Source organism: Urocitellus parryii, chromosome X, assembly GCF_045843805.1.
Source record: "Urocitellus parryii isolate mUroPar1 chromosome X, mUroPar1.hap1, whole genome shotgun sequence".
Classification (NCBI taxonomy): domain Eukaryota; kingdom Metazoa; phylum Chordata; class Mammalia; order Rodentia; family Sciuridae; genus Urocitellus; species Urocitellus parryii.
The window spans coordinates 66,208,690-66,497,047 of NC_135547.1; the positions used below are offsets into that span (position 1 = coordinate 66,208,690).

The 288,358-nt window shown below is 33.9% G+C and overlaps 1 protein-coding gene, 1 non-coding gene and 2 pseudogenes across 2 annotated transcripts; 2 read left to right on the forward strand and 2 right to left on the reverse strand.

Moving 5' to 3' along the window:
* Positions 1 to 21,145: 21,145 nt before the first annotated feature.
* On the reverse strand, positions 21,146 to 21,270 carry LOC113200927 (small nucleolar RNA SNORA54). The gene has a single exon (XR_003303095.1). It is a non-coding gene; the product is annotated as a small nucleolar RNA SNORA54 (small nucleolar RNA).
* Positions 21,271 to 30,486: 9,216 nt separating this feature from the next.
* Positions 30,487 to 31,388, forward strand: LOC113200926 (mitochondrial nicotinamide adenine dinucleotide transporter SLC25A51-like; annotated as a pseudogene).
* A 58,537-nt stretch (positions 31,389 to 89,925) lies between these two features.
* Positions 89,926 to 208,348, forward strand: Brwd3 (bromodomain and WD repeat domain containing 3). The gene is made up of 41 exons (XM_026414526.2): positions 89,926 to 90,003; positions 90,132 to 90,190; positions 90,397 to 90,426; positions 90,835 to 90,894; positions 102,892 to 103,042; positions 105,353 to 105,451; positions 136,305 to 136,465; positions 137,905 to 138,126; positions 142,404 to 142,504; positions 143,351 to 143,421; positions 144,323 to 144,423; positions 146,997 to 147,037; positions 150,527 to 150,631; positions 152,104 to 152,257; positions 159,770 to 159,904; positions 162,152 to 162,280; positions 163,147 to 163,372; positions 165,063 to 165,230; positions 167,257 to 167,440; positions 171,322 to 171,415; positions 173,741 to 173,890; positions 174,765 to 174,841; positions 176,482 to 176,650; positions 177,640 to 177,753; positions 178,459 to 178,566; positions 180,107 to 180,231; positions 181,652 to 181,734; positions 184,546 to 184,657; positions 186,051 to 186,112; positions 186,216 to 186,371; positions 187,073 to 187,193; positions 188,852 to 188,977; positions 189,281 to 189,359; positions 191,360 to 191,416; positions 192,453 to 192,593; positions 193,416 to 193,490; positions 198,375 to 198,518; positions 199,969 to 200,132; positions 200,498 to 200,595; positions 201,086 to 201,244; positions 206,073 to 208,348. The coding sequence occupies exons 1-41, from the start codon at positions 89,973 to 89,975 to the stop codon at positions 206,825 to 206,827; spliced, it is 5,397 nt and encodes a 1,798-aa protein (XP_026270311.1). The 5' UTR covers positions 89,926 to 89,972; the 3' UTR covers positions 206,828 to 208,348.
* Positions 208,349 to 277,812: 69,464 nt separating this feature from the next.
* LOC113178432 (nucleoporin Nup43 pseudogene) lies at positions 277,813 to 278,984 on the reverse strand (annotated as a pseudogene).
* Between the last annotated feature and the right edge of the window lie 9,374 nt (positions 278,985 to 288,358).

Sequence of the window (288,358 nt, forward strand, 5' to 3'; positions counted from 1 at the left end):
AACTTCTATCCCCCTCGCCCCCCCCCCCATTGTGGGTTAGCATCCACATATCAGAGTGAACACTTGACATTTGTTTTTTGGGGGGACTGGCTTATTTCATGTAGCGTGATAGTCTCTAGATCCAGCCATTTACCAACGAATGTTGAAGTCATTTTTCTTCATATCTGAGCAATACCCCAATTTTTATATATACCACAATTTCTTTATTCATTCATTTCTTGATGGGCATTTAGGTTGATTCCATAACTTAGATGTTGCAAATTGTGCTGCTATAAATATTGATGTGGCTGTGTTGCTGCAGTATGCTGATTTTAACTCCTTTGGATATATACTGAGGAGTAGGATAATTAGGTCAAATGGTGGTTCTATTCCTAGCTTTTTGAGGAATCTCCATACTGCTTTCCAGAGTGGTTATACTTATTTAGATTCCCACCAACAATCTATGAGTTTTCTCTTTTCCCCACATTCCAACATATCAGCTTAGGAACTGACTTCCTCAACAAGATTCCTAAAGCACAAGAAATAAAATTTTAAAAATCAATAAATAAAATGGTATCAAAATAAAAAGCTTCTTCACAGCAAAGGAAACAATCGAGAGCACGAAGAGAGAACCTTCAGAATGGGAGAAAATCTTTGCCACCTTCAACTCAGAAAAGGTGTTAATTTCTAGGATATACAAAGAACTCCAAAAGCTTATCAACAAATAACACACTTCTTGATACAAAATAAAATAATCACAGTTACTAATATCACCACTGGTCATATCAGAAAATTGTTTAATTATAGAAATTTTTCAACATAGAGTGATGTATACAAATTTTCCAATTCTGAATTTTACTTGATCTTGAAGTTTATCATTAGTAATGGATACTGTCAATTGCTTTTTTTAAGTGGCAAGTGTTATGGTTTGGATGTGAGGTGTCCCACAAAAGCTCACATGTGATACAGCCAAGAAGGATTAGAGGAGAAATGATTGGGTTGTAAGAGTCTTAACCCAATTCAGTGATTTAATCCCCTGAAAGATATTAACTGAAGGCTGTGGCTGGAGGAGGTGGAAATTGGGGTATGGCTTTGGGCATATATTTGTATCTGGAGCGTAGACTCTCTCTCTCTGCTTTCTGATCACCATGATTTGAGCTGCTTCCCTCTGCCACCTTCTCCTGCCATGATGTTCAGCCTCACCTCCAGCCATGGAATGGAGCAGACATTCTCTGGACTAAGACCTCTGAAACTGTGAGCCCTCCAATAAACTTTTCCTCCTCTACAATTGTTCTGGTCAGACATTTTAGTCACAGCATCTAAAAAGCTGACTAAAACAGCAGGCTACCTCTGTTAGTGTTTTGAGAAAATGTCTCCCAAATACCCACATTTGAAAAAGTGAATAGTTCAGTTCACAACTCAAATAACCACAAAAGTGCTTTTCCTTGGGATAACCATAGTAATTTGGTATGCAACAGAAGCACTTTATGCCTCTATTTTCCATTAAATGGGATTGAGATATTTTTTTTTAAACCTGATCGACTTTACTGCTTCATCAATGAAGTAAATCTGAATTTTCACCCTACAAAGTGCATGGCACAGATAAATACAATGACTACTAATACATTTTGTGTTGCTGCTTTTCTTTGTGCTAAGGTGTCAATGATTTCACCAACCATTGTATTATCAGTTTAAAAAAAACTAATAACATCTAAGTATTATTAAGATAATAATTTTACCTTGAGGACTCCCTAGAAGACTCTGCATCTTGTGGATTATTTGGTGAATTGTTGAGCTAGATAATAATCAATGATTCTTCTAATTCTGCAATTTCAAGACACTAGTAAAATTAGTATCTCAAATTGGAAAAACACTGAATTGAGATAATGTAAGTTTTCTGAGTTTGCATTTTGCTTATCATAACTTCAAGATCTATGAAAGAGAATAAATATGTGGCTCAAGTTAGGGTGTTATTTTGGGCTGAGGCCTGTCTAGTCGAACAAATTAATCAAAAGAAATAATGTTAACAATGAACACATGTCCTAATTATTTATGCCAATAAAATAACATTTAAAAAACACATTTTAAAATGATAGCCTTGAGAGTAATCAACAATGGGGCTGGGGATGTGGCTCAAGCGGTAGCGCGCTCGCCTGGCATGCGTGTGGCCCGGGTTCGATCCTCCAGCACCACATACAAACAAAGATGTTGTGTCTGCCAATAACTAATAAATAAATAAATATTTTAAAAAAAAAAAAAAAAAAAAAAAAAAAAAAAAAAAAAAAAAAAAAAAAGAGAGTAATCAACAAAAAATGACACTAATATAGGAATATGCACATATACCAACAGAACAGAAGAGAAAGCCCAGAAAGTTATTCAATGCATGCAGAGTCACCTTACCTTCAACAAAGGCACCAAAAATACACAAAAATTACAGCAGAGTCTCTTCAATAAATATTGTTCAAAACACTGGATATTTTTGGGGTGCTGTGGCAGTCATGTATAATCCCAGCAACTCAGAAGGCTGAGAAAGGAAGATCACAAGTTTGAGGCCACGCTCAGCAACATAAAGAGATCCTAAGCAAGTTAGGAAGTCCCTGTCTGAAAATACAACATAAAAGGCTGGGAATGTAGTTCAGTACTAAAACATAGTTGTGCTCAACCCATAATATCTAAAAGAAAGAAGGAAAAATACTAAAACACATTCTGTATGATCTTATGTATATGTGCAATCTAAAGAAGTCAAACTTATTGAAATAGAATAGAAGGGCAGCTACCAGGGAAAGGTGGGGGAACTTAAGATGAATAAATTCTGAAGACCCAAATGGTGACCATAGTTATTAATACTGAATTGTCTACTTGAAATTTTTAAGAGAGTGGATCTTATGTATTCTCAGCACACATACACACAGCAAAAAAAAAAAAAAATACGCAAGGTGAGGGAAATATTAATTAGCTTTACTGTGGTAGTCTTTTCACAGGGAAAACATCAAAACAGTATGTTGTATATCTTAAATATACTAAATTTTTATTTGTCAACTATAACCTCAAATAAAACTTGAAAAAATATATAAAATGTTGAACTTGAGCTAGAAAGACCTTGCTTGCTTTTGTCTTGCTCTATCTATTTTTGCCTTCCCACCATGAATCTGGCTCCATCCTAATCCCCAGAGCAACACAATGGCAAGAAATTACTTTGTAAACTTTATTTCATCATCCAGTAGAACTTAGATTATGCTAACTAACTCAGAACAAAAATTTTATAACCTTGCTTCAACTTCTTTTTTCTTAGGCACTCATTTTCTACTGGATTTACCCTTCTGAACTCTGGTATCAAAGTTTTTAATGTCCACATACCCCTCTGAGTATACAGGAATTTCATAAAAGTAGGAAGAAATTTATTAATGGGTTAGGAGAGAGCAATGGGGTAGGACTATTATTAAAGACGGCACTGTCTAGAGTGGCAAATCAAATAACATTACTAAGAAATGTTTTCAAACCCCAAAGTCAAGCCAAAGATGCAAATTAAAATCAATGAATAAAAAGAACAAGATAAGGCAAAGTTTGAGCATAAGCTGAAGCACTCTTTGCCCCTTTTTATTTAAGCATGCCTATGGGCTGGAATCTATGTGATCTCTCCCACTAGTTTTTTGTCTGATTACTCTGCTTAGTGCATCTTGTCTTTCTGTAAGAAAGGCACATTGAAAACTTTGGTATACTGTATACCTCCAATCTGAATATTGTTTCCAACATATTATTTCCCTCACAAACCCTTACACCTCCCATCAGGAAGTCCTGCTTTGTATAGATTGATTTTGGTTGTCTACTGTACTGTCAAAAGGAAACTGAATTCTAAATAAGATTAGTTGTAGGAATTCTCATTACTCTGCATAGAATACTATAGTTTCTGGTAATAAGAATTTCTTAAGTAATAGACTCAAAATTTTCTAATTCCTTTTTAGTTCCATAAAATAACTGATCAAGTGGCCTTTTCAGGGCTAGTTCAGCAAGTTGGATAGTTCTTTCATCCCATAAAGTCTTATCTCACATTGTATAGCTGAGCAAACTCTCAAATGAGCCCATGATGGTCTCAACACTGAAGTTACCTCTATAATTTTACAGTGCAATGGTAATCTACAATATAGCAAGATTTTAGATCTCCTCTGCTATAGTATGAGCACTATGATAGCAGAACATAAAAAGATAATGAATACAAAATCTTCAACTACAAATAAGTCAGAAAAGCCTAAATTATCTAACAGAATTAAAATAAGCTACAATTTATGTTACTTAACTTCATGCCTCCCCTAAGAATGCTAATGCCAATATCTAAGAGTTGTTCCTCTGATTTTACAGAAAATCAGACTTATTGCTAGCAAAAATTCATAAGTATATTAGGTTTATTGTTTTTAAGGTAGAAGAAGCAACATGAGATGTAGATTTACATAATAAATGTTACTCATCAAATAACCAACAACATCCAATGAACCCAGTTAAAAGTTTGAAATGAATACATTTTGTTTTGTCTAGCATCAAAATCACATATTGATAAATATGATTTGGGGAATATGTTTGATTTCCCTGGAATGGGTACAAAATATAAGTAATGTGAGGAAAAGGATAAATGATCAATACCCAGTTTTTATCGGACATTGTTTGTGGCCTCCCTAAGAGCTATCCTGCCTTTTTCTTGCTAACAAAACCCCAATTTTGTTCAAGTGGCAGTGTATACAGCCTCATAAGATGAAGAAGCTTTTGTCTCAGTGGGACAAATGAGCATCCAGAAATTGTTTTAGAAAGCAATAAGAGTGATGTCCTTGTTGTCATGATGACTGGAGTATTGCTAGCATTGAGTAGGTGAGTCTCATAAATACTAGGTGTCATATAATGTACTCTGTAGTCCTACAAAATTAAAAGCTATGTCAAATTTCTTTGAATCTCAAATGTCTACTCAGATATTCATTGAAATTATAAAAAAGCCTATTTAAAATTTTCAAACCTACATCTGTTTTCACATATATATTACTCAGTTTTGCATTACTAAAACAATAAAATACCTGAAGCAATTAACTTTGTAAAGATACAATGTTCATATAGCAGTTTTGGAGGTTCAGAGGTATGGCACCTTCATTAGCTCAGTTTTCGTTAGGACTTTACAGCGAATGGCAGAATGGCAATGGCAGGAGTGGGTGTCAGAGGGAGCACTCACATCTCAATCAGGAACAGAGGAAAAGACTATGGGTTACTACAGGCTTTCTCCTTTTTAAATTTATTTTTATTTGTTCTAATTAGTTATACATGACATCAAAATGCATTTCATTTCAGGCTTCCTCCTTTTATAACATTCCTCCCAAAAGAACTCACTCAGTTGAACTACCTCACATTGCCAGTGACATAAGAATCTCTCAATTGGGGCTCACCTCCTGTCAGTGTTACCCTGTGAACCAAACTTTTAATCACAATGGACCATTGGAGGTCATAATTTAATCAAAATACTAAAACATTTCACTCCTAATTATTTTATTTTTGGTGCTTGCATTAATGAAATTATTTTCTTGATTTGCATGGCCCCTTTTGACTCCTTCTTTTGTGCTTGGAATACTATCATGTAGACTAATATTATCTGTGAACATGAAAAGATAAAACACCAGCATATTAAAGCATATTAAAAATAGCATCAAGGAAGAATCTAGCTCCCCAATGATAAGGAGATGTGTTTGTTTGTTTGGTATTGTTTTTATTTGTTTTTTTAATTTATGGACTGGGGATTGAATCTAGGATCATTTTACCATTGAGCCACATCCTCAGCCCTTTTTATTTTATATGTTTGTATAATGTGACTTTCTCTCTCTCTTTTTCATTCTCTCAGTCTCTTTCTCTCTCTCTCTCTCTCTCTCTCTCTCTCTCTCTCTCTCTCTCTCTCTCTCTCTCTATCTCTATCTCTCATTTTTAGTTTCTATTTTTTCCTTTCCCCATTCAGAGTTTACAGAATACTCTTTTTTCCCCCACAGTTCTTAAATAACATAATGCTTGGTATGAGTCTATGTTTATCTATCATTGTAGTAGGCATATAGTAAGCCCTTTTAAATGCATAAATAATGCTTTTGACATTGAAGAATTATTTTGGATCATTTTATTGGTCCTGCCATCTTTTCTTCTTGATATATTCTTTCTGGAACTCCTAGTAATGAAATGGTGAATTTCTTGGGCTAGTGCTTTAGGTCTTACTTGTTTTCCATTATCTTTGTCTTTTGCAGTAGGTTCTCAGAGATTTCCTCATATTACCTTCAGATTTTTCAACTGAGTCTTTCACAGATCATATCATATTTTCCTAAGACTATTTATTTCAGGCTTTACAACAGATCAACGGTTTTCTCACTCTAGCATTTTTTCTTTGCTTTGCTATTTTACCTCCAGATAAAGGCATCCAGAACAGCAAGTAAAGACATCCCCTAGGTAAATTCATGTGGAAAAGAAAGGATATTTTATGTATACAACATTTTTTTTTTGGTATCAGAGATTGAACTCAGGGTTGATTAACCACTGGGTCATATTCCCAGTCCTTTTTTTTTTTTTTTTGTATTTTTTTAGAGACAGGATCTTGCTAAGTGGCTTAGGGCCTCTCTAAATTGCTGAGGCTGGCTTTGAACTCCGATCCTCCTGTCTCAGCCTCCAGAATCACTGGGATTACAGGTGTGTGCCACTCCACCAGGCACAAATTTTAATTATACAAAATCCTTCTCTATTTTATCATCATTATGACTTATATAAGTAATTAATTATTAGAGAAGGAGGAAGGAAGGGAAAAGGAAGTTACTGGGAAAACAGATTGAGCAAATTAAGTACAGGCATGAATGTGGTATAATAAATCCCACTAATATTATAATTATGATGCACCCACCTAATAAAAATAAATTTTAAAAATAGAAGAAGAAAATGAAAGTATTGGAATAGTTTGAACTTCAAATTTATGTTGCTTAAAGCAAAACAAACAAAAACGAAAATACTTTTACCACCAGGTGCAGTGATGCATGCCTGCAATCCCAGAAACTCTGGAGGCTGAGACAGGAGAATCAGAAGTTCTAGGCCAGCCTCGGCAATCTAGTGAAACTTGGCAACTTAGTGAGACTCTGTATCAAATTCTTTAAAAAAAAAAAGAAATAAGGATGTAGCTCAGTGGTAAAGCACTCCTGGGTTAAATCCCTCACACCAAAAAAACAAAGACTTCACTAAGCAATAGACTACTTAAACTCTTATGAATTATGCTCATATTTTCCCTCAAGCTAACATAGTATGTTTAAACTACTTAATTGGAATTTGGTAAATATATATATATATATATATATATATATATACATATATATACAAATACATATATATATATACATATATAGCATAGAATATGAGGTTTCGATTCACATTGTGGAATGGTTAAATCAAAGTATTTAATTATGTAGTACCTAACATATCATCTTTTTGTAGTGAGAACATTTAAAATCTATACTCTTAACATTTTCATGTATGTATTATGTTGCTGTTAATTATAGTCACCATGATATATATTAGACCTCTGAAACTTGTTGCTTGCTCCTTACTAAAATTTTAAATATAAATTGAAGATACACTCTGATATAGGTAAAGGTGTATGTTATAGAATTTAAATTAACCACTAAAATAAAAAAATGCAGCAAGAAGATAAAATGTAATAAAGTTATTCAATATAAAAGGAGGCATAAAAGAGGAAAAAAGAGACAAAAATTGGACAAATAGAAAAATAGCAAATAGGGGCTGGGGTTGTGGCTCAGCGGTAGAGTGCCTACCTAGCACAGGTGAGGCCCTGGGTTCAATCCTTAGCACCACGTAAAAATACATAAATAAAATAAATGTATTGTGTCCAACCACAACTAAAAACTGTGAATATTTGAAAAAAAGAAAAATAGCAAATAGATTTAATCCTAGCTATGTCCATGATCACCTTAAAGGTCTCTGGTTCAAATATTCAAATCAAAAGTTAGACATTGTCAGATTGGATAAAAAGCAAGATGTAGTGATACTATGCATTAAAGAAATGCAACTTAAGTATAAAAAACACACATAAGTTAAAAATGTGACATGATATGTCATGCAAATCATACTTAAAAAAACTCAAATCACTTGGGTGGATATTTCAATATCAAACAATGTAGATTTCACAGCAAAGAATATCACCAGGGATAAATCAGGTCAATTCTCAGTTATAAAGTTAACAATAAATTAAGAAGACATAATAATACTAAATAGGTACACAACTAATCATAGAGCTTTGAAATACATAAATAAAAACTGACAGAACTGCAAGAATTAGGTAAATCCAAAATTACAGACATAGTGACCAGGAAACAAACAGAGAAAACAAAATTTGTCAATATCAAGAAAAAGAAAACCAACAAAATTTAATGATAATACAGATGTTAAAAAATACTAGTGTATTAATGGGGTTGGGGTTGTGGCTCAAGTGGTAGAGCGCTCACCTGGCATGCATGAGGCACTGGGTTTGATCCTCAGAACCACATAAAAATAAAATATATTGTGTCCACCTAAAAAACTAAAAAGTTAACATTTAAAAATAGTGTATTACTATTAACTTTATGACAATAAATTTGTCAACAAAACATAAAAATTTCTTGAAGATCATAAATGACCAAATCTCACTCAGATGACATATCCTGAGTAGCCATGTATCTACTAGGGAAATTGATTTGTGGCTTACAAAGAAAACTTAGTCTTTAAAGATGAATTATATCAGAGATTTAAAAGAGAAATAATACCTGTCCTGCCCAAACGCTTTTAGGTAGTTAAAAAACCATGGACTATGACCATTGAGTAGGTCAATAAATCAATTTAAGTGAAATAAAATATTAAATATACCCATGAATTCAGTCATATAGTTTATTTCAGTTTTAATTTATATATGTATATTTATACTGCATTAAAATATATATTTTATTTCTTACAGTGGATTGGAATAAATAAAATTAAAACCCCCAAAGAGGGGTGCACCATATAATTAATCACATGGCAAGAATAAAAAAGGAAAAAGATAATTAAAATAAAAGTATAAAAATTAATTGACCAAATCCAACATCCGGTCCCCCAAAACTCTCGGAAAACCAAAACTCATAAGATTTATTATGAGTTAACCTGACAAGGAGTTTAACCTGCCCCAAACACTAAACTTAGTGGTGAGAGACTAAAAAATTACCCTGTAAGATTTATGAGAAGCCAAAGATACCTTTTCCTTTCTGATCACTGCTCTTTAATATTATACTGGAAGCTCTGATTAGTGTAAACAGGCAAGAGCAAGAAGGAACGGAGCAAAGAAAGGAAGGAGAAAGAGAAGAAGAGAAAGAAAAGAAATAAAAGTCATCAATTTCTCCAAGTCTGCCATGAAATTAGATGGTACTGATTTTCACCACCCCCCTAAGGAAAACATTATAATAATATGGCTACACACTAGGCAAAATTATTATTATTTAAGAGACAAGCATTTTGGTGAAGCCCATGGGAATCTTTTAGTTGAGAGGCATTTGGCAGCTTACTTCAGCTATTTAATAAAAATCAATATGAATTCTAATACATTCTTCTGTCATATATAACAAATAAAAAAAATAACAAAAGAAAAGTCAGAGGCAATGGTCTTTTTAGAGACATAGATACAATTTTTCTACTCAGTTCCTTATCCTCATCTATTTTCAAGGTTGTTTCCTTGTGTAATACTGTAATATTATATGTGTTGATGAGTAAGTTTAATAAGGAAAAGTTAAAATGCTCTTATAATAAGGAAATAAAATCATTTTACAATGAATTCAACTGTCAAATCATATCAAACATGACCAGAACACACACCACACAGTCATCAGGATGCATTCCCTGTCATTAAAGGAATTCATAAAGTCCCAAAGTTGTAAATCTCCATGTGTAGGTAGTCTTTATAAACAATGGAGAGTAGCATAACATTTGGGTTTCCAGAGTATGTCATAATTCCTTATTTTTTTTCTATTAAAGGATATGAAAGTCTACATAGTTGTGTGCATTTTCAAACAATTAGGGAAAACAGAAACATTAAATTTTGCAAAGATGTGAAGTTGAATACCACGTGTTTTTAGAATGCCAGTGTGTTTTTCTTTATATTTTGTGTGAAAATAATAAAGAGGTATGAAATTACTGTTCAAAACCAATAGAAAAGTAAAAAAACGAAAAGTAAAACAAATAAAAATAAATGATAAATGAAAAAAAAAAGTCGTCAAGATTGAAATGAGGGCTGGGGATGTGGCTCAAGCGGTAGCGTGCTCGCCTGGCATGCGTGCGGCCCGGGTTCGATCCTTAGCACCACATACAAACAAAGATATTGTGTCCGCCGATTACTAAAAAAAAAATAAATATTAAAAAAATATATAAAAAATATTAAAAGAATATTTTTCAAATTATTTGTTCTAAGCAAAACAATGAAAACACACAGGGAAAATCAAAATATTTAAAATAGTCACAAACATGTTTGAAAATAAAGAAAAATGTTGGAGGACTAAAACTGTATAATCTCAAGATGCGTTATTTACCTGTGTGACTGGCAAAAAATAGACAAATAGATAAATGCAGGATAATACAGAGCTTATAAATAAACTTGAAACTATATGGACAACTGATTTTTATTTGTGTATTATAATTATACATAATAGTAGGTTTCATTATGCCATATTTGTACATGCACATAAAATAATTTCCTCAAACTCTTTCCCCAGTACCTTCTGTTTTCCTCCTCTATCTCTCCCCCCCACACCTTTTTTAATCTACCAATTTCCTTTGTATCATCATTATTATTTTAATTAGTTTATTATCATTGTATAAGTGGGATTCATTGTGGTATATTTTGTACATAGACAGAATAATTTGATGGATGTCATTTCCCTGTACTTCCAAATGTCTTCCTTTCCTACCTCCCTCTCAAGCCCCTTCCTTCATTATATTGAATGATTTATTCTTGGCAAAGGTGCAAAAGCAATGCAACGGGAAAAGAATAATCTTTTCAACAAGGACCAGAAAGGGACATTCACTTGCAAACATAAAGAAATAGCAAACAAAGTTAAACACTTGCCTCAAACCATATTCATTTTTTAATCATATTTACAATAAAAGTAAAAATAAATCATACACCTAAGCAAATTAGAGGAAGTTTGTATTTCCAGCTTCTCTGTGACTCTGCATTCAAATAGCAAAAGTACTGCTTTTCAGTGAGGACTATAAAAAAGGGAATTCACTGAAATTCAATCTCAGTCAGTCAGAGTTTCTTAGAGACTGAAACATTCGAATGCATTAAACAAAAAGCAAGCAAGAATACATTGGAGCTGATCTGGCAGCAGTGGCAGTAATGCTTGTTCACTACAGAGGAATAATACAGAGGGATTAACACAACAGATAAATTTGGCACAGAAAAACATGTACATCAGAAAATCACCCTGAACTTAGCTGATTCAGAGGCTGGACAGCAAACTGGCATCTAAAAAGTGCTCTGGGTTTCTCAACTGGCAAACAGGGATCTGAGGCAGGAGTGATCTTGAAGAGTTCATGTGCATCTTTCTACTGTGAAACCCTGGTAGATCATACCAAACATTGACCTAGTGCCCCAGCAAGTGTCTGCCATGTGGCCTAGATGTTCATCACGTGTACCAAGATGAACACAAGTGAAACAGGCACAGAGACAATTATATTCAAGGGGAATAAAGTCAGAAATACAGAAAGGGGTACATCTAACTTTTCCTTTAAATCTGGAGGCTCAAAAATTTAGCCAGAAGGTTGGAAAACTCAAAAGGCAAGTTTGAATATACTAAGGGACTAAGCCAGGGAATTCAATATGCATGGGCAGCAGAATATGTGAGACACGTAGAGAGCTAACTACCCTGAATAGAATTCTTGGAATACTCATGACATTCAGACTCCTAATAGAAATCAGCATCTTCCTGGCCCTGTAGATGTGTTTATCTAAACTTTCCAGAGCAAACATCACCCAGAAAAGTCCCTAAACCCTGATTAGATCTAAGTCCCAACCAAAAGAAATCCCCTTAGAACTTTACTGCAACCGCTCCCTGGGAGGAGTGCACTGATCTGAATTCTCCAGACAAAACTCCAGTGCATAGTACTTCACATTCCATCCTATATTATACTCAGGATAAAGGAATCTTAGAGCTATTTAAACCAAATAGAATTTAGGCCGTGAGAAACACAAAAATGGAAGAAGTTAACAGCTACCATTTGTGTTCTCTCTCTCAATATCTGTCTGTCACTCATATATTCATTCATTCTCTCTGTCTCTCTCTCTCTCCGTCCCAGTGCTTAGCTCCAGAAGAAACAAAAAAGAAGAACAATAGGACATAGGCAATGGCAATCCATCCTTATGAACTGTTTTGACCATCTCAGTGGAGATAATTCTTTCCTTTTTCATCAAGAGTCTTTTCTCTCTCTCTCTCTTCTCTCTCTTTCTTTCTCTCTCTCTCTCTCTCTCTCTCTCTCTCTCTCTCTCTCTCTCTCTCTCTCTCTCTCCCCCTCACCCCCCCTCTCATTTTGTTGTTGCTATTGTTGCTCTGCCAATTGGTTCATGGATGTATATACATATATATATATATGTTTGTTTCTTTTTCTCTCATTTTTGGCATTGCTTTACAATTGCTATTTTTCTGTCTTGTCTTTTGATGGTCAGGGGTTTTTGATGTTTTTTGTTTTGTTTTATTTGTTTCTATTTCTCTTCTTTCTTCTTGCCCTAGCAGAAAAATTCTCTTATACACTCTCTCTGCCTTTGTATTTTTTCTATTTTTTAATAGACACCACTTTCTACATCTCTTTTGAATACTCTCTGTTCACATTTTGAAAATTACAAACTTTCTTTTACTTCCTATCACATTATCTTTTATCTCAATGAAATTTATTTCCGCATATTTTAGAAGTATTGGATTTATATAATTTCTACTCCCATGATTCATGTTGTTGCAGTCATTATATTATGAACATCATAGTTGACACCTGCTCTTTCATGCTAGATTTTGATTATAGCTGTCATAGGTTTTCTTATTGGCAATTGATGACCCTATCATTCTATTTTGTTTCAGTTGTTGCTGTTCTTTTGTTTCCCATTTTCTGTGATGTTCTGGGAATCTGCAGAGACACCACAAGTTCATGGGGTAGGTTCTGAACTAACCTGAGCCAAGAGACAGCACACCTTGCTCTACACACAAATAAACCACACTCAGACTTCAAAGATGAATCAATACAAATAATATAAGAAAAAAAAACACACTAAAGGCCAGACTTGAAATAACACTGGGAGATGCTGCTGCAGGTCCCACTCATAGATATCCACTCCAATAGCAAAAACAGAAGAGTTAACACAAAAACTGTGGATACTACAAATATGATGGGTATGGGTTTCAATCTAGAGCACTCTAGGATACTGTAAAAGTCTGTGCCCTAAAAAGGCCCACAAAGAAGGGTGGAATAGAGACCCTTCACAACAAATGCATAAAAGCCAACACAGAAATACAAGAAATAATTAAAAAATCAAGATAACACAACTCCTACTAAAGTTCATAATTCATCAAAAACTGAATCCAAAGATACTGAACTGTATAAAAATGGGATAAAGAATTCAAAAGAATGACTATAGAAATGACTAATGAATTACAAGAGAACATAGAAAAACAATGGAATAAATTAGTCAGTATAGGGTAGGAGCAAGAAATTCAATAAGGAGATAGAGATATTTAAAAAGACCCAAAACATGAATCTTGGAAATGAAAGATAAAATACATCAAATCAAATGTTCAACTTAAAGTCTCTCTAATACAGTAAACCATGCTAAAACAGTCTCTGAGAGCTGGAAGGCAAAAGGCTATTCTTGAGCATTCAGATAATATTAAGGAAAAAATGAGTTAGTAGGCTCAGAAAAGCTTTGGGACAACATTAAGAGACCAAATTTAAGAATCATCAGAAGTGAAGAGGGTTGAGAAATGCAGGCTGATTTCAGGGATAACCTCTTTAGGAAAATAATAATAGAACATTTTACAAAATTAGAGAGTGAAACAGGCATCCATGTACAAGAGGCATTCAAAGCTCCAAATAGACAAGATCAACAAAGAACTTCTAAATAACACAACATTATACATAAAATGCCTAACATACAGAACAAGTACAGAATTTTAGAAGCCTCGAGAAAAAACAAAAAGTTAGGTCACTTCTAGAGGGAAATAAATCTGAATTACTTCCAATTTCTTGGTAAAATCTCTAAAATCCATGAGGGTTTGAAATAGTATGTTCTAAAGCATGAAAGAAAAATAACTTCTAATGAAGATTGCTATATCCAGCAAATCTGTCCTGTAGAACCAAAGAAGAAATAAAAGCCTTACAAGAAAACCTGAAACAAGAATAAGTTATGACTACTAAGCCAGCACTACATACAGTACTGAAAGAAATACTACACATAGAAGAAATCAAAAACACCAGAACTCACAAATGGACAAATCTCATTTGAAGACTAGCTAAGAAAATAAGAAGCTGGACCAAATTAAACAGAAATGCAGAAATTAACAAATATCTATATAACATTGGCTATAAATGATCTCAACTCTCCAATTAAATGGCATATGCTCACAGAATGGATTAAAAACAATTTACAGGGCTGGGGATGTGGCTCAAGTGGTAGCGCGCTCGCCTGGCATGCGTGCGGCCCGGGTTCAATCCTCAGCACCACATACAAACAAAGATGTTGTGTCCGCCGAAAACTAAAATAAATAAATATAAAAAAAAACAATTTACAACTGTATATTGTTTTCAAGAGACTCACCACAATGGCAAAAGCAGTCACAGTCTAAAGCTAAAAAGATAGAAATTTATATACTATGCAAACAAAGCCTGAAAACAAACAGGAGTAGCTACTTTAATATCTAAGAAAAAACTTCATACCTAAATTAATCAGAAGAGGAAAAAAAAGATTGCTTCATACTTGTGAAAAACATTTCAACAAGAAGATATGATGATAGTAAATATTTATGTCCCAAATATTGGTACACCTAATAACATAAAACACCATCTAAATTAAGAACTCGGACACCAGTGAAATAACACTGGGTGATTTCAACACATCTTTCTCAATGATAGGTAGGTCATCCAAAAATAAACTCAGTAGAGATTTATAAGACCTAAAAATATTATAAATCAACTGGACTTACAGAAATCTTTATAATATTCATCCAACAACATCTATATACTTTTCTCTCAGCTGCTCATTCATCATTCTTCAAAATAAGACTTTATTTAAGACTACAAAACCAACCTTAGCAAATACAAAAAGTCAAATCCCTTGCATCCTCTCTTATGATAATGGAATAAAATTACAAATCAACACCAAGAGAATTCTACAGAAATGATATATAAATATATGGAGATTGAAAACTGAACTTTTGAATGATGAATGGATGGTAGAAGAAATCAGGGGAGAAATTTAAAAATTCTTAGAATCAAACTAGAATAGCAAAGCAAAATATCAAAATCTCTGAGACACTATAAAGGTGGTTCTGAGAGGGATATTTATAGCTCTGTGTGCCTGCAAAAAATGTCCCAAATAAACAATGTAATGGTGCATCTGAAGACCCTTGACAAACAAAAGCAAAGCAATTCCAAAACCAATACAAGGAAAAAAATTAAGATCAGAGCCAAAATAAATAAGATTAATAATTTTTAAAAGAGCAATAAAAACTTCCATGGAATTAAGAATTGGTTCTGAGAAAAGACAAAAAAAAAGAATGATGAGCCAAAAACAAACTAAGCAAAAGAAAAAGAGAGTTGGGCACTCTAGTGCATGCCTGTAATCCCAGCAGCTTGGGAGACTGAGACAGGAGAATCGTGAGTTCAGAGTAGCCTCAGCAACTCAGCAAGGTCCTAAGCAACTCAGCAAGACCCTGTCTCTAAATAAAATACAATAAAGGGCTGAGGATGTGGCTAAGTGGTTAAGCATCCCTGGGTTCAATACCCTATACAAAAGAGAGAGAGAGGGTGGGAGGGAGATAGATATATTTTATATAATAAAATTATATAAAATTTTATATAATAAAATTAGAGATGGAAAAGGAAAATTCACCACAGACATCACAAAAATCCAGAGACTCATTAGAGAAAATATTGAAAACTTTTACTCTAATAAATTTGAAAACTTTTAAGAAATTGATCCACTTCAGACATACATGACTTGCCAAAGTTGAATCAGGAGGACACAGAAAGCATAACAGACCAAAAACTTCCAAAGTGTTAAAAGCAATAATAAAAAGCTTTCCAAAAAAGAAAAGACCAGGACAAAAGGGAATGTCAGCTGAATTCTACCACATCTTTAAAGGAGAACTAATACTAATGCTCTTCAAATGACTCCATGAAATAGAAAGACATGCAACACTTCCAAATCCATTCTATGATGCCAGTATCATCCTCATGCCAAAACTAGATGAGGACATATAAAAGAAAAAACACTAAGGACCAGAAACTTAGATATAAAAATTCTTGATAAAATGTTATGAAATCACAGTACATGATATATTTAGAAGATTGTATATCATGACCAAGTTGGTTTTATATCAAGGATGCAAGAAAGGTTTATCATATATAAAACAATAAACATATTTCATGACATAAAGAGAATCAAGGAAAAAATTCACATATCCATTTCAATAGATGTAGATAAAGCCTTCAAAAACTGCAGTACTCAAACATAATAAAAACTGTCAAGAAACTAGGGATAGAAGGAACCTAACTAAACATTTGAAAACCTACATATGACAAACCTAAAATCAATATCATAGCGAATAGGGAAAAACTAAAAGCATTTCTTTTAAAATCTGGAACAACACAAGAATGCCACTCTCACCATTCCTATTCAACATAGTAATAGAAATTCTAGCCAGAACACTTAGGCAAGAGAAGGAAATAAAAGGGATAAAAATGGAAAAGGAATCAGCCAAATGGTCACTGTTTGAAGATGATGTAATTCTACAATTAGAAGATCCCAAAAGTTCAACCTGGAGACTTCTAGGGGAAATAAACCATTTCAGCAAAGTAGCAATTTCAAAATCAATAAGTAAAAAAAATCAATTGCTTTCCTGTATACCAATAATATAGCCCCTGAAAAAGAAATTAAAAGTCCCATTCTAAGCAGCCTCAAAAAATACCTGAGAATAAATGTAACCAAGGAGGTGAAAGACCTCTACAATGAAAACTATAGAACACTGAAGAAATAAATTGAAAAAGATATAAGGAGATGGAAGGACCTCCTACGTCCATGAATATGCAGAATCAGTATTGTTAAAATAATCATACTGCCAAAAGCAATATATAGAGTCAATGTAATGCCCATCAAAATATCAATGGCATTCTTCACAGAAATAGAAAAGAAGCTCTAAAATTCATTTGGAAGAATAAAGACCCAGAATAGCCAAATAAATTCTAAGCCAAAAAAGCAATGTTGGAGGCATCACAATTCCTGATTTCAAACTATGCCTCAGAGCTATAGCAATAGAATCTGCATGATACTGGCATAGAAACAAACACATGGACCACTGGCACAGAATGAAAAACACAGAGACAAACCCATGCATCTACAGCCATCTGATCCTTAACAAAGGTACCGAAAACATGCATTTCAGAAAACACAATCATTTTAACAAATGGTGCTGGAAAAATTGCTTATCTGTATGTAAAAAAAAAAAAAAAACAAAAAAAAAAAACTAAATCCTTACTTCTCACCCTGCACAAAGTCAAATCAAAATGGATCAAAGACCTAGGAATTATACCAAAAATTATAAAGAAAACCTAGGAGCAACATATGCATGGGCATCAATTTTCTCCAAAAGCTCAGAAAATAATGTTAAGAGTTAATAAATGGGATGGCATCAGATTAGATAGCCTTTGTACAGCAAAGGAAATCATTAAATATGTAAAAACAGAACCAACAGAATAGAAGAAAATCTTTGCTAGCTACTCTTCTGACAGGGAATTAATATCTAGAATGTTCAAAGAAATTTTAAAAGCACCTAAAAATTAATTTATAAATTAATAATTAATAAAATTAATAATAATCATTAATGGTAAATGAAAATAATTAATAAAATACCAATTAATAAATGAGCAAATGAACTAAAAAGACACTTCTCAAAAGAAGAAATGCAAATGGATAGATATACATAAATATGTATGTATATATATATATATATATATATATATATATTTGACATAATTTGTAATTAGGCAAATGCAAATTCAAACTACAGTGTGATTTCATCTGACAACCACCCAGAATAACAATCATCGGGATCACAAATGATAGTAAATGCTGAGACAATATGGAGTAAAATGAACACTTTTACACTGTTGCTAGGACTGTAAATTAGTACAACCACTATGGAAATCAGTATAAAGTTTCCTCAAAAGAGTAGACATGGAACCACCCTGTGATCCAGCTATACCCCTCCTCGGTATTTATCTTGAAGAATTAAAGCCACCATACTACAGTGATACATACATACCCATGTTTCTAGCAGCACAATTCACAATAACCAAACTATGGAACCAGCCTAGGTTTTCATGAAGAAATAAATGGATAAAGAAAATGTGGTATATATACACAATGGAGTTTTATTCAGCCATAAATAAAAATAAAATTATGTCATTTGCAGGAAAATGGATGGAACTAGAGACCATCATGTTACGAAAAATAAGTAAAACTTGGATGCTTAAGGGCTATATGTTTTCTCTCATATGTGGAAGATAGAGAGGACAAAGGAAAAGAAAGGTGGAGAGGAACTCATAAAAATCAAAGGGAGATTGGTAGAGGAAAGGGACCAAGTGGTGGGGGTTGTAGAGGGAGCAAGGAAGTGCTGGGGAGTGATACTGGCCAAATTATATTGTTATATTGTATGCACATACAAATATGTAACAAGAAATCCCATCAATATGTATAACTATAATGCACCAATAAAAATGTAGGAAAAAATTTATACTGAAATTTCATCTTACAATATTTAGAATAACAGCCATCAAGAATACAAACAAGGGCTGGGGATGTGGCTCAAGCGGTAGCACGCTCGCCTGGCATGCGTGCGGCCCAGGTTCGATCCTCAGCACCACATACCAACAAAGATGTTGTGTCCGCCGAAAACTAAAAAATAAATATTAAAAATTCTTTCTCTCTCTCTCTCTCTCTCTCTCTCTCTCTCTCTCCTCTCTCACTCTCTCTTTAAAAAAAAAGAATACAAACAATAATAAATGGTGGGTAGGTTGCGGAGAAAAGGGATCACTTTGACACTGTTAATGGGATGGCAAATTGTTCTAACTGCTATGGAAATCAGCATGGAGTTTCCACAAAAAACTAAGAATATGGGCTGGGGCTGTTGCTCAGTGGTAGAGCATTTGCCTGGTACTTGTGAGGCACCCGGTTTGATACTCAGCACCACATAAAAATGAATAAATAAAAATAAAGGCTTTGTGTTCATTTACAACTAAAATTAAAAAAAAAACTAATAATATAATCACCACAATACGTAGCTATTCTACTCCTTAGTATTTATACTAAAGAATTAGCACAGTATAGTGACATATAGATTCCCATGTTTATAACCACACAATTCATAATAGCCAAATTATGGAAGCAGCCTAGGTGTCCATCAATAGTTAAATCGATGAAGAACATGCTATATATACACAACAGAGTTTTTTTTGGTTTTTCTTTTTTGGAGGGAGGGGCTATACCAGGGATTGAACTCAGGGGCCCTTGACCACTGAGCCACATTCCCAGCCCTATTTTGTAATTTTTTTTTTTAGTTTAGAGACAAGGTCTCACTGAGTTGCCATTGCAGAGGCTGGCTTTGAACTTGCAATTCTCCTGTTTCAGTCTCCAGAGCTGCTAGGCACAATGGAGTTTTATTGAGCCACAAAGAATGAAATTATGTCATTTACATGGAACTAGATGAAACTTGAGAATATTATGTTAAGAAAAATAAGTCAAATTTTGAAAGTCCAGGGTAATATACTTTCCTTTACTCATGGAAGCTAGAGAGGAAAAAAGAAAAGAAAGGTGCAGAATGATCTCAAGAATTTCAAGAGATCAGTAGAATATAAATAATACAAAGGAGGAGAGTAAAAGGGGAAATACTGGGGAATGATATTGTCCAAATTATATAGCTATATCATGTATGTATGAATATGCAACACCAAAATGCCACCACTATCTACAATTATATGCACCAATAAGAACATGGAAAAAATGAATAAGAAAATTATAGAGCTATATGTAAGATGAAAACAAAAATTTAGAAGAAAACACAATAGAAAATATTTGTTGCTTTCTTAAACAAACACTTCTTAGATATAACAACAATGGTGATACACATAAGTGATAAAATACTAAATGGAGATTCATCAAATTTTTTTAAAAGCTTCTAATCTTAAATAGATGCTGTCAAGATAATGAAATAACTATCCGAATATTGTGATAAAATTATTGCAAAACATAACTGATGAATGACTTGTAACCAGAATATTAAAAGACACCTTGAAATTCTATGAAAATTAAATAACAACCGAAAAAATATTGGCATAAAATTTTAACAAAAGCTTTGTCAGTAATAATAAATGATGGAAAACAAATGCATGAAAAGTTATTCAACATTGTTCTTCACTAGGTGAATCTAAATTAAAATCTCCATGAGATACCATTATATATCTATTAGAGTGTCTAAAATTAAAAAGACTATCCATAGAAATATTAGCATATATGTGAAGGAATTGGAACTCTCATTCAATGCCAGTGAAAATGTTAAAAGAGTAAAACCAGCCATTCGTCTCCTAGGAATTTATGCAAACAGATGACAGCACATTCCCACAAAAGGGCATGCAAATGACTATTTATGTCAGCTTTAATAGTAAGACCCAAACATTGAAAATAACACAAATGTCCATCAATGGTGAAATGGATAAATAAACTGAGTCAGAGGAGCAAAGATAACAAAGAATGAAAAAAAAAATCAAAGGGAGCCTAAGTTGGCTTTTTGTTCTGTATTTGTGTGTGTGTGTGTGTGTGTGTGTGTGTGTGTGTGTGTGTTTACACTGTCTCCAAGACCTGAAACTGAAAGCCATTAGTTAGTCAGTCATGTGTTGTTGGAAATTCTGTGGCACTGGGGAACAAAACCCACCAGCTACAGCCAAGCTGACAGGTTATGAACTGTGCAAGAACATAAGGTGTTTATGGGACAAAATCCAGCAGAATAATACATATTATGGTAATATCAGAAGAAGAAAGAGAAAGATTATTTGAAGAAATTTGTCCCAACACTCCTAAATCTGAAAAAAGAAAAGTACATACTGATTTAAGAAGCTCCAAAATCTTTGACTAGAATGAATCCAAAGAAAAAAATTAAGACAAATTATAGATTTACCTCAACTTACAATGATTCAACTTGGTTTTTTGTATCTTTATAATATCGGAAAGGCAATATATATGAGATCAAAATTATACATTGAATTTTGAATTTTTATCTTTTCCTAGTGATATGTTATATGATACTCTGATGGAAAGCAGCACCATGGCGTGGCACCCAGTCTGTAATATGATCATGAGGATACATAACAATTCTCTCTGGTGTATTGTCTTGCTAACCTATGATGTTCAGTGAAAATAAATTTACATTTACTAAATGCATTTTGATTTATTATATTTTTCAAATTATTTGTGTTGGCTAAGATATAATCTTATTGTAAACAAAGGATCACTTTTGTAACAATACTTTAAAGTCAAAGACAGGGGGATCATGAAAGTAACACAAAAAAAGCTATTCATCAAGTACAAGGAAGCATCCGTAAGATTGCAGTCATATTTTTCAGCAAAAAGTATTTATGTCAGAATGGAGTGGGATAACATATTCAAGATGCTAGCCAGGCATGTGGCACATGGTGGCACTATGATCCCATGTAATTACAGTGATTAAGAGGATGAGGCAGGAAGATCGCAAGTTTGAGGCCAACTTAATCAATGTATTGAGAACCTGTCTTAATTTTTCAAAATAATAACATGAAAAGGGCTGGGGATGTTTTCAGTGGTAAAGCACTCCTGGATTAAATATCCATTGCCACAAAAAAAGAGGAAAAAAAATAAAATAAAAGCAAGCAAGTATGAAAGGAAACAAGAAAAAAAGTTAAAAAAAAAGAAGGAAATAAAGTGCTGTATATCTTACCAAGCAGAGTGGTGCATGCTTATAATCCCAATTACCTGGGAGATTGAGGCAGTAGGTTTACAATACAATGTTAGCCTATACAAATTAGCTAGACCTTATTTCAAAATAAAAATAAAATTGGCTTTGGATGTATATGAGTGGTAGAGAGCCCCTGGGATCAATCCCCATTACCACACAAAAGTAACTGAAGAACCCTTTTTTTCTGGAAAAACTACCCTTCAATAAGGAAGGAGATAATGAGATAAACAAAATCTGAAGGATTTGGTTATTAATGAAGTCACACTATAAAAAATACTAAAGAAAGCCCTTCAAATTGAAATGAATGTACAATAGACAGAAACATGAAAGTATATAAAAATAAAGGTTTCCAATCTATGGTAAATGTATAAAATATATAGTAACAAACACTATTCAAATTTATATGCATAGAATTCCAATACAAAAAAAAGTTTATAAAAACTATAAATCTATGTTTATGGGTATATACTATACAAAAATGTGATTTGTAACACTAATAAAAAGTAGGAGAATAGAGTCATAAAGAACTACAGATTTTAGGATTTTTTTAGTTGTAGATAGACACAATACCTTTATTCATTTTTATGTTGTGCTGAGGTGCAAGGCAAGCGCTCTACCACTGAGCCACGACGCCATCCCCAAGAACAACGTTTTATGTGTGATTGAAGTTAACAGTTTAAAATAGATTGCTAGAATTTTAAGATAATTTATATAATTACAATAGCAGTAACAAAGAAAATATCTGTAACAAACTGAGAATGGAATCAAAGCATATCATGAAAAAAATCAATGAAAAGAAAGAATGCAGTAATAAAGTAAAGGAAGGAGAGGAAAAGCTAAAAGACATATAGAAAAAATAAAATTGCTATAGAAAGTTTTCTCTACCACTAAAAATTATTTAAATATAAATGGATTAAAATTCTCATTCAAAAAGCCATAGATTGGAAGATCAAGATGTCAGGGTTTAAAACTGGCAACACATCTCAGCCCCTCTGCAGTTTAGAATCAATATAGTGAGACAATGACTCCTCTAAGTTTAATATTGATTTTGCTAATTTCCAACTTTGAGGTCTATTCTAGAAAAATATTCTACCTTTGTATTAGCATAGTATACAGAGAATTTTCAATAAGTTCTTATGATTTATTAGTATATGTTTTCCTTCAAATGGTCTCAATTTCAGGTGATTATTTTCTACACTCAAAATGGTGCTAAGGGTTGATTATAGCTCTTTGAACTTGTTGAGTATGTTCTTTGATGCTGAGATATACCGCCAGTCTGGGTATATATCAAGGAGAATGTAGCCCACTAAAGTGAACCCATGCCAGTAGTGGTGGCACACACCTGTAATCCCAGCAATTCAGGAGGCAGGAGGATTGAAAATTCAATCACAGCCTCTGCAAATTAGCATGGTCCTTAGCAACTTAGTGCGACCCTGTTTCAAAATAAAAAGTAAAACAGACTGGGGATTTTGCTGAGTAGTAAAGCACCTCTGGGTTCAATCTCCAGGAAAGAAAGAAAGAAAGAAAAAGAAAAGAAGGAAGGAATTCATATAATAATAGAAGAGATTTACGTCCCAACAGATGTGAAAATCTCAATAAAGAAACACAATCATCACTAGAAAGCAAGGAAATAAGATATTTCTAAAAATTTATAACTGTCTAAAAACTAATAGATATCAAAGTGGAGGAAATTCTGGACAAAGAATCCAAAAAGTTCCTGTTAAAATGTTCGATAAATTAAAAGAATAACCACAAAATTAACTAAGGGATAAAATCAGGATAGGGAAGAATTTTTAATAAAGAGGAATTATAAAAAAAATAAGAGCCAAATAGAAATCTTGGAGGAGAAATAAATTAAACAACAAACTTAGTGGAGATTCTCACCAACAGACTACATGAAGCAGAAGAAACAGTATCAGCACTGGATGATAAGATGCAGGAAGTAGAACTCTCAGACAGTAATAAAGAAAAAATTATAATGAACGAACTATACAAAAGATCCAGAATAACATTAGAAAATAAAAATTGAGCCTACAAAGTGCTGGGCATGGTGGTAAATCCCATAACCACATCCACTCAGGAGGCTGAGCAAGAAAGATTTCAAGTTCAAGGTCAGCCTTAGTGATTCAGCAAGACCCTGTCTCAAAACAAAAGACTGGGGATTTATCTCAGCGGTTAAGTGCCCCTGAGTTCAATCCCAATGGCCACAAAAAAGTACTAATAGATACTAAAGAAAGAGAGGTTATACATAATAATGGTATAGAAAATGTATGCAATCAAACCAGAGCAGAAAATTTCTCTACTCCTGGGAAGATGATAGACATATAGATACTGGAAGTATTTAGAACTCCAAATAGAAAGGATCAGAAAGGAATTTTTTGATGGCCTAAAATTAAAATGCAAAAATATATGCCACATTTTCTTTATCCATTCATCCACTGAAGGGCATCTAGTTTGGTTCCACAGTTTAGCTATTGTGAATTGTGCTGCTATAAACATTGATGTGGCTGTGTCACTGTAGTATGCTGTTTTTAAGTCCTTTGGGTATAGTCTGAAGAGACAGATAGCTGGGTCAAATAGTGGTTCCATTCCCAGTTTTCCAAGGAATTTTCAAACTGCTTTCCATATTGGCTGTACCAATTTGCAGTCCCACTAGCAATCTATGAGTGTACCTTTTTCCCCACATCCTCAAGACAGGAATTGGGTGTCAACCTACTTTATACACAGAGATATGAATAATTGTGGTATATATGTGTAATGAGAATTGTAATTTAAAAAAACCCAAAGTACATGTATAAAGATATGAATTGGTGTGAACATACTTTATATACAAAGATATGAAAAATTGTGCTCTATATGTGTAATAAGAATTGTAATGCATTCCTCTTTTGTGTATTTAAAAAAATAAAATCAATTAAATAAAAAAAAATTAGCAGTTGAGGAGCTGGGGTTGTGGCTCAGCGGTAGAATGCTTGCTTAGCATGTGTGAGGTCCTGGGTTCCATGCTCAAAACCACATAAAAATAAATAAATAAAATAAAGTTATTGTGTCCAACTACAACTAAAAAATAAATATTAAATTTTTTTAAAAAATAATATGCAAAAAAATCCATAACAAAGAATTTTAGAAGCCTCAAGAGAGAAACACAAAGTCACTTAAAAAGGCAAATTAATTAGAATAACAATAGATTTCTCAACAGAAATTCTAAATGTTAAGAGGGCACTGAATGTCATATTCTAACTACTGTAAAATGATATCTTCCACCTATTTGTTGTATGCCTGTAACCCCACTGACTCAGGAGGCTGAGGCAGGAGGATAGTGAGTTCACTATCCTCACTAAATTGCTAAGGCTGACAGTATCTCCCAAGACCCTGTCTCTGAATAAAATCTAAAATTAGCTCGAGATGTGGCCTAAAGATTAAGTGCCCCAGGGTTCAATCTCTGGTACCTAATAATAATAATAATAATAATAATGTCTTCCAACCCAGATGACTATATCCAGCAATCCAGCAGTGCTGTGGTTTAGATATTAGTTATACCCTCAAAAGCTTGTGTGTGAGACAATGAAAGAGTTTAGAGGTGAAACTGTTGGGTTATGAGATTCTTGAGTGAATCAATGCATTAATCCTCATATAGGGATTAATTGTGTAGTAACTCTAGGCAGCGAGGATGCAACTGGAGCAGGTGGGTCATTTGGGGAATCCCTTTGGCGTATATATTTTGTCTGTGGTGAGGGGAATCTCTCTCCACTTTCTGATGTCTTGTTCTAAACTGCTTTCCTCTGTCATTCCCTTCCACTATGCTGTTTATTTTTTTTTATTGGTTGTTCAAAACATTACAAAGCTCTTGACATATCATATTTCATACATTAGATTCAAGTTGATTATGAACTCCCATTTTTACCCTAAATACAGATTGCAGAATCACATCTGTTACACATCCACATTTTTACATAATGCCCTATTAGTAACTGTTGTATTCTGCTACCTTTCCTATCTTCTACTATCCTCCCTCCCCTCCCCTCCCATCTTCTCTCTCTACCCCATCTACTGTATTTCATTTCTCTCCTTGTTTATTTGCCCGTTCCCCTCACAACCTCTTATGCTGTTTAAACTCAACATTAGGCCAGAGTAATGGAACTGAACATCTACAGACTGGGACCTCTGAAAGTGTGAACCCCCAAATAAAATTTTCCTCCTATAAAATTGTTCTTGTCAAGGTCTTTTGGTCACAGTGGCAAAAAAACCTGATAAAAAGAAGCAATAACATCCTTCAGAATTGAAGAAAATATAAAAAAATCCTCCACAATATGCATAAACTATGAGTTCATCACCATTAAGCAAGTAATGCAGGAGATACAGGAATTCTACAGACAGAAAAAGGAAGACAAAAATAACCAAGAGAGCATGAAAATGAATAAATCTCATTAGAATAAATAACCAAATGAATATTAGAAATTCTTCCTATATTAAAGCAGAGAAAGCCAGAGATGGTGGTGCATGCCTGTAATTCCAGTGGCTCAGGAGGCTGAGGCAGAAGGATCACAAGTTCAAAGACAACCTTAGCAAAAGCCAGGTGCTAAAAAACTCAGTGAGATCTTATCTCTAAATAAAATACAAAATATGCTGGGGATGTGGCTCAGTGGTCAAGTGCCCCTGAATTCAATCCCTGGTATCCTCCCCTGCCAAAAAAGGCAAAATGACAAGAAGTAGCACATATGTCTCTGTAATGTTTCTGAATGTAAATGGTTTAACTCTCTAAATAAAAGACATTTACTATAAGATTGGATTAACAAAAGCAAGACCCAATGCTATGGTACATCCAAAAAACATACCTCATAACCAAAGACCTTCATAGACTGAAAGAGGAAGGAAGTATAATATCATTCCATACCAATGAAATTTTAAATCAAGCAGGCAGTTTCTCTTCTACCTGAAAACATACACTTTATGCCAAAATTAGTCAGAAGAGACAAAGAAGATCATTATATATCAGTAAAGGGAATAATCTAACACAAAGGTATAACAAATGCAAATATTTATGCTTTAATGCCATGCACCTAATTTCAAAAAGCAAACATTATTCAACATAAAGAGACATACAGGCCCCAATACAATAGTAAGTGACAATTTAATATTCCATTACCACCAACAGATAGGTTATCAAGACAGAAAATTAATGCAGACAAAGCAAACTTAAACTATACTATACATCAAATGGACTTAACAGATGCCTACAGAAAATTTCATCCTACAGGAGCTCAAAATACTTTGTTTTCAGTTTCTCTTAGAACTTTCTATAAATCTGATCATGTATTAGGCCATAAAAACAAGCCTTAACAAATGAAAAATTGAAAAAATCTCTTGTATCTTTTCAGATTATACTGTAATAAAATTAGAAATAAATAGCAAGAAAAACTGAAGAATATGTACAGATACCTGGAGATTGAACAATACACTTTTGAATAATGAGTGGGTTATTGAAGAAATCAAGAGGGGAAACTTTAAAAATTCTTAAAATCTAAAGAAGATAGAAACACAACATACCAGAGGAGAGAGTGATGGCAATTCGAAGAGTGAAGTTTACAGCTATAAGTGCCTACATTTAAAAAAAAGCAGAAAGATTACAAATAAACAACCTGAAGGTGCATCCAAATATCTTAGGAAAAAAAATAAGAAAACAATGCCAAAGATAATAGAAAGAAAAATAATAAAGATTAGAGGTGAAATTAAAGATAGAGAATAAAATATACACAGTATCAATGAGGCAGAGTTTATTATTTGAAAAAGTAATCAAAAATAATTTAAAAATAAGAAAAATAAGAAGGAAGACTGAAATTAATAAAATTACAGATGAAAATGAAAATACTAAAAGAGACACCACTGAAATCCATAAGATTATTAAGATCGATTTTGAAAATTTATTTTCCAATGAATTGGAAAATATAGAAGAAATGTATAAATTTATAGATACACAACCTACCAAAACTTAACTGAGAGCAAACAAAACACCTAAACAGATAGATAACACACAATGAAATTGCAGCAGAAATGAAAAGCCTCCCAACACAGACACCATCAGGCTAAGATAAATTCAAAGCACGATTTTCCCAGAAATTTAAAGAAAAACTAACATGACTACCCCTCATATTATTCCATTAAATATGAAGGCAAGAATACTTCAAAACTCATTGTATAAAACCAGTATGATCCTGATACCAAAATCTAATAAGCGCACATCAGGGGAATAAAATTGAAGACCAATAACCTTGATGAATGCAAACATCATTAATAAAACACTTGCAATTTGAACTCAGCAAAATATCTAAAAATGTCAAACACCATGATGAAGTTGACTTGATTCTGGGGATATTAGAATAATTTAACATACACAAATGAAAAAATATAATTTACCACATAAATAGAACCAAGGACAAAAATCCCATGATCATCGCCATAGGTATAGAAAAAGGCTTTGTCAAAATTCAATACATCTTCATGGTTTAAAAAATTCAAAGACAGTAGGAAAAAAACTTACCTCAATATCATAAGAGTATATATAACAAACCAAAGTCCACAATAATAATGCAGGGGAAAATTGATAGCATTTGCTATAACATCAGAAACAAGTCAAGGATGTCTACTCTGACTACTCCTATTCATAATACTTAAAACATTACCTGAACAATTAGGCAAGGGAAGGAAATATAAAGTATACAAATAGGAAAGGAGGAAGCCAAATTTTCCCTCTTTGCAGATTACATGAACCAATACTTAGAAGTCCCTAAAGGTTCCATAAGAAGACATCTAGATCTAATAAAAATTTCAGCAAAATAGCAGGATACAAAAACCATGCAAAAATCAATAGTTTTTTATACATCCAATATTAAGCCCACCAAGAAAAAAAACAAGGAAAACAATTCCATTCATAGTAGCTTAAAACATATGTAGGGCCAGGCTTGATGGTTCACACCTTTAATATTCATAACTCAGGAGATTGAGGAAAGAGGATTGCAAGTTTAAGATCAGCCTCAGCAATTTAGTGATACCCTGTCTTAAAACAAATAAGAAAAAAGGACAGGGGATGTAACTGAGTGGCAAAATGCCTGTGGGTTCAATCCCCAGTAGAAAAAACAAAAACAATTATGTAGATATAAATCTGATCAATGAAGTAAAAGATTTCTACAAGTAAAGTTACAGAACGGTAGAAAGAGTTGAAGATGTTAGAGGATGCATAAGCTTCCCAAATTCATGGATAATCAAAATTAATATTGTTAAAATGGCTGTATTGGGGCTGGGGTTGTGGCTCGGCAGGAGAATGCTTGCTTAGCATGTGAGAGGCACTGGGTTTGAGCCTCAGAACCACATATAAATAAATAAATAAATAAAGTTTTTTTAAATAGCTGTATTGCTGAAAATTATCTACAGAGTTTATTCAATCGCCATTAAAATAACAGTGATATTTTTCATAAAACTGGAAAAGCAATCCTAAAATTCACATAGAAGAATGAAAAACCAGGAATAGCCAAGGAAATCCTAAAGAAAGTGTCATACTGAAGGCACACCAATAATCAATTAAAATTATACTGTGTATATTATGAATGGGATAGTTTTCCTAATTTCTTTTTCAGTAAATTCATCATTCAGGTATAGGAACACAATTGATTTATAGGTGTTGATTTTATATCCTGCTTCGTTGCTGAATTCATTTATGAGTTCTAGAAGTATTCTGATGGAGTTTTTGGATCTTCTAAATATAGGAATATGTCATTGGCAAATAGATAATTTGAGTTCTTCCTTTCCAGTTTGTATTCCTTTAATAGGTTTATTTTTCCTTCTGCTGTCATTTATTTTTTCAAAAAAATCAATTAAAATATATATTTATCATTCCTAATTGGTCTGGTCAAAGTTTCAAGGACTATGTAAAATAGTCCTTGAAATAGTGGGCATCCCTGACAGGGGAGCTGGCTTGTGTGCTCATGGCTATGATCCTGCAGGCGACAACTCAGGCCATGGGGCCTGTAGCCATGGATATTTAGTTATCAAAATTGCCTCCAGAAGAAAGAACCTGACAAACCAGTAACAAAGAAAATAATCGGAAAAGTTACTAGAATGCTAATATCCCTCATACCATATATTCAGCTGGTATCACAGGTTTTAAAAAAAATCTTCACAAAGAAGAAAAATCTTAAGCAACATGATGGATTCAAAAGCTCATGAAAAGAAGCCATGGATCCTTACATCTTCAAAACAAGACAGCTCACCTCATATTACAAATGTTGGTGAGATGAAGCATTACATGTACAGCTGCTGAGCAACTTTCACCAACATAGCCATCATACTTCCCATTGAGAAGATCCTTCTTTGGCAGCAGCACTATGCAATCTAAACCCACAATGTTGTGCTTCAGTTGAGGAGGGATGGATTTAGAAACTTGTATCACAGGATCCTTCTGCCATTAATGCAGAAAACAACCACCATGTCACTTATATTCATGCTATATAAGTTTTTGTCTTGCCTTCTCCAAAAGCATGTCAGTGCCACAGCGTTTGCAACACATGGTGTGGCAGCAGTACCTTACAGAAACAATAGAAGCCATTTTAATTCCATTGGAAAAAATTCAGACATTCCTTCAAGACCACAAGCATCATAACAAGTTCACAAACACTTATCAGGCTTTCAGAGCACTGAAATGCTATGGAATTGGAGAATGTTATTGAGGATTGATGCCCATTATTTTCTTTAATGGGTTCAGTATTGTCCTTTTTGGGCCTTTGAGGTCCCATTAAGGAATATCTGCCTACTACACTGACTCACAGTGCTCATTTGGTCAGTGACTTTATCTGGGGAGGTCTATTGGGTGACTTGTTGGTATTCTTGTTTTTTTTTTTTTTTCCAATTGGTGTTGTTAAAACTTGCACACAGCCTCAGAATGTTGGGGAGTTTCAGTCTTTCCCCAAGTTTTTCAAAACAATCTGGCTTGAACATGAGGGGAAACTGACAAATCTTTTCATAGGTGCAGATCTGAAATACCATCACTCTCTTATCTCTTGGGACATAATCAGTGCTACTTATGAGTTCCTGTTAAAGATTATATGAGAAAAGTCATTGGTGAAGTACCATTTGTCAACTAAATAGACCTAAGAATATAGTTTGGGGGCTGGTGTTGTAGCTCAGTGGTAGAGTGCTTGACAAGCATGTGTGAGGCACTGGGATTGATTCTCAGCACCACATATAAATAGATAGATAGATACATAGATAGATAGACAGATAAATTGGTCCATATAAAAAAGAAAATAGGGGATGGGGTTGTGGCTCCGCTGTAGAGCGCTCACCTGGCACGTGCAAAGCCCCGGGTTCGATCCTCAGCACCACATAAAAATAAACAAACAAAATAAATGTATTGTGTACAAATAAAAAAATATTTAAAAAGAATATAGTTTGGTCTTATTCCTAATTGCCTCAAATATAAGTTGGTGACATTAAGTACAGACCACATGAATTATGGGCAAAGTTAATTTCCTTAATCTTCAACAACAACAAAAAAATAAAAACAATAAAACATTTCAGTAGAAAAAAAGTGGGCATCCCTGTCTTATTCCTGTTTTTAAAGGAAATACTTTCAATTTTTCTCAATTCAGAATAATGCTGGCCCCAGTTTTTTTTTTATATATGGCCTTTACAATATTGAAGGATGTTTCTTTTATCCTTAGTTTCTAGTGTTTTAAAATTCATGAATGCCATACTTTGTCAAATACTTTTTTCTCCATTCACAACAGCCTCAAAAAATAAAATAAAATATTGGGAATCAATCTAACAAAAGAGATGAAGACCCTCCATAATGAAAACTATAGAACACTAAAGAAAAAAATTGGAGAAGACTTTAGAAGTTGGAAAGATCTCCCATATTCTTGGATAGGCAGAATTAATATTTTCAAAACAACCAAACTACCAGAATAACTATACATTTCTATGCAATTCCATCAAAATACCAATGGCATTCTTCATAGGAATAGAAAAAGCAGTTATGAAATCCATTTGGAAGAATAAGAGTCCCAGAATAGCCAAACAATCCTTAGTGAAAAGAAACAAAGCAGGAGGCATCACAATACCAGACCTCAAATAATACTACAGAGCTTTAGTAACAAAAACAGCATGGTATTGGCACCAAAACAGGCAAGAATACCAGTGTAATAGAAAGGAAAATACAAAGAAAAATCCACATAAATACAGTTATCTCATACTTGACAAAGGTGCCAAAAACATACCTTGGAGAAAAGATAGCCTCTTCAACAAATGGTACTTGGAAAACTGGAAATCCATTTGTAGCAGAATGAAATTTAATCCCTATCTCTCACTCTGAACAAAACTGAACTCAAAATGGATCAAAGACCTAAGAATTAGACTAGAAATCTGCACTTGTGATAATATAGGCCCAACACTCGAACATGTTGGCTTAGGAGCTTAGTATCTTAACAGGACTACTAAACCATAAGAAATAAAATAAAATTCAATATTGTGATGGCATCAAATTAAAAATCTTCTTCACAGCAAAGGAAACCATCAAGAGCATGAAGAAAGGGCCTACAAAATGGGAAAAAAAATATTTGCCACCTGCACCTCAAATAAAGCCTTTACTCCCAGGATACTCAAAGGACTCAAAAAACTTATCACCAAAAATTCAAACAACTCAATAAATAAATGATCAAAGAAACTAAACAGACTCTTCTCAAAAGAAGAAATATGAACAGTCAACAAATATATGACAAAAAAATGTTCAACATCTCTGGCTATTATATAAATGCAAATTAAAACTACACAGAGATTTCATCTCACTCCAGTCAGACTGAAAATTATCGAGAATATAAGTAAAATAAATGGTGAGTCACTGGGTTCAATTCTCAGCACCAATATAAATAAATGCATAAACTAAAGGTCTGTCAACACTAAAAAATATTTTAAAAAAGATTCACTCTATAAGTAAAAATAAATGCTGGCAAGGATATGGGGAAAGGGTACACTCTTATATTGTTAGTAGGAGTGCAAATTGGTGCAACCACTCTGGAAAGCAGTATGAAGACTCCTCAGAAAACTTGGAATTAAAACCTCATTTGACCCAGTTATCCCATGCCTCAGTACATACCCAAGGATACTACAGACTACAGTAACACAGCCACATCAATATTTATAGCAGCACAATTCAAAATAGCTATGCTATGCAGTTAATCTAAGCGCCCTTCATCAGATGAATGGATAAATATAATGTGGTTTAAACATACAATGGAGTATTACTCAGCAATGAAGAAGAATGACTTTATGACATTCACAGATAAATGGATGTATCTGGAGACTATCATACAAAGTGAAATAAGTCAATACCCTGCAAAAAAACCCAAAGGTAAAATTTATTCTCTGACATTTGAGAGTAAATTCACAGTAAAACAGCATTAAAAAATAAAATTTCAGTGAAGTGCACAAAGGGGAATGGAGGAGGAATGGGAAAAGGAAAGACAGTGGAATGAATCTGACATCACTTTCCCATACATAAATAAATTTGCCTCAGTGAATCTCAGCATTGAGTACATCTGGAAGAAATTAATTTTAAAAACATCTAAGGATAAATGGCAGAAATATCAGTAAAGCAGAGGAAAGGAAAGAGGGAGGGAGATAGAGTAGGGGATGTGAAGAGTATGCACTAGGAACTGAGTAAGAACAAGATATATTTCATGCTTTTATAATTATGAAAAATGGATTCTACTGTAATGCATAACTAAAAGACTAATAAAATTAATAATAAAGATATTACAAAAAATAGGAGTGAAATATCCTCCATCCAACATAAATTTGTTTGATTTTACCATTACCTCAGCATATGTAAAATAGGATGTTTCCTCAAATAAAATATTTTTTTCACACACAAAAAATTTATACTGTGGAGCAAAAAAAAAAAACAGCATGGTATGGGCATAAAAATAGAAACATAAACCAATGGAATAGAATATAAGACACAGAGACAGAGCCACTCACCTTATTTTGACAAAGGTACCAAAAACAGTCGCTGGTGTGTAACCACAGCCTCTCCAATAATTTGTGTTAGGAAAATTGGGTATCCATATGAAGAAACACAAAATTTGTTCTCCATCTCTCACCCTACACAAAATTAACTAAAAAAAATAAAGGCCTAGGTTTAAGATTAGAATCTTTGCAATTTCTAAAATTAAACATAAGGAAAATTCTTTAACACATAGGCACAGGTGACAACTTCATGAATAGGACTACTATAACTCAGGAAATAACAAGGCCAATAAATGAAATAAAATTGAAAATGTTCTATACAGCAAAGTAAACAATTTACAGATTGAAGAGACAACCTAAAGAATTGAGTAATATCTTTCCCTCTTACTTTCCATCAGACGATTAATATCCAGAGAATATAAAATAACTAACACTCAGCACCAAAAATTCCTAATAACCCGCTCAGTAAATGGGCAAATGAAATGTACAGACACTTTTCAAAAGAAAGTACAAATGGCCAACAAGTATATGAAAAAATATTCAACAATTTTAGCCTTCAGAGAAATCAGAATCAAAACTTGTTGAGAGCCACAGCCAAAGGGGCCCCAGCAAACTTCCAGCTGCCAGCAAACTTCCAGCTGCCAGCAAACTTCTAGCTGCCAGCTGATGATTGGTCACAGCGGCCCCAGCAAACTCCTAGCTGCCAACTGATTGGCTCCTCTGTGGTGATGCTCATTGGGCTGTTTCCCCACCCTTTCAGACCAGGGAGCTGCTCATTGGGGGACATTTTTTGGCTCTGCCCACACGACCCAGCCAATCGGCCTCAAGAGCAGGAGGAGTGGGGGAGGTTGAGAGGCTTGTGGGAAGCCGGTGGTGGCAGTTGGGCTCTGAGAGAAATCCTGAAGAGCTGTGTGGTGCTGTGTGTGTGTGTGTTCTAAAAATAAAGTTCGTTTCTTTTGACAAGTGGCTCCTGAATTGTGCCCAGCCAGACTGCGGCAAAAACTATCCTGAAATTCTAACTTACTCTATTCTAAATGGCAATTATTGAGGAAAAAAACTACTGTAAATGTTGGTGAAGATGCAGAGAAAAGGAACTTTTATACATTGTTGATGGGAATTTAAATTAGTACAACCACTATAGAATTCAGAATGGAAGATCCTCAAAAAGATGAATACAGGGGCTGGTGTTATAACTCAGTGGTAGAGCACTTGCTTAGCACATGTGAGACACTAGACTCTATCCTCAGCACCACATGAAAATAAATAAATAAAATATAGGTATTGTGTTCATCTACAACTAAATATATCTTTAAAAGATAAAACTATCATATGACTCAGCTATACCCCTTCTTGGTATTTATCTAAAATAACTGAAGTCAATATATTTTAGTGATACATTGCATACCCATGTTTACTGCAGCACAATTCAAAAGAGCCAAGTTATGGTATTATTCTCAGTTTCTGTCAATAAATAGATACAGATAATGTGATACATATGTGTTCAATGGATCCTCATTCAGCCAAAAGAAAAATAGAATTGTCATTTGTAGGAAAATGGATGGAATTTGTCAGCATTATATTGAGTGAAATAAATCCCACTTTGAAAAGCAAGTATTGCTTGTTTTCTCTCTTATGTGGAAACTAAAGGAAAGGAAAAAGTACATTATTAATGTAAAAGGGATACAATTAGTGCAGGGGAAAGCATGATCAGGGAAATGAAGATTAGAGGGAAAAGAGAGGAAAAGGGGAATGATTTTGACCTTATTATTTTATAAGCATGTATGAATATATCACAATAAAAGCCACAATTCTGTATAATGAATATGAACAAATAAAAACATAGATTGAATGAATTTAAAAACCAGGATAAAACTACATGTTTCCTAAAATATTACTCACCTTTAGATCTAAGACACATATAAACTGAATATGAAAGTATAGGAAAAGATAACCCATGTAAATGTTAACGACAAATAGCAGGAGTTACAGTATATGAAAAAATGGTCAACATCTCTAGAAATTAGAGAAATGAAAGTCAAAACTATTTTAAGATTTCATCTCACTCCAGTCATAATAGCAATTATCAAGAATACAAGCAACAATAAGTGCTGGAAAGGATGTGGGGGGGAAAGGTACACTCATATGCCGCAGTCTGGCTGGGCACAATTCAGGAGCCACTTGTCAAAAGAAACTAACTTTATTTTTAGAACTACAAACGCCAAACAAAACAGCTCCTCAGGAAAAAAACCCTCAGAGCCCAACTGCCACCACCGGCTTCCCACAAGCCTCTCCCTCAACCACAAGCCTCACCACCTCCCACCATCCTCCTGCTCTTGAGGCTGATTGGCTGGGTCATATGGGCGGAGCCAAAAAAGTCCCCCAATGAGCAGCTCCGTGGTCTGAAAGGGCAGGGAACCAGCCCAATGAGCATCACCGCAGAGGAGCCAATCAGCTAGATGTTGCTGGGGCCGCTGTGAGCCAATCATCAGCCGGCAGCTGGAAGTTTGCTGGCAGCTGGAAGTTTGCTGGGGCCCCTTTGGCTGTGGCTCTCAACACTCATACATTGCTGGTGGGACTGCAAATTGTTGCAACCAATCTAGAAAGTAGTATGGAGATTCCTTAGAAAACTTGGAATGGAACCACCATTTGATCCAGCTATCCCTCTTCTTGATTTATACCCAAAGGACTTAAAATCAGCATACTACAGTAACTCAGCCACATCAGTGTTTATAGCAACCCAATTCACAATAGCTAAACTATGGAACCAATTTAGATGCCCTTCAACAGATGAGTGGATAAAGAAAATATGGTACATATACACAATGGAATATTACTCAGCCTTAAAGAAGAATGAAATTTTGGCATTTGCCAGTAAATGGATGGAGTTGGAGCATATCATGTTGAGCAAAATAAAACAATCCCAAAACCCAAAGTCCAAATGCTTTCTCTGATATGCAGATGCTGATCCATAATGGGTGACAGCTAGGGAAGAAGGAACTTTGGATTGGGCAGAAGGGAGTGAGGAAGGGGAGGGGTGTGGGAGTAGGAAAGACGGTAGAATAAGATGGACATTATTACCCTCTGTACATGTATGTTGCACAAATGGTGTGACTCTGCATCATGTACAGCAGTGAAATGAGAAGTTGTGGTCCATTTGTGTACAATGAGTTGAAATGCGTTCTAATTGGTTTATGTATACCAATTAGAACAAATAAAAAAGTAAAATAAAAAATATCAGAAAAAAATACATTGAATAAAAAACTGATGGAAATTATGAAACAAGGAATGAAATAATTATAAAATGTCAATTCACAAAGAAAATTATAAATATTTTTCTTTATTTTCCTGGTTTTATTGGTGCATTATAATTATACATGATAGTGGGATTTATCATTACATATTCATTCATAGACACAATATAATAATATAATTTGGTTAATATTGTTTCCCTGTATCTCCCCTTTCCTCTCCTCCTCCCTCCTCCTTGTTCCTTTCCTGTACTCTATTTGTCTTCCTTCTATTTTTATAAGACCTCTCCCCCACCTTTTTTTCCCCATTTTTCTCTTTATCTTCCACATATGAACAAAAATGTATGACCCTTGACTTTCTGAGTTTGTATTATTTCACTTAATGCTCTCAAGTTCCATCAATTCCCTACAAATGACATGATTTCATTCTTATTTATTGCTCAATAAAATTCCATTATCTTTATATACCACATTTTCTTTATCAATTTATCCCTTGATGGACACTAAGTCTGATTCCATAATGGCTTTTGTGAATTGTGCTGCTATAAACATAGTATGCACCTACTGCTATGATATGATGACCTTAATTCTTTTGTATAAATACATATATTTGTATATTTGAGTCATGTGTTGGTTCCATTCCTAGTCTTTAGATGAACTTCAACACTGATTTCTAGAGTGAATATACTAATATATAGTCGAGCAACAGTTTAAAAGTGTTCCTCTTTCTGCATGTCTTCTCTAGTATTTATCATTGTTTCTAATATTTTAATATTTCTTTCTTTCTTTTTTGTACTAGAGACTGAAATTATGTGCACTTTACTACTAGGCTACATCCCAAGCCTTTTTATTTATTTTTTGTTTGTTTGTTTTAATTTTTAGACAAGGTCTTGATAAATTGCTTAGATTGTTGAGACTGGCCTTGGACTTGCAACCTTCCTTCCTCAGTCTCTGAAGTCACTGGGGTTATAAGAATGGGCTGCTGAGCCTGGCTATTGTTGGCATCCTTGATAATTGCCATTCTAACTGGAATTAGATGAAATATCAGTTGATTTTTGATATACATAAAAAAGACGAATATATATTCTTCTCTAGTGCACATGGGATACTCTTCAGGATTTACTATATGTTAGGCTGCAAAACAAGTCTTAGAAATTTCAGGAACACTGAAATCATACAAAATATATTTTCTGATCACAATGAAATTATTAGAAATGAATAGCAAAAGGCAAACTAGAATATTTGAAGTAAATCTGTGGACATTGAACAACACGCTAGTACAGTTCAAACAAGTCACACAGAAAATTTTTAAAAATTTGAGTCAAATGAAAATAAAAACACAATATACCAAAATGTATGGGATGTAGTAAAATCAATGTGAAGAAATAAATTTATATCTGTAATTTCATACATTAAAAAGAATAAATATCTCAAAACAACAATTTAAATTTACCTTTCAAAAAACTAGAAAAACAAAAAAAAACTAAATTCACAGCAGAAAAAATAAAATAATGAGTATAGCAGATATGAGAGACATAGAGAATAGAGAAACAATAGAAAATATGAACAAAACTAAAGATGGTTTTCTGAAAAGATCAACAGCACTCACAAATGCTTAACTGGATTAAGTAAGAAAAAAAGAAGGAGGAGTTACCTGGCTGAGGCAGGAGGATCACAAGTTTGAAGCTAGTCTGGGTAACTTAATGAGACTGTCTCAAATAAAAAAAAAATTAAAAAGAAATGGAGATGTACCTTAATTGTAGCATACCCCAGGGTTCAATCCCCAGGACCACATAGGAAAAGGAAGAAAAACAAAGTTAAAGAATCCAACTAAAATAATAAATACGGTTGCATTACAACTGATGTCACAGAAATCAAAAGGATAAATGCAGGCCAAAACGTTGCATAACATAGAAGACATGGATAAATTCCTAGAAGCACATAATATACCAACACTAAAACATGAAGAAATAGAAAATCTGAATAAAATTACTAAAAAGATTGAATCAGTAATCAAAAACTTCCCAACAGCCAGATATAGTGGTGTACACATGTAATCCTGGTGACTGGAGAGGCTGAGGCAGGAAGATTGTACGTTTGAGGTCAGCCTCAGGAACTTAATGAGACTCTCTCAAAATTAAACATAAAAATAACTGGGAATGTGGATCAGTGGGTAACTCCTGGGTTCAATTACTAGTAACAACAACAACAACAAAAAAGAAAGAAACAAAAATATGCTAGAAAAAAAAAAAAAAAAAAAAGCTTTCCAACAAAGCAAAGACCAGGACCAAATAAATTCACTAGAATATTCTACCAAATATTTAAGAAAAAATTAAAATAAATTCTCTTGAAATTCTTCTTAAAAACTAAAGGGAAGCTATATGTGTCCATCCTCATTCTATGAAGCCAAGATTGCCTTGATATCAAAGCCATAAATAACAATACAAGCAAACCACAAACCAATATCCTTCATGAATATCAACATAAATGTCCTCAATAAAATATAAACTAAATTCAATTGTACCTTAAAAGGATTATACACAAAAGTCAAGTGTATTAATTCTTGGAATGCAAGTAGATTTCAACTTATTAAAAAATCTCACAATCAAACAATGTAATACATAACACTAACAGGGTATAGGACACAAACACATGATAATCTCAATAGATGCAGAAAAAAATATGAAAAGATTCAACATCCTGAGTAAATTCTAGGTTTCTGGAGATAATGAGTTTTATAGGTTTTTTTTTAAGAAAATAAATCATTCTGAAATTTTGAACGATCACTTATACACATACAGAAAATGAAAACGAATATTTAGTTATGGAAAAACATTTTCCAATGAAGATGTCTACATTCTATGCAAACCAAAGTTACTAGGTAAAAACACTTGATCATGCACAAACAAAAAACATTTATTCTCTTAAATTGACAATAAATCTATATTTTAGGGGCTGAAGTGGTGGCTCAGTCGTAGAGTGCACGCCTAGCATGCATGAGGCACTGGGTTCGATCCTTGGCACCACATAAAAACAAACTAATGTCTCCACCTAAAACTAAAAAGATACATAAATAAATAATTTTTTTAAAAAAACTATATTTTAGAAGGGCTGCGGTTGCAGCTCAGAGGTAGATTCTTGCCTAGCATGCGTGAGGCACTAGGTTCAATCCTCAGCACCACATAAAAATAAAATAAAGGTATTGGGTACAACTAAATAAACAAAATATTTTTAAAAAGAAACTATGTAGCCAAAAATATGAATCTGTAAAAGTTCTGCCAATAGTTTGGAGCAGATATATTGAACCTAAGTGATTTGAATTCACAAAAACATAAGATAGCATGAACAAAATTGGTATTATAGCATATTTGAAAATCTAAAGAGATTCATGTTTTTACAACATTGTGTTCAATTTGCATTCATTTTTTACTTTTATTAAAATTTCAAAACCAAAGACAAAAAATTCACCTTACTTTCATCATCATCATCATCATCATCATCATCCATCTCAACAAACTAGAAATGCAAAAAAATTACCTCAAAAAACAAGGACCGGGCTGGGGATGTGGCTCAAGCGGTAGCGCGCTCGCCTGGCGTTCGTGCGACCCGGGTTCAATCCTCAGCACCACATACCAACAAAGATGTTGTGTCTGCCGAGAACTAAAAAAAAAAAATAAATAAATATTAAAAATTCTCTCTCTCTCTCTCTTTCTCTCCTCTCTCACTCTCTCTTTAAAAAAAAAAAAAACAAGGACCATTGATGAAAAGTCCACAGCTACTATCATACTCAATATAAAATCATTTCCTCTAGAATCACAAACAAGGTAAGGATGCATGCTCTTACCACTTCTATTGAACATAGTAATGGAATTCCTAGCCAGCAATTAGTCAAGAAAAAGAAATAAAAGGCATATCACATTAGAAAGAAAAGAAAAAATTTTGTCTGTTCATATGATATGATATTACATGTAGGATACCATAAACACTCCATCAGAATGTATAAGAACTAATAAGTGAATTCATCAGAACAACAGTATACAAAGTCAAAACACAAAATCATCCAGGCACAATAGTTCACACCTATAATCACAGCTGCTTGGGAGACTGAGACAAAAGTTTGAGGCCACCCTGGCAACTTAAAAGAGCCTGTCTCAAAATAAACAATAAAGAAGGAAGAGCTTGGGATGTAGTACAATGGTAAAGCACCACTGGGTTCAATCCTCAGTGCCACAAAAGAGAAAGAAAGGAAAAAAGAAGGAAGGGTTCCCAAACAACTTATGTCAGAATTAACATTATGCAAAAACATGAAAAAAAACCTGTAGTTTCCTGGGCATCCCTCTCCAAGTGCCTGCTGCAACTGCCTTGATTCATCAACTGTCCTCTGGCCAATTTCAATAATCTCCTCCATTTTTTCTTCCTTCTAATCTGTCATCTTTGCTGCTGTAAATACCCCATCCAAAATGGAAACGTGAACATTCCAGACTCCATCTTAACATTTTTAATGGAATTCTATTATCCTCAGAATAATCCTACTCATTTCACCAAAATCATCTCCCCATCACTCCCTGCTTTGCACACTATATTCTACCTATTTGTAACTGCTTTATTATTCTAATGTTCCAAACTATGTCCATCCTCTGTACCTCTGTGCGTGCTGCTGCCCAATAATGATTTTTTCCTCCTCTAGTCTGATTAGGATCTAATCTTACAATTCTTTGTACATTTTCTCACTCACATCCCCTCCTTTTTCCCCACTCCAAGCACACCAGAACTAAACATCCTTACTCTTACCATAACCACAGCCAAATTCAATTATTCTCTGAGGTGTAAATGAACAGAGTGGCTTACAAAAGTCATTCACAATGACCAATACTAGCTTAAAGTCTCTGCAGATGCTTATGATTTTGAAAAGATCCATAGTTTTAACAAAAAGAATCAAGCTTAAGCCAAATACTATATCCAAAGAATGTATGATGATTCTCAAGTCAATTTATATTGTCTTGGACAGAGAACCTTTCCCCAACCTCAAATTATAGCCTAAATGTGTAGGCACACCTACTTCTAAGTCCCATTTAACAGTTTTTCACTAAGGATGTTAAGAAAATTCTTGAAATAATGTCTTTATTTACTGATTGACAACAAAGAATGTACCCTGGGATTCCTTTCTCAAGAACTTAATTTCTATCAAATAAGTTTCAGTTTAATTTGTCATTTTGTTCTTCTTTGGACTGGGACTACCATATTTGCATATCATATAATTCTTTAGCTTTCTCAAGTCACATTGTTTAAACTTAGTGACAAGTGAGAGTTCTTTTTTTAACCTTTTTTTTGTTTCCTAGAGCAATATTTCTAAATACTCTGAGAAACATTAATTTTCCCTTTAGTGGGATAACCCAATTAAAAAAAGTAACTACATAGCAAAAACTTTGTGAAGTGGTTATGGGTTATGATTTTTATTCTTTTTTAAAACTTAGAAAGATGAATCAACCTTTTCTCTTAAAATTTTAGTTTTAAGCAGGCACGGTGGCATGCATCTATAATCCCAGTGGCTCAGGAGGCTGAGACAGGAGTTACTGCAAGTTCAAAGCCAGCCTCAGCAAAGTAGTGGGACTCTCAGCAACTTAGACCCTATATATAAAAAAAAAAAAAACTTGAGAAATTAGCTCAGTGATAAAACATCCCTAGATTATATTCTCAGCACATAAAAAAATTTATTCTTGGCACAATAGCCCTAACAGGCATAATTTAAGTAAAACATATTAATGCATGGTTTAGGACCTATCTGAACAAAAGATTTTGTATGTAGTGTAGTAACCATATGTCAAAAATTTTTATTCATCCTAATTTCAAGTAACCTGTCCTTTACATGTCAACATTCTTTCTTAGTAGGAGAGAACTCAAAAATTTATGCCTGGTTTTCCTGGTTTCATATTTACTTCAAATTATGCTTTCAATATTGACATAGGCCTGAGTATAAAGATCAAACATTATGTCAGGAAAATACTTATAAAATTCCACATATGAGATTATTTAGAGAAAGCTTCAGCTCCTAACCAGGATACATACAAAATTTGTTTCCAAGAAGAAAACTCAAATGTCAAATAAAACAAAACAAATCAAAACAAAAACAGACAGGTGTTGTAAACATATAGCTGTAACTATCAAAATCTAATTGTAAGATCAATATTATTATATTAACTACAAAAATGATTACTTCAGAATCTCAGAAAGTGATTGTAATATAAGAATTCTAAATTTAAGTTTCTGTCACTTCATTTCAGATTCAGGTATTAAGAATATTTTGTGACACTAGAGTTATACAACAAAATGCTCCCACTATTTTGGTACAATTTTTTCAAGGAAGTTTAACCAGAAATAAATGATACTAATCCATGATTATCTCTCTCAATAATTCATTAAAAGAAAAGGATATGGCCTTTCCTGGCTTTCATCCGACACTCATTTGCATTTTCCTAAGTTTTCATTTCCTCCCTTCTGTGCATGTAGCTGCAATTTCAATTTCAACATATCAAGAACAATTCTTAATGAGAGTTTTAGCCACCTCTGAAATCTTTATTTCTATCATGATGTTAGGTGATAGAAAGATGAGGGCAGTGGGAACACAAGGTCAAGAGAATAATACTACAAAATAGGCCAAATGTGCTGAATCCCACATACTTCTTTTGCCAAAAAGCAATTTACCTGCAGTCCTGTCTGTCCTGTCTATCCTGTCACATTCCTCATCAAACTACTTGTTATCTGCAAGGAAATAACATTGATAAGAGGAACACAGTTACTTTGAAGGGAGTTACTTTTGTGCCCCTTTACACAGACTAGATCCCAGAATATAAGGATAATTCCTCCTAATCATAAGACTTATAAAAATTATTAAGAATCCAGTTATAATGGGCCAAGGTGGCATACAGTTGTCATGGCATTGGGACTTCTAAGTCTGATGTCATCTTGCTGTCAGTCAAAAATCAAGAGATAAACCTGGGTTGGAGTCTTTGCAAACTTCCTTGGGATCCCCAATAAAACTTAAATGCAGGAGAGCCACATTGTATCTCTCCTCTCTGAGAGAACCAACTCTCTTCTTTATAGTGCCCCCTTTCCTTTTTCCTATCCCTTCAATAAAGTCATGCCTGTTCTTATGAGCAATGTATCTGAAATCTTTCTGACTTGATCACAAGAATCAGGATTTGAAGCGAGTTCTTCACACTGTCTCAGCTTCCCAGAAAGCTCCAGCTCTGTAACAATAATAGGTGTGAAATTTACCACCACAGGCAACACTTCAAGTATAAAAATCTCAGATTTATCTTGATTTCCTCAGTCCTTAGTCTTAGTCCTTAGTTTTCCTTTCTATTTCCATAACCAAACGTTTTAATAATCTAGGTTTTAATAATCTCCTGACTAGAGTAATGCAATATTATATTCACTGGTTTCTTTAAATCTTGTACTTTTGAATAATTCCAAATGTTGTGACCAAGATTTTAATGCTCAGAGGCCATTTTTACAACACTACTCACTTATGTTAAGCCTTTTGTAATCCCCCATCACATTCCACAACAGTCTAAGTTCTTCAGGTTTGTTTTCAGAACTTGAATCAATTTTTCATGTTCTACTCTTATTCCCTCACACACTTGATTCTTTAGCTCCATCAATCCTAGTCAGGTATAACTATGCAATCCATCTGCCTCCAGTTCCTCTACTAGTTACTTTTTCTACCTCCACTTCTCTTCTACTTCCAGTATAACTGTAGTCTCATGAACAGTGAGGAAGTGATTTTTTTCCTCTTGTTTTGTAGTCAGCTATCCCAATGTAGGTAGAATGATTCTCTAGTTTTAATTATTCTGAGTCTGCTAAGCTTTTGCTCACTTCTAACCTTAGAGAGATATTTGCTTACTCATTTCTCATTTGAAATCTGTCCTAAATTTCTCAACTTTTCAATTTCCTTTGAACATCCAATTCACATTCTAAACTACATCAGGATGTTCTCTTAGTTTCTCACTCATTCCTTCTCCCCACAAATCCTGGAATGACCATATATTTTACTAACCCAGATTATCTCTTGCATATAACAACTATATATTTAACAGGTTTTATTTGTAATAATCCCTGTCTCCCAACTCAAAGGAATTTTTTAAGTACATATACAGCATGGAAAGGGTTAATTTTCACACTGATATACATCATTGCTCCAATAAGCTCTGATATTCACCCAGGATCTCATTCATCATTCTGTATAAAATTACATTCCTTAAACTGCCAAAGGTTCACTTCAAATTCCCATCTTTCAAGAAATGTTTCCTGAAATGAAATACTAAATGACACCCCAAAATAGTCTCAACTGGTGTCCTTTGCTCCTCTATTTAAAAGCAAACACCAAACCCTGTATCTATGAATCTTTAATTTTCTCTCTGACTATTTACCATAGAAGACAATTTCTTTCTGTCCTTCAAGAATAGTGCTATCATACTTTCACAAGAAGAATGTTATATTATTTTACATACCTTATGACAAAATAGTCATAAAGCAAAGCATCCTGTATGTTCTCAGACTTTAACATTTTACAACAATCTTGGGGTCTCATAAACTTAGTTATTCTTTGAAATGCCATTTAAGACATTGAGTAAAATCTAGTTATATACAGAATAGTCATTCAGTCCCCCTCACTCTCGCCTTTCTCCTTCCCCCACCTCCTTACTTGGATCTCATTGTCTCATTGTAAAACATATTTGAGACTGGTAGACTTGTTGATACAGTTCAGTGGGATAAGAACACAGGAGTAATGAAGCAAAATTTCAAGGTTTGCTTTTGAATAGATTCAACTCTTTTGTATATTCATTGTGAAAATTTCTAATGTAAACTTATTTTACAAGTCTGTATTATATTTTTCATGTAAAAAACAACATGTTATTAAAGCTATCAAAGGTAGCTATTAGAGCTGTCAAAGATTTTAGAAAGTGAGATCTGAACATGGGCTATTTAAATAGCACAAGATCTTTGTGCTTCCCATACCTAAGTATTGGCATCTATTCTCAGATTAGGGGTTTTTTTCAGCTATAATTTAAATACATTAACTTTCTGACCTTTTTTTCTCCTTCTTCTTCTTATGTAAATTCTATTATACAAATATGTGGTATCTTAATGATTGTCCATAATTGCCAGTATATTTCTTCATTTTTTCATTCTTTTATGTTTTTTTAATTACCTCTGACTGTGTAATTTAAGATTCATATATATTCTTGCCCATTGATATTTTTCTTCTGCTTGGTAGAGTTTGCTGCTGAAACTCTACAGAATTTTTCAGTTCAGTCACTGTATTCTTCATCTCTGGGATTTCTATCTGGCTGTCTTATTGTTTCTGTTTACTTCTTAGACTTTGTTGTTTTCTGATCACTGTTTCTAAATTTCATTTATATATGTATACATATGTATTTAATACACTGAAATTCTTTACATGTAAGTGCTCTCATAAAAGAAGCCTGCAGTAGCTTGTTTACCCTTTCTATCTACCATTTGAGGAAACATTGAGAAGAAGCCATATCTATGAAAGAGAGTTCACACCAATCATTAAATATTCAGGCATCTTGATTTTAGATTTCCCATACTCCAGAACTATAAGAAAAATATTTCTGTTGTTCATAAATTTAAAAACAATACATAAACACATAAACATAATGAACTGGAAAGTGCAGAAGTTATAAGAATAAATAGCATGTAAGTTTTATTACATAATATCTGGAAAATATTGACAAATAATAAAAAGAGTTCTTGCTGTGTACAGTAGTGCATGCTTATAATTCCAGCTATGCAGGAGTCTGAGGCAGGAGAATTGGAAGTTCAAGATCAGCCTGGGTAACATAGTGAGACCCTCCCCATCTCAAAATAAAAAATAAAAGGGCTAGAGATATAGCTTTGTGGCACAGCACCCTGAGTTTAATTCCCAATACTGAAAAAGTAAAAGAAAGTAAAGTAAAATCATGATAGAGGATGATAAGTACTGTAATAGAGATATACACAATGTGTTAGAAGAGCATTGAAGACTGACTACACCCAAATGAATTATGATATCTGCTAATAAGAACTATTATTTTGAAGGGAATAATGTTTTAGACAATGTGTGTGTTGGTCATTTTATTCACTTTTTGAAACAACTCATTAAACTACTTTTGATTATCCCATTTTATAACTTGAAAAAACTAAAACTCGACTAAGCACTTAACTTAATAACAGAAGTTGTTTAACTTATAGAGTAATTTGTTCAAGCTTAACAATTAACAAGTGCATTTCAGCACTAGAGTTAGGGAAATTTTGACAGCATAAGTGAAATTTGAGCTTCTTTTTTTTTTCTTTTTTTGATGCTGAGAATTGAATCCAGAGGCACTTAACCACTGAGCCACATCCCCAAACCTTTTTAAAAATTACTTTTAGTTGTTGATGGACCTTTATTTTATTTATTTATATGAGATACTAAGAAATCAAACCCAGTGTCACACACACGCTAGGCAAGTGCTCTTCCACTGAGCTACACTCCCAGCCCCCATGCCTTTTGGATATTTTATTTAGAGACAGGTTCTCACTGATTTGCTTAGGGTCTCACTAAATTGCTGAGGCTGACTCATGAACTTGTGATCCTCCTACCTCAGCCTTCCAAGCCATTGGGATTACAAGTTTGTGCCACTGTGCTGGGCTGTGCTGTCTTTTGAAGGATGTGTTTCTCAGACTGAGAAGGAAAATAATATAAGCAAAGATATACAGCTAGTAAAGTTCTCTAAGTGTTTGGGAAATGTAGTATGGAGAATAAGTGAATAGTGTTGATGGAGGAAGTAGTGTAAGGGGATAATGCTAGACAGGTGAGATGGAGCCAGACTTGTAAAGAGTTTTGTAGGCTATATGACTACATTGAACAGCTCATGTAAGAGCATGCCTCAAAATTTACTAGAATATTTAGGAAAAGAAAAGAGATAATTAAAAAGTTTGTTAATAGAAGAGAAAGAGGATTGAAATGACTTAAAGTTTTTCATTAGCACTTCCATCTTTAGATACTAATACATTCCAAATTTCTGAGCCTTAGAAGTTTTTTGTTGTTGTTGTTGTTGTTGTTTTAAAGAGAGAGTGAGAGAGGAGAGAGAGAGAGAGAGAGAGAGAGAGAGAGAGAGAGAGAGAGAGAGAATTTTTAATATTTATTTTTTAGTTCTCGGCGGACACAACATCTTTGTTGGTATGTGGTGCTGAGGATCGAACTGGGCCGCACGCATGCCAGGCGAGCGCGCTACCGCTTGAGCCACATCCCCAGCCCAGAAGTTTGTTTTTTAAATTCTTTAATACCTGGATGACTTTGTTCTTTGTTGTTGTTTTTTTCCTGTAATGCACATGCTAATTTTTAAAAGATAGAAGCTATTTTTAAAATCCTGAAAATAATAAAATAAATCCTTTAATATTTCTCAAAGAAACTTTCTACTATTTTCTAACAGTATAAATTATTTAACCAAGGTTCAGCAGTGCACATCTGTAATCCCATGAACTCAGAAGGCTGAGGCAAGAAGATCACAATTTTGAGACCAGCTGTGAAAACTTAGTGAGATCCTATCTCAAAATTGAAAAGGGCTGGTGATGTGACAAAGTGGTAGAGCACCCCTGTTTTCAATCCACAGTTCCATAAAAATTCATTTTTTTCTAGCTACATGATTTTTAAAACAAAATTGTATTCCTTGCATTATTTTATATGTTTGGGGAACTCTTGAATTCAGTTTTTCAGGCTTTCTGGTAGATTTTTAAGACTGATTTCAATGAACGAGTCAGGACTACCAGATAACTTGTGTTTATCCTAATAGTAAAAGCATGGGGCAGTTTTTCTGATTTTGACATACATTGCTCACTTTAAAAGTTGTTTTGTTACTATGGTAACATAATCCACTCTGAAATGTTCTATAAATGGTCAGTAATCCAAGTCATTTTCTCTATACTCTAAGTGCCTTAAATAGGTGAAAATATCTTGAAATTAAAGGTCTATCTCAAGCATCTTTTGCTAAGCTAAACTTAAAAACAGATTCAAATGTCTTTTGTTAAAAACATATTTGAAAGATTTAATAAAAAACTTTGCTAAAAATAACATTTCTATTATTTTTTGGCTATGAAATTAAAATCAATGAGCATTTCCACTCAAAAACATTTTTTTGGCATTAGCCGTTAGGTGATTTTAGCAATACTGTTGGAGGTGTGACTATAATGATTAATGTAATTCTGACTTTTTAAGCATTCTAAGATGTGTATATCTTTTTAAAAATCAAATTATATAATTGTTAATATTTTTTGTTTTACATGTATTAACTATATATATATATATATATTAATGTAGTTCAGTGTGATATTTTAACACATGAATGTAGCATGCATTGTTGTCTTAAGAGTGTTACCTTTTAGACAACAACATACTATTTGTTTATTAATTTATGATCTGTAAGCATTTTTTTGGTATTGTGTATTGAACCTAGGGGCACTCAACCACTGAGAGAATCCTTTTTTATATTTTATTTAGAGACAGGGTCTCATTAAGTTGCATAAAGCCTCATTATATTGCTGAGGCTAGCTATAAATTCACATTCCTCAAACTGCTGGGATGACAGGCATTTGCCACCACACCCAGATTTCCATAAGCAATCTTTTAAAATCTTTTTTTTTAGTTGTAGATGGACACAATATCTTAATTTTATTTATTTATTTATTTTTATGTGGTGCTGAGGATCAAACCCAGGGCCTCACACATGCTAGTCAAGTGCTTTACCACTGAGCTACCACCCCAACCCCTCCATAAGAAATCTTAAAGAAACATTTGAACTATAGAAAAGAATATCATGAATTAGAATACTCATCTCCACTTCAGGCCTCTGAAACCTATATTAGATAAAAATGGAAACAATAATACATTAAGAAATGCATTCCTGTTCTAGGTTTGTAGCTCATTGGTAGAGTGCTTGCCAATCATGTGTGTGACACTGATTTTGATACTTAGCACCACATAAAAATAAGTAAAATAAAGGCATTATTTCTATCTACAACTAAAAATATTAAAAGAAATGCATTCCTTCAATGTTCCATTAATAGACTATATTTTAATAATTAGGAAAATCCAAAAAAAGTAAAAGAAAATGATAAAAAAGAAGTAAAAAAATAGTAAAATCTTAGTAAAATAAAGATAATATCTGAGAGATTCAACAGACAATCATAGGATACTGCAAATATTTACATAATTAGTTATTAGTACAATTTACAGTGATAAGATACAGTTATTCACAAGAAACAAAAGATGGAAGCAACCCAGATGTCTATGTACAGATGAGTGCATAAACAAAATGTAGTATATGAATACAATAGAATATTTTTCATCCTTAATATGGAAAGAAATACTGACACATGATACAACATACATGAAACATAATGACATTATAGTATATCAAATAAATCAACTATGAAAATACAAATACTGCAAGATTCTATTCATATGAGTCACCTATATAAGTCCAACTCATATATATAGAAAGGTAGAAAAGTAATTACTAGGAGTTGGAGGCAGAAAGAAATGGGGAATTACAGTTTAATGTGTACAGAGTTTAAATTTTTTAAAATGAACAGTGTTTGGAAGATGGATGGTGGTAATTGTTACACATCTATGGGAAAGTATTTAATACCACCAAACTGTTCAGTTAAAAATAAAAATAGCAAATTTCTTAAAAAAAAACATTTAATTTTTGGTTTTAGGTGGACACAATATCTTTATTTTACATTTATGTGGTACTGAGGATTGAACCCAGGGCCTTGCACGTTCTAAGTGAGCACTCTACCACTGAGCCACAACCCCAGCCTAGCAAATTTCTTTATGTGTATATTACTAAAATTAATTTTAAATTGGTAAGTTAGAGCTTTCTCTAGAAATGTGAGTAGTATGTCCATTGTTCTAATTACTTCAATCAGATATATTTACATGTGGTTATTATTATCGTATATTAATTTGGTGGTGGGATGGAGAGAATGGAGCTAAAAAGATACCAAGGAAGTTATCAAAGATTTATTAAACATCTGTTATGTGCCAGGTTGTATGAGATGAGGTCAGAGATTTTTGTCTTTATAATTATACCACTAGTGCATATCAAAGTACCTGGTGCCTGTATATGCTCCTTAAAAATGAAGAAACAATAAATGAAAGAATGAATGATCAGAGTTGAAGTAGACAGTCCCTGTCTTTTCCTTTTCCTTTTTCTTTTTTTTTTTTTTCTAGTACTGGAGATTGAACCCAACGGCACTCTACCACTGAACTACATCCCCAGCTCTTTCTTATTTTTCATTTTGAGGCTGGCCTGGAACTTGTGGTCCTCCTACCTCACCCTCCCAAGTAGTTAAGATTATAGGTATGCACCACCATGCTCTGTGGCAATTTCCATCTTCAAGGATATCATAATTTAGTGGGGGAAAGAGACAAATTATTACAATGCAATGCGAAGTCTTATAGTACTTTAATAAAACTCAGTGACAAAATGCAGAAGAGAGTCACTAAATTGGAGCAGGAGATTATGGGAAAGTCACAGAGAACTGAGGAAATTCGCGTAGGCCCTGGTAGGCCCTGAAGCATGAATGGAGGTTTGCCAGGCAGAAAACAAAAGGAGAGAAGATAGCCCTGAGGAGAAATATAGAAATTTAAAAAGCATGTACTTAGCCTGGCTTACCCCCTAGATGGATTCTGAGACAGACACTTCATTTGGCAAGTTCATTGGAATCATGTGGAACTTCTGAGGAGCCTTATTAAATGCATCTTTTAGAACTTTTCATTCAGGAGACAAAAGGAAAGAAATATTTATTTATTGGTTTCTTTCACTCATTGATGAAGGGTGGACCTATTAAAGAACTGGGGCCCTCCAAGAAACTGAGGCAGCATGAAAACTCCCCCTTAAAACCCTGATTCTTGTGATCAAGTCAGAAAGATTTCTGACATGTCACATAGAGTAAAAGGAATGAGTTTATTGAAGGGATAAGAAAAGGGAAAGGAAAAACTCTCAAGGAAGAACGAAGGGTTTTCAGAGAGGAGAGAGAAAATGTGCCTCTTCTGAACTCCAGTTTTTTTTTTTGTTGTTGTTGTTGTTTTTTGTTGTTGTTGTTTTGTTTTGTTTTGTTTTTCAGTGCTGGAGATTGAACCTAGGGCCCTGTGCATGGTAATCAGTGCTCTACCACTAAGCTACATCCCCAGACCTACACTCCAGTTTTATTGGAGGTTCCAGGGAAGTTTCCAGAGTCCTGCCCAGGTCCCTCTCTTGACTTTTGTCTGACAACAAAATGGCATCAAGTCCCCACTGTCATGGCAACTCTATGTCACCTTAGCCCATGCTGAGCAGTTCTAATTGCATTCTTAATAATTGTTATAGGTTTTATGGTTAGGAGGAATTATCCTTATCTTCCAGGATCTAGTCTGTGAAAAGGATCACAAAAGTCTTTCCCTTCAAAGCAACTTGTGTTACTCTTATCAATGTTATTTCCTGCCTTCATTTCCTTGCAGATAACAGGTAGTTTTCTGAGGAATGTGATATATCCTGTCCACTTAAGCCTGGAAGGACTGCAGGTAAATTAGTTTTTGGCAAAGAAAGCATTTTGGGGTCAGCACAGTGGGCTCATTTCATAGAATTATTCCCTTAACCTTGTGTTCCCACCATTTTCATCTGTCTGCCCCCTAAAAGACCAATGGGCATTAACTTCCCCACACTCAGGGCTATACATTTTTTGACTAAGAAGCAGGTTCTCAACATTTTCTCACACATGTCAATGAAGCACTGGAATAGAAAATGAGGAGGATGTGGAACAGACCAAAGTTCATACTATCAGGATGCGATTGCACAAAACTGGTGGAAAAGTGATTGGAACTTGTCATTACAGCAGAAACTGAAAGAGGAGATTGAAGAGGATTTACAAAGTAGCACACAAGAGGTATCTGAAACAATATATAAGAACAGTATTATAAGTTGGATTTAGAGATTAGTGAATATTTTCACTTTGGTGGAAAGGAGGATTCCAGGTAATGACAAATACCAGAGATATGAAAAATTTTGCTATATACATGTAATAAGAATTGTAATGCATTCTGCTGTCATTTATTTTTAAAAAATCAGTAAAATATAAGGATTAAAAATAGGCTACAAACAAATTATGAAAGGCTTTGTATCATAAGCTAAAGTATTTGAAACTTATTCTATAGTAAGTTCTCCAAGAGTCAGATCCTGCCTACAGGTTAAGGAACTTGGTTTAATCTTTTGACACAGTTCATTAAAGTTAGGGTATGTGATGGATGCTAATCAATTTATGAGAGGCTGCTTGGTAAACCAGAATGTATGTTTGTTAATTTATACTAAGAAAATACATCTAAAGAAGATCAAGAAATTTTAATATGTTTTTTAGAAAGACTTTATAAGAAACTACATTTCTCTCAAAAGTTTGCTTGGTGACTACAGAGTCAGAGTTAAGGAGGCAAATGATCCTAACAGTTACATAATGGCCTGATAACACCTATATCTATTTTTGATATAATGTTAGGTGCTCAGGGTATACTCTTTCCTACAAAGATAAATATTCACTTTGTATATTACAGACTGCCCTTTCCCAAGAACCTATGCAGATGACCATCCTTCTCTAAAAACAAGCTTTTATGTCAGACATGATGGTGCAAGTCTATAATCCCAGTGACATGGTGATTGAGGCACAATGATCACAAGTTCCAAGCCAGCCTCAGCAACTAAGTGAGGCCCTCAACAACATAGTGAGAACCCATCTCAAAATTTAAAAAAAAAAAAGCAAAAAGGGCTGTGGATATTATTCAGTGGCAAAACACCCCTGAGTTCTACTCCTAACACTGACTTAAAAACATCCTTTGTAAAAAAGTTTTGGTTAAAAATATTTCTAAAGATACACCACAGTTGTAAGAAAGATCTCTTAAGTGTTTCCCAGTCACCACAGAGACACCCACATATACCAACTTTTAGTATGGGGTACTTCATCAGATGGCTATGTGAATTTTTATTCTGCTTTTTTTAAATTTTATTTTTAAGTTTTATATCAGAATGCAGCTGTATGTTCCCTTAACCTAAAATTCTTCTCCCCCTTTGCTGGAAACAATTTTATACTGAATACAATATACATTAATTATTAATGTATGTGTGTATGTATGTGTCTTGTGTATTCAGTAAATGGTATATATTTATTAAAAGAAAGTACTACTCTGGCTGCTCTAGTTATGAGGAATTGATTGAAGCTGATGGTATAAATGACTTGTGATATTTGCTTAATGATTAAATGGACTTCATATTAAGCAGCTAATTAAATTTTTACTGTGAAGGATTTGAATCTTTTATAAATTTAGACTTCTGAATTTATATAATGTACTTATATATCAATAGTCTTACATTTAAGTATAATATATTATATAAATATAATTATATATTATATATAATGATGCTATATATAATATATGTTGAAATATAAACATTCTTATATTATATTTAATATATATTAATAAATATACTTACATTTAATATATACTATCATGGATTGAACCCAGCGGGGCTCAACCACTGAGCCACAAGCCCAGCCTGCCCTTTTTATATTTTATTGTGAGACAGGGTCTGGCTAAGTTGTTTAGGGTCTCAATATTGCTGAGACTGGCTTTGAACATGTGATTCTCCTGCCTCAGCCTCCCAAGCTGCTGGGATTACAGGCATAAGGGACCATGCTTGGCAAGAGTGTATTAATTTGACTACATTATTCTACTGCATATAATCTTCCTTAGCCTTGTGTTCTTCATCAGGTAAGCATGTAATATATAGTAGTGTTTAAATTTTTAATAACATTTTATTTAACCCAATATATTTCAATTATTGCAATGTTAACAGGTAATCAGTACAATGAATTATTATTTTGTTTTACTTTTTAAATTTAAATTAAACTCACATATTAACTTATAGGTAAAAACAAAGAATTATACATATTAATAGGGTAACAGGATGTTGAGATACATGGATACATTGTAAAAGGTTTAAATTCAGCTAAATGTATATCTTCTCAAACATTTACTATTTCTTGATGGGGAAAATATTCAAAATTCTTTCTAGCATTTATAAATTCACAGTACATTGTTATTATCTATACTCACCCTATTGTGCACACCAGAACTTCTTTTTCTTCTCTAACTATAACTTAATACCCAATTATCAAACTTTTCCCATTCCTCTCTCCCCTCTGCTCTTCCAGCATCTGACAACCACTATTCTACTCTCAGTTTCTATGGGATTAGCTTTTATTCCTCTAGTTTTTTATTGGTGCATTATACTTGTACATAATGGTGGGGTTTATTGTTACATATTAGTACATACATACAATATAATACTATGATTTGGCCTATACCACTCCTCAGAACTTCTCCTTCCGTCCCCTTTTCCTACTCCTGGATAAACAGTAGTTTTAAAGTGATATGAGTTTCTGTTTCTAAAAGCTTAACACAATAGAAAGCTGGTATGACTAATTTTTACATGTACATTACTTCATATATTTACTCACAAAAATGTACTGATCTGTAAATGAGGCATAGATCCATGGATAAATATATTTTTGACAAATTGGAGACATAATTTTTATTCCAAATAAAAAATTTTGCAACATCTTTAATAAAATATATCTACTAATATAGTGAGTTTTTCTACATTAAAAAAAAGCATTTGGCAAATAAGATACTCTTTCCACTTATACTTAAAAGAACATTTATTTGAAAGAAAAGTTTAATTTTAATTAAACGTATTCTAACTGATACATAAAACATTGAATTTATACATATTTATAAATTGCCATGTGATGTTTTGATATAGCACATTGGGTTAATGTTTAAATCAGAGTAAACGTAGCAGTCTCCTCAAACATGTATCATGTCTTTATGGTAAAAACATTCAAAATCATTCCCTTTATTTATTTTTCAATACAACACATGTTTATTTCTTATGAAAATGTGAACAGAGATACTCTGCACTCCAGACAAAGTGAAGATGGAAGTTGAGACACTAATTCAAAAAAGGGGAGAAACTAGGTGAAATTTAGCATAATTTTGAAAATTCCATATCTAAGAAAAATATTTAGATAATTTATTCTAGAAGAACTCAGTGGCCCCAGAGACAACTGACATTCAGGGTTTCCCAAGTAAAAAGGCTGCTCAGCACTCATTTGACAAACCAATAAACCCTTATTTTGATAAGGTTTTTGCTTTCACCAACAGTTTCCAATCATCTTTTAGAACATCATGTTAGGTGTGGACTGACAGACAAAGGTTGTTGAACATTCCAGTGTCTGAAATTCTTTTTACATTTTTTTTTGTTTTGATAAGAATTTAAGTAGGTTTTTATGAAACTTTTTTCTGTTGTTCCTTTTGTTGTCCCTTTCTTTAGTTGTCTTTCACAAGACAAGTTATTATTCTTATTTCATTGAGATAATAAATCAGATCTAACTGGGGCTTCACAATGCCGTGAAGTATTCGGCCTCCTTCTTTTAGAGTAGGACAGTTCCAGAGGTCTCAGTCCATAGACAGCTGGCTCTCAGAGCCCAAAAGCAGAATATCTTGGTGGAAGGGTGTGGCAGAGGAAAGTAGCTGGGAACATGGCACCAGGAAGTACATTATCATTATCTTTAGTTACCATACTGTGCAGTGGAACACCAAACTTATATCTCCTATCTAACTGTAACAGTACATATTACTCAATCTTTCCCAATTCTTTCTCCCTATCCTCTGGTAACCACCATTCTACTCTCAATTTCTTTTCTTTTTTTTAATATTTATTTTTCAGTTGTAGTTGAACACAATATCTTTATCTTATTTTTATATGGTGCTGAGAATCAAACCCCAGGCCTTGCTGGTGCTTGATGAGCGCTCTACCATTGAGCCACAATCCTAGCCCCTACTACTCTCAATTTCTATGTGATCAACTTTTGTAGATACTACATGAGAGTGCAGTCATATGGTACTTGTCTTTTTGCACCTGAAAAATTTACCTTAACATAATGATCTCCAATTCTATCCACGTTACTGCAAATGACAGTATTTCATTATTTTATGGATGAATAATGTTTTATTGTGTATATGTACAGAAAAATGTTTTGGAAGATAGCATATCACTGTCTTGAATAACAAAGTTTTAAAAGAATTTTAAACCTCAGACTATGGTAGCTTTGTTTTTAATGTCAGTAATTAAATGTTTATAAATGTTTATTACAAAGGACACAGAATAACAAAGAAATTACAGTGACTGAAAAAGCTCTGTTTTTTTCCATACCAGGGATTGAACACAGGGGCACTTAACCACTGAGCCACATCCCCAGCCCTATTTTATTTAGAGACACGGTTTCACTGAGTTGTTCAGTGCCTCACCATTGCTGAGGTTGGCTTTGAACTCGTGATTTTCCTGTCTCAGCCTCCAGAACCACTGGGATTCAGTTGTGCACACTGTGTCCAGCTCCTCAGCCCTTTTTTAATATTTTATTTAGAGACAGGGTCTCCTGAGTTGCTTAGGGCCTTGATAAATTGCCGAGACTGGCTTCTTTGAACTTGCAATCCTCCTTCCTCAGCTTCAGAAGCCTCTGCGATTACAGGCGTGCATCACCGGGTCTGGCTCCAAATAAACTTTATTTTCTTCAAATCAAATAACTGGCAAACTAAGCAAAAAGTGTCCTCACTCAATTCCGTGTACTAGTTGCAGAAGCGGGGAGGGGGGGAGAATTAGTAACAATATCATACCAGATTAATATTTTAAAAATTATTTTCCAAGAAATGTCACTTCGGCCAATAGCGTGACATGTTGCAAGTTTTTGTAACTCTATAATGAGGTCTGATTTATTAATTTATTAATTATTATTAATCCTAAAGCACTAGAAGAACCCATTAACTCATTGCCAATCATGTTTAAAGTCCGAAGTTCCATAGACAATCTGTCTTCTCTCATTTTCATGTTGTTTATTACATGCAGGGTTTATTAGTTGTAAGGTAGAGGTCTTGTAAGGAGGGGTCCACTCCATCTTGACCAGAATTGGGAACTCTCAATATTTAATTTTAATAATATACAAGAACTATAAGAGAATTCAGAATGCAAACTTTCAGCTAATTAGTTAAAATATGCTTACTTTTCACCATACTGGATATATTAACATGTACTATAATGAATTAATGATAGTAAAACATTTTCAAATTGCTTTTCCTCCTTCAAAATAATGAAATTTTTAAAGCTTCTATGGTAAGCAGCCTGTGAAAAGGTCCACAATAATCCCCAACTCTAGTATACACATCCTCATGAGTAATTTCCTTCCCTTGAGTATGAGCTGGACTTGATGACTTGCTTCTAATAAATAGGATACAGTAACAATAATGGAATGTAACTTCCAAAATTAGGATACAAAGAAACTGTGCCTCCTGTGTTGTGCAACTTCTTCCTTCTTACTTGCTCTGAGAAGCCAATCATCATATTGTGAGCAACCACTACATTGTGAAATACCCACATGGCAATAAACTGATAAATCTCTAGCCAACAGTGAACAAGAATCTGGAGCCCACCAAGAACCACGTGAGTGAGAGTAGAAGCAAATCCTCCCCAGTTGAACCTTGAAATCTCAGCAACCAACCCCAGGCAACATTCTGGATGCAGTCTCCTAAAACTCCCTGAGTAGAGTGACCCAAATAAAATTCTGTATTTAGATTCCAGACACAAAGAAACCTCAAGACAAATGCTTGTCTTTTAAGTCTGTAAGTTTTAAGCAAGGATTTGGACTGGGGGTTCTAATACATTGTTGGTGGGGCTAAAAATTAGTACAACCACTCTGGAAAGCAGTATGTAGATTCCTCAAAAGACCAGGAATGGAGCTCCATATGGTGGTGCATGTCCGTAATCCCAACAACCTAGGAGGCTGGGACAGGAGAATTACAAGTTTAAGGCCACCTTTAGCAAATTAGTGAGGATCTCAGCAATTTAATGAGTCCCTGTCTCAAAATTAAAAAAAAAAAATAGATAAACAGGGCTTGGGACATAGTTCAGTTGTAAAGCATCTCTGGGTTAAATCTGCAGTACCAAAAAAAAAAAAGACTAAGAATGGAACTACTGCATGACACATCTATCCCACTTTTTGGTACTTATTCAAAAGAACTAAAATCAGCATCCTGTAGTGATTGAAACATCCTCATCAACATTTATAGCAATTCAGTTCACAATAGCCAAGTTATAGAACCAGACCTATCCATAGATGAATATTTTAAAAATATTTTTTTAAATGTGTGTGTGTATAATGAAGTTTTACTCAACCATAAAGAAAAATGAAGTTATGATATTTACCAGTGAATGGATGCAACTGGAGAAAATTATACTCAGTGAAATAAGCCAGACTCAGGAAATTGAGGGTTGAATGTTATGTCTCATACGGGGAAGCTAGAGCAAAGTAAGGGGAAAACATTGGCGGGGGGGGGGGGGTGTCAGATAGTATAAAGATAGCAGTAAGATCAATGACTTAGAATAAAGAAATTGATAAAATTGAGAGGAGGGAGGAGAGATAAGAAAAGGGAAGGAATGGAGAATGAATTTTATAAATTACAATATGGATGTGTATAAACATACCACAGTGAATTAATGTTTATATGTATCTATAAAGCACAAATAAATAAATAAATGAAAAATCAGTAGACTAGAGGCAGGAAAATAGTAGGGAGGAGGAGAGGAAAAGGAGGAGCACCATGGGGCAAACTAAATTCAATGCATGTATAATTATGTCAGAATGAACCCGACCACTATGTGTAACTATAATGAATAAAAGCATAAAAGATCTCTAAGTTTTAGAATAATTTATTACATAGTACAATAGATAAACTAATAAAGCTACTAAAATAAGTTAATATATTGATTACAGTGATTCCCTGCAGTCCAGATTTTACCCACTTGATGTTTGTTTTAGCTGTAATTAAAGCATTTTAGCTAGCACTGTGGCATATGCCTATAGTCCAAGCTATATTAGAGCCTGAGACAGGGGGATCCCTTGATTTCAAGAGTTCAAAGCCAACCTAAGATAGTGAGATGCCACCTCATTGGGAAAAAACATATTTAAATGTATTTATATGTTAGATTCTGACATTATTTTTGATATTGATATACATCTTCAAAAGTCCATACATACCACCTTTTTTATTGATTACTTAGTCTTATATACTTTTTAAACATTAGTTAATGGAAAAATCTACTTATGTCTTTAGGTGTTCTGGGGTAAAATGAAGAAAAAGCATGCATGATTATACAAGATGATCTTTTTTCAAAAAATATGTTTTTAGTTGTCAATGTACTTTTATGTTATTCATATGTGGTGCTGAGAATCAAACCCAGTGGATCACACATGCAAAGAAAGCACTCTATCACTGAGCTACAAACCCAGCCCAACAAGATGATCTTTAAGGTCTCTGCCATTGTTGAAATTCTATGAATCTATGAAAAACCAAATTTTTGTCATGTTTTTCTCTTCCTCCTCTTTCATTCCTTCTGCTCTCTGCTCATGAACAATAAGATACTATATGTATAATATTTTTAAAAATTTAACTATTCTGCTTCTTTGGGGGGATAGAAAGCTAGAAGCATCTCTACTCAAGTAGTCTCCCAAGTGTGCAGCTGTCACCTTCCAATGCCTAATATGGCAAGGGCCAGAGCAACCTGAAAATGCACTAACTCTCGCTGCAAGTTTGTCTAGTTGGGGAAAAGCCCAATTGGAACAGTAAAACTCACGAAGTATGTTATAGGAAAAAAAAGAAATATTATATCCTTGTAAGTTTTGATAAGCTTATTGTTCCATACTTTGCATTTATTAGGGGATAACAGGAATATATTCCATTGTGTAATAATGATACTAATACATTGTATTTGTTTAGTGTTTTATATTTTGCAGTTGTTCCAACAAGAAAAGTGATGCCAGAATTATCAAGATTACAATAAATGTTGGTGAGGTTGTGGGAAAAATGGTATATTCATACATTGCCAGTAATACTTCAGATCGGTGCAACCACTCTGGAAAACAATATACAGAGTCCTCAGAAAACATGGAATGGAACAACCATTTGGTCCAGTTATCCCACTCCTTGGTAAATACCCAAAGGACTTAAAATCAGCATATTACAGTGTCGTTGCCACATCAATGTTGATAGCAGTTCAATTCACACTAGCTAAGTTATGGAACCAACCTAGATTCCATAGATTCATCATCAACAGATGAACCGATAAAGAAAATATGGCATACATACACAATATAATATTTCTCAGCCATAAAGAATGAGATTATGGCATTATCTGGAAAACGGAAGGAACTGGAGATTATCATGCTAACTCAAATAAGCCAGTCCCAAAAATCCAAAGGCTAAATGTTCTCTCTCATATGTGGATGCTAACACATGATAAGGGGGGGAGGAGAATAGAAGTTCAGTGGATTAAACAAAGGGGAACAAAAGGAAGGGAGGGATAGGAATAGAAAAGACAGTAGAATGAATCAGACAAAACTTTCCAATGTTCATATATGAATACATGACCAGTATAACTCCACATCATTTACAACCACAAGAAAGGGATTCTAATTAGAATAAGTTCTACTCCATGTATTTATAATCTGTCAAAAAAACATTCTACTGTCATGAATATCTAAAAATAACAAATAAAATTTAAAAAGAAAAAAAGTGAAGCCAGGCAGAGTGGTACACATCTGTAGTCCCAGTAGTTTGAGAGGCTGAAGCAGGAGGATTTTACATTAAAGCCAGCCTCAGCAATTCAGCAAGGCACTAAACAACTGAGTGAGACCCCGTCTCAAAATTAAAAAAAAAAACAAACTAATAAATAAAAGGGCTGGGGATGAAACTTAGTGGTTTAGTATCCATGGATTCAATCCCTGGTAAAAATAGATAGATAGATAGATAGATAGATAGATAGATAGATAGATAGATAGATAGATAATGATATAAAGAGATTAGATCGAAAGCCTACAGATACACAGTTGTGGCCTAATTTGTAGACATGAGCCAAGACCAGAACTTGTCTCTAGATCCCCTGTCCATTGACTTTTAATTACTTTGAGGGTATTTCTGTTTTAAAAATAGTTCCAAGAATGGATGAGAAATATATCAATCAAAATGCTAATATGAAAACATTGTGGAGACCTGCACATGTCTGTAATCCCAGTGTCATGGAAAGATGAGGCAGGAGAACTGGAAGTTCCAGGCCAGGTTCAACAACTTAGAAAGATAAGACCCTGACTCAAAGAAGTTGGGCATGTCAGTGCATGACTGTAATCCAAGCATCTCAGGAGGCTGAGGCATGAGCATTGCAAGTTAGAAGCCAGCTTCAGTACTTTAGCAAGGCCCTGAGGCATTCAGTGAGATCTTGTCTCTAAATAAAATGTAAAAAAGGGTTGGGGATGTGACTTACTGTTTAAGCACCTCTGGATTCAAACCACAGCACTAAATGAAAAAGAAAAAAAATAAGATCCAAACCATAACTAAAAACTTAAATGCAATACTACATTCTAAAACTTGAAATGTATCCTTTTTTCAATACAAGGAAAACAAAATATTTTGTCTGGAATATCTCCTATGCATGAATTGAAGTTTTAATGTGTTGGCAAAATAAAACACATTATAATATAAATATATAAGTAAAATATAATATATTAGTAAATTATTTTGTCTTTAAAATATTCAAAATACATCTGTGAAATACATATAAAGAAAATTTAACTCTAGGTGTACTGATTTTTAAACTGACATACATACTGTCTGCAAGATCAACACAATACTGAACATCTAAATTCAGTTGATGGCTGGCTGCCATAACACAGATATAAGAAATGGAATTGGTACATGCAGTAACAGATGGTATTATTCCATACAGATGGCACTTTGTGCTATATTAAATACATTTGTAAAACAGTAAAATATATTTATATTTCATAGTGCCAATATCTTATAAATTATGATACAGATAAGATATAATACAGAATTTGGAAACAAAAGGAAGTGTCTTCTTGACTAAGGACATTTTTGATAGCTATTAGACTAAAATAAAATGTGATTTTTTGTTGTGGAGCACCATCTAGAGGAAATTTGGGAAAAAAATTCCTTAAGCAAGAATGGAGCGAAATGCAAATCAAATTTAAAGCAAATTAAAAGCCAGGCCTGGCGGCCCACACCTGTAATCCCCTAGAGGCTTGGGAGGCTGAGACAGGAGGATTGTGAGTTCAAAGCCAACCTCAGCAACTTGGTGAGGTCCTAAGCAACTCAGTGAGACCTGTCTCTAGATAAAATACAAAAAAAGGCTTGGGATGTGGCTCATGATTAAGTTTCCCTGAGTTCAATCCCAGGTACCAAAGCAAAGGAAAAAAAAATTAAAAATCCTAATGAACCATCAACTTTAGGATTCTAAATAATTTTGAAATTCTATCATCACTCAAACACCAATTTTTTAAATTAAAAAATGAAAACTTGAGCGGGGGTGTAGCTCAGTAGCAGAGCACTTGCATAGCCTGTATGAAGCCCTGGATTCAGTACACAGTAACACACACACACACACACAAAAAAAAAATGTTAAAATCTTAATAGTCATATATGATGTTTTATTTCCTAATTTGACTTCTTTCTGAAGAATTTTCTATAACACTAATATTTCTAGAATTTCAGAACTGAAAAGGACCATAGAAATCAAATGGACCTCTCCCTTCCTTTTATAGGGAAATAACATGAGGCCCAGAGTAGAGAAATAACCTTTTTAAAAAACATTTATTTTTTAGAAGTAGTTGGACACAATGCCTTTATTTAATTTATTTATTTTTTAATGTGGTGCTGAGGATCAAAACCAGGGCCTCGCACATGCCAGACAAGCACCCTACCACTGAGCCACAACCCCAGCCCAAGAGAAATAACTTGCTCGTTCTTAATTATGTTAATGATAGAACCAAAACTAAAATTTCCTGGTTTTCCTCATTCCCAGAATAGAACTTTCTCATTCTAGATTACTATATTTTAAACTGTATCTTGCTATGACCTTTATGACAAATGATACTTTTGACCAGACAAAAGATTACTGAAATCTCTGTAATTCTATTGAAACATATCACAGAGTGACTCTGTACTCATAACATTACTGATTTATTTATAGGTAATGGAAATTAATCACTTTATTTTCTAGTTTGGAAACATATTTATTTAGTAACTAATGAGTTAGTTTTTAGTAGGTTATATCATTAAACAAGACAAAAAGTGAGATGGTGTACCAAATAATGGCTGAAGTTAATTATTTAACCAAAGTAAAATGAAATTATAGAATTACACTGAATAAATATGTGGGAAATTATTATTCACCACATTCTGATGGTAATAAAAACCCATCACTTTTAGAATTATGATTTTTTTTGGGGGGGGGCAATATGACTTTATTTTTTATTAATTTTTTATTGAATTTTTAAAAATAAATGACAGCAGAATGCATTACAATTCTTATTACACATATAGAGCACAATTTTTCATAATTCTGGTTGTATATAAAGTATGTTCACACCAATAGGTGTCTTATAACTGTGCTTTGGATAATGATGTCCATCACAGAGCTTGCCTTGCATGTACAAGGTCATGGGTTCAATCCCCAGCATCACAAAAAAAGGTGATAGAATCATGATTTTGAATTTCATAAGACTATATATAATATAAGATTCTATATAATTTTGAATTTAAAACTTATTATTAATAAAAAATTACTGAGATGTAAGAAAGTTCAGTCAATGTGTTTAATAGAAAGTATAGTAGTTTTGTTGCCAGAGAACTGGATTTGAAACCCATTTACACCACAATCTGCATAAATTTAGACAAATTATTTAAATGTCTTGACCTCAGTTTCTTCATATACTGATGTACCAATTCCTCAGTGTTGTCACAGGAATTAAAGTGAGATAATGCATGCAAAACAATAGCACAACACATGGCTAATAAATGATAGTTTGTAATTGAATCAGACATAATATAAAACAATGAGTAGATTACTTATTCATTTCTAAAAATGAATGAATGACTTGTGTGAGAGATTCTCAGACTTTTGTAGAATAGCAAATGTATGGGGATCTTATTTTGAATATTGGTGTAGAAGTTATTGGTGTTATCTTTAATATACAACTCAATCTCAGAGTAGGAGCACAGAAGACCATAAATAGGATGATTCTTCTCCTTAGATTTTTCAATGTCTTAAGATATTTTTGGTGTCAGCTTGGATACAGGTGGGCTTCAGATATCTAGTAGAAACAGGAACAGGATAGTACAAAATATCCTACTATGCATAGGACAACCTCCAAAGTACACACACACACACACACACACAAAACAAAGAATTATGTGGCCCCAAATGTCAATAGTGATGGGTTTGAGACCCTCTGAACTAGTGTATGGAAGTTATAGTTATCAAAAATTAATGAAAAATATATGTTTAAAGTATATAATAAACAGTTGCAAAATAGAAATGCTTATCTTTAAAATACTAAAAATCAGAATAGACTCTTTCTACTAACTGTTCCATTTACTAGAAAATGTGTCTACAGCACTTAAGGATATTTGTAAGAATCCTTTTTGTATCTAAGCTTTTCTACTGTTCATCTTGAAAAATTTTTAAAAATTTCTCATTACTCTGAATTGAATAAGATTTACTATAAAAGTGTAAATCACTGTCTTTGGCCTCAAGAAGCTCTTAATTCCACTGGAAAAATAAGTCATACATTCAAAAATTGCTACTGATATAAGCTCCACGAGGGCAAGAGTTCTACCTATCTTATTCACCCTTGTTACCTGTTTTGCTCAGAACACCACCTGGAAACAGAATACACTCAATAAATATTTTAGTATATGAATAAACAATTAGTGAACTAGGTACAAGTGTCTTTCATTAAATAAAACAATTGTTTATGACATAGTCTTTTTGGTCAATGCCAAAGCAAAAGAACAGCAATGCTCATTATAAGAGAAAATGGGCATAAAAGGATAAAATTTGTAGATTTGAACAGAAAAGCACAAGGATTGAAATTGAGAAGAACTTTTTAAGAAGGATGGCAAAATGTGTTTTTTGTTCACTTGTACATAGTGAATTAGAAGTTGGAAAAACATTGAAAAGCAATGTTGAAGGAGTAGACAATTTGAAGATGGCTACTTGATGTGAAACTCTATGGTCTTAATTCATTCTTGTTCCTCCCAGTACACTGTGTTCTCTATGACATGCAGTTGTTTGCACATGCTGTTCCTTCTTCCTAGAACTGTCCTTTTAACCTTGCCCTCCCATTCTACCCCACCTCACCTGGTTAAATCCTACACATCCTTCAAGTCTCTACTTGCATTCTTTGGGAAGTCCTCCCTGACATCCCCCAAGATTAGATTAAGTGTTCCTTTTTTTTTATGTTCTCATAATACTTTCTAATTCAAATGTAGCACTTACCATGAATATAGTAATATATTTTTTTACTTGTCAGTTTTCACCACAGGTCAACAAGTTTGCCATATGTATGGAATGTTTCTTGTTTACCTTTGTATTTTCATTATCTATCATTGTTTTAGACAGATTTTTTTACTGCTGTAACTAAAAAACCCAACAAGAACAACATTAGGGGAAGAAAAGTTTACTTTGGGACTGAGAGGTTCAGAGGTCTCACTCCATACACAGCCAGCTCCATTCTTCAGGGCCTGAGGTGAGACAGAATATGATGGTAGAAAAGTGTAGTGGAGGCAAACAGCTCATGTTATGATCAGGAGCAGAAAGAGAGAGACTCCACTCTCCAGATGCAAAACATATGCCCCAAAGGGAAACCCATAGGCACCTACCTCCTCTGCCATGCCCTACATGCCTTTGTTAAAACTCAATTAATCCCATGGGGGGATAAATTCACTGATTAGGTTAAGACGCTCATGACTCAATCATTTATCCTCTAAACCTTCTTGCACTGTCTCACACATGAGCTTTTGGCAGTCACCACACATCCAAACCATAACAATCATGGTGTCTGCCACATAGAAATCACTCAATATTTTTTGGATAAAAAATTTGGATAACCAATTAGACAGATGAAGGAACTTACAAGGATATGAATAGAAAAAGAAGAACTCAAACAATTATTATTTGCCAACGACATGATTCTAAGAGGATTCAAAAACTTCAACCATAAAACCTCTAGAATTAATAATGAATTCAGCAAAGTAGCAAGATACAAAATAAATATGTGTAATTCAAATGCATTTATATACATCTGTGATGAATCCTCTAAAAGAGAAATTAGGGAAATTACCCCATTCACAATAGCCCCAACAAAATAAAATAGTTGGGAATCAACAAAAAAGGTGAAAGACCTCTATAATGAAAAATACAGAACACTAAAGAAAGAAATTAAAGAAAACCTTAGAAGATGGAAATATCTCCCATGTTCTTGGATAGGCAGAATTAATATCGTCAAAATGACCGTACTATGCAAAAGGCTATACAGATTCAATGTGATTCAAAATAAATCCTAATGTCATTCCTCATAGAATTACAAAACATACTCATGAAATTCATTTGGAAAAATAAGAGACCAAAAGAATAGCCAAAGCAATCCTTAGCAAGAAGAGTGAAGCAAGAGGCATCATGATGATGTCTGACCTTAACCTATACTACAAAGCCATGGTAACAAAAACAGCATGGTATTGGCACCAAAATAGTCATGTAGACAGTGGTACAGAATAAAAGACACAGAGACAAACCCACATAAATACAGTTACCTCAAACTAGACAAAGGCACCAAAAACATACATTGGAGAAAAGATAGCCTCTTCAACAAATGGTGCTGGGAAAACTGGAACTCCATATGAAGCACAATGAAACTAAACCCCTATCTCTCACCATGCACAAAAACCAACTCAAAGTGGATCAAAGACTCAGGAAATAGGCCAGAGACCCTATGCCTAATAGAAGAAAAAGTAGGCCCAAATCTTCATCATGTCAGATTAGGCTCTGACTTCCTTAACACAACTCCTAAAGCATCAGAAATAAAATCAAGAATCAATAAATGGGATGGATTCAAACTAAAAACCTTCTTCTCAGCAACAGAAATAATCAATGAGGTGAACAGAGAGCCTACATTTGGGGAGCAAATTTTTGCCACATGCACATCAGATGGAGCACTAATTTCCAGGATATATAAAGAATTCAAGAAACTTAACACCAAATAAAGAAACAACCCATCAATAAATGGGCTAAGGAGCTGAACAGGCACTTCTCAGAAGAAGATATACAATCTATCAACAAATATATGAAAAAATGTCAACATCCCTAGTAACTAGAGAAATGCAAATCAAAACTACTCTTGAGATTTCATCTCACTCCAGTCAGGATGACAGTTATCAAGAATACAAAGAACAATAAGTGTTGGCAAGGATATGGGAGAAAAGGCACACTCATACATTGCTGGTGGGACTACAACTCAGTGCAACCAGTCAGGAAGGCAATATGGAGATCCTTGAAATACTTGGAATGGAACCACCATTTGACCCAGCTATCCCACACCTTGTTCTATACCCAAAGGACTTAAAACCAGCATACTACAGTGACACAGTCACATCAGTGTTTATAGCAGCACAATTCACAATAGCCAACTGTGGAACCAACCTAGATGCCCTTCAATGGATGAATGGATAAAGAAACTGTGGTATACATACAAAATAGAATATTACTCAGCATTAAAAGAGAATAAAATTATGGCATTTGCGGGTAAGTGGATGGAGTTGAGAATATCACGCTAAGTGAAGTAAGCCAATCCCTAAAAAACAGGGACTGAATGTTTTCTGTGATAAGTGGATGCTAATCCATAAAATGGGTGGGGCATGGGATGAGGGAAAGAACTTTGGATGGGGCAAAGGGGAGGGGGAGAAGGGATGGGGTTAGGAAAGATGGTGGAATGAGATGGACATCATTACCCTAGGTACCTATATGATTGCATAGATATTTTGACCCTACTTTGAGTACTACCAGAGAAGTCAAAATTCTGCTTCATTTGTGTACAACGAATCGAAGAGCATTCTGCTGTAATGTATAACTGATTAGAACAAACAAATTTAAAAGAGGATAGCAGAAAATCAGACATTATTACCCTATGTACATATATAACAATATGACTGTTGTAATTCTACATCATGTATGAAAGAATCCTCCATGCAATGACACTTTGCCGGGAGAATTCCAATTTTATTGCAAAAGGCTGTGTGCTTATATAGATCTAAGGAGAGATGGCAGGGCTTAGTTAAATGGCAGGCCACCTGTTTATTGTCAAGTTCTTCCAGATATCAGCTTTGGAGCCCAGGAATTAGTTCTTATTGGGGCTAAGGTTCCCCGCCAGCGAGATTTGAAATTGGCGCTGGCGGGAGAGTTCACACCGGCGGGAAATTTTCCCGCCAGTGAAAAAAAGGGGAAAGTAGGAAGAGAAGGTCCTTAGGCGCCATGTTGGGGTTTTTCTCTGGGGTGCAGCTGCCGTTTATACTTTTCCCAACAATGTACAACCTGAACAATGAGAAATTATACTCCATTATATATGATGTATCATAGTGCATTCTGCTTCAGGTATAACTAATTAAATAAAAAAATGGCATCCCTTCCAAAATGTTTGTTATATGTCTTAATTACTATATAATTTGTTATAAATATATATATTATAATTAACTTAATAGTTTATATTTGGTTTCTTTCCTCTTTGTTAATATCACTAAAGCACAATTTAACATATCTATGCTTTTATCTTTGAATATATTTTGGATTAGTGTCTCAGGATAGATTCATAATTTTGGAATTACTAATTGAAAGGATGAATTTTTAATTTTTTTTTGTTGTCAATGGACCTTTATTTTTTAAAATTTATTTATATGCAATGCTGAGAATCAAACCCAGTGCCTCACGCATGTTTGGCAAGCACTCTATGAGTGAGCTACAACCCCATCCCTACATTGCATCCTTGAGTACAATTTTTGTGCTATGTATATTCATGTTTCTTCATTACTGATTTACGCATACATAATCCTTACTAAAATATTCTTTACAAAGATTCTTATATCCCTTGTTAAAATTGTTATTTGCTCCATAGTCTTAATTCTCCAGAACCCCCATAGATAGTGCCTATTACATGCTAAGGACTGAGCTAGATCTTTACATGTGTTGTTTGTAGTCCTCACAAAGCCCCTATGTAGTAGGTATTTTCTATCTCCACCACAGAGATAAGGAAATGAAGTCTCCAAGACATTAAATGGGTGCTTGCAGCCAAAAACTAGTAAATATTAAATATCCCTTAATTTAGTACAGTATTTCATTTTCTTGTTTTAAAAGAGTTCTTCCCCTACCACCACTTAATGTTGTTTTAATTGGTTATTGCTGGACACTAGAAAAGCTATTTAACATATATTTTAAATTCAGCAAGTTATTTGTACTATGTTTTGCAGGGGAAAAAAAGAATTTTTACTGGTCTCATTTGGTTGATGGACTGGCAGAGAGATCTGGGTAGTTTAAAAAGTCTTCTTATGCTGATTAGAATTAGGATGGGGGAACATCATAAAGCACTGAACTTTGAAGTATCCAACTTTTTGCCAAAAGGTTCTCAATCAGCCAAGCCTCTACCCTGCCACTCTGTAAAGGTTGATTAGGTGATCAACCCTTTTCTTGTTGAGTTTCACCTCCTACTAGGAAGTGTTTTTTTTTTTTTAATATACTTTTAGTTGTAGATGGGCATGATACTTTTATTTATCAAAGCCAGTGTGTCATACATTTGAGGCAAGTGCTCCACCCCTAAGCTATATCCCCAGCCTTAGGAAGTGTCTTATCACACTGTTTTTACTTTGTCTGTGTACCTAATGAATTCAGGGCATGCAGATCCAGAAGGCCTGGTTCAGGTTATTTTCAGCATCATTGTGGTCTCCTCAGCAACCCCACTCAACTTAGAATGGTAGTTTCCATATGTCTGGAAAGAAGATTTGGCTACATTGTTGGTTTTCCATATTCAAGAGACCCTCAGAACCCCTGTGCTTTTCTACCAATTTATGGAAGAAGAGGCTTATACCCTTCCATGCCACATATTTGTGGTTCAAACAGAAGCCTAGAGAGACAGATCTATGTAGGAAGCCTGATACAAAGCCTGATCAAAGCCTGATACAATGCAGATGATGTCAATTTTGACATTGGCAGATTAATTTTAGAGGATCTGGGAACTCATGGTTGGCCACTGACATAGAGCTTACCACACACACACACAAAAGGTGTTAGCTGCTACTGGAAGCTGGAGTTGGTCTAGAACATGGACAGTAGGAAGGGTGGAGAGTGTTAGGAGACTAGAATAGGGGAATTCTTAGATGTTTTGCTGATACTGTTGAAGCTAGAGACATCTGAATGAACTGTTGTGCAGTGCCTAAATATTATTTTAATTCTAACCCATTTATTGATTCTGAGGCCATATACTATAGAAGTTTAGGAGCCCTTAATATATAGATTCAAAATGCCTTGAATAAAGCAGTCTGAATCTAGGCTCAGACACTTAAGTGATCTTGAAGCAAGTTGCTTAATTTCTAATCCTCAATTCCTTCATGTGTGCATAGGAGATAGTAGTATTTACTTTATAGGATTATTGTGGGGACTAAATGAGATTAGGTGTATCTGTTTCACAAGAAACAATAATTATTTACTAACAGTTTTCTTGTAATTTTATAATTGATAGGTTTCTGTAGGTAGAAAATTAAGTAGTTTATTAACAGTAATTGGTTTTGGGTACCACAGATTGAACCCAGTGGTGCTTAACTACTAAGCTACATCCTCAACCCTTTCTAAAAGTATATATTTTATTTTGAGACAGGTTCTTGTTAAGTTGCTACAGGCCTCCTTTAGTTGGTGAGGCTGGCTTTGAACTTTTGTTGAGTTTCACCTCCTACTAGGAAGTGTTTTTTTTAAATATGTTTACTCACTATCCTCCTGCCTTAGCCTTCCCAATCTGCTGGGATTATAGGCATGCACCACTGTACCCGGTTTAAAAGTGATTTCATTTCCTTTCTGAATTTTAAATTGATCAATTTGTTTCATCCTGGGAGTTGAAACAAAGGGCACTTTACCATTGGGCTACCACATACTTAGCATTTTTAAATTTTTTAAAATTTCTGACAGAGTCAGTCTCCCATATTGATTAGGGTCTCACTAATTTATGGAAACTGTTCTGGAATATGTGATTGTCCTGCCTCAGCTTCCTGAGTTGCTGGGAATACAGGTATGTAACACCACACCTGGCTCTTTATATTTATTTTAATTCATGTCTTATCACACTTATCAAAATTTTCAAAACAATTCTTAGTAAGAATGGGCATAGCTGGGCTCTGTGGAGTATGATTATTAAAAAATGTTGTAAAGTTGGAATGTTGACTCAATGTGACAAATCTGAGTTTTTTAGAAGATGTAAATCCAAAATTTTGTGATAAATTCCTCAAGCTGCCATTTAATTCTAGTTGGAGTTATAGCTCCATGACAGAGCACAAATTAGCCTTTCATGTGCTAGATCCTTTTCTGGGTTTAGTCCACAGTAATGCCAAAAATAAAATAAAAAATAAAAACCCTGTATGGGCAAAGCAAATTAAAATAAAACAAAAGGTCCCAACATATCTGAAAGCTAGATCTGGCCTGTGAATGCCAGGTTTTTCTAAATCTCTGGAGTAGATATTTTCTTTCATGAATTTTGGCAGTTTTTTCATTGCCTGGGGACAGTGCACATAGTATCATTCAAAAGTTTAATAGTCACAATTGAATGATTTCTTCCTTAAAGTTTAAAATTACCCCCTTAATTGTTCTCTACAATTAATTGTTGTTTACAAATTCAACCAGAGCCAATCCTGGTAAAATCCCAGTTGCATCCAATTAAGCAACAATCTCAGTTGTAATTAATTAATTATGTACCATTTAGTTTTAGCCAAAACATTTCAAGGAAATTTTTGTTTCAAATTTTAGGGATACTTTAGGAGCACTATATATAAATAGTCTAGTGTCTGTCCATATTGCAATTCTATAGAATAATATCCAAAAGAAAACCATGGTGTTATTTAATCCTAAGAGCCTAAAATAGAATTGTTGGTCTTCAAAGAAAAATGATTTTAGTATTTTTATTTACTAATATATGAAAATATATTCCTGTAGTTTTAAGAAAATATGATTAATCATGTAATATATGCCATAATTCCTCATTCCCCAAGCTCTCTGAGTAAAATAAAGATCTTAAACTAATTAATTTACAATGATTTGAAGTCATTGATCATTCAATGTAGTGTTTCATATTTTGAATACTATAGTTGAAGTTAAATCACCTACTCACAAAATAGCTTCTCTATCTTCAAAGTGCCTCAAACTAAAGTCTCCCTACATGAGTGTCTGATGTCAATTTTTTAGTCTGAATAAACTTGTTTTCCACCTGAGCTAACAACATCAAAATGAATTTTATGAGTGGACATTGAAATATTGATGTGCTTACTAGTAGTCTTATTTCTCTCAAAATAGCTCTTTCCAGCATAACACAGTAGAAATAGTAACAGTGTGAGGGGTGGAAAATTTTTATTCCAATCATGTTTTCTTCATTATCTGTGTAACCCCAGGGGAAAAATCTATATAATGAATGTACTCTTTCTGGCTCTAGAATTCTGTTATTGTGGTGTTTACTTCCATCCCATCATTTCCTCAATTTCAATTTTTTTATGGTACTGAGGATTGAATCCAGGTGAACTTTACCACTGAGCTATACCCTCAGCTCCTTATTTTTATATTTTTATTTTGAGTCAGGGTCTTGCTAAATTGCCTGTTATCCTCCTGCCTCAGCCTCCCAAATCACCGGGATTACAAAGTCTTTCACTGCACCCATTCTCCCCTTTCAATTTTCAATATCTAATCAATGAAGACTCGAATCTCTTATTTCTATAACCTCCTTCAAGATGGAAATACTTATCTGGTATATCTCTACTCTATTTTGCTCTTAATTTTTCTAAGTTTTTCTTTTTTCCTTCCTATGGTGTACTTTGTGGAGCCTCTGATCCTTTGTTAAGAAAATTATGCTTTATCTTAAAACATGATTCTAATTCTGAAAACGTATAGCTTTCACATGAAGACAGGAGTTTCTCTGTAGACTTTCCTCATGGAGATTCGCATGCATATTTCTGAGGTGATATATGGCTTCTTCACTGCCAAACTTATGCAGCATGGACAGCTTCTCCAATGCCCCCATAGTTCATGTGATTTCCCAAGTGCCTAGATCCAGAAGTACAGGGGGCTTCTTCAGTGCTCATCTCCTGTGTCTTTCTTTGGTATCACTTTCTCCTCAAGCATTATTCTAGTGGAATATTTCCAAATGAGACACATTCCACCTTCACTTGATCAGCTTTCCTAAGGTGCCTTAGGGGGTGATTTTCTGATAAGCTTGGTAGGACAAGTTTCCATCAAGTTCCACCAGCATTTAACCAGGGTGACTTCCCTTCCATGATAACCTCCAGTAAAACAAAGTCTGGATCTTAGCCCTGAGTTGGGAGGTTAAGAGATGATGGTGTAAGTTTCTTCCTTGAGTGTTCTATTTCAGCCATTGTTTCAGTGGTTGCTTTCTATTTCTTTTTCTAAAAAAAGATCTCCTCAATTCTTTATACCGAATTTGTGGTTATTCTCATCTGTTGTTATAGATAACATTGTTTATCTTAAATTTATACCATTCAAGTTATTGTTTTATTTCTTTCTCCCAATGAGGCCCAGATAAATACATATATTCAGATTAATTCACTCCTTAATTCCTTCAACAGTCTTCTATTCCTACTGCTACTGAAAATGATTGTGAAATTCAACCACATTTCTAGATCCAAATTGGCTGCTTAAAAAACGAACTTCTTGAAACTCTTAAGATATTCCTTTTTTATTCCTGAATAGTCAATTGTTCCTTCCATGTTTAATGATATCTAACTTCTCCTCACATTACTTAATTCTCATTCTAAAGTCTGAATATTTAGATCTCAGTTATTTTTTGTTTATTTCTCTTATCTATGTAACTTATATTCTCTTGACTTTAGTTACCATATTTTATCTAATAACTTCCAAATTGCGTTTGTAGTCATATTACCTCTACTAAACTTAATTCTATATGATCCATTTTTTTTAAAGAGAGAGTGAGAGAGGAGAGAGAGGAGAGAGAGAGAGAGAGAATTTTTTAATATTTATTTCTTAGTTGGCGGACACAACATCTTTGTTGGTATGTGGTGCTGAGGATCGAACCCAGGCCGCACGCATGCCAGGCAAGCGCGCTACCGCTTGAGCCACATCCCCAGCCCCCTATGATCCATTTTTTAAAGGGTAGAATTCTTTTCACTTTTACATACTACCATGTTAAAAGAAATATCAAGAATCAACTGACAATGGTGCAGTAAATATTACAACTAATTATTTTAAAAATTAAACCCATAATGCATCTGAATTTTAGTTTTTCTTCATTTTACCCAGGATTTCCACATTTCTTTGCCACATGTAGTCTATGTGGGAGTAAATCCTCTTTATGTTCTCAAACGCAGATATAAGGTCCATGCTGATTTAAAGTATTTTAGAGTTTTTCTTATTTGTAGCAATAATAGAGTGTTTTAGAATTTCTCTCTTTTTAAAATTTGTTCTAATTGGTTATATGTGACAGTAGAAAGCTCTTCAATTCATTGTACACAAATGAAGCAGAATTTTGACTTCTCTGGTAGTACTCAAAGTAGGGTCACAATATCTATGCAATCATATAGGTACCTAGGGTAATGATGTCCATCTCATTCCACCATCTTTCCTAACCCCATCCCTTCTCCCCCTCCCCTTTGCCCCATCCAAAGTTCTTTCCCTCATCCCATGCCCCACCCATTTTATGGATTAGCATCCACTTATCACAGAAAACATTCAGTCCCTGTTTTTTAGGGATTGGCTTACTTCACTTAGCGTGATATTCTCAACTCCATCCACTTACCCGCAAATGCCATAATTTTATTCTCTTTTAATGCTGAGTAATATTCTATTTTGTATGTATACCACAGTTTCTTTATCCATTCATCCATTGAAGGGCATCTAGGTTGGTTCCACAGTTGGCTATTGTGAATTGTGCTGCTATAAACACTGATGTGACTGTGTCACTGTAGTATGCTGGTTTTAAGTCCTTTGGGTATAGAACAAGGTGTGGGATAGCTGGGTCAAATGGTGGTTCCATTCCAAGTATTTCAAGGATCTCCATATTGCCTTCCTGACTGGTTGCACTGAGTTGTAGTCCCACCAGCAATGTATGAGTGTGCCTTTTCTCCCATATCCTTGCCAACACTTATTGTTCTTTGTATTCTTGATAACTGTCATCCTGACTGGAGTGAGATGAAATCTCAAGAGTAGTTTTGATTTGCATTTCTCTAGTTACTAGGGATGTTGACATTTTTTCATATATTTGTTGATAGATTGTATATCTTCTTCTGAGAAGTGCCTGTTCAGCTCCTTAGCCCATTTATTGATGGGTTGTTTCTTTATTTGGTGTTAAGTTTCTTGAATTCTTTATATATCCTGGAGATTAGTGCTCTATCTGATGTGCATGTGGCAAAAATTTGCTCCCCAAATGTAGGCTCTCTGTTCACCACATTGATTATTTCTGTTGCTGAGAAGAAGGTTTTTAGTTTGAATCCATCCCATTTATTGATTCTTGATTTTATTTCTGATGCTTTAGGAGTTGTGTTAAGGAAGTCAGAGCCTAATCTGACATGATGAAGATTTGGGCCTACTTTTTCTTCTATTAGGCATAGGGTCTCTGGCCTATTTCCTGAGTCTTTGATCCACTTTGAGTTGGTTTTTGTGCATGGTGAGAGATAGGGGTTTAGTTTCATTGTGCTTCATATGGAGTTCCAGTTTTCCCAGCACCATTTGTTGAAGAGGCTATCTTTTCTCCAATGTATGTTTTTGGTGCCTTTGTCTAGTTTGAGGTAACTGTATTTATGTGGGTTTGTCTCTGTGTCTTTTATTCTGTACCACTGTCTACATGACTATTTTGGTGCCAATACCATGCTGTTTTTGTTACCATGGCTTTGTAGTATAGGTTAAGGTCAGACATCATCATGATGCCTCCTGCTTCACTCTTCTTGCTAAGGATTGTGTTGGCTATTCTTTTGGCTATTCTTTTAGTTTCTTATTTTTTCCAAATGAATTTCATGAGTACTTTTTCTATATCTTACCCCAGGATGTCATTTTTTGATTCTGAGGATTGAACCTAGGGCTTTGTGAGTGTCAAACAAGCACTCTACTGAATAGCTATACTACGAGTACTTGCTATTTTTACTGGAAGATAAAAAAAATCTGATCAGTTTCTCCTTATTTGAAGTATATGTATACATATTTTTGAGCTCATTTCAGAATCTTTCTTTTATTCTCTGAATATCTAAGTTTGAGAAATGCTTATCTCTGATCATCCGTAATACACCAAATACAGATATATATATCTGTATTTGGTGTATATATATCTCCCCTAAGGAAACACAGTACTTTTTTGTACATTCCCGGCCCTCCACCTTAGCCCAAAGGAGCCCTAACCTACCATTTTCTCTATAAATTTTCCTATTCTGCACATTAGATATACATGGAATCATATACTATGTGTCCTTTGTGACTGGCTTCTTTCACTTAGTATAATATTTTCAAGGTCCATCTATCTTGTAGCATGTATCCGTACTTCATTCCTTTTCTTGTTTAAATAATATTCACTTGTATGAGTTTACCATATCCTGTTTACCTAATCACCAGTTGATAGACATTGGGATTGTTTCTACTTTGGTCTATTATGGGTCATATGGCTGTAAACTTTTGTGTACAACTTTTTGCTGAACTTAGTTTTCAATTCTCTTGAGTGTTGGCAAGTATTTAACTTTTTGAGGAACTGAGAAATAGTTTTCCAAAGTGGCTGTATCTTTTGTCTACCCCTCAGCAATATGTGAGGTTTCCAATGTCTCTGAATAGTCACCAATATTTATCAGTGTCTTTTTTATTATATCCATTCTACTGGGTGGAAAGTGATATTTCATTGTGATTTTAATATTTATTTACCTAATGGCTAAGGACACTGAGCAACTTTTCATGTGACTATTGATGTTTTAGTTACGTTCTTTGGAAAATATTTATTCAAATACTTTATCCACATTAAAATTGTTTTGTTTATCTTTTTGTTGTTGCGATGTAAGCAAGTGTTCTTTACATATGAAGAAATAGCTGAATATATATAATAATGTATTTTCTGTGGTGTATGTTGGAAAGTGGCTAGTCAGGGAAACAGGATATGAAAAAGGCTATGAAAGCAAACACTTTTGTCTAGCTTTAATGCATTAAATAATGACCAACTTTGGAAACTAATGATACTCTCTTTTAAGTAATGACAAAATCAAGTTTAATAATCAAGATACATTAATATCAGTGTTACTCCATGTTCTTTAGAGCCTTTTTTCTAGTAGTTCTTTTCCTGTGTGCTTCAACTGTATAAAAATTTATACCCAGATATTCATAATGTCAGACTGTATTATGTGAAAACTATATTATACTTACAACTCTCCTCTACCCAAAGGACAGAAGTTTTGTTTCAGTTCATCTTTGTTAGTTGGCTTTCCTGAATAAATATTGTACTTCAGTACTTTATTGTTGTAATGATTTATAAGGGAGCATGACAAATTGAAAGTTTTTAACAAAAGTATTGTAACTACTTTCTGCAGTATATTCCTTCTTTCTCTACATTCCCTGCATTTTGTTACTGCTTAATATTTTACTACCTACAGATCTGTTTACAAAACCTAAATTTAAATGAAACAGAACCCCTTAAATCAATCAATCGTAGACATTAGCTTTACTAACACACTTACTGATTGAATAATTGAGGATACTTAAATCTCAGATGGGCACTGAGTACCACCTGTGTAGGGAGATCATCCATAATTAGGCTATGTTCCTTGAAAGATCATTCTCTTACCCAAAGCCTCCACATATTTCTGGAGGCAGAGGATGGCAGGCAATAACGCTTTAATCATGCTGAATGTCTTCAGGAAATATCTATACTTTGTGGTTTACTCACAAACTTATTCTCTTTCCTTAGGCCATTCCAAGATTTTATGCTTTTGAGGTTAGGGGAATAATTTCAATCATGTATGCCACCATAACCACAATCAATTTTAGAACATTTCATCATTCCCCCAAACGCCCCCACACCCTATCTCCTCTCATGCAATCACTCCCCATTTTCCTGCAACCCTCCAAGCTCCAGGCAACCAAAAAGTTACTTCCTGTCTCAATCAATAAATGACCTATTCTGGACAGGTCATATACATGGAACCATACAATATGTGGTGTTTTGTGAATGAATTCTTTAATTTAGCCAATTTTCAAAGTTTATTCCATGTTTATAGCATGTATCAATACTTCTTCCCTCTTAATTGAAGAATATGATTTCATTCTGTAAGTATACTACATTATGTTGATCTATTTATCAGTTGATGTAAATTTCAGTTGTTTCTACTTTTGGTTATTATAAATAATGCTTCTAAGAACATTGGTGAACATTTATGGACAGATAAACATATGGACATATGTTTTCAATTCCCTTGGGTATGTATTCAGCAGTGAAATTGTTGGGTAGTTCTATGTTTATATTTTTGAGCAACTGCCAGTTTTGTAAAACTGCTGCATGATTTTACATTCCCAACAGCAGTGTTTGAGGAGTTCACTTTCCCCATATCCTCACCTGCAGTCATTATTAACTATTTAATTCATAACCATATCCACATGGCTATGAAGTAGTTTTGATTTGCATTTTCATTTTGGTTAAATATGTTGAAGATCTTTTCATTTATTTATTTGAATTATTTGTCTATTTTCAAATTTTTGTATTTACCTTTTTATTTTGGAGTGTTCTTGATATATGATTTGCAAATATTTTTCTTGCTATGTAGATTTTATTTACAATTTCTTGGTAGTGTCCTTTGATGCACAAAAATTTTTGATTGTGATGAAATGCAACTTACACATATTTTTTTTTGTCTTTTTGTCTGAGTTTTTGTTGCCTTATCTCTGAAATTATTGCCCAATTTTAAATCATGAAATTAATTTTTTCTCCTAATAGTTTAATTATTTTTTAGAGAGGGAGAGAGAATTTTAATATTTATTTTTTAGTTCTCGGCGGACACAACATGTTTGTTTTCTATGTGTTGCTGAGGATCGAACCCGGGCCGCACGCATGCCAGGCGAGCGCGCTACCGCTTGAGCCACATCCCCAGCCCTCAATAGTTTAATTATTTTAGCTCTTACATTTATGTCTGTAATCTATTTTGAGTTCATTTTTGTATGTGGTATAAGATAATGTTTTAGATTCATACTTGTCAATATGAATATCCAGTTATCATAGCACTAATTGTTGAAGAGACTATTGTTTTCCCTATTGAATTATCTTGACACTCTTGTCAAAAATCAAGCTACAGAAAATATGAGGGTTTACTTCAAACCATTGAACTGTGTGTTCTTATATCAGTGCCATACTGTCTTGACTATTTGTAACTTTGTAATAAGTTTTGTAAGCAAGAAGTGAATCATCCAATTTTGATCTTTTTCAAGTATTTTTTGGTGATTTTGGTCCTTTTCACTTCTAGATGAATTTTAGTCTCAATTGGCCAATTTCTGAAATAAAAACAAACAAAACCAAACCTGGGATTTTGATAGGGATTATATTAAATCTGCAGATAAATTTAAAAAAATATTGCCATCCTAATAGTGAGTCTTCTGATACATAAACACTGACATGTCTTTCCATTTATGAAGGTCATATTTAACTACTTTGAACAATATTTGGTAGTTTTAGTGTCCAAGTCCTCAATTTTTTTTGGTTAAATTTATTCCCAAGTATTTTATTCTTTTTAATGCTATTGTAAATGCACTTGTTTCTTCAATTATGTTTTCAGATTTTTTACTGAAAATATACAAAAATACAATTGACTTTTTGTACATTGATCTTTTATCCTGCAAGTTCGCAGAACTCATTATTTCTAATTGTTTTTTTAGTGTATCCTTTCATATTTCCTATATACAAGATCATGCCCACCTATAAATAGTTTTACTTCATCCATTCCAAAGTGTATGGCTTTTCTTTCATTTTGTTTTTCAATTGTCCTTGCTAGAATCTGCAGTAAAATGTTTAACAGATGCGATGAAGAGACATCCTTGTTTGTCCCAGATCTCTAAGGGCAGATAAAACTAAGACCTTCTTTTCCCCATTAAGTATTATATAGCTGTAGGGTATTTAATAAATGTCCTGTATCAGGCTGAATAAATTTTTTTATTGTTAGTTTGTTGAGTGACTTCTTTTATCATGAAGTAGTGTTGCATTTTGTCAGATGATTTTTCTGCAAGTATTCAAATAATCATGTGGTTTTTATCCTATATTTTAGTGTTATGATGTATGTCATTAATTGTTTTTCACATTTTAAATTTACCTTGCATTCCTGTGATAAATCGTGATTACTCATGATTTGTAATCCATTTTATGTGTTTGAATTTAGATTACTAGTATTTTGTTGAGCATTTTTGGCCTTTTTGGTTTTGGTACTGGGGATTGAGTCCATTGGCCCTTTACCACTGAGATACATCTTCAGTCCCTTTTATTTTATATTTTGAGACAGGGTCTCAGCATCAGCCTCCCAAGTTGTTAGGATTACAGGCATGTGGCACCTGTGCCCAGCTTTGTAGTGGTTTTTTTGCATCTTTATTCATAAGAAATAGTCTATAGTATTATTTTCTCATGATTTTTGTCTGCTTTTTTCCATTGGTTCATTGTAGTATTCGCACATAAAATGAGATAATTTGATCTAGCTCATTCCCCAGTGTCTTCCCTTTTCTTCCACACCTAAATCCATTGATCTCCTTGCTCTACTCTACTGAGCTCCCTACTATTTTTATTATTTTTTAGTACACTATAATTGATATAAAGTTAATATGACCTCATAAAATGAGTTAGGGATCATTCACATCATCATTTGTTTTGTAAGAGTTTGTTAATGTTTGCTAAGAATTCTTTAAATGTTTGCTAGAATTCACCAGTGAAGCTAAATGGGCTTAGGTGTTACTGGGATTTTTTTTTTTTGATAGCTAAATCAATCTCTTTAATTGTATAAATTTATTCAGTATTTTTTCTTTTTTTCAAAATTTAAATGGTATTTCTTTATTGTCAGATAATAGTGTATTCGATTTAAGAAAATGTTTTTTTCTGATTAAAAAATAGCTTAAACTAATTTAGAAAAACTGGAAAAATATAAAGTGGAACGTAAAAATCCACTACACCAAGCTATTCACATTGACATTTTTGTGCATTCCTGTGTAATCTTTCTTTTCTTTCTTTCTTTTTTTTTTTTTTTTGTACCAGAGATTGAACCCAGGGGTACTTAAACACTGAGCCACATCCCCAGCTCCTTTTATATTTATTTACAGACAGGGTCTCACTGAATTGCTCAGGGCTTAGCTAAATTGCCAAGGCTTGCTCATGAATTCTTGATCCTCCTGCCTCTGCCTCCCCAGCCTCTGGGATTGCAGGCATGTACCCAGGACCACTGGAGGTCTTGAAATGTATCTCTTATGGATAATCAGGCAGCACTGAACCTTCTGAATTCAGTTGTTTCCAGCTCAAAGAGTAATTTCCTCTAGTATTTCCTATGATTCTGGTAGCAAAAAAAATCATTTTCAGTTTTTATTTATCTAGGAATGTCTTTTTTCATCTCCATTTTGGGGGTTACTGTGGATTTAATACAGGGGTGCTTTATCATTGAACGACATCCCTAGCCCTTATTTATTTATTTATTTATTTATTTATTTATTTATTTATTTATTTTGAGTCAGGGTTTCACTTAGGATCTCACTAAGTTCCTTAGGGCCTTGCTAAATTGCTGAGACTGGTTAAGAACTTGTGATCCTCCTGCCTCAGTCTTCCAAGCTGCTGGGATTACCAGTTTGTGCCACTACACTGGACATCCTCACTTCCATTTTTGAAGTTATCTTTGCTGAAAATAACATTTTTGTTTGATGTGTTCATTCTTTGGTCACATTAAATATGTCACCCTACTGCCTTCTGTTCTCCATAGTTTTTGATGGGAATTCAGCTGTAATGTTTCCCTAAAAGTTAGGAGTCACTTTTTTCTTGCTGCTTTCAAATTTTCTTTGACTTTCAGCATTTTAATATAGTATTATGTTTTATGGGTCTCTGCATTTATCCTACTTGCAGTTCACTGAGCTTCCTGTATTATATAGGTTTATGGTTTTTCAACAAATTTAGAAAGGTTTCAGACATTACTTCTTTGAATAATTCTTTTTCTGCTTCCTTCTTGCTCTTCCTTCTAAGACTTCTAAATAACATATATATTAGTATATTTAATGTTGACCCACATTTCTCTAAAGCTCACTTCATTTTTTCTTTTTCGTATTTCACCACTTTTTTCTGTTTTTCAGAGTTCATAATCTATATCAATTTAATGACCAATTTGTAAACACTTTTTATTATTTCTTTTTCTTTTTTTGGTATTGAGGATTGTGTTGGGAAAAGGTATAATGGCAGCTACACCCCCCCCCCCCAAAAAAAAAAAACCAACATGGCGCCTGAGGAGCTTCTCTTCCTGACTCTCCTTTTCCTGCCGGCGCCAAAAACTCCCGCTGGCACCAATTTCAAATCTCGCTGGCAGGAAACCTTAGCCCCAATAAGAACTAATTTCGTGGGCTCCGGAACTGACATCTGGAGGAACTTACCAATAAATGAGTGACCCGTCATTTACCTAAGCCCTGCCATCTCTCCCACAGCCTTTAGTAATAAAGTGGAACTCTCCTGGCGAAGTGTCTTGCGTGGAGGAATTCTTTCAGATGAACTCAGAGGCACTCTACCACTGAGACACACCCCCGTGAATTTTTATTTTGAGATAGGGTCCCACTAAATTGCTTAAGATGACCTCTAACTCATGATCCTCCTGCCTCAGCCTCCAGAGTTGCTGGGATTGATTAGAGGTGTGTGCCATGGCCCCTGCCTTTCCATTTTTTTATTTATATTTTGTTATTTTTTTGGTACTGGGGATTGAACTCAGGGGAACTTGGCCACTGAGCCACATCCCCAGCCCTATTTTGTATTTTATTTAAAAACGGAGTATCACTGAGTTGCTTAGCACTTCGTTTTTGCTGAGGCTGGCTTTGAACTCATGATTGTCTCAGCCTCCCCAGCTGATGGGATTCTACGCCCACCTTCCTTTACCTTTTTTTATATTCATTTTTTAGTGGAAGTTGTCATCACCTTTATTTTATTTAATCAGTCTTCTTTATTTCTTGGAACACATTTATAATGGCTACTTTGAAGACTTAATTAATTAAATCTGATGTGCTCATTTTCACAGGCAGTTTCTGCTCCTTGCTTGTTTCTAGCATATGGTTTATACTTCCCTGTTTCTTGTCATGTCTCATAATTTTTTATTGGAAACTGGGTACTTTAGAAAATATATTGTAGCAGCCTTAAGTACTAGTTCCAGCTACTCCTGGTCTTTTTATTGTTATGTGCTTGTTAATTCATTGTGTAAAGCCACTGATGTTGCTCCTCAGTGGGTGCAGTCTTGAGTATGCACATAATCATCCTTGAACCATACTGGTTTGTGTCAGGGCTCTCTTTGTTTTGGGGGATTTTTTCCTCTGACCATTTTCAGCTTTTAAACCCCACTACCACTAGTTGTCTGCTGATTGATTGCCCTATTGTCTCCAACAGTGCCCTGGGGGATAAATTGCTTCAGACAGAGCCAGTCAAATTTGGGTTCCTTTGAAAGGATATTTCTCTAGGTCAATGTTTTGAGATTTGGTCTGGCTCCTGGAGGGCTCTTCCCAGGTGTCCTTTTCCTCTGTTTCTAGCAAATTAGCTGGCCTACAGTTTAGCCTAAGACTCCAATGAATCAATCAATTTCCTCCCAGCTGCCTTTTATCACAACCATCTTTGTTTTCTAAAGCATTCATAGGCTTGAATTTCTCCACACTGGGTTGCAAATAAAGTCATTTCCTTTGAGCACAAATTTGGAGCTTGCTCTTCTAAGGTCTGCATTTTCCCTAGAGCAAAATCTCTGAGGCACAAATCTGGTAATATGGGCTGGGACACAGCTGATTTCTCTTTGATATTCCTACTTTAAAAAATGCCTGTTTGCAAGAGGAAGTGGGAAGTAGCCCTAGGTCATTTGGCTTGCTTCTCTTTATCATGACTATTGCTCTTCAATTAAAGTCCCTGGCATTTGAGGCTCGGTGGCGCCACATCCAACATGTAGTTTTGTGCAATGTATACAGCTGAGTAGAAGGTAACCACCACCTAGTGTCTACACTGGAGAAGCATTTAGCCTCAATAACAAGGAATCAGGGGAAACATTAGAAATGCTATTGTCCTGCCCCTTCCAGGAAGGGAGTTACCCTCCACCAGGGAATTAGGTGTCCTCCATTCTTGCCTATTTTGGTTGGGAGCCAAATTTCCCTTTACACTGGGCTTGGGAGAGCAGGCTTGGGACAGATTGAGTCTTGGTTCAAGTACCACAGACTTTATCAGTTCTTAAGAATTTTACATTTTCTTGAATAATATTTTTTTCATTTGCTTTATGTCATTAGGACAATTTCCAGAGACTTTAGATGGTTGTTTGTATTTTCATTTTCATCAATTTCATTTGCGAGCTTGTCCACAAAACTCATGCTGTCAGGTGGACGTGGTATGTTTCCACTCACATGTAATGTTACTATTAATATAGATGAGTTTACATTTCCCATTTCAATTCTGTTTTCTGTATATCTCATGTATTTTTGTTCTATTTCTCCTTTCTTGCTTTCTTTTGCATTAAGTATTTTGCAGTGCAACTTATAATGATAGTTTCACTATATTTTCTGGGCTTTTTTTAGTAGTTGCTTTTGTGCATACTATATAACTCTTAGCTTTTCAGAATATACTTTAATCTCACATTAACTTAGTTCTTATGAGTTATACAAATGTTACTTTTAAACAGTCCTACTCCCTTGTCCCCCTTTTCCTATTATTGTTAAGCATTTTAAACCTAAGAAGTATGTTTAAAATATTAACATTACAATGTATGCGTTTTTAAATTATTCTATACAATTTAGTTTTCTTAAAGAAGCTGAGATTAGGAAACAATAAAAACTGCCAACTGCTAGGAGTCACCAGAAGCTGGAAGAGTCAAAGATGGATTATCATTGAGAGCTTTCAGAGGTAGCATGGCTCTTATTTTGGATTTTGGGCCTCCACAACTGTGGGAGAACAAATTTCTGTTGTTAGAAGCCATCCAGTTCATAATGATTTATGGCAGCCCTAGGAAACTAATACACCTACCTAGTAAACATTCTAGAATATTTTCTTTGTAAATCCATGTTTTGGCTATAGTTTTATGAAGTTTTCACTCTCTTCCCAATTAAAACTTTGGTCCCACAGTTAAAACTATTGATTCAAAATGTTATAAAACCTTTAAAGTATTAGCTCCAATTAATTAGCATTAATTCTGAACAATAGACAAATGCATTTTCAGTGAACATACACATTCCAATAACTTCTTTATGTTTTTCATTACAGCCAAGAGAACAGCATATAATTTGTGCCATTTTCATCAACTAGTTGCTTATCATCTCCAAATTCACCCTCACTTCTCTGTGATAAAGCATCTGGATCATTTAAATATTTTTTTCTTTTGTTATCTGGCATCAACACTTTATCAGTAAAAGATGCTGGAAAGATAGTGCAGGAGATTTTGCTTTCTGCTTCTGTGCTCAATGGATAGTCTGCTCCTTAAAGATGTACAACCTCTTTTTTTTTTTTTTTGGTCTGGCTTCTGTGATGCAGTTTCAGCAGGAACAAGCAACTTCCCCTGGTATCCTCTCTCTGGTTGGTTTTGTAGTAAAGTGCCTCTGGTGAGACTTCCCTGTGAATGTCTTTCTCAGGAGCCCTAGAAGATTGATTCTAGAGGATGAGTTTCTAGCAAGTTCCAGTGGGACAAATTTCAGTAATTTTCAGAGTTTGGAGTGTTAGCAATTTCTGCCTGCAAGGCATCACAGCATTTTTCCTGCCATTGGGTGAGCAAGCCTGTCAGCTGCAACTTCAACAAAATCTGAAGCTTAGCTCTGGTTGTAGAGCTGGGGTGGAGGGTGTTCTATATAAGTTCTAGGTGGTACTGGCTATATCCATTTTATCTCCTATGTCTACTATATATCTTGTAGTCTATATTCTCTGGAGTTCTTTTTAGTCCTTACTAGATAATACCTCCTTACTCAAATTTTCTGTTATTATTCTTCACCTTAAATTTCTGTTCTAATTATTGTATGCTTTTTCTCTCTTTTCTCTACTTATACAGAAGTAATTGTTGAAACAACAGTGCCACATAAATTTTGAAATTGAACATAAACATATTCTCACATGACTTTTACAAAAATTCTTATGAAGCATGGAAAATACTATTCATTACTCACACTTCACAGGTGAGGAATAAGGTTCACAGAATGTTAGGGGTCCAAAGTCATAAAGTCATTTTTATTATCTGTATAATAGAGTAATTTTCTAACCTACTCCTAGGGTCACTGTAAAGATTAAATGAGGTAAAAGAATGTAAAGTACTTAGTACATTGTAGCGGTTTGATAAAATATTATACTTGAATGATAAAATTATTCACTCAGGTATTTTGCTAAATCACTTGTAACGATTTGTCTAGATCTTATATCTTTTCATTATCTAATTTTTTGTTAATGGTGTTTGTTTTGTCAAGTACCATAGCAAAGCAAAGATAAATCCATCAATTTAAAATTACCATATATTTATTGCTGAGGAAAAAAATGGCGGGGTGGATGGGGGGAGAGGGAGGGAGCTGGGGAGAGGGAGGGGGAGAGGGAGGGGAGAGAGAGAAGGCACTTACAGGAGCAAGCTAGTCAATTTGGATAAAGTTCTCGTCAATTTAATGGAATTCTAGACCCACTGTGGTCAATGCCTGAATTATAAGTGAGGAAATCAAATTCCTAATAACACCCTAAACTTAGGTGAAATTTCAAATTTGGATATTTCAACGTAATATACACAACTCAACAACATTTCTAGCCTCATCGGGTTCAGCTTTTATTAATTATGTTAAAGGTGGGGTGGGAACAGGATATAAGTAGGAACAGAGAGACCTAGTTTACTGTCTGTGTCAATTATTACACAAACACTTTGATCAAAAGACAGTGTGTACTAAGAGTGGGGGTTTCATATTAAATAACAAACGCAGTCCCAAATCTGTGGAAAACTACCTTGAATATACAGATTTCCATAACCAGGCCATACTTAAAAAAAAAAAAAATCCTTAAGTAGTCGGATAATGTTTGAAAACACGATAAAAACTATCCAATAGGAATGGGACAGATATAGCTTATGTTAAACTTTCAGAAGGGGTAAAATGCTTCATGGCTGACAGAAAATTTCTCAAGCAATCTTTTTCAGAATCGGGGGACATTTTAAGTAGTCTTGTAACAATTTTAGCACCACACTGGGACCGGTAAGTACAACATTTTCAATTGGTACAAAAATCATGTTTTCTTCTCTCAATCATAATGCCCCTTATGGGCTAGCCTCCTGTTGGTGGGGGAGGGAGAAAAACAAAACCGCTTAGGTGCCCCATGAAGGCAACTGAGTCTAGGCAGCCCCCCACAAGTTCTTCACCACCCAAGCAGGAAGAATTCTCTGCCGGAAAGGGCCCAACTGCCCTCACAGGAATGGCAAGCGAGTCCAGAGCTCGCGGACGCCAACGCCACCACAGAGTTCTACGGCGGTTGCCAGAGCGTCGGTTGTCAGTTAGCACCTCCTTCTCCTTTCTAGAGCCCGTAGCTAGGCAACCCTCAGTCCTCTGGAAGAGCTAAAGTCAGGCGTTTGCGTTAGTGCCTCTGGCGGCGACCAGCGAGTGCTGCAGGCTTGTTTCAACGTTTTTACCCTCCCCTCTCTCCACCCCCTTTGCCCCCGCCCACCCCTCCGCGACTTCGGCTCCTCCCTCCTCTTCTCTCTCCCTCTCCTTCCTCCTCCGCCTCCTCAGCTCTTGGGCTAGAATATCTATGGGTCGAAACGTGATGCGATGAATTCGAGAGAGACCGAAACTGGGACGAGGAGTGCGGCGGAAGCGGCGGGACTCCCGGGCATGGGGGCTTCACCACAATAGAGGCAGCGCCCCCACCCGCCCCCGCCAACCCCTCCGAAGCGAGCCCCCCAAACCCCCTCGGGAAAAGGATGGCGGCGGCACCTACTCAGATCGAAGCCGGTGGGTAGCTGTGTCCAGAGGCTAAGGGGATGGGGGCTTAGCGCGTTGGCTGTCAGTTTCTTTTGAAAAAGCTTCTATTTCTCTTCTTTACCTTCCTCTCAACCTCTTTTCCCCCCCCTCTTCCTCAGAGCTGTATTACCTGATCGCTAGGTTCTTGCAGTCCGGACCCTGCAACAAATCCGCTCAGGTGAGAGGGAGAAGATGATCCGGGAGTCGTGGGGAATGGTTCTTGTGGGGGAAATTGAGGCAGCGGGGTGAGAGCAGTTGCGTTGAGGGTGAGGGAAAGGCCGGCCTTGACTAGTCCTACCGTCAGTGGCTGGGTTCTAAGTGGAAAAGGAGGAATGGGTTGGTGATTTGAGCTGCTCCTCATATCCGTGTTTCCCTTTTGCTCAGGTGCTAGTGCAGGAGCTCGAGGAGCATCAGGTAAGGAGCCCCTTCGGGAAGGGGTGGGGAGGGTTGGGGTGAGACTGTAGGAAGGGGAGGGCAAGTCCTAGGCGGAGGGCAGGCGCCAGCAGGGAGGCTTCTATATGGGCACCCATAGCTGTTATCACAAGGGTGAACCGGTTTCTTCTCTCAAAGGGGGTGGCCGATGTTGGGGTCTTAACTCGCCCCCTCTTTATGTCTTTGGGAGTCGGTTTTACAGGATATACCACCCCTCGGCCTTCCCCCCACCCCTCCACACACACACCCGTCCACCTTTGAGGTAGTAGCTACTGGGACAAGAGAAATAAAGACACCAAGGGTCGAGGAGCTGGGTCCAATTGATGGGGAGTGGAGGCTTCGCCTTCATCGTTTGCCCCCCCTCCCCCTTTCTTTTCCTCCGGCCCCCAGCTGATTCCGCGCCGCTTAGACTGGGAGGGGAAAGAGCACCGAAGAAGCTTCGAGGATCTGGTGAGTAAAGTTTTCATTTCAACTTAATCCAACTCTTTCTCCACTCCCTCCCCACCTTGTACCCCCAACCCTCCCCTGACCCCTCATCCTTAGGCGCTCCAGAGCTTGTTGCCTAGCCTAAGGACGACTGCCCCTTCCCCCTCCCCCGCGAGTCGGAGAAAAGGGTACCTAGCCTTCCCTTCAGCCTCGCTTGTTTCTACCCCAAAACTTTGAAGAATGTGAGTTGATTATTAGAGATGCCCTGTTGTGGATTATGAATGTTACAAACATCAGGGAAGGCCCATTGTAGGGGGAAAAGGGAGAGAAACCAGGGGGTTATCTTGGGGCACGTACCAAGGACTGACGCTAGCCAATGACAGCGTTGGTAACAGCCCGGAGTTCCGGATTAGTGGAAGAAAACTGGTTTCTGGTTGGTCCTGGCTTGAAATACGGGAACTGAGGCCAGGCTTGGTCTTTTTTTTTTTTTTGAGGGGGGAGAAGGGGCTCAGAAGGGGAGTTGACGGACCCCGGACTAGGAGAAACGACACAATTAAAAATAATAAGGAACATCGAGTGATTCCAAAATTTGCCGGTTTTAGATAATAGGCTACCGAATAAAAAGCATATCGTTGTATATCTCAGATCATAGAAAATAGCTCATTAAATCTTCAGTAAATCACATTTATACAGATGCATTTTCACGAAATAAAAACTGTGGTTATGACCTTTTTGAGAATTGGTGAAATATGATTTTGGGATTGCAAGGAGATAACAATGGGCATATTTAAAAATATACTCTATTAAAGGACCAAAGGCATTGAATCGACTGTTGTATCTCCTACAAATACAGTACCTACTGTAAATGTACCTTCTGCTCAGCATTGACACAAAAACATGGTCCTTTTTATTTTAAAGAGGATTTTTGTATTAATCATAGGCATAGTGAATTGTAAGGTAATGAATCAAGAAAGGGGTGCTGTTACTGAAATCTAAATTCAGCTATCTTTCCATCAAATAAGATCCAAATGAGGAAAATCAGGCAAAGTTAAAGAAAGTTGGAGCATTAAATATAAACAAGATGGTTTAAAATATGCTTTTAATAGAACAATATTAAATTACTTTTTATTTTGATATTTCTTTGTATTGTTTTGCAAGTGAGTTCATGTTATTAATTATTATACAATCTACTCATTAAACATTTTTTTTTTATTTTGCAAATTACCAAAGGTGATATAAGAATCATTACAAGGGTAAACTAGACATCTGTACTATTAATGGTAATAATTTCTCAGCAGTATAAAATTATTTTTGAAAAACTATGTATTACCAGGTTATTTATAGTCAGGCTCTTTGTTGGACTTAAGTTATGCCTGTCCATCAAAAGGCAAAAACAACAGTGCCTACTAATATATGTTTTAACATATAATTACCAATACTGCTTTAAAAACAGTTTTAAAGTTGAAGTATATTGAAAATGTTTTTCTTTACCTTTGTGCCTCTTACAGTCTGTATGTGTATACAGGTTAGTCTTTTTTAAGCAAGTGGAAAAGGAGACTTAAAAAGACTTTTTTTAAAAATTAACTTGATGGGATATTTAAGTAAAAAAGTCAGCTTACTAGATATTTCCTTTTGTTTATATTGTAAAGGCAAAGTTTTACAAAACTGTAACCAATGTTCATTTCATGCTTTATATTTCTCTGTATATTTTATGCTTTATATTTTTTGCACATACTTAACCTGTGTAATTAAATAGTCATCATTTTTTAATGGTAAGAGAAAATTCAGTTGTATTTAAGATATTATATTTTGATCCCATCTTCCAGTTGAGCATTTGTTGCTTCTACTTTTTCACTTATGTTTTTTCCTGGCTAGGTGTATTTTTTCTGCACCCTGCTTCCCTTGAGTTATTTTCTTAGACTTTAAAGTAGATTTATCAGGTCAAGGGGCTTATCAGTTTAAAATGCTTTTGTCATATGTTATAAGATTAATCTACAGAAGACTGTAACTGTACTAATTTTTAATGTCCACTTCTAGCAACTTAATGTGAGTTTTCATTATGATTTTTTAGTCTTTTGGTGGCTTTAATAGGTGATAATGGACCCTAGTTGATTTAAATGACCTTATTTTTATTATGAGTGAGGCTTAACCTTTAACCAATTATTTTGAATTCTTGTTAACCCATTTATAAAGGATATACTTTAACCTTGATTTTTTTTAAATTTTGTATTTTTTATTTACTGATTCTTTTTTATTTTAATATTTCCTTATGCTTTTTTTTCTGTGTTAGGGATTGATTGCTAGGACCTTGCACAAGCTAAGCAAGTGTTCTACCATTTGAGCTACTCTACCAGCCCTTCTTTATACATTGGTTTTTTCGGTACTAGGCATTGAACCTGGGGCCTCATACATGCTAGGAAAGCACTGAGATACATCTCTAGCCCTTTTTTCATTTGAGACAGTTTGTCTAGGCTGACCTGGAACTTGTAGTACTCCTACCTCAACTTCCCTAGTAGCTACAATTATATGTGTCCTTTACCACACCTACTCTCCTTATACATTGTTAAAAATTTATATACACAGATAATTTTGCTATTATTATTTGAACATTATGTATACTTTTTGTGTTTCATGTAATTTGTATATCATGCTTTTAGATATTTTGTCATACTTAGATGCATATTTTCACGGGATATTACTTTTTGATATTCTGTCTTAAATCTGTTCTCTACCTGTGAATTTCTTTGTAAAGAAATAAGGGGCAGGGTTGAGTGAGAATTTGAACAGAAGGAACAGAAGTACAGTGGCTAAGAACTGTGTGTGTGTGCATTATTAATTGCTAGATTCATCAGTTGTAGATTAAAATTAGTACATATCTGACCTCTAAATTTGAGTGGCTTAATTGTGCAAAAGATGGATTATTTTTTCTTGGTAAATATTTTTAAAAGTGCTGTTATTAGAGCAATGAATTTATAGAGTGTGGTCTTTGATTTAGCTACATGTTTTGTATTGAAATTTAGGGCTCAGTATTAATAAATAGCATAATTTTGATATATATGGCTCATTAAATTATATAGCAATACTTCAAACTTAAGGAATACTTGGGTATGAAAATGAAAGAATAAAAATTCATAATGAAGTGGTGAAAGATTGTAAACAGGGATATCAACATTTGATCAGAATTGTATAACTTTATGTACTTCATATATAAAACAAAAACCCTGCCTGTTTGTTCATATTATATACTTTGAATTCATTGCAGTCTTAGCTTGATTAATCCAGAAAACTATTAAGGAAAGGATAAATTTTGCATCTTTAACACTAAATTACTACTTTTACTATTATCTCTCCCAGGGGGACCCCCCCCCACTTTTTAAAAAATTCATTTGATGCATTTTTTACTCCTAATTTGGAATAAAAGGGAAGGTAATTTTTTGTTAAAGTTACCAGTAGGTATGTATTGACATATCTAGATCAGAAGTACCTTTAAAAAAATGAGTCTGTACATGAAATGTTTGCAAGTTCATATTGAACTAAGTTTTGTGAATATGGCATTCAAAAGAAAGCAATCTAAATTAGTTTTCCAGAATTTTAAGTAATGGTGGAGAGTTTTGAAATTGTGATTGTGTCTGAAGTTTGATTTGGGCATTTTTCCTTATTTTCTGTTTTCTAGTTGGCTGTTATTGATAATAGATTTGCTGCTTGCAATTTATCTTAAAGTTATAATTTAAATAATTGCAAATGTCCTTTCATTTTTGGTGATCCTGGTGAATTGTTGGCATCAAGGATGTGTCTGTCTCTGTGTGTGTTGTGTATCTTTAAATAGTTTTTGTTAATATTAAATTTTATATATTGAAATTATGGTTTAGAAACTTTTAATAAGACATGGCTTAATATTTTTGAGCCATTTTAAGAGTCTTCCCATCATAAGACTTAGCCAAAGATATAATTATCTTCAGGTATGTTACATATTTTTACATTTGTTCAAGATTTTTATCTATAAAATTGAAAGCACTAATTAGTGCTTACATTTGGAGTGACATAGATTGTACTACCTTCATTTTATATGCAAAAGACTTGAAGTAATTTAATGGTATTTAAAAAAATCTTTCAAGATTATAAGTTCATTAATATCTTTAAAAGAATACATGCATCTATGATGATAAATGTTACTAGAATTTGCATCTGCATATAAAACATTCGAGTTTAAAAGTGTTTTCACATTGTATCAATTGATTCTCACCAACTAATTTAAAACATTATTTGAATTCCTGACGTACCTGTATTCTTTCCTTACCTAACCTAGCTGTTTTTCTCCAATCACTAGTTAATAGTTTGAATTGTCTATTATAACTGAATGACACTTCAGTTCTACTAGCATAGTCACGCATATCTTAGTATTGAAGAAATTTACGTATGTGTGATTTATTAACTGCCATTTGGACACACAGCCATAGTTTGGAAGAACAGAATTTTTCATGAGAAACCAAAATCCATGTGCTGCTTAAGCCCAGTGCAGCATAGCGTGCATATGATGCTTATAGGTTTTATGGCAGAGAACAATTAATATGTGGAAACCAGGATTCCTAACTCCTGACTTACTGAGTCAGGTATAGACTCTTTTGCTCTCCAGACTTTTTATCTGTAACTATTTTTATGGGTTGATTCTTGGCTTTTCACATTTGGGTTCTAGAAAACACTTTGTGTTTGTGTGTGTGTATTACTGGTATTGAACCTAGAGGCATTCTACTACCAAACTACTCTACTTCCCAGACCTTTGTATATATGTATGTATGTATGTGTGTGTTTATTTACATTTTGAGAAAGGGTCTTGCTAACTTTCTGAGCTTGGCCTTGAATTTGTCATCTTCCTGACTCAGCCTCCTGAATAGCTGGTATCATAGGCTTGTGCCACTGTGCTTGGCTAGGAAACACACTTTCAGTGATTAAAATTCTGGAGATTAGGAAATTTGTTATCTCAGTACAAATGAGATGATATTATAAAAGTAAAGAGAACTGTTGTTAGGTAAGAATTTGGATTCTGTAAATTTGCCTTACAAAATTTTTTTCCTGTGATCATTGTTCTCAAAATTGAAATGCTTCAGTGTGTTTGTGTGTGTTTTCATTTTTTGTGGTACCAAGGATTGAACCCAGTGATGTTCTTGCTCTACCACTTAGGTACATTCCTAGTCTCCCCCAACCCCATTTTGAGACAAGATATCCCTAAGTTGCATGGGCTGGCCTTGAACATGTGATCTTCCTGTTTCAGCCTCCTAATTACAAGTGTGCACTATTATGTTGCCACTTCTTAAAATTTGGTCAGAGTGGCTGGATGGCAATGCATGGAAATCTGGGCAACTGTAACCCCAGAATTTGTATTTTTCTAATTTTCCAAATATTATATAAAGGATATATAAAACAATACTATATAAAAGAGTATTTAAAATATGAGCTTCAGAATTGAATGCCAAATTAGTGTTTTGAAGTGTGTGTCAGCAGAAAAAAATGAGTTAGATCAGCGTGGTGGTGCACACTTGTGCTCTCAGTGACTTAGGAGACTGAAACAGGAGGATTGCAGGTTCCAGGTAAACCTCGGGTGCTTGGTAAGACACTGTCTCAAAATAAAAAAAAAACTCAAAATGACTGGGGATGTAGCTTGGTGATAAAGCACCTCAAGGTTCAATCCCCTGTACCAAAAAAAAAGAACATATGTCAAATGATATTTAGTATTATTCACATTGTATGCCATAAAAACAATTCATTGAATATAGTATTCACTCTTAGGAAGTAGAGTGAGTCTTTCAGATATCTTATTTCAGAGATTCTCATCCCTTCTCATTGAACTTATTTTCTATATATTATTTATAATTATTGTATTTTAAGTTATCTTGCTTAAGGTGTTTTCTTATGCTGCTGAGTATCTACCATGGTGGTAGTTAGCTGGCCCTCAATTATTATTTAATTTTCTTAACTTTTTAGAAGCATTTTTTATGTGTGCATATGTTTATATGTGTGTGTGTATATGTGTGTGTGTGTATGTGTGTGTGTTTATACTTATGTGTATATAACTATGGGTGTATATATATATATCTGTATATAGATGTAATATCTATATATTATATGGACATGCCTATTTAAAGATATAATATCAGATTAATGTAGATATATATAAACACATAGTCATATATATTTTATATATATATTTTTTATATATACACATACACACACATACACGTACACATTCATATATGGTTTTGAACCTGGGGCCTTGCACATATTAAGCAAACGTGGAGGTTTATTCCCAGCCATTTAGTTTATTTTAATACAGAGTTTTGTTAAGTTGTCCAGACTGGTCTGGAACTTGCCATCCTCCTGAGTATCTGGAATTACAATTGTATGCCACCATACCTTATTTCATGATACATATATTTTATATTTATTTAATCTGTTAACTGGTGCTGAGGAGTTCTTTCATTGGACCTTTCTCTGCTGAGCAACTTCTAGAATTTAGGTAGTTCCTCTGTCCTAATCTTGATTTCATTTGCCCTCAGGGTTATACTTTTAGCACTCTGTTGAGAAGTACCTTACCCTAGAGAATACTTAAACCTAGGAGGGTGGCCCTGGCTTCCTGAGTGTACCTTTGTTTTTTGGTATTGAACCCAGGGGCACTTTACCATTGAGCTACTTCCCCAGCCCTTTTTATTATTATTTTTTAAATTTGAGACAGGTTCTCCCTAAGTTGCTGAGGCTGGCTTCAAAGCAATCCTTCTGTCTCAACATCCTGAGCTGCTGGAATTTCAGGCTCCCATACCTGGCCCTGAGTAAATCTTAAAATTAATAAAAATAAAAAGTAATTTTATGGATAATAATTAACATTTTCAAAAGAAGGTCATGGGAAATATTAATACTTTGTAATCCACCTTGGTAACCAGTGGTTTGACTAGAGAAAGACCTGCTTGCCTTCCCCATTTCTGCCTAGGTTTACTCTCTCCTTTCAAATTTGGTAAATATTAAAACACAACACTTTAAATTACAATGTAGGCATTTACACACACACACACACACACACACGTGTGTGTGTGTGTGTGTGTGTGTATTTTTTTTTTTTGAGAAGTGGGTCTCCCTTTATTTCCCAGGCAGTTCTCAAAATCATGGGCCCAAGTGGTTTTCCCACCTTATCTTCCTGAGTAGCAGGAATAGGTGTACACCACTATGCCTGGCTATTTAGATATTTTAATTTTTTGGAAGATTATGTAGAAGAAACAAAACTATGGTTAATTTTTTTGTTTAATTTTTTTGTACAAGCATTTGTATTCTTTTCCTTCAAAATCAGATGGTACTCTGAAGGACATAATTTGTAATTTTTTATAACATTAGCAGAAAATACTTAAACATCGAGAAGATATTATATGTTAGTCACTGTGCAAAGGGTTTTACTGGGTGGGGTTGTATTTCTCTTTGCCTGGAATGCTTGGTCCATACTCTTTGTCTGTCTTTTGAATTTTCACTTATCCTTCAAGTGTAAAATTGGACATGAACCCTTACCTTCAGGCAATATTAGGTACTGTACTTCGTTTCCTTAGCACTCTGTATTAACCTCTGGGCCCTTGCAGTTTTCATTTGTTTCTATTTACTAGTTTGTTTCCTTCACTTGGACTATGGGTTCCCTTAGGGCAGCAGTTGAATCTTCTTTTCCTTGCATCCCTTACATTTCAATTGTGAATGAATGAATGCAAGTGAATGATTTTGTTTTTGTCTGAACCAAATCATATGAGGTAGTTGTCACTGCTTCCTTTTTTATAAATGAGGAAGCTCAGATTCAGAGAGGCTAAGTAACTTTGCCCAGGGTCACATAAGTAGAAACTGGGGATGCTGGAATTATTCATAACTAAGTCTTCTATATCACATTGTGAAAAACAGTAAAAGCTAGTAAATTTTAGAGCCTGAATAATCCAGCCTGACAGATTTCAAAGTAGCTTGCTTCTATCTATACTTCTATTAATATAGTTAAACCTATTTTTCAAAATCTATTTTGTTTTTTATCCCTATTGATTTTAAGATTATGTGACTAACTTTTGTATGTCTCTTCCATCTTCCTTTGTAAAACTAATTTAAAAATACCAGATAGTGTTTCATTTTCCTTAAGCATACAATACCTGTTTGCTTCTTCATTTTACCTCTGTAGCCATAGTCTTAGTTAAAAACAAACAATTTTTTTCTTATACTTTTAAGAGTTACTTGTTTGTATTATTTTTAAAAGCTTTGGTTCAAAAAATTATACCATTTCCACTTGAAAAATTATATTTTAGATGTAGTTCTTGGTGTAGGACTGTCCTTCCAAGATAGCTACCTATATAGCACTTTACTCAGTGCTCAACGGGATTTCTCTTAACTAATTATGATATGCAGGATTATCTAGCATTTCAGGTCTTCTCGCTTGCCAAATGATTCTGAAGTGAATTCAGTCATTAGGTTTGCTCTCTAGGTCAGCCAGTCTTCTATCAAAAAGGTTTATAATTTAGGATTTTTTAGTTTTGCTTTCAATGTATTCAGGTTTATAGTTTACATCTTTTTGCAGCCTTTTTGTCAGTTTCCAACTTTATAATTTTCAACTGTTAATATAAGTGGTAGAGAGAGGAGTGGGCAGAGTTCCAGATTCCTGTCTATTCATTGTGACATTTAAACAAAGCACTTCACTTCTCTGTAACGAGGAGTTGGGTTGATTATACAAAATGTCCTTCCAATTCAAATATTCTATAATGCATTGGAGTTGTTTTATAGAATAATACTTGTGTTATACTCTTAAACTTTGTTTTCAGAGAAGTTCCCAAAACACTCGAGAAGAGTTATTAGTCAGCCATTATATTCCCAAGATAAACATGTAGTTGAATGATTGAAATTAGGATGTTTGAGCTTTAATTGAAAAAATTGAAAAGAGTTGTTTATAATATTAAGCCATGAAAGAATATTTTAAGTACAGACTTTTTTTTTTTTTGTACTGGAGATTGAACTCTGGGGTGCTTTATGACTGAGTGAGCTATATCCCCAGTTCTTTTTTATTTGAGACAGAGCCTTGCTAATTTTCTGAGGTGGGCCTTGAATTTCTGATCCACCTGCCTCAGTCTCCCAAGTAACTGGGATTACTAATGTGTGCTACCTTACCTGACTTAAGTACATACTTTTACAATTATATTTTGTGACATATTATTTTACATTTATATATATTTTAATGTAGAATTATAGAAAATCTTTTTTTGGGGGGGGAATTGGGGATTGAATTCACTTGCCCTTAACCACTGAGCCACATCCCCAGCCCTTTTTTATATTTTATTGAGATACAGGGTTTTGTTGAGTTGCTTAGAGTGCTGCTAAGTTCCTGAGGCTGGCTTTTAACTCACAGTCCTCCTGCCTCAGCCTCTTGAGCCATAGGAATTATAGGATGCACCACCATGCCTGGCTTATAAAAATTTTTGAAAAGTAACTATTCAGTGTTCACAGTTCTTTTTTAAAAATATTTTTAGTTGTAGATGGACAAAATACCTTTGTTTTATTTATTTTTATTTGGTGCTGAGGATTGAATCCAGTGCCTCAGCCGTGCCAGTCAAGCACTCTCCCACTAAGCCACAATAGAATCCCAGACTCTGTACACAGTTCTTATGTCTGAAAAGATCATCTTAAAATAACTCTATTTTTATTAAGAAATAAATGGATTCCAGTAAACATTAACTACCACTTCTAAAACCCCAAATTTGATTTGGAAGGAACATTGTAAGAACTGCATTGATAAAGTCTGGAAGTATGCCAGTATTTAAGGAGAAGTTAGTATGCTTAAAGTCAAAATATTGTTATTGCCATTCTTTTTGTAGACTCTGTATTTCTTTAGTACTACCAATAATGACATTTTTATTGATTTTACAGAAAAGTTGTTTTTGAGACTGCTTAGAAATTCAACAGTTCTCTGTCATGTAAATATCAAACTTGTGAACTTTATTTGCTGGTTTATCATACAAATAAAGTTCTAATTAGAGAAACTGAGGATATGGCCAAATGCTACAGTGCTCACCTAGCATGTACAAGCTTCTGTATTTGATCCCCAGTCTGTGCACACACACATAAACACAAAGATTGCTATATATGTTGTATTTCTATGGTATTTAGTTAAGCTTTTGTATAACAAGTTTTATATAACTGTTGAGTTGATCAGGGGATGAGAAAAAGAAAATTGTCAATAAAAGATATCTAGTAGCATCCTATATAAAGCCCCTGGTATAGCATTTACTTGATCAAAAAATAATGGCTGATATCAGAAGCCTGGTTTTTCTAAGACAGTATTGGGAAAAGCACAGCTGTTATAAATAGTAATATGCAGTACCTTAAAGCTGTTTTCCCCCTTCAGAAACTGTATATATTTTAATAGTACTAACTATATGTGTATGCACATGATAGGAAAAGCCCTATATTGTGTTAAGTTATGAGAAATAATTAAAAAATTTTGTTTGATACTTTGTCTCAACCCATAAGCTAAAACTAGTAGATGTAACCTCGTTGCTATTCTTCTGAGCTTTATGATAGTTGCTTGTGCCCTATCTATTTTAGTAGAGTAATTTTTTTTTCCTTCAGGAGCTTATGAGTGATATTTTACAAAAGGAAATAACTTCAAAAAATAATAATCTTAATAGAATCACTTATATTCCCAGAATTCTGAATACATATATTCTAGTTCTTTAACCTATATTTCCTAAGACAAAAAAGGCACTGAAATTTTTCCCCTAGAAATTCTTATAACATTGATTATAGGTAGACTTTACTTTGATATTCATTCATTCATTGATTTGTTCAACAAATATGTATTCTTTATGCAAGGGACTTTCTCAGTACTAGGAATATGGCAGTGAACAAAAGACAAAATATCTTTTCTCAGAGTGATCACCAGTGATCACCAGTGATGATTTACAAAATTTTTCTTTTGTGTTTTACTGTTGTTCTTGACCTGTTAATGTATGTCCTTTGCAATATACATATGAAGTACATATAAAAAAATGGCATTCTAGCCAGAAGTGGACCTATGTCAACGTGAGAGTATGGATGCTCTTTGTAGCTAACAATCTTATTTTCTGTTTACTGTTTTCATAATTAGGTATTTATGAAACCTTTCAAGGATTTGAGCATTAGCTTAGATTTTAAAATTGTTTCTTTATTGATTAGTTCCTACTTTATGTGTTTGCACATGTTCTGACATTTACTTGCAATTAAAAAAAAATTGAGTCTAAGTTACAAGTCATGTTTGTTACGTGGATTCTTTTTCTAGAGTGTGGTATTTATAAAAATCATTAATTAGATTCCCTTTTAGAAACAAATGAACTTACATAGGAAAACTAATTCTACTTTATTGTATAAATGTGTTACCTTAATTATAAAGGGACTTGGGTGAGATTTGATGCAAGTAATATCTTTCATTTTTGTTCTTATCATTTGTATAGAATCCAGCGTTTCTAATTCTTGATAAGTTCATTATCAGTACTGAGTAAATCAAGTAACAGTGTTTACACATTGCTTTTCTTTGGCGTGAATACTTTTGCTGCTTTGTAACACATATTTTGTGAAAGTAACAGCTAAGCATATAAGTTTATACAGATATATTAAAGTAAAAAAAATAAAGTAAGTTAGAGTGCCATCTCATTTAAATGTTGTCATATCATTCTTTTTTTTAAAAGAATTTAACATTTATTTTATTCATTTGTTTTTATGTGGTGCTGAGGATCAAATCCAGTGCCTCACCCATGCTAGGCAAGTGCTCTACCACTGAGCCACAACCCCAGCCCTGTCATATCATTTAAATGTGCTTATTTTGTGGCTGTTTTCTTAATTTAGTTCAAGCACTAAATGTTTAAAATTTTATTTTACTCATTTCATATTTAAAACTATACTCTGCTCCATGATGGAAATGGTAAGAGACTCAATTAATGTTTGTAAGCCAAAAATGTTATGTTTTTCCTCTTGTGTTTAATTTCTCTGTTTTAGGTGGCAGCCAATGCACACATTCCTCCAGACTACCTCCTTAAAATTTGTGAGCGGATTGGTCCCTTACTAGATAAGGAGATCCCTCAGAGTGTTCCTGGGGTACAAACATTACTAGGTGTTGGTCGGCAGTCTCTGTTACGGGATGCCAAAGGTAAGATTTTCATACATTAGAACTTTGTTATTAGAGGAAGGAGTAAAGAGAAAAAATGTTCTCTTGTTTTTGATAAATACTCATTTTCTTCTAGATTTTGTTATCTTGTCCATATTGTTTTTACTTTCTTAGTGTACAAGTAAATTTTTAGAGGCCTATAAAGAAACCCTTTGTGTCAATCTGAATATTAGAGAAAAAGAATATAAAATGAAGTATGTTGATACCCAATTCAGGTCTTCATAATTTATATACAAACAGATACAAAAACTGTGGTATATATGTGTATAAAGAATTGTAATGCAAAAAAAGTACATGTATAAAGGCAAAAAAAATGAATATTGTTACCTTAGATTAGGTAGAGGGAAGTGAAAGGAGGGGAAGGCAGGGGATATGGGGATAAGAAACATAGTAGAATGAAACAGACATTATTACCTTATGTATATATGTGACTGTATGACCAGTATGATTGTATACTATGTATACTCAGAAAAATGAGAAATTATATTCCATCTATGTATGATATATCAAAGTATATAAATGCATTCTTCTGTCATGTATAACTAATTAAAACAAATAAAAATTTAAAAAAAGAAAAAGAAAAGTACACCCTCTCAAAAAAAAGAATATAAAACCCCTTTATAATTTTGAAATAGAAATCTCAAAGGCTACTGTTGTGATTACAATAGTATAAATGTTTAAAAATTATTTTCTTATTTTAAAATATTTTTCTCTTTATTAGTCTTAATAATATAGTCTAATCTTATTGTTCATTTCATGACAAATAAATGAAAATTAGATGTAAATTTTTCATAATTGAAAATATTTAAACCAAAAATATTAATCATTGCTGACTGTCAAATACTGGTTTCTCTATTTTGCTACTTTTCAGTTTTTATAGACTTTTTTCCAACATGGAACCCCCAAATGTAAAACATATATAAAGTGGAATTTTCTAATATAAAAATGTGAAATTAGCCTGACATGGTGATGAATGCCTATGAGCCCAGTGATATGGGAAGCTGAAGCAGGTGGATCACAAGTTTAATCTAACCTGACAACTTAGCAAGACCTATTCTAAAAATTAAAATAAATAAATAAGATAAAAATGAACTGGGGATGTAGCTCAGTGGTAAAGTCAAATCCTGGGTTAAATCCTAGTACCAAAAAAAAGTAAAATTGGGCATTAAGAATAACTCTTAGAATATTAAATACTTCTGGGCAAGCAACCAGTTTATTTGTATGTATTGTTTTATTAGCATACTGTTTTTAAAGATCTACTTCATTAAGATAGTTACATGGTTGTGGCTCAGCGGTAGAGCGCTTGCCTAGCACGTGCAAGGCTCTGAGTTTGATCCTTAGCACCACATAAAAATAAATAAATTAAAGGTATTGTGTCCAACTACAACTGAAAGATAATTATTTTTAAAAAGAGATAGTTGTATAAATGATGCCAGATTTTATTTTATTTTGGTACCAGGGTCACTTGACCATTGAGCCATATCCTCCACCACTTTTTATTTTTTATGTTGAGACAGGATCTCCCTAAGTTTTGCTAAGTTGTTGAAGCTGGCTTTGAACTTGAGGTCCTCCTGCTTCATCCTCCCAACCTGCTGGGATTACAGTCATTCACCACTGTACTTGGCTGTTGCAGATTTTAAGCATCTCATTTTATAATTGCAATTCTTTCATTGAGTTAATTTGGAAGCTTTTAAGAGTACTCATATATTTTTATTTCTCAGTCTAATTATTAGGAATATTTAGATTTTTTTCAAATTTTTAACATAAAGATAAGAGACAAAAATGATGACTATTTATAGTTAGTAATCATCTGATATGCTGTGTTACTTCTTATGGCACAACCTGTAAGTACTCAATAATATGAGCTTGCACAACGTGTAAATGTGCCTGAATTTTCTGTGGAAAATTTGTACAAAGATTTGATCAGATCTTTGCTTATACAATGTCATGAGTAGGCATGTATAAGCCTAAAGATCAAGAAGAAAAATGTAAACCAAATTTTTTTCATCTGTGACACAGTTGCATAAGATTTAAATGTACATAAAAGAAGTTTTAGTTTGAAAGAAATGCAGAAATACAATATCCTGTGATTATTATGTGAAGGTATTGTGTTTACTAGTTATGATTTAGTTTAAGAAATGTTTAAATATATGAATATCATTTTGTTGTGGCTTTAATAGGGCAACATATATTCCAAGAAATGAAATTGAAATCAGATATGTGCCTCAGAGGCACAAAGGAAAAGAAAAATACTGCTGTATTCCTTGACTAACTTTTAGTCTTTTTACACAGACTGTAAGAGTACACTATGGAATGGGTCTGCTTTTGCAGCTCTACATAGAGGCAGACCTCCAGAACTACCTGTAAATTATGTGAAACCTCCAAATGTGGGTGAGTAATTATCCCCTTGAGTTATAAACATGTTCTTGATTCATTCTTTCTTGAACTTATTAGAAAGGCAAAAATGTTTATAAAAATTAAATTTGAAGTATAAATAAACTGGTTATGTTCCTAAGGAGTTTGTTAGTCTGGATTTTAAGTCATTTTTAGTTAAAACAAAATATAACCATGTTTTTTTTTTTTTTTTGGTAAAAGGTGACTTTTTTTCATTTCATTTCTTTCTTGGCAAAAACATTTCTTTTAAAAAATATAGTACAGATGTTTTTATCCCCGTGATTGTCTGTGTGCTGGATTTCCCAGAAGTTTTTACTTTTCCCAAAAGTTTCCCAAAACTTATCCCTTCTGATTGCTTTCACAAGGAAACAAAAGTATATTCTGCTTATATCTGTTTGCCAAACTTGTAATGATGTTTATGTGTCTTATTAAGAAAAAAAGTCACTCTTCCCAATTCTACTTTACTTCAATTTACATCTCCCATTCAAATTACTATTGGGACATCTCTGGCCAGAACATTTTGAAGAAATACTAGTTGTGGTTCCCAAGGAGATTTAGGCACAAAATCATTTATATGATTAGCTCTCACAACACATTTGCCAAACAAGGTGTTGGATGAACTGCCATTCTGTTTCTCTGTTTTCTCCCTCTTCAAAAATTATATAGTTTTTATAGTGCATAGTGTTATAGAGTATGTATTAAAATTTTAAAGGACTGAATTTCAGATTGAAAAATAAGAGTACTTTTTTTAAGCTGGCATGGTGGTGCATGACTGTAATGCCAGCTACTCTAGAGACTGAGGCAGGAAGATCACAAGTTTTAGTTCAGCCTGGACAACTTAGTTGAGACCCTGTCAGGAAATAAGAATTAAAAAGGACTAGGGATGTAGCCCACTGGTAAAGTGTACAGGTTTCAATGCCTGATATAAAGAAAAAAAAATAGAATACTTTTTTACAAAAAGATACTATTATATACAATAAGTTTATAAGAATGTATTTACCTCCAGACATTAAATAAGTTAGTGTTAGAAATTATTTAAAAATATATTTAGACCACAGCTGGGCATGGTGGTGCATGCCTGTAATCTCAGCAACCCTGGGGGTTGAGACAGAAGGATTATGAGTTCAAGGCCAGCTTCAGTGACTTAGCAAGACCCTGATTCTAAAACAAACAAATAAATAAATAAGGCTAGAAATGTGGCTTATTGGTAAAGTGATCCTGGATTAAATCCCCAGTACCAAAAAACAAATAAATAAGTAAAATAAATAAAACTATTTAAATCAGGTGTGGTAATGCACACCTATAATTCCAGTGACTTGGGAGGCTAAGGCAGGAGGGCAGCAAAAGTATAAGGCCAGCCCGAGCAACTTGGTAAGACCCTGTCTCAAAAACAAAATAAAACAAAACAAAACAAAAACAAACAACCTCCCCACCACCACAAAACAAAAAATGGACTGGGATTGTAGTTTAGAGGGAATGCACTCCAGGGTTCAGTATCCCCCCTAGTACCCCCCCCCAAAAAAAAGATATTTATGCAAATTCATTGGTTAAAGAACATTCACAAGACATATTAAGGGAAATTTGATACTTTCAATTGTACCGTTAGCAATAGTTTTTTATAGTCTGAAGTTAGTTGGCAAATACATTACTGGGTTGGGTTTAATTGGATGTAACATTGCTAACATTTTTTTTTTCACTTTAAAGGGTACTTTGTTTACCTCACCAGAATTCTTCAATGTGCACTTTCCCTTAAACCACTTAAAACTTCATAATTTATTGCACTGAATTGAGACAATTTCCATCCATTTATTTTTGCTAACAATATATATTTTTAGCCATAATATTCAATGTTATTTTTCTAGTGTGTTATACTTCTTTAGTGGTCACATGTGAAGAGCAGAAGAGCAGACTTTACAAAGTATTTTCAGGCTTTTAAAATCTTCTCTAACCTTCCATCTTGTTTCCATTTTCTTTTTAAAAAATATCTTTAGTTGTAGATGGACACAATATCTTTATTTTCTTCATGTAGGTTTATATGGTGCTGGGGATCAAACTCAGTGGCTCACATGTGCTAGGCAAGTGTTCTACCACTGAACTACAACCAGCAGCTCCTCCTTTTTCTTTTAACTAAGCATGCTCTTTCAAATTTATGCTGGTTTTGTATAGTAAGATTTTTACACTGACTTGAATCAGTTTATTATACTTTTAGTAATTGCTTAGGAATTGTTGTATTCCTGGTATTGCTCTCAAATTCTTAAAATCTGCTATGTTATTTGGGAAGGGCTTTTAGAATAGAGGTAATTCAATCGTGTATCTTCAGGTAGTACATAGTAGTGAACCATACCTAAGTTAAAGAGAATTGGAATGCAGAGCCTGATTGAAAACTCAGAGGATTAAAAAAAAAAAACCTCAGGATTTCTAAGATAGTAATCAAGATAAATATGAAATTTGCTTTTGACTTTGTGATTTGAGGCAGGTTTTTCATTGTGGGGTACAGTCTACACAGAACTTAATTAGGTAGATAAGTCTTATAAAAGTTTTATGAAAGAATCTTAGAACTGGAGAAAACTATAGCAACATTTTGTTGAAAAACAATGTTCAGTGAAGTGCGTTTTACAATAATAGGAAAATATTGAATAGATATAGGAATACTTTGCCTTTTCATATGCTAAATTATATTGTTATTCACGTTATGGGTACCATATCTCAAGTAATTTGATCTTGGAAACCTTCCCCCAGAATAACTGTGAAGATTCTGAATGTTTAGGAACATTCTGATTTAGGAAACTGTTGTAAACCCTTCTGTTTATAGCAGGGAAGCCTAAAGCCAAGAGTAGTCATGTAATTGGAATAAGATATATTGCTTGCCTTCAAATCTAATTCTATTTTTATATCATGTTCATGGTCATATGGTACTATACTTTCTTGCTCTAATATATCTATACTTACAGATCTGTAAAGGTAGAGGTTTGGGTGTATTGCACTCATTCATTTTTTAATTGATTGATTGGTACAGGGAATTCCAGGGGTGCGAGTCACATCCTCAGACCATTTATTTATTTATTTATTTATTTATTTATTTAGAGACAAGATCTTACTAAGTTGCTTAGGGCTGACCTCAAACTTGCAGTCCTCTTGCTTCAACCTCCCAAGTTGCTGGGATTATGCATGTAACACCTTGCCCAGCTTACTTTTATTTTTTAAAGTCAAGTATATTAAGGTATAATTAATAAAATTCTCCCTTGTTAAGTGGGTAGTTCAAGGAGTTTTTGCAATGTATACATTTGTATGAACACCGACACACGAAAAATACAGAATATTACTATCACTTCCTTCTTCCTTAATATCCTTCCCACAAATTCTGAAAATCATTAATCTTTTTTTCTGTGACTGTATTTCACCTTATTTAGAATGTCTTCTAAGTTAAATTGTATAGAATATAATCTTTTTGTTAGTCTGATTTCATATGAACCAGTGCTTTTAAGATTCATGCATGTAATTTCATTTATCAGTAGTTTGATCCTTATTACAAAATAATATTCCATTGTTTGGATATATTGCTGTCTGTTCATTTTTCAGTTGATGGACATTCACATTGTTTTTACATTTTGGCTATTATGAATAAAGCTACTCCTAACATTATTGTGCAGATCTTTTCATGAATTCTGGGGCATGAATATCTAAATAGTAGAAATTTTAGATTATATGGTGAGTACAGGTTTAGCTTTGTAAGAAACTGCCAAACTGAACAGTGGCTGTCCTCTTCTGTGTTCCCACTAGCAATATATGAGATTTCCAGTTGCTTCATATTCTCAATACCTTCTGATACTGTCAGTTGATATCTTTTTATGTGTATAATTGCCAATCTGTGTGTCTTCTTTATTGAGGTGTTTTAGTCAGCTTTTTTGCTGCTGTGACCAAAAGACCAGACAATAACAATTTTAAGGAGGAAAAGTTTATTTTAGGGCTCACGGTTCAAGAATTCTTAATCCATAGACAGCCCACTCCATTCCTTGGGGCCTGATGTGAGGCAGAACATCATGATTACAGTGTGTAATAGAGGAAAGCAACTGGGAACTTGGCACCAGGAAGGAAAGAGAGAGTTCTCTCACCAAGGATAAAATATAAGACACATCCCCCAGTGACCTACCTCCTCTTGTCATACCCTGTCTACAGTCACCACTCTGTTGATCCTTGTCAGGGGATTAATGCACTGATTAAGACTCTTATATCCCAGTCATTTCACTCTAAACTTTCTTGCATTGGCTCACACATTAACTTTTGTGGACACTTCATATCTGAATCATAACATGAAGTACTTGTTTATATCTTTTAACCCCCCTACTTCTTTTGCATTAATGGGATGAACCTAGTGCCTCCAGCGTAAGCATGATAGGCAAAAACAAAGGTATATCCCTAGTTCTTTAAAACAAATTGAGACAAGGGTCTCACTAAGTTATCATGGCTGTCCTTGAGCCTGTGATCCTCTTGCTTCAGTCTCCCAAGTAGCTAAGATTACAGGTGTGCATCAACAGGCCTGGCTGCTTTTTGCCTATTTTTTAAAAAAATTGATTTATTTTTCTTATTGTTGGGTTTGGAGTTTTTATATACAGTTTGTGTACAAGTTCTTTGTATTTTTCATATATTTTGTCCCAGCTATGGCTGTCTTGGTTTTTATTTTAGCGTACTGGGGATTAAATTGGGGCAGTTTATCACTGAGCTATATCACCAGCACTTTTTTATTTTTATTTTTTGGATAGCAGGGATTGAACTTAGGGGCATTCGAACACAGAGTGACATCTCCATCCCTGTTTTCTACATTATTTGGAGACAGGTATCACTGAGTTGCTTAGCGTCTTGCTTTTGCTGAGTCTGGCTTTGAACTTGTGATCCTCCTGCTTCAGCCTCCTGAGCTGCTGGGATTACATGTGTGTATCACTGTGCAGAACTGTCTTTACATTTTTTTTTAAAGAGAGAGAGAGAGAGAGAGAGAGAGAGAGAGAGAGAGAGAGAGAGTGAGTTTTTAATATTTATTTTTTAGTTTTTGGTGGACACAACATCTTTATTTTAAATATTTTTATGTGGTGCCCTGCGCATGCCAGGTGAGCGCATTACTGCTTGAGCCACAACCCCAGCCCCCTGTCTTTACATTTTTAACTGTCTTTAAAAGAAAGGGTTTTTTTGAAGTCCTGTTTATAAATTTTATCATAAAATTTATGCTTTTGGTGTCCTAGGATATCTTTGCCTAACACAGGATAACAAGGATTTTATCTTATATATTCTTTTAGAAGTTTTGTTTTAAATTTGGATTTTTGGTATTTTTTGAGTTAATTTTTATATTAGATTTATGGTTTAGGTGAGTTCATTTTTTTTTTTTTTGCATGTGGATATCCAAATGTGTTAGAACCATTTGTGGAAAATACCATTCTTTCCCCTTGCCACGTGATAGACCATGTATGTATTGCCTATTTCTGCACTTTATCCTATGTGAGTTTCTTAACTTTGGTATCATTTAAAAAAAATGTTTTGACTTTTTTTTGTACTGGGGATTGAACTCGGGGACATTTAACCACTGAGCCACATCCCAGCCCTATTTTGTATTTTATTTAGAGACAGGGTCTCACTGAATTGCTTATTAGCACCTTGCTGTTGCTGTGGCTGGCTCCTGCCTTAGCCTGTTAAACCGCTGGGATTACAGGTGTGTACCACTGCACCAGTCTATGTTGAATTATTTATTCCAAAGTTCCCATTCTCTGTGTGGTTAATCTGCCTGTTGTTTAGTAATTTAATGAAATGCAGGGGAGGGAGACTGGAGAAAGAATTTGTGAGTTAATTCTTAGATCCCATTCTCCAAACTATTGTAGTACTTTAAATATATATGTGTGTGTGTGTGTGTGTGTATATATACACACACACACACACATATATATATAGTTAAATATAAATTTATATATATTTACAAATAATATATTATTAAGTTTATAATAAATTATTATAAATATGTAATATATAATTATTATAAATATACATATATTAAATATATATATATATTTATATTTACTTTTTCCAGGGGTGACTTTCTAAATTCCTCTAGGGCAACAACAAATATGCCTATAATATTTATTTTATTGCAGAATTAAGTTTTAATCATGCTATTTCATTATCTATATTCTTAACAGATCAAGTTGGTTTTGCATTGTGCCAAAGTTAATTCAGAGGAAGAATTCAGAGGAAGAAAACTGAACTAAATTTCAAAACAGTATTAATATCCAGTGCCACTCAAAAAAATTCTGAGCCATATGTAATTATCTGTAGTATTGTTTGAGGTCTTATACATCCACCACTAAGTTGTTTCTCCTTCTTTCTTTTAAAGAGTAGTATTTATTTTTGGAAAATTTCTGCAATTTGAAGTTTTCATACAAATACAACTCTGTTGCTGTGCTAGGTGGTCAGTACAGAAGTAATTTTTAAAAGTTTGATTCATATCTATTTGTAGAACTAGTATTGTAGTTAATACTCATAATTGGGAAAAATTCTTTTCCCAATTATCTAAATAGTTTTCAGAAAATTCCCTGTAGAAATGACAGCAGGATGACTTATTCATTTAATAAAAGTGATGTTACAACTAAAGAACAAATGTACATACTTATATTTCTAGACTGAGTCAAATGTATGATGTAATAAGACTCAATTTTTAAACTTTCCCCCCTTTTATCCTTAGTACAATTAGCTTATAACACAGTCCTGTAATTTATAAAGTAAGCCTTTATTTATACTGTATACACCTCAGGAAGCTTGCATTAATTCTAAACCAAATTAATATTTATGTGTTGCTGGTAAGCTTCTATTTAATATTGACTCTTGACTTATTGGCCATTGTATGAATATGTGTCACATTTAATGGCAATTCTTTTGGAGGTGGGAACTCTGTTTCTTGTCAGTACATAAATGTGAAATGAAAGAAAGTAATCTCATTTGTACGTTTTAAAGTCTGGATGAGATGACTTGAGTTTCTGCCAGGAATATTTGTCATCCTCCCTCTCTAATTTTATGTAGTTATTATCCCTTGCCAAAGGGTCACATTTCTGTCAAGTCTTGCATTTTCATTTTTTGTCTTCCTCCAGTTACTACCTCCTCCTTTTTGTACTCACATGATTGTGCACGAAACAAGTTGCTTCTAAAGTCATTACTCTTATGTATCTGGAAAAGAGCAAGGGATGGTTTTCACACCTGCAAGTAATTAAAACTGAAATATAAACTCAGATTCTTTTGTATGTGCTGCATTCTGAGTGCTCACTAAATATTAAATGGATGGAAGTGCTATAATTTCTTCCACATGGAAACTAAAATGTCCCTTTTAAATGTGATTGCTTTTAACTTGAGTATTGAACCCAAAGCCTTGCTCATGCTAGGCAAGTGTTCTACTACTGACCTACATCCCTAACCTCTTTTAAATTTTTTTTTCTTTGTTATACATGGACACAATATTTTTATTTTGTTATTTTGTTTATTTATTTTTATATAGTGCTGAGTATCGAACCCCGTGCCTCACATGTGCAAGGCAAGGACTCTGCCATTGAGCCACAACACCAGCCCCCCCAACCTCTTTTTAAAATTTTATTTTGAGACAGGGGCTTGCTAAGTTTCTCAGACTCTCCTTGAATTTGTGATCCTCCCATCTTAGCCTCCACCGTAGCTGGAATTACTGGCATGCAGTACCTTGGCTTGCTTTAAACAATATTATATGGTTGTATACAGCTGAATTTCCAGTCCCTTATATCTATTTCTGAAATCTATATTGTAGTAATATTTGGATTAACAATTTTAGTATGTTTACAGGAAAACATTTTATAGGTGTCTTATTTTCATCATATAAAATATAAAATGAGAAAATAATTTCTTTGTTGAATGCTATTATGAACATATTTTTTCTTTTGTCGTTATTCCTTATCACTCCTTTGGTCTTTTCTTTTAATATATGCTAAAGTATTCTAAAATAATCTTTTTATATTTACTCTCTAAATGTAACTGAGTACTTTACAGAAATAGAACCTTACATTCATATTTCACAAAGGGAATCTGTAAAACTGCCAGGTTTGTTTAGTTGGAAGAAAAGGCAGTCTGAAATTTCTGTGCATAATTAAATCAGGTTGAAAGGTTTGGAAGAGGATGAAAATAAGATTTGAGATATTTATTATCCCCATTTTTACTAAGGGAATTTTGGAGAAAAATCTGAACAGAATTGGAAATAGGGTTTCTTTGCCATATCTTGTATCAGCCAAGTAATAACACATTCAATGACCATGAAGTAGTAATCCTGTAGGATTCACTGTGTTATTTAAATTATACTGTGGATCGGTATTATGGGATGGGATTGACATCAGCCTTAAAAACTATAAAGCTTTACCTATGGATGGTTGAAATTTTAGAGACAATTTGATTCATAGTAACATTAAATACTGAATGAAATAATTTTGCAGTTTTGTACATTTCCTGGAGTTTTAAGATTTTCTTTGAATTTGTTTTTATTTCTTGTCTGCTCTTTTATCTTTAATCTATGTTAATATTTTGTTGGTAGAGCTTTTTTTTGAAAACTCAACTATGATTCACATCAAATATTGCAGATCTAGAACTGACATTGAATTTCTTTTTTTTCCTTTCTTTTTTTTACTTATTTTTACATACATGACAATAGTGGAGTGCATTACATTCATAATTATCCATTCACAGCACAATTTTTTGTAACTGTATATAAAGTATGATCACACCACATTATACCATTATACATGAGCTCTCTTATTTTTTTGCATACAATTCTTAATGCACCTTTATACCATCATTTATCATATCTCTGTTTGTATATAAGGTATGTTGATACCAACTTCACATCTTTATACATGAATTTTGTATAATGATGATCCTATCCTTCCACCATCCTAGCTATTCCCCTTCTCCCTCCCTTTCCCTCCCACCCCTATTCCCTATCTAGAGATAATTTTCCTCCCATGTTCTCCCTCCCTACCCCACTTGTGAATCACCCCCCCTTACATCACTGACATTGAATTTCATGAGTTAATTTCTAGTAGTGTTTTTTTTTTTAATGCTATTTAGGATGAAACCCAGGACATAACACATGCTAGGCAAATATTCTGCCACTGAGCTACACTTCCAGCCCAATGTTTTCAGTGGTTTTGGCAGACTATCTTTTTAGTTTTATTGTCCTTCCTATTTCATGGAACTGTTAACGTTTATTACATTTTAATCAATCGAGGTTGCACATATGCATCGTTTTCTTACTAAGATTAAAAAAATAAAGTACTAATGTTGACCCAGTGATCTTTTTGTAAAAGAGAGAATGCCAATCTAAAATTATTTGAGCCCTGCCTAAGTACAGCTTGTTTCCTGGGAATAAAATCTCTTTGTATTTGATGATGAGAATTTGATGGTAATGGGTGTGGTACAAGAAGCTTGATCTATGCAGAGTAGTCATTTCTGCCCCAAACATATAAAACCTTAAAACTGCTATTTGGTCAGCAGTTAGTGTCTGAGCCTTGTGCTGTTTTTGATTCAGCCTTAAGCTTTTTCTGAAAGCATACTTCTCCCTGCTTCATTCCCCCATCACACTTCCACATTCCTCACTTGTATTTGAGATAGGATTGCAGCCACTATTTCTTATAAGTTCAACACTTTGTTACATTATTGTTAAGTTGGCCTAGAATATTCTAAAAACTTTTCTTTATCCTATAGGCAGTATATTAGAATATTATTTTGGTAGTATTGTGCTTTCATTCCTCTCATAGACTGGAATATACAAACTTGTGTTGGGATTTTTCTGAATTGTTATTGGTAACAAGGCACTCTTGTTTTATTTTTTTAAACATTTATTTATGTTTTAGTTGTGGTTGGACTCAATAACTTTATTTACTTATTTTTATGTGGTGCTGAGGATTGAACCCAGGGCCTCACACGTGCTAGGTGAGCACTCTACCACTGAGCCCCAGCCCCAACAAGGCACTTTGATTTTTTTGTTAAATATTTATTTTTCAATTATAGGTGGACACAATAACTTTATTTTATTTTATGTGGTGCTGAGAATCAAACCCAGTGCCTCATCCATGCCAGGTGAGCGAGCGCTCTGCCTCTGAGCCCCAGCCCCAGCCCCAGCCCAACAAGGCACTTTTAAACACAATGTGTTATATAAAGTTCAAAACACAATAGAATCTTAAATTTACCATGTGACAAATGAAATGTGGCTTTTATTTAAAATGAAATTTGCTTAAAATTTGGCTAAAAAAATCAGTTTGTCTTTCAATGCCATTTGTAGAAAATTGAAAATATTATATTTTATGTAATTTATATTGAAGTTTAAAATTTAAAAATTAGAGCCAGGTGTGGTGGCACATTTCCTTTATTCCAGTAGCTTGGGAAGGTGAGGCAGGAGGATCACAGTTTCAAAACCCATCTCAACAATTTAGTGAGGCCCTAAGAAACTTAGCAAACTGTCTCAAAATAAAAAATAAAATAGGGCTGGGGATATGTCTCAGTGGCTAAATGTCCCTGGGTTCAATTCCAGTACCAATAAGTAAGTAGGTAAGTAAGCAAGTAAGTAAGTAAATAAATAAATATTAGAAAACTACACAAGGATTTTATGAATGCTATGTACAACCTATTATTAGATTGTAAGTGATAGATAAAATTGCTCCAGAGTTATATGATTCATTTTTATTAACCATCACATATCATCAATTTGTGTACTTTTGGTTTTTATGTGGTTCATGGTGCCAAGTTGATGGTAAACTCTTTGCCAACAGATGTGGAAGTTAACTGGCTTTGGTTAAGTTCCATATCTCTTAGCATTATTTATCAGAATATTTTCTGTGATATAAGCAGTAGAATTTAGTGAGTTATTATATCTTTTCTGGCAGTAATAATCTCTTATGGTTAGTGATTTTCTTTTGGGCTCATAGGTTTTTTTTTGTTGTTTCCTTTTAATTTTGTATTTTAAGACAGGTTTTCACTAAGTTGCTTATGACCTTGCAAAGTTGCTGAGGCTGGCTTTGAAGTTGCAATCCTCCTGCTTCAGCCTGTGCCACTGTGCCTAGGTCAGAAGTGTTTTGGTGGTATGGATTTAGAGATAATTTTTTTCAGGATTAAACTGCTGAAAGTGTAGGGTAATTAAAAATAAAATTTCTTGTTGAAGTATAATCAACCAAAGACCACCAAGAACTAATTCTGTATTCTTATGAAATCAGATTTATTAACTCACAGGGAGGGGATAAACTTCCAATAAACCATGCAGTACCCCTAGATAAGGTGCATGAGGGAAATGTCTTTTATTTTATTTTGTAATATTTATTTATTTTTAGTTGTAGTTGGACACAATACCTTTATTTTATTTATTTATTTTTATGTGGTGGTGAGGATCGAACCTAGGGCCTCACATGTGCTAGGCAAGCACTCTACTGCTGAGCCACAACCTCAGCCCAGGAAATGTTTGGCTTACACTAAAAACATTGTGAGGAGGGTCTAAAGGAAGCCAAGGTCAGTTCTGGATTCGAGATTCTTTCTGAGGCAGATTGGGGAAGCAAGTAGGTGCTACCATGAAGCAAGGGTAGTTTAGGAGTTGGTATCAGTAAACAAAAATAGCAAAGTGGATCTGGGGATATCATTCTTAAGAAAGCAGTAATGGCTCAAGAGGGGGTCATTAATGATATTTTACAACTGTTGCCTGACCTTGGAAAAAATGTTTCCTGTTAACGTTGCAGCTGAGTTTATCTGTCTATCCTCCCAAGCCTAATTAATTGCAGGGCTGTTTTTGACTCAGTCCTTGATGATATTCACTCTTGTAGCCCTAGATAAATTTTGACTCTTTCAACACATGGTCTTACAAAACAACTATTTAATTTTTAAAACAAAAATGAAATGTTCTTGGGATTGAACCCATGGGCATTTTACCACTGAGCTACATGCCCATCCCTTGTTATTATTTTTGAGACAAGGTTTCACTAAGTTGTTTTGGGCCTCCCTAAGTTGCTGAGATTGGCTTGAAACTTGCAGTCCTCCTGCCTCAGCCTCTCTAGTTGTTGCTAGGATTACAGGTGTGCACCACCATGCCAATGCACAGCTTACAATTCTTTTATTAAAAGCACATGGTTAACATATGGCAATTTGTTATTGATTTAATTAAGACTGTTCTGGATGTTCTTAGTCTGTTGAGTTGAAAATCTTTTATTTTAGCCTACAGGTATTTTCTGATGTCAGTTCAAAATTTCATGCCACTGTGAAACAATTTTAATACAAATAAAATTTAATGAACAAATCTGATATGATGTTGGTGAGCTTTTCAGTAGAACTCAATTTAGTAGAAGCCAGAATCTCTGCTGATTGTAAGTTTTATGAGTTGATGTAATATTGTAGAATTTTGTTTTAAAATTATTTCCTGTTTCAGGTTAATAGCAGATTTATTTTCTATAATATCATTAAATAGCATTGAAAAGTGGGATTATTGAGCTAGAATCAGGAGTCTTGAATTGAATTTAGGCTTTACCAGGAAAGATAGTTTTTTGGGCCTTATTTTCTACATAAAAAGTGAACACTTTGCTTTAAAATCTCATAGGATTATTGTGAACTCCATTGAGATATCTTTGGAATTACATTATCAACTTTAAAATGTTATGCAAATGTAATTTTAATTATCATAATGAATCACAGATGCTGATAATAATATTGGCAATGATGATAATGAGTCATAGGTTAAAAATTTAGTGTTTGAGTTATCTTCATGGAAAAACTGTGTAGTTTACATATAACTCTAATGGGGCTCTACTTTAATATCCAAACAAGTATCAGACCTAGGTCTTTTGACTTCTACTTCACTGCTCTTTCTACAAATTACCTTCGCAAAGTAAATACAGTTTGAGAATACATTACCCAAAATGCTTGGGATTAGCAGTATTTCAGACTTCTGGAATTTTTTGATTTATGGAATATTTGCAAAGAATTTACTATTTGAGCATCCTCACTCTAAAATCTGAAATCTGAATTGCTTGATGTATATTGAATAAAATGATAGCTTTTATTCACTGTATGGGAGTTGGTAAAAGCTGTTGTTTTATTCAATATACGTTGAGCAAACTATATCATGTACAACACCTTGAAAATTGAGTACCAGTTTTACTAATAAGTGGAAGACCTGCTTGCATAATGAGAGCCTAGAGTTTTCAGTGGAAGTTGAAAATAGAAAGGGAGGTTGGTGGCCAATTATTAGAGATACTCCATGCCAGGGATTGGCAAACTTTGTGTAAAGGGCTTGATAATAAATGTTTATGACCTTTGAGGTTCATTTGTTCCCTATTTCAGTTGCTCAAATCTGTTGTAGTTTGAAAACAGTCAAATATAATGTGTAAATGAAAGGACATGGCTATTTCCAATAAACTATATTTATAAAAAGAGATGATGGGCTATTTTTGGGCTGTGGACCTTTGTTAGCTAACCCTTGCTATTCGTTATATAGTGACTTTAGGTTATAGCCTATAAGTAATGAGGAAAACCATTGGATATTTTTTAGTAGAAAAATTAAATGATTGGAATTTTATTTTGAGAATATGGCTCAGGTGATATGATATAGGATAAATTGTGGAGAAGTTGGAAGAGGCAGGCAGGGAAATCATAGGGAGGTTATTAATAGATGTAGACAAGAAGCAATGAGTATGGAGATAGTAATAATATAAATGGAGATAACTGAATCAATTCATGCTAGATTTTGGAGGTGGGACTAAAAATATAGTTTTGTTGGATATAAGGAATAAAATAATTAAAAATATAATGTTAAAGTTGATATGGAGACTCATAGGGAACTTGTGATGGAAGGTGAAGATTCACAAATCTCCATCAATGATGCATTTTGGTTGGGAAAGTATGCTGTCCATTCAGTAGTTGAAAATGTGGGCCTATGGCTAAGGTGAAAGATTAGAGATTAACATTAAAAAATAATTAGTATGTGGATAGGTAAGATCACTCAGGGACAATATGAGGACAGAGAAGAGTTACCTGGATAGAATTTGAAGAAAACATCAGTGTTTCAAAAAGTCTTGGCCATGCTGGGTGCCTGCCCTTTTCTAATCCCAGCAGTTTGGGAGGATGAGGCAGGAAGATTTTGAATTCAAAGCCAGCCTCAGTATCTTAGTGAGACCTTAAGCCATTTAGAGAGAACATGTCTCAAAATAAAATATAAAATGGACTGGGGATGTAGCTTAGTTGTTGAGTGCAACTGGGTTCAATCTCTAATAACAAACAAAACAAAACAAAACAAACAACAACAACAACAACAAAAAACAACCCTGGACTAATGTGAGAGTCTAAGAAACTGAGGTTTAGAGAGTCACAGGAGAATAAAGAATGATATCTTTTAAGTCATAAGAAGAGAACTGCAAATTTGATCAACATTCCCTATAACACTTATCCTACATAATTAATATTCTCAATGGTACTGGAAGGTTGAATGATAATTAACATTTCTGAAACTTCTAAAAATAAGTGTTTTTCCATTCAGAAAATATGCAAACAGCAAATATGTACAAAGCGTTAACCAAAGTGTTCAGGGCAGTCCTTGGTGTTAAGGAATTGACTCTTTTGGGGGAGGTTTAGATCCCTGCCAGAATATGATTACAGTACAGAGAATAGGATTTGTATTAAGGGAAATACAAAGTATAATAGGTTTTATAGGAGGAAGAGATAGAAGTGATTAAGAGAAACAAGGAAAGACTTTGAGATTAACTTTGAAGGGTTAATTATAATTAGGTATATGTAACATTTCAAGTGAAAGGATACCTGAGAGAAGAAGACCTGTCTCCAAGTGGACAATGTATGCCCTGGAGGAGTAGAAATTTTGGTTGGGTATTTTGGAAACAGTAGGACCTGATTAATTAAAAACAAATGCTTGGGCTGGGGATGTGGCTCAAGTGGTAGCGTGCTCGCCTGGCATGCGTGTGGCCCGGGTTCAATCCTCAGCACCACATACAAAGATGTTGTGCCCGCCGAAAACTAAAAAAATAAAGATTAAAAAATTCTCTCTCTCTCTCTGTCTCTCTCACTCTCTCTCTTTTTTTTTTAAACAAATGCTTTTTTGTTCCAAGTTACTGAGCTAGGTCAGTACATTATAGGTGAGACATTAATCCCTATTCTTAAAGTGCTCACAATCTTAGATCAGAAATATGTATAAGTAACTAATATAAGGTAAATCATTATAAGGTCCAAAACTGAAGGAGAGTTCACTTTGGCTGAAGTGATTCAGAATGAGTTTATGAAAATGGAGGTGATTTTAGGTTATGCCTCCAAGGGTAAGAAGTATATTGACAGACTGAAATGGCAAAGGTGGGCATACGGCTCAAGGAATAGCAGAAGCAAAGGATGCCAGGGTGGTAAGCTAGGAGAAATTTGGTTGAAGGCTGCAAAGATTGCCTATGTTCATTTCAGATATTCTCAGTTTTTTTTTTTGATACTCAGGTATATGTATGTATTTTGAGTTTTATATAGTTTTCTCACGTGTGTCCATCACCACAGGTATTTTTAAGAAGTTTTATCACTACAAAGATCTGTTATGTTGCCTGTTTATTATGCATCCACTTCTCTCCTATCTAATCCTCCCAAGTCTTACAAACTACTATTCTTAATCTTATGTAACTGTCCCTTACTGTTATGGAACTTTGGTTCTAGGACCCTCCTCAGACACCAAAATTCATGGATGCTCAAGGCCCTTATATAGAATGGTACAACAGGGCTAGGGATGTAGCTCAGTGGTAGAGCACTTGCCCAATGTGCACAACTCTCTGGGTTTAATCCCCAGCACTGCATAGATAGATAGATAGATACATACATACATACATACATACATACATAAATGCATAGTATTTACACAAAACCTGTACATATCCTTCTATATGTTTTAAGTCACTTCTGGATTACTTATAATACCTAATACAACATAATTGTTAAGTGTTATACTTTGCATTTCAGGGAATAATGGACAATAAAATCATCTGTATATGCTCAGCACAGTTGTAGTTTGTTTTTAAATATAATTTTTTGAGAGAGAGAGAGAGAGAGAAAATATCTTTTTTGTAGATGGACACAACTCAATGCCTTTATTTTTATGTGGTGCTGAGAATCTAACCCGGGTCCTGCCCGTGCTAAACGAGCGCTGTACCACTGAGCCACAATTCCAGCCCCATCAAATATAATTTTTGACAGTGCTAGAGACTGGACCCAGGCTTTGCTCAGGTTTGCAAGTGCTCTGCTGTTGAACCACTTCCTAGCCTATTTTTTCAAATACTTTTACTCAGTGATTGGTTAGCGTAGCCCATGAATATGGAGAAGAGTTTGTGCTCAATTTCAACAGTTTTATTATTTCGAAACATTCTATAAATGGAATAATACAGTATATAAGTAACTTTCATTCACCATAATTCCCTGGATATTCATCTGTGTTGTTTTCATATGTTAATATTCATTTCTTTTCATTACTGAGTAGTATTCCATGATATGGCTGTACTACAGATAATCTGGGCTGATTCCATTCTTAAAAACAATTACAAATAAAGCTACTATCAACATTCATGTACAGGGGATTTTGTGAACACACCTTTTTTTTAAAAATAATTACCCAAGATGGCAATTGAGGATCATATAGTAATTGAATATTTATTTTTTATGAAACTGCCAAACTCCTTCACATAGTAACTGGAGCATTTTCTGTTCATTTAGCTATTGTCAATTTTCTGTAGGGCAGTACCTCATTGTAGGTTTTATTCCTGTTGACTCAATGGCTGCTGTATATGTCAGGGTTCTCTAGACAAACAGAAATAACAGGAGTTAGATAGTTTGATGGATTGATCGAAAATAAAGAATTGGCTCATGTGATTGTGAAGGTTAAAGAGTCCAGTGATTTGCAATTTGCAAGCTGATGACCCAGAAGAACTAAATGTTAGCCTGAATTCAGACTTGAAAATCAGGAGAACCAAGAGTATTAGTTTTGGTCTAAGTACAGGAGAAGACAGAAGTCTTAGCTACAAAACAGGCAGAGAACCAGGGGGTAGTGGTGCACTCCTGTAATCCTAGTGCTTGGGAGGCTAAGGCAGGAGGATCATGAGTTCAAAGCCAGCCTCAGCAACATAGTGAGGTCCTAAGCGCCTTAGTGAAACCCTGTCTCTAAATAAAATATATGAAATGGTGGGGATGTGGTGGCTCAGGGTTAGGTGACCCTGGGTTAAGTGGCCCTATGTTCAATCCCCATGCTAAAAACAAAGATTATAAGCAGAGAGAACAAATCCTAACTTAACCTTAATGAGTTCCATCTCATTCACTGAGGAGAGCAATCTGCTTTATTGAGTCTACCAATTCAATGTTAATCTTATCCAGACACACCCAGAATAATATTTTAACTGAGCATCTGGGCACTTTGTGGTTTAGTCTAGTTAACATTACACCATCAAAGTCCACCCCTTGTCAACTTGGCACATGTGTCAACTTGGCACCTGTATACATGTTTTAAAACCATACTTAGTCTCCAAATAAAGACATTAACAATGTCATGATTTTGCCTAACATAATACAACCATCCTGTGTATAACTGAAATGCAGTAACCACCTTCACTAGAACAGTTAGAGTCCATGAGGAATGGTTATTCTTCTTGGTATATACTAACTAAAATATTTTAATGTAAAATTCATAACAATAACATAGTACCAGTGATAATATTTATGATATATTGCATAATAGGGGAAAGCAAAGAAATTAGCTTTATATAGGAATATTTATAGCAATTACAATCCTCATTTCTTTAACTGGTCAACTGATCATGGCTGGTATTCATGTCATCTCTTGCACTATCCAGAGTGGCAAAATATTGTAAAGTAATTGAAACCTTTATTCTTTTTTTTTTAAAGAGAAAGAGAGAGACAGAGAGAGAGAGAGAGAGTTTTTAATATTTATTTTTTAGTTTTCGGCGGACACAACATCTTTGTTTGTATGTGGTGCTGAGGATCGAACCCAGGCCGCATGCTTGCCAGGCAAGCGCGCTACCGCTTGAGCCACATCCCCAGCCCGAAACATTTATTCTTGAAACAGCTGGTTCTTTTGTAGTCCTGCCTGGATTGGGTTGTGGTTTTCCATTCTACTTAAATACAGGACAATAATACATACAGATTAAGTATCTTTTGTCTAAAATGCTTAGGACCAGAAATGTTTTGTTTTTCAAATTTTGAAATGTTTTCCTATACCTAAATGAGCTATGTTGGTGCTAGGAATCAAGTAAAAATGTGGGATTCATTTATGTTTTATATACATCTTACATATATAGCCTGAAGGTAATATTATACAATATTTTAGTGTACCTTCAGGTTGACTGTGACCCTATCATGAGGCCACATGTGGAATATTCCACTTGTGGCATCATGTCAACAATCAAAACCTTTGGATTTTAGATTTTTTTATTGTAATGAGGATTGAACCCAGGAGTACTCTACTTCTGAACTACATCCACAGCACACTCCCTACTTTATTTTGAAACAGAGTCTTGTTTAGTTTGCTCAGATTGGCCTGGAACTTGAAATCCTTCTGTTAACTAGCTGGGCTTATAGGTATGCATCACCGTGTGTGGCCTTTGAATAATCTTTTTCAATGTGCTATTGGATTGGCTGGCTAGTATTTTTGTTAATTATATTTGCATCTATGTTCATCAAGGATACTGGCCTGCAGTTTTCTTTTTTGTTGTCATTATCTGGTTTTAATATCAGAGTAATGTTGGCCTCATAGGGCATGTTTAGAAGAATTCCTCTTTGTTTTTTGGAATAATGTTAACAGAATTTCTATTAGTTTTTTCCTTAAATGTTTGCTAGATTACAACAGTGAATCTGTTTGGTCCCAGGCTTTTCTTTGATAGGAGACTTAATTATTGGTTTGATCTCATTACTTATTATTCTACTAAAGTTTTCTATACATGATTCAGTTTGGTAAGGTGTATATGTCTAGGAATGTGTCCATTTCTTCATGGTTATCAAATTTGTTGATGTACAGTTGTTCATGATAATCTCTAATGATTCTTCATATTTCTGTGGTGTTAGTTGAATGCTTCTCTTTTTGGTTTCTGATTTATTTTTCTATATCTTTCTCCTTCTGTCGCTCTCTTTTTGTACTGGGGATTGAACTGGGGGTAGCAGCTTCACACTGAGCTACATCCCCAGTGTTTTTTGTTATTATTACTTGTTATTTTGAGACAGTCTTGCTAAGTGGCCTAGAAAGCCCTCAGACTTACCATCATCTTGCCCTCAGCCTTCTGAGTTGCTGGTATTTACTGGCATGCACCACTCTCCTGGTTTCTCTCTCTTAGTCCTGCTAAGGGTTTGTTTGTTTGCTTGTTTTTGAAGAATCAGGTCTTTATTTCATTAATCTTTTGTATTGTTTTGCTCATCTCCATTTCATTTATTTCTGGTCTGGTCTTTGATGTTTTCTTTCTACTAAATTTGCTTTCATTTGTTCTTTGAGAAGCAGTGATCAGTTGTTCATTTGAGATCTTTGGGCTTTATATAAGACACAAACTGCTCTGAACACCCTCTTAGTACTGCTTTTGCTATATTCCATAGGTTTGGTATGTTCTTTGTCCCTTTTCATTGGTTTCAAGAAATTTTTAAATTTCCTTCTTGATTTCTTGCAAGATCCATTGAAATAAGTTGTTTATATGTATTTATTGTTTCCCAAAGTTATCTTTATAATGATATTTTGTTTTATTCTCTTGTTGTCAGAAATGATCCTCAATATTATTTCATTTAATTTATTGAGGCTTATTTTGCGGCCTCTTGTATGATCCATTGTAGAGAATCCTCCTTGGGCTTATAAGAAGAATGTTATTCTGTAATTGTTGGGTAGAATGTTCTGTAGATGTCTTTGAGATGGATTTGGTCTAGGGTTCCATTTAGCTTTGACATTTCTTTGTTGATTTTCTGTCTAAATGATTTGTTCATTGCTGAAAGTGAGATGTTAAAGTCCCCAGCTATTATTGTATGGCATCTATTTCTCCATTTAGTCTACTAATATTTGATTTATATACTTGGATGCTTTGATATTGGGTATAAATATATTTAGAATTATTTCTTTGGCTGAATAGACCCCCTTTATCTTTTTTTTTTTAGTTTTATTGATTTTATTTTTTTAAATACATGACAGCAGAATGCATTACAATTCTTATTATACATATAGAGTACAATTTTTCATATCTTTGTACATAGAGTATGTTCACGCCAATTCATGACTTTATACATGTACTTTGTTTTTTTTGCATTATAATTCTTATTACACATATATACCACAATTTTTCATATCTCTGTATAAAAAGTAGGTTGACACCCAATTTGAGTCTTTATACATGTACTTTGGATAATGATGTCCATCACATTCCACTGTCCTTGTTAATCCCCTGCCCTCTCCTTTCCCTCCCACCCCTCAGGTATTACAAGTAATCTTATAATGATTTAAATGTATAAATATGAGATGATTTAAAGTATAAAGGAGGCTGTGAATGGATATATGCAAATACTATACCATTTTTTATGAGAGACTTGAGCATAATAAATCACTATCCACTATAGTCGCCTTATGCCAAACTTGCCCCACTTCACATTATCTCATTCTGTAATGTGAGAACACTGAGACCCCAGAGTGGAAAAGAAAGGGTAGAAGAAAGGAATTAGTCTTTACTGTATAAATGCTTTCTGTATTATACATTCTACAAAGTCATTTTCAATTTTTAGATTGATAGTAAAATGCCTATTTTATATAAGGAAGAAGCTAGGCTTAGGCTGCTTGTTCTTTTTTCCATACTCTGTTTCATATTTTTACTATTTACTACATCATCCTGTCAAAGTGGGTGGAATTGATAAAAGCCAGAGATAAATCTCCCAGCAGTTAATTGAGCTACTCACTGACTCTTTGGTTTTCAAATAAGATCACTTTGTATTAAGGCCTGTGTCCCTCTCTAACCCCTCCACAAATACGCACCCCCATGGTTTATCTCTTGATTTTAAATAAAGATTTGTTGCCCCCAAAATTAGAGGAAGAGTTCACTGCTTTCGATCTATCAGTATATTTTATTTGGTAGGAAGTAAACATTGCTGATATATTTAAACATAAAGCACTGAGAGGCAATTATGACATAAGAAAATGAACATTTGAAGTTCATGCCCTTTCTCAGTCACTTAAACTTTTTATGATTTTGGAAAACTTACTCCATTAGCCTGGATTTTAGTTTGCTCTATGTAAAATGAGGGGTTGGACTAAAAATTAATCTTTAAAATCCCTTTAAAGTCTAGCATAATTCTATAATAGATGCCAGTTCTTTCAAAAAGAGAAAGTCCAAATATGATTGCTTATATGATAGATAGAGCCTCAGAAATTATGATTAAGTTCTTAGAATCTTCATTAGAGTTTATTTAAATTTTATTACTGCCAAAGTAAGGTATATTTCCTGTCTTCCTTATTTCCTATCTCTAGAATTAGAGCATGAAGCTAAGTGACATATAAATGTGAATTCCAATGAAAATTTCATGAGAAGGACCTAGAAAATGAGTAGAAATATTAAATCTCTAATTGTACCTGTAGGCAAATATTTATTCATGGGGTTGATTTTTATACTTATTTGAATCTATGTTTTCTACATAAAAGTAGCTTTCTAATGCAATTTACATTTGGATTCTGCTATTAAAGCTGTGTTCCCAAGTGAAATTTTGTGGAGTATGTGTTTTTATAAGAAACATTCATTTTAAGTCTACAATGGAACTGTTTCTAGACTTAATGGATTATTAGGACTCAAGATGCATAAGAAATCTAATTGAAAATATTATTTATTAAGACATCAAACTTTAAATTTAGCTTTAAGTTTAAAAAATTATTTTATACTTACCTCTTAAACTTGTCAGACTTGAGTTGTTTAGTACTTCAAAATTTTTGTTTTTCCTACCTGTTTGTTGTATAATTGTGCTTCAGTATGTTTCACCATAAGCTCCCTGAGCTTTTTCTGGTCTAATGATAATATTTAGTATTTCATGTTTAAAGAGAATGTTCTTTGAGGTATTTTCCACAGAAGTTACACATTTTCAATGACCCCTCTAATATTTCTTGATTTCTGACCTGGGTATTTTGATATGATTAATTGATTTTAGGAGAACAAATTAAACTGTTACAGGACTAAGCTGATGTAGTAAATAAAGTATTCTTACAATAACAACCCTATAGTAAGTCCTTGATTTTGATTTACTGTTATTGAGCATCGTTGTTATTGATTCTTTTTTTTTTTTTTTGTACTGGGGATTGAACCTAGGGGTATTTAACCACTGAGCCACATCTCCAGCCCTTTTTATGTTAGATTTTGAGACAGGGTCTCCCAGAGTTGCCTAGGGCCTTGCTAATTTGCTAAGGCTGTCCTTGAATTTGCAATCCTCCTGCCTCAGCCTCGGAAGTTGCTGGGAATACAGGAGTGTGTCACCACATCTGGCTTGTCTTTTTATTTTATTTTTTTAGGGTTTTTAATGATCAAGTCGTAATTGAGGGTATGGTACTAAACTTTTTAAGTCAGGGTAGTAGATTAGTACATGTTGTAATTCACCAGACATATGTTCTAAAATAGATACACATTTTTCAAACATCAGAATTGTAATAGGTTATTGGTAATTTGTTTTAGAAAACAATGGGATAGATTGGTAGTAGACAGGATACTGAAGAAAGGAGTAAAATAAGAAAAGAATCATATCCTTATAATAAATACAGTATGCTACACAGTAAGTAAAGCAAAGCTATTATGGAAGACAAATAAGAAAAAGCCACAGCCTGGTTTGCATTTTCTGAATTTGTATTACAGTATTCTATATTGTAATTTTAAACAAAAGGAACTTAGGGCCAGGGAATGTATTGTAGTTGTAGAACCCTTTCCTAGGATGAATGAAAGATGCTGGTTTCCATATTTAGTACTGGAAAAAAGGAATTTAAATATGTGAAGTGATCTATTAATAATTCAATGTATATTAAACTGTTGACAATATACTTCAAATAATGACATTTATACCTTTTATCAAAGACCATTATTTTTAACTTCTAAAGTTAATTCAATAACATTCGAAAGTATTAGTAGTAAAAATAAAACAATTTCAGAATTGTTATATGAATTTTATTCCCTTTTGGGGGGCTATACTGTGGATTAAACCCAGACAAGCTTTACCCATGACATCTCTAGCCCTTTTTTGTTTTTTATTTTGAGAAGGAATCTTGCCAAGTTGCTGCTGAGGCTGACCTCGAACTTTGAATCCTCTTTGTTCAGCCTCCCAAGTTGCTGGGATTATAGGCATATACCACCACACCCAGCCTGATAAGCCTGATTAATTGTTTTTATCTTTATTTATTTATTTTTTATGTGGTGCTGAGGATCAAACCAAGTGCCTCACACTGAGCCACAACCCCAGGGGCACTCATCCACAGAGCCACACCCACCTCAGCCCTCTTTTGTATTTTATTTAGGGACAGGGTCTCACTGAGTTGCTTAGCACCTTGCTTTTTCAGAAGTTGGCTTTGAACTTGCAATCCTCCTGCCTCAGCTCCTGAGCCACTGATTAATTCTTTAAAATATGATTGGAGGCTTTCAATGGCATGACTGATATTATCTTAAACTGTCTCTATTTACTTGGTCATTAGTACTTAACATTAATGTTGGGGAAACATAGGAAATTAAACTGAAATAAATTAATTTTGCTGATAGCTAAGGACAATGGTAAAAATATCCAATTTTTACCAATGGTAAAAGTGCTTGCCTGATGTGTTTGAGGCTCTGTGTTTGATCCCTAATATCACAAAATACCTAGTTTTTAGAAAATGATACAATGGCTAGCTGATATAATCTAGAAGATAAATATATAAAGGAGGAAATGAGCTGTACAGGTAAGATACTTTAAGTAGAAAGGATTGAAAATGTTTCCTATACAAATAAATGATAAATGTCTGATGTGATTGATAAGTTATCCTGATGTAATCATTGTACAATATATACATTTATTGAAATATCATATTGTACCTCTAAATATGTGTAATTATTACATGTCATTTATACAATTTAAAAATGTATTAAATCTATATATAAGCAATTTGAAATATTACTATACCTTTGTTAATATATTTTATTTTTTATGTGGTGCTGAGGATCAAACTCAGTACCTCACAAATGCTAGGCAAGCACTCTATCACTGAGCTACAACCCCAGCTCCTAGTATTTATTTTTCTGTGCCTGGCTCATTTTACTTAGCATAATATTCTTTAGTTCCATCCTTGTATAATATTTCATTATGTATATATACGACATTGTCTTTATCCATTGATCTGTTGATGGATCCTGAGGTTTCCTCCAAATCTTGGTTATTATGAGTAATACTGAAATGAACATGGAACTATAGATATGTCTTCAGCATAGTAAATTCACCTTCTTTGGACAGAGATTTTTGTATCTTATGTTATTTTCTTGAGGAGCCTCCATATTTTTTCCAAAATGACTATTAATTTGCATTTTCACCAAAAGTCTACAGGGCTTTCTTTATTCTACATCCTTGCCAACACTTGTGATCATTTATCTTTTTCATAATAGCCATTCTAGCAGTTGTGCAGTGATATCTCCTTGTAGTTTTAATTTCAATTTCCTAGATGGTTAGAGATGTTGAACATTTTTTTTGTGTGTGTATGTGTTCCTGTTTCATATTTGTGTATCTTTTGGAATGTCTGTTCAGATAAATTGCTGGGAATTGGGTCAGTTTGTTTTCTTGCTGTTGAGTTCTTTGAGTTCCTTATATATTTTGGGTATTAGCTCCTTATCAGATGTATGGTTTGCAAGTACTTTCTCGAAATCTGTTTATTGTCTCTTCACTCTTGTTGTTTTCTGTACTGTGAAGAAGTGTTTTAATTTGATGCAATCCCATTTTTCTATTTTTTACTCTTTTTACATGTGCTTATAGTGTCCTCAGAAATTATTGTACAATCATTATTATGGTGCTTCTGTTTTATTCTAGTAGCTTTACAGCTTCAAATATTGCATTTAAATGTGATACATTTTGCTCAAATCTTTGCATATGGTGTGAGGTCTGGATCATTTATTCTTTTTCCATGTGACTATTCAGTTTTTCCAACACCATTTATTGAAGAACATGCCTTTCTTCATTGTCACATTTGTTGAATATTAGTTGAATATAAATTTCTATTCTTTTCCATTGGTCAATATATATGTTTTATTCCAAAATTATGCTGGTTTGAAATAATAGTTTTATATTTGGAAGTCAGGGAATGTGATACTTCTAGCTTTGTTCTTTGTGATCAGGTTGCTTTAGTTACTCACGGTCTTTTTTGTTCCATTTGGATTTTAGTAATTTTTTTCTATTTCTATTCAAAATATCATAATTTTTTAAAAAAAAATTTAATTGATTTTTTTAAATGACAGCAGAATGCATTACAATTCTTATTACACATATACAGAACAATTTTTCATATCTCTGGTTGTATATAAAGTATGTTCACACCAATTTGTGTCTTCATACATGTACTTTGGATAATGATGACAATCACATTCCACTATCCTTGCTAACCCCTGCCCCCTCCCTTCCCCTCTCACCCCTCTCCCTATCTAGAGTTCGTCTATTCCTCCCATGCTCCCTCTCCCTGTCCCACTATGAATCAGCCTCCTTTTATCAGAGAAAACATTTGGCATTTTTTTGGGGGGGGATTGGCTAACTTCACTTAGCATTATCTTCTCCAATGCCATCCATTTACCAGCAAATGCCATGATTTTATTCTCTTTTATTGCTGAGTAATATTCCATTGTGTATATATGCCAATTTTTTTAATCCATTCATCTATTGAAGGGCATCTAGTTTGGTTGCACAGTTTAGCTATTGTGAATTGTCCTGCAATAAACATGATGTCGCTGTGCCCCTGTAGTATGCTGTTTTTAAGTCCTTTGGGTACAGACAGAGGAGTGGGGATAGCTGGGTCAAATGGTGGTTCCATTCCCAATTTTCCAAGAAATCTTCATACTGCTTTCTATATTGGCTGCACCAATTTGCAGTCCCACCAGTAGTGTCTGAGTGTACCTTTTCTCCACATCCTCACCAACACTTATTGTTGTTTGTCTTCATAATAGCTGCCATTCTGATTGAAATGAGATGAAATCTTAGAAAGGTTTTGATTTGTATTTCTCTAATTTCTAGTGATGATGAACATTTTTTCATATATTTGTTGATTGATTGTATATCATCTTCTGAGAAGTGTCTGTTTAGGTGGTCATTAGAATTTTGATAGGGATTGGATTGAATCTATAGGTTACTTTTGAGTTTTATGAATATTTTCGACATCAAGTGGGTGGACAGATAAAAAATATGATCCCATTCTGCTTCCTCTAAGGACCCACATAGACTAAGGATGAAAAAGATATTCCATGTAAAAGGAAGCCAAAACAGAGGGGGGAGTGGCTCAATATATTAAAAAAATGGATTCTGAGTGGAAAACCATAAAAAGAGAAAAAATTGCTCACTATATGATAATGATAAAGATATTCATCAAGAATTTATATATAAATATATATGTACCCAACATTGGATCACCAAAATAAAGTAGATATTAATATATTTGAAAGGAGAGACAGACTGCAGTACAACAGTAAGAGACTTCATTATTCCATTTCCAACATTGGTCAGGTCATCCCAACAAGAAAGTCAGTAAGGAAACTTTAAACTTGTACCACACTCACATCAATTGGATGTAAGAAATATTTATATATCTTCCATACAATAGCAATAGAATATAAATTCTCCTCACATGTACACTCAACATTTTGTAGCATATATTATATTTTAGACCTCAAAATAAGTCTATACAAATTTAAGAATATTGAAATCATATTAAGTATTTTTTCTGAATACAGTGGCATGAAACTAGAAATAAATACAGATTGAGCACCTTGAATCCAAATATTCTAAATCTAAAATGCCCAACAGCTGAAGCTTTTTGAGTGATTACATGATGCCATAAGAGGAAAATTTCACACCTGATCTGATGTGACTTCTCAAAGTAAAAAAGTAGTTACACTAAAATAATATATAAATTCATATTGGGGGTATATATGTAAGGTGTATATGAAACATAAATACATTTTTTATTTAGACTTGGATCACATTACCAAGATACCTTATCATGAATATCCAAATATTATAAAATACCCCCAAATATGAAATCATTAACTTATATTTCCAAGCATTTTGGATAAGGATATTCAACCTGTAACTGGATAAATGTTGAAAGACTCACAAATATGTGAAAATTAAAATATACTCCTGAACATCCAATGGGTCAAAGAAGAATTAAATTTCAATTAGAAAAAAAAATTACTTGAGACAAATAAAAATGAAAACAGAATGTACCATAACTTACTGGATGTAAAATCAGTCCTCAAAGGGAAGTTTGTAGCCATAAATGTCTAGAGGACAAAAGAATGATCTCAAGTAAGAAACCTAGTGTTATACTTGTAAGAACTAGAGAAAGAATAAAGTAGTACCAAAATTAGACAAAAGAAGGAAATAAATATCAGAGCAGAAAAAAAGACTAGAAAAATAATAGGAAGTAAAAGGAAATCTAAAAGTTCATTTTTTGAAAAAATAAGTTGAAAAATCTTTATCTAGATAAGCTAACAAAGAAAATTAAGAAAAGAGCCAAACAAAAATAAAAAATAAAAAATGTGGAGCTATTAAAACCAATACCACAGAAATACAAATAACCATAAAGAGTATTATGAACAACTATATACAAATCAGATAACCTAGAAGAATGCATGAATTTCTAGAAGCATACAATATATCAAGGCTGTACCAGAAAGGAATAGAAAATATGAACAAACTAATAATGTGTACAAAGTCTGTCATCAAAAAAAAAAAAAAAAAAAACTCAGGTTCTTATGGTTTCACTGTTGAATGCTACCAAAGTGTTAAAAAGAAGTTAATTGAATAAATTGAAAGCTATTCCATGTCCATGGATTGGCTCATTAATCCTCTTCAGACTCTTCTAAAACAATGGAGTACATTCGAACTCAACTCAAGAAGTCACAATACTCTGATACCAAAGCCAGACAAGGATACTACAAGAAAAGGAAACTACAGACCAGTATTCCTGATGATCATAGATGCAAAATCATCAAACAAATTCTAGTGAATTGAACTCCATAGCATATTCAAAGATCATTCACTATCATTATGAAACATTTATTCCTGAATGCAAGGATAGTATAGAACACCTAAATCAATAAATGAGATGGAGAAGTTAGTAAAAAGAAGGTAAAAATGCCACATAATCACCTCTAAAGATATAGAAAATGCATTTGACACAATTCAATATACATATGTAATAAAACCTTTGAAAAATGGATATAGAAGAAATGTACCTCAACAGAATACTGTATTTTGCAAGCCCACAGCTAATATCATAATCAACAATGGAAAGTTGGATGCTTCTTCTCTAAGATCAGGAACAAAACATGATTTCCTTCTTTCTCACCTTCATTCAGCATAATACTGGAAGATCTTGCTGGGGCAATTAGGCAAGAAAAAGAAATAAAACACATCTCTATAGGAAAGGAAGAAGTGAAATTGTCTATTTCTGATGACATGATCTTATATAGAGAAACCCCTAAAGACTCTACTCAAAAACATTTAAAATTTTAAAAAAAGTTAACACAGATTAAAAAAAAAATCCAGTGAAGCTGCAAGTCGCAAAAACAACATACGAAAATACTTAGTGTTTCTATACCCTAACAATGAACTATTTGAGAGAGAAATTATGAAACCAATTTCATTTAAAATAACATCAAAATTGAAATACTTAAAAGTACATTTAATCATGGATATCAAAGAGCTACACATTAAAAACAATAAAACACTGATGACAGAAATTGAAGAAGACACAATAAATTAAAAGCTATTCCATGTCCATGGATTGGCTCATTCTCTATCTCCTGCTCCCATTCTCAAAATTGCTTTTCTATTATTTTTTCCAAGTTAATTGTTTTTGTTCTTATACTTATGATTTTTTTAAGTAGAGTAGTTTTTTTTCCCCTACAGGAAATATTTGGCAGTGCATGGAAGAATTTTTTCTTCTCACAACTTAGTGCTGGTTGTACTACTAGCATGTAGTGGGCATAGGCCAAGGCTGCTGCTAAACACACTACAATGTATGGAAGCCCCCTCTAACAATCATCTAGTCTGGAGTATCCTGAGTTCTTCAGATAAGAAAATATTGCCTTGAAGTAACATACCTTTTTCTCAATCTACCTGCAAAGTGTGGAAAAGACAAAGGAAATCAGAAATGATGGTCAATTGTTTCAAGGAACTCAGATTACTGAGAAATGTTTGGAAAAAGATTACCAAATTCTCAAGTTAGGTTGCCTACTCTTCCAGTTGTAGTAATTTCTTGTTGGTTGGGAACCAGCTGCAAGAAAACCCAAAACAAAACAAAACAAACAAAATAACCCCTCTTACCTAGGTCAACATTCTTTACCATTATATATTAAGCATCTTGCAGTATTATATACTAGATCACTAATTTGTTCTTATGATTTGCATTAAAAGTTTCACTGATTTTGCCTATTCATCATTAATTTTTTGTCATTTTGTCAGTTTAAAATGGCCAGTGGATCTACCTTTGCCTGAAAGACAGACTTCATTGCTCTTAAGATTGTGAGACATTGAAAGGTTTTATATTTTGATTGTGGCATGGCTCTAATTGTACTAATCTAGCTAGAACTCAGTTCTTGCCTTAATTTTGCCTTGCTTAAACATAAAGCTATTGTCACTTGTACTATATTATTTATACAATGTGGTAAATGTCACCTTCCCCTAAGGTGACTTTGAACTTGTAGGAATCCTTTGTTTTGATTAAAATACAATATGTGGGGTGTCAAGTATTTCCATTCTATAGACAGGAATAATTTCACAGAAATAGATGGCTGTAAATCCTTATATGTGGAACAGATCTCAATTTCAGAAATGGACAGAATCCAGGTGGTACTTGAAGGGGAATTGTGTAGACATGTGCTTTATCTTGGCTTTTTTTTTAAAAGAAAATTCAGAAAACTAAACAAACCAAAAATGTGACAGGCTCTAAAATGATCTCATGGGAGATGAAGTCTCAAAAGTTCATTGTAACTAAAAGAACTTCCAGATTCAGAAACCAAAACGGGGAGAACCATAGACAAATCTGGAAAGAATTGTTTTCTATTTCAAATCTATGTAGTGTCATAGCTTCCCTTCTCTCTTCACTGTGTAGGTCTCTTATATTATTTTTGAAATATTAGGGATAGATATTAAAAAGATAGGACAGGAGTTTATAAAATTTCCTGTATAAATTTTAAGATGTATATACTTAACCAAATACAGTTTTTTAAAATTTTAATTCCTTTGTGTTATAGGATAATTTATCTATATATTTAAAGTGATCGAGTCTCTCATTGTAGTATATCAAGAAAGGGAAAATGTGAATGTGCTTGAGAAACCACAATAAGCCAAGCAGAACATCAGAACCTTAGATTTAATAGATAAGTATTGTGAATGCATTGTTTTAGTCAACTTTAATTTATAATACCATGAAACATGTTAAGGGAATTTAGTTTCTCACAGGGTTGAATTGCTGTGGCGTGTGTACCCTGCTTTGTTTTAATATTCATAACTGAATTTCATGAAATAGTTTTGACTTTTAGATTTTAAGAAATTAATCTCTAATTTTATTTTTTTTCAGTAAATATCACTTCTGCCAGGCAATTAACCGGATGTAGTCGCTTCAGCCATATTTTTCCTTCATCTGCTTACCAGCACATTAAGATGCATAAGAGAATTCTGGGACACCTATCTTCAGTCTACTGTGTAGCATTTGACCGAAGTGGGAGAAGAATTTTTACAGTGAGTTTAAAATTTATGATATGAAATTGTTACATACTTATAAGAATTGAAGATAGATTTCATGGCATTGCATTGTGCTTTGTAAGGAGTTCATCCTTTTTGGACCTGAGAATGCAAGAAAAGATGAGTAGGAATTTAATTTTTTTCCTTGTTTTATATAAATAAAGGGTGAATTATAATGTTCATTATCTGTTGGGGATTTAATTTAAAAAATAATTCTTCAGAATATATTATATTCTAGGAGTGGTTAATCTATGGAAAATGAGTGTATTCATTCCATTTTAGCAAATATTTATTTAAATGCATTTTCTGTGTGTCACAGTGTAATTGCTGACAGTTTTGCTTAATTAATGATTCCATCATCCTTGTGACTGAATAGTTGAACTGCACAGTTAATGAAGAGTAGTAGCTGGGCATGTTGGCACACTTATATTCTTATCTCAGTGACCCAGGAGGCAGAGACAGGAAGATTGCAAGTTCAAAGTCAACTTTAGCAACTTAGCAAGGCCCTGTGCAACTTAGGGAGACCCTGCCTCAAAAAAAAAAAAAAAAAAAGCCAGGAAAGTGGCTCTGTGGTTAAGGGCTCCTAGGTTCAATTCCTGCTACCAGAAACAAAGAGTCATTATTTTGTATCTTTCTTTTACTACTAGTTATTTTTAAAATTGAACTTTTATTAACCAAGTCATACTGTTTGCATTTCTAAGAAATATTAATTTTATTGCTTCCTTACATAGGGGTGCATTTAATAGCATAATCTTCTTTTTCTGCTTATAGAAGAGGAAGTGGTTTGGATTTGTATTTTGAGAAATTATGACTCCTGAGATTTCATTTCACACTTCTCTTACTTTGATAACTTCATGTCTTCAAGTATATCACCTAAATATTTGGATGTTAATGATCACACTGAGGATGGTGAATGCCATCTTTTAATAGATTATTAAGTATCTTACCTGCCACAGTAGAATAAAATTGCTTTTTAATATATTTAAAGCTCTTGAAATAATAGGAAGTTTGACATTCTGTTTTCACTGAAGATTATTAATGGCCTCTGGTTTCCTGAGAAATGAGGGAGACTTTAAGTTGAATTTAGAAGTATTTGTAGAAAAAATATTCAAGCAATTAAGAAAAAAGAATGTTAGATGTAAGGAAAAAATAAGTAAGCAATACCTAATGACAAATCATTTACAAGCAAGTTTAAAATATTTTGAGTTCTGAGGAGTTTTGTATAGGTACCAATGCCAAATTGGACAATGCTTTATCAGTCTTATCATTTGGATATAGTTTGTGTTTGATACTAGATCTGAGTTATAGAGAGTAGACTCAGAAGCAAAGGTTTACAAGTAACTTAAAAATATTGCTTTGTCTTTTAGTATTTTTAGGGGAGTGGATGGCAAATTTTGGCTTCATTATTAATCTTCTGTCCTTTTGTGTTACTATAGGGTTCAGATGACTGTTTGGTGAAAATTTGGGCTACAGATGATGGACGTCTCCTTGCTACACTTCGAGGGCACTCTGCCGAAATTTCTGACATGGCTGTTAACTATGAAAATACTCTTATTGCCGCAGGCAGCTGTGATAAAGTTGTAAGAGTATGGTGTCTTCGAACATGTGCACCAGTTGCTGTCCTGCAGGGACATTCAGCTTCTATTACTTCCATACAGGTAAGAAAAATGATCTCTCTAAAGTATGTAATGCAGATGAGAATTCTCTCATTTTTATTACATTGTATGGATAATAACACAAAGACTGGCACCAGAAAATTACCCCCACAAGGGTTTTTTGTTCCTACCCTGAATACAGGTTGGTTCAAAGTTCCCTTTTCATATAAATCTATTCTCCTTAGAAACAAATAAAAAGATGATTGAAAAGATTTTTCAAATATAGTGTGACATGTTTTATTTATGTCACTTGTATTTTTGAAGAAAGGAGTAAATGTTTTCTAAAGTGCACTAAAACCTGTTACCATATAAACAGGTTTTAACTAGAATATTGGCATGCTTTGTTCTAATATTTAATGCAAAATGTTTGACAATCAAATTTAACATGTGTGTTGTCTAATCTTGGGCAAATTTTTATTTTGTAGTTTCAGTGATTTCTTGTTTCAATTATATATTTGCAATAAAATACATTGGCATCTTTTAAGTATTTGACCATATAATATTTTTACTAGATATTGATATTTAAAGGCCTGGATGTCCCAAAAGACCTTTTATTTAACAGAACTAACAAAGTTTCAGTCTTGTCTACTTACTTGTGTTGACAGCAAAACAGAAGTCCTTCTGAAAGTTTTACACTCTGGTTTAAGATGCCACTGTTGAAGATCATTACTCCCATTTTTGGGTGTTAGTTTAATAATATATCACCTTTTATAGGGAATTAACAATGATTGGCTTCAGTGTGTAATGGGTTTGAAATTTTTCTTTTTAAAATTTTGATTAGTTGAAATTATTTAATGGATTTTAATTTAAGGTTATCTGCTCCATGTGTTCCCACTATCATGTCTGACTTGATTATTGGACATACTTTCATGTAACATAAAATGACTATTTGATTATATTGAAAATATTTATGATAGTGTTTAATTTTTTTCATAATTTCACTTGATTTTTTTTTCTTATTTTGTTTACAAGTTGGGGTACCTTGTAAATCTATGTGCCCCTTCGCTGACTCACTCTTTCCCTTAGTGATCTCATATAGTTTCATGGCTTTGAACTGCATCTGTAAACTTATAACTCTCAAACATATGTAAACTTATAACTCTCAAACATATCCCGATCTTTGAACTAACTGTCTTTTAGCTCTTATACTTGTTTATTCAGCTACATACTTGGCATCATCACATGGATATCTTTTAGGCATCTGAAACAACATATTCGAATTAAACTCATCTTCCTTCCTCAGACCTATTTCTCTTCAAACTTTTCCCATCTGTATTAGCTTTCTGTCACTATAAAATGCCAGAAGAAGATTACTTTTGAAGAAAAGATGATTTATTTACCTTGCAATTTTGAATGTTATGTCCTAATGGTATAGTGTAGGCTTGGCAATTATCCTTTGGCTGTACTACTTCACAGTGTAAATAGCAAAGGCAGGAGCATGCTGGAGCAAGCAATCCCACCATGGTGGAGACATTGTGTGTAAGAGATGACATCATCCAAAAGGAAGTCAGAAAGACAGACTGGTGTCCTATAGTTCCTTGAGGTTACACACTCAAAGACCCTCTAAGTACTTCCCATTCGACTATGCCTTCCAATAGAATCACCCTGAGTATTAATCCTTTAACATGGTCTTCGAGGAGACATTCAACATCAAACCATAGCAACATCTAAACACATGACAATTTCATGCTTCTAATTTTTCAGGGTACTCATCCCTGACTTTTCACTGAGTGTCCACTTACTAGCTAATGATGTTGGCTAACCTTTAAAATATATATATAGAATCTTGCAAATTTTCATGACTTTTATCAGTAGTGACCTATTTTAAGACACTGTCATCCGTGGCCTAGATTTTTTTCTCATTAAAAAAATTATTTATGTGTTCTAAACAGTTACACATGACAGTAGAATGCTTTTTGATTCATTGTACACAAATAGAGCACACTTTTTCACTTTTCTGATTGTATACAAAGTAGGTCACACCATTGTGGCCTAGATTTTTAAACTAAACTTCTAACTGATCTTGTTTCTTTTCTTCCCTTTTCCCTGCCCTAGTATAGCCTCTACAGAGCATCCAGTTGCTTTTAAAATGGAAGTTAAATCATATCACTGGCAATGAGAACCCTCAACCACTTCTAGTCTTAGAATTAAAGTCAGTCTACAGTAAACCTTGATGTCCTACCTTCTAAGCCAGCTCCCTCTCTTTGACCTCATCTTCTAACACTTGATTTTTTTTCTCACTCTGGTTTAGCTGCCATCTTCTTTAATTTTTTGAATATTCGAGGTCTTTGCTTTTGCTATTTCCATCTCTGGAATTGTCTTCCCCGAATATTCACATGCTTTGTTTTCTTAATTTTTAAGTAATTTATGTAAATGTCACCTTCTCATGGAGACCTCTGACCACTTTGCAATTGTAACCCACAAGTACTCTGTTATCTCATCTTTTTTGTTTCATTTTTCTCCATAGTAATGATTACTATTTGGCATTCTATACATTTTTTTTCATTATTTCTTTATTAACAGTTTACATAAATTTATAGTATATTATCTTTCCAGTTTCTCTTCTATTACTTTTAAACACAATAAAATGATCTGCTAATAGTGTTTAGCCTTGAATGGTAAAATTATGTTACTTTATTGAGTTTCTTATTTTTTCTACAATTGGTATGTATTTGTAATCCAGAATATACATTTCTTAAACAACCCCTAATATAATTTCTTATTTTAAATGTTTTCATTAAGGAACATTAGTGGGTCAGATGCCCATTGTGATGGATGAGATAAGTTAAATGTAATGGAGGTAATAAAGGTTTTAGTGAGTGTTTTTTTTCAAAATTAATAAAATTATATACTATTGTTAATTTTATCATTCCTAGAGATCAAAGATTGCTGATTTAGAGGCCAGATGGTAAATACCTTAGATTTAGAGACCATGCAATCTCTGTCACAGTTACTTAACTCTAATTTTATTGTGCAAAAGCAACCATATACACAATATAAAGTGACCATGTTCCAATAAAACCTCATTTGCAGAAAAAGTCTAAAAGCTGGATTTGGTATGTGAGTCATAGTTGGTGGACTTTTGCTATAGATTGTGAATTAAGTTTTCTAGTGAAAGCTTTTCTGTTTTAGGAAGGAAAATATGTATAGACACTCTCAGAGTCCTTATTTCTCTACTGTACTTCAGTTATTAATGGATAATTTTTACTGATAATTTTTTGTTTTAATTCAATTTATTTTTTAAATTTTTATTTGTTTTTTCAGTTATACATGAAAAAAGTATTTTGACAAATATGTTATGAATAATTTTGTTTGTATTTAACTTTGAAGTCTTTAGAGGTTCTGTGCTTATAAATAAGAAAACTAAGTGATTTAATATCTATAATGATGATTTTCTTTTGAGTTCAAAATGTATTTCAATCCTGTGTATCTTGATATGTAAATGTAATCTCAATCTCAAATGGAAATTATTTATTATCTCTATTTGGGATTTTAAAAACTCACAGGAATCCTAGCTATTCTGGTCTGATTTTCAGATTTATTCTTGTGTCTTAGACACCAAGAGCCTGGTGGCCCACCCTTCTCTAAGATTTTCTTGTTTGAGCATGTAAAATACTGATGGTCAAAGCCTGAGAAGCTATATGATAAAGGACATGGTTTTTCTAGCATAATAATAGTTCTTTAAAAATGGTAACTTACCTATATTTTTTCTTAGTCTATTTTTCCACAATGATTGAACAAAAATTTGATGTATTTAGTTTATACATGAATACAATTGAAAATGGTTTAAATTTTAAAAGATCAAAATATACTTCATTGAAGTTGGTCTTTAAGATATTAAAACTCAAATACTTAAATATTAAATTTTCTAATCATAGTTTTTAGGCATATTTCTGATGTTCTATCCATAACTCTAAAATTCCACAGTTGTTTTTACATAAAAAATGGTTCAACTAGTAATGACCTCATGAGTATTCTCCACTAAAAGCTATTAAAATATTATTATTGGAGTATTATGTTAAATGAGCCCAAGGTAGTTATTTTTTTAGGACCAAAGTATTTTATCCTAATGTCAACTACCCTTTTATTTTATTTTTTGGTATTTTACATTTTTAAAAGTTATTTATTATTCTAGGAAATTTAATGTGTTGAAACTGAAATTCTTAAAAGAATTTAGTTAATTACATTATTAAAAAGTGATTATAATCTGAAAACATGCTTTGATTGAAATTATTTTGAACATAGAAACTTTATATTTGAATCAGATTTTTCTTTTAAAGTTTTGTCCATCAACTAAAGGCACAACCAGATACCTCACTTCTACTGGTGCTGATGGAACAATCTGTTTTTGGCAATGGCATGTAAAAACAATGAAGTTTAGGTAAGTTTAAAAGAATTTTACAAATGTTGTGAAAATTTAAACATGTTTATTTTATTTACTACTGTATTCTTAATAGTCCAAATATTTAAAGATGTCATATGTGTGTGTTTTTATTAATATCCATACCTATAATAATTGATGGTTAGAGATTTTAGAGTAAAATTTAATGAAGTCAATGTTGAAGTGACTATTTAATTCACATGTACAATTTTGGTAAGGAGCCTCATTTCTTGATAAGAAGATGTACTAATAACATGATAATATGTTAACAAGTATAAATAATGCTGATCATAAATTATATTTCTAAGATTTATTTATTTATTTAGGTACTTGAGGTTGAACTCAGAGGCACTCTAACATTGAGCCACATCCCCAGCCCAATTTTGTGTTTTATTTATAGACAGGGTCTCACTGAGTTGCTTAGAGCTTCACTTTTGCTGAGGCTGGCTTTGAACTTGCAATCTTCCTTCCTCAGCCTCCTGAGCCACTGGAATTACAGATGTGAGCCACCACGCCTGGAAAGATTTATTTAATTTTAACCTTAATGATCGTACTTACTCGCCATATCCCTTTAGTTTTCCTCTATAATATTGTCACTAAATAAATCAATATCCAGCAATGTGTTAAGCTTCTTGTCCATTAAGCCAGGCACAGTGGCATGCATCTATAAGCAGAGGTGTGGTAGGAGGATCCTTTAAGTCCAGGAATCTGAGGCCAGCTGGGCAACACAGTAAGACCGTAATCTCAAACAAAAAACAAAATAAAACAGAAAACAACTCTACAAAGATTCTTGCCTATTAAATGAACAAGGTAAACATTTTTTTAAAATCCTCCTGTTTCCTTCAGAGATCGCCCAGTGAAATTTACTGAGAGATCAAGACCTGGAGTTCAGATATCGTGTTCATCTTTCAGTTCTGGTATGTATAAAAATTTTAAGTCTTGAAATCTGAAAATATTAAATGATCTACTTGTAAAATGTGTTTTTAACTTTATGAAGAAAAATTTATGTACTTGATGTTAAAGGAAGCATTCCAACAATATAAACCATACACTAGTTGAATCTTTTTTGACTCTGATTAACATGTGATAATGTTTGAGTTATTATCTTTTTCATAATTTAATAATACATTTTATATAAGGTAGCAATAATTGGATAAAATGCAATCCTTGCTCCAAATATCCATTAACAAAATGTGTGGTGTCTTTCCACATTTAATACAAAAATTTTGCCCTGACTTTTACAGAAACCATAATCATTGTGACACAGTGCTTCTTATATTGCAAGGAATTCTATACTTGCTAACCTTTTTTCCCTTATTTTTTGTTGTGGTAAAATATACATGACCTCAAATTTATTGCAACCATTTGTAAGTGTACAGTTGCCTTAGGTGTATTTACCTTGTTCTGCATCCATTACTGCCATTAATATCTAGAACTTTTTCATCGTATTGAAGGCAGTTCAGTTTTATACTCAACTAGTATAATCTTTCTAAAGAGAATTATAACTAGAATATCTTAAATAATTTTGAATGTTATGCTTTTGCATAAAGTAGAAAGAACTTTAATATTTGTAATCCATAATCCTGTATTTATAGTTGAATTTTGTTGGGTGAATGATATGGGCATTTCAAAAATTTCTCTTGTTTTTCTTTGATTTTATTTCTTTTTCTCTAAAATATTCATGTGCTCTTAATTATTAGAAGATAACCTTGTGTTTCTTGAAGCCCTTCTACAAATAATGATGTAGCTTACAAGTAAGGAAGCAATCAGAGAATTTTAAAAGCTCCTTGGAATTTTTTTTTGTTTTTAATCTTCCAGGTGGAATGTTCATTACAACAGGTAGCACTGACCATGTGATTAGAATATACTATTTGGGTTCTGAGATCCCTGAGAAAATTGCTGAGTTAGAATCACATACGGTAAGAACAAAATATGAAACTTAAATATGTTTTGTAATTTTAAAACCTCTGGAAAACTTTATTTTCTCTTTTCAGATCAGTCTCTTTTATAATGAAGATAAGTGTGAAATTCTGAATTTATTATAGTTGTAGTACTCAGTATGGGCTCAATTTAACTGTATATCATAAGAAAAGAACTACAATATGCATATTTTATATACACAAACAGTGCACTAATAGTTTGTGAAAATCCTGTTTTTTAACCTGTTTTTATTAGACATGCAAGGTGCTTATTACTTAAAATCTGTAGTTTTAATAATGACATATTAATCGTGTCTTAGTGAAAGTCATCTTTTCTTTGTGCATGGTGGTGCATGCCTGTAATCCCAGGGGCTTGGGAGGGTGAAGAAGGAGGATCAAGAGTTCAAAGCCAGCCATATCAATTTAGTGAGGCCCAAGCAACTTAGTGATACCCTGTCACAAAACAACAACAACAACAAACTGGGGATGTTTCCCAGTGGTTAAATGCCCCTAGGTTCAATCCCTGGTTACCTCCCAATTTTTTTTTTAATGAACTTAGTAGTATGATCATTTTTAGAATGTCATGAAAGACTTGTGGAATCTAATCCTCCTTAGCAACAATTGTCTTAAATATAGAAAATCAGGTATATTTTGTAGGTAAAAGCTGTTGGTGGCTGGCACTTGTCCTCTTAGTCTCCACCAACTCTCTAGTGGCTTTTTAAGAAAGTGTTGAACTATTGTTATTTAGTTATATCCACATATACCTTTCTTAACATTTCTTCGTTCTCTATTTTTCCCCTTATTACTTCAAACAATTGTTTACTGTGAAGTATGGGGATATTTCTGTTTCAGCTCACAATACATTTCATGTGCCTCACTTTAGAAACTGTTTACTAAGCAATTAAAAGCTTTCAGCTTTCCAAGTGTTAATGTTACTACTCTTGTTACTGTTGACATCTCATTTGGAATAGTATTAGTGTATATCAATAAACACATACGTTCTCTAAAAGGTGATTTAAAAATATCTTGCAACTTGCAAAATCAATTGTTCCTGAAATTTGTGGTACAAGAGATTCCTGTTAGAAACCAAGGACAGCAGAATAAAATAGACATTATTATTGCTGTGGGTATATATGTGACTGCATGAGCAATGTAATTCTGCAACCTGTACACTCAGAAAAATGAGAAATTATATCTCATCTGATTCAAATGTAATAAATAAATAAATAAAATAAAATAAAATGAAATTACGATTAAAAAAAAAGAAACCTCCTCTCGGGAGCTTTTAGAAATAATTTCTTGCTTTTTGTCCTATCATTCAAACATAATTGAATATCTCCCTTATGAAGATACACTGAATCCAGCTGAACTCTTACCTTGTTTTCACTTATTCCTAGATACAAAATTCCTGAAATATTATTTAAATTTTGAAAGAAAAGTATAGGAAACACTGATGGTCTCTGAGACATCAATAGAAGAAATCTCTGCTAGAACATGATAAGAAGATATCTTTACAGTTATTACCAAAGTAGGGTATATATACAAGTGTGCTGAAGTATATTGAAAGCTAGGAGAGGAGAGAATAAATGAATGGGCAAGACTTGAGGGGTATAATAATGAGGAAATTTTGATTTAGTAGTTTGATTTGCAGGAGCCCAGATAAGAAGAAAAATATGAAAAGTTAAATACACACTGTTGAAATCAGTGATGGATGTTAGCCATAAAATATTCTTTCAGAATATTTCAAACAAAATATTGTACCTGTCAGTAAGAATTCAGAATCTATCAGATAAATACAATTGTGAAATCACAAAACAATATAAATCAGGAGTACTTCATTATATATGAAGACTATAATTTTTTTAAAAAATTAAAATACTTAAACAAAAAGATAGTTGACATTTTCTTTTAATTTAAAATTAAATTTAAATGCAGTTATAGATTGTGAAAATATACAATATTTGAGGATGCACTGTAGCTTTCTTATCAAGGACTAAAGTGAAGGAAATACCAAGTATTTGCTTATACTTTGCATTGTAAAATAATTAAATAAGCCACATAGGAATGAGAAAGTGATTAATTTTTATTCTGAAATTGAAAAGAATTAAGTGGGAAATTTCATTTAGCTATTATTCAGTCAGATTAATATTCTTTCTTTTACAGACCATAGGAAAGGAACACTCAGCACTATATATCTCTTTTTTTAAAAAAAATATTTATTTAGTTGTGGATGAACATACAGTATCTTTATTTATTTTTTTGTGGTTCTGAGGATTGAACCCAGTGCCTCACACATTCAAGGCAACCACTTTACCACGGAGCTACAGTCCCAGCTATCTCTCTTGATATATGGTTCATAAAGAAGTTTCAAATTGCTGCCACCTTAATACATTGTTTTATGCTTCATTAATTAAATTTTTTTCTTTTTAGAAAAGGAGTTTATTTTTAAAGGAAATTATAGCATTACAAACTACTCCATTATGCCTTTCTTCACATTTGAATATGAAGGGAGGTATACATTGTCTATTTTAAAAGTTTATTTTAACCAAAAATCTGTTCTTTTTTTATCTTAGGACAAAGTTGTTGCAGTTCAGTTCTGTAACAATGGAGACAGGTAATTATGTAGTACGTATTTGTGTAAAGAAATGTTTGACATGTTTTTCTACTAATCCCTGGGAACCATCTACCTCTACTGTAGATGTGTTATTTCCATCCCATAACATAGATTTAAAAAAACTTTGTATGTCCTTAATGGTGTTCAACACATCCCTTCCTGATTAATAGTCACCATAGTCTATAAGTTCTTCTTTTCTGAGTGATTTATTTTCTTATTTTGCTCTTTCCACTTCTTTTGGCAACAATCTTCCTATCTTAGTCAAGAATTGTGTTATTTCACCTGCCCATCTCTTCCCGTACAATATAGTTCTTTAGAAATCCTTAGTGTTTCCTTCTCTCTTGCCCATGGAATAGAAATCAAATGTTGCCCAACATTCAGAGCTCCCTAAAACTTTTTTTAGATTTATCTTTGATTCCTGATCTACTATTCCCCATATGAATCCCTATATTAAGCCTAATTGACTTTATGCACTATTCCTGACATGTCCTATGTATATTATTTTATCCGTTCCTTTGCTTACACTTTTCCATCATTCCTAACCCCAAATGTCATTCCCTGCATTCCTCTGACCTTTCCTTTTTTCTATCCTACATTTGTTCCTTCTCTATCCCCCTATTTTCCTATTTTCTCTTTTCTGTCCCTTCTTTTGATTGATCTAAATCTTATCTCCCTTTTAAGGTTCATGTCCTACCTGAAACCCTTTCCTGAGTGTTCCAGCCTTTTAATTTATCTTGACTTCCTCTGAACATCTATATCATTTGTTGCCTTTGTTTTTCATGATATATATATATATATTCCTATGTCTGTAAACTCAGAAATTCTATACAGATATCTGTGAACCCTCTATATTGTCTGGTCCCCTCAAAGTGATAAGTCTTTCCTGGTCTAAAATTTAACCTGGAATGGATTTAAAATTTTAACCTCTTAGCATAAACGTATATCTATGTATGTCTGTTAGGACTTTATATGGGTGACCACAGTTTATTTTTAAATATTTTGAACAGTAGGTGATTACCATGGTGAATTTGTACAAGTTTGTTAAATCCAAGAGTAAATAATTATGATCCTAAAAGTGATGTCTACATTAGGAATGATAAAAGCTTCAAGTAAATTTTAAGGTTAACTTATTGAGTTACAGCCTTTAGGATATATACACCTAGTATTCTTCCATGCTAAAATAACCTGAAATTTTATTTTCTTGCTTTTGTTTTCAATGAAAACACATTATTTTGTCCTAATTATTTCTGTGGCACATATTAAAAGATGTCCAATGTAAACTAAGTATAACAGTATCCATAGAATTATATATGCTTATATATATGAGTATGAAGAGAGACTTCTGAATTGCTTTTTCAATTATAGCACAACTCTAATATCAAAGTCTGCCGAGCTTTGTGCAAATGAGAAAACTGGGCCTGAATAGACAGGCTTATAGAGGATAAAATAACCCTAAATGCTTTAGACTTCATGATAAATTTCATTTATAGTGAAAACATTTTCTGAAAATAACTTCTTGTGCTTATTTGTAAATATGTCTTTAAAGAGCTTTATTTTGAGTAAGCGAAAAATAAAAATACCCAGTAAATACATAAAATTTTACATATGTGTAAATACATGTGGGGCATGCAGAATATGTAATGTATGTATACAATATATGAAAATAAAAATATTAGTATTTGATTTCTTTATGAGGTAGGAATATATGTGATTTTACTTTTGTTCATGCTCAAAATTCTTACTAGTTAAAGGTAAATAATAAATAATTATTATAAAGGTATATTATTATTTATAAAGGTAAATAAAAAATAATTCATTTAAAATATTTCCAGTTTTACTAATAGTCAAAGAAATGAAAATTAAAATAACAATTATTTCCTCCAGAATAAACAGATAATGCAAAATCATAATATCCATCATGGCTATAGGTTTTTACAAAGAGTGCTTTCCTTGCCAGGTGTGGTGGTACACACCTGTAGTCCCATCAACTTGGGATGTTGAGGCAGGAGGATCACAATTTTGAGGTCAGCCTCAGCAACTTAGGGAGGCCCTAAGGAATTTAGTAAGACCTTGTTTCAAAATAAAATATGAAAGGGGCTGGGGATATGACCCAATGCTTAAGTACCTCTGGGTTTAATCTCTAGTAATCCCACCCCCTCAAAAAGTAACTTTCCTCAGGTTTTCATGAGAGTATGAATTGTTTCAATAAATAATTAAAAAAAAACTATTGTGAAATAGTGTGGTAGTATGTATCAAAAGCTTTAAAAATGTTCCTTTTCAACTTAGCACAGATATTTATAGGGTTGTACAAAGACATGTAGAGATGTTCTTTACAGCATTAATTGTCATGTTGAAGATGGGAAATGATATAATATTAATCATTAGAAGATTTATTAGATAAATTTTGATAATATTTATATAGTTAAGCACTTATTAAAAGTGATGATAGTTTTATACTTGTCAACATAGAAATAAATCTACAAAATTCAGTTAACCTAGGGAAAAACATGTAGTGAATTTTTGTTTCATGTAAGGGAAAATATATAAGTATACATTCATGTATTTAATAAAGTCTAAAAGAATAGATACTAAAGTGTTAACAGTAACAAAATTGTGGGTGAATAAATATATTATTTTAAAATAGCATTTTTATTTGAGGTATAATTCACATAATACAGAATTTAATGCTATTAGTATATTTATAGTGTCGTGTAACAATTAGTACAGTTAATTTTTTGAACATTTTCATTGTCCTTTAAAGAAAACCCATACTGTTTAGCTGTCAACCCCAAATCTCCATTCCTTTTTCAACATTTCTGAGCATGCATTAATCTACTTTTCATTTCTCTTTATTTGCCTATTCAGAATTAATCCTTGTTGCAATGTATATTATTATTTTCATTCTTTTGCATTACTGAGTAATATTCCATTGTATAAATATATGCCATATACTGTTTACCAATTTGAGCCTCTGATGGACATTTGAGGTGCTTCTACTTTTGACTTATTATGAATAATGCGTCCATGAGTATGCATGTGCATGTTTTTTCTGTGGAATTATGTTTTTATTTCTTTTACAAAATATAACTGAGTAGGATTGCTGGGTCACATGGTAGCTTTGTTTAGCATTTATAGAAACTGCCAGGGCTGGGGATGTGGTTCAAATGGTAGCACGCTCGCCTGGCATGTGCGGGGTGCTGGGTTCGATCCTCAGCACCACATAAAAATAAAGATAAAGATGTTGTGTCCACTGAAAACTAAAAAATAAATATTAAAAATTCTCTCTCTCTCTCTCTCTCTCTCTCTCTCTCTCTCTCTCTCTCTCTCTCTTTAAAAAAAGAAACTGCCAAACTGTTTTCCAAAGTGACTGTGCCACCATTTTATATTCCCCCTAGTAGTGTATGAAGGTGGATATATTACTTTTCTAAGAAAAAAAAGATTCTAATTTTGGAGAAAAGTAACAAGACTATTTTAACTTTTTCTTTCCAGTTTAAGATTTGTTAGTGGAAGTAGAGATGGAACAGCAAGAATATGGCAATATCAACAACAAGAATGGAAGAGTATAGTGCTAGATATGGCTACTAAAATGAGTGGGTAAGAACTGATACTAGATGCTTCAGTGGTTCTCATAAGGCCTATTGACATATTTAATAATGAACATAAAATAGCTTATGTAAATAGATACTTTCAATTTAATTGGTACATGTGATATTTGCATCTTTATTTTGTCTCTAAGCAAATTGTCTTTTGCTGTTAATTAATAGATTAGAACAGTGCTGACTTATCCAAAATTCTGGTCTACTGTGACCCTAAGATCTCTGTGCTCTACTGATGTTCACAGAATCACTCTCTGCCTTATGGTTTTCTATAGGTCACTTTTTAAATATGTGACTTTACTACCTTTAGTATGAGGGTTGTCCATGTTAAATAAATAACATCATGTTTATTTCATAATCTTAACTGTTGAATAGAAGAAACATAATTATCTCTTTGGGACAATAAAATTTCTTTAATATATGAGCATGATATTAATTATCTTCTTAATAACAATGTGGAATTGACTGTAGTTATAGCCAGCAATTGTTATTGCCCCATTCAGTTAAATCAAAAGTTACAAGTTGGATGCTGTGGTACACTCCTGTAATCCCAAAGTCTCAGGAGGCTAAGACAGGAGAATCTTAAGTTTGAGGCCAGCCTCTACAACTTAAAAAGGGGCCCTAAGCAACTTAGAGCATGTTTTAATATAATTTTGTGTGATGCTGAGGATTGAACCCAGGTCCTCTCACATACTAAGCGAGCGCTCTACTGTTGAGTCACAACCCAGCTCTCAAAATAATTATTTTCTTAAAAAAGGGCTGAGGTTTTGCTTAGTGCTTAAGCACTCTTGGGTTAAATACTCCGTACCAAAAAACAAGTTAATGAATTACATAGTTTTTTTTTTAAATAAGTTCTATTAGTTCATTGTTTTTAGGGGATGGGTTACTAGAGATTGAAAAGAGGGCACTTTACCACTGAACTACATCCCCAGTTTTATTTATTTATTTATTTATTTAATCAATCAATCAATCAATATAGGGACAATGTTCCACTAAGTTGCTGAGGCCCACCTGGAACTTGCAATCCTCCTGCCTCAGCCTCCCAAGTCATTTTATAGGCATGTGTCACTATGCCCAGCAAGACCTATTAGATTTTTTTAAATAATAATGAAAGAAATACAGTGGCCATTATACATTTTCATATTGTCCAGTAGCCAATGTAACCTTGTGTTTTATTTTTCAATATAGTAATAGATTTATTTTCCATTTCACTTTTTTGAATTCTCAAAATTAAGTCCACATTGAAGTCCTTTTAAGATATTTTTTTCTCCCTGAAATAAGCTCATTTGTATTGCCCTATTTGCAAGTATATTTATGTAATTTTTTATTTCATAATATTTAAATGATAGTCGAGGTTTTTTAAAATTTAACCACTTACATGTGCCTGGAGAAATTAGTATAATTTCTTATTTTGTATGCACCTTTGTTAACAGTTTATAAGGTATGAATACTGCAAATTGTTTTGTTTAGGAGTAATTTACCATCAGGAGAAGACAAAGTCACTAAACTAAAGGTGACTATGGTGGCCTGGGATCGTTATGATACCACAGTTATTACTGCAGTGAACAATTTCCTTTTGAAAGTGTGGAATTCTACTACAGGGCAGCTTCTTCATACTTTATCTGTGAGTATTTTATTTTAGATTCATTAAAATGGTCAGGGGCTGGGCGTGCATCTCAGGGTTAGAGAGTTTGTCTAGCATTTGCAAAGCCCTAGGCTTGATCCTTGGTACCACAATAAAGAAAGAAATAAATTAATCATACAGAAATGAATGGAAGATTTATTCTTTAAGCCTGGCACAGTGGTGCATAGGTATAGTCCTAGTACTCCATAGGCTGAGGCTAGAGGATCCCTTAAGTTCAGGGCCAGCATGGGCAAAACATATTGAATACCTCATCTCAAAATAAAGTTTTAATGGTCAAAAGTATATTATTCTAGGAGATAAGAAATTTAAGTTATAGTTTTCTTTCTGTGACTATTAGCCCTTGGAAAAATATTTATTCCAGAGTCCTTTTAATAGATCAGCAAAATAGTGCTGACACATGATACACCACTAAAAACAGGTTTGAGGTCTTTTCAAGATCCTTTCCAGATCTAATATTTATTATGTTATGGTATGCTTTGAAGGATATATGTGAATATGTTTTAGCATGGGTTAGATTTTTTTCCATATTTTTATTGGTGTATTAGAGATATATAGATTAATGAGATTTGTTGTTACATATTCACACATGCATATAATATAACAATATAATTTGACCAATATCATTCCCTAGCACTGCCTCCCCACTCCTTGTCTATCACGTCTTAGTCCCTTTCCTCTACTGATCTCCCTTCGATTTTCATGAGATCTTCTCCCCACTTTATTTTCCTTTTTCTTCTCTAGCTTCCACATATGAGAGAACCCTTAACTTTCTGAGTTATATTTATTTTGCTTAACATGATGGCCTCTTGTTCCATCCTTTTTCCTGCAAATGTCATAATTTCATTTTTCTTTATGGCTCAATAAAACACATCTCACATTTTCTGTATTCATTAATCCATTGATGGATACCAAGGTTGGTTCTGTAGTTTGGCTATTGTGAATTATGCTGCGATTAACATGGCTATGCATGTATTACTATAGTAAGAGACCTTTATTAATCAGGGTGAATACTGAGAAGTGGGATAGATGGGTCATATGGTGTTTCCATGCCTAGGTTTTTAGAGGACCCTCCATACTGATTTCCATAGTGGTTGTACTAATTTAAAATCCCCAAAACAGTGTAAAAGTGTTCCTTTTTCTCCTCATTCTCTCCAACATTTATTATTATTTATGATCCTGATGACTACCATTCTGACCAGGGTGAGAAGAAATCTCAGTAAAGTTTCGATATGCATTTCTATAATTGCTAATGATGTTGAACATTTTTTCATATATTTGTTGGCTGTTTGTATTTCTTTAGTTGAGAAGTGTTTGTTTAATTCAGTTTCCCATTTATTAATTTATTTGATTTTTTGGTGTAAAGTTTTGTGTGTTCTTTATACATTCTAGATATTAATCCTCTGACAGATGAGTAGCTGGCAAAGATTTTCTCCCATTCTGTGGGTTCTCTCTTCACATTCCTAATTGTTTCCTTTGCTGTGTAGAAACTTAAATTTAATGCTGTCCCATTTATTAACTCCATGGCTTTATTTCTTGAGCTATAAAGGGTACTGCTGAGGTTGTTGTTGCCTGTAACTAAAAGCTGGAATGTTGACTTTGTGTTTTTTCCTAAGAGTTGCATATATTCTTGTCTAATTCTTAGGTCTTTGATATATTTTGACTTGATTTTTGTTCATAATGAGTGATAAGTGATCAGTTTCTTCTATATATGGATAACACCAGCTTTCCCAGAGCCATTTGTAAAAAGGCTGTCTTTTCTCCAATGTATTTTATTGTAATCTCTGTCAGGGATCAGATATCTGTAGATGTGTGTGTGTGTTTGTCTCTGTGTCTTATATTCTGTTCCATTGGTCTATAATCAGTTTTTATGCCTGTACCACCCACTTTTTGTCACTATAGCTCTGTAGTATAATTTGAAGCCAGATATTGTGATACCTTCAACATTGATTATTTTGGCTTTAATACGCTTTGGCTATTCTGGGTCTTTTATTTTTCCAAATGAATTTTAGGACTGTTTTTTTCTAGTTCTGTGAAGAATGTCATTGGTATTTTGATGGGGATTTCATTGAATATTTATATTGCTTTTGGTGTTATGGCCATTTTAACAATATTAATTCTGCCTGTCCCTGAACATGAGAGGTGTTTCCATCTTCTGAGATCTTCTTCAATTTCTTCAGTGTTCTAGAGTTTTCATTGTGGAGGTTGCCGCAGTCTGGCTGGGCACAATTCAGGAGCCACTTGTCAAAAGAAACAAACTAACGCCAAACAAAACAGCTCCTCAGGAAAAACCCTCAGAGCCCAACTGCCACCACCGGCTTCCACAAGCCTCTCCCACACACCAACCACCACCTCCCACAATCCTCCTGCTCTTGAGGCCGATTGGCTAGGTCGCGTGGGCGGAGCCAAAGAAGTCCCCCAATGAGCAGTTCCGTAGTCTGAAGGGCAGGGAAACAGCCCAATGAACATGACCGCAGAGGAGCCAATCAGCTAGATGTTGCTGGGGCCACTGTGAGCCAATCATCAGCTGGCAGTCTGAAGGGCAGGGAAACAGCCCAATGAACATGACTGCAGAGGAGCCAATCAGCTAGATGTTGCTAGGGCCACTGTGAGCCAATCATCAGCTGGCAGCTTGAAGGGCAGGGAAACAGCCCAATGAACATCACCGCAGAGGAGCCAATCAGCTAGATGTTGCTGGGGCCACTGTGAGCCAATCATCAGCCGGCAGCTGGAAGTTTGCTGGCAGCTGGAAGTTTGCTGGGGCCCCTTTGGCTATGGCTCTCAACAGGAGGTATTTATCTACCTTGGTTAGATTTATTCTAGGTACTTTGTTTTTGAAGCTATTGTGAATGGAATTGTTTTCCTGATTTCTTTCTCAACAGATTCATTGTTGGTATAAAGGAAAGCTGTTGATTTTTGTGTGTTGATTTGGTAACCTGCTACTTTGCCAAATTTGTTAATTAGCACTAACAGTCTTTGGGTGGAATGTTTGGAATCTAATATGTATAAGATCATGTCACTCAAAGCCAAGTGTGGTGGCACACACCTATAATCCCAGAGCCTCTGGAGGCTGAGTCATGAGGATCAGGAGTTCAAAGCCAGTCTTAGCAACTTAGCAAGGCCCTAAGCAACTCAGTGAGACCTTATCACTAAATAAAATACTAAATTACCTGGGGATGTGTTTCAGTGGTTAAGCACCCCTTGTTTCAACTCCTGGTATGAAAAAAAAAATCGTAATGTCTTCAAACAATGATATTTTGAGTTTGTGCTTTCCTATTTTTCCCCCTGTATTTCTTTCTCTTCCTAATTCCTTTGTCTAGAATTTCTAGCACTGTGTTAAAGAGGAGTGGTGAGAGTGACATCCTTGTCTTATTCCAGATTTTAAAGTTCATGCTTTCAGGTTTTTTTTCCATTTATTATGAGGTTGGCTTTGGGATTTTCATATTTTGTCTTTATGATGCTGAGGTAGGTTCTTTCTATAAGTGTTAGGATATTTTATTGTAAATATTTTATGGATATCCTATTCTACATTCAGTGATTAGCTTATGCAAGAAGTAAGGGAAATAGAAGTAGGATAAAAAGGTCCTTTTTGTTTTTCTTTATAAAAGCTATTTTTTATAGTAAGAGTCTGCAGTGTTTGGTGTGAAACATTGATACATTTAATAGCAGAAATCTGATGGGTGGTGCTGATGTTTGTCATGGTATGGATTGACTTCATATTATATTTAATTTATAAGCCACATTTCCTGTCTCATTTATAAATTCATATCATTTAAAGGGGAGAAAACTAAATGCTATTGTTTGGACAGCAGTAAGTGATGGGATTTAGACTAGAAACTCAATTCAATTTTCTTTGTAGTATGTCATGATATCATCCTTATGTAAGATAATCTTAGCATAAAGCCTCTGATGTTTCTCAAGTTTTGATATAGGGAGGATTTCTTGTTTATCTGTCTCATACCTCCGAAGTCCCCTTTCTAAAGCAAAGTCCTAATAGTATATTAGTGAAGTTTTAGATTCTGACTTTTGTCTCCTAAGGCAGTGCTTACCTATTTTGGTTTTCCCTATTCCCTGATATAAGTTTCTGTTAATGTGTCTAAAAAGACCTGTACTGTTTCCTTGACTCTTTATTAGGAAATGTGTGTCTATGTCAATATAGTCTAACAGAAACTTAACATAAGCCACATATATCATTAATTTTTCTAGCAACCATGATAAAAAATAAAAAGGAAAGTAATAATGTATTTTATTTAACCTAATGCATTTAAAATATTATCATTAATTTATAATTAATATATAAATTATTAATGAAATATTTTATATTCTTATTTCATGCTAAATCTTTGAAATCTAGCATGTATGTTACACTTACAAATCATCTCCATTTATTCTATCCACATTTCATATGCTTAATAATCACATGTGATAGCAGCTACAGTATCAGACAGTATAAGTCTGATCTCTAAAATCACAATTTTAAGGCCATGTTATAGCCATTGGTTTCATAGATCAGTGTGAAATTCTTCCTTAAATACCTTAATTTGGATTCTGTTTAAAGAACCTCTTCCCATGGGCTGACTCATGCTTCATCTCTTTTCACTGAATTTTACTGCATAAATTGTAGAATTGACTATTTTTAATTCTTTTAACAACTCTGCCAGGCACTGGATTAGGTATTAGAGATTACAACTAGGCATTAGGAAGGAATAAATGGTAAAATTTAAAGTCCTGTCCTGCAACAGTTTACAGCCTATTAAGAGAGAAAATATTTTAATCAAATAACTGCTAAGAATGAAAAACGAAAGATATACCATTATAAGTTTCTAATAGCATGACCACATATGATCTGAGAGATTCTGAGAAAGTTGCTAAGGAAATGAAGTCTAAGTTAAGGATTGAAACATAAGTAGGGATTTCCTAGGTCACAGCTTAAGTGTCATTTCCTTGTTTGGCTTTCCCTCATCATATAATCTAAGATAGTTTCCTAGTCTTTTTCTTATCATTCCTTGTTTATCTTCATTATTGTTTATCAAAAATCAATATTTTCCTTTTAAAGTTTCTTTATTTGTGGTCATAGTAACATATTTGGTTATTTACATATATAAGGAAATTGGGAAGTCCTTCCAGGAATTCAAACAGCTTGTGTGAAGATCCTAAGGTGGAAAGGAAACCAATTTGGATAGAGCACAGGGAGCAGAATGTCTCACCAGATAAGACTGGAGAATTGGATAGAGGTCAGACCATTCAAGATCTTGTAGATCTATTCTAAGACTAGTAGGAAACCATTCAAGGGTTTAAAACAACAACAACAAAATAGAATGTGAGTTTTGCTTTTTAAGAAATGCATTGTGGGGCTGGGGATGTGGCTCATGTGGTAGCGCGCTCGCCTGGCATGCTTGCGGCCCGGGTTCGATCCTCAGCACCACATACAAACAAAGATGTTGTGTCCGCCGAAAACTAAAAAATAAATATTAAATATTCTCTCTCTCTCTCTCTCTCTCTCTCTCTCTCTCTCTCTAAGAAAGAAAAAAAGAAATGCATTGTAATTCTGGCTACAGTAGAGAGAATAGATTGGAATGGGGTAAGAATGACAGCAGATAGACTGGAAATCTAGGGTAGCAACCAGGATGAGTCATGACAATCTAGATTTCTATATTGGTGGTGGAAATAGAAATGTTTTAATAAATGTAGATATGTCAAATGATAAATCTGAAGATAGTATTATTTTTTTAAACTGGGGTTTGAAAACAGGTGTGCATTACCACTAAACTGTAATGTCCAGCACTTTTTATTCATTTTTATTTTGCTAAATAATCTTGATGAATTGCTTAGGGCCTTACTAAATTGCTGAGGCTGGCCTTGAACTTGTGATCTTCCTGCCTCACCTTGCCCTGGTTGCTGTGGTTACAGGCAAGACATTATTGATTTTTTTTTTTGTATTTTTTAGTTATAGTTGACAAAATACCTTTATTTTATTTATTTTATTTTTATGTGGTGCTGAGGATCGAACCCCAGGGCCTCACATGTGCTAGGCAGGTGCACTATCGCTGAGCCACAACCCCAGCCTCGACATTATTGATTTTGATTAGATTTTATTCACCACAATCCTTTGACTGAATCCTTTGGTGGGATGTGCCTACCAAAGAAAATCCTACTTATGACTTTTCCCCAGTGTACATACCCTGCCATAGTTATGTCATCATCATGTGAATGTATCAAAGTAATTTTATGATTTACTGAAAAGGAAATTTAGAAAATATTTACTGTATCAAATAGACTATTGAACAAAGGATTTTATTGTAGAAAGGATTTTTCAATAGTGATTGGAAGAGTTTTGGCAAATTTTGAGTTCCAACGGTGTTTGTGGTAAGGGAATTTTACCTATGCATATTAACACTGCATTTGATCCAGGCTGCAGTGATTTTTAATAAGGTGTAATTTTTCTATAATTATAACATAGTAGAATTATTTTTAATTTGATAATTTGGGGATAAAATGTACTTATGAGGCTCACAGTATATGATCATTTCTAGAAGCTTCTGATGTATTATGTGTTGGCATATCACCATGTGAAATGCAGCTTTGGGATGTTCTCTATGCTTTAAGTCTGGGGGTGGGGTCTATTGTTCATTTTATGTGCTCTTACCAGGAGTTAAGTCTAATGAAATGACAATGATCTAATTCAACCGTTGGCAAACTTTTCCTTTATGAGGCCAGATTATAAATATTTTAGACTTTGTACATTCCATCTCTGTTGCATATTGTTTGCTGTTTTGTTTATTGCTTTTGGGTTTTATATAACCTTTTAAAACCATAAACATTTTTAGCTTATAGGCTGTTTGTATAAACATGTCTAGAATCCATTACTTTTCTCTGGATCTAAGGTCTCTATATACTGCTATACTTTGATTAGCTTACAGAGAAGCATGTAATACTTAGCATTGGTTTTCAAATTCAGTTTTCTTAGCAGAAAATCTATTTTTCAGATAATGTCTTAAATGGAATCCCAGGTTAAAAGTAGATACAGAACAAAGTCACTAAGCTTTGTCCTTTGAATGTATCATGGGGCCTCCCAAAATGCAGTTTGAATATCAGTCATAGAAAATACTGGATGAAGAACAATGAAGGTTTGTCTGTTATCATTGTGGCAGAATTAGATGTTAATGAAAGATTTTGTTTGCCACTTTTTTATCACTTTTAAATAATACATTTGCAGATATCCAAATTTCCCTTCAAAGACCTGTTTAATGAGCTTGAAATACTTTCCTGTGTCTTCTGTGTGTGTTGCATTCTTTATAAAATCAGCAGTTATACATTTAAGGAAGTCAAATTGAACTATATTATTCATGTAGTAGCCACATAGTAAATGGTATGTATTAAATTGTAATGCATGAATTCATCTGAACCTGATTGATAGTATTCCCAAGATGTTTTGATCAAATAAATCTGATACTTGGTGTTGCTTTTAAATTTTAATATTGATTTTTATCACAGGGTCATGATGATGAAGTATTTGTTTTAGAAGCACATCCATTTGATCCAAGGATCATTCTTTCAGCGGGTCATGATGGAAACATATTTATTTGGGACCTTGACCGGGGGACAAAAATTCGGAATTACTTTAACATGGTAAGAGAAATATGTGTTTAGTTTATATTAAAAATAACTGTTTTTATGGGATAACTTGATGAGTATACTTAGTTCAAAGGAACCTCCTGTTATCTCTGTTAAAATTGCTAAAATAATTCAGAAAATAATTCAAAAGCCTTATAATAAGGCCAGTGGAGAATTAAGCCTAAGTGATTCATTTATCTTGGTATTAGCATTTTCCAAATTCTGGTTCCCACCTCTAAACTCCTTAATCTCAAATTTGTTAACTTTTCAGTTAATTCTTAACCAAGATCACAAAAATGTTATTTAATCTATAATCCTAATTTATGAATTATAAAAGTGACAGTAATAATTTGAATTTGTCTCTGATAACTCTCATATGGCTTAGTAGTTGAAAAATAGATTTGCAAATAGGGATGCTCTTAAGATATATTTTATATGAATCATAGAAAACACTACCATATTTTCCATATTTAGTGTCCTTTTCTTTTTTAACTTTTTAAGTTGTATATGGACACAATATATTTTATTTATTTTTATGTGGTGCTTAGGATCAAACCTAAGGCCTCACACGTGCTAGGCAAACACTTTACCACTGAGCCACAACCCTTGTCCCTAGTGTCCTTTTCTTCATAACAGTTCTGACAACATTTCTTTCCTTTTTTTTTTTTTTGATTCTACTTAGTTGTATATGACAGTTGAGTGCATTTGGACACAGCATACATAAATGGAGTATAACTTCTCATTCTTCTTGTATATGATGTAGAATCACACCAGTTGTGTATCATACACATAGGGTAGTAATGTTCAATTTATTTTATTATCCTTTATAGCCCCATACCCTCTCCCCTCCCGTCACTCCCCTCTGTCTAATCCAAAGTGTATCTATTCTTCCCTAGCCACCCCCCTCTTATTTTAATTAGCCTCCACATATCAGAGAAAACATTCAGCCTTTGGTTTTTTGGAATTGACTTATTTCACTTAGCATGATATTGTTCATCTCCATCCATTTATCAGTAAATGCCATAATTTCATTGTTTTTTTTTATTTTAAAATATTTATTTATTTATTTATTTATTTTTCGGCGGGCACAACATCTTTGTATGTGGTGCTGAGGATCGAACCCGGGCCACACGCATGCCAGGCGAGCGCGCTACTGCTTGAGCCACATCCCCAGCCCAATTTCATTCTTCTTTAAAGCTCAGTAATATTCCATTGTGTATATATACCACATTTTTTTTATCCATTCATCTGTTGAAGGGTACCTGGGTTGGTTCCATAGCTTACCTATTGAAGGGCATTTAGGTTGCTTCTGCAGTTTAGCTATTGTGAGTTGAACTGCTATGAACATTGAGGCGGCTGCATTACTGTAGTATGCTGATTTTAAGTCCCTTGGGTATAAACCAAGAAGTAATTTAACTGGGTCAAGTGGTTGTTCTATTCCAAGTTTCTGAGGAATCTCCCTACTGCTTTCCAGAGTGGTTGTACCAGTTTGCATCCCACCAGCAATATATGAGTGTACATTTTGCCCTACATTCTCACCAACATTTATTGTTGCTTATATTCTTAATAATTGCTATTCTGACTGGAACAAGATGAAATATTAGAGTAATTTTGATTTGCATTTCTCTAATTGCTAGAGATGTTGAACATTTTTATATATTTGTTGATCAATTGTATTTCTTCTATGAAGTGACTGTTCAGTTCCTTAGCATATTTATTGATTTTTTCCCCCTTTGTTCATACTTTCCATAGTTAGTGTACTTTTCTTATGAACAGTTCTGACAACATTTGTAAACTATTTGTTGGCCTTTGAGCCCACTTGAAAGACATTATAAAGATCTAGAGCACTTACCTTGTCTTGTGTTATTAAAATTAATTTGTGTGATTTAATTTTAGGATGGTTAATTTAAGGCTTAATTGCATTTCTCTTAAGATATGAAAATAGTATCTGAACTTTTCTGTAATAGCAAACCTGTGACAATTTGGTTACATTTAAATATTTTTAAAATCTCCTTGGTCACCCAATAGATTTTCACAGGGTGTGCCATTACTAGCGATGATTGATTCCATTCATTGCAATTTTACTGTCCCTACTTTCTTTCGGATCATTATTTCTTTAGGTTTCTGGCTACAGAAGCCAGAGAGTACATTGGGATATTAATGCTTCACAGCATCCAATGTATTAGCAAAGAGATGTTATCTCCTACTTATTATTTTAGAACAAGTCATAAGATTACTTAAAACGACTCCTCTGAATTCCAGATTGAAGGCCAAGGACATGGTGCAGTGTTTGATTGTAAATTTTCACCAGATGGAAACCATTTTGCGTGTACAGATTCTCATGGGCATTTGTTGCTTTTTGGTTTTGGTTGCAGTAAATACTATGAAAAGGTCAGTACTTTTTTGGGTAGACTATAATTTGGGATTATATCATTCAGAAGTTTTGTTTGACTCCTAAATTAATAAGGGTTAATAGATACAAAGTAAGAATATTGTATCTCTTGGTAAATGTTTTTGTCATTGCTGAACATCAGGCTTGACAGTGTGTGTGAGTCACTATCGAAGTGCAGGGTGATGTAGATGTAGACATTCATTAGGAAAACCTTTGGTTTAGAATATATTTTGTGTTACTGTTCAGGTGTAATAAGAATAACTGAAACAGACTGCTATATCATCTGCTTATCATGAATGGAAATAAATAGTTGGTGACTGAAAGTTTACTTTCCTGATTGTTATTCTACCTATTATTGATCTTGTGAAAATACTTAGGAAGCTAGCTTAATAGTTCTTTATATTTTATTAGCTGTGAATTTGGAATAGATTATGGAATCTTAGAGCTGAAAGAGAACTCAGAAACACTGATGTCAGCTCAATATTTGTATCAGCTTTCAGTGTCAATAATGTGATATATATTTACTTGTCTTACCATATGTGTTATACTTCTGGTCTATATTCATTTGAATAAAAATAGAGTTTTATATGATTTTTATGACTTAAAATAACTCTTTACATGGTTGTTGCTTTAGTTTTCTTATCATAATTAGAGAAATATGATATAGGGCAAAAAAGTAATGCATATCTAGAATTTGTAGAGAAGAGAATAGGTAATGTGCTTCAGATGGAACATTTGGCAACACAGGACTACAAGAGAATACAAAAGTTGTCTGACTCAGAAATGTGTATGCTCTAGAAATGAAAATAAGTGCCAAATCTATATGTTCCCTATGTATATTAAATACTAAAACTTCTGTCATAAGATTCCAGATCAGATGTTCTTCCACACGGATTATCGACCTCTTATCCGTGATGCCAATAACTATGTGTTAGATGAACAAACACAACAAGCTCCTCACTTAATGCCTCCCCCATTCTTGGTGGATGTTGATGGAAATCCTCATCCCACAAAATTTCAACGGCTAGTGCCGGGACGGGAAAATTGTAAAGATGAACAACTTATACCACAACTGGGATATGTGGCCAATGGTACGTTATCATGATAATTAAATTGGAAATATTTTGCAAATGTCATACTTGATTCTGTTCTCTCTGTGGCATTTGTCCCTCACTAAATACTGAAATAAGTTATGGTATGTTTTGCCTTCTACTTCTGTTCATTTTCATTTGTATAATACCTTTTACCTTACCAGAGTACTTTTACATAGAAACAAAAGTGTATACTCAAGCACAGAGTGTTGATCTAGTTCCATAGATACCCTACATATGATCATCTTCTATGTAATATTGCTTCTAGTAATGATTAAATGGACTAATTTTAATGTATATAATTGGTGAAATTTCTCTGTTCATTGTATTGGTGTTTTAGTTTAAAAGGCTCTAGTTAATTGGACCTAAGAAGAGGAAACTTCAAAAACCACATACTAGGGCTGGGGCTCTAGCTTAGTGGCAGAGTGCTTACCTAGCATGTGTGAGGCCCTGGGTTTGATCATTAGAACTACATGAAAATAAACAAATAAAATAAAGATATTCTGTCTATCTACCACTATAAAAACTTTAAAAATTACAAAGTAGATATTTACCCATCCTCATACTTAAAATGCAAAAAGTTACTGGACATTGGGGAATGGGTTGTGATTGTTTAAATAAGACTAATCTTGGAAGATATTGGGGAATCAGCAATAAATTTGATGGACTGTGGGAAGATAATAGAATAAAATATTAGAATAAGCTATTCTGTGCCAAATAATCTTTGCCTCTTCAGATTGGCATATTTCCATTCTGTATATTGCCCTTCCCACATAGAATGTCTTCATATCTCAGTTTGGTACTTGTAGGTTTTCTTTAGGTATGGAGTAGTAGTGAGTTTATTAAATTGCAACTGGAATTCAATTTCTTGACTAGGAGATTAAGGCTTGAATTGATCTTTATAGAGTAAAGTTCCATACATCCTTTTATGCCTGTCTCATAAAGGTTTGTAAAGCAGTGAACTGGTATGACAACTATGCCAATAGTTACTCTGAAGATGTCATAATTATTAACTGAGGAGAAAAACTGAATATTAAATGTTGTATAAAACTGAAAACATCTGAATAAAAAATAATTTATCACTCTTTATTCCTTATAAGACCTGATCTCTTGATTACTCTATCAGATACCTCTTGATATGACTATAAGAAAAGATAAAAATAGGGATATCTAAGGCAGAAAAACATTTAAAATTTTCATTTAAGGTAAACAACGAGTTTCAATATTTCATAATAAAAATTGTTTGTTCATAAGAACAATGGGATGTTAGCAAATGATATATTCATTTGGAAAACTATAATTATGTCTTTCAGAAAGCAATTTTCACCAAAAAAGATGTAAATATTTTAAACCTATTTAAACCTTACTTAAATCTTTAATTTCTGATTTTTACCTTAGAATATTCTTTGGATGAAATTTATTTTAAAATCAATTGTTTTAACTTTTATATTCTTTGAGATGCTCCTCATAATTATGTCTAAGTTAGGAACATTGACTAAATCAAAGAGAAGCTGACACATAAAAATTAAAAGATTTATAAAATAATTTGTTTAATGCATACTCTATTTTCATTTTAAGCCAATTTTCAGTTATTGCTCTGAAAATTTAGAAGTTAAGTTTGTTTTTACTGGTTTTAGGGTATACTAAAATGTAATCAATTTTGTGGCTTTTTATGTTTGGTCTCATTAAGGTGATGGCGAAGTGGTGGAACAGGTAATTGGACAGCAAACCAATGATCAGGATGAGAGCATTCTTGATGGTATTATCCGGGAACTACAGAGAGAACAAGATCTGAGACTAATTAATGAAGGAGATGTTCCACATTTTCCACTTAATAGATCATACTCTGTTAATGGTGGTAAGTGTTTGTATATTTCTGAAAAGTATAATGAATATACTTTATTCTACTTAAACAAAAATTATATGTGAGAAAAGATTTTATTTATAAATGAAAACATTTATTAATTTACAGTTGTGATGTCAGATACTCCATGGGGTTTTAATCTCATTATTATTTTTTTGTGACAAAAATGACTTTGTATCTCCTAAAAACACAGATGTCATATTTTTATATGCTGTTTTCTTCTAATTGAATTTATTTGCAATCTTTACTTTTTTATAGAAGTGAAATCTTGAATAAGTCCAATTCTTTTGTAGGGGAACCACAAAAAACATAAGTTTTTAAGCTTAAAACCACCTTAAGTTTACAAAACACTACCCCCGTAAATTGATCCTTCTTTGCTGAGAGAAGAACAGCATACCATGTCTCCCCCCTTGAATTTACAAAAGTATGCTGGAAAACAAGAAGCCCTCTGAATTGACTTTCACAATACATTTATCTTAATATCAGTAAAAGTTTTGTTATAAGTAATCACTGTATTTTAAAAATGGATATTCTAACTTATATTTTTTCACTTGAAATGAAAAGTGACTGTGCATTTCAGTTATATATAAATCTTAGCTTTATCAATTGCTTTATGAGAATTTGGCACATATCTTTGTATTTTCATAATTGAGGTAGTTTATTTGGATAGAATGGCATTTGGGTTTGCCCATAATTGAATAAAGATATGTAAATTCAAGGTGATTCATAGGATATTTTACTTAATTATTTCTTCAATCTCCATAAAATTAAATTAAAATTGGTTCTTCATTTTGGGCCATTTGGAGCACCTAATGACAAGGTAAGAAGCTTTATGGAACCTTGAACTTGTAAATAGTAATCTGATATCTCCAAGTCCTTTGTTTTTAAGACATAAAACTTTCCTAGGGCTTTCCCTGATTTAGACATCCATTTATTAAATCAACCTTCAGCTCTAAATTCTATACTAGGTTTCTGTGGATAGATTTGAAAATTTAATAGTGTCCCATTTGTCCAAGGGACCCTATTGGCTATTATTTACAGTGTTTATTTGTTTTGACTTTTTGTTTTAATGATAGCAGTTGAATATTTCAGTTTTTACTTGTGTTTTAGTTGCAAGTATTAGAAAAATAGCAAGAACCTATCTAGAGTACCCTAAAGAAAATTAAAAGTTCTGTTACTTTTTTTCTGGTACTGGTTATTGAACCCTGGGGCATTTTACCACTGAACTACATCCTCAGCCCTTTTTATTTATTTTTAGATAGGCTCTCACTAAGTTGTCCAGACTGGCCTCAAACTTGTGATCTTCCTGCCTCATCCCCCAAAGTAGCTGGAATTATAGTCACATTTCATTGTGTCTAGCTGCTCATCAGTCTTGGAAAATTAAAATTTAATGTTAAAAACTTTGGGTTATACTTTTATTTTATTTTATTTTTTTGGTACCAGGAATTAAACACAGGAGCACTTAATCACTGAGCCACATCCCCAGCCCTTTTTTTTATTCTATTTAGAGACAGGGTCTCACCAAGTTGCTTAGGGCCTCCATATGTTGCTGATACTGGCTTTGAATGCGATCCTCCTGTCTCCACCTCTGAGTCACTGGGATTACAGGCATGCACCACCACACCTGGCTTGGTTTATATTCTTTATTATACTATTTCTGAAAGCTTTATTGAAACTTTACTCTGAAATATTTTAATGGACTAAATGAAGGGTTTAGAATAACAAGATGCTTCCTGAAACAGTACTAATAAACATTTGCAAATCTCCCAAATCATATTTGAATCCATTTTTGTATTTAGTGAGAATTGAGTAAATGGTAAGAACTATAGAAGATTTAAAAATTTATTGAGCTCCTTTATTGATGACATTAACAAGAAAAGATGGTACAGAATGTAGAACAAAGAGGTAGGAATACTTCAGATAGTCCTATCTTTGAATCTCCTATTTTGTGTAAGAACCCTCATCTAAAAGATTGGTGCTATTGCTCAGAAAATTATATTTTTCTTCATTTGTGTTTCAGCTCTACGAAATCCAAATATGGACATATCCTCTTCCCCAAATATAGGACTTCGACGTAGTGGTCAAATTGAAGGTGTTCGACAGATGCATAACAATGCTCCTCGGAGCCAGATGGCCACAGAACGAGATCTCATGGCATGGAGCAGAAGAGTGGTGGTCAATGAACTAAATAATGGGGTTAGTAGGTGAGTCACTAAGGTAACATTTCTAATAAAATATAGAGCTCTATAGTAATGGGGTTGTAGCTCAGTGGTAGAGTGCTTGCCTAGCAAGTGTGAGGCACTAGGTTTGATCCTCAGCACCACTTTAAAATACAAACAAACAAATAAATAAATAAATAAAACAAAGGTATTGTGTCCATCTACAACTAAAAACAAATAAAAGAAACATTCACCTTTAAAAGAAAGAAAATTTAGAGCTCAAGTTTTTAATAATATTTATTTAGTTGTAGATGAACACACAGTATCTTTATGTATTTTTATGTGGGGCTGAGGATTGAACCTAGTGCCTCACACATGCGAGGCAAGTACTTTATCACTGAGCAACAGCCTGAGCCCCAGAGCACAATTTTTTAGGAAGTAAAGTTTTCCTAGTAACTTTGACAATTTTTAATCTAGTTGAGATATTTTTCAAAATAACTCCAATTATTTTACTCCATATCAAATAGTCAGTTATTGTCAATTTGTTCAGCATATGCTAAATGCTTTGGGGCATATAAAAATGCAAAGAATGATTTCTTTTTCCAAGTTTGTTTTTATTACTGCATTTAAATTATGCATAATAGTGGGATTTGTTGTTATATATTCATACATGTACTCAATAAAAAAACATAATTAGGTTAATTTTGTTCCATATTACTTCCCTTTCCTCTCCTCTTCCCTCCCCTGGTGTATGATTTATTTTCTTTGACTTTATAATCTAGATTAGGATAGGAATGCAAAGGTTATTAAGTAATAACTTATAAGAAGTTATATGTGATTAAACATATGAATTGTATATAGATCCTGTGTTCAATAGTGGCTCCAGGAGAGAGCCATCAGCTTAATATAGGAGCAGTTTTCGGGTAAAATGTAGATATCTGGTAGACCCTAGTAATTAGAGTATGTTTAGAAATGTCACTTAAATAGACTTTATTTGATGAAAAATATTTCACTAGGATGAATTTCAAACCTAGAATCTTTATTCCTTTTTGTTTTAAATAATATTTTTATTGGTGCATTATAATTGTACATGTTGGTGGTATTCGTTGTTATGTATTCAAACATGTACACAATACAACAATAAAATTTGGCCAATATCAATCTCTAGTATTTCCCCTTTTCCTTTTCTTCTTTGGTTGGTCCCTTTCCTCTTCTTTACTGGTCTCACTTTAATTTTCATGAGAATCCCGCTTTTTTGCCTTTTCCTTCCCTAGCTTTCACATATGACAGAAAGCGTATGACCTTTGACTCTGAGGTTGGCTTATTTTGCTTAACATAATGTTCTCAAGTTCCAATTCATTTTCCTGCAAATGACATAACTTCATTTTTCTTTATGGGTCAATGAAGCTCTATTCTGTAGAGTTTTCTTTATCTATTCATCCATTCACAGAAAACTAGACTAGTTCCATAGTATTATGTATGTATTAATATAGTATGAAGACTTTAACTCTTTAGAGTAAATCCTGAAGACTGGACTAACTTGGTCATGTGGTGGTTCCATGCCTACTCATTTGAGGAACCTCTATACTATGTAACATAGTAGGTGTACTAATTTACAATTCCACCAATAGTATAGAAATGTTCCTTTTTCTCTACATCTTATCCCTATTTTATTATTATTTGTATTCTTTTACAAATGATTTTAGTTGTAGATGGACATAATACCTTCATTTTATTTACTTATTTTTATGTGGTGCTGAGGGTCAAACCCAGTGCCTCTCACATGCTAGGTAAGTGTTCTACCACTGAGCTACAATCCCAATCCTTACTGTTTGTATTTTAAATAGCTGTCATTCCAACTAGGGTAAGATGAAATCTCAGTGTAGTTATGATTTGTATTTTTGTAATTGCTAACAATGTGAATGCTGGACTCAGTGGTAGTGCACTTGCCTGGCACCCGTGAGACACTGGGTTTGATCCTCAGCACCACATATAAATAAAGGTATTGTGTTCATCTGCAACTAAAATAAATATTTTTTAAAAGATTTGAATGTTTTTTTCATATATTTGTTGGCCATTTGTATTTTTTTTTCTTTTGAGAAGTGTCTGTTTAGTTCATTTGCCCATCTATTAAGTGTTATGCATTTTTTTAGTGTTCAATTTTTTGAGTTCTTTATATTAATTCTCTGTCAGAAGAGTAGCTAGCAAATATTTCTCTCCCATTCTGTAGGTTCTCTTTTCACATTCTTAATGGCTTCCTTTGTTGCTTTTTAATTTGATGCCATCCTATTTAATATTTTTTGACATTAATTCCTGAGTTTTAGGAATCCTATTAACAAAATCATTGCCTGCACCTATTTTTTTTTTTTTTTGGAGTGTTGATTCTTCATTTTCTCCAAGCAGTTTCATAGTCCCTGGTCTAATTCCTAGGTCTTTAATTTTGAGTTGACTTTTTGCAGGATAAGGCATAAGGATCTAGTCATATTCTTCTTCATATGAATAAACCAGTTTTCCCAGCATCATTTGTTTAAAAGGCTATATTTTCTCCCAACACATTTTTGTTACCAGTATGAGTTTCTCTCTCTGTCTTCTATTCTGTTTCGCTAGTCTATGTGTTTGTTTTTATGCCAGTACCATGTAATTTTTGCTACTATAGCTCTAGTATAATTTGAAGTCATGTGATGACTCCAGCATTGCTTTTTTGGCTTAGAATAACTTTGGCTATTCTGAATCTTTTATTCTTCCTAATGAATTTTAAAATTCCTATTCTTATTTATAAATCCTAATAATTTGCTATAATATCAACTTCAGATAATTCCCAGCAATTGGAAGTGGATTTTGGAAAGAGAAAAGGACATTGACAAAGACCATGTAAAATTTATTTTAATCATGTATCCTCTTTACCTAGCCTTTTAATAGATTGACTAAGTAGCAAAAGTCATTAGATTTCAACTTATCTATATATAGATAAGCTGCCTTCTGGTATAAGCTGGGAGCATTAATAAGAAAAAGTAGATATAGCTAACTTAGGAACTTAGGAATATGAGTGCTAAAAACTCTGGCAGTAGAGCAATTTGAAATAATTTTTACTCAAAACTTTAGAAGTAGAGCTGAAAACAGGGAATCAAATAGTATTTGTACATGAATGCTCATTGCAGTATTATTTACAGCAATCAAATTGTGGAAACAATGCAAGTGTCTGTCAGCAGATAAATGGGTAATCAAATGTGGTATATCACCATGCATGGTGGTACACGACTGTAATCCCAGTGGCTGGTGAGACTTAGGTAGGAGGATCATGAGGTCAAAGAGAGCCTCCACAACTTAACAAGGCCCCATCTCTAAATAACAAATCTAAAGTGTCTGGGGATGTGGCTCAGTGGTTAAGCACCTCTGGGTTCAATTCCTGGTACCAAAAAAAAAAAAAAAACCAGTGGCATATCTATTCAATGGAAAATTATTCAGCCATAACAAAAGATACCTGCTGTTAAAAGACATTGAAAACACTGAAAATGTTAAGTGAAAGAAGCTGGACAAACAAGAGGACAATTAATGTATGATTCCACTTAAAATATTTATACTAAAATTACTTATAGGCATAAAAATGGATTAGAGGTTATCCAAGGCTGGAAGAATTGAAATGGGAAGTTATTGCTTTGATAGTTGCAGACTTTATGTTTGTAGTGATGACAATTTTTTTAAATGATACTGGTAATGGTTACAGAACATTATGAATGTAATTAATTGTCACTGAAGTAATAACACCTATAAGCATTAAAATGGCAAATTTTATACTTAAATGTATGTTTATTCTCTTTTTACTTATTTTGTAATTTTTTTCTGTTCTTTTTTGTTTGGATGGCTTTTAAACTGTTGGTTTCCTTATTTATGATTTTCTGATATTTTGACCTTTGATTTGTAATTAGGGTTCAAGAAGAATGTCGGACCGCAAAAGGTGACATAGAAATTGGTCTTTATACAGTTGAAAAGAAGAAAAAGCCATCTTATACTATCCAGAGGGTAAGTTTATTTGTACAGTACTTTGAGATATATTATTTGCAACATTTATGTATTCAAAGACTGTCTTATAGGGAATCTATCTTATGATCCCCAGTTGAGATGTATGTTTATTCTTAATAAAATTAGTTACACCGTCCACCCCAAGTCTAGGACATGTAGTTATTGTATGTATAGGATATTTATTTTAAAATACATTTTTCCTTAGTTAAATTAGATTTTTTAAAATGCTGCCTTATCCCTAATCACAATGTAAATAAATGTTTATATACCCTAAGTAATGGGTTGGTCCATAGGCCAAATCCTTTTTGCCTCCTATTACTGTTAATTAAATTTTATTGGAACACACCCACACTTATTCATATCTTACCAACGGTTGTTTTCATGCAATAAAGACAAAGCTGAGTAGTGGCAACAGAATTTGTATGCCCTGCAAAACCAAACTACTTATATTCTGACCCTTTATTTACAAAACAATAGTTTGCTCTCCCTTGCCCTAGACCTATTGCTGGACTTCTCATTTGGAAGGACTGTAAATGTTTTCACAGTAGAATCTGGTAAGCCATGAGTAGGATGCCTGTACCCAATTAGGTACATGGTAAGCTCATTACTAGTACTCTCAGTTTACCAGACAAGAGGCATAAGAATGAAGTTTCTTTTTTTCACTCTCTTCCAATTCTAACCATAAAATAAGAGTATGGTAATTAAGAGTCTGGGATGATTATAATTTTGTTAATAGTCTACTCTATTAAGTATTTTTTCAGTATTGATAAACACAAATTTAGATATTTGTCATATACATATTTCCAAATAATCTTAGGTGATTTTGATGCCTTATTTAAATTTTTCTATTTTGGTTTTGTTGGCTTATTTGATCTTCTATAGTATGATTAATTTTTAGAGATTTTGAATAACTCAGATTCATTATTTTTATTCATTTTTTACTGCTGAGGCAAATTGTCAAATATCATTCTTATCTGCGAGTAACAGATGGGGTGTTCAGTCCTTATGCATTTTTGTATATAATGTAAATGACAGATGTTTTATAAATAAGAAACTAACTCTTGAGGCTGATTTGTAAGACTTTTAAACTTATTTATTCTTAATGACATATTAGGGGTTATAGCTGTGCCATGTAAAAATTTAATCTTTATTTTGACCTATTTACCAAAGGGATATACTACCAACAATTATTATTACCACCAGTGAATTATCCATAATTACTCAATTTCTTCTCTTAGTCCACAAATGGGACTAAGCAATGTGATATAAGAGTTTAAATGTGGCATGCATTTTGAGGTATATGTCTGCGTGTGCCTTGATGTGGTCTAAAAATGGAATTATATATTACTTTTTATATATACATTATATTCACCCTTCTATTGGTTTAGTTAATATAAGGTTTATATATATATTTTAAGTAACTCTCCTATCATTTTTCTCTGATGGGGTAAGAATTGGGCTAAACTGATTATAAAGATATTTCTTAACGGTTTTAAGTACACTAAACTAGAATGAACAAAAATATAGATCATTACATCTAATTAGATATTTCAAATTTGCCTAGATTTTTAATGGAATGAAAAATGTACATATTAACATAAATATAATATAGATAACTTGTTTATCCTGTAATTGTGAATAATGTAGCATATGCAAAAGGTGAATGAGCAAATTTTTACAACACAGACTTTTAGCAGCTTTGATTTGATCACAACATTTTCAAAATAAGAAGGTGATCAATATCAGTGGAAAATGAGTCATATATTTGTGTGTATCTAATTATTATTATAGTTTTATATTGGTTTTTCTCTTCAGCAAATTTTCCTCATCCCTGATTCCTTCCCTGCCTAATTAATTGACTTATTTATTTTCAGGGTTTTTTTTTTTTTTGTATTGATGGAGCTTTTCATTTTTTTTTTCTATTTTTAAAACATTTTATATAACTCATAGAACAGTGCTTGTTTAAAAATTCACACAAAATTGCTAGAGAGCATACAATTTCCAGAAATGTCCTGGGTTTTTGTTTCATTCAGTTTTCTAAAGATGCACTCAATTCAGTGGTAATATTCAGACATTATGTGATATTTCATTATCTTTGGTAAAACTATTCTCATTATTTTGTCTCCTTATAGTATTAACTCTGATATCCACTTTGTGCAGGGTCTGCTCTCACTAGGATGTCAGAAAACATTAAGGCTGGATCTACTAGAGGCAAATGTTCCCAATAGCAGGGACACCCCTGGCCCCCAACCCCACTTCAGAATCCTCACCACAGCCAGGCAGAGCTTTTCATTTTTAAAAATGTGTTTTCCTTTTCTTCTACAGAATGATTACCCACCTAGCTGTGGGCGGTCTTTACGAAGGACACAACGCAAGCGTCAGCATACTTATCAAACACGGTCCAACATAGAGCATAATTCACAAGCATCATGTCAAAATTCAGGTGTACAGGAAGATTCAGATAGCTCCTCAGAGGTTAGATATCTTCTGTTATTTATTCAATATGATGTTTTGTTTGCTAGTATGTGCCGTCAATTTGGATTTACTTTTGAGGGTCACTTTAATAGAAAAATTTTAGGAATTTTGTTATAAGAAGTTTACTCATTAATAAGAAGCTTAATGGACAAAGCTAGGCATCATATTAAATTATTTTAGATGTCTTCTCTGATTTGTACCTAGGATACTATCTTGGTTAGAGTATAACAAATGCAAGCAAAAGTTTGACTTTGGGACAATGAGGAAAGACAGTAAGAGAAAAATCTTCCTATAATTGGAAAGATATGGGATATGAACAGTAGTAATAAGAGTTTCAGAACTTATGGACTGTGAAATCAACATAATGTACACATTTTCTGTTACTACCTGTTCTTCTGTTCTCCAGTCCTTTTATTCCCTTAACCACACTAGTCATGCACAATAGGAATTTAATTGTGCATCGACAGAATATGATACTTCCATTCTCCTGCCATTCACAATTCTTAAACTAGATATTTTCAAAAAATCTTTCCCCCATGAATTTCTTAATCTTAAAAGAATGACAAATTACAGTATATTTAAAACAATATTTTAACATATAAAAGGATTATACTGTATTTGGGCTTAAGGTGTTTTTCAGTCTTTGAAGTAATATAAGTTGTTTTATGTCAATAAAATGGTATAATCCAGAAATATATAAATACCTGGGAAGCTTACTTGTGAGATGTAGATATATAGAGAAAACTAATTCTGTTTTAGCTAGAATACTTTTGGGGTAAATAAAAAAGTGTTATAGAATAGGTAGTAGTTTGCCAAGGAATGTTATGCTACCTAATAATAACCATATATCTTAATTATTGACTCTTTATTGTAGGAAGATGAAACTGTTGGCACAAGTGATGCTTCTGTAGAGGATCCTGTTATTGAATGGCAAAGTGAAAGTTCTTCCAGGTTATTTTTTAATGATTTTTGACTTAGGCAAAATTATTCAGCAGTTTTTAATATGAAAATATGTTCTTATAGGAATTTGTTAAAACAAGAGTTAAAATAATGTTTCACAAATATTTTTGGTTGTAGATGGACACAATACCTTTATTTTATTTATTTTTATGTGGTGCTGAGGATCAAACCTAATGCCTTACACTGAGCTATCCCCCCAGCCCCAAAATATTATATAAAGAAAGAATACCAAATTAGAAGTCAATAGACTTGCGGTTTTTATCTTGTCTCTTCCTTTATTTTATGTCCTTTTGGGCTTTTTAATTTCTTTATTTGTAAAATGAAGTCCCTTTTTAATTCTAGATTCTACATCTTGGTGAATATATATATATATATATATATATATATATATATATATATATTTCATATTAAAAAATAAATGACAGCAGAATGCATTACAATTACAATTCTTATTACATATATACAGCACAATTTTTCATATCTCTGGTTGATTCTAAAGTATATTCATACCATTTTGTGTCATCATACATGTACTTTGGATAATGATGTCCATCACATTCCACCAACCTTGCTAATCCCCTGCCTCCTCCCTTTCCCTCCCACCCCTCTGCCCTATCTAGAATTCATCTATTCCTCCCATGCTCCCGCTCCCTACACCACTATGAGTCAGCCTTCTTATATCATAGTGGTGTAGGGAGTTATGCTAAGTATAATTTCACTTAGCATTATCTTCTCCAATGCCATCCATTTACCTGAAAATGTCATGATTTTATTCTCTTATAATGCTGAGTAAAATTCCATTGTGTGTATATGCCACATTTTTTAATCCATTCATCCACTGAAGGGTATCTAGGTTGGCTCCACAGTTTAGCTATTGTGAATTGTGCTACTATAACCATTGATGTGGTTGTGATGCTGTTTTTAAGTCTTGGGTATGAAACCAAGAGAGGGATAGCTGGGTCAAATGGTGGTTCCATTCCCAGATTTCCAAAGAATCTCCATACTGCTTTCCATGTTGGCTGCACCAATTTGCAGTCCCACCAGCAATGTATGAGTGTACCTTTTCCCCCCACATCCTCGCCAACACTTATTTTTATTTGTCTTCATAATAGCTGCCATTCTGACTGGGTGAGATGATATCTTAGAGTAGTTTTTGATTTGCATTTCTCTAGTTTCTAGTAATGATGAACATTTTTTCATATATTTGTTGATTGATTGTATATCCTCTTCTGAGAAGTGTCTGTTCAGGTCCTTGGTCCATTTATTGATTGGGTTATTTGGGATTTTTTTTTTTTTTTTTGGTGCTTAGCTTTTTGAGTTCTTTATATACCTTAGAGAACCCTATTTGATTATTCCTAGAAATAATGTAGATCTTTCTTTTAAATAAGATATTGTAGTTTAGATAGGGATTTGAAATCCTGTTATAGAAAACTAAGTGTTATGCTTTACCCAAGAAGCATTTCATTAAAATCACATTGATAATGATCAGAATTTTATATTGACACTTTTTTTTTTCTGTGCAGCCATGTCATTTATAATTCTATTTGATAATGTAGTGGTCACTATTCAAATATTAGGTAAAATTATTACTTTTCTATACTAAGGTATTCATACTTTTGGTTTATTTACAGTGATTCATCAAGTGAATATTCTGATTGGACCGCTGATGCTGGAATAAATTTGCAACCTCCAAAAAGACAAACCAGACAGGCCACACGGAAAATATGCAGCAGCTCTGAGGAGGAGAATTTGAAATCACTAGAAGAAAGGCAAAAGAAACCTAAACAGACTAGAAAGAAGGTTTGTAACTATATGGGTTGTTTTGGTTTTGCTTTTATTGTAGTGGTTTGTTTTTTCCTTAGATACTTGAATATTTAACAGTCACATTTAACTTATCTTAAAATAACATTATAGCTGAGAAAACAAGTAAATAAAAGTAATTTATATGGATTTCAAAATGTAAATAATTTTGACATTTATTTATTTATTATTATTTTTATTTGTTAATTTTGCATTACAATTCTTAATACACCATTATACAATAATTTATCATATCTCTGATTATATATAAGGTATGTTGACACCAAATTCACATCTTCATAACATGTATTTTGTATAATGATCAGAGTCTTCTTTCACCATCCATGCTATTCCTCTTCTCCCTCCCTTTCCCTTCCACCCCTATTCCCTATCTAGAGGTAATCTTCCTCCCTTGCTCTCCCTCCCAACCCCATTTTGAGTCACTCCCTTTCATTTTGACATTTTTGTGTTATCAAAGATAGAGGCTGAGTCTTCATCATTATAATATTGATCATTATATGTTAAAATATAACAAAGTTATATTTATCCCAATAATGGTTTCTTTTTTTTCCACTATAATTTCATTTAGATGACATAAAGAATTAATTCACATAGTTCTTTGAATTTAAAAAAAATTATATACACATTATATGTCCTGTTTCATTAGTAGACATAATTTTTTGATTATCACCTTCTATTTGTGAAAGTTATTTCTTACTATTGTTTTAATTCAGGTTGTACTCCACAAATATGAAGAATAAAATTTCTAGTTTTTAGATGTTATATAGTTTTATTATCTGTTCATTTCACCTATTATTATTATAATTGCTAAAGAAAAGTCTTTAAAATGTGTGTGTTCCAGGGTTTCTTTGAACCTGATGTTTTAACATTCTCTCCCTGCTATGTTTCATATTGTTATTAATTTGTTTAAGCATTTATAAATTATATGTTTTATATATATATGTGCTATAAATGTATTTATATTTTAGAAAGGAGGACTGGTTTCTATGGCAGGTGAACCCAATGAAGAATGGTTTGCCCCACAGTGGATCTTGGATACTATACCACGACGTTCCCCATTTGTTCCACAGATGGGAGATGAGGTATATTTTTTTTGATACATGGAAATATTGCTGTGTTATTTTGAACTCCTAGACTGAGGCAGTCTTCCTACCCTAGTCTCCCAGGAACTAGAATTACAGGTGTGTACCACCTTGCACAGCAAGATGGGTTGGTTGTTCCTTGTTAAATTTTTTTCTCTCAGACCCTCAAGAGCACTAAATTTTTAATGAGTCTTAGAATATGTATATTATTAATTTTATTTTGGATAAAATATTTACATTGTGAATTATATGTATATAGATAGATAGATAAATATAGATGTAAATATGTATAGATACATACATACCTACACACATTGTCTTAGATGCTGTATTCAATCATATATTTCTTGAGATTAGTGACTGAATCTTCATATCTTTGTATTCTTTGTAGGGCCTGGCATAGTGTCTTGAAAATAGTAGAAGCTCATTGAACACAGAGATAACTTGATTTGCTTGTGAATTCATGAAAATAATTGGCTTGATTTTTATCTTAATTACCACTTAGTAGAATTTAATGCTATTTTGCTACTTTGAGTTAATGCTCAAATGATGCCATTTTGAGTTCTCTTTGATGGGGAATAGTACAGATTTTTCAAAACTCTAATGATGTTTTTTCTGCAAACAGTAAGGTAGTTGTAGAATATATACTGGAATTTATGGAGTTGTTAAATAGGATGGTTTAATGCCTTATGCTTTCTCTTTTAGCTTATTTATTTTAGGCAAGGGCATGAAGCTTATGTGCGTGCTGTAAGGAAGTCAAAAATATATAGTGTTAATTTACAGAAACAGCCATGGAATAAAATGGATCTCAGGGTAAGTTTTTCAAATTCATAAACTATGCAGTTGATAATTTGTTACTTTACCCATAAGGTTTTTCTCAGTATAATTCATATTTCACTGTTCATGTATCAAATATAAATTGATACATGACACTCTTATAAAACTGGCTCTGATGGGTCATATGTTGTATGTTTCCCAAAATTTTTATGACATTTTCTTCATTATTTGACCTAATTTCCTTCAAGATTTAGATCCTGTATTCTGTTCCATTCCGTACATAGAACAAAGTAAGAGTACCCTACTGTGGATATTTTCTCCATCAACAATTTTGTACATTCTGCATACTTAACAAAGTGACAGAGTATGTTGACTATGGACACTGTCAACATTCTGGAAGCTTTGGGATATATTAAATATCATAAATCACAAGAAGCTTAGAAATATGGGGTGCTTTATGGAATATCTTTTGATGTAATACCCACATAGCTATGTGACATTGAATAAATGAGATATATCTATTTATATTGAAGGATTTTCTGTCACTAAATATCTGTTCAGTCATTTATTTATATACACATATATACATACATATAGACATAGGTGTACTTGGGCCATTATTTCTGTTTAGGCTTATGTATTTTGTTCTATTTTGCTTTTCTGATTTGGAGAACAAGAGAATAAAGGGTAATTTTACTATGGTCTTCCATGTTACTAAAGGATTGTTATGTCATGTTGCTTAGCAGGAAGGAACCTAGAGAGAATCTGTATATTTACTGAAGTAAAAACTTAGTTAAGAGATTTGTAAAAAAGTTGTATTAACGTTCTAAGTTGATAAAAAATCAGGTGAGGTTTATTTAGTCAACTCTTGGGAGATAGGGATAGCTACCATCTATTTTAAATTGGGTAAAAATTGAATTGAGAATTAAGGCAATGACTAAAACATAAAATTTCTTATTTCTAATTCTAACTCCAAGGTCCTAGAAAGTTAAAGGAGGTAGCATGTGTGGCATAAGAGCCTGAAGTTTTAAGCAAGTGTCTATACTCCTGAGAACCAGTTTGCCATCTCTTTAGTGTAACTGATAATATATAGTGTTCTTGTAGTGTAATATTGTAGGCATTCAAAAAAGTCATCTTCTCAAATATAAACATGTCATCTATGAACCTGTATGTTTACATACTTTATTCCTGCTAGGGTTGTAATTTTATGTATACAGAGCTGGATCATCCCATGGAGTGTCTTTTTAGAATATATTACTGGTCTGTAACTCAGACCTATAGGATCAGATTCTATAAGAGTAGGGTTTAGGAACATGAATTTTAAAATGTTTTCCTAGAGGATTCTGCTGCTTTTACTTAGTGTAATGTCCTTTCCTAAACTATCGTTAACCTGCTATTAAGTATTAAGTGTCAAGAGCCATATCTTAACTACTTTTAACATTAGTCTTTGTAATACCTAACATATGGTGAGTATTCAGATAATTCTTAAATTATTCAAGTAGTAATGAAATATTGTGTGAATGTTAGGTAATTATTTGTATTGAAAATAATAATTCATTTATATTTTCATGAATAGGAGCAAGAGTTTGTTAAGATTGTAGGAATCAAATATGAGGTTGGACCACCTACACTATGCTGCTTGAAGCTTGCATTTCTTGACCCCATTTCAGGAAAAATGACTGGAGAGTCTTTTTCCATTAAGTAAGTAGCTATCTCTAGCTCTCTGAGTTTATATGTGTGTATTTTTTAAATTGATTTTATTCTTTTAAATACATGACAGCAGAATGCATTACAATTCTTATTACACATATAGAGCACAATTTTTCATATCTTTGTATATAAAGTATGTTCACACCATCTCATGTCTTTATACATGTACTTTAGTTTTTTTTGCATTATAATTTTTATTACACATATATACCACAAGTTTTCATATCTCTGTTTGTATATAAAGTAGGTTGATACTCAATTTGTGTCTTCATACATGTACTCTGGATAATTATGTCCATCACATTCCACCATCCTTGCTAATCCCCTGCCTCCTTCCTTTTCCTCCCTCCCCTCTTCTCTATCTAGAATTCATCTATTCCTTCCATGTTCCCCCTCCCTACCCCAATACCCATTGTATATTGTGCAGAGTACAGGACTTAATAAGAGAGGAAGTACTGTAGCACTACTACCACAGGGCTTAGAGTTATAAACACTAGTGTTTAATTTTTGATTGATTTCTCTTTTTTTAGAATTTTTAAAATATTTTTTAGTTTTCGGTGGACACAACATCTTTATTTTACTTTTATGTGGTGCTGAGGATCGAACCCAGTACCCCGCGCATGCCAGGCGAGCGCGTTACCGCTTGAGCCACATCCCCAACCCTTCTTGATTGATTTCTGAATTTTCTCTCTCTCTCTCTCTCTCTCTCTCTTTCTCTCTCTCTCTCTCTCTCCTCTCTCACACACACACACACACACACACACACACACACACATATAAATGGTTAGATAGGTGGATTCATGAACAGGTTAATCAATCTTGTGTAAAATGAAAATGCTAATATATTAATATTTTCTTCAGGATTGTTGTGAGGAATCAAAGACTAACTTTTATAAGTGCCTATTGTTGAAACAGGGTAGTTGCTTTTCTTTCTCTTAATAATAGTAGAAATAGTCAATGGCTCATTTCTTGAAGTCAAATTTCAGATCTAAGGAGATGAGAAAACTTCAATTCACACTGTTCTTTTTAAAATTTTTAATATGAAGAATTTTGTATTAAAATTTAAAAACCTTTATTAGTGCCTTTACATTATTAAAGCAATACAAGTTTATGCAAAGCAATCCTAAAAAGATTAAGCCAGATGGGATTTAATTTAAGTAAACATATGTCCAAGGATTATGATGTTTGCAAAATTGTTCTTGATGAGTTCCAATTACACATATATCCTTGGACATTTAGTAAGTAATAATTATAGTGTATATATATAGTGTATATATAGTGTATATATATAGTGTATATAGTATATATATAGTGTATATATATATATATATATATATATATATATATATATATATAGTGTATATATATAGTGTATATATTGATTGATTCCCATTGCTTATTTTCTATACAGGTATCATGACATGCCAGATGTCATTGATTTTCTTGTGCTACATCAGTTTTATAATGAAGCCAAAGAAAGGAACTGGCAGATTGGTGAGTATAGAACTGCTGCTAATAACTAAGCTTAAAGTAGAATAAGTAAAGTTTTAACTCTAAGTTAATAGAAAGAATGTAGTTTAATGTTTAGTTGAAGAAAGCTGTCAGCCAAACTAGGAAAATTCAGTTCAAATTTCTTTTCCAGATTAAGTGATTTTATGCATATTGTGTAGTATGTATAGTAGTCCCCGCCCCCCTTATATGTTGTTTCACTTTCTGTACTTTCATTTGCCTATGGTGGTAAAATAGAAAATAGAAAATCCAAAAATTAAAAAATTTCATAAGTTTAAATTGCATACTGTTTTGGATTATGTGATAAAAAATCATGCACCATCATATTCCATCCCTCTGAGGATGTGAATCATCCCTTTGTCCAGTATCATCCCTTTGTCCAGTATATCTATGTTATACTATATATCTGGTAGTTATTTAGCTATGTGTTCTGAACTCTCTGTATCATGGTGCTTGTTGTGATCAGGTAATCCTTACATAGTAAACTAAGACTAATTTCATCTTACCATGTAAACAGACATTTTATCATCTCACATCATCATAAGATGGGTGAGTATAATAAGATTTTGCAAGAGAAAAACGCATTCACATAATTTTTGTTACTATATATTATTATTATTATTCTCTTATTGCTACTGTCTTACTGAGCTTAATTTATAAAATAAACTCTATTCGGTATGTATGTATGGGGAAAAAAATCAAATACAGCTGGCTATCTGAATTCATTGTTTCTGCGTGTGTGAATTCAATCAACCGTGGATCAACAATATTTTTTTAAAAATGCATCTGTACTGAACATGTACATTTTTATCATTATTCACCAAACAATATAGTATAATAGCAGTTTATATAAAATTTACATTTTATTAGGAATGGTAAGTAATCTAAAAATCTAAAATATATGGAAGGATTCTGTAGATTATATTCAAATACTATACTGTTCTTAAGAATCTGCATTTATGAATATCTGTTAAAGAACTGTTGAGCCAATGCCTCACCAACGTCAGTGTACCACTATGTTGGGTTTGGTGATCTCTGCAATTTCGGGCATCCATTGGGGGTCCTAGAGAATATCCCTTGTGAATCGGTGGGGACTACTTTAGTCTCTAAACCTTGGGCAAATACCTACTCTATTAATAATACAAATCTGAATTAAAGAAAATTCTGAACTGTCAATTCCCCTTGGGAGTATTTTTATACATGGACTTTTAAAAACACCATTGTTTATTGAGGTTTCCTTTTTTTCCTCCCTTCCTCCTCTTTCTCCCTCCCTCTTACCATTGTTTCTTTCCTTTAGTCCTAACTCTTCTGCCCTCTCTTTTTCTTTTCTTTTCTCTGATGAAAAGAAGCATATAATACTAGTATGAGGGAATTTTTTAAAGAAATTAGTTTATAGCTCTGTCATTATTAATACAGAACATAAGGCCTTTAATACTATTGGCATTTTTCACACATTTCCATATTTTGCCTATATTTTTAATATATTTTTGTTCTGGCTCTGTCACTTACTAGCTCATTGATCTTGGGCAAGTTTTCAAACCCTCTATGGCTTACTCCCTTTATTTTTAAAAGTGAAATTATATCAGTGCACACCTATAATGTTGATGTAATCAAGGAAGAGATGTAATTTATAGAAAGCACTTACACAGTGGTTCCTGATACAAACTAAAAACCATGTGAATATGTGCTTATTAGTGTTTTTACATTCTTCAGTGTATAAGGAATATTTTTTCCATAGAGGTTTGGTTTTTTAATCCTTAGCTATTTAAAGGCAGAATACTAGTATAGGTTGAGCACCCGTATCTGAAAATTCAAAATGCTCCAAAATAAAAAACTTTCCTTTGTCCATTTTTTTTAATTCACAACAAATCTTTGGTTATAATTTGACATTTGTTTTATATCCAAATTTATCACTCCATCCATTAGTAATTTTTATCTTGTTTACAGTAGCCTGTTTTTCAGCATTCTCTTATTTCTTTTATTCTTTTTAGATATACATACAATACAGTAGAATGTATTTTGACCTTTTAATACATGGTTTATAACTTATTCTAGTTAGGATCCCATTTTTGTAGTGGAACATGATGTGGAGTTAATACTGGTCATTTACTCATATGAACATAGGAAAGTTATCTCCCATTCATTCTACTGTCTGTTCTATTCCCATCTTCCCTCCCTTCCCTTCATTCTCCTTTGTCTAATTCAGTGAACTTCTATCTCCACCCTTATAGAGAACCAAAATTGAAAACTTTCTAAGATGAATAGAGCATTTCATATTTTAGGTTTTTGGATTAGTGATGTTCAACCAGTAACATCTTTGCAAATATTATATAATACGAAAAACTCAAATTGGAAACACTTCTAGATGCAAACATTTGGATACGATATAGTTAGCCTAGATGAAGAGATTTTTAAAGGCAAAAAACTAAAAACAAAAAAAGAAGAAACAGCTGTAGCCTTAGCACTGAAAAAAAAGGTAAAGAAACTACATTAACATACATTCCATACACTAAGGGTTATCCATAATGATATTCATTAAAGTTAAATTATGTTTGTAGTATTTTCTATGAAGACATAAACATGTATGATGTACTTGAGAAAAATTCTACCACTTGGAAATTAAAATACTTGAAGAGGATAAAATGTAAAATTCACTTATTTGGAAAACTCATCTTGAAAAATCTGGTAATACCAGATATAGTGCTAATTACGTGTTCAAGAAAAAATAGCAATTTACACTGGGTACAAAGCTGATATTTTTCAAGAGCACTCTTTTGTAAATTTTAATCCTTATAGGTGATAGATTCCGCAGTATAATAGATGACGCCTGGTGGTTTGGGACTGTAGAGAGTCAGCAACCTTTTCAACCAGAGTATCCTGATAGTTCTTTCCAGTGTTACAGTGTTCAGTAAGTATAGTTATATTTTTTTTGCCTGATATAATACTGTCGTATAATATGGACTTTAAATAAACACTTCCATTAATAATAAATTTTTATCTGAATTACTACTCTTATAATAACTATAAGGAAGTAAGCATAGTACCTACTGGAAAGAATTTGATGGTAAACTATTTGTGCCACTGTGCACACTAAAACTAGGCAAATACTAAAAGCATTTCTACCTCCCTTGTTGTTTATCTTTTCTCTTAAGTATTTCTTCTTTTTATATTTTTGTGGTAATGGGGATTGAACCCATGAACACTCTACCACTGACCTACATCTGTATCCCTTTTGACTTTCCCCCATGGCCTTTAATTTTTCATGCAGGGTCTTACTAAGTTTCTGAGGCTGGATTCCAATCTGAAATCCTCCTGCCTCAAACTTCCAAGTTGCCAGGAGTATAAACATATACCACTATACATGGCATAAGTCTTTCTTCTTTAAAGAAGAATTGAAATTATTTTCCCATAGAGAATAGTGAAATTAAATCAATGTTTAAAGTAATTGTTATATCTGTAGTATAGCAGTGAATATTACTACTTAGTCTGTTATTTAATGACATGAATTCTAGGTAGAGCTGACAGCATTATATTTTGAGATACTGTTTGTTTGCAATATTAGTTTAATTGTTCTGGAAATCCCAGAGTTGTAAGGTTCCTAATGAATGAAGCTTCTCAAAAATGATGGAAAAAATGTTCATTTTGTGAGGATTGCCTTTAAAGCCACTATATTACAGATAAAAAGAGAAGATTAAAATTTTGAAAGTGCTAAAATACTTAAGATATTGGGATAAATTAAGAAGTGATCCAATAAGACATCATAGTGCCCAACTATAATCTAAGCTACATTGGAGGCTGAGGCAGGAAAATTTTCAAGGTTGAGGCCAGCCTGAACAACCTAGTGGGACCTTTTATCAAAATAAAATAGAAATGGCTGGGGAAGTAGTTCAGTGCTAGAATACTTACCTAGCATGTATGAGGCCCCAGGTTCAGACCCTTGTACTGAAGGGAAAAAGAGAGATTGAAAGAAATGGAGTGAAAGAAGTGATCCATTACACCAACTGTTTTCACCTGAAAGATATTTGCTTTCTTTTCCCTGGCTTAATAGTGAATATATGCTCATTTGGAACAAAAGATAAATAAAATACTAGGAATAGGCTTACTAACCACTAAGTTTCATTTTTGGTGCATGTTTTCTCTAGCAGTGGTTTATTATTATCTTTACTTAAACAGAACTGAACTTTAATGATTACTATGTTTCCCTTTTCTAAATTTCACCCTCCTAGAAGCCATGCAAATTATACTAATATATGAATGGACGCACTTGTAAACTTAATTTTTATCTCATTGTTTTTCAATAGCTGGGATAATAATGAGAGAGAAAAGATGAGTCCCTGGGATATGGAGCCAATTCCAGAAGGAAGTAAATATGCTTTTAAAGTCAAATTATAATTCTTTAAAAAATAAAATTACTATAATATGATATTAGACACTAATCATTTCTAATTTTTCATCTTAATACCTAGCTGCCTTTCCAGATGAAGTTGGTGCTGGTGTTCCTGTTTCCCAAGAGGAATTGACTGCTTTGCTATACAAACCCCAGGAAGGAGAGTGGGGGGCTCATTCCAGAGATGAGGAATGTGAAAGAGTTATTCAGGGCATAAACCACCTTCTTTCCCTGGGTATGGTAAATGCAAAAATAAATAAATAAACAAACAAATAAGACAACTGAAGGAAGCTAAGCTGAGCAGAATTTTAAGTTCTATAATAGGAAATGCATTTTCTTACTGACACTAGTTTTGATATTAATATTTTTTGTGGTGCTGGGGATTGAACCCAGGGCCTCACACATGCCAGGCAAGCACTTTTCCACTCGGCTATATCCCCAGCCAAATATTAACTTTTTATATGCTTGGTCAAAATAATGACTGATAAATAAAATATTTTCAGTATTCTGGGGGATAATATTGAAGGCAGGCATGTAAGTGTCTTTTTCTTTCTTGAGTCATTTTGACTCTCTAGCTGCTAATTTCCTGAACCTGATCTTGGATGGGGTTCCTTAATAAAGACAGTGTGTGAATAATGTATTTTACCCACATGAATAGTTATGTTTTCAGAAATATATTATTTAAAAAGTTTTGTTGTTTTATCCAGAAAAGACTTAGCAGTCTAAAGTTCAACATGGTGCTCCTTTAATTTTGTTTTCTTTTACCTGAGTTTAACTAGTGTTTTGTGCATGATTCATTGATATTATGTCAAATAAAAACATACTATTGAATCATCATTGTTTTTGAATTTAGAATTTTGCCCTTATTTATTTATTACTGTTAACATTTAATATTAGTGTCTTTTATAACTATTTTTGATTTTGGTAATTTTGTAGATTTTGCCAGCCCTTTTGCTGTTCCAGTGGATCTCAGTGCCTACCCCTTGTATTGTACTGTAGTTGCTTATCCAACTGACCTCAATACCATCAGGCGGAGACTTGAAAATCGCTTTTATAGGTTTGTTTAGTTTTATTTAAAAATCCAGTTTTATGTCTATGACTTGCTTTTTTGAGATCGTGTTTTTGTGGTATTAAATAATCATCCATGATTTACAGTAGAAGGGGTAGAGAGAGAAAAGGGGAGGGGAGGGGAGGGGTGGGGAGGGGAGGGGAGGGGGGATAGTAGAGAATAAGACAGACAGCAGAATACATCAGACACTAGAAAGGCAATATGTCAATCAATGGAAGGGTAACTGATGTGATACAGCAATCTGTATACGGGGTAAAATTGGGAGTTCATAACCCACTTGAATCAAACTGTGAAATATGATGTATTAAGAACTATGTAATGTTTTGAATGACCAACAATAAAAAATAAATAAATAAATAAATAAATAATCATCCAATGACTCACTCTAAAATTTCTTCTAAAACTGTGGAACACCAATTTTATTTAATCGGTTTCCACTTTCCAAGGTGAAAAGGGTATAGGGAAGGAAGACAAAGAGGAAAACATGGGTAGCATGCATAATTAGGTTGTAAAATGAAAAGTGAAGTTAACTTAGTGTATTAAAGGCAAATTAGATGTTTTATGGATTCATCATAATTAAGATGCTACAGAAAGCCAGGCACAGTGCTGCACACCTGTAATCCTAGCCATTCTGGAGACTGAAACAGGAGTATTTCAAGTTTTAGGTTGGCCTGGACAACTCAGAGAGACCCTGTCTGAAAATTAAAAATAAGTAAATAAAGAGGACTACAGATGCAGTTGAGTTGTAGAATGCTTACCTAGAATGTATGAGACTCTGGGTTCAATCCCAAGTACTGAAAAAGAAGAGAGAGGGGGAGGGGACATGGAGAGGGAGAGGGAGAGGGAGATTGTACATAGATATAGAGCATGTCTAAATCTTCTTTGGGGCATTAGGTAGTAGTTAATTAGGTTTAATAACTATGTAGTAAAAGAACCAAGTTACTTTTTCCTTGGTTTTGGTTGGGAGGGGAATGATTATGGGAGGTTTTGGAAGAAAGTTCTTTGTTCTTCTCTATTTGAAGTCCACTTCACCCTAATCTTAGTATCCCATGAACTGGTTAGTCTGCCTCTTATAATTAAGAATTGAATGTATTTTTACAACATTTTAATATTATTCAATACTAAATATTATGAACAATAAGTCATTCTGTATAACCTGGTTTATTTTTTTCTTTGTCCCCTTCTTCTGAAAACGAAACATTATTTTTGTCTTTATCACAACACACTTTTTTTTTATTGGTTGTTCAAAACATTACAAAGCTCATGATATATCATCTTTCATACATTTGACTCAATTGGGTTATGAACTCCCATTTTTACCCCAAATATAAATTGCAGAATCACATCGGTTACACACTCACGTTTTTACATAATCATCAAATCACTCTTTACACACAGTGTCCTGGATCAGTTCTCTTCTAGTTTTAATAGGCTGTCTAGTATTTCAAAATTCCCTCCTGTGCTTTAAATCCTGAAATTGTTCATCCCTTTTTTTAGCCTTCATCAGGTACATATTTGAGACATTAATATATTGGATCTCCTTTGACATAAAATTATTAAGTGCCTACTTTTTCTGTTGCATATTCTTAGAATGTAGTTTAAATGTATCAGACAAAGGTAACATAGGATATTTTTTTCTTTTGTAGGAGAATATCAGCATTAATGTGGGAGGTGCGCTACATTGAGCATAATGCTAGGACTTTCAATGAGCCAGACAGTCCTATCGTTAAAGCAGCCAAAATTGTAACTGATGTTTTACTTCGATTTATTGGGTAAGAAGCATTTGTTTCCTTCTAAGAGACTAACTTACAGCTTTTTAAAAATTATTGAAATGGCTGGGCACAGTGATGTAGATCTGTAATTCTAGGTACTTAAGAGGCTGAGGCAGAAGGATTGCTGCCAGCCTCAGCAACTTAAGAAAGACATAAGCAACTCAGACACTTTCTCAAAATAAAAAGGGAAGGGGATGTGGTTCAGTGGTTAAGCCCCTCTAATTCAATCCCTGATACCAGAAATAAATAAATAAATAAATAAATAAATAAATAAGTAGAAATGTATTTTGACTTGTTTCTTAGGGATCAGAGCTGTACTGATATACTGGATACTTATAATAAAATTAAAGCAGAAGAACTAAACAGTACTGATGGAGAGGAGGTAAGAATCGTAGTATGATAAATAGTAATGAATTCATTTTCTGTTATTTGGAGTATAGTAAGTGTCATACATAAATATTACAATTGGCTGTAAGCAGTAAAAGATTTTTGGAAGCTGACTGTTTTTTGTCAAATCACTTGTTTTTTGTCAAATCACTCTTTACATTGCTGGATCTTGGGGGAAAGACACTGGCAGAGTCTGCAGGAATTTATATGCAGGTTTCCATCTATGACCTCCTAGAAATGAAAATGAAGCAATCTATATGTTATTAGATGCTTAGTCCTCAAGGATTTTATTAGTTGCTAGTTATGTAGAAACTATCTAACTAGCACATACCAAGATTTCAGATTCCCAGGAGAAAGCAGGTATCTAGCACAAATCACATTGTTTATACCACCTCCATAATAAAGGAAATTTCCAAATGTCAGCCATGGGCCAACCATTTAAGTGAAGCCCTGCTAAAGACATATTAAATGCTTTGACCTATATTCAGATGGACTATACAAAAATATAATCATGCTAGAGGGTTTAGTCAAGGTCAGGAGGCCAGTCATCCTGTATAACTCAGTGGGTTTCAGTGAGGAGAAATTAATACTTTATTTTCTGATCCTTAAAAAAAATGACAAAGCACTCAATATTTTAAAAGAATATCTAGTTGATGAAAATTTGATTAGGGGTTTTATTTTCTATTCATTGTATGTAAAATATTAAATTATTTTATAATGATAGATTAAACATCTAAATATTTAAGTTTCATGAAGTTGCAGCTTTATTTCTTTGTATAAATTTCTAAATATAAAGTAGTCTTTGCTGAATAAAATGGAATTTATATTCTCAACAGAATTTCACATATGTGTTTCCTTACCAATCATTGTTTCTAACTTACATAAAACCATATTTGACCAGAGTTTATGATAGAAACCAAAACAAGATATGAAATTGGAATAATATTGAAAACTGGTAATTCAAAATTTTTACTGGAAAACAGTTCATCCCAGGGAGAAATGACTCAATTTTGCTAGATCTTATTGCAATGGCATGAGATATTTTACATGTTTATTTTGGTGTGTGTGTGTGTGTGTGTGTGTGTGTGTGTGTGTAGCATTGGGAATTGAACACAGGGCCTTATGCATACTAAGCAAGTCCCTATCTCTGAGCTACATCCCGGCACTGTTTTTCCTTTTATGAAAATATCTGACTATAAAGCATTGTATTATTGGGGTTAAATCTTATTTTCATAATAATAACAAGGAAAACACGATACACAAATTAGATATTAGCCTCTTGAAAGCCAAGAAAAGTTTATCATTATCATTCCCTCTATATTCTCTGCCCTTTTTCATAAATGTATTTTAACATAGGATTTGATGTTTCAAGAATTTTTTGTCAAACTAGGACTACTTGGATTAGGATAGATAACTAAAGTAAAATATAATCTAACAGCTTTGTTTTTTAACTACTGATATTAGAAAGGAATATAAATAGTTCATTAGTTACTTTACTAGTAGCTCTTAACCTATGTGCTTTGCCATCACCAGTGGTATAGGCCTTAACTACTTGTATTTAAAAAACTATCCCTCAGGGAGACAATTAACTGAACCTCTGGCTAAGTAAAAAGTTAAATTTCCCTATAGAAAAAAGATCTATTCCTTGAAATAACAAATAATTGACTATGAGTATTTTCTAATTTTATTAAGTGAACATGTCATCTATAATAAAGTTTGATAAGAAATACTAACACAGATAACAACCTTCTCCAGTCACTACAACTTTTCTGTTGTTTCCTTTTCTAATTTGAAGAGAAACCTTGTTAAGTTCTCCCAATATCGTTTTCAAATTGTTCACAGTATATTGGCAAAGTTTGGGGTAAGTCTCCCTCAGCCTTTGTTTTGTTGCCTGCTCCACTGAGGAAAGTTGATTATGATTATATTTGCCATTTACTTTTAGGTTTCTAGTTTGTAAAACTTAACATCTCCTCATACTTTCCTCTTTTAACTTAGGATACAGAAATGGTTGATTTAGATTCAGATGGTCCTGGTACTTCATCTGGAAGAAGGGTAGGTAACTAAGTGAACTACTGAGAAGAAACATTTTCAGACTTACTGTGTCAGAGATTCCAAAGAGCAATTCCACATTGGAGAGTTGCTAGAAGGATTCTTGGTACTAAGGTTATAGTTTTACTCATGGCTAAGATTTTTTTTTTTACAGTAACTCAGTATGTATACATTGCTGGATCATAGGGGGAAAGACACTGGCAGAGTCTGGAGGAATCCATATGCAGGTTTCCATCTATTATCCCTCTCCTATGAGGTCATTCTCCTAGAAATGAAAATGAAGCAATCTGTATGTTATATTAGACGCTGTCCTCAAGGATTTTATTAGGTACTAGTTATGTAGAAACTATCTAACTAGTATATACCAAGATTTCAGATTCCCAGGGGAAAGTAGGTATCTAGCACAAATCAAATTGTTTATACTACCTTTATAATAAAGGAAGTTTCCAAATGTCAGCCATGGGCTAACCATTTAAGTGAAACCCTGCTAAAGACATTAACCTCAGGCCTCTCATGTTAACTCTTTTCTGCATATTTCTTCTCCATGATAATTAGACATGAAAGTTATTCTGTAGAAAGAACAATATCCTTTAAAATATTGAAAGGGATCATAACAGAAGGCAGCAAATTATAAGATTAGAATATCATGGCCATAAAAGATTTAGTTTTAAAAAATTGTCCTGAACAATTGATGGTGCCCTTGTCAAGTAAACTTGACTACCAAGAAATATTAAATCTATAAATCTATTAGCTTTGTACAGGAAAAGCATTCATTTCTTCTCTTTTTTGTACTTTATTTGAGATTCAGGTTTTTTTAAATAAAAATTCAGAATTCTAGAATCTTGCCATTTCTACAAATGCAATGTCTAGTGGTTTTATCTTTTGTTTTGTTTTGTTTTGTTTTCAGTGAGAATGGTATAAACTTTTAAATAGTGGCTGCTCTGTTTTATACAAATATATTAACACTAGGGATACATGAAAAAGTCAGTGAAAAGTTAAAGGCATAGCCTTTAGATATAATTCTATTAAAAATCTATAGGTCAAATGCCGAGGCAGAAGACAGTCTTTGAAGTGTAATCCTGATGCTTGGAAAAAACAATGCAAAGAACTTTTGAGCCTCATTTATGAACGTGAAGACTCAGAGCCATTTCGACAGCCAGCTGATCCTCCTCCTTTGCCAGTAAGCATGCATTTGTTTATTGCCAATATAATAATTTTCCTTAAATCTAGATAAGTACAATTTCCCCCATTTTTCTTTATTTCCTTCCATACTTCTATCTTTAAATTATGATTAGTCATGACTTTTTAAAATGGCTTTCATGTACTAGGTACATAAATTATTATACATTTAAAAACCAAATTTGAATAAATTTCTTTGCTATTCTTTCCTGCTTTTATTTCAGATATTTCTTGAACACATTGCTAATTTATGATATACTTTTATTCAGTGTGAATACTTAATTACATGTCAGTCCTATTTAGTTTATAATAAACATGGTCACTAGAGTAGCCAACATACGAATATTACTTTTCAACAAACATTAAAAACATGAGAAAGTAGGTTATAGGATTTCTCCTCTAGGAATGTATCTATTTATATGTTTCATTACCTTTTATTAAATAACAAGTCTTTTTTAAACTTTTTCATAGAAAAATATGGCAATATTTCAGAAATACATCAGAGCATCAGCTAAGCTTAACAACCATCCATATTCTCTGTATTCATGGGATTCAGTTTGGAAAGGATATTTAAGGAACAATATTATGTTAGATAAAGCTCATTTTGTTTTTTGTTTTTAGAGAGTTTGGGCAGAACACACTAGTCTTATTTTATATAGTAGAAAATAATGGTGAATGCAGAATTCCTTCACATTAAAGTACAACCTATAAAATATTATTTCTATTTTTGGATTTTTTAGCCTTAAGTTATAGTTGTATTACAAGACCTGATATTTTTGTAGTGGTGATCTGGGGGAAAAATGCATGATCTTTACCCTAATAGGGCCATCAAGAGCAAGAAGGAGAATCCTCAGAATCAGTTGTTGCAGAAAGACAACAAGATCCATCTCTTTCTGAGGTAGGCTTATTTGCCTTTAAAAATACATACACTGGTGGTTGTTTTGTATGTGTTTTTTTAAAAAAATACTATGCCCTTTGTAACTTGTTAAAATTGCCTTCTAATTCTGTTTTCTTCTCATATTTGTTCATTTTTTATCTTTATTTTTTTGTTTTTAACAGTTTCTTAAAGTTGTTCCTTATAGTATCCATGTAGATGTTTATTTGTTTATATAGACTAAATTTAATGCAGCAGAGTAGAAAACATCAATAATACAATATGATTTTGTCTGTAGTGCACCTGATTATTCCCCCTAGGAGTTAATTCAACAAGCAGGCTGAGTCTGGGTTTTAATAGTATTACAGAAGTCCCAAAAATTGCCTTTATAAAAATATTAGTGTTTCATAAACCATGTTTTGTGAGAATATTCTTTTGGACTTTTTTCTGATTTAAAAAATAAGATAATACATTTAGAGCAATTAAGGGTTCTCATTCTTTGGAAAATGTTGTCTTCTCTTATTTAGAATACATTTTCTCTGCCCCTACTTCTGGCTCTTTTAATTTCTTCTTTAAGGGAAATGTGATTTTACTTTTTAATCCCTCTAAGTAGAATGAGGGTTCTAATATTGACTGTGGGTTTTACTTCAAAACTTAAATATTGAGGATTATAGCATATGTGTATAGGTATAAATACCAAATACTATTCCATATGATAACTTTAATATTAGCTATACTTGAAATCTTTTAATTTAATATGGAATCTTCCCTTTCTCCTAAAAAAATCAAACTAAATTCTGAACTTCTAAGCCAGAGGATTTCAGATGAAGCAAAAATAACACATTGATTAAAAAATAAAAAATGCCCAAAGTCCTGGGTTAAATCCTTAGCACCACATTACAAACACAGACACAGATATCAAAAAGGAGAATCAGAGGTGTTGCTCAGTTCTACAGAGCATGCCTAGTGTTCAAAAGACCTTGGGTTTAATTCCTGGTATCCTAGTACTACCCAAAAGATGAAAAATAGAAACTAACACCTGGAGATTAAATAATACACTTTTGAATGATGAATGGATACAGAAGAAATCGGGGGAGAAATAAAAAATACTTAGAGGTAAATGAGAATAATGAAATAACATATCAAAATCTCTGTGACAGGGCTGGGCTTGTGGCTCAGCGGTAGAGCACTCGCCTAACGTGCAAGGCCCTGGGTTCAATCTGCAGCACTTCATAAAAATAAATAAATAAAAATAAAGTTATTGTGTCCAACTACAACTAAAAAATTTAAAAAAATCTCTTTGACAGTATAAAGATCATAGCATTGAGCTGATAAACTAAAAGAATAGAAAGATACCAAATAAATAATCTTAACATCTCAAGGCCCTAGAAAAAGAAGAATAAATGAACAGCAAAATCATTAGAAGACAGGAAATATTAAATCAGAGCCGAAATCAATGAAATTGGGATAAAAAATACAAAAGAGCAACAAATCAAGGGGTTGGTTTTTGAAAGGATAACCAAAATTTATAAATGATTAGCCAAAATATCAAGAAGAGGAAAAAAACTCAAATTATCAAAAGTCCGAGATGAAAAAGGAAATATCACCCAGAAACTTAGGAAATACGAAGGATCATTAGTATTATTTTGAAAATTTATATTCCAATAAGCTAGAAAATCTTGATGATATGAACAAATTCCTAGAGATATATGACCTACCCAAATTGAACAAGGAGGATATAGAAAACTTAAACAGATTGATTTCTAGTAATGAAATTGAAGCAATAATCAAAAGCCTTTCAAAGTCAAGGACCAGATGGATACTCAGCACTAAGTTTTATGAGATCTTCAAAGAAGAACTAATACTATTCTCAAATTATTTCATGAAATAGAAAAGGAAGGAACTCTGTCAAATTCATTTTATGCACCCAGTATCACCCTGATACCAAAATCAGACAGATACATCAATGAAGAAAACTTCAGACCAATACACCTGATGAATGTGGATGCAATAATGCTTAATAAAATATTGGCAAACTGCATAAAAACACATTAATAAGTTAGTACACTTGGGCTGGGGATGTGGCTCAAGCTACCGCTTGAGTTACATGCTCGCCTGGCATGCACAGGGCGCTAGGTTCAATCCTCAGCACCACATAAAAGAAAATAAAGATGTTGTGTCCACCAAAAACTGAAAAATAAAAATAAATATTAAAAAAATTCTCTCTGTGTGTCTCTGTCTCTGTCTCTCTCTCTTAAAAAAAGTAAGCAAATGGGTTTCATCCCAGGGATTCAAGATTAGTTCAGAATACAAAAATCAATAAACGTAATTCACCAGATAAATAGACTTAAAGATAAGAATTACATGATTATCTCCATTGATACAGAAAAAGCATTTAACAAGGTACAGCACCTGTTCATGTTTAAAACAGTAGAGAAACTAGGGATAGAAGGAGCATACCTCAACATTGTAAAAGCTATATATGACAAACCCAAGGCCACCATTATTCTTTTTTAGTTATAGGTGGACACAATATCTTTATTTTATTTTTACGTGGTGCTGAGGATCGAACCCAATACCTCACACATAGTAGGCGAGTGCTCTACCTCTGAGCCACAACCCCAGCCCAGGCCAACATTATTCTTAATGGAGAAAACTCAAAAGCATGTTCTCTAAAATCAGGAACAAGACAAAGATGCCCACTTTTACCACTCCTATTCAACTTAGTCCCTGAAACACCAGTCAGAGGCATCTGATAAATAAAGAAAGTTAAAGACATATAAATAGGAAAAGAAGAGCTCAAATTACCTCTATTTTCCAATAACATGATCTTAGAAGATCACAAAAAAACTACCAGAATAGTTCTAGAATTCATAAATAAATTTAGAATAGTGGTATACAAAATCAACACCCATGAATCAGTCACGTTCTTATATACCTTATATATTATATACCTTCTGAAAAAGAAACTAGAAAAAGTATCCCATTCACAATAGACTCAAAAAAATAAAATACTTGGGAATCAACCTAACAAAAGAGGTGAAGGACCTCTAAAAATGAAAACTATAGAACACGAAAGAAAGAAATTGAAGAAGACTTTAGAAGTTGGAAAGACCTCCCATGTTCTTAGATAGGCATGGTTAGTATTGTAAAAATGGCCATATTACCAAAAGTGCTATATAGATTAAATAGTGATTCCCATCAGAATCCCAATGATGTTCTTTATGGAAATAGAAAGAACATTCATGAAATTCATTTGGAAAAACATGAGACCCAGAATGGCCAAAACAACCTTAGCAAGAAAAGTAAAGTAGGAGGCATCACAACACGGGACCTCAAGTTATACTGCAGAGCTATAGTTAAAAAAAAAAAAAAAGTATGGACACCAAAAAAGGTATGGAGAATAATGGAATAGAATAGAAGACACAGAGACAAACCCACATAATTACAATTATCTGATAATTGACAAAGGTGCTAAAAACATACATTGCAGAAAAGATAGCCTTTTTAACAAATGGTGCTGGGAAAATTTAACCTCTTTCTCTTACCCTATACAAAACTCAAAGTGGATTAGCGACCTAGGAATTAGAAGAGAAGAAAATGTAGGACCAACACCTCCAACATGTCAGCTTAGGAATAGGCTAAAAAATGTTTTAAAAGGCTAGTTTTTACATTTAAAAAAATCATAAATGGAACCACTATTTGACCTAGCTATTGCACTACTCACACTGCTCAGTTTATATCCAAAAGATTTAAAATCAGCATACTACAATGATGCAGACACATCAATATTTATAGCAGCACTATTCACAGTAGTTAAGCTGTGGAGCCAATCTAGGTGCCCTTCAACAATTGAATAGATACAGAAAATGTGGTATATATACACAATGCAGTTTATTCAGCCATAAATAAAAATATAATCATGTCCTTTGCAGGAAAATGGATGGATCTGGAGACTATCATGCTAAGTAAAATAAGACAGTCCTCAAAATCCAAATGTCAAATATTTTCTATGATATGTGAAAGCTGACCCAAAATAAGGTGTGGGGAGGAAATAAAAAAGAATTGAAGAAAGATCAATGGAGTAGACAAAGGGGAATGAAAGGAAGTGAAGATGGATGGGACTGAGAAAGACAGTAGAATAAATCTGGCATAACATTCCTATGTAAATATATGAATATACCACAGTGTATCTCACCATCAATTACATCCACTAGACACTAATTAAAAGTAAAAAACTATGAATAGCAGAAAGATCACTATAGTAGTATGATGAGAGCAGGGGAGGATAAGGGGACTGAATATAAGAACTGGATAAGAATAAATTATATTCCATGTCTTTATAATTATGTCAGAATAAATTCTATTGTTATGTATAACTAAAAAACCAATAAAAAGGAGACAAAAAGTACAGAGAAAAAGAAATCGAGATCTTCAGTTGCTAATTACTCTTCAAGTAAAAATGTCCTCATAGCTGGAAAACTTTGGAAATACATAGCTAATTTGTATAGTGGAACCATTTATTTATGCATGCACAATTCCATCTTCTCTAATTAAACAGTTGGCCAAGTGTTGGAAGTTACATCAGCCTTTAAGCAGGAAATTGAATTCCATATTGTGGGCTCTGTGAAAATAAAGCCATTGACTGTATTTTATATTCTATGCCTTCAAAATAATGTATGATTAAAGACTGCGTTGGTAGGATTAAGGCTCTTCCATAGACCCTACATGTTTTGCTATAAACCAATTTATGGTTTGGAGCTGGGGGAAGGTAGTTGGCAGGTTGAAAAATGATGTGTTCATTTCATGGTGGATTACATTGGTATGTAATGCAAATCTCCGACCAATGTATTATTTACTATTGTTATGTAGTTTGGATATTTAAATGTAATACATTATTCTTTGTAGGATTATCAAGATACACCTATGGACTTCAGCACTGTGAAAGAAACTTTAGAAGCAGGAAACTATGGTAGTCCTCTGGAATTTTATAAGGATGTTCGCCAAATATTCAGCAACTCCAAAGCTTATACCTCTAATAAAAAATCAAGGGTATGAAAAACAGTATTAGATGGGTTAATTAAGCATTTAATGACATACGTAACTGGCAGTTTTCTTCCAACATTTTTGAAATTGCTAATTAAGTATTTACTATACTTCTGACATAGTTACTGAGATTTAGTTTTCAGTATCTTCTCTGAAATGTGTATTTTTTATTATGCATACATAAAGTTACATTTAACATAATCATACTAAAATGAAGCACATTTTTCTTTCTCATATCTACCTTTTCTTTAGTCTTTAATAATACTTGTACCTTCCAGAGAAAAGAGAAGGAAAGAAGAGATAAATTTGAATGCCCTTTAATATATCCAATAAATTACTCATTAAATATAATGGTAGATGATGGTATTAATTTCTATAAAACTTTTTGATTAGCTCTGAATGTTTATGTTACCTTTGTTATAACAAACAGTGAACCACGATGGGAAATTTTAACTGTTCATTCATACTCACATATAATAATACCTTATATTTTGAAAGAGCATAAAATATCTTGAGGACAAAAATAATAATAATATTTTTTGTCTGTTCACTGGTATCATTAAATTTTAAGTGAGTTACATAGTATGTATATTTGCCGATTCATTCTAAATTCTGGAGGCATAGTTTTTTTTCACATTTTCTTTTTATCCTTTAATCATGATTGTTAAGAGTGATATACATTTTTTCGTAGAAAGTTTGGGAAATACAGAGAAGTAAAAAGAATTATGTCAAATCATATTGGCATGTGTAACTAAAAAGACCAATAAAAATGAAAAAAGAAAAAGCAATCAGCTGTATAGCTCATTTTTTTTGTTTACAGTTAATATTTAATACATATACTAAAAATGTTTCTTATTAACATATCCTCACATATGTTTATGTATTCTTTTAAACAGTAGGTTTTATGTTTTAGGATCTTTATTATTTATGTTATAACTCTGTGAAAAGAAGATTTTCAATGGTATTCTATTTTGTGGTTATTTTATATTATTTAACCACTGCCTGTTGCTAAAGATATAGGTTTTTCCAGTTTTTTACTTTATCTGAATAATGGTTATGGCTAACATTTTAAATATCCTTGAACATAATTTTGCGTTCAATTCCCTAATATTTTCATAAGACACATTCTCAGAGGTAAATTTATTAGCCAAAGATATGCATATTTTTATGTTTATGGTACCTCTTATAAATTGTCCTTTAGAATATTACTCCAGATAAAATTTCCTCAATGTTTGATTCTTTTTCTATTCTTCAGAACAACTAAATATGTGTTTTCAAAATATTCATTAATTTTGTTGTGAAAATATGTCTTGTTTTTATTCTTCAGGAAGAGTTTCTCAAGTAAATAAATAAAGTGTATATTTGTTTGAAATGATTATGTTGATATTGGTCCAGCCATATTTGTACCATTTTTTTTACATAATTAAAGTAATTGGTAAAATTTCTGCCTTTTCAGATCTATAGTATGACACTTCGACTATCTGCCTTATTTGAAAATCATATTAAAACTATCATCTCTGAATATAAGTCAGCAATCCAGAGTCAGAAGAGGAGAAGGCCACGGTACAGAAAACGTCTAAGAAGCAGCAGCAGTTCCTTATCTAGTACCAGAGCTCCTAGGTATATTATACTGATGCAGCATTCATTTTCTGGTTTCAGAACATTTTGTATGTATACCTCATTTCTCAAAGTTTATAAATAGTTTGAGGAAATCCTAAGTGGTCATTTTTCCCAGAACTCTTATTTCTGGGTAAGATGGATTTAGTAACCAAAGCATTGTTTATGTGGATTTTACTGTACCAAATTCTTTAAGAAAAATTATTAAACCAAGCTTAAATTTGTCAAATTACAAATTTGAATCAATTCAAAGCTTGAATTTGGGGGTATTTCCTCTTTAGTCAACTTAAGCATTTTATAGCATGCTGTCTATCATTATTTGTTATTAACAGAAAAAAATGTTCTTCATCACATATTTTTATTTACAGTCCAAAAGGGAAACAGAAACAAATGAAGTTGCAACCTAAAAATGACCAGAATACCTCAGTGACTTATGCCAGGACTAGTTCTCCTTTCTCATCTCCTGGTAAATATGGTTTTTTGCTTTAGTGTTCTGTATCTAAATTAATTATGGATATTAAGGATATGGAAGAGGTAGCATAGCTTTTAATGAAAAAAGGAATAATTTTGGATTTAGAAAAATGTGTTTTAGTTCTAGTTCTATTTGCTTAGCAGTGTGGCCCTGGATATAGGCCACATAATTTGATTAGTTAGACAGATACATTTTAATGGCTCTTAGTTTGGGAATTCTGTGACTATATGATTTTTACTATCTATACTATTTCAGAACATTCATTCAATATTGTTGGAGATGATTTCCTTGGAGAAGATTTATCTGATATTTTGTGCTTGACAGAATGATAATTTGTCCTGAAAATATACATACTTCCTTCTTATAGTAACTTATAATATTTATTTTAAAGTAAAATAGCAGATACATAGTTTTAAAAGCAGCCTATTTAACTTTCCTGAAAACATGAAATTATGTCAACCTAACAAGTTGTTTAAAATGAAAGTTTCAGATGCTGCTGAAGGATTTTCATCATATCTGCTTGATGATGAGCTAGATGGGCCATTTTCTTCATCGAGCTTCAGTGGATATAGCCGAAATGGAAATAGCCATGATCCAGGAAAAGCCAAATCATTTCGAAATAGAGTTTTGCCAGTGAAACAAGGTAGGAAAAAATATGGAACAGAACATTCATTTCTTCATTCTCCTATGATGGAAGATGAATCATTTGAAAACTCATGTGCTAGAGTAGTAAAATCTAGTATGTCCTCATAGTTGTTTTTATGGTACCAGGGATTGAAACCAGAGCCTCATGCTTGCTAGCCAACCATATTTCCAACCCTTTATTTTATTTTGAGATGGAGTCTTGTTACATTGCCTAGGCTGGCCTAAAATTTGTAGATAGAGTCTCACTAATGCTGGCTTCAAACTTGATTCCCCCTGCCACAGACTCCCAGGTAGCTAATATTATAGGTGTGTGCCACTGTGCCCATCATGTTTTAGTCATTTTTGGTTTTGGTACCAGGGATGGAACCCAGGGGCACTTTAACATCGAGGCACATCCCCAACCCTTTTATTATTATTATTATTATCATTTATTTTGAGACAGGGTCTCACTATGTGGAGTTGTTGAGGCTGGCTTTGCAATCAGAATCCTTGTGCTTCAGTCTCCAGAGCCACTTATAGTACAGGAATGCGCCACCATGCCTGGCTATGTTTTAGTCTTTTAAAATAAATAGGAAGAAAATCACTAAATGAGGAAGTCTTTCCCCAAACATAGAAGAACCATACACTTAAACACATTTAGGATTTTTCATTAGTAAATCATATTAATAAGAAGGGAAAAGTTTGTAAAGTCATCTTGAAATAGTTCTCACATTTTTATGGACTATTCCAGTAAGACAAAAGTTGGCCTGAATTGAGAAATGATCCTCCTTTCAGTCAGTATCCAATTCTCCTGCCTTCCTATGGTTATCTAGTTGTATAGCTCAGATATTTTCTTCCCTAGGTGCCTGCTATATCACTAAGTTATTGATTTTCAGATTATGCCCTGGGGATACATAGAGGTACTTCAGAAATTCCCTGAAAAGTCTTACACATTTAACCAGATGAACTAAGCCATTTTATTATTTCCTATAATGATCTTCCATATAACTTTTATTTGAAAAAAAAAAATTCAGTGTTGACAAAGAAATCATTGACCTAATTCATTACCATGTGCATCCATCTTAGTCCTTGTCAGGGACATTGATTATTATAAATACTTGAAGGTTTCATCATTACCAAAATTTTCTTATTATACTTAGTTCTATATGTTATGATCCCTAAACATATTCAAAGACAGTTCTAGTATTTTCAACTATTTGAAGTTTGTGAGAATATTTAATATGTTTTTACAAATGCTTTTATTGGAATATGGATTTAATTTTGTGCACATTTTAATTGAAATCAACTATACATAGTCTAGAGATATAATTTATATTAATGAGAAAAAATATCAAAATACCCTATTACTTGAAATTAATGTGCCTTTGTTTTTCCCTATCTATATCTTTACTCTCTCCTCTGATTTTTTTTTTTTTTAAACTGGGGATTGAACCCAGGGGTACTTAACCACAAAACCACATCCCCAGCCCTTTTAATTTTTATTTTGAGTCAGGGTCTCACCATGTTGCTGAGGCTGGCTTTGAACTTCGGATCCTCCTGTTTTATCCTCCTAAACTGCTGGGATTACAGGTGTGCACCACCATTCCCGGCTCTTCTCTGATCTTGCTACTCTTTGAAAACTCATGCTACTGCCTTCTCCCATTTTGCCCTTTCTATCACTGATATGTTTTTAGAAAGAATAGCCTATATTTCTTTCCTCTATTTTCTTTCCATCTACATATTCCTTTAGTTTTGTAACGTAGCTTCTGTTCTAACCACTTTCCAAATCTGTTCTCCTCAAAATCCCCAGTATTATTCAAGGGTCAACCCGTGTCCTTTTCTTAGTCCTTATATTGTTCATCTTTGTATCATTGCATACAGTTGACTACCTCCTCTATGAACTCTACTTCCAGGTTTCTATACTCTTCTGATATTCTTGTATCTCTGCTTCACCTGTATTTACTTTCTTCTCTTTGGCCCTATTTTCTGTTTGCAGTTTGCCCCTGGATTTAGTTTATTTTTGTCCTCTCCAAAGAATAGAATCTAAAGACTATAACAGTTACCTTAATGCCAGTGTCTCTCCAAGTACATATGCCCAGATCAAACATCTCTTTATTCTAACTGATTTCATTTCTAGTTGCTCCCTAAAAAAATTCTTCAGTGCTTAACATCTTTTCATCTCAAGTTCACTTCTTTTTGTGTGCTCATTATTTGAGTTATGGTACCACCTTTTTCCTATCTCACAGTTTTCTTTTGTTTTTGTGGTACTGGTGATTCAACCCAGGGCCTTCATTCATTTAGACAAGCATTGTACTACCAAGATACATCCCCAGTCTTCATAATGCATTTGACTCTCCATTTACTCCTCATATTCAGCCAGTAATCAAGTTTGGTGAATTCTAATGCTCCTTTTAAAAAAATTTAGTTGCAGATAGACACAATACCTTTATTTTTTTAAATTTATTTTTATATGGTGCTGAAGATTGAACCCAGTATCTTACACATGCTAGGTGAGCACTCCACTACTGAGCTACAATGACACCCCCCACTAATGTTCTTAATACCACTGAAACCTCTATTTGTTATCTGTTGCTATTATCTTGGTCTCTAGCCAAATATATTAGTCATTTTTGCTGTGATGAGTATGTTCCATATATTGGGAAACTTAAACAACAGACATTTATTGTCTCACAATTCTAGAGGCTCTCAGTCCAAGGAATCAAAATGGATAAGGGTTAGTGTCTGATGAGGGCTTTTTTTTTTTAAATTGTATTCAACTATGACTAAAACTAAATAAATATTTTTTTAATTTTATTTTTTTTATTGGTTGTTCACAACATTACAAAGCTCTTGACATATCATATTTCATACATTAGATTGAAGTGGGTTATGAACTCCCAATTTTACCCCAAATGCAGATTGCAGAATCACATCGGTTACACATCCACAATTTTACATAATGCCCAATTAGTAATTGTTGTATTCTGCTACCTAGATGAGGGCTTTTTTGCTGGCTAATAATTGGCCACCTTCTCATTGTGTCCTTATATGATCCTATATGGAGAAAGGGGGTGGTTTCTGAGTTTACTCCTCCACCTATAATGACACCAGTCTTACTAGTGACATCCTTATGACTTTATTTAACCTTTATTAACTACCTACTTCCTTAAAGGCCCCAATTTCTGTATGCAGTCTCATTAGGGGTCTGGGCCTCAACATAGAAATTTGATGGGGGCATTATTTAGTCCATAACAACTAAATTACTAGATTAAACTTTTAATCATTGTATTCATTATACAACCCTAGTCTTTCTTCCTTTTAGTCTACTCTTCTGTTTTCTTCTAACCTCATTGTCTTTTTCTTCTCAATTACCTTTGCTGGTTCTTCTTTACCTTTAAGTAAAACATCCCACATTGCCATCCTTGGCCATTTTCTCTATACTTGCTCTTTCAGTAAGCTCTTCCAGTTGCCATGACCCTAAATATCTCTATGAAAAATTACCAAAATTTTGTCTTCAGATCCATCCTTTCTCTAAGCTCCAGCTGATATATCTACCTTCTTTGTAAATTTTATTTTCCTTTTGAGGGTATTGAGAATTGAACCCAGGGCCTTACATAGGTAAGCATGTTTTCTACATGTGCATAATCTCCAATCTGTTTTTTTCTTCATTATCTTTTCTTGGAACTCTTTTACCATCCATAACTGGAAGCCTGATTTTTATAGCACCCTGCTCAAACTTGTTCCACCATAGTATTACAACTTAGCAAAATATACCATTTACACAGTTGCTCAGGCTCTAAAACCAAGGAGTTAGCATTTTTTCTGCATTTTAGCACTTGATATCTAGTCCCACAGCAAGTCCCAGCAGTTCAACCTTTAAAAAATCAAAAGTTTACTTTGGTGTCTCCTAGAAGGAAATATTCTAAAGTTGATCTCTTTTTATCACTTCTATTGGTGCCTCCCTCATTATATATTATCCAGACTACTGAAATGGAATCCCAATCTTGTCCCCTCTATAACCTGTTCTCAATAAAACAACCATGGCAGTCAATTTAAATCAAATATTTTACTGTAGTGTAAATCCCTCCTGTGTCAGTCATCGACCATCCCATTTTTCTGTTCCATTCTGATTATCCTTATATTTCTTCTACTTGAATATTTTTTCATCAGATCACAATTCATTCAGTTCTTTCTTAAAGTCCTTTCTCAGGAGCCTGGGGGTACTTTATAGTGCTTTCCTAGCATGCTTGAGGCCCTGGGTTTGATCCCTACCATTTGAAAAAAAAAAATCCCACCACTTCAGAGAGTTCTTACTTGTCTAAAATAACACTCTCACACTATTTTTAAACTCTTTCCTTTTTTTTTATAGCATATATCACTAATTGAAATTGTACTACTTATTCATTTACATCATTATCTGTTAACCTATCCCCAGTAAAACATAAATTACAAGAATAAGGACTTTGTCTCATTCATTACCATAATTCAAGATCCAAGCAGTGTCTGTGGCACATAGTTGAACAAATTAATGAAACTCTTCTGATACATGTTCTCACATAATTAGTCCTAAAGGTCAGCCTTTAAAATTTCTGCCTAGGTATATCACCACCCTTCAGTCTATCTCTATATCCTAATAATCACCCTGAAAAAGCAGTCAGACAAAAATCAAAATTTCACTATCTTCCATTTCAAACAAATTTAAGTTCTTATTTTACCACCTTCCATGATTTTGCCACAACTATCTTCAGTCAGTAAATATTTTGATAGTCTGTTTATTTTACTTTTGAGTGTTAAGTAATCATCTTATCAATGTCAAAGCTTAACTTTCAAAAATCATTTTGATTTAGATCACTCCCTTGATGGACCTCTTACAAATGGTGATGGCAGAGAGCCCCGAACAGGAATCAAGAGAAAACTACTTAGTGCATCAGAAGAAGATGAAAGCATGGGAGGAGAAGAGAAAGACAAAAAAGAAACAAAAGAGAAATCACATCTATCCTCCTCAGAGAGTGGAGAGTTAGGATCAAGTTTAAGTTCAGAAAGTACCTGTGGTTCTGATTCTGACTCTGAATCAACTTCCAGAACAGATCAAGATTACGTAGATGGAGATCACGACTATAGCAAATTCATACAAACTAGACCTAAAAGAAAACTCAGAAAACAACATGCCAATGGAAAAAGAAACTGGAAGATGAGAGGCACAGGAGGAAGAGGAAGATGGGGAAGATGGGGTAGATGGAGTAGAGGAGGCAGAGGAAGAGGAGGCAGGGGACGAGGGGGTCGAGGCAGAGGGGGTGGTGGCACTAGGGGAAGAGGAAGAGGGAGAGGAGGAAGAGGTGCCTCTAGAGGAGCCACTAGAGCCAAGCGAGCACGTATTGCAGATGATGAGTTTGATACCATGTTTTCGGGACGTTTCAGTAGACTGCCTCGAATCAAAACAAGAAACCAAGGCAGGAGGACTGTTTTATACAATGATGATTCTGATAATGACAATTTTGTGTCCACTGAGGATCCTCTGAATCTTGGTACATCCAGATCAGGCAGAGTGCGTAAAATGACAGAAAAAGCCAGGGTTAGCCATCTCATGGGATGGAATTATTAACAGTTAATAAATTTAGAATAATTTTAAAAATTCAATGGCCTTCTACTGCAGGGAATTTACCAGGAAATCTATAAAGCAAGTTGTGTGGGGACTTCTGCTTCCTTTCACATTGGTGCTTTTCCATTATGCCAGTATATATTTGTTTCAAGACTTTTGATCTCCACACTTCATTTGTTCAAACAAGCCTTACTCATTAGGCCTTAAATTAAAAGAAATTCTGCCCACACACACATAGACAGACACACACATACACACATACACACAAACACACACACACACACACATACACCCCATATACACACACCACATAGGCACACTACAGATTTACTACATTAAAGGAGCATTCTGCTTCTTAAGAGTAGCATGACATTTTTATCTCAATGGAATTATCCCTCTTTTGCTTTTGTATCACAGAAGTATAGCACCTTCTTACAGAGTTTTATATAGTTTGTTTTTGCCATTTTGATTCCTATACCCAGTAATAATAACTTTTGCACAATACACCAATCCTAAAGGCAGCTATTAAATGTTTACAGTTTCTATATTGTAAGAACGATCTGGATTATTTTACTCTTCCCAGGCCAAACTTTCATTAATTGTAGTGAACTGAAGTATATATTTATACTACAGTTTTTTGGGGGTGGGGGGAATCTTGATATGCTTTTCATTGATTTGCTTAATTCACATTAATGGTGAGAAAGGGTTGGTGCCTTGTAAATATGTAGCAAATCTTTGTGGTGTGTCCTGATGTGTGCATTAACTTTATTAAAAGAGAATACTTGAGGTATCAATCTAGACAAGGTGCCAAATGCAAAATTTTCTTGCATCCATTTTCTTTTTCCTATTATATTTTATTGCATTAATAGAATTTGTGTAGCTTAAAGAATAACTTAAACATTTCAAAGATCCTCATCCACAAAGAATAACTTCTTTGAATAGTAGCTCAGCTACCTCTATAAACTACAACTACTGGAAACATTAAGGAAAATAGATGCTGTTACTCATGACTAAGGAGAAGTAGAACAAGCTTGGTAGGAATGAACACTCATAAGCTGAGAGGTTGTCAATTATTATATTGGCTCTCAAATGAATAGTTGTAATTAACAAACTTTCCTAAGTATTGTATGCTTTACCTTAGGCTTTCTTAGAACACATTTGTATAAATAGACTTGGGCTACTGCTTATATATCTCTGCTACCACTTTCTATTTAACAGCTGTGCATTACTGATTTTTATTTGAAACTTAAAATGTAACAAAGCACCTAGTTTGAGTTGGAATGTTAGGGCTAGCTAATACTTTGAATCAGTAGGTTCTGATATTGTCATTCCAAAGGGTTCTTCTGGTCCAGTTTTTTCAGAAATGAACCTCATTGCACTGCACACTGATATTTTGAAACATTATTTTATAGATGGAAAAAAATCATTAAAACCCTTATGGTCTTGTTTACAGCAGTAGAGTGCACATGGTTCCATAAGTGAGCTTGAGTCCCAAGATCAATTTTACTCCTCAAATTTGAGAATGCAGAGTTGCTAATTTGTTAGATACTTAAATTTTGAAGTGAGAGGGATAATATTGATCTTTGTTTTTGTAACAGCAAATTTGTTGCATTTAGATCAAAACGTGTGTTAAAACAGACTTCTTAATGTATACCTAGCTATCTATCCTAGGATATTTCTTAAGCTCATATGTTTGTCTCATGATTTCAATCATTTCATGCATCTGAAAATCCTTAAGTACAGAGGAAGGAGTACACACATAACTTTGCTTTTTTGGTAGGGTTGGGGGTGGGAATTATTCTTGGACTAACATCTTTAAGCAATTTTCACTTGCAGTAGAAATGATGTTCGGGCTTTAAGAAAGTATTGTTGTGAATTGTTAATGGCACTAACTTCTGTTACTAGACAATAGACCAAGATGATATTTTTTGTTGTAGCCTTTTTTTCACTAAACCAAAACTACTCTGGTTATAACTCAGCTGCCATTTTAAACCATAGTATAGATTCAAAATGTTCCTATTTGAAACTCTACGTTTGATTTTTCCTAAATGTACTACTTCAGTTATTCATCTCTTGGGCATTTAGACTCAACTGTGCCTGTGTTTTCCTGGAATCAATAATACTTTGGCCTACCCTTATCAAAATAACATAGTTGCTTAAATTCCTGGATATACCCAAATGTGTATCATGTGTATCATTTTAGTGTGAATTTTTTTTGTTGTTGTTGACATTCTTCTATGAAGAGCTGACCTCTTGAAATGTAGAAGAATTGCCATTTGTGTGATCTTAGCTATCTGGAGCTTTATTTATAATTTATTTTGAATAATAAAAATGCCACATTTATTCCCCAAATGTCAAGATTTTCTAGGTTTAGGTAATTAGAATAATAAGGCTAAAAACATTTTTAAGCTTATTTTATATGTAGTGAAATACTGTGAAAATACTAGTGAACAGCAATTTTGCTGTAATGTTGATTTCAGTTATTAGGATTTAAAGAGTTAGTCACCAGGGTATGTTAGGTGAGTATAGTTATCATTTATTATAAAAAACAGATAATTTTCTGTTTGCATGCAAATTATTTTGATAAGTGTAAAAATAAAAGTTTGGGAGATATTATTTTTACTTTTTTATCTGGACTTTTCTCCCCATTTATACTTTGCTTTTTTGTAATATCACCTCTTGTGAATGTGTCATAATTTGTACCACATTGATAATTTTATTATTTTTAATTTCTAGGGGCCCTTTAAATAAGATCTGGGTTTAGACATAGCAAAGCAAGTAGGAAATGAACTAAGAATTTGCTAAGAAAAATCACTGTTACATTTAGGTCCATGAAAACATACACATGTATAAGCCTAATCCTATGCTAGCTATGAATAGACAGTAAGCTATAATATTTCTCATGAATGATAACAATTTTTAAATTCCCAGCATTAAGATCTTAGCATGTGTATATATTTATAAAAACTGAATCATATGTTTCTTCTATGGCTTGCTATGTTTTATCTCATCCAGCAATAGGATGTTCTCCAAAACATTAACTAACCTTCTAGCCTAATGACTAAATTTGTTTGTGTGTGTGTGTGTGTGTGTGTGTGTGTGTGTGTGTGTATGCTTGTATGTATGTAGGGTTTTTTCCCCAACTTGATATACCTTATCTCAGACATTAAAAAAGAGAGAATATTTTATGATGGAGGACATTGTCTATCAGTTCTTTGCCTCTGTCTCTTAGCCTGAGCATTTATTGCTTGATCATCTATTCCATTATGCTTTCTAGATTACCAACACAGGTTTTGTCATGAACTTGTATCCCTCTGTTCTTTTCATTTTATTTGCTCTTTTGTTTTATTTTTCTTTCCCTCCCCAGAGATCAAGCTTGTTCTAAAATTATTCCATACAGCACTTTGTTTAACCCAGAGGCAAAGAAACTGATTAAAATTCATAAATAAATTCTGCACAACTGTGTGCTTGGATATCTAACTCAGCCTTCCAGTATTTTGAAGAAATTTTGAGTGACTTAACTTTTGTTACTTTTGTTTTAATTCTGTAGATTGTCATCAGACAATAATAGAGTGAAAGAGAAAGATGTGAATGCCACTTCTAACTTTTTGATAACACTTTTTGAGCATTTTTCAAAATTTGTATGATTGTGGAAATGATAAACACTTAATTATTCACTTTTACATCTTTGGAATCATTTTGTGCACATTTGCCAACTGGTACTTGTCTTCAAATTTGGAATACTCTCATTCACAAAAAGGAGAATTAATGAGTAATATTTAGTATACTATGATGTCCAGTCTTAAATAAGTATAACATTTTGAGTTGAAAAATGAATAGTTCTGGGTGAAGAGTTAGGACTTTTGCTGTTTAAAGTCCATATTTTTAAAAATTCTAGCCCCATCCCCAACATTTTTGTGGTACATGAGGCTAACACTTTACTAAAAATAGAATATTCTGAGATTTAAGGCCTGTTTTGAAAATAGATGTGAAAATATTTTCATGTTTTTTATATTTTAGCAATTTCTTTACCAAGTTTTGGTAATCCAATGTAAAATTAAATTTTTTTCATGGTGCTGTATTTTTGTGGAATATTAATAGCACTCAGGTTTCTTGATATTTATTTCCTATATAGCCTTATCCTTAATTATTTCCTTTTTTGTCTTTCCTCTCCTGATTGCTTTTATCCACACTTACTTATCTGCAATAGACTGCACCTAAATTAGTGTATTCCAGCAAGACTGGAAATTTTTTGATTGATGGGAGAAGTGCAGTAGAACGGCCTTGCAGTTTAGAAATAAGGTGGGTTTTTTTATGTGTATGCCCATTTGTTATTTTACCATCTTTAACTGAATCTATTATTTGATACTTTGACATAGAGAAGCATGATAAGTATTTTCTAGAAAGCTAAAATTATTGATAACATAGAAATTGCCATTGTTAATTGGCTTAAAATCACATACAAATTATTTACAAACCCAGTTGGGAAATGTGTTTTTACATGTCACCAAATACATATTAGGCAGTACTACAAATGTTAATTCTTTAAATAATACTGTGGTGATGGCAATCAGTAATTTATTTCTTTGTCCTGTAACTTATCATTCTTGTCTTTTGTAATCCTTTACACAGTATTAACAAAACTGTACTTTGTTCTTAGTATCCATAAATTTAAAGATGGAAAATCATTCAGTTAATAGTCAATGTGATATTGTATATGGGCAAAATGTCCATTAAACTAAAATTTAGTTTTAAGAAAACAAGGTAAACTAAACTGGCTTGGTTTATAAAAGATGTTTTGTTTGGCAGTTGTCAGTCATTATTAAGCAATTACCTTCAAAGACAAAAATCGATTAATTTGTTGCCATTCTTTATGGGATGTTTACAATAAAATTCCAAGTTGTTTGGAATCAATTGCACTCTTGCTGCTTTATGCCTTAACTCATGTACCAGAGATAAATTAACAAGAAGAAAGAAATAATGGAGTTACCTTTCTATTATCCTGCTTTAGAGATTATAACATGTAACTCTTCAATCTTTCCTTTCTTGTTTCTTTGTCATAGAATATTTTATTATTATGTTTTTTTATCTAAAAAACTGGGGTGATTTCTATACAAGAAAAGAGTTTTCCCTTAATCATAGCAAATATACTTTTGGTGACTTTAAGGTAATATATGTGATACACTTTAAATATGGGCTGCCTGATGCCTTAAGTAACAGCCTGCAGATCTCTAGTCAATTTTGTTTAATAGAACTTTTTGAAGTGAATAGATTTCTAACATATTTATGGTTTATATGTTTATAAATTTTAACAGTTGAGCTATGAATCCCTGGCATTTTTTATGGTCAAATTTCCTGCAAAGCTTAACTATATTGCAAATGGTGCTTTAATTACATGTAAGTGCAGTAGGAACAGAAGTCAGGTGAGACATGCTCAGGATCTGAGTGCCCTAACAGGAACATTTATCCAAAGTCTGAATTTATACATTATGAACACTCTTTCTCCCAAAGTCAAGAATTCTACCAGGTTCAAGATAAGCTGCCTAAAGACTGGACTGTATTTTTTATACTATTCTATTGTGTGCTTAGATTAAACAAATAAGGTATTTATAAAATTATCACCTTTATCTTCTGGTATCAGATCCAATGGCTATCACACTAGCCAGATTTTTCACAATATTTAGAGACTAAGGTGGGAATAAATTGGTATTTTGTTTAGTTGCTTGGTTGGCTAAAGGTAGCCCCTCTTTTAAGATGTATAATTTACATTAAAAACTCTTTGTTCACAGGCTTTCATGTTTTCTTACCCTCTAGATTTTTTTAAGTAGAAAAGTTAAAGGTATTTTTATGACAAAACCAGTATTCAGAAGATCCATTTTTTCCTAGTTGAGAAGTTCAAGAAAAAAGTGCTCTTTTCCCTTTCACTCAATTATTTGCATCTATTTAAAAAATACATTCCAAACATGCACGAAATAAATTGATGCTAATATATTAAGCCTGCTATTTGATTTTTTAAAAATGAGATTTTTAAGGTATATTTTAAGCCCATATACTTAATTTTCTTTCTCAGTTGTTTTTAATGCTGCATAATGCTGATAGACCAAATATAATATTAAGTAAAATGAAGTTTTTATGGTGTTAATTTTTTTCCTGAAGTTCTGGAGAAAATGTTTCTTTTTCTTGCACTTCTTTGTAACTCTAATAGCTTTTCCTTTGCCAGCTCTGGCAATTACTTTAATAAACTTGGTTCTCACCTTCAGATTACAAATATCTAATAGATACTTAAGCAATGATTATTAACAGATTAATATTTAATTTGATATTGAAAACTTTTAAAACTTATCCTTTATTCATTTGTAAATTTTGAACTGCTAACTTGTCTTCTCAGTGTCCTTACGTTTTTTTTCAATTTGATAAGCTTTGTAGTAAATATATTAAGAAATAAAAACATGTCAAATTGCTTAATTTAGGTTATTCATATTAGTTGGTGAGGTTTATTTGTTCTTAGGAATGTTTTGTGATTGACTTTTATTTTATTGCAATTCTAATTAAAAGTTGTATAGTAGCAGGTTTATTTATATTGGTAATTTTGTCTAATCTGTGAAATAATTTAAGGTAGTAAAACTATCTTACAGTGTTTCTTTTTCCTTTTAGCCTTTTACAAAAGCTTAGAATATCATGTTAAAATGAAACTTCCATCCCAGATTGTATAATGGCTGATTTTTAGGGGAATGTTTTGTTACCCTTGGGTATTGTTCATCTAAAATATTAATAATGAAGTAGTTCTGAATTCTTTCCTTAGGTTAAATTTTAATTTACAAATTAAGCCAATCTCATGTATAAAAATGTGTATCGTTTCTAGTCTAACCCTGTAGATCAGAAAATATGCCCCTGACATTCCCATAGTCACTAAATTACCAAATTCTTTCCATTTTGGAGGTTGGCCATTTGTATTTTAAATGTGGTTTGTAGTTCTCACGGTAAAGAAAAGTAGTTACTAAGGCAAAACAATAGTTCAAACTTATGGTAGGTATGTTTTTGCTTTCCAATTGCTTCACAAATTTAAGACTGGTAATTACCACAAGTTTTCCACACTAAAAATACTAATCTTCTATTACTTTGATTATAATTATAAAAGTAGAAATTATCACAAGTCTGAAATGAGTTGAATTCTTTTTCTTGATTTGTATGGTGATCTCCTTCATTGAAGATTTTTACTTCAGGAGATTATAGTCTATGTTCTATATTAGTGATAAGAAATGGTTAAAAGAAGACTAGAATGTTTCTTCCCATACTCATTCATTTGTGTGTTCTTTATTCAACGTTTACTGAGTACTTTCTATTTGCCAATAACTGTAATCATCTAAAGAGGTGGGCAGTTCACAAAGTTCATACCTCAACCATAGTTTCAGTTACCAGAATGACACTACCATTATTAGTCAACTCCTATGTTCAGATGAAAAAAAAAATGAGTTTCAGTAATATTAAATAATTTTCCTTATTCTATATGGTCATTAAATAGAATAGTCTCGATTCCTTCAGGTTTTTAGTCTTAGCTTTTATACCTGTTAATAGGTATTTGGTTCTATTTTCCTCCTTTCCAATTTCTATGAAACAGACTGGTAAGTCCTGCATGTGCATCCTAAAAATCATACTTCCCTTTGTTTCTTGCTTAAATAATTTAATATAAGATGACTTTGTGGTATGAGTCTTCATGCTACTTACTAGTGGGAGATGGTAGAGACTATAGTTTTAAAGATTCTAGGTTGGAAGTAGAAAAAGTAATCAGTCTCTTAAAAGTGTGTGTTTTAACACACGCTTGCACAAGAGTAAACATCCAAGAAAAGTATAGAGAATTTACTCTTATAGTGAGGAATAATTCTGCTGATAAACAACACAAGTATGCTTTACAGTGTGTGATACAAAGTGGATCAGTTAATTCTGTTCATACTATGCTCCATTTCAAGGGCAAAACCTAGAACATCTTTTTTCATCTGAGAGAAAATATGTTTCAAATACACTTCTCAGTGAATATGCCAAAGTTCCTGACTTCATCCCTGGGTTTAATTTACAGTTTTGTTTTTGTTTGTTGTTTTGTACTGATGATTGAACCCAAGGGTTCCTGCATGAAAGACAGGTATTCTACCACTAAGCCACATTCCCAGCCGTTTTTACATTTTTTTAAAATTAGTTGTAGATGGACACAATACCTTTGTTTTCTTTATTTTTTATGGCTAAAGATTTATTTTTTTAAATTTTTTTTATGGCTAAGGATTGAATGCAGTATCTCATACATACTAGGCAAACACTCTATACCACTGAGCTACAACCCCAGCATACCCTTCTATTTTTTGAGACAGTGTCTTAACAAGTTGATCAGGCTGGCCTAGAATTTTGGATCCTCCTATCCCAGTCTCTAGATAGGATAATAGACATTCATCATCCCTCAAGACTTGTGGGATCATTTCCCAACTTCCATCCCTGCCTCTGGTGCTGGGGATAGAACCCTGGGCCATATGCATATAATGTAAGCACTGTACCTCTAAGCTACATTCTCAATCCTTTTTTCCATATTTAAAAAAATATATTTTTGAGTTGCTGATAGAACTATTTTATTTATATGCGGGGATGAGAATGAACCCAATGTCTCATACATGCTAGGCAAGAGCTCTACCACTGAACTACAACCCCAGCCTCTCCCATATATTTTTGGTGCATTATAATTGTACATAATGACGGGAATTGTTACATATTTGTACATGCACACAATTTTGTAATATAATTTTGGCTGATATCATTTCCATTTCCCCTCTTCCTTTTCTTCTTCCTCCTCTGGTTTGTGTACTCTACTGATCTCTCTTTGATTTTCATTAGATCCCTGTACCTGTCTTTTCTTTTTTCCTCTTCTAACTTCCACATATGAGAGGAAACATACAACCCCTTGATTTTGACTTATGTTGCTTAACATAATGTTTTGATATCCATCCATTTTCCTGAAAATATATAGTTTTAGTTTTCTTTATGGCTGAATAATTGTTTTATTTGATATAGGGTCTCACTAAATTGGCTAGGCTGGCCTTAGGCTTGCAATCCCCCTGCATCAGCCTTCCAAGTAGCTAGGATTATAGGTGTGCACCAGAGAACCCTACTCCTTGGAATTGTGTATATGTGGAAACATATATGTTCTTTGAACTACTTCTGAATTTTGTTCATTATCTAATTTCACTCCATCTTTGCACTCATTTATTTTTTGATCCAAGATCCAAAAAAGACATTTACTATCTCAATTTTCATATTCAATCCTATTGAATAATTTTAATGGCTTTTTTTTCTTATTTAAGATTGGGACAGGGTGGTGATTGGTAAGGCTTTGAATAGGCTTATAGATACACTACAGTTAACTCGAACCCTTGGTATATTATTATGGGAAAAATTCAAGTACTTAAAGTCAAAACATTCACTGTTTATTCTCAAGGTTTTGGAATGGATTTTAAAAGCCATTAGGTGTGCTGAACTTGAACTTGGTTCATGACATTTACATTGATCTCATTCATATTTCTTTTTTTTTCATTTCATTAAAAATATTGAGCGCCTAATAGGTTCCAGACAGTATTCTATACCCTGGAGACACAGCAGCACAAAAGGAACACAAAAATCCCTGCCCTGCTGGAGCTTATTTTGAAATGGGAAAGACAGGACAATATACGTAAAATGTGGAGCATGGTAGACCGTGATAAAGGCTCAAAGGAACTGGAGCAGGGAAGGTCATTGTGAGGACTTGGGCTTCTCTCCTGGGTGAGATGTGAGCCATGCAGAGTTCTGAGCAGAGGAGAGACATCTTCTGACTTTTTTTTTTGAAAAGCAGCACTCTGGTCCAGTAAGCAGATTGCAGGGGCAGGAATAGAAGTAGTGACATCAGTCAGGAGGCTCTTAGAGTAATCCCAGGGGAGATACTGAAGCTGGACTGGAGCGGTGGCAGCAGAAGTGATGGGGAACGGTGCCATTCTGTTGGTGGGAATACTTTGGAGTAAAGGGCGATAGGATCTATTGCTAGGCCAGCTTGCTTGTTAGGCAGGTGGGGTGGGACTCTCTCATATTTCATAATGCCACTTTTTCTTCTAAACACTTTCTACTTATTCTGAACCTTATATGAGGAAGAGAAGTATTGCTTTCCAGAAGACAGATTATTGAGTTATTTTGGTAAAAAATCAAAAAGGAGATAGAAAGGTGTACAAATTTTCTTAGGGCTTACTGTCTGGTTTCTGGTTTATTTTAATCCTCAAAATAGAACAGAGAAAGCTTGGCTCCCTGATTACATTAGGAAAATATAAACTAGAAATCTATATCAGAAATTTTTTAGACACTATTCAGTGACATGGTGATGTATGCTTGGTCTTTATATGGTAGTAGCCTGACCTACAGTTAAGTACCATCGTTTTGGTGAGGCCTAAGAAAGGTCATGAAGAAAGACACTTGGGATCTTTTAAAATTCATCTCAACTAGAAAAGAGAAGGTAATGGGGTTTGAAGGGTTAATAAGGAATAAAAAATTTGAGTGTTCTGTGTTTGGGTATAAATGCCTCCAAACAGAAACTTCAGTTCCACAACGGCGGAAACAAATGTGAAAGCCTGTGAGATTTCTGTTCTTTGGGGCGGGGGGAGGTAGGGAGTTCACAGAGGGATTATTAGTGGTGATAGTAGCAATTCAATGTCAGAATTATATTAGTAATAATGTTTCCTGAGGTTTCAAACCTATTAGGAACATTATTGATGTTAACTCCATTTTGCAGATGAAGAAACAGGCGCAGAGATGCAAAGGTCCCACTGATAACAAATGGATCTATTTCCAAAGCCCGTGTGCCTAAATGTTATATATACTACCACCCATTGGACTAGTTTTAGTCATAGCTGTGTCAGAAATTTACTGAGTGGCTCTGACCAAGTCGCTTATTTTCCCTTAGTTTCACTTGTCTTTAACTGTACAAGACTGAATTGAACATTAAAAGGGACTCACAGTTCTGTACTATACCTTATCTATCTTCCTAATCTCCAAAACATTTTTCTTGAAGTCTCAATTTTTTTAGAATCTTGATAAGCCCTCTATCCTACTGGTAAAAATTGCTTATTTGAATACAAGTATCCCATGATCTGCCTTTGAAGGCTTCAGTTTTAATAAGGGAAGACTGAACATCTTAGGAAGTGTTAAAAAAAAGCAATTGAAAAGATTAATAGTATGACAGTTTAAGGAGTTCTGATGACTCACTTCTCAGTGAAACTGGAGGAAAGTAGTTTTTACAACCACTTGTAGCCTTTGGAAATGGTCCAAAGAACAAACATTAAATAGAAGAAACTTCTTTTATGAAAACTCATTAAGAAAGGTGAGAATCTAGTATTTGAACAAGGCAGCTCTTTCGTACCGCTTCTGTCCCAGACTTCACTATAGACTACTATTGTAGAGAACAGAACAACTCCTCCCTTAGGCCCCATGCCATGGGCTTTCTTCCTGATAGGTTGGCATCTTAATTATTCATTCCTCTTCCCCATGCTAGTAATGCTGAAGCTAACGTCTAATAATTGAGGTTGACAGATGGGATCCCTGTCGTCGTTTCAAGTTACCCCTCTTTGAATTAAGATGTTTCTCTTTGGTGTTTCAGGCTCAGATGACAAGCCCTAATCACCATTGCCTGGGCTCATGAAATAGTTGTTTAATGCCAGAAGACTTCAGGCTGCTGCCCTACCCCCACTAACTACTCATTCCTTAGAATGGGGGGTGTGATGTCAGAGAGAAGCTTGCCATTGTCTTCATCACCTATCCTTAAGCCTTGACTCAAGATACTTTGCTTGTGGGAGGATGCAGACCATGAAACAGTTTCTGATTTCATTTATAACAGGCCTGAGAGTGTTCTTAAGAACAAAAGAGATTGTGGGGAAAGGTCAGTGATAGGGGTTCAAGATACAAGTTAAACTGTAGACAGGCTAGTTTGTAGGGAAGAAGTGGGAAATAGGATAGTTGGGAGATGCTTTCCAAGGGTGAAAAAAAAAAAAACCATGGACTTCAAAGACTTCTTTAAATGAGCCAGAATTTGATGGTATTCATTTATATTTTTATGCCACAAGATGATGTTGAAAGCAGTTGAACAATCAACCTGTAATTAATGGATTTCAAAAGGTGGGAAAAAGAACTCTACTCAAACCGTGACCTTCCTGGGAGAATGTGGGCATATAAGAGGTTGAGTCTCCCTGAGTAACAACATTAGTCTCTCACCAACTGGGAGGGAAAAGAGAATTTTTAAAAATTCAGTTAATCATTAAACATATAAACAATAAAAAATTTCGGGTCCCCAGATGGGGGTCGTCAGTACCCAGAGTTGCTACAAAGCATTATCTAAAATTCCAATTTCCAACAACATGGTCATAAGATAAAGTGAAATGAAAAAAACGACAGAGGAGAATCAACCATGTAAATAATAACATCAAATGTGAGTGGATTAAGTAAGTCCATCACAAGGTAGTTTTTACAATCCAAAACCCAAAATCTAACTATATGCTATTAAATGAGATAATATTTTAGCTCAAAAAATATAAATAGATGAAAAGTATAAGGACTGCAAAAAATGCAACCTGCAAAAATAAAAAGGGTCTAATAAGATAAGCAAATTTGACTTTAGACAAAAGAGTTAGGGAGTTACATTTTATAATAATAAAAGTGTCAGGGGCTGGGGATGTGGCTCAAGCGGTAGCGCGCTCGCCTGGCATGCGTGCGGCCCGGGTTCGATCCTCAGCACCACATACCAACAAAGATGTTGTGTCCACCGAGAACTAAAAAATAAATATTAAAAAAAAATTCTCTCTCTCTCTCTCTCTCCTCTCTCACTCTCTCTTAAAAAAAAAAGTGTCAGTCTCTCAGGGAGATAAAAATTATGAATTGTATATGCACCTGAGAAGAGAGCCCCCAATACATGCATCAAAAGTAATAGAATTGAAGGGAAAATAGTTTAATATTTGAGACTCAATGTCTCACTTTCAATAATGGATAAGATTACTAAGAAGAAAAACAAGGATACAAAAGGTGTGAACGTTATACTCCCTACTGAAAGACATGTATAGAATGTTTCACTCGCAAAATAGCAGAATTCACATTTTTGTCAAGTGCACATTTTCTAAACATATTTTCTGTAATATGCTACGTTCAAAGCATTTTTAAAAGTTCCAGTAGATTTAAAAAGTGCTGGAATCATTCATACAAATTATGTTCTCTTGCCTCAGTGTAATGAAATTAGAAACCAACAACAGGAGGAACTGGGGAAAATTTGAAAAGGAAGTAAATAATTAAAAATACTTCTATATAAAAAGTTCTAAAAACAATAATGCAAATTTCAGCTTAGTAAATTAGAAAAGAGAAAATTAGAAGCAATGCATGGAAGGAAATAAGAGGAGAGCTGAAATAAAATAACAAAAGCAACAATATTAATGAAACTAAAAATTAGCTCCATGAAAAAATCTATAAAATGAACAAAACTTCAGCTACACTCATGGAAACAATGAAGAGAAAGAGACTCAAATTATTAAAATCAGGAATATAAGACAGGACATAATTACCTCACAGAAATCAAAAGAATTATTACAGTTTCTTTTCTGAATTATGGATGGTCACTGGGAAATAGTTTGAAAAATTTTATTCCAATAATTATAAAATATACAAGATATTGATAAATTTCCAGACACACATGACCTACCCATATTGAACCAAGAGGATATAGAAAACCCAAACAAACCAATAGCAAGTAATGAGACTGAAGCATCAAAATGAAGAATTCCTACAAAGAAAACCCTGGAACTGGATGGATTCTCAGCTGACTTTTATCAGACCTTTAAAGAAGAACTAATGCCAATGTTTCTCAAATTATTCCATGAAATAAAAAAGGAGGGAACACTCCCAAATTCATTCTTCTGATCCCAGAATCATCCTGATACCAAAACCAAAGACATCAAGGAACAGGGTGTGGTGATACATCCTTGAACTTGTGATTCTTGTGCTTCAGTCTCATCATTTGCTGGGATTAAAGGCATGAGTCAAAGCACTCAGCTTGGTTTTTCTCCTCCTTTTCTACTCTGGATGATTTTTCCCCTTTTCTTAACTAACTGCCCATGGTACGACCTGCAGGACAATGCTGAATAGAAGAAGAACAGAAATTCTGTCTTATAGGGATCCCCTGATCATAAGGGGAAACCACTGTATAATTCACATTTAAATATGATTTTAGGTATGGAATTTTCATTGGTATTCATTATGACATCTATTGAAGAAGTTTCCATCAATCTTTATTTTGCTTCAAGTTTTATCATGGTGTTGAGTTTTGTGAAATGTTTTATTCTGATTCTAATGAAATGATCATATGGCTTTTATTTTATTATGTTAGTGTTATGTATTACACTAATTTTCACATTTAAACCAACCCACTTTTCTAGGACAAATCTCGCCTGCATGTGTGTGTGTGTGTGTGTGTGTGTGTGTGTGTGTGTGTGAGAGAGAGAGAGAGAGAGAGAGAGAGAGAGAACTAGATCTGGTTTACTAGTATTTTTGGTAATTTTTTCTGTCTAATACCAGCTTCTTCTTTTTTTAAAAATATTTATTTATTTTTAGTTCTCGGCAGACACAACATCTTTGTTGGTATGTGGTGCTGAGGATCGAACCCGGGCCGCACGCATGCCAGGCGAGCGCGCTACCGCTTGAGCCACATCCCCAGCCCTAATACCAGCTTCTTAAAGTGGGCTAGAAGGTCTTTCTTTCTTTTCTACTCTCTACAATAGTTTATGAAGGATTAGTGTTAATTTTTTTTTTAATATTTGGTAGGTTTCACCAGTGAATCCATCTATGACTGGTATTTTCTTCGTGGAATTTTTTTAATTACTGATTCAATCTCTTGTTATATGTCTATCCAGATTTTTTATGAATTTTAGTTAGTTTTGGCAGTTTATGTCATTCCAGGAAATGTTCATTTCATGTAAGTTATCTAATTTGTATCTCTTTGTTATAGACAGAATTCTGACTTCCCCTAATTTCCATACTGGATATCAACTCTAATCTTCCATGGGACTATCATTTGGTGATAGGGCCTTTAAGGAGCAAATTAAGGTTCAATGAAGTCACAAGAGTGACACTCTAGTCTCATATGATTGGTGGTGACAGGGTCCTTATAAGAGATACCACCCTCCCACCCTTCCCTGACATCTGCCAATTAAAAAGAGAGGACTTAGGAAAAGCCAGTCTCTTAGGAGCTCTGATCTTACTTTCAGCCTCTAGTACTATGAGAAAATAAATTTCTATTGTTTCAGCTACCAAATTTGTGATATTTTGTTATAAGAGCCCTACCAGACTAATACACCATTTTTTATTATTCCCTAATAATCTTTTTGTTTGCTTTGAGGTACGTAATTATGTTCTGTCTTATATTCCTGATTTTAATAATTTGAATGTTTTTCTGTTCATTTTCTTCCATTAGTGTAGCTAAATATTGTCAATTTTGTTATCTTTTCATAGTCAATTTTTAGTTTCATTAATATTCTCTATTGCTTTTGTGGTTCTTATTTTATTTATTTCAGCTTTTGTCTCTATACTATTTCCTTCCTTGTGTTTGCTCTTAGTTTCTTCTTTTTGAACTTTCCAAACTAAAAAGTTATGTTACTTATGGATTTCAGAATGTCAAACATTTCCCCTGTTGGAAGAGTAATTGGCAATATTTTTTTTTTCATTCTGTAGGTTGTCTCTTCATGTCCTTAATGCTTTTCTTTGCTGTGTAAAAGCTTTAATTTGAAGTCATTCATTTATTAATTCTTTGTTTTCTTTCTTGAGTTTTATTTAGGAAGTCAATGCCTATACTGACATGGTGGAGTGTTACCCTGTGTTTTCTCCTAACTGTTGCAGTGTTTCTAGTCTAATTCCTAGGTCTTTGATCCACTTTGAGTGGATTTGGGTCTTCTCTCTCCTTTTGGTTAATTTGGTTAAGATTTTATCAATCATGTTCATCACTTCAAAGAGCACAACTCTGTAAATAAACTGAAAACCATTGAAATGTACATATTAAAAAATGAACTTTAAGTTGTATTTCAATAAAGGTATTAAAATGTATAATGCTTTGAATAAGAATAAACTAATAAAATCAGATTTCCTTTAAAGTTAAATTAGCTTTTGATTAAGTTTAGCATTTGTTTCAGCATCTTTTAAATATTTTCCCATTATACATACAATTGAAAATTTCAAAACAAAACAAAAATGATAACTTAGAGGAATGCCATTTTCTTCTGATAATTTTTCACCATCACCCTTAATTCACACCTTTACCAGATCTCAGTCAACCACCAATAATAGTGTGAAAGAATTATTTGTGGTATCCAGAAATATGTGTGTGCAAAATAGAAATAAGAACTTGGCTACTACAGATAATTTATAAAAGACACTTTCCCCTGTATGTTCAAATTTAGGACAAAATGACTTAGGGTTTGAGATATTAACCCAAGGATGTCATCATTTAGTTTCAATATTGCTCTTGTATCCCCACCTTTGAAAATAAGGGTAGGAGGGGGTGTTCCTCATTTATCACATAATATGCCAATGTGAGATTGTTACTGAATATCATCAAATAGATTATGTGGCAGTTCTTCAAGGACTACATGTTTCCATTATTCCAGTGGCTATTAGGAACTCATTTGTTTCCTCCACCCAAGGTCACATTACAACCTTCTAACACTCATTGTTCCTTCCTTTCTGCTAATTCAAAACAAGAAAGTGACTTGGGTAAAGGAGTGAATATGAGGGCATGAAATGACTGTACTGATAATTTTCTGACTCCAAATCTCATCAAATCAAATCTGGAACATGCTGAGGCCTCTATCTTTGTACTGCAATTCATAAATGGTGTATTATCTTCCCCTGAACCATAGTTCCTAAAGCTTTACCCCTAAAACTATAATACAAAATGCTTTGTTTATTTTTATTTATTTATTTTTTGAAGTACTGGGAATTGAAGTTGGGCGCATTTTATAACTGAGCTACATTCTCAGTCCATTATATTTTTACTTATTTTTTTTATACTTGAGATTGATCCAAGGGAGCTTTACCACTAAGCTACATCCCCCAGCTTTTTAATTTTATATTTTGAGACAGGATTTTGATAACTTGATCAAGGACTTACTAAATTGCTAAGGCTGGCCTCAAACTTGTAATCCTCCTGCTTAATCCTCCTGAGTCACTGGGATTATAATCGTACATCAGCATGCCCAGAAAAACTGTTTGCAAAAAAGTTAAATCCAATTCTGTTCTCCTACTGCAACATTCTTATGATTTGGATATGTGGTATCCCTCTAAAGCTCATATGTGAGACAATGCAAGAAATTTCAGAGGTGAAATATTAGATTATGAGACATGTAAACTAATCACTGATATGGATTGACTAGACAATAATTTCAGGCAGATAGAATGTGGCTGGAGTGGGTAGGTCATTAGGGATGTGACTTTGGGGTTTCTGTTTTGTTTCTGGTGAGCAGAACTCTCTTTCTGCTTCCTTGTTGCCCTGACCTAAGCTGCTTTCCACTGCCATGCCCTTCTTTTTAAAAAATTTATTAGTTTTAATCAGTTATACAAAACAGTAGAAAGCTCTTTGATTCATTGCACACAAATGGAGCAGAATTTTTTACTTCTTTGGTTGTGCATGAAGTAACATCACACCATTTGTACAATCATACATGTACCTAGGGTAACCATGTCTGTCTCATTCCACCATCTTTCCTTCCCCTTTGCCCCAACCAAAGTTCCTCAACTCTTCCCACCTGCCCCCATTTATCACAGAAAACTTTCAGCTCCTGTTTTTTTGAGATTGGCTTATTTCGCTTAACATGATATTCTCTAACTCCATCCATTTACCTGCAAATGCCATATTTTTTTCTCTTTTAATGCTGAGTAATATTCCATTGTGTATATGTACCACAGTTTATTTATCTATTTATCTACTGAAGGGCATCTAGGTTGCTTCCACAGTTTAGCTATTGTGAATTGTACTGCTATAAACATTGATGTGGCTGTGTCCCTATAGTATTCTGTTTTTAAGTCCTTTGGGTATAGACTGAGGAATGGGATAGCTGGTCAAATGGTGGTTCCATTCTCAGTTTTCCAAGGACTCTTCATATTTCATATTGATTCTGTCTATCCAAAAACATGGGGTGTCTTCCCATCTTCTAAGGTCTTCATCAATTTCTTTCTTCAATATTCCATAATTTTCTTTGTAGAGATCTTTTATGTCCTTAGTTAGATTAGTTACAAAGTATTTAATTTTTTTTGAGGTTATTGTGAATGGGATGGTTTTTCTGATTTTTCCCTCTGATGGATCACTTTTCAAGTATAGGAACACTATTGATTCATGGGTATTGATCTTGTATCCTGCCACTTTGTTAAACTCATTTATAATCTCTAGAAGTCTTCTGGGGGAGTTTTTTTTTGTCTTCTATATATAGGATCATATTGTTGGCAAACAGAGATAGTTTGATTTCTTCATTTCCTATTTGTATCCAATTGATTTCATTTTCTTTCCTGATTGGCTAATGTTTTGAAGACTATATTAAAGAGGAGTAGTGAGAGGAGATAGTCTTGTCTTGTTACTGATTTTAAAGGGAATGCTTTTTATTTTTATCCATTTAGTATTGTGTTGGCTTTGGGTATGTTGAAAATGGCCTTTATCCGGCCCCTCCCCCAGTGCCTGCAAGCGAGGCGAACCGGCAAGCCACGGGCGGGCGGGTCAGGCCCAGCAACCAGCCAAGGGACTGCAGCTACACGCGCCGGCGGGGAACGCGGACCGGACCCACTAGGACAGGTCCGGCGGCGGACGGCTGAGGGCTAGGCCCGTCCCCTCCCCCAGTGTCTGCAGGTAGGCGGGACTGTGAACAGGAGCAGAGCTGGCCCAAAGCCTGCTGAGGGGCGGAACTGGCCCCTCCCCCAGTGCCTGCAAGGGAGGCGAATCGGCAAGCCACGGGCGGGCGGGTCAGGCCCAGCAACCAGCCAAGGGACTGCAGCTACACGCGCCGGCGGGGAACGCGGACCGGACCCACTAGGACAGGTCCGGCGGCGGACGGCTGAGGGCTAGGCCCGTCCCCTCCCCCAGTGTCTGCAGGTAGGCGGGACTGTGAACACCAGCAGAGCGGGCCCAAAGCCTGCTGAGGGGCGGAACCGGCCCCACACCCAGTGCCTGCAAGCGAGGCGAACCTGCAACCCATCGGGAGGTTAGGCCCAGCAACCTATGGAGTGACACAGGTGCCCCTGGCGCCTGCTGGGTAGGTGGACCTTTGACCGACCAGCAAAGCAGACTTAGGGCCTGCCAGCATGGTAGACGGATCACACTAATTGGAGGAGGATCACAGCCACTACCTGCCCTGCAAGGGTGATTTTTCAACTATACAAGAGCAATATAAATAAATAGAGGGGGAAAATATCAAAGACACAACAATTTCACCAAGCAGAAAGAAACGCCAGCAGTATGAAACGACAAGGAAAGAAAGGACCACAGGCAATGCAGGTCAACTCAACTTTAGAAGAGGTAATAGCTGCAACAGATGGAATGTCAGATAGAGAGCTCAGGACATACATGCTTCAGATGATCTGGAGTCTCAAGGAAGACATGAGACAGCAAAATCAGACAATGAAAGATCACATTGACAAACAAATCCAGGAAGTTAAAGATCAATTTCACAGGGAGATAGAGGTAATAAAAAACAAACAAATAGAAATACTAGGAATGCAGGAAACAATAAACCAACTTAAAAACTCAATTGAGAATACTACCAGCAGAGTGGATCACTTAGAAGATAGAACATCAGACAATGAAGACAAACTATTTCAACTGGAAAAGAACATAGACAGCTCAGCAAGTCTGCTAAGAAACCATGAGCAGAACATCCAAGAATTATGGGACAATATCAAAAGACCAAATTTAAGAGTCATTGGGATACAGGAAGGCACAGAGCTCCATTCCAAAGGAATAAACAGTCTATTCAGTGAAATAATACGAGAAAACTTCCCAGACTTGAAGAATGAGACAGAATCCCAAATCCTAGAAGCCTACAGGACGCCGAATGTACAAAATCATAAGAGATCCACACCTAGACACATTATAATGAAGGTGTCCAACATACAGAACAAGGAGAGAATTTTAAAAGCTACGAGGGAAAGGAAGCAGATTACATTTAGGGGTAAACCAATCAGAATAACAGCTGATCTCTCAACACAGACTCTAAAAGCTAGAAGATCCTGGAATAACATATTTCAAACGCTTAAAGAAAATGGATTCCAACCAAGAATCTTGTATCCGGCGAAATTAAGCTTCAGGTTAGAAGATGAAATTAAAACCTTCCACGATAAACAAAAGTTAAAAGAATTCGCAGCTAGAAAACCATCTCTTCAAAAAATCCTTGGCAAAACATTACAGGAAGAGGAAATGGAAAATAACATTGATAACCAACAATGGGAGGTAGGACAGTAAAGGGGGGAAAGTAGTCAAAGAGGATAACAAATCAGGTTTAGTAACATCAATAAACAAATATGGATAGAAGAACAAACCATATCTCAATAATAACCCTAAATGTTAATGGCTTAAACTCACCAATTAAGAGACACAGGCTAGTAGAATGGATCACAAAACAAGACCCAACAATATGCTGCCTACAGGAGACGCATTTGATAGGAAAAGATGTACATAGACTGAAGGTGAAAGGTTGGGAAAAATCATATCACTCATATGGACCACGGAAACAAGCAGGAGTGTCCATACTCATATCTAATAAAATAGATTTCAAGCCAAAGCTAATGAAAAGGGATAAAGAAGGACACTTCATACTGCTCAAGGGAACCATACACCAACAAGACATAACAATCATAAATATATATGCCCCAAATAATGGAGCAGCCATGTTCATCAAGCAAACTCTTCTCAAGTTCAAGAGTCTAATAGACCACCATACAGTAATCATGGGAGACTTCAACACACCTCTCTCACCACTGGACAGATCTTCCAAACAAAAGTTAAATAAGGAAACTATAGAACTCAATAACACAATTAACAACCTAGACTTAATTGACATATATAGACTATACCACCCAACATCAAGTAGCTACACTTTTTTCTCAGCAGCACATGGAACCTTCTCAAAAATAGACCATATACTATGTCACAAGGCAACTCTTAGACAATACAAAGAGGTAGAGATAATACCATGCATCTTGTCTGATCATAATGGAATGAAACTGAAAATCAATGATAAAAGAAGAAAGGAAAAATCAAACATCACCTGGAGAATGAACAATAGGTTGCTGAGTGATCAATGGGTTTTAGAAGACATCAAGGAGGAAATTAAAAAATTCCTAGAGTTAAATGAAAACACAGACACAACATATCGGAATCTATGGGACACATTGAAAGCAGTTCTAAGAGGAAAATTCATTGCTTGGAGTTCATTCCTCAAAAAAAGAAAAAACCAACAAATAAATGATCTCATACTTCATCTCAAAATCCTAGAAAAAGAAGAGCAAAACAACAGCAAAAGAAGTAGAAGGCAAGAAATAATTAAAATCAGAGCTGAAATTAATGAAATTGAAACAAAAGAAACAATTGAAAAAATTGACAAAACTAAAAGCTGGTTCTTTGAAAAAATAAATAAAATTGACAGACCCTTAGCCATGCTAACGAAGAGAAGAAGAGAGAGAACCCAAATTACTAGCATACGGGATGAAAAAGGCAATATCACAACAGACACTTCAGAAATACAGAAGATAATCAGAAATTACTTTGAATCCTTATACTCCAATAAAATAGAAGATAGTGAAGGCATAGATAAATTCCTTGAGTCTTATGATCTGCCCAGATTGAGCCAGGAGGATATAGACAACCTAAACAGACCAATAACAATAGAGGAAATAGAAGAAACCATCAAAAGACTACCAACTAAGAAAAGCCCAGGACCGGATGGATATACAGCAGAGTTTTACAAAACCTTTAAAGAGGAACTAACACCAATACTTTTCAAGCTATTTCAGGAAATAGAAAAAGAGGGAGAACTTCCAAATTCGTTCTACGAGGCCAACATCACCCTGATTCCGAAACCAGACAAAGACACTTCAAAGAAAGAAAACTACAGACCAATATCTCTAATGAACCTTGATGCAAAAATCCTCAATAAAATTCTGGCGAATCGGATTCAAATACATATCAAAAAAATTATACACCATGATCAAGTAGGATTCATCCCTGGTATGCAAGGTTGGTTCAATATACGGAAATCAATAAATGTTATCCACCACATCAATAGACTTAAAAATAAGAACCATATGATCATCTCGATAGATGCAGAAAAAGCTTTCGACAAAGTACAGCATCCCTTTATGTTCAAAACTCTAGAAAAATTAGGGATAACAGGATCATACCTCAACATTGTAAAAGCAATCTATGATAAGCCACAGGCCAGCATCATTCTGAATGGAGAAAAATTGAAGGCATTCCCTCTAAGATCTGGTACAAGACAGGGATGCCCTCTCTCACCACTTCTGTTCAACATAGTCCTCGAAATACTGGCTAGAGCAATTAGGCAGACGAAAGAAATTAAAGGCATAAAAATAGGAAAAGAAGAACTTAAATTATCACTATTTGCAGATGATATGATTCTATACCTAGGAGACCCAAAAGGGTCTACAAAGAAGCTATTAGAGCTAATAAATGAATTCAGCAAAGTGGCAGGATATAAGATCAACACGCATAAATCAAAGGCATTCCTGTATATCAGCGACAGAGCCTCTGAAACGGAAATGAGGACAACTACTCCATTCACAATATCCCCCCAAAAAATAAAATACTTGGGAATCAACCTAACAAAAGAGGTGAAAGATTTATACAATGAAAATTACAGAACCCTAAAGAAAGACATAGAAGAAGACCTTAGAAGATGGAAAAATATACCCTGCTCATGGATAGGCAGAACTAACATCATCAAAATGGCGATATTACCAAAAGTCCTATATAAGTTCAATGCAATGCCAATCAAAATCCCAACAGCATATCTTGTAGAAATCGATAAAAGAATCATGAAATTCATATGGAACAATAAAAGACCCAGAATAGCAAAAACAATACTAAGCAGGAAGTGTGAATCAGGCGGTATAGCGATACCAGACTTCAAACTATACTACAGAGCAATAGTAACAAAAACAGCATGGTACTGGTACCAAAACAGGCGGGTGGACCAATGGTACAGAATAGAGGACACAGTAACCAATCCACAAAACTACAACTATCTTATATTTGATAAAGGGGCTAAAAGCATGCAATGGAGGAAGGATAGCATCTTCAACAAATGGTGCTGGGAAAACTGGAAATCCATTTGCACCAAAATGAATCTGAATCCCTATCTCTCGCCGTGCACAAAAGTTAACTCAAAATGGATCAAGGAGCTTGATATTAAATCAGAGACATGGCATCTGATAGAAGAAAAAGTTGGTTATGATCTACACGCTGTGGGATCGGGCTCCAAATTCCTCAATAGGACACCCATAGAGCTAGAGTTAACAAATAGAATCAACAAATGGGACTTACTCAAACTAAAAAGTTTTTTCTCAGCAAAAGAAACAATAAGAGAGATAAACAGGGAGCCTACATCCTGGGAACAAATCTTTACTCCACACACTTCAGATAGAGCCCTAATAACCAGAATATACAAAGAACTCAAAAAATTAGACAATAAGATAACAAATAACCCAATCAATAAATGGGCCAAGGACCTGAACAGACACTTCTCAGAGGAGGCCATACAATCAATCAACAAGTACATGAAAAAATGCTCACCATCGCTAGCAGTCAGAGAAATGCAAATCAAAACTACCCTAAGATACCATCTCACTCCAGTAAGACTGGCAGCCATTAGGAAGTCAAACAACAATAAGTACTGGAGAGGATGCGGGGAAAAGGGCACTCTTGTTCATTGCTGGTGGGACTGCAAATTGGTGCTGCCAATTTGGAAAGCAGTATGGAGATTTCTTGGAAAGCTGGGAATGGAACCACCATTCGACCCAGCTATTCCCCTTCTCGGTGTATTCCCTAAAGCCCTAACAAGAGCATGCTACAGGGACACTGCTACATCGATGTTCATAGCAGCTCAATTCACGATAGCAAGACTGTGGAACCAGCCTAGATGCCCTTCAATAGATGAATGGATAAAAAAAAATGTGGCATTTATATACTATGGAGTATTACTCTGCATTAAAAAATGACAAAATCATAGAATTTGGAGGGAAATGGATGGCATTAGAGCAGATTATGCTAAGTGAAGCTAGTCAATCTTTAAAAAACAAATTCCAAATGACTCCTTTGATATAAGGAGAGTAAACAAGGACAGGGTAGGGACGAAGAGCTTGAGAAGAAGATTTACATTAAACAGGGATGAGAGGTGGGAGGGAAAGGGAGTGAGAAGGGAAAGTGCATGGAAATGGAAGGCGATCCTCAGGGTTATACAAAATGTCATATAAGAGGAATGGAGGGGTAAGACAAGATAATACAAATGGAAGAAATGATTTACAGTAGAAGGGGTAGAGAGAGAAAAGGGGAGGGGAGGGGAGGGGAGGGGAGGGGAGGGGAGGGGGGATAGTAGAGAATAGGACAGACAGCAGAATACATCAGACACTAGAAAGGCAATATGTCAATCAATGGAAGGGAAACTGATATGATACAGCCATTTGTATACGGGGTAAAAGCGGGAGTTCATAATCCACGTGAATCAACCATGTAATATGATGTATTAAGAACTATGTAATGTTATGAACGACCAATAAATAAATAAATAAATAAATAAATAAATAAATAAATAAATAAATAAAATGGCCTTTATGATGTTAAGGTAAATTCCTTCAATCCTTGCTTTTCCAGCATTTTTAATATGAATGGTGTTAGATTCTCAATTTTTAAGGAGTAGAATCTTTACTTAGGACAAACTTGATACAGAAGAAATAACTTATATAGGACCCAAGGAGAATAAATAAAAGCCATAAAATAGTGTTCTAGATAAAGAGGTATGTGTCTATATGGTGAAGAAAGAATGGGAGGTGCAGGGCTTGATAGTGAAGAATTCCCATTACCCTCCAAATCACTTCCTGGGAATCTTCTAGGACTGAAAATACTTTCCAACTCTGATGTTCTATGATTATTTGCTTTAGAAAATTTTTAGTCACTGCATAATCAAATACTGCTATAAGGAAGTATTTGGGATGCTAAAGTATGTAAATACTTAAGTCAAATACAAGGACCAAAACAAATGGGAACTACAGTTGTAATGATTGTGTCCTATTTGATACAAAATATGGTGAATTAGAAAGAACATTGGACAGGGAAATTAGAATATCCATATCCCTTCATGTAGTGGCATTTAGAGATATAGAAAGATGCACATTAATGCTAAAAAGCAAGCAAAAAGTTCAGACATAACACTAGATGGCAGCAGCAGAAATAGATTGAACTGCAGAAACAAGGGCTAGATGCCCCCTCTTCTTTTCTTCCCCCCCCCTTAAGATATACATTTTCATCTTTTTATCATTCAAAATTATATTCATTGGTAGAAGATCCATTAAGTTAATTTTCAGATCTAAATTTTTAAATATTTAAGCAACACTAAGTGACTTTTCACTGAGTGACTTCAGTGTTAGAACAGTGTCATTGAGGGTGGAGAAAAGTAAATGTATCAAGAGATGTAGAAAAGTCTGACTCTGTTTTTTTTGAATGTGAAATATTTGGGAGAAGGAAGTATTATGAATAATGGTGTGGTTTCTGTCCTGTGCAACTTGGATAGAGAGCACAGAAATCAAGATGATATTTATGTTTTAAACATATTCAATATGAGGTAACTATGGAACATTCAAGTACAATAGGCAGTTGGATAGATATTATCTGAGATGAAGACACTGTGTTGGTGGCCATATGTATATAGATGGTAGCTAAAAACACACAAAAAAGGATCTTATGCATAATATAAATTATGTGAGTTTAAAAGGAAAGAGTTAAGATTTAAATCCCAAGAAATATTAACATTTAAGGGATAAATGATATAAAAAGAACTTACCATGTATGGCTGAACATATGGTGTGATGCTACATTGTATACAACCAGAGAAAGGAAAAGGTGTGTTGCAATTGTGTACAATGAATCAAAATGCATTCTGCTGTCATATATACCCAATTAGAATAAATAAATAAATAAATTTTAAAAGTCAAAAAACAACTTACCAAGGAAACTATGAGATACTCTAGTATGGTTGGAAGGTCAATATGAACAAGGACAGAAGTCTTTTAGATTTAGCATTATGAAATTCTTGGGTGACCTTGGTATTAGAAATTTCAGATAAAAAGTTAGAGCAGAAATCCAGATTCCTGTAAATTAAAGCTAGAGTGAGAAGAGAACTTCTATCAGTGTGGGGAACTAGAAATAATCTTGAGGGCTTCTTCATAATAGATCAATTATATCCTGAATAAAACATACGTTGAATGTATTGCTGAGCTTAGAAAGTATGAGAAAAATTTAAGGTGTCCTCCTTGCTGGCCCATAACCCCAAAATAATAAAGCTGAAACTGTGCAGCTAGCAACAAGCAAGCAGAAATATGATTTACATATGAGGACTGTTATTACTATCACTGAAATAGACAAGGATACTAACTTTGGGTCAGTATCAAGCAAAAGGACTGAAATTAAAGCTTGAGACATTAAAAAAAGTATCACCCCAGAGGCTGTGGTTATAGCTCAGTGGTAGAACACTTGCCTAGCATATGTGCAACATTGGGTTCAATCCTCAGCACTACATAAAATTAAGTAAATACAGATATAACAAAAAGTGTGCTGAACAAATCTTAAAAATGTATCACCCCAAAGAGGAACTAAATTAGTCCCCCACACAGAGGCAAGTACAGATCTCTAGAGAAAGCCATCTTCAATTTAAACACTATCACAGATAAAGATGAATAGAATGTGGGCTCACAATAGAAGGTCACCAAATACATAGGGACAAAACCATTATGAGTGATTGTTAACAGGTAAAAACAAAGTAGAAATTTAGACTCCAATTCCTTCAGTTATTAGAATGATCAGATACAGATTATGAAAAAAATGTACAAATGCTTTATGAAATGTAAAATGAACTCTAAAAATTATTAAATAAAAGTACATGTTATATATGTATATATAAAATCAAATGAAATTAATAACATTGAAAAAGTTATTATTTGCAAAAATTAATGTATGTGCTAAATGAATTAGATGGACTTAAATAAAATATTAGCAAACTAGAAAAGCATGTCCAGGGCTTGGGGATATAGCTCAATGAGAGAGCATGTGCTCAGCATGCATAAGGCTCTGGTTCAATTCTCAACACAATAAGAGAGAAAAAAAGCATACATTGTCTAGTCATTTGGTAACATTCTCAAAACAAAGAGAAACAGTTTTCATGATACTGGAGATTGAACCCAGGAGCACTCTACACTGAGCTACAGTCCTTATTATTATTATTTTTTTTGTGATAGGATTACATTATATTGTTGAGGGTCTCCCTAAATTGCTGAAGCTGGCCTTGAACTTTTGATCTTCCTGCCTCAGCTTCCAAAGTCACTGGGCTTACACCTGGCAAGAAACTCTGAAGAGAAATTAGAATGGAAAAATAGATCACATGCAATGATAAACTGACAGCCTACATATTAAAGTAACAATGGAAGGTATATGAAAAGTTTATGTATTTGAAATTGTATTTCTTTGGTGATTGAATCCAGGCCTCACACATGCCAGGTGAATGCTGTACCACTGAACCACAATCCCAATTCATATATTTGAAGTTCTATGAGAAAATAACTTTCAACCTAGAAATAAGTAGTCAAAAATGATTGTTGAGGACAAATGTGAAATAAAGAACTCTTAATAATTTACCCTAACAGACCATTTCTAAAGGAACTTACAAAGGATATACCCATGTCAAAATAAAGTAATTCCAGAAGAAATGTTAGTGACACAATAGGTAAAGAGAATTAGGAATCTGGTAATATTTAGATGGATATAAATATGTAATTTGTAAAGTTAAGAATAATGTCTACTTTTATGGGGTTTCCAAATGACAGAAAAACAATAATTTAGAAAGAATGCTATTGGAGTAAAAGTGTTTTAAGGTTCATTTATTGTTTGAGAAGCTGGTTAAGGTTTTTAAAAAAACATTTTAAGTAAGCGTATGTAGTAAAATTTCAAGGGTCTTATATTTGGATATAATTTGAGAATATCCCTCAGAAGTTCATGTGCTGGAAAATTGGTCCCTATGATACTGGTATTGAAAATCAGGATTGGTTCCTTACTCCTCAGGTGTTGAAGATTAAACACCTGAGAAACACAAAGGCAAGAGTAGAAAAGAAGTTTTATTTAAAGGATAGAACAGAAAAATTTCACCAGTGGGCGCAAGATCTGGTATTCATGGGAGTAGTGGTATCTTGCCCCTTTATAGATTTTTGTTTTCTTTTGTATCATGCCCTGTCCTCCTCTTATCTTGTCTATGTTACCAAAGGGTGGGAAAGGAGCTGCCCACAGGATACTTAGTAACAATTCCATGCATTTGGGAGTAGCAATTCCTTGTGTTTATTCTGCAGGGTTAATTCCCTTTCTGTTTCTTCACCATGTTGTGATATAGCAATGGTCCCTACCCAAGTTGCTGTTGCCTTACTGTTTGAACCTTCCAGCCAATAGGATCATGATCCATATAAACCTCTTTACTTATAGATTACCCAGTCTCAGGTAATTTTTAAAGAAACACAGAATAAACTAATATAAATGACATATAACAAAAATTAAGTGCACATGTTTTAAAACAAGGAAAGAAAAATTATCAGAGTACAGAAGATTGGAAAGCTGGGCAGTAGTGAACACTTTCTGGTTAAGGTAGGTTTTTGATCATATAATTTCCTTGTTTATAAATATTAAATTTCCATTGGCTCTGTTATGACTCTGTAGTGGACAAAAAAAAATGATGCTTAGACAAGTCTAATTCTAGAAAGTGCTGAATGCTTTGGAACCTATGGATAACCCAATACTTCTTCTCTATAAAGAGCTAAGTGAATAAGACCAGAATACCTTGGACCACTCTCATGCACAGAGTTAAGCTGTAAGTGAAATAATAGATTATGTAGTACTACTGATAACTTTTACACAAATGAAAAAAAAAATGCCCCCAAACAGGGAGGGAGTTTTTTGCATTCTCAGTGTCCTCTGAGATTCACTCACCTCTGCTTCCTCTGCTGTTGCATTTAGATCAATGATTCTCAAACAAGATTGGTCTTGAATCATCTGGAGAGTATGATTCCATTTAAATTGGAATTTGGTGGTGGAGGAAGTTTGCTCTCTACAGGCTATTCTGGACCTCTTGTGTTTTTTTTTTCAAATAAATTTCATGACTGCCTTTTCTATTTCTGTGAAGAACATCATTGGGATTTTAACAAGAATTGTATTGAATCTGAGTATCGATTTTGGTAGTATGGCCATTTTGATAGTATTAATTCTATCCAAGAACATGGGAGATCTTTCGATATTCTAAGGTCTTCAATTTCTTTCTTTAGAGTTCTGTAGTTTTAATTATAGAGGTCTTTCATCACTTTTTTTAGATTGATTCCCAGTATTTTACTTTTTTGAGGTTATTGTGAATTGGATAGTTTTCCTAATTTCTCTTTCACTTGATTCATCATTGGTGTATGTGAACACAATTGATTTATGGGTGTTAATTTTATATCCTGCTGTTTTGCTGAATACATTTATGAGTTCTACATGTTTTCTGGTGGAGTTTATTGGGTCTTTTAAATATAGAACCCTGTCATCATCAAATAAGAATAGTTTGAGATCTTCTTTTCCTATTTTATGTTTCTAATTTCTTTATTTTGTCTAATTGCTCTGGCACAGGTTCCAAGAATTATGTTTAATAGAATCAGTGAAATAGAGCATCCCTGGTTTTTTTTTCAGTTTTTAGAGAGAATGCTTTCAATTTTTCTCCATTTAGAATGATGTTCACCTTGTGTTTTACAATGTTGAGGTATGTTCTTACTATCTCTTGTTTTTGTAGTGTCTTGAACATGAATGGATGGTGGATTTTGTTGAATGCTTTTTCTGCATCTATTGAGATAATCATGTGATTCTTATCTTTAAGTCTATTGATGTGGTGAATTATGTTTAATAATTATGTATGTTGAACCTACCTTACATCCCTTGGATGAAACCCACTTGATCATGGTACACTATCTTTTTAATATGCTTTTCAGTGAGATTTGCCAGTATTTAATTAAGAATCTTTGCTGCTATGTTCATCAGGAATATTGGTCTGAAGTTTTCTTTCCTTAATGCATCTAGTTTTGGCTTCATAGGGTGAGTTTGACAGGGTTGCATCTTTTTCTATTTCATGAAATAATTTGAGGAAGATTGGTGTTATTTCTTCTTTGAAGGTCTCATAGAACCCAGCTGAGAATTTGTCTGCTGTTGGGCTTCTCTTTGTTGGTAGGCTTTTGATGGGGTCTTAATTTCATTGGTTGAAATCAATCTGCTTAAATTTTCTATGTCCTCCTGATTCAACTTGGATTGGCTATATTTCTCTAGAAATTTGTGGATGTCTTCTTGATTTTCTATTTTATTGATGTATAAGTGTTCAAAATAGTTTCTGATTATTGTCTATATTTAAGAAGTGTCTGTCATAATATTTCCTCATAATTTTCTCAGCATGAATTTTAGTAATTTGAGTTTTCTCTCTCTCTTCATTATCTTGGCTGAGTTTGTCAATTTTATTTATTTTTGAAGGACAAACTTTTTGTTTCACTTATTTTTTTTAATTTCATTGATTTCACCTCTGATTTTAATTATTCCCAGTCATCTACTGCTTTTGTTGTTGACTTGTTCTTCTTTTTTCCAAGGCTTTGAGAAGTAATTCTAGGTTATTCATTTGGAGACTTTCTATTCTTTAATGAATGAGCTCAATGCAATGAACTTTCCTCTTAGAACTGCCTTTATAGTATCCCAGAGATTTTGATAAATTTTGCCACTATTCTCATTTACCACTAAGTATTTTTTTTTATTTCATTCCTGATTTCTTATGCTATACAGTGGTCATTCAATAGTGTATTATGTTGTCTCCAGGTATTAGAGTATATTCTATTCTTTTTTTTTTTTTTACTTATTTTATCATATCCAACCTTCAGAGTCTCTGATCTTCTTTGAGTTTCTGGTATTCAATTCTAGTAAGGACCTCCCCCCTTTATTTGTTCACCCACATACTGAGAAGCTGTCTGATTTATTGGTTTCATGCTATGAAGCAGCCAGAAAAGTGGTCTTCCCTATTCTGGCATCTTGAAAATAATATATGTGATTGTTGAGTACATTTGTTCTATGGTATAAATTAATTCTGATTATTTTTTATTTTTTTGTTTGGATGACTTATTTCTATAATTGGGATTTTTTTGCTGGGGTACTCAGGATTGAACTGTGGGGCACTAGGCCACTGAGTCACATCCCCAGCCCTATTTTGTATTTTATTTAGAGTCAGGGTCTCATTGAGTTGCTTAGCACCTCACTGTTACTGAGGCTGGCTTTGAACTCAAGATCCTCCTGCCTCCTGAGCCACTGGGAGCATGCAGCACCATGCCCAGCTAATTGGGATGTTGAAATCACCCACTACTATTGTACTGGAGCTTATCTGTTCCTTTATATCACCTTGTGTTTGTTTCAGAAAATTGGGTGCATCAACATTCAGTACATATCTATTTACAATTTTTATATTTTCTTGATGGTTTGTTTCCTTACCAATATGTAACCACAACCTTCTTTGTCTGTTCTAATTTTGTTTGGAAGTTTGCTTTGTCATAAACAAGAGTGGCTCCTTCTTTCTTTCAGAATCCATTTTCATGGAACATTATTTTCTAACCTTTCACTTTCAGTCTCTGGATTTTTTTTTTTTTTTTGCCAAAAAGATATGTTTCTTTCAGGCAAGAAAAAGTTGAGTCTTCTTTTTTTACCTGAATCCATGGGTATATATTTTAATCAAAATTTTAAGATCATTTATATTCTGGGTTATTATTGAAATGTATGTATTAATGCCTGCCATACTGTTGTATTTCTAATATATTATTCCTTCCAATTCCACATTTGCATATGTCCTCTTCTATTGATATTTGTTCTTTCCCTTGCTCTCATGGTTGTCTTCACTTTCCTCTTCTCTGTACAGTATTCCTTTAAGTATCTTCTTCAATCTTGACTTAATGTTTATGAATTCCTTTATTTTATCTTGAAAGGCCTTTATTTTTTCATTTATTATGAAAGATAATTTTGTTGGATATAACAATATATGTTGATATTTATTCTCTTTTAATGCTAGAAATTATCATTTTATACCTTTCTGCTAAGAAATCTGATCTTATTCTGATACAGTTAACTTTTATAAGTGACTTGTAGTGTCTCTCTTGCAGTTTTTGATTTTTTAATAATCTTTTATTTTATTTTGAATTTTTGGCATTTTATATATAATATATCCTGGAGAGGTTCTTTTCTGGTTATGTCTATTTGGGGCTGTAAATTCCTCTAATACTTGAGTATTGATCTCATGCACAAGATTATTTTTTGGCTATTATTTTATTGAATAGGTTTTCTGTCATTGTCATTTATCTCTACTCCTTTTAAAGACACATAAATCGTAGATTAGTCTTCTTAATTTTGTTTTAGGGATCTTATATATGCTGTTCCTATTTTTCTTATTTTTTCCTTTATTACTCTCCGAATTTTCTAGTTTTTCAATCTTGTTTTCAAGTCCCCAAAATTCTGCCTTCCACTTGATCTAGTTCATTGGTTTGTATTTCCACATTTTTAAAATTTGACTTAATAAACTTTTCATTTCAATGTGGTTATTTTTCTATATGACTCTTTTAAACTATCTCTATCTCTTTATTGAATATTTTATTCACATTCTATACAGTCCTCCTTAATTTATTCAGTTATTTTTCTATGTTTTCTTGTTATTTATGGATGTATAATATAGTCATTCTTTACTTCACATTTAATATGTTTCAATATTTTTGAAGTCAGTAGCTGGTGAACTCTGAATCTTAGCAAGTACTTGTTTTTCATATCTCTTACACTTCTATGCTGAGATTTGTACATCTGTTGATTTGGATTTTTCTCACACTTTTATGTGAATGCCTTTTTAGGGTACAACATTTTCTGTACAATGTATCAAATTCCTATGTATTGTTTAATATAATTCCACATGGATTTTATAGTATAGTTCCCCTGCTGCTTCTATCATGCCGATTACTTAACGTTGGCACAGTATGTACTCTGCTGGAGCCTAAGGATTCAACTAAGGTCTTGCATGAGTAGAGTCCTTCTAGTGGATCAGAAAATTGTGAATAACAGAGTATATGGGGTACATTCTTTGTGATTACTCCTCTAATCTGTCAACAATTTATCTTCTGAATTTGTATGGGAGAGCCCTAGGTTGACAATCTTTATAGGTATGGTATCCCCAGTCTATGTTATTTCTCTCTGCTGTTACTGTAGGAGCAGATGTCCAGGAGTTGGTCTTCATGTTCCCCATTCATGTCTACCTGGGTCCTGGTAATTATTTTGGTGTTTTAATCTTCACTATTCTTGGTGTTAAAGGATTTGCCAATGTTTTTGCAAGGTTATATTGTGTGTGTAGCAAGGTATGTTATCTCTTACTGGGGCTGGGAGTGTAGATCTGTGGCAGAGAATTTAACCCCATAACTCAAAATGTCATGTTATAATTCTAGTACCTTGAATAAAGGGGGAAGTAAAAACAACACCACCAACAAACAGCAGTAAACCAGGTACAACATTAAAGTAAAAACCTAGTGTCAAGAATAACATCAACAGGGGGCTGGGGTCATGGCTCATCAGTAGAGTGCTCACCTGGCACGTGAGGCCCTGGGTTTGATCCTCAGCACCACATTAAAATAAATATAGAGGTATTGTGTCCAAAGACAACTAAAAAAGAATATTTTTTTTTAAAAAAGAATAACATCTACAATGCTAAAACCTACAACAGGAATGATGAGGTCAGAAATTGACAATAGTTGGCTGACAGGAGATAATGGGAAAATACTGGGGAATGACACTGGCCAAATTATACTGCAATATTGTGTGCAGATATGAATATGTAACAAATCCTCCATTATGTGCAAATATAGTGTACCTACAAAAGTATAAAAGAGGAAACTGACAACAGAAACAACAAAAAACAGCAGTGAACAACATATAGCAGTAAAACAAATACCAGGTGCCAAAAATGATATCCACAACACTAACAAAAGCAACAGGAATGGTGGGAGCAAAAATTATAAAAACTAAAAGATAAAAATACAAATGATTTGAGAGAAGTAAATTGGAAAAGTAAGACAAAAAGTTAGAATATTCAAAAAATGTAAAGAGAGAAATCTAAATAAATATAGATACTTAAGGACATAAAAAGAAAATATTTGTATTCTTTATAATTGCCATTCTGACTAGAATGAGATGAAATTTAAATGTAGTTTTGATTTGCATTTCCTTGATTTCTAGAAATGTTGAAAGTTTTTTTTTTCTTATATTTACTGGCCATTTGTATTTCTTCTTTATGAAGTGTCTGTTTAGGTTTTTTTGTCCATTTATTAATATGGTTATTTGGGGTTTTTTATTAAGTTTTTTGAATTTATATATTCTGAATATTAATGTCCTACTTGAAGTGCAGGTGGCAAAGATCTTCCCTCATTCTTTAATCTATCTTCATGCTATTAATTAATTGTTTCTTTTGCTGTGTAGAAGATTTTTCATTTGATGCCACCCTACTTATTGATTCTTCGTTTTATTTCCGTTGGCAAGGATATGGGAAAAAGGTTCCATGCATTGTTGGTGGATCTGCAAATTAGTACAGTCACTCTGGAAAACAGTATGGAAATTTCTCAAAAAAAGAAAAAAAAAACTAGGACTGGACCCACTATATGATCCAGCTATGTCACTCCTCAGTATATATTCAAAAGATCTAAAATCAGAATTTAATAGGGATACAGCCATATCAATGTTTTAGCAGTGCAATTCATAAAAACAAAGTTATGGAACTAATCTAGGTCCCTGTCAACAGATGAATGGATGAAAATATATGGTATATATACACAATGGAGTTTTCCTTAGCCATAAAGAAAGATGAAATTATGGTATTTCCATTATATATATATATATATATATATATATATATATATATATATATATACATTTGTAAATGGATAAAACTGAATAACCTCATGCTAAATGAAATGAGCCAGACCTAGAAAAGAAAATCAGGGGTTGAATTTTTTTTCTGATGGATGAAATCTAGACCAAAAGTAGGGGAAAAAAGACAGAAAAGAAAAAACAAGATGGGAATTCCATGAAAATAAAATAGAGAAGAGTGAAGTAGCAGAAGAGGATTGGAGTGGGTAGGGGAGAGGGATGAGAAAATGGAGGAAGAGTTGAATAAAGCTAACCAAACTTTCCTTTCCTTCATACATATATGAATATAGCACAGTGAATTTCATACACACACACACACACACACACACACATACACACACATGCACAATGAGATCACTAGAATAGAGGAAATGAAATAGTTGGAAGGAAGAGGGAAGAGAATGCAAAGTAGTAGAAACTGAGTTGGAGAAAATTATATTTCATACTTGTATAATTATACTGACAATAATTATAATATTATTAATAACTATAATACATTAATAAAAAATAAAAGAATGCTAATGTGGCCTCTTAGTAAGATAGTATGATTTCATTATCAGTAATATCTATTTTGTGATTAGTTTGGAAAATGATGAAATATAATATTGATACCTATTGAAAAAAAGAAAAAAAATGAAATGAAATAAAATAAAAATGGAGCAAAACAAAAAGAGAACAATATAAACTGATGATTACAATGAGAAGAAATGAGAAAGTAACCCAAACAAAACAAAACAAAAGCAAACATAATACAAACAACAACAACAAAACAGTAATGACTAAAAAGAAATAGAAACAGGAAAAAAGCATACACTCACAAACCAAAAAGCAAATACAAAAACAAAAAAACTTAATGAAAAATGAATTATCTTTAATAAGGGGTTGAAACTGTGGAACAGTGGATATTTATTTTCTGTGTAAATCTGTACTTCTCTTTGTTTTCTTGAAATATGTATTGCTTAGAGAGAACAAGGAATGGGAGTTATTAACAACTTCTTCTTTTGTGTTGCTTAAGAGACTTCCAACTAAAATGGCCTTAGATGAAAGCTGGTTGAAATAGTTGTAATGTCCCTATTTTCATCTTTGATTTATTTAATTGCTTTTTCCTCTCATTTTATTAGTCTAGCTAATTATTTGTCTATTTTGTTTACTTTTTTGAAGAACCAGCTCTTTATGTCATTGATCTTTCGTATCATCTTTTACTTTATATTTAATTTGTTTCTACTCTTATCTTTATTTAAATCATCCTACTAATTTTAGGTTTGATTTATTCTTGTTTTTCTAGTTCTTTTAGATGCAGTGATAGTTTGTTTAAGATTTTCCTGATTTTTTGATGTAGATGTTTTTTGCTATAAACTTTCCTCTTAGTACTGCCTGTTCTATATTCCATAGGTTTTGTCATATTTTCCCTCCATGTTCATTTGTTTCAAGAACATTTTCAATTTTATTCTTGATTTCTTTCTTGAGCAACTGGTTGTTTAGCAGTAAGATGTTTAGTTTTCAGATATTTAGTTAGTTTCCAAATGATTTCTTGTTCTTGATATTTTGTTATATTGCACTGTGCTCACTCTGACTGCAATTAAAATATGCTGAGACTTGTTTTGTGATCTATCATATTATCTATCCTGAAAAATGTTCTCTGAGCTGAAGAGAAAAAATGTTTATTCTGAAGTTGTTGGATAGAATGTTCTAGAGTTGTCTGTGGGATATTTTTGGTCTAAGGTTTGATTTAATTCTGCTGTTTCTTTGTTTAATTTCTGTTTAGATGTTCTATTCTTTGCTGAATGTGGGGTGTTAAAGTCCCCAAATATTGTAGTATTGAAATTAATCTCTCTGTTTAGGTCTATTGATATATAACTTATATAATTCACCAATATCAATATTGAATTCATGTGTATTTAGAACTGTCATTTCACCTTAATGAATTGATTCCCTTTTATCATTAATTAATGACCTTTTTATATTTTTGATCATCAAATAGTAACCTTCCTTTTTTTTTTGTACTGGGGATTGAATTCAGGGGCACTCAACCACTGAGCCACATCCCCAGCCCTATTTTGTATTTTATTTAGAGACAGGGTCTCACCGAATTGCTTAGATTCTTACTGTTTCTGAGGCTGGCTTTGAACTCTCAATCCTGCCTCAGCTTCCTGAGCTGCTGTGATTACAGGTGTGTGCTACCATGCCTGGCTACTAATTGTTTTTTTCTGTTTTATGTATTCTGTTGTTGATGACTTCTATTGTGTTTTTATTTTTGCTGAGTGTTTTCTTCAGTTCCAGTATTTCTGTTTGATGTTTTAAAATTGTTTACCATGTTAAATTCTTCTATTAGACCTTTGAAGTATTTCTTCAATCTCTCATTAAGTTTCCTTAAAATAGTAGTGTTAAAGTTTCTGTATGATTGTTCTTCCATGCTGATTACTCCCTGGTTAATTTATGGCTATTAGGTGACTATTCAGTGAGGTCATGATTTCTTGATAGTTTATAATACTTGTTGGCATATGACAGCATTTGGGGACTGAAGGATTAGGTATATTTTGCAGTCTTTCTAATCTGACTTTGACCCTGCCTTTCCAGAAATTTAAGAATGCTGCTTAAATTACTCTGAGCCTATAATCACTTCCACAATTTCAACAGGGGATGGCAACCAAAGACAGGGGTTGCCACAAGACTGCTACTTGTGTGTTGTCACTGTTTCAGCACTAGAGGGAGATACAAACCCAGCTTTATCCCAAATCCACAACTGCTGTGTTGTCCAGAATGAGCCAGAGAATTATATAGAAAGAGTAGTATATCACCAAAAACCTCCCCCTAGAGCTCAGGTAGGCCCAGATGTCAAATCCACAGTGACCAGTCTGTGGTCAGGCACTATAGAATTATGTTCAGTTTTGCATAGAGTTACCATGGATTGACCTGCCCAGGCTCTTATGTCATGCCTGTGTTGACCAACATATTCAAACTGTATAATACCTTGAGCCCCTACTCCACCAAGGCTAGCACAGCACTGGTGTAGGACCAGTGCCCATATTGGTATTGAATGCCTACTGCTGAAATGGACTTATGGCTCTAGGACTGCTGCAATCATCCACAGGTGTCACAGCCTAGGAATTGTAATAGTCTGAAGCCTTGTGTCTTACCCTGGCACCAGCCCTCTTCCAGAAGTGCCACCTGAAAGAAGATATAGAGGTGGGGGCCATTAATATTTATCCACTGTTGGATTTCACCATCCCAGCACTAAATTCTAGGGCAAAGTCTCTGGTTTACTACACTGACCTATCCCCAACCAATGGGGTCTTCCTCCCTGTTATACTTCCCAAGGTTGTAGTAATTCTGGTGAAGGCAGTACTAAGCTGACATTAAGCTGGACCATATCTTAATATCATAGCCACAAGGACCTGCTCACCCTCACGGGTACACTGAATCTCACATAGCAGCTGGCAGAGATGCAGGCCAAACCATGTGTGCATTCCACTGGGGCACTGGTCTCTGCTTGGTTCTGGGTCAGTTATAAAGAACTGTTGGTGAGCACTAGCCTAGAGATAGCTGTTCTGACCAAGGTTGGTTGCTGGGTAGTCTAGACTATCCCTTGGCTACCAAAGTTTGTCCCTAAATTGGGTTGCACCTGAGTCACCTACCCACAGAGTCTTGTAATCTAAAGTTTGTGTGTGTGTGTGTCTCCCAGATTCACTCCAAGGCTTACTATGATGCACTCAAAATTTAAGTCTGTCCCATGGTAGACAAGTGTATCTGATGCCAGGGCAGTTCATAATGCTGGATTTGAGCTCTGTCCTGCTTATGGGGCTTTCAAGGTCTATTTGGTATTGTGTCTCACTGTAATGGGTCTGAACTGAGCTACAAGATAGAGGGATTTAGTGCCCTGCTCCTCAGTGGGTGGAATATTGCTCTCTGCTCTTCTTCCTGGGGTTGGTGTAAGGGACAGTGGAGGCAATATTCAGCTCCCTGGCTAAGGTCATTTCAGTGGTTCTGTCTGAGGTTTGGAGCCTGGTGATAGTAGTCAAGGGCCTGTTGCCAGTTTCACCTTGACAGGCCTGGTACTTACTTTCATGTCAAGGACTGGAATTAATTGTCTTTCTTTCCCCCAAGTGGGATATATCTCTTTTCATGCTGGGCTACTTGGAATTGGGGAAGGGATGACAGAGGCAGTTCTTTCCTTCTGTCATCAATGCATCTTTTCATTTTGTTATACTCAAAATTGGTTCCATGTTCTCTCATATGGTTTTCTCTGCTCTTATGAAGGTAGTTTTATAAATCCATAGCTATCTAACTTGGTGTGCTTATGGTGGGATAATTGCAGAATATCTTATTCTACAGCCATATTTCTTTACTCACTGCCAACAGCCTCTTTTTATACAGCATTAATCATGTTAGTGATACTTGGCATCCTTTGTGTAAATAATTTTTATACACTCTAATACAACTATGATTTGACTGGAAGAATCAACTAGTGATCTTTTACCCTTTCATGGAGTCAGAATTCTACAATGTAAAATAGTAAGATGCAATGTTGTTTTAAAGTTATATTACACATCCAGATGGTTTTAAACCTACCAATTTAGACCATACTATGATATCTTAGACTTCATCATTATCTATATAGTTAAGTATACCAAGGACAAAAGAAAAGTTAGTTTTTCATAAGAAAATAAAAACAATAGATGTTTTTATGGCTATGAGGAAAAATGTGTCTGTTTTAACCCTCTCACTGATGACAATTATTAACACTGGATAAAAAATAAATTGAAAAAAAAATCCTTGCTTGTTTGAAGTCATCAGAACGTAAACAAAACATCCAGAAATTGAGAGGCCAAATATTAAAGGCTCTAAAAATTAATGAAATGGTAAACTGTCAGAGAAACATGGTCAATGGAACCTTAAGTAAATTTAATTACAACTTTATTTGCTATGTAAATAACTGCTTCTTTATTATTATTAGTTGTTCAAAACATTACAAAGCTCTTGACATATCATATTTCATACATTTGATTCAAGTGGATTATGAACTCCCATTTTTACCCCGTATACAGATTGCAAAATCACATCGGTTACACAATAACTGTTTCTTTAAGAAATTTCTTGTTTCAAAAGTATAAAGAAGATAGACTGGAGATGTAGCTCAGTGACAGAGAACTTGACCTGAGGCTGTGGGTTTAATACCCAACCCTACAAAAAACTTCTAAATTTTTAAAAACTAAAGTGTAAAGTAGATAAGTCAGAATCAATTCCCTTTCATACACTCTCAATGTTCCTTCTTAGCTCAGCCACCTCTTTTAGGACATGCTCATCTTCCCCTGATCTGAACTCTTACTGCACAAAGAATCCAAGGACTATAATTAGTACACAGAGTTCTGTGCATAATTATAAACAGGCACATCCTGTGCATTATTTGATCCATATGTATTCCTCTGATTTTTAAAGACAGTTTTATGATCCTAAAATCTAAATAGAAATACCATTTTTTTTTACCTTTTTAATACCTCCTACCGCCACAGTCACAAAACTAAGCACATAGATAATAATTGATACTTTCAACAGCTAGTAAAGTATCTGAGATATAACCAGTTTTAAAGATGTTATATGCTCTATGAAGGTATAAGGCACTGAGTGTGCTGAGACAGTATTGTGTTGTGGTTAAAGGAACATGCTTTGGAGCCAGAGTGCCAAGATTTAAATCCTAGATAGTTACCTTTCTAAAAATATTTCTGTTTTAGATGTAGATGGACACAATACCTTTATTTTATTTATTTAAATAAAAATGCAAATTTCCAATCCTTGTCCTCATTCTTCTTTCTATAAAACTTCTAAGTCATTGTTAGTCCTTCAAAGACAGGCTAAGTTCATGAATCCCCTTCCTTTCCTGATGTAGCTATACTGTTTAAAGTTCATTTTGTTCTTTTCATCATTACCTTTTCTGTTTCGATTTGGTGGCAACTGGCCGGACCTGATTTATGGGATCCCCAGAGTCAGGTCTCTGACCTACAACTCTGATAACAAATACAGTGAAAAACTGCTACAAATTTATAGCTAGAAAACCTTTCACTTGATATCCTTAGAAGTTGGAGAAGAACATTCCTTTGTAGAAAATGGAGAAAAGGTGGTGGTGAGGGCTTGTAGCCTGAAACCACTGGGAACAAACCTACAATCTCACAAAGTTGGGTTTACTGACCCATTTAAAAAAGCATCTTTTTAGTTGTAGATGGATGCTGTTATGGTTTATATGTGGTGTCCCCCAAAAGCTCATGTGTGAGACAATGCAACAAGGTTTAAAGGAGAAATGACTGGGTTATAGCCTTAACCTGATGGGATTGAGTGTTAACTGGAGGCAGGTGAAGTGTGGCTGGAGGAAGTGGTTCACTGGGGGCATGGCTATAGGGTACATATTTGTATCTGGTGAGTGGAGTCTCTCTCTGCTTCCCTCTGCCACATTCTTCCACCATGTTGTTCCTGCCTCACCTGGAGCCCTGAGGAATAACGCTGGCTGTCTATGGATTCAAACCTCTGAAATGGTGAGACCCAAATAAACTTTAAAATTGTTCTGGTCGGGTTCTTTAATCACAGCAGTGCTAGAACAGGCACATGCCTTTATTTTATTTATTTATTTTTATGTGGTGTCGAGGATCAAACATAGGGCCTCACATGTCTAGGCAAGTGCTCGACCACTGAGCCAAACCCCAGCCCTACCGATCTACTTTTAAATATTTATTTTTTAGTTATAGGTGGGCACAATATCTTTATTTTTTATTTTATGTGGTGCTGAGGTTTGAACCCAGTGTCTCACACATGCTAGGCAAGAGCTCTACCTCTGAGCCACAACCCCAGCCCCCTACTGATCTATTTTAATCTATTTTGCATACCCAAAGAATCATGGGTGTGTTTCACCAAAGGGGAAAAAATAGAATTACTATACAATTTGAGGGAAGGATGGAATTTAGGTGACAGTCAAATAATAGGCAAAATAAGGCTGTGTGTAAAGGGATCAACATCTAAGTGGACTTCAAAGTGAACTCAGGGTTCTGTTTCCTGTGGGAAAAATAAAGGTGATAAAGATGTGGAATGTTATATCTAGAAACTACTTGTCTGAATCTCTGTAGTTTGATTGGAAATCAAGGCTGTTTCTGTGGGTCCAAATGATTTCGATACTCCAGGCCACATATGGAATATTTCATTCTTTCTCACCAAGTGTCAAACGGTAATTTTTTTTTTTTTTAACTGGGGCTCTAACTCAGGGGCACTTTACTGCTGTCAGCCTCCTTAGTTACAGTCATGGCCACCATGTCTGGCTGAACCAGTAATATTTCTGATACTCTGGATTGTTAGGGAAAAATGTAGTCACTCAAGGAAAGGCATTATTATGATACTTTATGTCGCAATGTGTGTTTGGTAAAAATATTGTTTCCTATGAAGGTTTTTGTTTTGTTTTGCAATATTAGGAATTGAACCAAGAGATCACACATGCTCAAGCACTTGACCACTGATGTCAGTCCCCAGTCCTTTTTATTTTTAACTTATTTATGTTTTTTTTTTGGGGGGGTTGATTCATAGTCTTCACTAAATTGTCCAGATTGCTTCAAACTTGAGGCTCCTCTCTCAGCCTCTTGAGTAACTGCGCTTACAGGCATATATGCAACCTTGCTTAGACTCCTGTTAATTTTCAACTCGCTTTATCTTTGTCTGTTATCTTGGTCAGATTACTTACGACTGCAGACTCTGTTTACTTAATTAAAAAAAAAAAAAAACTTCACTTTCAACTAAATTTTCCAATTCTGCCTCAGGCTCTCTCCCTTCCCCTCCTGGAATGATGACATTTTTTTTTTTCTTTTGGTACCTGGGATTGAACCCAGGGGCACTCAACCACTGAGATACATCCCCAGACTTTATTTATTTATTGTTTTAAATTTAGAGATAGGGTCTTGCTGAGTTGCTTAGGACCTCACTAAATTGCTGAGGCTGGTTTTGAACTCTCAATCCTTCTGCCTCAGCCTCCTGAGCTGCTTGGATTATAGGCGTGTGCCACTATACCTGGCCTAAAATACTAAATTTTTGTTATTTCTCATTTGGGTTGGTATTGAGAGTATGGGATACTCAAACAGATTTATGCCTGTCTCTGAAGAGGAGATCAGTACAATGAGGGAGACTGAGTGAGAGACAGACTTGTTTAGGATGATGTTCAGCTCCAAATTCTAAATATTGATGGGTAGTGGCAAGCAAGTGGTGGGGGTACACTTACCTATTTGCCTTGAGGCATGTAAGAAAGTTGCTCACTAGAAAACTGCTTTTAGAGGCCAGGATTGTGTACATTCTGAGAGTAGCTCAAGCTTGTAACAGGAAGCAAATGTTTGTAACAATGACTATGAGAGGACTTGCTCAGGAAAAATACCAAGAGAACATTTTTTTCACCTTTCTACCACTGCCTGTTCCTCATATTTTTCTGTACTGAATACATGCCATTGGTTGAGATAAAGTGATTAAGGGAAAACAATAATTTCAGAACTGCAAAAGTAATGAAAATATTTTTTGTGTGCTTGATTATAAGTAATAGAATGCAGAAATATTAAATTTAGAAACCCATTGTACTTTCTACTTTCAGGTAGCTTTTAAAGGTTTTCAAAATATATTTCCTTGTAGAAATAATGTTCCAAACAATTGTGAGGTATTTCTGTTAGCTCATGACCCCAATTTTCACATTGACCTAAATAATGTGTACTATCAGTGAAAAATAACATAAATCAAAACTCTTAGAATGCACAGATGAAACGTAACAGAATAGCTACCCATCGCACCACCACACAGAAAAGACAAATACTTCATTTTGAAATCTGGTGCATGAGGAAAAACAGATTTAATTGAATGAAAATGAATGAGGCTTATAATACTGTCATTGAGGTTCCTTATGGGTCACTCTGGTCATATTCAAATGGTTTACAATACATCATGATTTCTAATTTTATTTCAAAACACTTTGTCTTATGCATTACTCATAATATTCTTATAAAATCTGAATCATGTTTTTAAATAACCTACACATGGAACAATATAAAGGAGAAACAGGGAAATATTTTCTTAAAACAATATCTGGGCAAGATGCAACAGATAAAAGAAAGGGGAGAGAAAATAACTTATTAAGCTTCTACTCTGTGGCAAGCACTATTTTGCCAAAAGAGATTCATATTAACAAAAGGGCAAGAAATTACTATAGGTGGAACTAATCAACTTGTGATGTGAAACATACAGGGAAAAGAAGAAATGACATATATGTATGACTATATGTATGTATGGGGCGAAGAATATGCCTAGAAATAGAGTGCTTTTCACTTGCCACAGGTGCATTACTTTATCAAAGTAGTACTACTGCTTTTCATAAAGAGATTCTGAGGGCGTAGCAGAGGAAAAAACAACATATAAAGAAAATTAATGAACAGAATGTTCATAATAAAAAGAGCCTAGATAGTCTGGAATACATCTTGTAAGAAATTAATCTCTTTAATAAAGTGTTTTGAAAGGAGTGGTTGTGATTGAATAGGGACTAGTTACTTGCTTTTGTCCTTTCTGGGTCCCATCTTTTCTACACTAATATAATCAAGCAGGAGCCTCCTGTCCTGGGTATCCCTATATACTTCCTGAAGGACTTCTTTAAAAAGTATTCAGAGAATGCCTTAAAACTCTTGAGTGAGTATTAGACACAATTTAGTTTAACTAAAGTGGTGTAATTATCATGAATGTAAAGGTGTTGAGTGAAGTTCTGAAGACTTCTTCCAGTTATTCCCACCAGAGATCTGGTGAGAACCTAATCCTGTATAATTAAAAGAACAATGCCTGTCTGGTCCAGCTTGGGATTTTTACCCCTGATACTTCTAAACCTCTTTCACATGTCCCTGGATTTTATATTGCTCAAACATTTATGCTAAGATGGGTCAAATAATTTGCAGATTACTCTCTGATTTTTTTAGGTGATTCATCAGAGTTTCCTTTAATCATGGTTTTTAATTAGTAGCTTTCCACAAGATATTTGTTTCCTTCACTCTCTTCTACAAAATCCTATTGCTTCCTTTCCTTGTTAACCAGCCCTTGTCTTTGCTGTCTATATAGCTCTCTATCTAAACCGAATATCCCTTCCTGCCTAAGTTTCTCTCAGAGTATTCTTGTATTTAAAGAGAAATGAGAGTGGTCTGGAGTCAAGTAATATAGTTATACAATTCATTCATTATTCTCCTTTTGGTGGTTACCACTTCATGAAAGGGATTGAAGGGCCAGAAAAGTGGGTGATTCCTTTCCTGCCCATTATAAAGGGTCATGGTCAATACCCCTATAACAAAAGATACACAGGAGAAAAGTATAACAAATGTATTTGATTATAGTGTTATGTGATACAGGAGACTTCAGATTAAATAACTAAAGACTCAAAGTGAACTGTTCACTTTTATGCATAGGTTTGAGGAAGTATGGATAGCTATGTAGAAATATGATGGGATTAAAGTGTAGAACCTTATAGTAAATGACTAAGGGGTAAAGCTCAGCAAGGCCTATCCATTTACATTCTTCATGACCTCTCTGCTCAGCATTCCTTCTTCTCAGGTATAAATCAAGACTTACTCTTATATGGGGGTCTAAGATCTACTATTAGACGAAATAATTCAGATAATTTCCTTATGGCCAGCATTAAGACAGAAAGGTGAGGAAAGATTAGAATAATGTTTGTAGGTTTATGGATTGCTTTGGAGCAAAGGGGCTCTAGTTTCTATGACCTGCATTGACCTGCAAAATTCTATATTTTGTGGCTTGCTTTAGTGGTGGAAAGTGGAACAGAAGACAGGAAGATATAGGTTAGAGAGAAAATTTGTATCTGAGTCAGCTTCTGAGGCCTTTACTTTAGGGTATTGTTTTTTGAGCCCCAACAAACTGAAAATGGATTACTTCATCCCTCTTCATTAAGCAATATCATGACCCTTTCTGTAAATTACCATAAATATCCTTTTGCTATATTAGTGAATTCAATACGGCATTACTTATGCTGACATATATCTTTATGGTATATGAATACGGTATTTCAGAGTGTAATTATGTCCAGAGCTTAATATATACCTCTTTAACAATTCAGGTCCTTTCATAAATATACTTTCTAAAAAAATTACAAAGAGTGTGTCTCTGTGTTTGTATGGAGGGGGGAGGGAGAGGGAGAAGGAGAGAGAGAGAGGGAGAAGGAGAGAGAGAGAGAGAGAGAGAGAGAGAGAGAGAAAGAGAGAGAGAGAGAGAGAGAGAGATTCACTTTCTCTGCCTAAGATGTTTGTTTCTAGGTTTGGCTCAGAGTACCAGGGTAACCAAAAATGATGCTGATTAGAATAGGGAAAATAATTTTGTGTTTTGAAACTGGGTCTCACCATGTTACCTACTCTAGCCTCAAACCCCTGAGCTCAAGTGGTCTTCCTGCTTCAACCTCTTCTGTGGCTGGGAGTACATATGTATATAATCACACCAGCCTCTCAGGATATGGAATCTTTAATCAGAATTGTGTGAGAAGTTTTTGACCTGAGATTCCTGGTTAAGATCCCCTTCTAAAGTCTGTTTGAAGCCACTTTTTTTTCAGGAAATCTCACCCTGGTGGAAGTTAATGTCATATTTGGGAAGAAGACAAATCAGAGACATAACAGTACATGCATTTTTCTGATCACTATGCAAGGTAGAAACTTAATGAACTTAGAATTTAATATGCCTTGAAGACTACATATGGCTTTTGTTTATAAAAGCATTTGTTATGAATGCACTCTGCTCCTTCTCTCTAATGTTTTTTTTTTTTTTTTACCAAAACCCACAAAATCTTTCAAGACATGAAACCATATGAGCAAATGTTTTCTATTCATTCAGGATCTGTTTTCATGATATTGCAAATCTGAGATTAAAATAAAAGTGTTCTGTTTAAAAAAAGGAATTTCAAGCCTGAGTAATGAGTACATCTGGTTAATTTATTGTAAATCCACATCCTCCTGTCATGGTCTTGGAATTCTTCCAGCCAGGAGAAAATGTTTAAGGTTTTTATATTCTGTTCAACAAACTTAATTACACTACAGATACCTGGATAATATAAAGGATCAAATTAACACAATATTTGGCAGGAAGATAGTTTGAACATATGCACAGAGCTGAGAGATGTGATTGACAATTTACCACCAAGTGAAAATGGCTTCATTTTGGGGGGACAATTCATGTTCTTCATGGTTATATGAGGTATTGACTATTTGAGGAAACAAGGTTAAATAGGTTTAATTCAAGGAAATATAATAATAAAGTTTATATACTTACTTGAAGGATATTGAGTTACTAGTGTATTCCTTAGAAAATGAGGAGGCAAGAGTGAATAAATAATTGTTAAGTTTCATTTTTAATTAAATTTATGTCCATTCTAGATTATTAGGTAATTCTAAAATTTCTGGAAGGGAAATATTAATACCACATTTTGAAAAATTCAAATAGCTTTATCTCTTTGTCTTACATGTTGTGTGTGTAAATAGTTTGCCTTTGAATCTCTGTTCTTATTTGTTTTTTGAAACAGGGTTTCACTGAGTTGGCTGATCTCCAGCTTTTAATCTTTCTACCTAATTCCCCTGAGTAGTTAGAATTACAGACACACACTACTGAGACTGGCATGAATCTCTTTTTTAATGCATTGTAAAATTTTTAATTTTTTAAAAATATCTTCATTTTATTTATTCATTCTTAAATGGTGCTGAGGATTGAACACATTGCCCCACATGTGCAAGGCAAGCACTCTACCACTGAGGCACAACCCCAGCCCTGCACTGTACGATTGAGCTCCACTTCCCCCCACAAGAAAAAGACAAGGGTGATTTGTCCTGTGACAATGTTGAGCTTTATCTGAGCCATGTGCTGTCAGAAATCAGAGAGATTTGAAGAATGTCCCCACCCCTTTTGCGTTCTGAATAGCTAACCATAAAAGATCACCCTGACATGCCATAATCAGACAACTGCGTTTATCTTTGGATAAGACTCACTGTCCACCCTACCTCATAGCAGATAAATGGATGAACAAAGAATTTTTTTGAATGAATATGTGTGTGTGTGTGTGTGTGTGTGTGTGATTCAGACTTAAAAAAGAATAAAATCTGTATATGCTGCAAGGATAATTCTTAAACATAATTCTTAATTAAATATATACAACACACCGAAGGAAAATATTGTATGATTCCAGTTATATGAGATACTTAAATTAAGGAATTTTATAGAAACAGAAAGTATAATAGAGGTTGCCATGGTTTGGGAGGAATGAAATGAGGTGTTACTGTTTAATGGGTACAGTTATCTTTGGGATAAGAAAATTCTGGAAATGGATAACAGTGATAGTTGTATAATATTGTGACTATATTAATGTTGATGAATTAATTATATGATTAAAATTATAAATTTAATATGGTGTGTATATATTATTATAATGAAAACAAATAACTTCCATTGCATGCTAAAACATGGAGGATCCTTAAAAATATCATGTTACATAGCACGAGCCATACACAAAGGATAAACACTATATGATTCCATTTCTATGAGATAACTAGAATAGGCAATTCATAGAGAAAAAAAAAGTAGAGAATAGGTTTCTAGGAGTTGAGGGCAGGAAGGAATGAAGAGTTATTGTTTAATGGAAACAGAGTTCCTGTTTGGGATGATGAAAATTGTGGAAATGAATAGGATGATAGTTATACAATGCTGTGAATATACTTAATACTTCTCAATTGTATGTATAAATGATTCAAATGAAAAAATTTAGGTTACATATATCTTTCCCCAACAAAAAATATTTTAAAAATCCAGTATGAGACTCTGTGAAAAATTCCAGCAAAGCACATTTTGAATGTCCTAGAGGGGATTGATGGGGAGGGAGAAGGGAAGAACAGAGGTATGAATCTGACCTAAATTTCCTATGTACATGTATAAATATATCACAGTGAATCTCACCATCATGTATATACACAAGACACTAAAAATAATAAATATAGTGACCAGAAAAATTAATAGAGTATAAGGAAGGGAACAGGAAGAGAGAGGAGGGTAGAAAAAGGGGAAAATCTGGGGACTGAATTAGAGCAAATTATATTCCATGCTTTTTAACAATGTCAAAATGAATCCTAATGATATATACAACAAAAATGAAATTATAAATAAAATAAAATAGGCAAGGGTTAAAAAAGTTATATGTATAGGAAATTACTATTATTCTTGCACCTATATTAAAAATCACGCCCAATTTAATGATACCAGCTTTATTTTGTGGCCAAGAATATTCTTTCTCTGAATTTACCTTTTTTTTTTCAGAGTTGTTTCACAGTTGTGGGGGTAACTATAGAGAGAAAGTGTGTTTCAGGAGAAAACTATGCATCATCTATAGCACATCCTTTGTGATTATAGAATTCTATGCCTGTTCCTTGCCCTTGAGCTATTGCATTGCACTTTAAAAATAATTTAGGAAACCAATGGATATGAAAACTTTGTCTTATCTGTTAGAGATTAAATTGACTCTTCTAACTCCTTCTCTTCCTATAGTGTAGTTTTGGGTACCTAACTACAAATAGGACTAGATTTTAGGTTTTATTCAATATGCCTGAACTTCAGGACCTTAAAAACAATTGACCTATTGCTATGGTACTTAGTTTCACTGGTTACACTTATGAGGTAAAAATTTTATTTTAAAATGTAAATATTTACAATAAGCTATATATTATACCTCCTAAAACTCTTTGAACATTTAATGTTCTCTCTCTCTCTCTCTCTCTCTCTCTCTCTCTATATATATATATATATATATATATATATAGAGAGAGAGAGAGAGAGAGAGAGAGAGAATGCTAAAATACTTGAGACAGTTAATCAAAATTATTTCAGAAAATTTCAAAGAAAAGTTGAGAGACTGCCATTAAATCCTGCTCCCCCACACCTCTACATAGGAATTTTAAGATCACTTGTGAGCTGTTCAGTGACAGATGATTTTCATTTGTCCTGAATAAAAGGGTAATTCATAGTGTTAAGCTTTATCTGCACCCTGTGATCCAGCAATTGATTCAGAATTTCTTCCAAGCATTTTTTGTTCCTTCCACTTGTATATTTTGAGAATTAATCACTTTCGTGTTTCAGATAAGACTCCCTCTCTATCCTTCCTCAAATCCTCTGTCTACCTGTGTCTATATTATTCCAGGCCTCCTCCTTTTTTTTTTTTTTTAAATAGAGAGTGAGAGAGAGAGAGAGAGAATTTTTTAATATTTATTTTTTAGTTCTCGGCGGACACAACATCTTTGTTGGTATGTGGTGCTGAGGATCCAACCTGGGCCGCACGCATGCCAGGCGAGCGCACTACTGCTTGAGCCACATCCCCAGCCCTCCTCCTTTTTCTTTAAAACGTTCGTTATTAAAGAACTGATATCTGTTGTGATAGGCTGAATAAAACCATCTCTTTAAATTAGCCAGTACATTTTTAACTTTAACACACAAGATCAGAAATGACATATGGAAAATATGTAGCCTATAAAGATTGTTTTTGGGTCTCACGGACCTCTCCTTTCTGAGTTCTATTTAGTTGGAGTCAGTAATTCTTATAGAAATGTATTAGTTTAAGTCCTAGTGAATGTGTGAATTTTCCTCCTCTCCTAAATATCCTTCTTTATATATTTGAGGATGCATGTTTTACCTACATGCTTTTGTAGTCTTTACCACAAACTGACTAACAAGAAGTTCCTTCTTTCCTGAGTTGTACTTTCATTTTGATAATTTTGGTAAGGATAAACCTGAGATGCAAGAATGAAACAAAAGTCCTTTTAGTGCTAGTAATGGTGATGGGAGATGTTTTGAAGCTCAGGTACTGTCCAATAAAGCCTTAGATTCTTTCAGAGAAGCGTACTTTTGTCTAATTATTCTTGGAAAAACAACATCTAGATATAGAAATAATGATGGAGGAAGGAAGAGAGCTCAAGTAGAGAGTAGATTTCTTATTCTTGAGTGGTGGTCCCAGAACACATATCTTCATTATGTGCTCTCTAGGACAAAACAATTAAATCCTTTTGAAGGATCTTCAAACACTTTTCTTTGAAATTTTCTAAAATAATTTTGATTAACTGTCTCAAGTATTTTAGCATTTTCTCTCTCTCTCTCTCTCTCTATATATATATATATATATATATATGTGTGTGTGTATATATATATACATGCACACATTAAATGTTCAGAGTTTTAGAAGGTATAATATATAGCTTATTATAAATATTTACATTTTAAAATAAAATTCTTACCTCATTAGTGTAACCAGTGAAACTAACTACCATAGCAATTGTATACTCACAATGTTCATTTAGAAAATGAGTTCTTTTTTATTATTTTTTTTATTGGTTATTCAAAACATTACATAGATTGCAGAATCACATCGGTTAAACATCCACATTTTTACATAATGCCATAATAGTAACTGTTGTATTCTGCTACCTTTCCTATCCTCTACTATCCCCCCTCCCCTCCCCTCCCATCTTCTCTCTCTACCCTATCTACTGTAATTCATTTATCTCCTTATTTTTTTCCCATTCCCCTCACAACCTCTTATATGTAATTTTGTATAACAATGAGGGTCTCCTTCCATTTCCATGCAATTTCCCTTTTCTCTCCCTTTCCCTCCCACCTCGTGACTCTATTTAATGTTAAACTTTTCCTCCTGCTCTTCCTCCCTGCTCTGTTCTTGGTTGCTCTCATTATATCAAAGAAGACATTTGGCATTTGTTTTTTAGGAACTGGCTAGCTTCACTAAGCATAATCTGCTCTAGTGCCATCCATTTCCCTGAAAATTCCATGATTTTGTCATTTTTTAGTGCTGCACAGTACTCCGTTGTGTATAAATGCCACTTTTTTTTTTTTATACATTCATCTATTGAGGGGCATCAGGGATGGTTCCACAGTCTAGCTATTGTGAATTGTGCTGCTATGAACATCGATGTGGCAGTATCCCTGTAGTACGCTCTTTTAAGGTCTTCAGGGAATAGTCCGAGAAGGGCAATAGCCGGGTCAAATGGTAGTTCCATTCCCAGCTTTCCAAGGAATCTCCATACTGGTTTTGATTTGCATTTCTCTGACTGCTAGAGATGGTGAGCATTTAGAAAATGAGTTCTTAACCTTAATAGTCAGAAAATGTCTGTTGTTCCTGTTTCTCCTTGAACTTGTATTTTTGTTCTATGTCACAAGATTTAGTATTAATATAACATCTTTTTAGTCTCAAATGTCTCTTATTCATAATTTAAAACATGTAAATAATTTTTTAATTTTTAAGATATTTTCAGTCTAATGTGACCACACTTCTTTTTTTTCCCCTCACAACATCATACATGTATACTATATAATGATGAGGGACTCCTTCCATCTTCTGTGCAATTCCCCTTCTCCCTCCCATTCCCTCCCACCTCTCTTCCCTATTTAGTGGTAATCTTCTTCTCATGCTCTTCCTCCCTACCCCATTTTGAGTCACCCCCCTTTTATCAGAGAAGACATTTGGCATTTGTTTTTTTTGGGGGGTTGACTAACTTCAATTAGCATAATCTGGTCTAATGCCATCCATTTCCCTGCAAATGCCATGATCTTATTATTTTTTAGTGCTGAGTAATATTCCATTGTGTATAAATGCCACAATTTTTTTATCCATTCATCCATTGAAGGGGAAAAAAATGAAGTGTGTCACATTAGATTGGGTAGAGAGAAGTGATGGGAGGGGAGGGGAGGGGAAGGGGGGAAAGGAAGGACAGCAGAAAAAATAGACATTATTATTGCTGTATGTATATATGTGACTGTATGACCAATGCGATTCTGCAATCTATACACTCAGAAAAATGAGAAATTGTACCCCATCTGATTCAAATGTATGATATGTCAAGATCATTGTACTGTCATGTGTAACTAATGAAAACAAATAAAAAATCAAAAAATGTTTAAAACGAAATTATACTCCATGTATGTATAATATGTCAAAATACATTCTACTGTCATATATAACTAAAAAGAACAAATAAAAATTTTTTAAAAAGAAGTTAATTCAACTTGTAGAGAATAAGAAAAAAAAGATATTTTCAGTGACATAAATTTCTAAATTTAATAGTACTCCTGGATGAAAATTTCATTATGATAGTTATTTGTATGTAATCAATTTAATAATTATGACTGTTATAAAATTTATTAGATAATTATTAAACATAAAAGTGTATTTCATTAACTGTCCTCCAGGTGTTCATGTATCAGTGGATGACTATTTTTAATTGTAAGAGTAAGAAAGGATTATTTATCTAGACTACTACTGGATTTTTTTATTGATTGAAAAACTGAGAAACTATATCTATATCTATCTATATATATTATATATATTATATATAGTAGTTAAATGACATGCTACAATTTAACCATATATTAGTATGAGTAGTACTCTTAGCACATCAAATGATGAAGTTAATCAGAATTATGGAAATTTCAGTACCACAGCACTGGGGCTTAAATGGGATGTGCGGTGGGGCTGCAAGTGTAACTAGATCTTTGGGGAACTGCTTCCGGTGATCAGGACCTGGCTGGCTGGCTGACAGGAGGAAGGGGGGAGGGGCCAGAGAAGTGAAACGGCTCTGGACTGACAAGACTGAGAGACTCCCAGGAGCCGCCTTACAGGGTGTGCTATCAGCACATAGAGTGCAGAAGCTCCCCTGGGAGGGCACAGCTCCGCCTACTGGAAGAGAAGAAAATGGATCTCTAAGACCTCAATTTTTTTTTCTGCTTCTCTCACTGTTCCTCTCTCCCCTTTTCCTTCCTTCTTTCTTTCCCGTTTCAAGTTTTATTGTTCTTTTCATTCTCCTCTAATCTATCTATCTCTCTCCTTCTTTCTTTTTAAGAGCACCTTCCTTCCCCTACCCCTCAACTTTCATCCCAAGCATTATGTCTTCCATTAGGTGTAATTGTCTAAATGCAAATAGGTGAATGTTTTGAAGCTGTCTATAGGGCTCCTAAATACCTAGCTACTGCCAACACACTGATCCAATCACCTGTTAGTATCCCCTTTCAGTAGAGCAATCTTCTAAAGTAGCCAACACATACTAACCCTCATACCATCATAGCACCTAAACTAAACATAAAGTCCTAAGAACAAACAACTAATCACTATATGCATACAGAACCTGGAAGCCTTTTATGAATTGAATGAATCAGCTTTAAAGTACAATAAAGCCCAACATTTCTAGGCATAATCTCCCACCACAAAGGAGAGACAACAGAGATATACAAAGCCAAAACTAATGAATAGGAGAAAGCAGTTACACAGCAGTCAAACAGAGCTGGAAAGTAACGTGAACAACATGAAAAAACAAGGGAAAAAAAGGATTACAAACAATGCAGGACAACTTAATCTATAGGAGGACCTAGAAGCATCAGAAACATGGACAGGGAAAGAACTCAAGGCATACCTAGCTCAGATGGAACGGAATATTAGAGAAGACAATAGACAGCAAGTCCAACCAATGAAAGTATATTTTGAAAATGAATTAAACAAACAAATTCAAACTGCAAAGAACGAGCTTTACCAGGAGATTTAAAAAAAAACCAGTAATCCTAGAAATGCAGGAAACCATAAACCAGATTAAAAACTCTAACGAGAATATTACAAATAGACTAGATCAAGTAGAAGTCAGAACATCAGATAATGAAGACAAAGTTTATCAACTTGAAAAGAATATAGTCAACACAGAAAAGATGCTTAAATCTCACGAGCAATCTATCCAAGAGATATGTGATGTCATAAAAAAAAAACAAATTTGAGAGTCATCGGGATAGAAGAAGGCATAGAGGTTCAAACCAAAGGAATGGACAACATATTAAATGAAATAATCCTAGAAAACTTCCCAGAGATGAAAGATGGAATGGATTGCCAAATCCTGGAAGCCTACAGGACCCCAAACATCCAAAACCGTAATAGACCAACTCCAAGACATATAATTATGAAGATATCCAACATACAGAACAAGGAGAGAATATTAAAAGCTATGAGAGAAAGGAGGCAGATTACATTCAGGGGTAAACCAATTAGGTTAACAACTGATTTTTCATCACAGATTTTGAAAGCGAGAAGATCCTGGAACAGCGTATTTCAAATGCTGAAAAATAATGGATTCCAACCAAGAATACTGTATTCAGCAAAATTAAGCTTCAGATTTGACAATGAAATTAAAATATTTCACGATAAACAAAAGGTAAAAGAATTCGCAGCCAGAAAACCAGCACTGCAAAGCATTTTGAGCAAAATACTACAAGAAGAGGAATTGAAAAATAGCACCCAAAACTAACAGTGGGTGGTATCTCAGTAAAGGGGGAGAAAAATAACCAAAGAGGAAAAACTAGCCAAACTAAAATAAATAAATAAATAAACATGACTGGAAGTACAAATAATATTTCAATTGTAACCTTAAATGTTAATGGCCTAAACTCACCAATCAAGAGACATAGGCTAGGAACCTAGATCAAAAAAACAAACCCAACAATATGCTGCCTTCAGGAGACTCATATGATAGGAAAAGACATACACAGGCTGAAGGTGAAAGGTTGGGAAAAATCATACCACTCACATGGCCCTCGGAAGCAAGCAGGAGTAGCCATACTCATATCGAATAAAATCAACTTCAAACCTAAGTTAATCAAAAGTGATAAAGAAAGACACAATATACTGTTAGAAGGAACCATCACCATCAAGACACAACAATTATCAATTTGTATGCACCAAACAATGGTGCTGCAATGTTCATAAAACAAACTCTCCTCAAGTTCAAGAGTCAAATAGACCACAACACAATAATTATGGGTGACTTCAACACACCACTCTCGCCATTAGACAGATACTCTAGACAAAAGCTGAATAAAGAAACTATGGAACTCAATAGCACAATCAATAACCTAGACTTAACCGACATATATAGAATATATCAACCATCATCAAGTGGATTCACGTTCTTCTCAGCAGCACATGGATCCTACTCAAAGATAGACCATATATTATGCCATAGGGCGACTCTCAGTAAATATAAATGTGTGGAGATAATACCATGCACCATATCTGACCATAATGGAATGAAACTGGAAATCAATGATAAAAGAAGGAAGGAAAAATCCTGCATCACCTGGAAAATGAACAATATGTTACTGAATGATCAATGGGTTACAGATGACATAAAGGAGGAAATAAAAAAATTCTTAGAGATAAATGACAATACAGACACAACATACCGGAATCTATGGGAGACAATGAAAGCAGTTTTAAGAGGGAAATTCATTTCCTGGAGTTCATTCCTCAAAAAAAAGAAAAAACCAACAAATAAATGAACTCACACTACATCTTAAAATCCTAGAAAAGGAAGAGCAAAACAACAGCAAATGTAGTAGAAGACAAGAAATAATTAAAATCAGAGCAGAAATCAATGAAATTGAAACAAAAAAAACCATTGAAAAAATTGATAAAACTAAAAGTTGGTTCTTTGAAAAAATAAATAAGATCGACAGGCCCTTAGCCATGGTAACGAAGAGAAGAAGAGAGAGAACTCAAATTACTAACTTACGGGATGAAAAAGGCAATATCACAACAGACACTACAGAAATACAGAAGATAATTAGAAAGTATTTTGAAACCCTGTATTCCAATAAAATAGAAGATAGTGAAGATATCGATAAATTTATTAAGTCATATGATCTGCCCAGATTGAGTCAGGAAGACACATACAATTTAAACAGACCAATAACAAAGGAAGAAATAGAAGAGGCCATCAAAAGACTACCAACTAAGAAAAGCCCTGGACCAGATGGGTATACAGCGGAGTTTTACAAAACCTTCAAAGAAGAATTAATACCAATACTTTTCAAGCTATTTCAAGAAACAGAAAAAGAAGGAGCTCTTCCAAATTCATTCTATGAGGCCAACATCACCCTGATCCCGAAACCAGACAAAGACACTTCAAAGAAAGAAAACTACAGACCAATATCTCTAATGAACTTAGATGCAAAAAATTCTCAATAAAATCCTGGCAAATCGAATACAAAAGCATATCAAAAAAATTGTGCACCATGATCAAGTAGGATTCATCCCTGGGATGCAAGGCTGGTTCAATATACGGAAATCAATAAATGTTATTCACCACATCAATAGACTTAAAGACAAGAACCATATGATCATCTCATTAGATGCAGAAAAAGCATTTGACAAAGTACAGCATCCCTTTATTTTCAAAACACTAGAAAAACTAGGGATAACAGGAACTTACCTCAACATTGTAAAAGCTATATATGCTAAGCCTCAGGCTAGCATCATTCTAAATGGAGAAAAACTGAAGGCATTCCCTCTATAATCTGGAACTAGACAGGGATGCCCTCTCTCACCACTTCTATTCAATTTAGTTCTTGAAATACTAGCCAGAGCAATTAGACAGACAAAAGAAATTAAAGGCATAAAAATAGGAAAAGAAGAACTTAAATTATCACTATTTGCGGATGATATGATAATATATCTAACAGACCCAAAAGGGTCTACAAAGAAACTTCTAGAGGTAATAAATGAATTCAGCAAAGTGGCAGGATATAAAATCAACACGCATAAATCAAAGGCATTCCTGTATATCAGCAGCAAAACTTCTGAAATGGAAATGAGGAAAACCACTCCATTCACAATATCCTCAAAAAAAAAAAAATACTTGGGAATCAACCTAACAAAAGAGGTGAAAGATTTATACAATGAAAACTACAGAACCCTAAAGAGAGAGCTAGAAGAAGATCTTAGAAGATGGAAAAATGTACCCTGTTCATGGATAGGCAGAACTAACATCATTGAAATGGAGATATTACCCAAAGTTCCCTACAGGTTTAATGCAATGCCAATCAAAATCCCAATCGCATTTCTTGTAGAAATTGATAAAGCAATCATGAAATTCATATGGAAAAATAAAAGACCCAGAAGAGCAAAAGCAATTCTAAGCAGGAAGTGTGAATCAGGAGGTGTAGCGATACCAGATTTCAAACTATACTACAGAGCAATAGTAACAAAAACAGCATGGTACTGGTACCAAAACAGGCAGGTGGACCAATGGTACAGAATAGAGGACACAGAGAACAATCCACAAAATTACAACTTTCTTATATTTGATAAAGGGGCTAAAAGCATGCAATGGAGGAAGGATAGCATCTTCAACAAATGGTGCTGGGAAAACTGGAAATCCATATGCAACAAAATGAAGCTGAACCCCTTTCTCTCACCATGCACAAAAGTTAACTCAAAATGGATCAAAGAACTTGATATCAAATCAGAGACTCTGCGCCTGATAGAAGAAAAAGTTGGCTCTGATCTACATATTGTGGGGTCGGGCTACAAATTCCTTAATAGGACGCCCATAGCCCAAGAGTTAATAACAAGAATCAACAAATGGGACTTACTTAAACTAAAAAGTTTTTTTCTCAGCAAGAGAAACAATAAGAGAAGTAAATAGGGAGCCAACATTCTGGGAACAAATCTTTACTCCTCACACTTCAGATAGAGCCCTAATTTCCAGAATATACAAAGAACTCAAAAAATTAAAAAATAAGAATACAAATAACCCAATCAACAAATGGGCCAAGGACCTGAACAGACACTTCTCAGAGGAGGACATACAATCAATCAACAAGTACATGAAAAAATGCTCACCATCTCTAGCAGTCAGAGAAATGCAAATCAAAACCACCGTAAGATACCATCTCACTCCAGTAAGATTGGCAGCCATTATGAAGTCAAACAACAACAAGTGCTGGCGAGGATGTGGGGAAAAGGGTACTCTTGTACATTGCTGGTGGGACTGCAAATTGGTGCAGCCAATTTGGAAAGCAGTATGGAGATTCCTGGGAAAGCTGGGAATGGAACCACCATTTGACCCAGCTATCGCCCTCCTGGGACTTTTCCCTGAGGACCTTATAAGAGCGTACTATAGGGATACTGCCACATCAATGATCATAGCAGCACAATTCACAATAGCTAGACTGTGGAACCAACCTAGATGCCCTTCAATAGCTGAATGGATAAAAAAAATGTGGCATTTATACACAATGGAGTATTACTCTGCACTAAAAATTGACAAAATCATGGAATTTGCAGGGAAATGGATGGCATTAGAGCAGATTATGCTAAGTGAAGCTAGCCAATCCTTAAAAAATAAATGCCAAATATCTTCTTTGATTTAAGGAGAGCAACTAATAACTGAGCACGGAGGAAGAGCATGAGGAAAAGATTAACATAAAACAGAGGCGAATGGTGGGAGGGAAAGGGAGAGAGAAGGGATATTGCATGGAAATGGAAGGAAACCCTCAACGTTACATGTATTCACATATAAGAGATTGTGAGGGGAAAGGGGGGGAAAACAAGGGAGAGAACTGAATAACAACAGATTAGGTAGAGAGGGAAGATGGGAGTGGAGGGGAGGGGGGATAGTAGGGGATAGGAAAGGTAGCAGAATACAACAGTCACTAATATGGCATTATGTAAAAATGCGGAATGTGTAACTGATGTGATTCTGCAATTTGTATTTGGGGTAAAAATGGGAGTTCATAACTCACTTGAATCAAATGTATGAAAGATGATATGTCATGAGCTTTGTAATGTTTTGAACAACCAATAAAAAAAAGAAAAAAAATAAACCAGAAAAAAAATTTTTTAGTTGTTGATTGACATTTATTTATTTATTTATTTATTTATTTATTTATTTATTTATGGTGCTAAGAATAAAACCAAGTACCTCACACATGGTAGGCAAGAGCTCTACCACTGAGCCACAACCCCAGCCCAAAGGTTGATATAGAGATATTTAAAATAATGAATTCCTTTCCTGTTTTCTGCTACTATTTTCTCATCCTAGCCATAGCTGTGATGCTTACTTGGGGATATTTCTGCCATGGCTCAATGTTACACAAAATAATCTGTACTAAATAAGATTAAGTGCATCATAGGAATAAAGGTTTGGTGGTGGATGGAGAACTGCCTATGGTGGGGAATTGAGGGGAATATTCTAGAGCAGATTATGTAAGAGCTCAAATGGAAAAGAACATAAGATCCTTCATGAAAACTTAGTCATCAGATGACAGTGGGGCTTCCGGGAAAGAGATTGTTGACACTATGGGTTGATGAAACAGACTGGAGAAAACCAATTTTTTTAAAATTTTTTTTAATATTTATTTTTTTTAGTTTTTGGTGGACAAAACATCTTTGTTTGTATGTGGTGCTGAGGATGGAACCCGGGCCATATGCATGCTAGGCGAGCGCGCTACCGCTTGAGCCACATCCCCAGCCCTGAGAAAACCAATTTTTGCTTGAGTATGGTTCATTTCTAAATTTGAAAGCAGTATCAGAGAATTGTTGGCTTCTGCTTTAATACCACTTATTGAAATTTTAGTGTTTCCATGATTAATTACACTGGTTTTGAATTGTATAAGGAATTTACCTAAAAGAAACTGTATATAATGTTTTAAGTGTCAGCTATGCAGCTATGTCAGATGAAGCACCATTAAGTTTACAAGAACCTCTCATGGACTAAATAATTTTATTGTGGATGTACTTAATTAAATTTTAGTTATGGAGTATTATCAATGTCTATAGTTATGATTACTGATAGTTATTTGTAACGAATTATTATACATTTAAATATTTTAGGTTGATTTCAGAGAAGTGAAGGGTGATAAAGTTGAACTTGAAGTTTCAACATTCTTCTCTGCCCCTCTCTTTGTATGCCTCTTGCTGTTGGTCATTGGGCAGTTATATACTTGAGGAGGCAAAACTTGAATTCATATCATAGAGGTACATATGGGGTGGTACATTTCAACTCAAACTTTCCACTAGTGGTGAAAGTCACATGATTTGGAATCAACTGCTTGGATTTGAATTCTGTTACTGACTATGTGATTTTGGGTATATGACTTAAAGTCCAATTTTTGTCAGTTCTAAAATAGGAAATAATGATAAAGTATAAACTTTCTGGTGTTATTGTGATACTTACAGAAGGTAATATATATGAAACTCTAAATAGTTTCTGAACAGGCTTAATTCTGATACTAGGCTGTCATTTTTAAATTCTTTTACATCTTGTCAAAAGCAAATCAATGAAGACCCTTCTTCTTGAAAAGGATGAAACCACAGATAAAATGTGCACTTAACAAAAATTTGGAGTTTCCATAGACCTTAGAAATGCTTTGAAGCCATTCTACCACTTTTTTGGTAGTACTGGGAATTGAACCCCAGAGATACTGTACCTCTAAGATATATCCCTAATCATTTTAGTTTTATTTTGAGTTGAGTTCTCACTAAATTGCTCAGGCTGGCCTTGAGCTTGCAATCCTCCTGTCTCAGCCTCTGATGCCATTGGGATTATAGGAATGAGCCACTGCACCCCACCTGAAGCTCCAGTTTGTTATCTCATTGTCATGCTGCCCAATGCTAATAATCAATAATAGCATTGCAAAATAAATGTAAACATGAGCCACAAATGACCCACATATGCAATTTTCAATTTGCCATATTTTTAAAAATGTAAAAATAAACAAATATGATCTATTAAATATATTCAAATTATATTTAAAAATATACCCCTAATATAATCATTCAACATGTAACTAATATCAAAATTATTAATTAATTATCTTATATTTCTTTTCAATTCTAAGGCTTCAAAATTGGCATGCATTTTACACATTTCAAGTTTTCATAGCTACATATATCTAATGATTGATGTATTAAGTAGAGCAGTTCTAGATCATTTTATAATGCCTGCAGATTTATGTTTTTGCAAAAAATGAAAATGTCTATATATTGTTTTTTGTATTCCCTGAATCAACTAAATTAGTATATAGAATTTTGCTATCCATATTTCTTTGTTTCCTTGCTGTGGTTGTTTGAGGTCAAATTGGAGTAAGGATGTTAGGAAGAAGTTTATCTGTAATCTTTGGAATTTAAAAAAAGTTGAAATCATAATTGCCTTTTTTTTTCATGTGAAGTGGTTGTTGTTATTATTGTTTTTGTTGTTATTATTATTATTATTATAGTTTTATAATTATAAATAGTAATTTGGTTCATCCTGATCATAATTGTCTTTTCTAAGTGAATTTGAGTCCTTATTATTAAACTTACAGTTCCAAATATTTAAGGGGGTAGAGGAGGTTGGTGTATTTTACTTCTTTTCCTTTTACTACACAACCATGAATACATTCTATGTAATTGTGTGTATGAGGGAGTAGGGAGGGAGAAGGGATGGCACAATTAGCTAATGGGATGAACACTACAATGGAAGTCAAGTCCTGGACTCTACCTCCTACTTTGTCACTTCAGTTTCTTCATCTAGAGAATGAAGGGGTTGAATGAAATAACTTTTGTAGTTCTTCCCAGCCTAATCAACACTTTTTTGCAGTGTTGTCCCATCAGGAATATCCTGAAGTTATATTTAAAATTTTCTTTCCTACCAAGGGGCTGGTCAAACCCTTTATGTTTGTAGCTCTCAATTAGGACTAAGGGGTACATTAAACAAACACCTAAAATTTTTGCCACATTTTGAGTTTTGTGAATGTGAATGCTTTCTTGGAGAGATAATCCATAGCATTCATCACATTATTTAAGCAATTATGACCCTGAAAATCTAATAGTCTGAAAAATGTAAGTCCAAGGAACTTGTAAACTCTTACTTAAATTTTTCCATTTAGGACTCAGTAGGTGAATTGTCTAAGCAGATATGTAGAAACTCTGTTGATGGATCTCAGGATTATCTTCCATCACTTTTAACACTGGTAACAAAAATTTGTTAGATCAAGATTTGGGCATTCTTTTTCTTCTATAAGGTACAGGGTCTCTGGTCTAATTCCTCGGTCCTTGATTCACTGAGTTGAGTTTTGTGCAGGGTGAGAGATAGGGATTTAATTTCATTTTGCTACATATGGATTTCCAGTTTTCCTAGCATCACTTGTTGAAGAGGCTATCTTTTCTCCAATATATGTTTTTGGCACCTTTGTCTGGTATGAGATAACTGTATTTATGTGGGTTCATCTCTGTGTCTTCTATTCTGTACCAAGATGTGGGCTTATAAATTCATTCCTATGCCCCTGCTAAAAACTAAATCTAGGCATTGACTGGGAAAACATATTTCATTTATATTTAATATTCATTAAAATGATAAGAAAAATTTATTTAAGACAATCACTACAGGCAGTTTCCCCACTAGAGGGAAGAGATTAGAATCAACCACAAGACTGAGTGTAGATGTAAAGCCAAGTAATAGATTGGAGGGGATGACTGAGGGAAAACTGTTAAGGGAAAACATCAAATGTAGAGTGATTATTATTTTCTCTTCCTTCCTTCCTTCCTTTCCCTTTTTTTCCAGTACTAAGGATTAAACCCACTGTGTTGCATGTGCTACACAAGTGCTCTACCACTGAATGGGTATTTCTTGCCAGGATTCTTTTTTTGGGGGGGATTCTGGGGATTGAACTCGGGGGCACTCAGCCACTGAGCCACATCCCTAGCCCTATCTTGAATTTTATTTAGAGACAGGGTCTTACTAAGTTGCTAAGCACCTCACTGTTGCTAAGGCTGGCTTTGAACTTGTGATTCTCCTGCCTCAGCCTCTCAAACACCTGGGATTATAGGCATGCACCACTGCACTCATTTTTGATAGGATTCTTGATGAAGGCAGGCCAAGGATGTATACATCTAAGATGAAGGATGAGAAATTTGATCAGTTATTGAGAAGGGAGGATTCTCTTTAAACTAACTGAGGGATTATTGCTAAAAGTGGGCTAAGCAGGCATAGGAAAGATGGGGCCAAAGTAAAGATCTGATCAGGAATAGAGCTCAGAAGAACCTGACTAAAGCTTGTCCAAAGACAGAATCATTGTTAAAGTGTTATAGACAATTCATGATAAATAAAAATGTCCCTTTCCATGTCTGCCAACCTATTTTCCTTACCTTCTTTTTATATCTAATGTCTGTTATTTATAAGAAAATTAAGTAAACTATTAATAAGCAATAATGTTTTGATTTCTGTAAGGTAGGTTGTTGAGACTGGGAGAAGACTGGGTTTAGTATTGATTGTAGATTATACCTCTTACCACTGTGAATCTCCCTCTTCTTCACATAAATATAAAGGAGCAATGATATTTGATTTCCTCTACCTAAAATGTCAACTTCAGAGAGCTGTAAACTCAGCTGATAGCAACAATTACTGACTTGTCTCATCTGTCATATACAGGAAATTCATTGAGGACCTGAGGTTTAATTAGCTGTCATCATCATTTTGTCAGCTTTAAGATAGCAGAGTTCATCTCCCCACAAAAAACAATTAAGTGGCAAAGAATGTGTTATAACACAGCTCATGATCAAGTTACTGTGAACCTCAAGCAGTAATGGCAATCTTAACCTACAGCTTGTGCCACCCTCATGCAGACATTTGAGAATTCAGCCTGAAGAATCAGAGATCAGGGGTGCCACAAAGTGCAATATGAAGTAGAGGTTGATGTTGAAATTCAAATTACACCTTCCACACCATGGCCCAATTGGGGATGTTTTTTAACTATTTTATTATCCAGGAAAATTAGAAATTGAGACTGAGCTTAATTGGCAAAGGTATTGCCATTTGAACAGGGTTGTGCTATGAGTAATTTAATAGGATGTGACTGAAAAACAAAGAGGGTATGATTTGTTTCTGTCTCAATTCATGTTATAGATGTCTACAAAAGTCAATTTAGGAACCCAAGAACATTGAATAGTTCCATTGTTCATAGAAATATCTCAATAATCTGATGTGATTTTTTTTCACAATGAATACTGTTACATGGTTGTGGAAATAGGTAAGAGAATTACCAGAACAAATAAAGTTAGTTGATTACTATGACAAATCTCTCTGTCATTTTACAACTTTTGATTATATACTGTGTCAGCCATCTAAGTTCAAGAACAACAGTGTATCTAAGAAAAGCAGAAATTAGACAGTAACTCTCAAAGGCAATTAAACAAATTCAGTCCTTTTTGAAAGGATAAGTTTCTCTTGAAATAACTGAGTTATAAAGAAGGATATGCCCCTTCCTCAACATTAAATTTCATAGAGTTCTGAATCAATAATATAATTTTCAGTATAGAAGGTTTCTGGATGGAAACTCTGGCTAGTAATCCAGCTCCTATAGTCAATTCTCCATTCTGAGTTTAAATTTGTACACCTGTAAATTATAGTTATTTCTCTCTCATAGGATGGTTATGGGAAATAAAACCAATGACAGATATAAAGCACTAGGAATGTAAAAATGCTCAATATATATTGTCCTTTCCAGTTCCTTTTTCTTGTTGACCAATTTTGAAGAAAACCACCAAAGATTTTCATAAATTTTTGAAGTCACTGAACATTGTTGTACAGATAATCTCTACGTTTTCAATCAGTATTCATTTTATATCATGTTGCACATTATATTTTTCACAGCACTTTTACTTTAATCATTAGGTCCATGATTGACAAATGTATCTCCATGAGAAACAGGATTATGATAAAGCAAATGAGGCACTTTGGGTGCAAATGTTAAGGATTAACTCTCATCTTCAGGGTTGTGTAAAACACTTCACTTGCCTCACCTTAATATTGGTCTTGATCATCACTGGACTTTAAGTTTTTCTAATAAGTCAGATATTTTCCATTTCAAGAACTTTACCATAATATCTAGTCCCTGGTAAATGCTTGATAAATTGTATTAAATAAATGAATGAATGATTGAATAAATGAACAGATTCTTATCTTGTGGAATGGGAAAGGTACAAATTTGTGGTAGATTGGAATGAATGTTCCCAATTCTTTAACTTCCTTCCATGACCTCATGGTGGGTAGAATAAACATCCCTACTGATTGAGTTTTTAGGAATAGCCATATTATGTTATTGCCATTGGGATGCCAGTAGACATGGTACATGCAAAGTTTTGTGTTTCATAGTTGGACTTATCCTCTGCTACTACATTAAGAAGAATAGACAAAAGCTATAGGTCTAAGGAGGATGAGATGCACATGAAGTAGATTTGGATCCATTCTAAAAATTAAGGCCAAGTACAGCTGAGGCCCAATCCAGAGCAGCATATGGAGAATAAATGATTGTTGTTTTAATTCACTGAATTTTGGGGTGCTTTGCTTTGCAACATATTTGTAAAAATAGATGATTGATATAAAGGGTTAAGTGGTTTCCCTAAGATGACATGACTTATCCATGATAGATTTAGGAGTAGAATCCAGGACCACTGATACCTAACATTGTGCTCTTCCTACCATAACATGATAAAGAAATGAGTGATTGTTTTTTTACTTTTCTGGATATCCTGGGTTGGTAATAATCTGAGTTTCCACCATTTTCCTGCCAGGTACATTCTCTTTGGGTCCTCCAATTAAACACCTTGTTTCATTTGTTTCTTCAGAAGGTATAAGAGGCAATGCTTTATTCTGTTATATTTTTCTAGTCTCGCCCCTCCCCTCTATAGTTCTTAGGTCATGTCAATTGTAGTTTATTGCAATTTGTATTTCTAAAGTCATAGTCTTATTTGAACTTTAAAATGCCATTATTTTATTTTATTCAAGCCTCACAATATCTACAGATGACATTTTTATGTAGGTTACTATAGATTCATTTCAATCTTAAACCAGTGTTTAGGGACAAAGTAGGAGCTTAAATCAAGGCAATATGGGTGCTTGACTTCATTTGGGCCATACTGAGAGCTCTATCTAAATAAGAGAAAGAAGGATATATTAAAAAACAAAAAACAAAAAACAAAACCTGGAGAAGCAAATTGAGATGGGAAAGGTAGTGCCCTAGAAGGGTATGGTGAGTCCAAAGTGTGCATGAGAATTGGAGGGTAGCATTTTAGGCATCTCAGGAATAATCAAGTGGCTGCTTCTCCTGTAATTCCTTGAAATTACCCAACATTTGCATCCTTTGTCAAATTCTATCTACCCTCTATTGGGACACAGTTTTGGGGATGGAGGGTACTTTTACACTTTCTATCTTCATCCTATTTTAAGAGGGGAGCATCCATTAGTAACAGATGCAGTGGGACTTAGAATAGGATTAAGAGAGATGATATTTAGTGGCTTTTCAGAAGCTAGAGTATTTAATTTTTATTTAAGACTGAGACTTCTGAATTTCTTTAATTTTATAGTAAGAATTCCACATACTCAGAAAATCATTTTTTAGAATATTAAAACAAAATTGTTACAGTATACATGCAAATCCTTAAAAACAGTACACCGAGCCTTTTAGTGAATAAAAATAGTTTTCTGTCTTAGCCCATTCAAAGGATAACCACATATAACTATTTAATTGAATGGCTGTGTATAAACACTCAAGTTTCCTCTAAAAAAAACCCTGCAGAAACATATTCACTATAATCAGAGAGCTTGGTGAGTTGGAGTTTGGAAAAAGAGCAAACTAATAAACCCTCAGGCACCTTTATTATTTATATATTTTCACCACTTCCAAGTATATTTCTTATGATTTTTCAATTTATGCAAAGGTGAGTTGATTTTCAAATCTCCACCATGTGGTTTAGGAAAATATATATATATACTGAATATTTTAGTGTGTTTTAAATACAGGTTATTACTCCCACAGTATCTTTTATATGTAGAGCTTGGAAAGAAGGTGGTATAAAACTTATCATAGAGAGTAAGCTTCTAGTGGTAGTGTCCTTGTATACTTTCTATTTCCTATTCTTGCCTCGTGTTTTAGCTAGGAATTAAAGTACTTTGTTGAATAGAAGTGGTGAGTGCAATAAAAAGTTATTGGTATATGTTTTAGTCAACTTTCTTGTCACTGTGACAAAACACCTGAGAAAATCAACTTAAAAGAGAAAAGATTTATTTGAGCTCCTGGCTTCATAGGTTTCAGTCCTTATTACTTAACTTTGCTTATTTTATTTCTAGTCTTAGAGAAAAAGCTGTCAGCTTTCCACTTAGACCTATCACTTTGGCCCTTTTGTGAGGCAGAACACCTTGGCAGGAAGTGCATAGTAGAGCAGAGGTACTCAGCTCATGATGGCCACGGAAGAGAGAGGCAGACAGAGATAGAAAGAGAAATTAAAGGACTTGAGACAAGATATACCCTTCAAGAACATGCCACAAGTGACCCACCTCCTTCAATTAGGACACATCCCTTAAAGTTTCTACCGGTTCCCCACAGTGCCACCAATTGGGGACAAAGACTTCAACACATGAAATTAATTAATTAATAAATTAATAAATTAATTAAGGAAGAAACAGACATATAGACATATGATAGGGAACCAAGAAAAAATATTCACAGATTTATAGTTCATTCATTTCTACCAAGGTGTCACAAACACATCATGATAAAATGACAGTCTCTTCAAATAAACGATGTTGGGACAATTGGATATCAACATGAGAAAGAATATAGCCATATCCTTATTTTATACCATACACAAAAATCAACTCAAAAGGAATTAAATAATTAATTGAAAAAATATGAAACTGAAAAAATACTGGAAGAAAACAGGGGAAAAGTTAGGAGTCATGGGTTTGGTAAGTTAATTTTGGGCTATGATCCCATTTGTACCTTCAACAAAAGCAAACATACAAATTGATTTATATCAAACTAAAAATGTTCATCCAACCCAGAAAACAATCAAGAGAGTGAAGAGATAACCTATTGAATGAGGAACTATTTCTAAACCACATATCTGATACACATTTGTTTTATACCCAAATTATATAAGGAACTCAATTCATTAGTAAGAAGACAATACAATTAGAAAATGGGAAAATGAACAAAATAGAAATTTCTCAAGAGAAGGTAAACAAATGGCCAATGGATTTATAAAAATGCTCAAAATCATTACTCTCAGAGAAATTCAAATTAAAAGTACAATGAGATATTGCCTTGCACCTCTTAGAATGTCTGTTTTCAAATATGTAAAAGATAAAAAGTACTGATCAGGATATGGAAAAATAGGAAACTGGTACCCTGTTAATGAGAATGTAAGCTATTCTTGCTGTTATGGAGAACAGTATGGATATTTCTCAAAATATTAAAAATAAACATACAAAAATATGATTCACTGATCCAATAACTGAATAAATATCCAAAGGAAATAAAATCAGTGGAAAAGAAATTTCTATATCCTTTGCAAATTATTCACAACAGTCAAGATATGGAAGTAACAAAAATGTCCATCAATGGATAAATGAATAAAGAAAATGTGGTATAACTACACAATAGATCACTATTTTAACTTAAAAAGAAGGAAATCCTGACTTTTGCAATAATATGGATGAACCTAGAGGGCATTATACTAAGTAAAATCAATCAAGCATAGAAAGAAAAATGCCACATGATCTCACTCATATGGGAAATTTAAAAAAGATGACCTCATAAAATAGAGAACAGAATGGTGGTTAAAAGGAATTGAGTGGAGGGGTTTGGGAATGTGTTGGTCAAAGGGTGAACATTTCAATTAGATAAGAAGAATGAGTTCTGAATGATCTATTGTACGTGGATACTATAATTAATAACCATGAATTATATTCTTAAAAACTGCTGAGAATAGATTTCAAATATTCTTTCCCGACCCTTCTTATCTTTGCCAGGTGCTGGAGCTGTTCTAGAACTCCATCTGTGGGCACTTTCCTGGTCTTAGTTTTGCTCCCCCAGATTGGAGTCTGGTTATTAGAAATAGTCCCTAGACCACCAAGTCTAATGCTAAGGTAGGTTTATCCTGTTTTGTAAAGTTGATTGATAACTAAACAGATTTATTTAAAAGTGACTATTTGGTAAATGAATGATTTAACTATTTGTGTGTGTGTGTGTGTGTGTGCGTGTGTGTGTGTGTGCATGCGCACGCGCACTTGTGATATATAGCCGGAGCAAGATGTTAACAGAATCAGATCCTCTAGTAATCATTTTCCCACAAGTACATCAAGTTAATCATCTATTTATACACACAAAACTACTTTCACAAGAGCCATAGAAATCAGGAGAGAGACTATAGTGCCTGCTTTGAGTATAACAAAATTAAAAAAAAAATACTTTGAAGAGGGCAAGAAGGAAAAGTTGCCTGTGTAACCCCTGCCCAAACTTCAAGCATTCAAGCATATAAAGAAAGGATTTCCATTTGGAGGGGGAGAGGAAATTAAGTCCAGAGCTTAGACTTGAAACACAGTACCAGACCCATCATGGTGAAACAGTGCTGACCAAAACCCCATGACCCCTACTGACAGTCCAATACCTGCAGATTAATCCACTAGACCTGTCATAGGCCAGTAGACTACCTCAACTCCTCCTCCTACAACCTCAGGAGGTAGAGCAGGGAGCAAAATTCCACCTATGGAAAAGGGTACAAAGCTAGCATAGAACTTTTTCTTAGAGTTCAGTGCCAGGCCCATTACAGTGAGGCCCAGTGTTCATTAGAAACTGAAAGCATGTACACAGGCAAGAGCTCACAGTTGGAGCCTATAAACTGAAACTGGGCAGAAGGTGGAGACCTGTGGTAGGTAGGACAGAGTCAGTTTTTTTTAAATTTTAAATTCAAAAGGCTAAAACTTAAAATATTATAATTGCATTATTTTTATGAAAACAGTTGCCTGGTAACATATTGCTTCTGCATCAGTTCCATAAGCAAGGTGAGGACCTAAAACATTCACAGAGTCCTATTGAGAAACAAGCTTAGGATTTCAATACGGCCTTTTGCTTGGTCAGTGCTGAGCCAGGAACTTATAAGAGATTGGTGAACATTGCCTTGGTTATTAATGCTATGAGACAGGAAAGTACTTGTTCTTCCTTTCTTGAGGAAAGAATGAGGACTTTTCAGGCACATCTGTGGAGGCATCCCAGTGCCATAAGGATCCATCTTGAGAATAAGTAAATAGATGATCTGGGTTGGATGGATGAAAATGAACTTCTCACATTTCAGTATCATGAACTTTCAGCAGAGGTACACACATAGTATCTTGTCTAATATCCCAAATACTCAGCATTCCATCCTGGACACCAATAGCTACAACACTGCTGATGGTTGAGATGTTTGTCAACACAGTGAAGTGGCAATCAGTCACCAGTCAATGATAATATCTGAGAAGGTTCATTTCCTTGTTTTCTGAAGTTCCATATTTTTAACTGTCCACCTGATTCTACTGTAAGTATCTCAGGAATTTGAAGGAAGCTCAGAGCATGTAGTGTACTGCTATCTGCATTATCTATAGTTCTTATAGCTTCCATGTGATCAACTCTGAAAAGATTTATTCAACGATCCTCTCCAAACATAACAATTTCTGGGTTGTTGCACACAATGCCTGTACATGGGGCACTGTTGTAGGAAGGACTGCAAAGCCCCGTATGGTAGTGGGCTGCTGTCCACTGCTGGTTGACTGACAGTCTGGTTATTTGGATGATGGAGAAAAACTGTTACACATCCTGTTGATGAAGCAGCTATAATTCTTTCCTGGTCAAAAAAAATGTAAACTCATGACATCACCATGGTGTTTGATATCACAAAATAATTGATTGTCTCTTTTGAATCCTCCATCAAATTCCCGAAATCTCCAATAGACCACAATGAAACATAATTTTTCTCATTGTCCCAAGAGCCAGTAGCAAAGGATGTGTGCTCTGCAGGCTTCCTGGAGACACTGGTTGCCAGTGGGTTTTGCTGATTTTCTGAAACACAAACTTGGCATAAATTTCCTCTATGTTGAAGGCAACTGACAAAGTCAATTTTTTGACATGTATCATTTCAGACATTGAGTGGGCCTGGGGTACCTCCCACAACCTGTGACTATGTGATTCTTGTGGCTATGAGAAACAGGTGAAACCCAACTTAGCATTAGCCTTGATGGTCAAGGGACTGTTTCCACCACCCATACCCCAATTTGGGGCAGAACATATAATACTAGGATAATGCCCACAGATAGAGCTCTAGAAGTGCCCCAGTGGAACATTCTCATATTTCAGCACATATGGGCTCTGGTGCATTACTCGGACCATACAGCTCTGAGGTTCAGGAATAACACAACTTAGCATCTGCCTAGGTGACCAGAAATTGAATTTAACAGCACTACCTCACCCTGGGGCAGTTTAGTGTGCTGACAGACCCCATCTTCCAGGGATAGAACAAGGCAGCAATCATAAGACTTTGTTCTTAGTGTTGGGTTGGTGAAAATTAACACAGGGCAAATATTAATGAGCCTCAACCCTGGGTCTATCTGTGAATGGAGACTTTGGAAAAGATTGGTCTCAGGGAGTACATATAACCACAGATGTATTACATGCAGCATCATCTGGGGCTGTTTGTAGTAGTCTTGGGCTATAAGTCCACCTCAGGAGTATGCAGTTCATAATAGTGTAGGCCATGGTCCTACCCCACTGTTATGCTGATCTTGACAGGTTGTGGGCTCTGTATGATATAGTTTGGTGGCTGTGGAGGTTAGAAGCATGATATAGGAGCCCAAATCTGGTTCATCCATAGTAACTCTGTCCAGAACCTGGCAGAATCTTACAGTGCCTAACCATAGTCCAATAACTGGAGATGAGAAATCTGGGCCTACCTCATCCCCAGGGAGACTCTGCTTTCTAGAAACTCACCTCATTTTTTTTATGCACATGATAATGGGATATTTGATACAGACATGGACATGAATAACCCTCGAGTACGGAAAAAATGGCAGCACACCAAAAGCAGATTCTCAGTAAACCTGGAAATGGGAATCAACCAGTACTAAAGTAATGAAAATGACTACTTGCTGAGAGAAAATAAGCAGCTTGCCTAGGATTTCTGGAAAGAAAGACACAAACCAGATTAAGAAAACTGGAATAAACATTTGATCTTTCGATGCCCATATGATATTACATGCCAACAAGCTTCAAGAGTATTTAGGAAATGATCTCACCTAATACTCAGAATAAGGTGCCCAAAACTGATGAGGCAATATATAGTATGGAAGAACTCTCAGAATTTAAAACAGTTCTTTTATGGAAAAATCAATGAGCTTGAAAAAATACCAAGATATATATTTTGATACTCTAACAGAAGAAAGAAAATTAAACATACACATAGAAATACCTCTGTTAAAAATATGCTCAGTGAAGTAAAAAAAAAATCTAGAGGGAATAAATAACATGATAGGTTTAACAGAAGAAACAAATCATGGATTTGAAAAAAGGTTATTTGAAAATACACAGTTGGAGAATAAAAAGAATGAATAGTTATGAATAAGACTTATGAAAAACTTGGGACAGCATTAAAAGAACAAATGTTCAGGTAATTGGGGTTTGAGAAGGATATAATGTCAAGGGGTAGAAAGTTTATTTAAATAAATAATTATTTGGCTCACAGGTAGGTAATTGGTGGAACACATGTGTAACATGTGCAATGCCTTGGGCTTGATATCTAGCTTGAGTGGGGGGGGGGAGAATGAATAACAGAAAAGTATGAAAACTGGAGAAGGACACAAATATTAGGTTTATGGAACCAAAGGACACCAGTTAGATTTAACTCAAGCAATTGTATCCCAATACATTTTATAATCAAGCTCTGTTAAAGATGAAATATAAAGAAACATTTCTCAAGATTACAAGTGAAAACAAAATATAACACAAAAGTGTTTTCCATTTGCATCAAAATGAATCTGAATCCCTATCTCTCGCCATGCACAAAAGTTAACTCAAAATGGATCAAGGAGCTTGATATTAAATCAGAGACACGGCATCTGATAGAAGAAAAAGTTGGTTATGATCTACATACTGTGGGATCAGGCTCCAAATTCCTCAATAGGACACCCATAGCGCAAGAGTTAACAACTAGAATCAACAAATGGGACTTACTCAAACTAAAAAGTTTTTTCTCAGCAAAAGAAACAATAAGAGAGATAAACAGGGAGCCTACATCCTGGGAACAAATCTTTACTCCACACACTTCAGATAGAGCCCTAATAACCAGAATATATAAAGAACTCAGAAAATTAGACAATAAGATAACAAATAACCCAATCAACAAATGGGCAAAGGACCTGATTCCCAAACCAGACAAAGACACTTCAAAGAAAGAAAACTACAGACCAATATCTCCAAAGATTTGTTTTCTAAATGTCATGGTACTCACAAAAATACACAGTAGAAAAATAAAATTGACCAGAGGAATCAAAGCACACTTGTTTTAGTCAAATTTTGTGTTTCTGTAAACAAAATATCAGACAAAGACTATTTAGAAGACAAAAAAAGGATGTTTTGGCTCACAATTTCAGAGAATCACTTCATGACTGGCTGACTCCATACCTCTGGGCCTGAGATGAGTTAGAATGCCATAATGGAAGGGCATGGCAGAGGAAAACAGCTCAGGACATGGCAACCAAGTAGCAGAAGTAGGGTGGGTGGGGTCTGTTCCCCAGGAACAAAATATAAACCCCAAAAGCACTCCTCCAGTGACCTACTTCCTGCAGCTACACCCAACCTGCATACAGTCTCAGTCTAGTTAATCCATATCATGAGATTAATCCACAGATTATTTCATACGTCTCATAATCTAATCATTTCACTACCAAAAATTCTTGCATTGTCTCACATATGAACTTTTGGTGGACACCTTATATCTAACCATAACACTATTAGAATGATTCACTTAACCACAAAGGAAGATTGTTAAAAAGGGAGAGAGAAAGCAAAAAGAAATTACAAAGAAACAAATTGCAAAGAAAAATGATAGCAGCTAAGAGGAATCCACAGTGCTGCAGCATCTCTCCAAGGCTGAATTAAATCAGCAGTTCTGTAGTGTCAAAACGAGGTAGGAAAATTGGGAAAAATCAGGGTAGTAATTCAGTGAGAAAGTATACAGAAGAAACAAACAACAACAACAAAAAAACAACAAAACCCTCATTTTTTCCTAGACAAGAAATCTTGGATTCCCTTGTTGGAAGGAGATCCAGTAAATCCAGCAGATGTACAGGGATATCCCTAACAGAGGTGAATGGATCTGGGGGAAGCACTGATGAAAGCTTGAAAGGACTTACTGAACAGACTTATAACTCCTGCAGCTTACCACTGTTTTTCAAATATTACTCCATTTTCTTCATCCTGGCTCTAATTCTCTACTTCTTTCTTTCTTTTTTTTCCTTCCTTTTGTGTTTTTGGCCTAATACTTAGTACATGGTATACTTTGTTCCTAAATATCCAAAATAAAACAGCTACTTAGGCCACAATTTCCACTCGTTGATGCCCAAACTTAGCCCCATTTTGGCATAGAATAGAGACTTAGACCTTGCTGGTGCTCTGAAGAGTGAAGAAAATCAAAGTTCTCTTTCTTTGGGAAATTGACAGAGTGATATTTGACATAAAGACAGGAGGCAAGGATCTGGGTCTAAGGAGGATTAGAGGAAAAATCCCCCCCCCCCCAGGAAAGGGTCTCTCTCAAGAGGTTCATTTCAATCCAGATAAGTATACAGAGGAGACAGATAGATGAAGGAGCTCAATTGCTCAGGCAAACTAACACTCTAAACTTGGGACAAAATGACAAAGCCATTTTTAAAAAGGAAAACAATTCATCCCAACTACCTCCAAAGGTGATGGTCAGGCAAGGACAAATTCTGCATATGAACTCATCTAATAAGTTTGGCTGGTTTGGGTTGCAGTAGAAAATGGAGGTACTTTACATTTCAAAGCTTTCCTCACACTTGGTAATTTCTAAAAGTTGAAATATCAGATAAAAAAATACTGTCTTGAAAATTCTGTAGCAATTAATATGGATCTCTGAATGATAGTAAGTTAACTGATTGACATTAACTAAGCCTAGTGTTTTCTTTATATACCTCTTCCAAATCAACCTCATCTTTTCATTCACTTTGTTCTTCCCTTTTAAACATGTCTTTCCTCCCTGCACCATCTTCTTTCCATTTTTACATTCCAGTTTTTCTTTATTTTCTCTATTTTTTAAGAGTGGACTTCCTAATCTTCTTTTAAATTTTTGTATTCGCTTTTTTTAGGTATGCATGACAGTAGTGAAAAACCAGCCTCTACCTCAGAGCAAAGCCTGTCCAAGGAAGGGACATGACCTTTGTCCTTGGAAAGACCCACAGAGCACTCCTAGGCACATTCCCACCCTGCTAAGTTGTTTATCTACAAATAACAGGAGAGATCTGCTGTGCCAGCTGTCCCTGACTCAGTCAGGAGAGGTGGGGACCCATAGCAACCCCCTAGCAGCCACCAATCAGCATGAGACAGGGAAATACCTGAGATGCCAGATGACCCTCCCAGTAGTTTATGGTGGTTGATAACATGTTGGGAAACCATGTAGTTCAGCACTACACCCCTCTTGGCTTAAACCAATCAGTTCAAATGAATGCTCCTTTTGTACTGACCAATCACCCCTACCCAACTTGTTCCCACCAGTGAATGTGCTAATCATGTTTTAGAGTTGTTATTTGATTTTCCCGCAGTGTGTGATGATTTGCTATGATGTATGTGAAGTCCCTGCCTTCCCCAAAGAGTGTACAAAACTGCTGCAAACACTGGGCTCGGGGCCTCTCAGCATCACCAGTTGCTGTGTGTGCACACGGAGGACCGAGGTAGCTCGCAATAAACACCTCTTTGCTGCTTACATCGATCTTGATCTCTGGTGGTCTTTGGGGGTCCTGAATTCGAGCATAACAGTAGAATGTATTTTAACATCTATATACATAGAGTATAACTTTCCATTTTTATAGTTGTACATGATGTGGAGTTACATTGGTCATGTATTCATATATCAACATAGGAAAGTTATGTCAGATTCATTCTACAGTTTCTGCTTTCCAATCCCCCCTCCTATTCCACCATTCCACCCTGTCCAATCCAGTAAACCCAATTCCTTCATATCTCCCTTGCACCCTTGTCAGTCAGCATCTGCATTTGAAAGAGAACATTCAGCCTTTGTTTTTTTGGGATTGGTTTATTTCCCTTAGCATAATAGACTGCAGTTTCATCCATTTATTGGCAAATGCCATAATTTCATTCTACTTTATGACTGAGTAAGATTCCACTGAGAATATGCGTCACATTTTCTTTATCCATTCATCTGTTCAAGGGAACCTGGGTTAGTTCCATTGCTTAGCTATTGTGAATTGAGCTGCTATAAATATTGATGTAGACACATCACTATAGTATGCTGGATTTTAAGTCTTTTGGTTATATACCAGAGAGTGGGATAACTGGGTCAAATGGTGGTTCCATTCCAAGTTTTCTGAGGAATCTCCATACTTCTTTCCAGAATGGTTGCAACAATTTTTAGTCCCACCAATAATGTATGAGTGTACCTTTCCCCCCACATCCTCACCAACATTTATTATTACTTGTATACTTGATAATTGCCATTCTCCCTGGAGTGAGATGAAATGTCAGTGAAATTTTAATTTGCATTTCTTTAATTGCTGGTGATGTTGAACATTTTCTATATATCTGTTCACCAATTGTGTTTCTTCTTCTGCGAAGTTGTCTATTCAGTTCTTTTTCACATTTATTGATTAGGTTCTTTTTTTTTTTAGTGGTCAGTTTTTGAGCTCTTTGTATATCCTGGAGATTAATGCTTTATCTGAGGTACAGGTGGAAAAGATGTTCTCCCATTCTATAGTCTCTCTGTTCATGTTCTTTAAAGTTTACTTTTCTGTGAAGAGGCATTTTAGTGTGATATCATTTCATTTATTGATTCTTGAAACTTTAGGAGTCTTGTTGAGGAAGTCACTTCCTAAGCTGACATGATTGGAGAGATGGGCATATTTTTTCTTCTATTAGGCACAGGGTCTCTGGTCTAATGCCTAGGCCCTTGATCCACATTGAATTGAGTTTTGTGCAGGGTGAGAGAGAGGAGTTTAACTTCATTTTGTTATATATTAGTTTTCAGTTTTTCCAGCACCATTTGTCGAAGACGTTATCTTTCCTCCAACATGTTTATGGTACCTTTGCCTAGTATGAGATAACTGTATTTATTTGGGTTTGTCTCTGTGTTTTCTATTCTGTACCACTGGTCACAATGTCTGTTTTGATGCTAATAAAATGCAGTTTTTGTTGCTATGGCTCTGTTGTATAATTTAAGGTCTGATATTGTGATGCCTCCTGCTTTACTTTTCTTGATGAGTATTGCTTTTTTCAACCTCTTATTTTTCTAAATGAATTTTATGGCAGATTTTTCTATTTCTCTGAAGAAGGTCATGGGACTCATAATAGGAACTGCATTAAATCTGTATAGCATTTTTGGTAGTATGGCCATTTTGACGATATTAAGTCTGCCTTCCCAAGAACATGGGAGATCTTTCCATCTTCTAAGGTCTTCTTCAATTTCTTTCTTTAGAGTTCTGTAGTTTTTATTGTAGAGGTCTTTTATCTCTTTTTTAGATTGTTTCCCAGATATTTATTTTTTTGAAACTATTGTGAATGGGATAGTTTTCCTAAATTCTCTTTCAGTCAATTCATCACTGATATATAGGAATACAATTGATTTATGCATGTTAATTTTATATCCTGCTACTTTGCTGAATTCATGTTTGAGTTCTAAGAGTTCTCTAGTGGAGGGTTTTTGGATCTTTTAAATATAGAACTATATCATTGGCAAATAGAGATAGTTTGATTTGGTATTTTCCTATTTGTATCCATTTAATTTTGGGGGGAGGGAGATAATGGGATTGAACTCAGGGACACTAGACCACTGAGCCACATCCCCAGCCCCATTGTGTATTTTATTTAGAGACAGGTTCTCACTGAGTTGCTTAGGGCCTCACTTTTGCTGAGGCTGGCTTTCAACTCATGATCCTCCTGCCTCAGCCTCCCGAGCCACTGGGATTACAGGTGTGCACCACTATGTCCAGCCATTTAATTTCTTTCTTGTGTCAAATTCTGGCTAGAGTTTCCAGGGATATGTTGAGTATAAGTGATAGAAGAGGGTATCCCTCTCTTGTTCCAATTTTTAGAGCAAATTCTTTCAATTTTTTCTCCATTTACAGTGATGTTGGCCTTAGGTTTAGCACACATAGCTTTTACAAGGTTGAGCTGTTTCTGCTATCCCTGGTTTTTCTAGAGTTTTGAACATGAATTGATATTGTGTTTTATCAAATGCTTTTTCTCATATATTGAGATAATCATGAGATTCTTGCCTTTAAGTCTATTGATGTAATTTCCAAATATTGAGCTAAGATTGCATCCTGGGATGAACCCTATTTAAGCATGATGAACTATCTTTTAAATATGGTTTAGTGTGCAGTTTTCCAGTATTATTATTATGAAAATTTGCATCTAAGTTTATCGGGGGTATAGATCTAAATTTTCTCTCCTTGATTTTGCTTTTTCTGGTTTTGGTATCAGTGTGATACTGGGTTCATAGAATGAGTTTGGCAAGGCTCCCTCATTTTCTATTTCATGGAATAATTTGAGGAGATTGGAGTTAATTCTTATTTGAAAGTTAGGTAGAATTCAGATGAGAATCCATGTGGTCTTGGGCTAATCTTTGTTGGTAGGGTTTGGATGACATTTTCAATTTCATTACTTGAAACTGATCTGTTTAAATTTTCAATTTCATTGCTTGAAACTGATCTGTTTAAATTTTCAAACGTTGAAAATTTAATATTTAATTATTTAATATTTAATATTTTTAATTTTAATTAAAAAATAAAATATTTTTATTGACTTTTTAAAAAATAAAATGAATACTACTGATTCATTTGGGGTAGGTCATATGTACCTAGAAATTTGTTGATGTCTTCAAAATTTTCTATTTTATTAGAGTATAAATTTTCAAAGCAGTTTCTTATTATTGTCTATATTTCAGTGGTCTGCATTGTGATGTCTCCTTTTCATTACAAATTTTAAAAATTTGTATTTTCTCTCACTCTACTTTCATTAGCTTAGCAAACGGTTTAACAAGTTTATCTGTTTTTTTAAAGAACTAACTTTTCATTTTGTCAAATTGTGAATTGTTTCTTTTGTTTCAATTTCATTGACTTCAGCTCTGTGATTTTAATTACTTCCTGTCTTCTACTCTTTTTGGTGTTGACTTGTTCTCCTATTTCTAGGGCTTTGTAGTATTAGGTTATTTATTTGATGGCTTTTTATTCTTTTAATGAATTAGCTCAATGAAATGAACTTATCTCTTAGTGATACCTTCACAGTGTCTGAGACATTTTGATATGTTATATGATATTCTCATTCACCTGTAAGTATTTTTTAATTTCATCCCTGATTTATTCTGTTATCTATTTGTCATTCAATAGCATATTATTTAGTCTCCTGGTGTTAGAGTAACCTCCACTTTTTATTTTGTCATTGATTTGTAATTTCATTCCATTATGTGCCGATGGAATGCAAGATGTTATCTCTATTTTTTTTATTTGCTTTGAGTGGCCTAAGACATGTTCTGTTTTAGAGAAGGATCCATGTGCTGCTGAGAAGAAAGTGTATTCAGTCATTTATGCATGAAATATTCCCTATATGTCTGTTAAGTCTAAATTATTAAGTTTATTTTTTAGTCCTATAACTTTTTATTTAGTTTTTTAATATTTATTTTTTAGTTTTTTTCATAACAAAATGTATAGATGTATTATATTGTGTATTTTTTAGTTTTTTTAAGTAAATACAATATTTTTATTTTATTTTTAATGTGGTGCTGAGAATTGAACCCAGTGTGTCACGTGTGCTAGGCAAGCACTCTACAACTTGAGCCACAATCCTAGCCCTCTATATTTAGTTTTTGTTTTGACAATCTATCCAGTGGTGAGAAGTCACCCAGTATTATTGTGTTGTGGTCTATTTATTTATTGAAGTTGAGAAGTTTTTTTGTTTGTTTGTTTGTTTTTTTGATGTAAGCGGATGCTCCATTGTTTGGGACATAAGTATTTAGAATGTGTTGTTGATATATAATTCCCTTAAGCAGTATGAAATGTCCTTCTTTGTCCCTTCTGATTAACTTTGGTTTGAAGTCCACTTTATCTGATATGAGGATAGAAACCCCTGATTGTTTATGAGATCCCATGTGAATGATATACTTTTAAAAATATTATTTTTTTAGTTGTAGATGGACACAATATCTTTTTTAAAAATATTTTTAAGTTGTAGATGGACACAATGCTTTATTTTATTTGTATATTTTTTATGTGGTGCTGGGAATT

Coding starts and splice junctions, on each gene's coding strand:
- Brwd3 (XM_026414526.2), top strand. CDS start 89,973: ATGGCGGCGGCACCTACTCAGATCGAAGCCG. Junction 90,191..90,396: donor CCTGCAACAAATCCGCTCAG/GTGAGAGGGAGA, acceptor CCTTTTGCTCAG/GTGCTAGTGCAGGAGCTCGA. Junction 105,452..136,304: donor TGTGAAACCTCCAAATGTGG/GTGAGTAATTAT, acceptor ATTTTTTTTCAG/TAAATATCACTTCTGCCAGG.